The sequence below is a fragment of the Odontesthes bonariensis genome, chromosome 10 (genome assembly GCF_027942865.1).
Source record: "Odontesthes bonariensis isolate fOdoBon6 chromosome 10, fOdoBon6.hap1, whole genome shotgun sequence".
In the NCBI taxonomy this organism is placed as follows: Eukaryota; Metazoa; Chordata; class Actinopteri; order Atheriniformes; family Atherinopsidae; genus Odontesthes; species Odontesthes bonariensis.
Window position 1 is genome coordinate 26,802,827 of NC_134515.1, and position 288,358 is coordinate 27,091,184.

At 41.1% G+C, this 288,358-nt stretch overlaps 9 protein-coding genes across 22 annotated transcripts in view; 4 read left to right on the top strand and 5 right to left on the bottom strand.

The window, feature by feature from the left end:
• Positions 1-11,136: 11,136 nt before the first annotated feature.
• On the bottom strand, positions 11,137-18,422 carry LOC142389830 (specifically androgen-regulated gene protein). Of its 3 annotated transcripts, none has more exons than XM_075474968.1 (4): positions 18,254-18,422; positions 13,955-14,149; positions 13,377-13,542; positions 11,137-13,227 (listed from the first exon to the last, which is right to left on the bottom strand). In XM_075474968.1, the coding sequence occupies exons 2-4, from the start codon at positions 14,057-14,059 to the stop codon at positions 11,672-11,674; spliced, it is 1,827 nt and encodes a 608-aa protein (XP_075331083.1). In that variant the 5' UTR covers positions 14,060-14,149; positions 18,254-18,422; the 3' UTR covers positions 11,137-11,671. The 3 variants fall into 3 exon arrangements, with proteins under 3 accessions (XP_075331083.1, XP_075331084.1, XP_075331085.1); XM_075474969.1 differs by lacking the exon at positions 18,254-18,422 and adding an exon at positions 17,238-18,233; XM_075474970.1 differs by lacking the exon at positions 13,955-14,149.
• Positions 18,423-20,580: 2,158 nt separating this feature from the next.
• anks1aa (ankyrin repeat and sterile alpha motif domain containing 1Aa) lies at positions 20,581-81,069 on the bottom strand. 7 transcript variants are annotated; one of them, XM_075474974.1, is made up of 28 exons: positions 80,505-81,068; positions 70,106-70,186; positions 69,782-69,938; positions 68,842-68,904; positions 59,190-59,486; positions 58,444-58,519; positions 58,241-58,342; positions 58,060-58,143; positions 57,741-57,910; positions 57,420-57,482; positions 56,918-57,050; positions 56,154-56,197; positions 54,368-54,464; positions 49,841-50,328; positions 41,866-41,919; positions 39,888-39,957; positions 35,575-35,687; positions 29,704-29,802; positions 27,993-28,139; positions 27,312-27,458; positions 27,043-27,231; positions 26,816-26,953; positions 26,658-26,729; positions 26,450-26,536; positions 26,171-26,308; positions 24,860-25,042; positions 23,287-23,381; positions 20,581-22,042 (listed from the first exon to the last, which is right to left on the bottom strand). In XM_075474974.1, the coding sequence occupies exons 1-28, from the start codon at positions 80,672-80,674 to the stop codon at positions 22,039-22,041; spliced, it is 3,561 nt and encodes a 1,186-aa protein (XP_075331089.1). In that variant the 5' UTR covers positions 80,675-81,068; the 3' UTR covers positions 20,581-22,038. The 7 variants fall into 7 exon arrangements, with proteins under 7 accessions (XP_075331089.1, XP_075331088.1, XP_075331086.1 ...); XM_075474973.1 differs by having other exon boundaries at positions 20,581-22,855; XM_075474971.1 differs by having other exon boundaries at positions 20,581-23,381.
• A 706-nt stretch (positions 81,070-81,775) lies between these two features.
• taf11 (TAF11 RNA polymerase II, TATA box binding protein (TBP)-associated factor) lies at positions 81,776-84,122 on the top strand. Of its 2 annotated transcripts, none has more exons than XM_075474985.1 (6): positions 81,776-82,029; positions 82,189-82,422; positions 82,896-83,026; positions 83,124-83,211; positions 83,300-83,396; positions 83,507-84,122. In XM_075474985.1, exons 2-6 carry the CDS (start codon positions 82,252-82,254, stop codon positions 83,635-83,637), a joined length of 618 nt encoding a protein of 205 aa, XP_075331100.1. In that variant the 5' UTR covers positions 81,776-82,029; positions 82,189-82,251; the 3' UTR covers positions 83,638-84,122. The 2 variants fall into 2 exon arrangements, with proteins under 2 accessions (XP_075331100.1, XP_075331099.1); XM_075474984.1 differs by having other exon boundaries at positions 82,231-82,422.
• Positions 84,123-85,834: 1,712 nt separating this feature from the next.
• Positions 85,835-100,931, bottom strand: bltp3a (bridge-like lipid transfer protein family member 3A). The gene is made up of 21 exons (XM_075474979.1): positions 100,639-100,931; positions 98,172-98,334; positions 96,228-96,266; positions 95,883-95,974; positions 95,611-95,800; positions 95,117-95,257; positions 94,060-94,230; positions 93,514-93,694; positions 93,242-93,328; positions 92,579-92,749; positions 91,996-92,141; positions 91,054-91,195; positions 90,433-90,626; positions 89,099-90,336; positions 88,819-88,985; positions 88,594-88,733; positions 88,340-88,490; positions 87,939-88,195; positions 87,529-87,637; positions 87,276-87,367; positions 85,835-86,730 (listed from the first exon to the last, which is right to left on the bottom strand). The coding sequence occupies exons 1-21, from the start codon at positions 100,680-100,682 to the stop codon at positions 86,614-86,616; spliced, it is 4,032 nt and encodes a 1,343-aa protein (XP_075331094.1). The 5' UTR covers positions 100,683-100,931; the 3' UTR covers positions 85,835-86,613.
• A 645-nt stretch (positions 100,932-101,576) lies between these two features.
• LOC142389834 (protein ILRUN-like) lies at positions 101,577-110,987 on the top strand. The gene is made up of 5 exons (XM_075474983.1): positions 101,577-101,837; positions 103,645-103,799; positions 103,931-104,128; positions 104,901-105,226; positions 109,438-110,987. Exons 1-5 carry the CDS (start codon positions 101,680-101,682, stop codon positions 109,468-109,470), a joined length of 870 nt encoding a protein of 289 aa, XP_075331098.1. The 5' UTR covers positions 101,577-101,679; the 3' UTR covers positions 109,471-110,987.
• Positions 110,988-113,626: 2,639 nt separating this feature from the next.
• Positions 113,627-150,213, bottom strand: pacsin1a (protein kinase C and casein kinase substrate in neurons 1a). Of its 2 annotated transcripts, XM_075474980.1 has the most exons (11): positions 149,838-150,213; positions 140,307-140,377; positions 127,743-127,872; positions 123,482-123,638; positions 123,064-123,299; positions 122,491-122,646; positions 121,829-122,004; positions 118,370-118,490; positions 118,147-118,253; positions 117,427-117,623; positions 113,627-116,689 (listed from the first exon to the last, which is right to left on the bottom strand). In XM_075474980.1, the coding sequence occupies exons 3-11, from the start codon at positions 127,800-127,802 to the stop codon at positions 116,580-116,582; spliced, it is 1,320 nt and encodes a 439-aa protein (XP_075331095.1). In that variant the 5' UTR covers positions 127,803-127,872; positions 140,307-140,377; positions 149,838-150,213; the 3' UTR covers positions 113,627-116,579. The 2 variants fall into 2 exon arrangements, with proteins under 2 accessions (XP_075331095.1, XP_075331096.1); XM_075474981.1 differs by lacking the exons at positions 140,307-140,377; positions 149,838-150,213 and adding an exon at positions 131,695-131,917.
• A 9,671-nt stretch (positions 150,214-159,884) lies between these two features.
• On the top strand, positions 159,885-164,779 carry smim29 (small integral membrane protein 29). Its single transcript, XM_075474986.1, has 5 exons — positions 159,885-159,973; positions 160,451-160,748; positions 160,872-160,897; positions 161,002-161,107; positions 163,378-164,779. Exons 2-5 carry the CDS (start codon positions 160,641-160,643, stop codon positions 163,444-163,446), a joined length of 309 nt encoding a protein of 102 aa, XP_075331101.1. The 5' UTR covers positions 159,885-159,973; positions 160,451-160,640; the 3' UTR covers positions 163,447-164,779.
• An 80-nt stretch (positions 164,780-164,859) lies between these two features.
• hmga1a (high mobility group AT-hook 1a) lies at positions 164,860-172,798 on the bottom strand. 4 transcript variants are annotated; one of them, XM_075474989.1, is made up of 5 exons: positions 172,720-172,798; positions 171,504-171,622; positions 170,581-170,661; positions 169,492-169,548; positions 164,860-167,059 (listed from the first exon to the last, which is right to left on the bottom strand). In XM_075474989.1, the coding sequence occupies exons 2-5, from the start codon at positions 171,600-171,602 to the stop codon at positions 167,000-167,002; spliced, it is 297 nt and encodes a 98-aa protein (XP_075331104.1). In that variant the 5' UTR covers positions 171,603-171,622; positions 172,720-172,798; the 3' UTR covers positions 164,860-166,999. The 4 variants fall into 4 exon arrangements, with proteins under 4 accessions (XP_075331104.1, XP_075331106.1, XP_075331103.1 ...); XM_075474991.1 differs by lacking the exon at positions 172,720-172,798 and adding an exon at positions 172,426-172,697 and having other exon boundaries at positions 171,519-171,622; XM_075474988.1 differs by lacking the exon at positions 172,720-172,798 and adding an exon at positions 172,426-172,657.
• A 36,330-nt stretch (positions 172,799-209,128) lies between these two features.
• The window catches only part of LOC142389839 (metabotropic glutamate receptor 4-like), a 204,368-nt gene continuing 125,138 nt past the window's right edge, over positions 209,129-288,358 (top strand). The window contains exons 1-2 of the mRNA XM_075474992.1: positions 209,129-209,546; positions 273,454-274,435. Coding sequence (XP_075331107.1) covers positions 273,902-274,435 — 534 coding nt within the window. The 5' untranslated portion in view covers positions 209,129-209,546; positions 273,454-273,901. The remainder of the gene's footprint in view (positions 209,547-273,453; positions 274,436-288,358) is intronic.

Genomic DNA, 288,358 nt, shown 5'->3' on the forward strand with positions numbered 1-288,358 from the left:
GAAGTTGAAACACTGAGTTTTAAAAAGACTTGGAGTACTTGGAAGGACCATTCCTTTCAAATCTCCTTTTGAATGAGTTAATGGGATTGTTGACTTGTTTTTAAGCTTCTTGCGTGAGTGATGGTACAATTATCACACTCCACTTTATCATGGATTAGTAAGTGTCAGATGAGATCTGCAAATGAAGTCTAAATCCTCACTGATGTGCTTTGACAACAAATGATCTGCCGTTATGACCTCACATGATTCATAGATGATGAGCGTGACAGGGCTTTGTGATAGCTCATCAAAAACTAATCAAGAAGAAGGAAGAAAACAAAATAAAACAAAAAAAGGAAAAACATATGTCAGGCACAAGAATAATTCACAGGCGGAAAAAAAAAACCGCCGCTCTCTATCCTCTGATTCCAGACAGCTGTGATGCAGCAGAAACAGACCACTCATCAGCGTTCACCGTGTGAAGGGCTGAGCTTGTTTGCAGTGTCATTTTAACGCTTTAACGTCTTCGCTCCGAAAAAAAAAAAGCAATTGAAAAATGTTCAAGGCATTCTCTAAATTCTATGGGGAGTCTAAGAGTTTAAGAGACAAGAGTCTAAACAAACGATGATAATGATGAGTTATGGCTTCAGGGTGAAATTAATTAAAGTCGTAGTCACACAACTAAACCGTGTCAATTCTAATTAAGTATTACATGTTTTTCAAATAAGTTACACTGACCCCACTTATTGTATTTTGCTCTACCAACAGTTGAATGGTTGAGGAAAAAGGTGTAAAATTTCTACATTTGTTCCCCATTATTAAATGCTGTCCAAACGCATGAGTCCTGCACTGAAGTCAAGTTGCAGCATAGCTGGTTGTATTGGTGCACTGACACGAATCTAGACTGCCCTCTTGCGGAGAAGATGTCTTTAAAGTCTGACACAGTGGGCCCCCCTGGAGACAAGAGACATTTTCCAATGCGTACATTTTTTTTTTTACGTCACGGGAAAAGTCTTACAAAAGCCCCGCGAAACCCTGACATTACTGAACGTTTATGTGCTGTGCCAGTTCTAAAACTCTTATGTGTGTTTTATCATGGTAGTCATTGTTTTTACCTTATTTTTAAGTCAGCATGTTCTTTAAATAATGTTACCTGCTACTACGCCCCTCTGTGTCCCTGCAGTGGCAATGCAGGCGTCTTTGGGTGGTCGCGTGGGATTTCTTGTCCTAATTAGCTTCATTGGCTGCACCTGTGAGAGTGCTTTCTTCACAATTTTATGTTTTGGCCCAAATAATTAGCGAAATAATTCATCTCGAACTGTTTAATACACCTGTGTGTTAATTTGCATCTGGGATACAGCTGTCACTCGCCCACCCAAAACCTTGAGATATACTTTACTTCTGCTATGGTCTTTCGTCTTAACTTTTTAAGTTAACATTAGCTCCACAGCTAAGCTAACTGTCAGTTTGCTAGCTTAGCTAATAAGCTAGTGTTTGCAGTCGATTATTTTTCCTTAAGACTTTTTTATTTATCGAGTTTGAAACATTGCCACAACGGGTCATCTTGCTATTTCACTTTATGTGAATCGACGATCAGTTCTGCTCTAATCAGCTGAGTTCTTTGAGTAGAATATTTATGCTGCTTTGGAATCTCGCTTAAGGTGGCTTAAAACTGTGCAGTTCAACATATACTCCAAGCAACACCGGGAAACGTTTGTGAACCTTAAAAGGACCTGCTTCTAGCTCGTTACACTGGCCAATATTTTTTGCACATTCGTGGACCTGAAACTGCATTTGGAGGACCTGAGGTTGGGATACCGCAGTTTACTACTTATGTGTTTCCACGCCGCTTTATGGTCGTTGGTGGTGTCACAATGAGATGGTGTGTCACAATGAGAAATTCATGTGCATGTCTGCACATGTGCAATGCTCACACAGAGATTTTTTTTTTTTGTGACAACTGTTACATCCCTCAATTGTACTGCCAGATTCTCTTGTGCTACTTTAACAAACCTGGGCGATTCTCATGAAAAACAGATTTAAAACGGTTCACACTTGAAAAATTTAAAATGGCATTTGAATACAAAATGTCTTTTTGTTATGCAAGATTAGGGTCTGTACTTCTTAGAAACACTTTTAAACTTTTTTTTTTTTCTGTATATTTTGCACCATTTTAGTCAGTCAGAGCACATAAATTCTCAGTACTGCAACATGATAACATAGAACAGATATGGTTTAAAAGTTACACATTTTTTTTTATTTTTAAATAGATATTATTAACAGTTGTGCTCATATGTGTATATAGCCCAGAAAATATTATATTTATAAGTTTACCATTTTTTTTCAATTTTATGATTTGTCTCATTACCGCATCATATTTCATGATTCATGTCCCGTCTTTTCAGGATATTTAATTAAAAAATCACATGTATAATTACTTATTTAGTACAGATGACATATGAAGAAATACAATTTATCCAAATACCATTATAAACTAGAATTTGTTTTACAACAGCAAAATAATTAGTAAATAAACATGTGTTGCGGAAAAGAGAAAGGTGTTTCTGAAATGAGAGTCAAAGTTTCGCTAATGAGAGTTATTATAGATTCCTACTTAATTCACAATAACACTTTACACAACAAACACAGAGTGTGAATGCTGTGAATATATAACAAATTCTAATGATGTACCTCTAGAGTTTTGTATGGAGTAGTAATATTGAACAAAATGTGGCATTTGCTGTTGAAAATTATTCCCAGAAAGAATGAAAATATCCCATTTTGAACTGTGCATTTTAATAAAACAGATTCCAGCATACTGTATCTCAGACATAAATTCATTTAAAAAATGTAAGCATCAATGTAGATATAAATGGAAAAGGAATGTTTAAATGCAATATAATCAATACATCTCATTACACACCTGTGAAACATTAAATTTATCAAAGAAGTACACATCAATGTAGATATAAATTGAAATGTTTTTAAATACAAAATAATCAATACAACATCTCATTACACAAAATTAATTGAAATGGAACCATTCAATATACTGTACATGCACTTTGGAAAACAATATGCCTCAGGTGCGCAGCTTGCATTTAGCCCAAATATCAGGCAAAACACAAAAATGCCTCGCAGAGGAGGTGACCGGCAGAGGCTCGGGAATTTTGGTCTTTGATGTCGTGGCGGTAGTACCAGACCTTTTCCCCAGGAAACTTAATTGACGGCACATAGAAACGGTTTTCCCCGGCACATTTCATGGTGTCCACCTCATATTGGTCATCTACAATCTGTGTTTTAGAAAAAATATTTTAAGAGACTTCCTTCTACACTGTAGTTTCACTTGAAAGTAATGTCCCTATTATCTCCCTGTCACCGAACCTCTCTCTCTCTTTCCGTCTGTACTCCTCAAGTAGCTCAGGATTGCTGAAGATTTTCTCTCTGAACTTAGTCAGCCTAGCCTTTGCAGATGCCTTTTTTTTCAGAACAGATTCTTGTCTGTAAGGCAATGAAATGACATTGCATATTACAGTTGATTTAAAAATGTAAATGGTAAAAATATTACATTAATATTTACAAAGATAGCTTATATGGATAGAGATATCATAGAATTGTTACATTGAACCACACATTCTACTATGCAATGTATATTAAACTTCTCAAAATGACATGATACAATGCAATGACATACTAAACAGATTTATATAGCAGGTCAGTGCTCAATTACAAAGGACCACAGTCATATTGTATTATATAGTGTATGATATAGGCCTACATATATATAATTATATATAATACATATAATATACTATATATATATATATATATATATATATATATATATATATATATATAATTATTATATATAATACATATAATATACAATATACTATATTTATATATATAAATATAGTATATTGTATATTATATGTATAATACATACAAAATGGCTGTTTTGTTTCTGTTCCTTGTTGCGGAGGATGAGAATATTGGTTGTGACCAAAGTTCCTTTTCTAAATATTTTATTTTCTTTTACCAATGAATTCCAAGTATTACATGTTTATTGAATGTAACAATTTACTTTATGAGATACATTTAAGTTTTTTATTATTTATTTATTTTAAATATTAAAATTGTGTAGTTGAAGAGCTGAGATTCAGCAATGGACGCGTTGCGGTACTGAGAATTTCACACTAAATTATAAAAAGTACATAATTTAAAATATCACAATATCTTCTTTCAATCATTTCCAATAAAGCCTATGATGAGATGTTTATAAACCAGTGTTTCCCAAATTGATAGCATTTACCTTTTCATCACAATCCTTAATGCCACCTCATAAGTCTGATTTCGTGAGAATCACCAACCTGTAGACAGAGAGGACAATGTCAGTGTTTACAGGATAATTCAAATTCAATTCAATTCAAAAATACTTTATTTATCCCAGAGGGAAATTAAATGTTGATGTAGCTCAATTAAATCAAAGAGTTATTATAGATGCTGATGGCTGTGGGCAGGAAAGATTTCCTGTAGCGGTCCGTTTTGCATCCAAACTGAAGAAGCCTTTGACTGAAGAGACTCTGTTTTCTGATAACAGTCTCATGGAGAGGATGTTCAGGGTTGTCCATAATTCTCTTGATTTTATGCAAAATCCTTCTTTGCATTATTGTCTCCAGAGGTTCCACAGTCGTCCCCAGAACAGAACCAGCCTTCTTTATCAGGTTGTTGAGTCTTTTTAGGTCCCTGGTTCTGATGCTGCTGCCCCAACAGATGACGCAAGAGGAAATGACGCTCTCAACAACAGACTTGTAGAAGATCTGCAACATCTTGTTGCAAACCTTGAAGGATCTTAGCTTCCTCAAGAAGTACAGTCTGCTCTGTCCTTTCTTGTAGATGGCTTCACTGTTGTGTCTCCAGTCCAGTCTGTTGTCAACATGAACACCAAGGTATTTATATTCCTCAACCACCTCCACTTCTTCTCCCATGATGGAAACAGGGTTTGATCTGACCCTGTTTCTCCTGAAATCTACAATCATCTCCTTTGTTTTGTTAACATTCAAGATGAGATGATTGTTCCCACACCATGCCACAAAGCGGTCCACCAGCTCTCTGTACTCAGCTTCTTGTCCATCTCTGATACACCCGACAACTGCAGAGTCATCTGAATATTTCTGTAGATGACAGGAGTCTGACTTGTACTGGAAGTCTGAAGTGTACAGAGTGAAAAGGAATGGTGAGAGTACAGTCCCCTGTGGTGCTCCTGTGCTGCTGATCACCTGGTTAGACACACAATTCTTCAGTCTGACAAACTGTGGTCTGTTTGTCAGGTAGTCATTAATCCAGGTGATTGTTGAGGCCTCCACCTGAGTCTTCTGGAGTTTCAGACGAAGCGGATCAGGCTGGATTGTGTTAAATGCACTGGAGAAATCAAAGAACATGATCCTCACAGTGCTGCCTGCTTTATCCAGATGACAGTGGGTTTGTTGAAGCAGGTGTATGATAGCGTCTTCAACTCCAACTCCATGGCGATAAGCAAACTGCAGGGGGTCCTGATATGTGCTGGTTTGCTTACACAGGTGGGTCAACAGGAGTCTCTCCAGGACCTTCATGATGTGGGATGTCAGGGCAACAGGTCTGTAGTCATTGATATCTGAAGGGTGAGTTTTCTTTGGTACCGGAACCAGACAGGATGTCTTCCACAACAGTGGTACCTTCTCTTGGGTCAAGCTAAGGTTGAAAAGGTGTTGCAGAATCCCACAGAGCTGCTCTGCACAGGCCTTCAGGACTCGGGGGCTGACACCATCTGGACCTGCAGCCTTGTTCCGGTTCAGTCTTTCCAACTGCCTCTTCACCTGACTTCTAGAAACAGAAAAGTGGGAGGGGGAGGCAAAGGGGACAGCAGCATCTCCTGATTGGGTTGATGACAAACTAGTGGAAGCAGAAGAATCCATGACTGAGGTGGAGGTGGAGATGTTACAGGAAAGCTGTGGGTCAGAGGAGGGTGGGATGTATCTTTGGTTGGGAACAGGAGGGGAGGATGGTGAGCTTGTTCCTGAACTGAACCTGTTGAAGAATGTGTTCAGCTCATTTGCTCTGTCCAGACTTCCATCCATCCGATCCTCCCTCTGCTTGAGGCCTGTGATCTTCTTCATTCCTGACCACACATCTCTGATATTGTTCCTCTGCAGTTTACTCTCAAGCTTCTTTCTATACACCTCCTTGCTCTCTCTGATCTTGACTTTGAGCTGCTTCTGTATACTCCTCAGTAACTCCCTGTCTCGCTCCCTAAAGGCTCTTTTTTTCCTGTTCAATAGTTCCTTTAGCTCACTGGTGATCCAGGGTTTGTTATTAGGGAAGCATCTCACTGTTCTGGTGGGGATGGTGTTGTCCACACAGAAGTTTATATAGTCAGTCACACACTCAGTCATGGCATTAATGTCCTCTCCATGTGGCTTACAAAGAGAAATCCAATCGGTTGCATCAAAACAACCCTGTAAGGCTTCTTCAGCTTCCTCTGACCACTTTCTAACAGTCCTTTTTGTGACAGGTAGTCTCTGGACAAGGGGTTTATATGCTGAACAGAGAAAAACAAGGTTGTGATCTGATTTTCCCAGGGGAGGTCTTGATTTGGAATGTGTGAATCCTTGACATTTGTGTAAAACAAATCCAATGTCTTGTTTTCTCTGGTAGAGCAGCTGACAAACTGTTGAAAAGTTGGCAGTGTAGCAGAGAGTGAGGCATGATTAAAATCACCAGATATTGCCACAAAAGAATTGGGGTGTTGAGTCTGTATCTTAGCAACAACGGAACTGATGACATCACATGCAGTGTCGGCAACAGCTGAGGGTGGAATGTAAACAGCCACCAAAACAACACTGGTGAACTCTCTTGGCAAATAATATGGACGAAAACTTACTGCCAATAGTTCAATGTCAGGACTGCAGATACGACTCTTCACAGTAACATGTCCTGGGTGACACCATCTGTTGTTGACAAGCACTGCCAATCCACCCCCTTTCCTTTTCCTGCTACTCTTTATATCTCGATCTGCTCGTACAGTCAGGAAGCCCGGCAGAGAGACGCTGGAGTCGGGTATATGATCCTGTAGCCATGTCTCAGTAAAACACATAATGCTACATTCCCGATATTCTTGCTGAGTCCTTATCAAGGCTAAAAGTTCATCCAACTTGTTAGCTAACGATCTTACATTGCCCATGATGACGGATGGCAGAGATGGTTTGAACTTCTTCTTTCTTTCTCTCCTCTTTGCTCCTGCTCTGCATCCACGACGCCTCCTTTTCAATTCCAGTGGGATTTCTGGCTTCAGTTGTCGAATTATTTCTGCTTTTCCAATGTTATTCAGCTGCTCCCTGTTGTAAACCACCTTGTTGCTATGGTGATGCATCATGACAAAAGAGTAAAATATACAAAAGTATTGGGAAAAATTAATCCAGCTGCACAGCATCCAAGGCAGGAAGGAACAGTTGTCCAAAAAATGCAATTTCTTCCAAGAAATAACAGGAATGAAATTTAGAAAAAAAAGAAAAATCTCAATGTGAGGTACAGAGCTACTCCAACATGCTGCCACCCTCAGCAGCGCATTCTAGAACATAAAAATATTCTTAAATAGTTTTTCTGCCAGTGAATCGTAACAATCTCATAACCTTTTGATGGCATTTCTAATTTTTGTTGCTTTGCCATGAAACCAGATAGTTAGGTGCTTATTAGAACTCACATGCTATTATTCTATCCTATATATATTTTGTATTTTGGCAAATCGAAATTGTTACAAGTATAATGAATTAGCTATAATGGTCCCTGTTTACAGTGTGCAGTACTCATTTATTCAGCGGCTACACATTTACAAATTACAAAAAGAATATTTGTTTAGGCTACTCTCAATTTCAGAATAAGTGTGAGACACAAGTAATGCAAGCTTTAAAATTTTCTTTCGGCAGAGCAGAGATATTCTGAGACCAATTTAGCAACTTTTTAAGAGCTGCCATGAGACTCCGATCCATGGGATAAGCCACTTTCTGTTCCGTTCACAACGGCGTAGCGAGCAGAATCTGCTCTGAAAGGTGCATTGTCTTCTCTCTCTGTAAATCCCACATTAGAGAAGGACCCTGAGGCCTCAGCCAGATTTCCTTCAATTGAGAAAGGCAGCCAGGTCATCTTTGAGGCCTTTGCTGGCAGCCAAATAGTAAAAGAATGTGATGGAGCATTGTCCTGCATAAAGATCAAGACCTTATTGGTAGTTGTGGGGGTCTTGATGTACCACTGCTTGAGGAAAATATATTCCAAAAACTGGCCATCCTCAACCCGAAAGATCCAGCAAGCTTATCCTTAACGATCACAGCCCATATCAGTTCCCATCCTCCACTAATATTACCATGAAGTATATCCATAATCCCCATTGAGAAATCTTCAGGGACTTTTTTTGGCCCAGTCGCAGATTTGTGCTTGTTCTGTTCATCACTTTAGGCCTCACCTTCCTCTTCAGCACAAATACGCATGATCTAAAGTGTCTGAGCTCTAATGAGCATTCAAATATAAACTACACTGAAAGGTGAACTGCCTAATTATTAAGAGTTGATTTATTGCATGTGACTAGGCTAACTTTGTTAACATTATTCCCTCAGTTGTGCTCAGTTTTATGCTGAGTCTGCGCATTGTTGACTCTTTAGTGGCTCAGGTTTCTCCCTTTTGATGAACTGTTATCAAAATAATTTTGCCTGCGTTGTGTATTTTTTTTTTACAACTGAGCCTTTATGTCTCCACCATTTTCAACACAAACCTACACCCATGCTTTCAGGTGTTCACAATGTCGCCTCTTTGCCATCATACAGAATTTACTATTGAAATATTACAGTTTCCCTTTTGCCTTAATGTTCGATTTCACCTCAGTAAATTGCTCATACTGAGAATACTGCACATTGGGAACGGCATGCGGACCATCACGGTGTGTTTTTCATAGAAGGTGATTCATCAGGCCAATGAAGGCAACAGTGAAAGTGACAGATGCTGTCACTGACTCCTCCTGAGTAAGGTCATCTGTCAGAAAGAAAAGGCATCTCACATACCAACATGCCACAGAGCTCCACAAAGCAACCTGCGTTAGCGTGACAGCTCAAAAGTGCTTCTTCCTTTCTTGGTTTTGCTGAGTGAGAAGATTTTCATTGTAAACTAAACTAATAAAAACACACCACCGATCTTTGTCAGCGAGTACCTTTTAGGCGCCTGAACTGTACTGTACGGTGGATTGTGTCCATTTCATCTAGTCAACAGATCGTGCCCACGTGCCCTTATCTCATTATCAGGAAATATTCAAAGCATTATTCAAATCCCTTTTCACTGGTCTCCTGTAAACCCCCCCCCCCGTCCCGCGACAGATACTGATGATAACTTTGCTTTCATATTAAAAAAAAAAAGAATGTGTAAAAATAAAACACCAAGAGACGGCATTAAAATACTCCATGGGCCCATAATGCAGAGGAGGTGCTGGATACAAATTTATGCTGAGAAAATATCACAGACGTGATCAAGGCATCAATGACACAAAATGGCTTCTGTCATTTAACTGCAGCACATCTTGAAGTTATGTTCAATTATGCAGTTAATTACGAGTCACTGTTTCAGAAAGTGACACTTACAAATGAATAAAAGACTTCTGTTGCGTTCTCAACCAGCATCCGTGTATAAACTACCTATTCTGAGCGACTTTCATCAATCTCCGCCCGACTTTAGCTCAATTTTCTATTCACTGCGTTACCCGAACAGCAAATAAGAAGCAAAAAAACCCCAAACAAATCCATTCGTCTTTAAAAGTCTGAAGTGAAAAAATGTTCTTCAGACAGCCAGTTGGCTCGTGAAAGAGCAATCGTGAGCAGCAGCAGGGCCGTAGCCAGGATTTTGGAATAGGCGAGGTTGACGATGCGCACTTAAATTTTTACAATATATATTTTAAATTATATAGTTTTTAATATATAGCCTACATTTATGTATATGTACAATATATATTTATATTTTTTAATGTATTTATTAAATTACAGGTCACACAAGAGTTGTATTGTTTAAATGTCTTTTAATTGTATAAACCAGCATTTATTTTTTTAAATGTACTGTACTAAATTTACATTTTTTTTTAATAGTACACCACCATGTTTTTAAAGAATATAGGGGGTAACTTTGAACTTGTTGAAGTGAATGATGAATCAACGTATATCATAGGCCTTCCAATTTACAATCAAATTACCTTTCACGGATAGTCTATGCTTTTACATGAGCCTATGTTTTTAATGTTCATATTTTATGCAGCTGATGGTGTCAGTCGGTCTTTTTTTTTCTCCACTAACCAAATGACGGCTTCTTAACAACAGTGACTTATCAAATTGTTTCACAAAGTTGTCAAAGAAGACATCATAGCCTACTCATAACTCATTATGCATAGGCTACTGTTTTAAAACTGTTGGCTTTGTTGTGCCCAAGTGCTGCGCAGGCTTAATCACTTGCGATGTCTGCTGAATTGTGTTCCATGGATGTTAACCACAATCTGCAAAGCACGTTTCACAGAGGTTTTGAGGTTTTTTATGTTTGATTCAGTTGGGCATTTTTGGCGGTCCAAAAAAAACAAACAAAAAAAAAAAAAAACTCGGATGAAATAAGGGAGGTCCAGACCTCGCTGTCCTCTAATGTCGCTACGGCCATGAGCAGCAGGGATGTTTCATAAAGGCCAAGAAAAAAACAAAACAAAAAAAACAAAAAAAACAAAAAAACAGGTTGCACCAGTTCTCTCACTGTGACAGATTTAAAAAAAAAAAAAAAAGCTGTAGCGGAGCCAGAGAACCAGTGCGTCAGCGTTAGATTTGACTTGAAACATGAGGGCTGACATGTCAGAAACGAGGGAAGTGGGGAAAAAAACAAAACACATATGGTATATCCTGATGCGGACAGAGAAACTTCTGACCAGTACAGCGATGCTTGCGACACACAAGCCCACGCTGACTCCAGAGACATGGAGTAGCTGCAGAGTGATATGATTGTGAGTCTTGTTGTGTGGGTCATTATGCACTCATGCAAGCCAAATGATACAGATTCTTATCAAATACTCTGTGTGCTTGGAGTTACAGAAAGGCATGCTCCAACAATGTGGGACATCATTTATACATTTAATTAAATAAGAGAAAATAGATACTACCAAGTATTGACATTTAAAAAGTATGTATAAGCAGAACTATGAGAGGAGACCATGTCACACGAATGTATCAATGAAACAAATGAAAGCAGGGGGGTGATGTGGAAAAAGGTCACCCCCCCAACCCTAACCTGTGGATTATAAGACACATTAAAATGACTACTTAAGTCATCACTGACCCTTAAAAGTAACAGGATATAATTTACAAAAACAATGGCTACTGTGAGAGTCAACGGATATCCAAAAACCTCTGAATTTCCAGTTCTATGAGAAAAATAATATTGTAAATGTAGCTGTACTATGCGTATATGCAAGTGTGGCCATGACAGTCATTGCATTCAAGTCACAAGCTCGCTAATGCGGTGGAAATGAAGAAGCATAAACTCGGTGGTTAAAACGCTTCCCCAAAATTACAGAAGTCCTTCCCCGTCCTATATAAATCTCTGCCATGTTCCTTTATGGTATGCGAAGGGAGTCTGTGGTGCAAGATGTGGCTCAGTCTCTGATCAGTCCCAGCTTCTTCAGAGCCTCACGACGGTCCTCTTCATTCTCTGCACGAGGGCAGATCAACACGCTAATGCCTTGTGTTCGGGGCAGTTTGGCAGACTCTTTGGAGTGCTGAAGGCCAGTTTGAGCCAGCGTGAACATCTGAGAGTGTGGCTGTTTGTTGGTGGCATGGCCTGCCTTCAAATCCTCTCCCTTGGCTTGTGAAAAGTCTTTCCCACTCCCCAGAGAGGCAGGACGGGGCCGATTGCTGCGCAGCTGCCTGGGGCTCTGCTCACTGCCGATGCCCTGACCGGCCTCAACAGAGTTTTGATGAGTTATATATCTGTTTAGACCCAAACCAGAGCGTTCCAGGGTGGCTGACTTAATACCAAGGACCTTTGGTGGGGTTAGCTGCTTGACCAGTGCAGGGGGTGTAAGAGGAGGGGAGCGAGCAGTGACCTTTGTGACATCTTTGACTGCAGGCAGTTCGTCATTTGAAGAGAGAGGTCTGATAGGGTCTCTGAAAGCTGCAGGTGCGAGGAGACAATCAGGACCCTGAATGGGAGGAGCTTTAGACGTAGCTGATGGCAATGCAGCAGCAGGCGACACAGATTGGAAGGCAGAAGGTGGACTGTTGACATGGGTGGAAGATGGTGTTGTTGGTGGTGTATGAGGAGCTGCTGGGCTGACTGGAGGAGAGGAAGCAGCCCGTGACATTCTAGTTTTGGTTGGAATTTTAGGGCTCAGGCAAGGGCTTGCATCTTCTTCATTGCTTTTAAGCAGACCGAGCTTTCGAAGGGCCTCCATTCTGACCCTCTGAGGGTCTAACAACACCCTGTCGCTGCTGGTGGGAACTGAATGCCCAGAGTTTCCATCAAAGCTAGCTGTTGTTTTGTGTGACTTCAGAATAATGTTGGCAGGGAGTTTCTTGGGCTTTGGGGCCACAGCAGGTGGACTTTTAGGTTCAGGTACCTCAAGAGGAGAACTCAGTTGGAAACTGGAGGTACAGACTGGTGGAGGTTTGGCTGGAGATTCCTCATTAACAGAGGGGCTCACAGAAGTTTTTTTTGCAGGAACTCCTGGATGTAGCGGCTCCAAGTCAACTGTTGCTCCTGGCATAGTGGAGATTCCTTCAGGTGGAGGGACATCGTTTACCTTCTCTGGTAGGGAAGGAGTGTCTGGTTCATCCATAAAGTCTGACGGAGGAGGGATTATACCCGGATCAACCTCTGCGGACAATCCTGGGCGGGTCCCTGTACTGGTGACACTTTTAGGATGACAATCTCCATCTAGGGTTAAACCCAGCGCCTCAGTTGGGTTCACTGATGAGTGAATTATGCCACCAGTAGCAGATTCAGTGACAGGAGGGTTGGGTTGAGCCACCAGGTCCACTCTTTCAACAGCTTCTGAATTAGTTGCTGAACCAGGTTTGGATTGTGGTTCGGATCTTTGATTCACAGCATAGTGCTCAGTTTTGATTTCAAATGTTGTAGATGCGGAATCTGCGGCGATAGGAGCGAGTGGCGTGGATAGAACATGAGTTCCAGACTCAGATGTCTCAATATCTAATAAAAAAAGAATAAAAAAATGGATAAAACACAATCAGTGAAGGTGGCATTGTGGTAACTGATGTCCGTGCAGAATGTGCATGCTCAAGACACACGACTAGCAAGAAAAACCATGCAAAACAGAGTATTTGATGACAAAAGCATACCATTTATTCTCATCTGATCCATTTCTTTTTCTGCCTTTGACCAAGCATCTGGTTCGTCATTTGATAGGCCGCTGTCCTCCTGCACCTCCAGAGCCTCAATAGTTTCCTCCAGATACACGAGACATGCCCTCTCCTCTGCAGATAGGTGCTCCATACTGTCGTCACTCTGCACACAAAATAATATATTACAGATGTGAAAATGAAAAACAGAGACATTTCAATTTTAAAATCACCGTCATACTGTTTGACATCTTTTCAAACAGATGCAAAGTAGTGACTAAGCTGAAAGTCAGCTTAACATTTCCTTCCCTTTGGTCATATTTGAGGAGAACAACTCAAGCGGCCTCACTTCCCCTCATCAGCTCGTGTTTAACCTTCACATACTGTCTGTAAATGTCCATGTAGATGTCATAACAACACAAGCCACTAATTTCAGTTCCTCATTTTCATTTTCCAACCACAGACAGAATCGTTCTCTCAGATTGGCCAGGGAGAACTGAGTCCCCGGACTGTGTTACACAACAAACAGACGAGTGTCTGGGACAAATGACTGACACAAGATTTACAGCAACACTCACATAGCCAGAGTTCATGCTGATTACGCTGTCGCAGCTCTCTGCGCTGTCCATATTGCTCAAGGATTCCACGGCAACGGCGCCTGGCCACGTGCCACTCTTCGACATTGCACGAGGGAGAAGATGAGCGGAGGACCTAGGCTTTTCAGTCCTCGTTTGACTGTGCAAATCTCACTGAAAATAAGTCTGGGGAGAAATCTGAAAGGTTAAAGAGAGATGTTTGAAGATACAGACACACCGAACAGGAACCAGATGGCATCTGTGAGGCACCAATGCCTCCACAACACAACACAACACACCCATTTCTTTAACAACTAATAATCTACACCAAAACATCTGAGTCTGAGGCTTAAATAAGGTGAAAAATGAGAGAACACATAGAATCTTTCCATTACCGTGACAAAACAAATGTCATAAATTACAGCTGACAGTTAAATGATCTTCATAATGAAACCACTGTCCTGAAACAGGAACCACATCACAGTCACTGCAATATATCAAACATGTCCCCTTGTTCTAATTGAGTCATTAAAGTGAAGTGATGGCTGACCAAGTAAACATTTATCTGCACAGAAGACATGGCCTGCATCAAAATGAAAGGGGATATTAACATGAATGTGGAAACTGTGAAATGCTAAATGTAATTAGATATTCATCGCTTTCAGTTTATTTTGCATTATAGTGACAGTGTGCCATGAAATGAAATGAATAAGTACTTTATAAATCCCAAAGGGAATTTCTAATGTTTCAGTGTGTATTTTTTGTCCCTTTCTTAGTCAGTTCATTTGATTAATGAATCAATAGTCAAGCCAGTAATCAATAGGGCTGGGGAAAAAAAAAAAATCGATTTCATTTTAAATTTTGCATAATTGATTTGTAGGGCATGAGATCGATTATTTTTTTTTAAAATTTAAATAAATAAATAAATACATTTTCATGAAGTTAACCCCAGTAGTCTCGTGCGTGATGCAACAGTGGCGCGTTTACGTCCGCGGCTCGTTCGTGTGCTCGATCCACACTACGTTATGGTGCAACGTAAACATCTGACTGATGAGTGCGTATCCACTGTTGGCTCGCCTGGCGCAGCAATACCTTTGTGTCCCAGGGACCATTATTGAGTCGCAGAGGGTGTTTTCAACTGCGGGTGATACTGTCACTGCAAAAAGGAGCTGCCTAACCCCAGATCAGGTCAATGAGCTCCTTTTCCTGCACAATTACCAAGTGAGAAAAAAGTCACAATAACAGGACTTGACTTTAGATCGTTTAAGTTTACTTTTAGTTTTGTTACCATTATTATTATTATTATCATTTTTGCACATTAAGAAACAATGCCTTAATGTAATTTGCAGTGATGGAATGTTGTAGTTCAAGTACACTTTCACTTGCAATTCCTTTATAGTTTTGAAATGGCACTTTTGAGACAGTTGTGTTCACAGCTGAAGTTTAAACTGTCCAATTCACAAGTTTGCACTTAAAACCTGTTGTTTATGGTAAAAATAATAAATAAAATTATTGAGCCATTTTCATTATTTAAGAGAAGATTGAATTGAATTGAATTGAATCGTGATTAATCGATTCAGGACCTTATGAATCGAAATCGAATCGATTTAGGAAATTGGCCACGATACCCTGCCCTAGTAATCAATTGTGAATATTTCCTCAGTAGTCATAGTGCTGGCCTTATTACTGCTGGCAGGAATGTCCTCCTGGATCGAAGCTCTTACTCAACACACATCAATGTGTAGAGGGGGTGCAGTGTTACTCACTGTCACTGGGGAATCATCCTCCGAATCATTTCGTACAAAGGAATAGTTTCAGTTAATATTCTTCATATTTGACATGTCTGTCCATAAAACTATTGGAGTCGTCCCCAGTCCAACATAGATGGAGCTTGACCTACTTCCGTCTCTTCTTCTTCTCTTGGTCGTATGTGTCTATTTACTGAAACTCTACCATGAAACCCTGCCACGCGGAGCCGTTTCTGGACCACTGATACTCATGTCCAACTGCAGTGTCTGTAACTTAGTGAAGCTGGCAACTGAGGACGAGTCGAACGTGTTCAGGGGAAGTTAAGCCGAGCTTCCTGATGATGGCCAGGTGAGAGTGAGTAACTTTTGAACTGCATCCTCTGATTTAAACGCTTTTCACAAACAATGATTTAGGCTGTAAAAGATGCTCGAGGAAGGAAGGAGTCACAGATTGTGACAATAAAACTTTTTGTCTTCCAATTTTATGCTGTCTCCTACTATTTAGACTAGTTATCCCAGCAGCAGGAAGCAGAGGACTGTATTGTTACATGCACCTCATGCTGAAAAAACACAATCAAAAGATGTTCGGCAGTGCTTTAAGCATTTTTTGCACATTTTTATTGACTATTAACAGAAGCCAAACGGAATAATAGAAGCTAAGCTAATAATAAGAATGATTTACAAATTCCAAAGAAGGAAACTCTTCCTGGTATTCATTACGAATCAACAATCAAGAGTGAAAAGCTGTTTGCTTGTGATCACAGGTGATGCATTTGCATCATGTAAAAGAGTGGGAAGTTTTGTGCTTCCTGTTTGTTCCTTGGCGTGCACATTACTACTGGCAGGTCAGGCGTGAGGAAAGCATTCCACATCCTCAAGGCCCATGCTGAAAAGGAACTGAGAAGTTGGCACAACGTTGCTTTTAAGTGCTTAAAAATGCACAAGCAAGCACCGTCAACAACATTTAAAGCCGAGGATCACAGGGGGATAACAACCATCAACCAAGTTCATTTTGGTGTCATTTCATAACAACGGATCATGTGTGATCGGTGTGGCATTGTTTGAAGACGACTTTACGTAGTTTTCTTCAGATTTGTAGAAACCCTCAGGTACACCGGGGTCCCGTCGTCTGTCTTTTCTGAAAGCAGGGGCAGCTTTCACTCCTACCTTAAAAACACTCACACAGAGTTGCCCTTTAAGGGTGACAACAACAGAACTTTGAAACTGATCTTTAAAAGTCAATTTCATGACAACTGTACCCCACCAGGACGTCATCACAAACACACTGTAGACTGAATAAATAAGGAACGATCTACTCGTGACGAGATAATACGAGCACTTTCCCTTCTCAGATCGTTCCAGGAAGGAGTTTTTTTTTTTTTTTGGCCAAAATAATTCAGCCAGGAAGTAGAAGCCGTGAAGGTTATTTTTAAAGAAAAGGCATGTACAAATGCAGGATGCAGAAACCTGATCACCAACACCTCCGCTCACACATGTTTTACTGGAAACAAAAGCTCGTTGACAAAACACGTACCGACCTTCTAGTGAAAGGTTCGATAGCTGCTAATTGCTGTCCCTCCCATTTAGGCCTTCCAGATCGGCAGAGCCGGAGGGAAATATCCAAGCCAACACCTCTCGAACCTGAACTAGGCAACAAACCTGCAGGGCAGCAGCGGCGAAGCACGCTACGCCCATAGCTGAGTCAGGCCTGATGGTGACAGGAATGTCACTATGCTTGCTTCCACAGGTTCAGCCAAGCGCTCTGATGTGCCTGGGCCTTCTGAGCCTCGGCCTCGGAGCAGGTGCAACACTTTAACTACCAAGGGCAGGAGCAGCTCCGTAACCTGAGGACAAGCTGTGGTTTTGAGCCAGACTTATTGCACACCATCCCACCATCATTTATATGGCGTCTACGATGACAAATGTGTGCGTTAGTATGTCAGAGAGACAAAATAAAAATGTAAAGGATGTGCTTAAGGGCAACAAGTCATCTTGAACCGGCTTAATGATTTACAGTAAACACAAGTTCAGGGCCAGCATCAGGTTGAGCAACTCACAAGCTGCTGGAATGAAAAGAAATATTTCATTAATGTTTAGCTTGGCAGCTTGTTGCTCTAAAATGACTTTTGTTGACTTTAGCGCACCAATATTTGCACTTTTCCTGAGTCAATGTCCAATATTCTAAAAGAATTTCAATGATTAAACTAAATTTTCTTCCACACCCTGAAAAGGAGTACACTGTGCATGAAAATTAACTTAATGTCGGTGCATTTCTAATAAACTATTTTCTAATAAACTATCCTCATGTTGGTGAGTCAAAGCTCACCAATAATACGCAGGGAGAAAAAAAAAAAAGTCCATAAGAAAAGTCTGAACAAGTTGCAAAGTTGATTCAATTCCTCGCCAAATTAGGAGCTAAAAAACAAATACTTCCCACACATGAGTCGTTTCTGACTTTCAAATATCACTCAATTAATGAATAAAACAACTGGAGCAGTTAACTCCACGAGTACAACTGCATCAAACGCGCTTCTCCTCCAGGAGAAAAACTCACCGGAGATGCTGGAGAAAGTGCCGAAGTGTTGGACTCCAAGGTGTTCGTTCACACGCAAACACAGCCAGAGCTGTTTTCAGATGTCAGTCCATGGCAGAGATGCGCCGCTCCGACGGCTCCGCTCTGTTCCTGGAAGTCAAACTGCGCGACGGGCTGACAGGCTGCGAGGGGAGCGCGAGCAGGTATGAACGGTTGGCAGCCAGGTGAGCCAGTTAGCTTCCGGGCATGTTGGCGGGGGACCAATCACAGGGCGGCAGTCTCAGACGTTGCCGGGGATACAGTGCCATCAAACTAAAAAAATATAATCCGTTTTAACTGTCTTTTCGTATTCATAAATGGAGAAAATGTATGGTGTTTTTTTTATTTTATCTAAACGATTTGTTTTCTTAATCAAATTTGACTAAACGCTTTGTTCTTTCGGTTCAAGGATCAAATTATTTTTTTCTAATGTGTGCTGTTCTAGTTATATATATATATAATTCAAATCTAGAATGAATCATAGATGTCTAGATATAGATATGACAGATATATAGATATAGACATAGATATGTCTTATATCTATGATTCATTTTATAATTTGTAACACGTGACATATTTTTGTTATTTTTTTACATGTCTGCTCATCACATTCTTCATTCCAACCTCTGTGGTATTACTAAAAGTGATCAAAAATGTGAATTCCTCTGTGGGTCTGGCTTACGTAGAACTCATGTGAAGACAAAAGTCACTGTGGTCATTTCAAATACACTGATGGACAAATCATTACCTAGTTTTTCATCAGTAAAGGATCTGCCAGTCAGTTCTCAGGTGACCCCTCAATAACAGCAATGATCAAAGCACTATATGGGCATATGTGATTAGTTACTCACCTTTCTTAAAAAAAAAAAAAAAAACACTTAAAAGAACTAATAAAATAGGTTAATCATTACAATAAGTAATAGTTAATTAGCAGTTAGTTCCTCATTCGTTCCCTGGAGACTTGGCACATTTTTGAAAATGGCATTCTTGCTGTAAAAGTTCTCTTGGCTTGTTGCAGGCAGTTGTTGTCTGAGGACCATGATTATATTTCTACTTGCTGTTGTTGTGATAATTCAGTCTGAACCAAAGTGGTGGACAGACCGACATTTAATTCCACTCAGAGATATACAGCTGTGAGCAGTTGCAGAGAAGGTAGTTTCCCAGATGATTTATTTCAGAATTCATATTCACTGTTTACAGGCTGGGAGCTTGTGTGTTTGAGCTCATGCACAAAGCAGAACTATTCATCAGTTAGTTTCACTGCAGCTTCTCTTTTCCAGGAACAGCGGGACACATGTGTAAAGTGTGTTGTTGTTGTTAAGGTTTTAATTGTGGATCAGCGATGCCACTTTGTACCTGCAGTCATTTAAAAAATAGAATGTAGCCTTCATGCTGCCAAAGCCAAGCTTAATTTACCTCAAGAAGAACTAAAGCAGCAAGCCATTTCAGACTGAAAAGACTTTAAAGTTAGATAAAAACAGAGTGACAGGCCGTATAATATGGGGCAAGAATCAGAGGATTGAAGAAAATAAGATTCATGTTTTAAGATTTAACATTTTCTTTTAATGCTACACACTGGGCCTCCGTTTCTACATCCAGAATTTGGACGTTCAACCCCACCCTGCCCCAAAAAAAAAAACAACAAAAAAAAAACTGAAGCAGCGTTTGTTTTTCTTTGTATTAGAGTTTAGGATAATGGTGAGAGAACCATTTCATGACGCATCCCTGACATATTTCAAGCCTTTTGGCATTTGAATTATAGCGGCACTAATTTTCTTCTGTCGACTCATTTCCCTCACGACAAAGATAACAATAACTGTCGAGGCCCGAGGCAGAGCTGGGGCAATTTAAAAATGTACAATATTTGAATTAACCTCAGCTGATAAAAGTAAACGAGCACACAAAGTCAACAGAACAGCTTCGAGCTCTTGAAAGTCCCAACAGCATTCAGCGTCTCCACGAGAAACGGAGGTAATTGAAGTGGAGGGGTGGGTGGGTAATCATGTTGTGCTTGTTTGTTCTAATATTACTGTGGGCTGTGCTCGCTGCAGGAGCTCACTGGAGTGACAGCAGAGGCCGCCAGCTGTAATCTATCAACAGCAGCTCTTCTTCTTCTGCCATCGCTGCTCACACCTGAATGGCCTCCGAGCTGCTGAGCATCCATTCAAAGAAAAGCTGATGAAATTTGTTGAGGGGGGAACGAGCGTCGGGCTAAAGGCCCTGAAATGGAAAAACTCGAAGGCACTCCACGTGCAGCTGCGCTGACAGAAACATCAATACGGAAACAATGAATGGACAAAGATACAACACAGATTCTAACTGTAACATTTATTAGTGGTACAATTATGAAAAATAATCATTTAAAAAAACAAACAAACAGAAAAAAAAAATGGAAGCCCGAGATTATTTACAATCTTTTTTTTCTGAAGTGAGGTCCCTCTTCTGAGTCAATCTCAGACTTTTACTTTTTCTAAAATCACAGGGTATTTATTTACGATATGTTTAATTTCATAAGACATAGTCCTTTTCTCTCTTTTGACAAATGTCAAAAATTACATACGTACATACATACATATACATATATATAGATATCTATAAAAGCAGAAATCATTCAAGTATCAAAATACAGACTGCTAGAATCATGTACAATATCATTTTCATCATAGATGTCATCAGTTTAGTCCCAAAATGTCTCCTGATCCTTGGTAATGTGCAAAAGCAGAACAAGACCAGGCATATGGCTGAAGGTGCCGACACCTGCGAGCTGAAGACGACGTGCCAGTGTGTCATCGTACTGGCCTGACGACGTACCACATATATAACAGTTAAATCAAAAGGACCTGACTACGATCTCAGCCCAGATACACGCTGGTGGATCAAACAGTACCATTAACAGTCAACGTACTTTGAGTCAGCAAAAGAAACATGCCGTGCCCTTCAACTCTGTTCTGCAGCTAAAATCTAAAGTCGTACCAGCCTGCATGGCAGGTTTGGTGAATAATCTTGTCAAGATTAAGTGAACAAAGAGGGGCAAGGGAAAGAAGAGAGGGAACTGCAGTGAACCACACCTGATCCAGTTCCAGCTTTAGGACTCACACTGTCCTACAAAAACAATAAAAACCTACAAAAATAACCAAAACACAGAAGACAACTTCAAACAAAGGAAATCACTATAACACAGTCTTTGTAGTGTTGCGTTCGCTTGGAGAGTTCCTCCCATGCAGGATTACATTTCCTATCACATGTACTGTATGAAAGCTCATGGTCATGAAGGGAAACGCAAACATTTGGATACAGGAGTGAGTGTACCTACAACAGAAAAGTTCATGTTCCTTATTTTTCCCCACTTCCCCTTCAAGAACAAGTTCTGTACTAAAACCTGCAGCTACATTTCCTCAAACAGTAAACACTAACTCTCTGTGAGGGAGGCCACAATTCATGTCTCAGGAAAGGCAGGAACACATACGGCTCTCACATCGCGCAGGGCAACCATCACTCTGAAGGACAGGAGGCTGAATGGTGTGTGTGTGTGTGTGTGTGTGTGTGTGTGTGTGTGCAGAGAGAGGTCAGGTGAACTGAAGGGGAGCGTGCAGCGTCGTCTTTGTCCCCGGGCCCGTGTGTTACCGCAGTGAGCTGCGAGCATGATCCGACTGGCGGCGTGATCTGCTGCATGGGAAGTGGGTCGCTTTCTCAACAAAAAGCATCCCACCCACCATGCAGCAGGGCTCATTCCTGTCCTGTCTTACTGACCTGGGAGCAGCCAGTGTTCAGCTACAGGGAGGGGACACACACACAGACAGACACACACGCACACAAAGCAGTGAGGTTAAAATGATGCGAAAGTAACAGTAAACAGACGTACACAAACAACGGGTTCGGAGATGGATCGCCCCTCTTTGGGATGATTAACTCAATAACCCAACACAGTGAAACATTAACATGGCGTCATTGGTTTAAGAAAGAAAGAAAGAAGAAAAAAAAAAAAAAGGCAATGCGGATAGAATAAACAGTGAAGGCATTTGTTTTGAAAAGAAGACAATAATGACAAAAAAAGAGGAAATGCACTTATTCTTACACACTTGGAGATTTGGTAAAAGTGCTTAGTTGGAGTTAGTTGGCTCTAGAAGGAGCATCGGACTTATATCCTGCTGCTCTGGCAGACAGATAGACAACCGTCTTCAGGTAGTTTGGACTGTCCATCATCTGAATCAGCAAGAACCTCATTGCCCTCGGAGCCCTCCTCAATTTCCCTCAAAATAAATGCTCAAAAGGACCTCATCACAGTGCAAAGATCTTAGCCTGGTTTGGCTTGCAGCAGGCAGATAAAAGTAAACAAAAAAACACATCTCCCTTGCTCAGTGCTGTGTGGAACCTCTAGGGCACCTGCGTCCCACTGAACAGAAACAGTCTGCTAATGTCCGACTGATGCATAGAATTACGGCAGCAGTTCCACAGTTTCCTCGGGAAACGTGTCCATCCAGGTACAGGATGTGTGCTCTTGGCTGCGGTTTATCGGATTCTGTCAGTGCTCGGAGAAGTCAGGAGGCGAAAGATCAGAGCGAAAAGCCTCAGAGTGGCCGTCGCCTAATGTTGCGAAAAAGAAAGAGCTGATCACCGAGAGCAAACAGTGGGGAGGCTGACAGCTGACAAAAGATAAGCGGTGAGGGCAAGAGTTGAGGAAGCATACAAGGTAAACAAAGAAGGTGAGTGGCAGACTTAGACTTAGAGTGGATAATGCCTGCTGGAGGGGGGTTTGACGAGGTGGAAAGGGTTCATTCAGAATCAATAAAAAGTGTTGGTTAACTCTCACAGGTTATGGTGTTTTAAGAGGAGGACAGGAGTGATAGCTGGAAGGAGGCAGGGGAGGTAGACAGAGGTCCAGTACAAAAGAAAGAAGCCGAGTCACAGTGAAAGGCACACAGAAGGAGGGGAGGGAGGAAAGGTGAGACCAGGCCCAGGAGGAGGAGGAGGAGGAGGAGGAGGAGGGGTCCGCTCAGAATATAGTGGTCTCGTACTTGGTGCTGATAGTGCGTTTGGGTTCCTTGGGGTCCACGAGCCACATGACACTGCTCTGGGACTGAGAATCCCCATCTTGCTCCACCAGGTCCCCCTGAAAGTGCAGACAGACATCTTCAGAATCTCAGCAACTGTTCACATGCAATTTTAATTACACTTTGCATGACTTATGGCATCTCATCTGTCATTAATTAGAAGATGATTCCTGTGTACACAAGGTAATCCAGCAGCCAGTAAAGGTTTGTGTTGACATTTTTATATACAGACTATGTAGGCCGAGACGTGCTGCATGAGTGTTCGAGTGAATGCGGGACGTGGTGTAAAAGTGTTCGGAGTTGTCAGCTCGACTAGAAAAGCGCTTTGTAAGGAAAGTCCATTTACCATCTATTCAAAAAACACACAAGCAAAATCGCAGCCATTGCAACACAATATCATGTTAACATCTGTGAGGACACATAAAACAAAGCTGAGCTAATAAAAAAGAAAAGGCAACGAACGACAACAAGATAAGAAACCAAAATGTCTTCCCCAGAGAGATTAATTCAGTGCCGAGTTCAAGTGCTGCCTGCTTTGTCTTTAGGTAATTAAAAATACATCCAAAATCCAAGATAAACCTTTTTTACGCATTTCAACTTTTACAGAGAAGACTTTCGGGGAATTAAGTTGTAGGCCTACATCCTTTTCGTGACCGTCACAACTCTGTGAATGCTAACTTGACTGTTTTAACACTAAACTGTCACTAGAGGGCGCCATATGCAAACGGGACATTCGAGGAAAAGAAGAGCCCACTTTGAGTAGGGTGCAGCAAAGTGCAACTCATTTGTGTTTTTTTTCCCTCAAATCAATGAAAAATACAAACATCAAATGAACACACATTCAGAGCAAAAGAGCGGATATGAGAAGAAGCAAAAGTGTGAGAAGGTGGAGGTGGGACAGGAGGCAGCACCTGAGCAGCAGGGCTGGTAGAGTGCAGCAGTGGGAAGGAGGGAAGGTGGGTGGTGCAGGTGTAACAGTAACAGCAACAACTGTCGAGAGGAGGAGGAGGAGGAGGGTCCTGGGAGAAATAACACCGCCAGGAGGAGAGAGGAGAGTCAGACAGAATGAGGAAAAGTACAAGAAAAGGCACAAAAAAGCAGAAGCGTGGCGAACTGAGAGTTGCAGAAAGAAAATTTGCACAAAGTGGAGCAGCATGAGACAGGCCGAGTCTGTCCACTTTCAGTGTCTGCTAAAGCCGATCAGTGGTTGTTGCAGGTAAATGTGTGCATGACAGTGAGAGAGTAACACAAGCAGATGCATAGAATCGGTTCTTCTAATGCTCAGTTGAGCCGCAGCTGGAGACATGTGACACATCCCTGAGGTGTAGTTAGCTCATTTCTTAATTATCCAATGTTAAAAGCCAGAGAAACAGCAGCACAATGCAAGTATAACGATGCAAATCGTTGTTGGATGACACGGATTGAATGTGTTTTCAGGGTTTGAGTCCAAACAGTGACATGTTTGTGTAAGTCTAATGAGTCTGATGATAAGTGGTACGTGTATATGGCGCACTAATATTCTTGACGTGTGACTCACCCCTGACTTCCGTACACTCCCCCGCGGTTTCGGCACAGGTCGACTGGACTTTGTCTCGATGACCTCTGAACTGGATCCTAAGGACAGGTTCTGGTGCTGTTTGGTCCTCTGGGCCTGCAGAGCCAGCTGATAGGCGACCTCAAACGCTTGGCCCAGCGTCAGTATTATCTCGTAGGTCAGGTTCTACACAGAAAGAGGGAGTTCAGAGAGCCCTTTTCGTGTTTTATGGACAGTTTTCAGCTGCATGCTGCAGTCGGCAGACGATCGCGGAATAATACTTCTTTCACCAGAAACTTTAAAACACAGTTACATAAGAACCACGCAGACCTAAATTGGATCCAACTTCTGTAGCTTAAATGGGGTGGATTATTTGATTTAACCCTGACAGCTTATAAATGTGAGGCAGGTGGAATCAAGTGTTACATAGTGCCTTGATGAGTGTCTTGTCCTCTGTGTCGGACAGCGATCAGCTCTGAGTTTCTTTGTTTGGTGAAAACTGCATCTAGCAGACACAGAGCAGCAATACGCTCAATACAGGTTAAAAGAACAGCCATGGCCTTGTTTTGGCCTGTGATTGCTACAAACTGCTGCTACAGCGCTTCGTGCTGAGAGGCAGCCTCTTCTCAGGAAACCCTGCATTGTTAAGATGACTCCACACTTATTGGGCAGATTGGAAGCATAATCATCAGATCTCTTAGGGGAACGGAGAGGTAATGGACAGTTGCTTATCATGGCTGGAGTGGTCTCTGAGGAGGTTATCAACCACAACTGAAGCGTGACACCTTGAAGAGATAGGGCAGACTAGAGATAACGGAGTTGACCGTGTAGCCCGTCACATCTCTGTGTCACAACGTGGAGACTTGAAGGAATTCAAATCGGCAAATGAGGAAAGTTTGCTACCCCTTAACAACGCATTTCATTTTTGGTTTTTCCTTTCATTTGTCTGCCATCTAAAAGTCCACCCGTGGAATTTAAGGTGTCTGATTAAATTCTATCAACATAAGAATGAAAGCATGATGGATATATTTTGAAAAAAAAGTGGCCTGCGATTATGCATCACTGTCTGCTAAAATTCCAGGAATCTAAAGCAACATAGAACAATAATTTCTAATGGTGTAATTTATCAAACTAATTGAGGATGGGTTGATTTTCTTAGAAATGGAAAAAAAAAAAAAAAAAAGGACACTTCCCCATTAGCAGAGAATTAGCTGCAGCTAGCAGGAGCGCCGCGTGCTACAGCTCGGATGGTGCCGACTGAAAGCCAAAAACCTGCCATCACTCTGAGGACTGAACTCCAGAGGTCGTACTTACCACGTCTACAGTGCTGAACACATGGCAGTAATGGTGGCTGGTCTGCAGGTCTTTAGTGATGTAGGCAAATGTACACAAGTCCTCTGGGTCCTGGGCTGCACAAGATATATTCCGGATCTCATGCTCTGCGATGATGTTCTGCGCCAAGAGGAGTACACATGTTATAAGGGAGCTCTCCGCTTGATCGTGTCATCCCAACCCTTAGATGATGTGTGACATTTGATGTGTGACGTGACTGAGGATACGCTGGGTGGAAAGGTCAAACTCGCGGGTGCTGACCTTGTTGGCTGCGTCGATGAACTTCACGCCCTTGTAAGTGATTGAGAGGACAATGGTTGGGACTTTTCTCATTTGTTCTGTGGACCTCTGGAGAATAAACCAGCAGCAGCAGGCAGAAAAGAATCATGAGCTTGAGTTCCTGTCCACTCAAATGTCAACTACATAATCATACATTCATCCTGTGATAATGCAGAAATTGATGGCGTACCCGCATTTTGGAACAAGCATCCTGCGTGGACTCTGTGCCCCTCAGATCTTTAATTTGCATTGAACCCAGGTACTAAAAGCAAACAGAGGAGAAAGCATCACTGACGGTGCATATATTCAACAAAACTGGAAATTCATATAGGAAGTGAGGAAGTGTACATTGGCTTCATAGGCGCAGGATTCAAAGATGAGTTTTTCTGGCTGGTGATGCCAGTTCTGGACAGGGGCGTACGGTGCTGCTAGACTCGGCGGCCGCAGTGTCAAACGGGGCTCTCGATGCCACTCTTCATATCGCTCCTGGGAAAATAACGGGCGTCATCAGAGAGGCCTGGCGGACCCAGTACAGCACATAGAAATAATCCGGAACATACGCATAAAGCACACACCTGAGGTCTGTGGCGTTCACTGCGATATCTTTGGGCAGCATCATAGTCGGTATCTGGCACTTTCTTCCTGCCCGGCTCTCCTGAAGGCAGCAGAGGGTCCATTGAGCGTCCCGGGTAGGGCTCCATCTGACTGAGGGGGGAGGAGGTCTGGGATCCGGGCAGGTCCTGGCACTGCAGAGACACAGTTAGCTTTGTGGGATGGATGAAAAAATACGATCGTTGGCCATTTCTCATTTATACTTCTTTAAAACCAACGTAGCCAAACCTACAAAGCACATTACAAAGTGTCGCAGCGTGCCAGTCCTCACCCTGATCTGAGACAAACGAGGAGGTTTGACTGGAGGCTCCTCATAAGGCCTCTCTGCTAAGGAGGCAATGATACGTTTCCTGTGACCAAGCAGGCTAATTTTTAGCACCTGGAAGAAGGAGAAGAGGGATATTATCAACTGAACACATGAGAAAACAAACAAACAAAAGCCATAACAACACCAGTTTTTTTTTTTTTTTTTTTTTAAAGAGTCTGTCCTGTTCTGTCAAACTTAAAATGCGCGAGGGTGCAAATTCCCGCCACTTCATTAAAGATACCGATTCCACATGAATACACAATAATTTGCTGAGCTACAGTAACGCACCTTGAAAATGCAGAAATGCCCCACAAAAGGCGGAAAAAAAGACCTCCAAGTAAAGCTGCATGTAAGCAGTGCTGGATTTAAAATGCTACTGTAATACAGAGAGACAGGTTACATTCTCACAGAACTGACAAGTAACGGAGTTCTGTCTCCCAATAGTGAAGCATTCGCTTCTTAAACTCGGGCATTGGAAACTACTTCCCGGCGTCTGCGTATTCACCTCCAGAGTTTGAACTGTCAAACTGACTTCCTTTAACACACTCGACAACTAATTTCACCCTCTGATGCTCCTCGTGGCCCGTATACGTCACTGCGACTCACATTGACGATCTCCAGCTCCCACAGGTTTTTCACACAGTCCAGACTGCGGTAGCCGCTGGCCAGGAAGTTGTGCAAGTACTCGTTCAGACCCAGATTCTCCAGCCAGGAGGACAGGGAGCTGCTGCCATCACAGCCAAGCGCTTTCACCTGGAATAACAATTAAAAAAAACTGAATCCGTCACGGTTGCTTTGAGGGATCTGGGACAATGAGCGGGCCAATAGGCTGCCATTTCCACAAATTTTCCTGACATTTTCGGCGAGTGCGTTTCAGTGACTCCTTACGTGTGCATGAGTCAAAGTTAACAATAGGGCTGTAGCGATACACTAATCTCACGATTCGATACGATACGCTTACATCATTTTCTGGGGGGAAAAAAAGGGACAGTGTGATTTGACATGAATCGTCGCTGATTGGACTGGTGGTCCAACCTTTGAACCGGAAGGACAACACAGCCAGACAAACAGAAACAAACGAAAATGTCCCAAACGTGAGAGCTATGCACTTTATACAACATTTTTATGAACTAATTTATCACCGTTTTGTATAATGTGACCCCCTGGCATTGTATTGTATTACCTTAATGTTCTGTGTTTTCACTAATTGAAACGTCTGACTTTTCAATAAAGTTTGCTTTAAAAAAAATAAAATTGAATTTAAAAATAAAAACGAATAAATCGATACTTTATCGGGAAACGAAATATCTATATATATGGCAGTGTCGATAAAATTGCTCAGCCCTAGTCAACAACAGGTTAGATTGACTATTTTTAAGTTCTATTACACATAATAAAAGGAAGCGGTGCGTATGTAGGCCTCACTATGAAGAGCCACTAAATAATACATATTCATAACTGATCCTGTAACTACCACTACTTCTTACTGCTTTCCAGAGGACAAGCCTGCAACTATGACAACATGAAGCGAAGGCATCGCACTGTACCCTATAGGCTGTGTTGGACCACAGTTTCTGATGAGAACAGCTTTCCAAGATGATTAGTTGTGCTGCAGTATGTAAGTAAGTTGTTGCTGTCAGTTTCAGAGCCTTTATGGCAGGTGAATGTGTGTTTCTGTGAGGAAAAAGTGAGCTTTGCCCCTCTTGTAGCCCCGAGTACGGCATTCTCAGCAAAAACTCGCACGTACACCCGGATGTCTTTGTCCCCATCAACGCCGTGCCGAGCCAAAGCCGATAAATACCTGTGACCGCAGACTGCAGCTGAGTCATTCGATGCTGGACTGAATGCCAAATAAAACACTGTCCCATTGGACTCGAAAGCTAGACGTTGCGGTGTGTTCGACCAGTGTATTAAGAGCTCAGGTTTTTTCCCAGCTGTTTTATTGACAAGTGAATAAAGATGATCACGACAAGTTCAAGATGATTAAGTATGCAATAATTGTAACAGGCCTGCCTACAGCTGATTGGATATTAGATATTAAACCCCTGGAGATGAATAGCCGGTAAAAGCAAGTATCAGCAATTCTCTATTTTGGTTGAGTAGAGATGTGTTGGACATTTAGAAGTCAAGTAAAACAGAAGTACTCAGAGTGCAGTCATCTCAAATTGACCGAGCACACGTGGAATCATGCCTTCTTACTTCCACCAGTGCCCTAGTTATTCGGTATCAAGGGAGGCTTAGCGCCTTCTAAAGTAACATTAAAGGAGCCTTATTATGCTGATGTTAAGTAATGAAGTAGATGCCAGGGATCCCTCACCTTTGGTAAAGAGCGTGCTGCATGCAGGATCTTCTTTCTGTGGCTCGGGTCTGTGATTCCAATCTCTCTCAAGTCCTGGTCTTCCATTACATTGCTCCCCTAAAGGAAAAAAAACATCAAATTAGGATCGTTGTACAAATCAAATCATCTCGAAAAATCCCAAACGCACACTGCTTGAATCCAAGGTTAAATGCAACTGAGACAAACCCTCCACGAGAAGATTCTTTTCTGCAGGCTCGGTATTGATCCCAAGTATGCTTCCATTGCGGAAAAAGGTCAATTACTCTTGAGTGATATCCTCCACAGAAGCCGTACTGACTGTTGTAAGCGAACTATGTCGATAACCGCTTAAACACGACTTAAGTTTGCGGGGGGAGGGGGGGCTGACAGGGATGTGAAGGATGGTCAAACTAGCCTTTAGCTAGAAACAATATCACCTTTGAGACTATGTGACAGGTAACAGATAATGGAGAAAGGAGCCATAAATCAATGTCAGAGTTGCAGCGTGGTCAGCAATATGAGACGACGGAGAAGATTACTCGAGGGTTGACGGGTGACCTGAGCAGGGACATCAAAACACCTGTCGGGTAGAAGCAAAGCTAAGACTTCTGCTGCAAACACTCATTTTAGAGCCCCACTTGCTTTTTTTTTTTTGACAGTCAAAATAAGTGAGCCATTATGAAGCTAAACTACTCAGCCTCAGTCAGTCCATCTGGAAGCCGTAAATGTCAGCCATGTGTGGAGAAGGTCAGCAACTGAATTTCATCTGCTAAAGTATCACGGTGCTCCGTGGGAGCTGCTGCCGCTGCTGAACCAGTTGTGACGGCTCAGTGTCCAGGTGGCTGACTCTTCAATATGAACCTCAAGTTAATCCCGCGGCGCTCACCTCGGGACAGAGGAGAGACCGCCCGTAGGTCAAACTTAGCGGCGTGTTTTTCATGCAGAGGCTGAGGATGCAAACAAGAGGAGAGAGGAGAGAGGAAGAGGAGGGTATTCTGTGCAACGCTGCCGGTGGAATCACAATGTTAATCTCAACTGTGCAGAGTAAGGCCCATTTATACTGTATAACATGTGGAACATAAGCAGGAACAGCCTGTTTAAATGAGTCTAAAGAAGAAGGGGGGGGAGAAACTTTTTTACTTTCGGAAAGCCGCGTTAATCACAACCATGGTGATGCACAGTCTTGGTTACAGCTCACATACCTTCTTTGTTCTTTTAATGCCTCGCACTACACAAACAGCTTGAAGCCCATTATCTCTGAGCCGCAACACGCCGATCGCTGCCTCCTCAGTACAGGATCGACAGTATTTGAGAAGCTGGATGGATAATAGCACTTCTGAAGTGCATGGATGATTGTATTACTGTCCCACTGGGGATTGACCGATAAATGGCTCAACGGGGGGAGGATTCTATAGAACTCTTAACAGACTGACTTGGGCTGTTTTGAAGACTTTTTTTTTTTCTTTCCCCCCTTCACACAACGTTGCCTTTAAAATATCATGCTTGAGTTGTAGACATTTAAAATGCAGTTCATGACATCTGACACCGAGAAAAACAAAGAATCAGATACTGCAACAGATATCTGTCTCGGCAGATTCTATGACAAAGCCAGACATCTTGATAAAAATCACACCGTACAATACCGTGTGGGGAAGCTGTCAGGCAAAAAATGCAAAGCATTTGCGGGCTGCTGCCTTGCATTTTAACTCGTGAAGATAAGACTGGATGCAACATTTTTTGAGCTGCTCCCTTTCAATCCAATCAATTTTTTTTCTTTTTTTTTTTTTACATGATTTCTCTTACAAATATGACAAAACATTTTTTTCGGTGGGTTTCAAATAATTCCCCCAACTCCTGCTGCTGGTGAACATAAGAGGGAAAGTCATAATTAAAAAAAAAGTTAAATGTTTAAGCTGTGGAATTATTTTTTACCACGTTTTATCTGCTTCGGAGGACGAGGAATTCTAGAGTTTGGCGAAAGCTGCCAGTTGTGCTAAGTTTTTCAGAAAATCCAAAAGGTTTTAGCGGATTCATTTCAAACAAAGCTCATGTTTTGGAATCCTTTTGTTTACTTTAAACTATTCTTTTTCTTAGGGCTTAATGGTTTAAACAGTTGAGGTGCTGGATTGGGCACAGCTAGGGATTCTACAGCATCACCTGCAGCTGTGGGGAATCATAACGAACCTTTATGATTTGTAGTGTCACTAAAAAAAATAAAAAATAAAAAATCTTTGGGATGAATCCATTTCTTGACCAACGTCAAAAACTGATCGTCTTGCTTTTTTTCAGTATATGTGATAAACGCCACATGTGATATACTTAAACATTGGTGCAGAGTTTAGCTTACGTTTCACTACCTAACAGACGTCAATGAACAAGCCTCAACTTGATTTCGGGAAAGAAAAAATCCTCATTTCCCACAAAATAAGTACTGTAGTCAACTCTGCTATTTTTCAGAAGCTATCTAGCATAATTCAAAGCCTGTCTCTCTCTCTCACACACACACACACACACACACACACACACACACACACACACACACACACACACACACACACACACACACACACACACACACACACACAGGAAAGTGGTAATGACAACTTTGTGATGCTAAATGTCTGAGTGAATGAATGAGGAGAAACCCAGCACAACATGAATGAAAAGAATGAATCTGCAGAAGTGGAAGCCAGGTGGTTTTGTTAGTGCTTGGGCTGCTCATCCATCTTTGCTGCCCCCTCATTAATATGATACTCTGCTCCTCCTTCACCCATCCAGCGCACAGCCACAACCCCCCAGAAAACCAACAGCCCCGAGAGTCGTAGTTTGTCCTGCTAAATCAGACCAGGGGAGACTAACAGAGTGGCCCATTCTTTTTCACTCTAATGCATACACAAATGTTCTTATACGGATATTTATACATCACCAACACTGCATAACAGACAAATCAATTGATCCATACAGAATCCTTGCGCTCTTAATGCATGAAGCCATTACTGGATTTTTCTGCAGGGTTTGGCCGCATTGACTCGATCTAGTGTTACCACTTTGCTGGCAGTGGAACCAATTAGGACAGAAAGACGGAGAAACCGTTGGATCGAGATTAAACAGATGCAACACCAACATGCAAAGTCTGTCTACCCTCTGTACGACTTTAAAAAAAAAAAAAAGAAAAAAGATTAAAAGCTCTCTTAAAAGAAGTAACTGCTTCCGAGAGGTCCTATCAAAGGAAATTTGCGTTGCACTGGCTGGCCACATAAAAGCTAGCCTCAGACAAAGAGGCGCCCCTGCAGAGCACACACTTAACCCCGTCCGTCCCAGCCAACAGAAGCTTTGCACACAGGATGAGTAAAGGAGCCATTTTGTCTCAACAAGTATTGCTTGACAACTACAGTCAGCACCGGCGAGGACAGGAGGCCGGCGTGGCTGCGCAGAGCTCATTTGGTCGGGACATCTGCTCCATGAGTCGATAAAAGAAAAAAAAAAAGCATCTAATTGGTTTCAGAAGAGGCTTGTGTCTGCTGCGCTGCTTGAACACAACACAATCAGTGCTGTTATCGATCAATTTTCAGCGCGAACCCGCAGGTTAGACTGAGATCACGGTGGGCTGGGTTGCAGAGTAAACACGGTTTAGTCATCTGGCTGAAACACTGGCTGCAGCGGACGCCTGAACAAATGTTTACCACTACAGTAATAGCAACAAACACCCGCGCCAAAGGCTTTAGTGCTTAGAGAAAATGCACAGGAGAGGTTTGGTGACGACAAGCCGACTCGGGGAGAAAGCCTCTCCTTTCCAGCTGAGACTAATTTGTGATTCCTTGTAGGTCAACATTAACAGAGAGGACGAAATGTCGTTTAAAGGTTACTGCTTCTAAATCTGCAAGTGGTTTCTGGAAGCCAGGCGGTCTGGGGACAGAAACATTGCTCCAGAGCTCCGACTTGAAGGGGAGAAGACTTAACTGCAGAGGAAGAGGAATGTGAAAGACTTAAAAGTCAGCAGGAAGATTGAACCAGAGGGTAACTTCGATCACTTTGATGCCGACTCAAGCGTTGTGATTGTGAGACACGAAGGCTCCCTTCTCAGGTTGTGTAAAATTAATTAAGATTGTCCGGGCCCGTGGCTCTGTGCTCCAAGATTAGTCAGGCACAGCATGATAGTGACTCCACACTTCTGTTGGTATGAGCAAGCAAGAAATGCTCACTTTGTTTTATATTCAGGGGTCAGTAATGCATTGCTGTCAGCTCTGTGCTGCCTGCCAACATTCGCCACATAGAAAGGATGAAGAAAACATGAAAATTTGCTCCAAGCAAACAACTGAAACCTTCTGAGGCAAAAGGTCCTCATCTATAATGCTGAAGTCTGGCTGACTTAAATACAAAAACCCATTAGGCGACCACTTGCTTAAATTAGTTTGCATGACAGTTGGTGGCATTTGTCAACCATCGGACTGAGTAGACGGTACATCGTATTCTATTAAACTGACAGTGGGCTGGCTCAGCTCGTGGCAGCAGTTAAGTAGCTCTGGATTCAGTTATTTTATCTGCGTTTGTGGAAATAATTGATTTATGGGGCGGTTTTGCCTCAAGCAAACATCCTATCTGCCCAGATGGACACAGAACATCCAATGAAATCACAGAAATGCCTGAGGGATCCAGGACACGGCCTGCTGCTGGATAACAGGTCAAAAATATTGAAAAGTTTAGATTTTTGCTTGGGAGATTTGTATACAGAATGCTAGGAAACTAGCAGCTACAGGAAGGCTACAGACAAATATATTTCAAATGGAGAAGGCTTTTGTCCACTCTCTTCTTCTTCTTCTGTATCCAAATTGTCTGAAGGGTCACAGTTCATGGGCAAAAGGAGGTCCAGATAGTTATTCAGCATTCAGCTGAATTTTCTTCTATTTTTTGGTCACAAAGTACAAACTGAATATTCAAACGAATTCATCATGAAATGTGTCAAAAAAAAAGTTATTTCTCGCATACACGTGATGTAACAGGGACTTATCTCTTTGTTGTCCTGTTCCTTTTTGCGAGTGCGTCTCTATTCAGTTGACCTGGTTCGCCTTTATTTGTCCTGTTTTGTTGACAAACACGGGGCCGATGGTGTTGGAAGGCGATGATATTCTGTGCCACATAGCCCTTATTGTGTTTAAGAGAAGGTGTATGGGTAGGCCTCTTCACACTTAAGATGTTTATTTGTTTCCAAGTTATCTCAGACTCCCAGCTGGTGTCCCTCATTCACTCCTCCATCAGTCCTTATAAGTGCTAAAAGCAACGGAGCTAACTCACAGCGCACTGTGGGCTGTATGAACTTGTCGGCCTGGCAACAGCATCCCATAGATCACTTAGAGGCGCGTCGATTCTGGCCAGGACGGTCATCGAGGATTATTTTTTGCAAGAGTGAGAGACCATGACACCGGCCTGCTGAGAACCTGAGGGTGCAGGACTAACCTTCAGTCCAATGTTTGGGAAATCTAACAAACACCTGAGGATGCTCTGTGCTTGAGAAAAAAAAAAAAGAAAAGAAGATGCTCTCACACCGAACCAATGTCTGGATTTTTTTTGGATTGTTACACAAAATATGAGGCAACTGCAATATTGAAATATGCGCTGGGGCCATCCTGAATAAGATATAAATCTGGTGGTTCACTCAACTTCAGATGACGCCTATGGGATCATCTCAAACCCATTTGAAGAAATAAACTTCAAGAGTTGAGAAGGAGTAAGTGGAAGGCAAGAGAGAAAAAAAAACATCAACAAAGTGATGAAAGAAGCAGAAAAAAAAGTTTAGACTAGAAATTAAGAAGCAAGACAACCCCCCCCCCCAAAAAAAAACAAAACAAAACTGTAATATAAGACTGAGCTCACCATGTAGTGCAGGTCGTCGAACCCATTCAGGAGCAGTTTGCTCTCGTACTGCGGCAGCCCCACGTGCTCCAGCCAGTCTCCGACAGGCTGGTCCAGCAGCCGGCCTGCAGCACCTGCCGATAGGGGAAAGCGCTTCAGGAGTGAGAAACCTTTCAGCCGATAGCAGCGGCACTCCGAGGACGAGACGTGGCATTGCCACATCATTCTCGGCCAGCAGAGCCGAGCGCACCGGCAGCACGAGGGTAAGGGAGACAGTGTCCTCCGCGGGCAGGGCGTCAGCTCCCGCAGGGCAGCGGGCGCCGAACCTCACTCACCTGAGACAGAATAAACTGCCCCCGACACAGGGGTGAAGTGGACGATAAAAGGGACTACCTGCTCATATCAACGCAATTCTTAGTTCTACTTTGTCTGAGGAACGTTCCAAAATCATAGTTATGATCAACATTCTGCCTCACTGATCAAATTCAACAAAGCAAACATGGCCCATGATAGGTGAGTAAATAAACAGTTCGCGGATTTCACAAAACTGTGAAAAAAAAAAAACTCAAATGTCAGCGAAGAGAGCAAAAGCTCAGAACTTTTGGGGAAGTTCTTCCAGTGAAGGGGACTTGTTTCAGCCAAGGGGAAAAGTCATCTGGTTAATTAGTTAACAGGTCCATCCTTTAACTCATATACATCCAACCTACTTAAGATGTGACGAAAGGCTAAACAGAAGTGCGAGGGGCCGTAGCAGACGTGTGACATGACTGCAATGAGTGGAGATTGATCACAAAGCAGCGCTACACTGACAGCTGTCAGCAGCCTGAGCTGAGAGCAGCCACCCGGCAAAGACAGATGATTGCCTCTACTCCGGTTAACATCGAACCGACAGGCGAAGCCTCTTTCAATACAATAGAGATCAGTTAATGCACACTTTAATTCACCAAAGTAACCTTATACTGCCTCCCAGACGCACACAAAACAAACTTCACAAGCTAGAACAACATTATTCTGCACAAAGTGCAAATTTGAAAGTGTCCCCCTTATTTTTTTCCCCCATTAGCCTTCCTCTGATTTGCTCAACCTGCGATAGAACCAACCCCGTGTTCCAGATCAAACTCCCACAGCAGAAATTCCATTTGGTCAGCCGGGAAGTTTGCAAGAGAAAAAGAGAAAAGAAAGAAGAAGAAGAAGAAAAAAAAAAGAATCCAGGTACAAAGCGAGACTCCAGTCAGCCACTTCAGAGGTCACTTTTAGTGACAGCTTGCTCCCAGAAGTTACTCCACTGAAGACAAGAGTGCTAAAATGGTTCGGAGATGTGGTCAGGAGCAGCCTATAAAAAGAATGTCTAAAGCACTCTGAGCTACAGCGGACACCACCTAATCCTGCATGTCGAAGTGCAGTCCTATTGTCCTGCCTGGAGTCTCCTCTCCTTCCGTACTCTCTGCCCCTCTCTGCATGCACTCCTCCGCTCTCCCCCTCTCCCTGAAACACTGCAGGTGGCAGCTCTTTGTCAATGCGAGCTACAATCTCAGCTTGCCCCCACCCACAAATTACTTGCATTTGCTTTTAGGTTTCGGCAGCATCTGTTCATCGGTCCTCTCTTCTTTCTTTGTTTTTTTTTGCACTGGTTAGGTTACCGTCTCCCCTCTTCCACTATTCCTTTCCCTCTGATGCAGAAGTTAATCAGCAGAGAGATGAAAATAAAGGAGGCTGCAGGCGTGGAGCCAATCAAGTCCAGGCAGCATCGGCAAACGCTGGAGTAATCGGAGAGGAGGAGTAAAAGCGATGCAGCTGTTCATGTGCGAATCGAAGGGGAAGCTTTTTCGCCAGCAACTCTATTGACGGCCTTTTGACAGCAGCTTCTGTTGGCCGGGCGGCTAAAAGGCTGAGGCTCGGCTATACAGAGCTGTGGATTCAGACTCAACATCAGATCAGGCAGACGCAGGCTGTGATGGGGCGCCAACGACTTTACTGCAGTAGTTTCGACTTCCATCAAAACTACAGAGCGAAAAGGAAGGCGCCGACCTCCTGACATAATGCACTGGTTCATCATTTAAACAGCCCACTCCAGCGCAGGGCATCAGAAACAGAGGGCTGGAATAAGTGCTGCATTGTTTACATGTATAGAAAGGCAGCTGAGGCACAGTGAAGGTGAATATTGAGCGAAGTGAGAGGCGAAAGACGAAAGGGGGGAGTCAATTGTTCAGGGTACCGCTAAGTCGCCAGGAACCATTCATCAATCTTTATGACAGGCGTCTGAAAAGCTTAAAAGAATCGCAGGAGGGCAGGAACAGAATGCTTAGAATCCAACACAAGATGTAAACAAACATGTCTCGAGCTCTTTTAAAAATACAAACACTGGTACTTTCAGATGGAGTTAGACCCCAGCACTGGTCCTATATGGAATGATAACAGTGCCGCAAAAAAAGAAATAAAAGACTACATTAAAAAAATATTTTTTTCCTCATAGTGCTTTTGCTTTTTATTATCCATTATTATCATTGCGTTTGTTATTTGTCAGTAAAGCTTTTGCTTTATCAACTTCTGTATTGCTTTTACCATTTTTAAGTTGCTTTAGCTTTTTCTTCATTGCTTTGGAGATTTCTCAATAGCTTCTGCCACTATAGTTTCTGTGTTGAACTCGCTTTAAGTGGATTACATTCTACAGTTTTATGTTGGCTTTGCTTTTGCTATGCACATGAAGAAATAGCAAAGAAGGTACAGAAGTATTAAGGTAATTGCTACTCAAAAATAACAAAAGCACTTTAGAAAAAATAAAACGACATAAATCAATAAAGCACATTACATTAAAGATAATAGAAAAATTTCCACATTCATCAGCCTTTATTTAAAATGTATTTACACGTTAATTCTTTCATTAATTCCTCTTTATATTCTCTCATTCTTTAACAGACTTTTTTCGTGGCACTTCGATCATTCCACAGACACCTTGAAAACAATTATAGGAGGAAAATTAAAAAGCAAATCTTAAAACGAACCCTGCTTAACATGACTTATTGACCTTAATAGGTTTGAATTCCCCTCCTGCTAAAATATGGTCTTAAAGATACAGCAAACACTTGAATCATTTAAAAATCTCCAATATGTCTCGTGTATTTGGAAGCACTTTCCCCATCCTTACTTTATTTGCGCAGTGCAATCTTGGGTCTGTGATGAAATAGCCAAGCTGTGAAGATACCAATTCAGAGCCACGTGGTTCTGCTTTTGATTGTTGTTTCCAGTAAAAAGGAAACGAGGGGAAGTAAAAAGGGTCTTCACAGCTTTGATAGATAACAGAAGGAGCAAAGACAGCTTTCTAAAGACCGTGATCTGCCCACGTCTTCTCTGATCCATTTGATATCTTTATCAGCTAGTGCTAATGAAAAAAAAGTTCATCCTAGAGACGAGCATTAGCACATAAATGGCAGTTATTGGTGATGCAGTGCAGTGATATTCCCATTGCTGTGATTTCCCACACAATAGCAAGCCAAGTGCTCTGGTTTGAGATATGCATCTACCCACAAACACTGACTGGGTTCCACTGTTTTTCCCACAAAGGCTTCTGCTGCAGTGGCCCATTAGTTTAATCTAACACTGTACAAATCAACTCCTCGGACTCGACTTTAACAGTGAGTCCCATGAGTCTTTGCACTAACCAGCATGAAAGTGTCCTCGGTCAAAGCACACGCTCGCCTCAGCTTGCAACAGCGCCTTTGATGTTCTCTTAGTTTACAATTCAAATAATGTCTTCAGTGTTATCTTCGACACTTATGGAGCATTCCATTTCAAACCGAGACAGTACGGGAGTCATATTAACCTCACTGTAGGGTCCAGAGCTGGGAAGCATTCGCAGCCATTCTATGTCACCACTACCCACGATGCACTGCGACTTAAAACAACAATGGCCGACTACGAGTGGAAGGATTTTCTCTTATATCGTTAAAACAAAGAAAGCTTGAGCCTTTCAAATCCACATAGCCAATGCCTATGTTAATAATGTACCATAAGCCATACAAGTCACATTAGTCAGGGTTCATTTTAAAGCAGATTTAGATGATCCTAAAATAATTGATTCAAAAGTCCTGACACACAGCACCAAGTACGGCTGGTTGATGTATGCAGGCAAACGTGGGGTTTTCCAAACAAACCTGAAGGATTTGAGTAAGACATTAAAAAATGCAACATTTATTACACAGGTAGTAGCCCAGTTTACTGCTTTATCCTTACACTTTCAACTTTAACGATTTTGTTCATTCAAAACAACCCAACTTCTAGGAATTGAGCTAACTACCATTTTGAATCACAAAGAGGCAATGATAGTCATACTGTACCTGGCGTAGCATATTGCTGATCTCGGGAAAAATCGATGCCAGCTCCGATCAGTGTCATGATCTTCTCGATCTGAGGACAGGAACAGACACACACACACACAGATAAGAGTTGGGAGGAGCCATCAAAGCGCCACCGCCACCTTTCGACTTGGACAAATACCCCCATGCTTTTGAGCACTGACGTCATTCCGTCCCAACTCTCCTAATTCTCCCAGTTCATGCCACGAATATTACTGAAAGGGGGGGGGGACTGTTTATGGGTCCTGCGAAAGCCCTTACTAAGATGATCAGATTTAGCTCCGAGTATCATCCGTTGCTCATTTTTCATCTTCAAATATGTAACAAAAATTCACGAAAACTTAAGATAGTTTGCAAATACAGTTGTTGCTGAACCGTTCGCGGTCATCAGTTATTTGCAGTAAAACTTTTAAGAAATTATCATCATTGGTAGGAAGTTTTTTTTCTACAAGTATGATGAAAACTGTATATTCGGTGCAGGTACACTTTTTTTTTTTTTTTTTTTTTAAATCATGTTTATATTACTCTATCATTAAAAAGGCCAAACTTCTTATTTGTGTGACTAAACTTTGATAACAAACAGCACAAAGGTAAGACTAGTGAATAAGGCGTGGAACGACCCCATTAAAGACCCAAAGGTTGAAGAAAGAGTGACCCTGTGAAAGCTAATAAAAGCATTTCCATTCCCTACATCCACTTCATCATGCAGAGGGTCAGTGGGGCTGGAGCCTAAATTGCAGCCGACACTGGGCCAGAGCTGGGCGACCCTTTGGTTGGATCACTACTTCGTCACACGATAACACAAAGAAACAGACAACCATACACACAGGAATGAAAGGACAGTCAGGTAGGACACAGAAACGCCTGGAAAACCCCACACAAATACACAGAGGACATGCAAATAAGCATTCTGCTCTTATTTCTTATCTTTTTTTTTTTATAATCACAATGTTACAGTCAACTGCTACCATCTCACGTTTGAGAAGGTACTGCTGCAGTGCATCGCCAGCCGCTAAAGCTTTCTCCAGCATTTGTAACAATTGTTACAATACACCTAATGCTCCTTAGACAAAGCAAAGACTGAGTCAGAGAGACTGAAAGGCAAGAGCATTCGCTACACTTGAGAGGACCCAGATTACCCATATTGGCGAAGAATAATTTCATGCATCACTACACAATGCATGTGAACATCCTGTCCAAGTATAGTCATGCGCACGTTTTGCCTTCTCCCAACAGCACACTGTAATTCCCTTTAGGTGCATTTGTAAGGAGGGGGGCAGGCGTGGACATATGGAGCTGCAACATTACACCTGTCAAAGCACAGAAGCGTGGCTTTGTCTTTTCAGAACGGGACATATCAGGATTGAATCAAATGAAAAAGCAGAGACTTACAGAGCTGCTGTCAACTCGTCAAGCTACTGTCACTCCAGCTCCGTTTGAGAATAAATGCACATAAGATCTGGAGTTAATAGGTGCTTCTTATTCCTTGTTGAAATGATTCTGTTCTGAAGTGTTCTGCCTCTAAAGCACAAATCTCAGCTGCAGCTCCAAAAGCCCACAGAAAGGTCCCCATTGGTATGATTATATATGCAGGAAAGTGCTATGAGGAGACCAAAGTCTACATTTGTTCTTCATCTATCGGTATCTAGAAGTTTAACAGCGGAAATGGTGCAGAAGGCAATTAGAAGGGAAACGTCAGTCAGAGGGGGCAGAGAGAAATCTAACTTGGAAGAATGATACATCAATTTAAGTATGCTGCTGTCAGACTGGGTATCTAATCAGAAATTGAAACCTCTGGACTTGCTCAGAAAAGAAATGAATAATCGTAAAGATTATTTCATTTCAAAAGGATTCATGAAGCCTGAAAGGATCCCATCTACTTCTACAAAGAATACCCTAGAAAGGACAGAGCCAAAGACCAAAGAGAAGTCAGGTATTCATATGAACACAGGCATCTTACGCTGCCAAAGGAATTAGATCTTCTCCGTTTTGAAGTGGAAGAAGTCATCTGAGTCTGCCAAGAAAAAATGTATTTAATTTTTTTCCAACTTCCACATGACTCATGCATGGACCGTGCTAGCCATCTTAGCCATCAATACCCCCAGATGCGACTGTGAAAACATTACATTTAATGTTATGTTACTCATGTTATGTGCATCAAACGTAATTACCATCAAGCCTGGAGAGCTCAGAGGAAAATAGACTTAATGTTTGTCAGTGAGACTCGATAAAGACCATATTCTCCGTATTTTTGATTAGAATCCAACAGATCGACCACAAGCTTGGCCAATAACTTTTATCCCATGTTCCTGGTCAGTCATTAAACATGGATGCTGCTGAACAATGAGTAAGCAGAAATATACAGCTACCGATTGTATGTCCTATCATATAGAGATTTAAAAACTTACAGGGCATATTCCCAAAGGGTAAGAAAAAAAAAAAAATCATATTTTGCTCTTAAAGATGATAACACTTCTACTACGCACAGGAAAAGGTTCTGTACATGTGTCGTTTTTTTTTTTACTGACAGATTTGTAAACTCTCACTGTGCAAACCCTTTTACAAAAAAAGGATGAAGCTCAGTGGGTGCACCGAGTGGCAGGAAGCCATCACCGAGTAATCTATGATGACTCGACAGGGCTGCAAATTCTCAGCAACTATACCTCACCAAAATGTCAATCTGTTTTTCATTATAATCTATTTTATTCACACTGTTTAGATGGTTAACTTAATTAAATGCCAACTCTAAAAATCTGAGGTTTTTTTTTTTTCCAAAGTGGGAGTCAGGCCTCCCCCCTGGGGGCTCCAAAATCCCCCCCCCCCCCCAAGAGACACCAAACAACTTCAAACGGTTCGAACAGCCACAGCGTCAAAGCAACCACTAAGAGAAGCAAAACAACCGCAGAAACACAAACTACCTAAAAGAAACAAACATAACAAGACAAAACGGCTACAAAAAAGGCAAATTTACCCCAACTAGAGACAAAATGCCAACAACTATATCTAAATAACCACAGATATACATAAAGCCACTGTAAAGAAACATAAAACAATCAAAAGAATTGTACAGCAATACAAAGCTCAAAACAACTGCCAAGAGATGAAAAACAACTTCTAACAGTAAATATAAACAACAGCAAAAGGGAGTCTAAACAAAAAAAAGATTCAAAACACCCACAAAGAGACTCAAAACACCCACAAAGAGACTCAAAATACCCACAAAGAGACTCAAAACACCCACATAGAAACTCAAAACAACTACAAAATGACTCACAATGACCACAAAGTGATGCAAAATGACCATATAGGCAAATAGAAAGCCTTAAAAAGAAAAAAGAACTAAACACAAAGACGCATAACTCCGACGAAGAGACTAAAAATGACAGCTGTTTTTTAGGGTTAAGTGTACTCTGAACATAAGCCGAACAGCAATATTTGGCGTTGACTTATAGTAAGTGTCTAAGAAATCAAATCAAATAATTTAGCACTCCATAAGTACCTAGCAATCAAATGAAATGAAGGGAGACATCTTTTACCCATCTTTGTTTTAGGGGAGGCCCAGTCCCTGGCACTGTAAACCCCTGATCTGAACAACTTGAAGAGCTTGTATCTTAAGATACTGCAACAATGTTGATTATAGTATCCCAATATACCCCAATATCGATGCAAAATATAAAACTAACCAACTGCATCTTGAGTTCATTTTGTGTTCTGATACTGCAGGCATGGCTGTCTCTTATCCATTCTGACTTTGAGTTTCCATCTCGCGCTGTTCGTGATGCTCTCATAACTTGAATTATTAGATCTGCGCCAATAAGAAAACTGCGGATGAGTGCTGGCATTAATCAAGGGTCCAATCTGTGGAGCAACACACAAACAGAGCAGTCGCAGCTCCTGAATTAAGAAGGGCAAGGAAGGGCCTGGGTCTAATAAAGTGGCCCAGGTCTGCAGTGTAGGCATGATAATGTTCCTGATGGAGGCATCACTCTTCAACAACGAGCAAAAAGAGGGACAATAAAGAGCTGTGATCTGACTCTGATGTGCAATAGTAGCTTTATTTCTCCACATCTGAGGGGGTCAGACATGCCAGCGTGCTTTTTTAACACCGAAACAGAGGTTGTAACATTCTCTCCCCGGTTGCCACATGTTCAACCTCGTGACTCTGTGAAAACCTAAAACTGCTGCGGATAAGAGGAAAGAGAAATGATAACAAGTGGTTTAAACACACTTACACTGTCGCACAAGTCCTCAAATGGATGCAAGAACATAATACACACAAGACTATTTATGTCTCACTGTATCGGCTTCTCTTGCACAGTTTAATGGAAAAGGGAGTACTAACTGGTCCAATGAGATTCAGAGGCAGCTAGTGTGAAAGGCTGGTGTGATATAGTGTTGGAGCTGGGTAAATATATCCTTATCAGGGGGCTATGACCCATGGAAAATTACATCCACAACAAGAAGAAGAAAAAAAAACTCATGATCGAGGACTAAGACACTCGGAGCCATGAGGATTAATAGAGAGGAAAGAGTGGAATGTGTTTTTCTGCTGCAGGACTGAATCAATAAAGACCTGAAATGGAAGCGTCCATTGTTATCAGGACCCAGTATGAGCAGGGAGATACAAAGAGCCGGGTCAGAAGTCACCGACAAGGTGGAGGTCAACAGCTGAAGAGCCAGCGCTGATGAGAGATAGTGTGGGTAAGATAAAACCCATTTATCATGCTTTTCCCTGCAGGCCCTCTGCTCCGGGATGACTTAGCAGAATAACTTAATCCCAATAAAAACGGGGACTTGTCTTTTCATTAGCGGCCTTGAGAACCTCAAACAACATGCAAATAAAGCTGAGAAAAGGGATGGTGGGAGAGCTAAAGGACGCTTGGAACAGCGTCCTCAGGGTCAGACAAAAGGCTGCTGCAGGGAGAGCGTGCCCAAACCACCGGCCTCAAATTGCCAAGCTGGCAACAAAACAAGGGCTGGCTGTAAACTACGAACTAGTGAATGGCATCAAGGGGAACACAAACTCTTTCTGTGGAGGGTGCCAACACCTCAATGCCACTGTGGGACAAAGCACTGTCAGCAGGCACATAAACATCCCCCCTAAAATAGCCCAATGTCATGCTCGCACTTTTAGGAACAGTGGTCCTTCAGAACACGAGAAACCGTGTAAACCCATGCCCACAGGATGCAAATAAACAGGCCAACCTTCCACATAGGTGGAAACTCTTCATCCAACTTTAAACAGACAACACATCCCCCCCCTCCAATGACTAAAGCTGCGACAGTTGTGTGCTGTGTGTCTTGGTCACCTGTGGTTCTCCTGTGTTCTCCCCTCTGCCCCCCCCCCCCCACCGACCGCGCCGGAGCTCTCATACAAACCCACTGTGGGGTATAATCACAGCAGGTCAGATACACAAGAGTTCTCCTAAACCAACAACAAGGCAACAGAAATAAAACCACACCAAACCAGCAAAGAGCTCACGACACAACAGAACCTAGAAGGAAACAACGTTTGAGTTTAAAACACCAGTCGATGACCGCTGCAACGGACGAAATAATCAAAAAACAGACGAACGTGAAGGAGAGGCTTATGCCTTTGCCCCATTCTACTGTGTAACAAAAAAAACTTCATATCAAGGCATAACAATTAAAAATGTTTTTTTTTTGTTTTTTTTTTAAAAAGAAAGAAAATGTATCACTTCCTCATTCAGTTGGGAAAGATAAATAAGCCCCTGTAAGGGAATCAATACTCACAAAAGCCGGTTTCATAGTGGCTATTGGATCTGCGGAGTGCAAATCTAAAGTGAAGTGAAAAAGTGGAGCGGAGAGGGGAAGCTGTCTGGAGCTCTGTGTCTCCTTTTCTCTGGGAGAGCTGGCCCACACAGTGTGCCCCCAGGATTGTCATCTCCAGTCTGATTGCGAGGACCAACCAGCATTAGCATGCGCTTTACACACCGGCACACACTCGCACACAACACACATACACACTCCGAGCTCCCTAAATGGAGAGATGCATAGGCCAAGACCTCATGCAAGTCAAATCTCCTCGTCTTGAAACCGGAGGCAGTGCATCCAAAAGGAGGAGGAGAGGGCGTAGGACAGATACAGAAAAGACAAGGGAAGAGGGTGTGAGAACTGGAATATCTTAGCAAACCGCATTAAAAGATGAAAAAGATGTTTCTTATAAGGGTGTGTGAATGCACAAACGGGGGAGGAGGGAGGTTGGCAGTGTCCTGGGACCCCTTGGACAAATGCTGTCAAACAGCCCTATAGTGTGCTCCAGCATGACGGCTGTCACAGCAACTCGAGGACTCACTGTGGGTGGACTGATAAGGGCTGCGGTGACGGAACTATAGAGGAGAATGAATTCAAAGGAGAGTTTAAAAGTTTCATGAAACTCCAAACATCAAAGAGAGTGCGGAGAAGGCTGCGCAAAATCAAACTTCAACTATTTTCCTCAGACATTCCTCTTATATATGATGCACTTTAACACTGGAAGGGATGGAACGGATGGATTCGGGTCTCTTGCTTTTTGCTTTGAGCACAGAACTCAGAACCGGGCATCTGAAGAAATGAGCTCACTTAAATTGGACAAAAGGAACAGTTAAATTGTTAAGTTAAAAACAAACAATCGGCTGTTTTTGGAAATGTTTAAGCGACGGAAAGAAAAAATCCCGGTGCCTTTGCCATCGGAAAGGACAGAGTTAACCACTGCGGCTTGCTTCTTCAAAGCGTCCTTTTAGAGGCAGCAGGCTTATATTTTGCACGTTGCAGCTTAAGGCTTGTACATTTCAAATTCAGTCTTGCTGCCATGTGTAAATGCGAGATCCATTAGTCTATCTGACAGGCTCCTTCACACACAAATACAGTCGATGCACTGTAACAGAGAGCATGTCAAGGAGCCTGTGCATACGTGAGGCCCAACACGGGGAGAATCCCCCTGTACAAACACGTGTTACTGTGCAGAGGCAGCACTAATCACACATTTTTAAGGGTCAACTGCGTTGTTTTATAATCCCAAAACGATTCAGCTGTGTTGCTGACTCACTCTGAGAGTTGCATTCCCACGGGAGGAATAAATAATTGAGAATCAAACGTGGTACTCTCTGCCAGCAGTCTACTTTAAGTTTTCATGGATGCCTTTTGGCACTCAGGTGAACTTAAAGCTGGACAGTTCACTCGGTAATATACACTGGCACGGTGCACACAGCAAATGAGGCCAAATGCCTCTCCCTTTCTGATAAGACATCTTCTTCAGTGAGATGTCAACAGCAGAACCTGCTCTCCTGCCACATGTGAGCTCAGAAAGGCTGCGGCACCTGCTGTGCTGGCTCCTCCTCTGCTACAGACCAGTTCTCCTGCTCAGGCGCTTTGCTTCACGTGTGCAGGAGCACCAGGGAGAGGGCAACAGCACAGCTCCATGATGGTTGCAGAATGCAGAGGGGATCTGGGAGGAGCAGCAGTCTCCAATAACCAAGTAATGACACGGCTGCCTTAATCCTGTCACGCTCTCAGAGGGCACATCCCTCCGGGTGCAGTGCGAGGAGGAGCAGTGTTCATGAAACTGGATAATTACACTGTACGGTGCCCTGTCAGAGAGCAGACACTTCGAGGGGGAGGTAAATGGTTCAAGCACACAGAACCCATCTCTTATTTGACCTCATTACTCAGCTGGACGACAAAGTAGCGCAATGCCTCAGAAGCAATGACGGAGTTCTGTTTTTAAATGGCAACAGAGCTCAGTGTTTGGCTATGACTACACGCTAGGCTATGGGACGTTCTGTCTCGAATTTGTTCTCGTTCTAATCCAAAAGATTAGAATAACACTGTGTTTCCGAGATACGACCATGTTTGGCTTACAGGAACAAAGCTGTTCAGCAGCTACTTTTTAGCACACGGCTGCCTTAAAAACCGGCAGAGATATTAAGCTTTTCAAATCCAGGGTGGGACGGCATACTCCTCTACTCGCAGTTAGAGCGACTACAAAAGGCAGTTAATCACACAGTGTGAAAAAAAACAAGGACTCTGGTATTTGGGAGTTTAAATCTTTTCATGAAGTCAGAATCCAAATTCTTTTCCAGCTGCAGTTTGTACCATGACACCTGCAGTGGAAATAACTAATCACAGAATTAAAAGAATAAAGTTCCAGTGTGTAGAATTTAGGGAGATGTATACAATATTTTGGAATATCGATGATGATTACAGGGTAGTTCATACTCATGGAATATTGCCAACATTTGAGAAACCCTCAGACTAGACTCAATACTCGCTTTTAAAAGTGCTCAAACATGTGAAAATCCAAAGAACAGATTCCAAGGACTCTACAGAAAGTCAACATCTACGAGTGCTCAGGAAACTGCAGCGACAGGATCTGGAAATTGATGACTGGCAAATAATCCAGCCCCACTCACACAGAATTGATGGGTGAATGAGATCATTCTAAATAATGTCTACTAAGGAGGTGATCGACAGTATGTGGCCATGTGAAACTCAACAACAACATTGAATAAATCGGAATTAGCCGCACGCAGGAGTCCACATTATGGGGGGAAAAAAGATAGAATAAATAGATCAAGTCCCAACAGATCACCGTCAAATCGCAACATATCAAACTCTAGCAACCTGCATTCAAACTAACAAGGGTACTTGGCTCTCTGTGGTCGGCCTGATGGCATCATGTAAAAGAATACGAGGCGGCAATAGGCTCTCGTTACTGTGGAGAGAGAAAGCATCAGTCACACCCGAGCCCACGGACTGGCTGAGTACGGTCAGGCATCAAAATACAATGAGCGAGGTATCCCTCACAGGCTCAGTCACAATATGCCTCTTAAGATTAATGGAGCAAAAAAGATTTTTCTTTTTTTCGGCCAACAGTTAAATGGTTGTTGTGGGAAAATGGTGAGAGAGGCTGAAGGGGAAACCATGTCAGATACTCAGGTTTGTATGAAGGTGTAAATATTCGCTCACTGATTGTTGTGTGCAGTCTAATTATGATCAATAAAGCACATAAAGAATATGTATTTGACTGAAGCATCTGGAAAGGGTAGATCAAACAAACTTTGGAAATGAGACTTCTCTTCTGATCAATGGCGCGTTTGTACCGAAACATGTTCCCTGTGCTGTTATTGTGGTCGCCCGTCTCAGCAGAGGCTCATGTTTGAGGAGAGGAGCTGAACGGAGACAGATCTGCAGCTTCCACCTTCTCTTTGAGCCTCAAGTTCCAAATCTCTTTCTCTTGTCTCATTCTTTCAGCTTTTCTGTCGTTTTATCCCCATCTTCTAGTCTTCTCTAATCTCCTTTCACTGCGGCTACGTTTAGCTCTTCATCCATGTCCAGACAAAGCATTAAAGTGCTGAATGGATGTTATTTTTGTTTTGTTTTTTAAACTCAGTTAGGAATATCCACCGGGATAACAAACATAGGCCAAGAATTGAGAAAATTTAAATTCATACGTTTCCAGTGCAGAATTATGACAGTAGGAGTTTTTTTTTGTTTTTTTTTCACCAAACATCTTTTACATCAGCTGCTGTGATTGCTCAGGGTTTGTGCGGCAGCTCAAACTGCACAGCATCCGCCCCCCTCAGGACAACAGCTGGCTTCCAGTTGATGAAAGAACAACACAATCTGTGTTGAAGTTCACTGGCGTCAACAGAGCTGTTTGCAGTTGATATTCAGGTTTGCGTTCAATCAGTGTTGTGGAAAAAAAGGTCTTTAGTCCTAACCAGAGGAAACGTAGGCAGAATCAGATTTTATGCTTGGACAATAAGCATGCACTTTGCTCTAAATTCTACTTTAATAGGCGACCTTACATTTGGGCACAAACCATCCACCAACTGTAAAATCCAGATTATTGTTTATCAAAATACAAAGGCTGAGGCATCAGATGTACGCATCGTCAGTGTTTTGTGTCTTAAAGTGCGAGAGCGAACACTTACCTCGTCCCACTCGGAAGTGAAAGAGGGGGACTTCTCGAGCCTCTTCTTGCCAGTGCTACAGTTAGAAACAGACCCACTCCGGTTTCCCAGTCCCCCTTCCTCCTCACTGGGAGGCGACACGAGCAAGTCCGAGTCAGACTTTGAGAGGCTGCGTGCCAGCTTCAGGTCTCCAGGAGGGCGCATCCGAACACCAGGTCCTGCCCCTGAGTCCCTGGGCTCCTTGTTCACAGTCGCATAAATTGCTTTTGGATCACAGTCTGTCAAAATGGCAGCCATACTGGGTCGGGGAGGCGTCAGTGAAGCCACTGTCGCCTCTTCTTTTGGTTTGACAGATTTCTTTGTTTCGGGCTGGCCTTGGTTGGATGGCAGGACACCTGGAAGCCTGAAGGCGTCCTCCTGGCAGTCGATGACGGGGGAGGATCCGTGCAGGAGGCCGGTGAACTGCTCCGGGACACCTGCTCCCTGATCCTGGCTGAGCTGGGAGTTATCTGGACAAGGACAAAAAGGAATACAAGTCAGTTGAGAAAAGAAACCAACTTTTGAGGGCTGGAACGTGTACTTCCATCTGAGGGGCAGATCCTAAGAGCGAGGCTAATAAGAAACCACCCACACATGCCATGAAAACAGATCTGCGATTGTTTCCTACCAGGAGTGACGGAGAAAAGAGACGGAGCAAGGAAAGGGCGTATGTTGGCTGGAGAAATAACTGAATTCCAAACTCAGACTGCAGCCGTCTGACGACTGTCTGGGGGTGTCAGTGTTTTGTAACAGGGAGTTGAAGCACGTCACGTTTGGGGGCAGCCTCACCTCACAGACCCACTGGGCTGTTCAGTCTGTTATCTCAAAATGGCAAAACATCAAGAATTCCCCACAAGTTACTGGATAAACTCTCAGGTGAGCAGGAATTACGCACACTCAGCCACAGAGTAGCACAACCATACAACAGAACTATGCAATATCACTATAAAAAGAGGGAAACTTACATAAGCAGCCTTCTCCAAGCAAAGAAATTCCTTAAAGAGACTGAAGCGCAATTAAAAACAGTTGGATTTTCTTCCTCCCTCTCCCCGAGGAATAACAGCTACCAAAGCTTCTTTTACACAATCAAGTCGGCTGCAGCTAGACGGTGTTCGTTTTCATCCGAGCTTTGGCCTCGCGACACCAAAATCCCACGCCGGAGCCCAGTTTTAAAGTCCGGTTGTGCACTGCAGCGACGCGTGCTGCTGTCTGCCGAGTGACCAGCAGCCCTCTGTGTCTTCTGGCTTCTAATTCTAGACCCTAATGGTGGCTCAGGAATGGAAATTTGAATCACCCATCTTCCAGCAGGCAGACTCCTGATAATTAGTCCTGTGACACATGGCAGAGGAGTGTGTGTGTGTGTGTGTGTGTGTGTGTGTGTGTGTGTGTGTGTGTGTGTGTGTGCGCATGTGTGTGTGTGTAGGAGGACAGTCTCTGCCAGGGTGACAGGGTGTTCGGTGACAGGGAATCTGGGACACTTTTGTTTGTCCTTCACAAAACCATTTCATGCTAAAACATGCAGCCGACATTCTTATCTCTACGAGGGGCAAAACATCAAAACAACTGTGTTAAAGGCCGTGAAAGAGTTCGCCAAGCTGCCTCTTTCAAATTGACATTTCAGGGACCATTTACAGAGAGGGAGTGATTCAAACAACGCCCTGAGCTCGCTGCGGGCAAAACACTTGGACTCACAGAAAAAGTGTGCAGGGGGAGGTTGTTATGGTGGGTGAGTGTACTGTACATATATGACAAGATCGCAGCCAAACACCCCCACCCTCCTTGGCAGCTGGGGAGTGTGAACGCCCTATGAGCACATCTAGTGTGATGCCAACAGTCCCACGCAGTGTTAACCCCTGCAGAGACCACACCAGCCTGCGTTCATCCAGAAAACGTGCACCGGCACAATCCGACGTGGTCGCAACTCTTAATAATGGCTGATGTCACCACAGAGGAGGGATGTATCTTTCATTTTGCAAGGACACCGCGACCAATATCTCGCAAGTGATGTCATGTTTGGTTTGCAGTGCTGGCTGTCACTCAGCCATCTGCACCCGCCAGACTCCATTCCTGTTCCCATCTGTGGAAAAATCTTTTTATTCGAGCTTCACAGAGACGCTGCCGTCTGGGTCAGGTACTGTGTCAACACACAACCTGATGCCATGTTAATTTGACATGAGGACTTTTACAGCAAACAGAACGGTCAAATAAATAGAAATGAATCCTCCCTGTGCTGAAAGCCAGTGGGTCATTATGAGCAAAATCTGTACAGCGGGACACAGGATTATGAAAAATAGACCAGGACTGTGTTACTTAAACAAACACATCTGGTGAGAAGAATTTATGAACAGCTGGAGATTATCATAGCAATTTTCTTGCCAAACGGGAGCTTTATGTCTGTATCTCCTTCACGCCCATCTGCTGCAGTTAGTCCGATGCACCACTGTTCGTAAAAACAGAACAAAAAAAAATAAAAAAAATCGAAGTTCACCTTTCTAATAACCACTCAGTGGTAAAGTACAGGAACTACAAAAGCTGTAAACTCACAACAGAGAGCATAGAGGGTGAAACCACTCGGCACCAATAAGCTTTTGTTTTATTATTTCTGCGAAGCCATGGATGTTACTCCACATGAGAAATATCCTTTGGAAAGGCGAAAGAGCACCACACAGCGAGAGGAATCTGTTGGGACGCACCACGTTCCTGCAAGGAGCAGCAAAGTCTTTTTGACAGGTAATAAACACGGGATCCTGCTGACCGTGCAAACCTCCTCCTCCTCCCCCACAATGTGTGCTGTGGTTTGGACCCTGACTCTCTACACAAAGAGGGGGGGCATACTACAGACAATTTCTTTCACAGAGATATCCACACGAGCAGAAGCACGTAGGCTGCAAACGTTCGGTAAAGGGAGTGAGAGAACTTTTAGGAATAGTTAGCGGGTGATGTCGTTATCAGTAAAGCTGGTAACTCTGCAAGAATCCAGCTGCCTCACAAGTTGCCAAGAAAAGAAGAAGAACAAAGTACACTCTCTTTTAACTCAATGAATTTAAAAAACCCGGTCCTTTCCAGGTCTTAAAAACTAAGTAAGCCCCCTGATTCATTTGCTTGTAAAAACCACCTTTAGCAGCAAATCCCTTTCCGCTTGACGTAATCAGTCTCTCATTTAGTTGTAGGGGAATTTGGGCCCAGGGGCCTTTACACTGTTGCTTCAGTTCACTGAGGTGCGCAGGCATGTGTTCGTGCGCAGCTCTCTTAGGGTCTCACCTCAGCACTGAAAATCAGGTCGAGCTCTGGACTTAGACCGGACCAGTTCTTTTCTTTTTCAGCCATTCTGTTGTAGATTTGCTGCTGTGTTTGGGATCATTGTCCTGATGATGACCCAGTTTCAGAACAAGCTTTAGCTGTCAGACACATGGCCTCACATTTGACCCTAGAAAAGGTTGGTATACAGAGCAGTTCACGGTCGACCCAATGACTAAAAGCTTGTCCAGGTCCAAATCATCAGCCCGCCACCACCATTCTGGACAGATGGTATGAAATGTTTGTGCTTACTGCTACTGATGATCAGGTAACCAAGCGTATTTGATCAGCAACACCTGACTGCTACTTACCCTCTTAACTCCTATAAAAGCAGTAAGGGTCTACTTCGCTTTTTAACCCGCCGCTTCTGCGTTTGGTCTTATTTTTTGTTAAATATATAGCGACACTGTGTGATTTTATTTATCAGAGATTGTATTCCCCTCGTTTTAATTCCTACTTTGAACCAGATTATGTAAGTCTATTATGTACCAATGCATGACACCTTCAAATCGAAAGAGTTTTGAGAGGTTGTGTGTCTTCTTCACACACAACCTGGTGTAGTAATTGTATTACAAAAAAAAAAAAAAAAAAAAAAAAAAAAAAAAAAAAAAAAAAAAAAAAAAAAAAAAAATCAGTATTTTGTGGAAAAATACAGAAATTAAAAAAAATAATAATGTAATGTTCAAAACAAATTGAGTAATCACCCTCCAAAAGCGACTGGCATTATCATAAAATAAACTTTTTCTTCAAATCAAGAGATCCGTGTGTGTGTGTGTGTGTGTGTGTGTGTGGCAGCAAAACTCCTGCCGCTATGCTCGTCTCTGCTTTATGCTCGACTGGATGAAGCGGCACATCCGGCTTTAAGCAGGGACGTGGATCCGTGGCTCAGAGATAGGAATGTCGCAATCTGATCAAGAATTCAGTTTCATATTGGCAGTGAAACGCACGTCGCTCACTTGCCAAAGAATGTCAATCAGCTTGCTCCCAAGGGGCCAAACCCCCTCTGCTGCCCGAGAATGCCAATTGTGCATTCCCTGGCGAGGCTAATCAAGGTCGGCCCATCTCAAACGCATCAAACCCAAATGTATCTACACGCTTGGCTCGTGGCTTTCACTCCGAACTTGTTCGGTCCATCTCCCCCACCCCCACCCGCGGAGCAGTACCAGCAGCAGGTGTTGCGCCGTATTAGGCAACTAAAATCTGAGGACTCACCTCCTGGTGCTCGTGGGCCCACGCTTGCAGGAGGGTGCAGACTGTCCTTCGTCTTAATCGAGGCTCTGAGGTTGTTTGGGGGGACTGAGGGCTTACGCTAAACAGGGAGGAAAGAGAAGTTAACTCACAGCTGTCAACCGACCAAACAATTCACGTGTTAACAGACAATCTTGTTAGCATTTGCTGTCTCCCCGTTATCCAATTATCGAGACAGAGTAATCAGCCATCGAGCCTTGAAATGAATGCATCAAGACATCACAGTGAATGCAAAGGTTTCCCTACATGAGCTCACAAGTCTGAAGATTTAAGCACAGGTGACACCAAGAAGGAAATTTATTATGAGGAGGCAGACAATCCGGTATGGACTTGAAATAAAAGCTGGGAGCAGATACAGCGGGGAGCAGATGGGGTCGTAGGTGGGTGGCAAGAATGATAAAGAACTGCTGACAGAATAATAGATGTGAAAAGGTAATAAAATAAGATGGTGGCTATAAATCGAGCTGGCAGTTTTATAAAGACACACAGTTATGGGTGCCAGTTTAAGAAGTCCACAGCCTTATCTGGGCCTGTGATTCAGTCTCTGATCATCATCCTCATTTATTCAGCAGCATGCAAAGCTCTGGGAAATATTTCCGTTACTGTGGATATTCTGATGAGCAGAGGGTAACTCGAAAAGGCTTCAAGTTAAAGATCAAAGTTTCTCTCAGGCACACTGCGCAAAAATGTAGCCGCTCAAACAACTTTGAGCTCTCGGATAACTTATGAGAGTCTCAGACCTCCTTTCCCAGCCATCTAGACAAAGGGCCAAGAGATGCAAATTCTAACACTTCATGAGCTCTCTGACATCTCAAAGCTTTGCCCGGATATTCAGAAACCACACGCCCCTGCAAGCAGCTTCCTCGTTCTTATGAAACTAAAAACAATGGATGGGAAAGCAATGAGAAGATGGCAAAGTATTTTGCAGGTCGCCGTTTCCTCATTTGGTCATGAAACTGCGATATGGTAGTGAACGGTAACGATGGAGGTCACGCCGAGGTCTGAAGGACCAAGAAACGGCCGAAGAAAACTAGAACTAGAAGTTAGTGCACTGTTCTACCGTGCAGTGGAACATGTGAAGATTAAACCCTCCTCAAACTCTTATAACTGGAGAGGATCAATCATGCTTTGGGCTCGTGTTGCAGCCAGTGACGTTAGGATCGCTTCACTAACGGAAGAAAAAATAACAGACAAACTGCAGGAATTTCTGAAAACAAACATCCCTCTGCCAGTACAAATGAATGAGGATGGTTCCTTAAACATGCTGATTATCCTAATTACACTGTAACAATCCACATGACAAAAAGATCAGCAAGCTAAATCTCACAACTCTCGCGAAAAAAAAAGAAGAAAAAAAAAGACAAACTCTCCAAATTAAGAACTGAAAGAATATTAGTCAGACAGTTAAAGACTAGAAACTAGACTAGAAACTAACCAAAGTGCGTGGAACTAAGTACTGCACGTGCAAATTTCACCTTACATTTTGGAGAAATGTTTAATCCTTGACTTTATGACTCCTGCCAAAGCGGCCATATTTCACTTACTGGCCACTTAACTCTAAAAGAAAACAGAACCTTTGCATTCCACTGGACGACTTGTCACGGTCGCATGTTCGTGTGCCAAAGGCACGAATCAAACTGCTGCCAAAATGACAAAAACCATGACTGTCTGGCTTTGAAGGCAGCAAATATCAACAGTGCTTTTGATGCAAGGGAGAAGAGTAACAGATGTGAATGATGAGAGGAAGTACCTGAGGTAGAACACTGTTGGAAGACGGTGCGGTGGCTTTCTCATCTAAGGAGACAGGAAACATAAGAGCAAAGGCAGGTGAAGAATTATCACAGAGTTCCAGACAATCCATGGGCGATTCTGATTGTCAGTAGAGACATTTTGCCCGCGAATGAGAAAGTGATTTGTAATAAAATCATGTTTTATGCATGGCGACATTATGAGTCAGCACATCAGACGGACAGACGGCCTGAGATTAATCCTCCTGTCTGTTGAGCGGCACTGAGGATGTAGACACGATGAGGCTCTTCTAAAACAGATAAAACGCTGATCATTTAACATTTCTACTCAGGAGTGGGGCTAAAAAAAAAAAGGAAAGGAAAGAAAAGTAATCATTTTCTTAGTAATGCCATAATTCATCTTCACTGAGGAAGTAAGATCCCACTCCTGCCCTGTGACGGTGCTCCTGAAGCTAACTAAGCTGCAAGGTCCCAAGGGGGTGGTTTTAAAAACATCTTCATCAACAGCTTGGGATCAAAATGGCCTTCTAATTTAATCCCATTTAATCCAATTACATACTGTGCCACACAGTTAAGGCAAGAGATGACCGCGTGTGGAGGCTGCGACTCTGAGGGTTCTGTTCACTGGGGTTCTGTTTGTTTCATGGAGCAGCAACAACAGTGCCCAGTGAACTGTTTGGGGGGGGGATACTTAAAGAAGGGTTGCAGTCCACTTTATCTTCCAATTACTTCCTCCCTGTGGATTTCACTAAAAGCAGAAAATTACCTTTATTGGACTGGGACTCGTGGCTGGGCGGTGGGACTTTGGTCTGTGCGGTCAGCAACAACTCATATGTGTGATCCTCCTCTTCCTCTGCTGGCTCTCCCCTTTCATCAATGCTGCTATTAGTATACAAGGCCTGCAGGAAAAATAAATAAATAAAAAAATTCTTGAAAAGTACAGGCGTGAGAAGTTGCAAGGGCAAGGGCTCACTGTTTAGTATTCTTAGCTGGAAGTATTCTATGAGTCAAAAATGTTTTCGCACCGTCTCTGGTCAGCCAAGGTTTTACCCCGACTCTCATTTCATGTGCCTCACGCTGCTTAGTAAGGAGTCTTATGAACGGAGCAGCAGCCGGGAAGAGAACAGTCATAAACGGGGGTGCAAGGAAAATGTGACAGCCCCAGTAACCTTGTAGTAACATGAAAGTGCTTCTGACTGACATGTGTGAGAATCTGTGGTGTCAGATGGTAAATGTTTGGTAAATGGTGGACCTGTCTGTCACTTTACCTCTGAGCTCATCTCCTCCTCGTGACCATGACCGGGGTGTGCCGAGTGGACAAGGCGATCTTTCTGTAAATGACCATTGGTGTAATAAATTAATGGTTGCTAATCATTCTCCATTATTGTAAGATCCTGCCTGACAAATTCCCTGCAGCTCCTCACTGTACCACAAAAAGACTGATGTGGGAAGGTTCTTTTTTTTTTTGTTGTTGTTGTCAGCTAACTCCCTCTAGTGGGGATTTTGCTTTTCACTTGCAGCTAAAACAAGTGCCTGGCTCTCTGTCTTGAGTATGTGTGCGGGTGGGCTTCAGTTAAGCGGCTGCCAACCTTGCTAACTTCACTGTCGGGGCGTCCTGAGTCCCGGTCGGAGGACTTGCCACTGGTGACGCTGTCCAAAGAGTGGCAAGAAATGGCTTCACACAGAGCTTCGTAGGGGCTTTCCTCCTCAGGGCCTGGAGCCAGACCTGAGATAAGCTCGTTCACCTTCTCCAGGTCACCTATAAACCAAGTCAGAATGACTAAAGGTTCAATACAACACAATACAAGCAAATTAAAAACAAAACAACAACAAACAAAAAAAAAAACATTGTTTGTCCTGCTGGCTGAGCTACTACCACAATGTCCAACTGTGGACATCGAGTCTTACCCTTCTTCCTTGGACTGGGACTCAGAGGTGGAGGGATCGGTGGAGGGGGGAGGTCAATGTCAGGGGGTTTTCCAGTCATGTGACCTGCAACAAACAAGAGATTATATTACAGCTGTTAAATACCAAGTTTAAAATAGGTACTTTCCACAGCAGCCTTCTGTTCTGCATATTTGGTCTTTACCCAGAATGAGAGCAGCTATCTCTCTACTTTTCTGGGAGGGCATGTCTTTGACAGTGTCCGGCGCCGTCAGGCCCCTCTGGTTGACGATGCTCACACCGATACCTGGAAAAACAAAACAGGAACCGTGTACAGAGAGAAGTCAAGTGTCAAGATCATTCTAATTATCTTCATAGAGCTCGGGTTGATGAGAAACAGCAAGTGACCTGCACTGAGAAGTTTCTGCACCACATCCGTCTTCCCAAACAAGGCGGCTTCGTGGAGGGCACTGCCTTTCTCCGTCTGAGCAGAAAAAAAGAAACCACAAGCACAAGGGCCAGAGTTTAAACAGAGCAAGATCGCACCGTACAGCTCAATGTGATGCACAAGCGTGTCACGAACATTCATGTTTACTTCCTTCTACAGATGCCAGATGAATCGGACCATCAACAGCACCAACATTTGATAAGATAACCAGTGTTTGGCAACAACTAGATTTTATGCCCACCACCTGGTCTGCATCTTTCCTGACAGTTATGCGGCTGAGGAATCAAAGCAGATCATGTTTCCAGCTCACAGGGCCATGCTAATTGAAACCTGCAGGATGCAAGGCCTGGAGGATGCTGCATAGATTCCACATCCTTGACTTAGAGGAAAAGAGGACAGAGTGAGGGGAGAGTATTTCCAGACAGATGGGAGCCGCAGTTAGATACAGAGACCGGCCCTGAGGGCCCACCAGGGGGAGCAAGACCAGCTCTGCTTTGATACTGTATCACCGCAGTTCCTATGCAAAACGAGAGCTTAAGAGTTTTACATTTAATCTCATAATGTCAGTAGGAAGTAGCAGGAGGAAGTGCTGCAAGTACAGATTAAGTAACCCAACATGATTTGAGCCATGACCGCATATTAAGAAACGCTTGCAAACAGAAGCTTTAAAGGTTAACACAGACATGGGAAGTAAACAAAAACACACCTCGTAGTTGATGTCCATGCCAGCGTCCAGCAGCACCTCCACCACAGACAGGTGTCCGTTCCGGGAGGCCAGGTGCAGCGGTGTGTGTTTCTTGGTGTTACAGCTGAGCAGGTTGGGGTGGGCGGTGAGCAGCAGCTTCACGACCTCCAGGCGGCCATAGAGCGCAGCCAGGTCCAGCGGAGTCTCAAACTTGTTGTTCCTCATGGTGGGATCAGTGAGTTCCTCCAACAGAAGCCGCACCACTTGGGTGTGGCCATACTGGGCAGCACAGTGCAGCGGCGTCTCGTTATCATTGTTCTGTTGGGAGGCCAATAACTGAGTGAGAAGCAGCTTGGGAAAAAGGCGACACACACACACACACACACACACACACACACACACACACACACACACACACACACACACACACACACACAGGAAGTAAAGTGGATGTAACAGGTGACACCAGAACAGAGCGGAGATGGTTGAATCGTGTCCTGTAAGGAGTGAGGAAAAAGTGACTCATTGTTAGAGGAAACCAACAATAAAGCCCTTAAAGACCACTTTAGCAGATTATAAAAGCGTTATGAAAAAGCACAATAATGAAGCACATAGAAAGGCTTGGAGGGGTGGGGGTATCTGGCAGAGGGGGCTTGGCCCGGGCGGATGACTGGCTGACGTGCATGCACGAATAAGGGCAGGTGCTGAGGATGAGCGCCAGAGGCGACAGGTCGCTCGAAGATGGCCAGAGATACAGAGGCAGGTGGGAGTGGACAGAGACATGAGCCACTTTAACTAAAGACCAGGATGCCGTGGCATTTTAGGCACGTTTGCTACTGCTACTAAAGATGCACTGATTGCAGTTCCCTTGGCTAATTCCTAATTTGGCCAAATGTTCTCTTCCATAAATATAACCAACTATATACAAAATCATTTTTCTGTGAATTTCGTGGTAATGGTACATTCAACTGTAAAATAGCCTAACCAATAAACATATTGTGCAAAACTGCAGGTGGCTACATCCCTGGAAGTCTAAAGAGATTTCTTGTGCAAAATCCAACAGAAAGGGTATTACAGTTCATGCCCCTTTTATGCTAGTCTAATTTTAAAGGGTCTCTTTTTTTAATTCATCTCAAAACATGAAAAAGCATCAGAGAATAGAACAGTCGGTTTATTTAACATGGATTCAGCTTGTTGTCAACTAAAGTGAAATCGGAGGAATTGCTTAAACAGGAAATGCTTGCCAGCAGGTGCCTGTGGGCGTTGCTGCACGAATGGTGTCAAACTAATAATTGGCCAATTCCATCAAGTGGGCAAATCGATCCGTGCATCCCTAGTTGCAACAGTAGGAGTATTTCCAGTTGCTGTGAATAAATACAAGTGGCGTACGCATAGGTGAGCGAGCGGGGAGAAATTTGTATTGATGCTATGTAAAGTATATAAACTTGTTTTCCATTTCCTTTTCTACATTTTTCTTGGTTGTGCTTTTATCATCACTTTTGCATCACTAATAAAGCTCCGTAACAAAGCAATTTACCCTCGTGGATTAATAACGTTTATATGAATCTCTTTCTGAAAGGGGGCACAACCGGCCTGGCACAAAAGTTCCCTCAATAACTGCCTGTTACATAATGCCACTGCTTCGCTGGAACCGAGAGAAAATAAATAGAGAGAGAGAGAGAGAGAGAGAGAGAGAGAGAACTACTCCGACTGATCTGATCCCTCGTTTGGCGATCCAACGAGGGATTAGTGCCCCGCATGAAAACACAACAGTAATCCATCTTCCATCCAAAACAAGAATTAACTTCTGATTTGAAATAATCTTAGAAATCTTAAAACGTTTTTTAAATATCTGCAGGGCAGAGGAAGTGGCAATGGGCGGGCAGAAATTAAAAGCAGTAATTACAACATAAAGTCACTAAGTGCTGTTTATTGGGCCTAAAGACTCATGCAGCAACAAGATCAATGCACATTAGACAAGGGAACCTCCGCACTGTTGACGATCATCACTACCGTGAGCAGCCAGCAGGGGGCAAGCCCAACTCAAAGCAAGAAACGCACAGTGCCAACAACATGCCACTTCATAAGACGGAAGAAATTGTTTTAGCCTTCATATGTAGAAACAGTAGTAAATGGAAGAGAATACAGAGCCACAACCACAGCTCTTAATCTCATGTGATGCGGGGGGGAAAAAATGGTAAGTTTGTCATTCATGGCAATCTAAAAAGAAGACCTGTGCTCCACCGAAAGTTCTTTAATTCCTGAAAATCGTACGCAGATGGGTGTGGCAGAAAATGCCTGCTATTGTGGAGCCACATGCTCTGAGAGAGCCAGTCATTCCAGACACACACTGCCACCTACAAAGGGCTGACAGCTGCTGTGAGAAGCCCCCACATGGATAAGCATGATGCCAGTTTGGGCGACTCCCAGAAGAGCATGCCAGCTGTGCCACTGAAAACAGGACAAAGTGTGTGTGTGTGTGTGTGTGTGTGTGTGTGTGTGTGTGTGTGTGTGTGTGTGTGAGGGGGACAAACACGGCGGGTTTAGACAGGTCCCTTTAACCCCTTCACTGATACTTTCACAAAGACCTGGCACCAGATGGGATCAGCAGATATCTCCCTTATTGTTGGAGAGAAACAGGAAGTATTATAGTCTACTGGCAGAGCAGGTCACACCTTAAGCAGAGAGAAAGGAGGCCTGGGAAAACAAAACAACAGCTGCTTATCAAAGGAGGAGGCAGGCGGGGAGAAAAACTTTTTCAGGGACGAACTAAAGCGAAGAAGAAAAAAAAAAAAGAAATGAGATCTCAGTTTTCACTGCTTGGGTTGTTCCATCGGTTGGATTTATAATTTGTATGTTTTTTGTGTTTGTTTTGAGCCAAACTTATCCAGAAACGGTTGGACCGCACATAAAATAAAACGAGCACTGAGTCGCAGAGATTCACTCAGAGATTTGAGAGCAGACAAACATACATGCCTATTGCATCAGCATGATTCACCTCCTCAAATGTGCAGGTCTTCTGCCTCAGTAGTTATCCTGATAAATCCAGCATACAAAGCTTTGTGACTTTTTTTTTTTTGTCAATTTTCACCTTTATTCGATGGCTGTAGCGGTGAGAAAGAAAGTAAATGCTGAGAGATAAAGACATTCGACAAAGGTCCGGCGAGGGCACCCTTTGAATCAACTAAACATCCCCGAACTGAATGTAACAACAGGCCAGGTGAACTACAAGTTATTACTCAACAACACTTTGCCCGAGTGCTGCAAACAAAAGGCACCAAGTGCTCACATACCACGACCTCAGTGTTTTGGAATGTGTCAACACCGAGTGCCTCCACTGCCAATGTGACAGCCAAGGCTCTGCAGCAATGTGTCAGCCAGCAGTCGATTGCATTTAAAGATGGCTGACCGGCCCTTTGACTCAACGATGGGAAACGGGCGGCAGGGAGAGGCTGCCTCGCCTCGCCTCCTCAGATCATGAGCCATGCTAAACACGTCTTTCAGAAAGAGGCCTTCCCATCGCAGGGTTCAGGTCGAAAATTAAGATGTTGGTCTCATCGATCCAGGGAATACAGGTGGAAATTAGCAAATGTTGCTATAACCTGGCACAAGGCATCGTGCATTGTCCCCGTTTTAAATAAATAAATAAATAAATGACCAAAAAAAAATGACGAGACAATTTCAAACTGCGTTTTGTCTTGTTAAAATACTTTTCTTTTTTGTTATAACATGCATGCTCTCATATGTACTCCCTGCAGATCTTTTGGAAGTGTCTGGACAGATGTATTCATGATCCAAAGAAAGCTTGTGCTTGTGACTAACGAGAGAAGCAACTATTTCGAGCTCAACTGCATTTAAATTAGCGAGGTTAGTTAAAAAAAAAAAAAACTAAAAAAAACACTCGGGCACTGAAGCGGTGAAGAGTGAGGAAAAACAGAATGAGGGGAACTATAGAGGAGTCGGCTCGTTTGACACCAACTTTAGAACGATGATCTGCGATGCAACGACCCCAAACATGGATGCGCCGAATTCATTTGCAGTTTTTGGTTAAACGGATATATTTTTTATATAACAAGGACTCAGTGGACTCTTCAGCATAATACCTCAGACTCTACGACCATGACTGCTCTATAAGAGCAGGATCAGGCTTATCTCCTCCGTACAACCAGAGGCCACGTGAGCAGTCAAATAATCATGCTGGAACAAGACAGAGCTCTGAAGGCTATTACGCAAAATGGCACCAATGACTGGCAGCCTCGCTGGGAAAGAGATTAGAATTCATATGGCACTGCTAAGACTTCCTGGACAGTTCAAGTTCCTTATGAAAACCCTGTGTTTACTGGAAGGCGGCAGGAAACAGAAAACCTCATCCTGACAAAGATTAGCGCTGGTTGATAAAAACCGTACCGTAACTTAGAGCATCTGGAGATTCCACTCCGCTGTGTCACTGTGCTGCATGATATTCTCGGGAGGGAGGGGTGCAGAGTCGGGGGAGGTTATGATTTTCACAACCTGAAGCTGGAAGATGGTAACACGGTTTGACTGGCGACCTCGGTCACGTGACGGGATGGCTGGCAACAGAGCGAGGCAGCGGTTACGTCAGCCTGGCCCCCGGTGGTGGTGGTAGTAGTAGTAGTGGTGGAGGAGGAGGAGGAGGAGGAGGAGGAGGGCGGGGTTGGGGCGAGCAGCTGTTGCAGCTAGTATGCCAAAGGGCCGCCCTGTGCTCGAGGCATGCCAGTGTCCATTGTCACTCTGTGAAAGCCTGCTGGCTTCTCCATGTTTACACAAATCACTGATCTCATACGAGAGGGGTTTTCCTCACCACTTTCTTATTTTGCAGCTATTTCCTTTTCAAGTCTCGGTTCTTGAAAATTTTATGGCAACCTCCCCGTGCCCGCTCAACCTCATCATTTGTAAGCCCTAAATAAAATATCTGGGTAATTGCATTGGAAATTTTTTTGGACTCCTCTAGCGGATCTTTATTTGAACACTGTCACGCATTCCAGAGTAAACAGGCCTTGCAGTCCTGTAATGAGATGGCTGTCTAACTGGCTTCCTGCCACAGATTGTGATTCTGAGAAAGGAACTTTTTCCTCCCTTTTACAGGGCAGATTAGCCCCCCCCTTTACCATCATTCTCTCTTCATTTCATTAAAAGCGAGCCCACCTTCCAAACCATCTCTCTTAAATCTTCTAAGATGTTGCAACTCATTCTATCTGTGCTCCGACTCATCCTCCAGGAACCAAACTCGTCCAACGAAAAATTTGCAAATGTGAAATTGTGAAAACAGGGAAATGCTGATCCTTTAGTCAAATGACAACATGTTCCCCACCCCTGGGGCTCTTCAAGCACGCTCCAACCGCTTTTTGGCACAACAGAGATGAGAGCGAGCCCCGGAGGGCGAGCAGACAAGCAGAAGCCGGGGAAGGAGTGTGATGAGTTGACGAGGCAAGAGCTGGACGCGGAAGAGACAGACAGAAAAGATGAATGAATGTGCAGTCAGACTGCAAACAATGCGCCTGGGGAGCGGACAGGAAACTGTTCTACTTGATAATGAGGTGACCAGGTATGAAAGACTCCTGCTGCTGCCATAACTCAATATTTCCCAGAGTCACCCACGCTGTTGACACTGCACACCAAGCCTGAAAGACCATTTCTGCTTCTGTTCTGAGAAATTTCACCCCTGCTTCCACTAGAAATATTTAAGCAGTGCTTTCTTTGTGTGGGAATGTGAGCAGGGACACGTGCAGCACAACTGGGCTGGAAATCGCCAACATACATTGTATAAGACGCATGACCTATATAAGAAGATGAGGTCTGGGCGAGAGGCAGCATGATGCGAGTTCAGGCAGGCGAAAGGCAACATTCTATCACAGCAGAACATACAGAGAATGAGATAATTAACAAAAAGGAGGTCGGCAATAAAAGATCATTTAATGGAGACCGCATGCAGGTCTCCTGGAACTTATAACAACAGTGTTATTTAGAGATAAATCAGCTGTCTCATATCAAATTTCCAGCATGTTTCGAAACAGTCGTTACCTTTTATGTTGAATGCGCAGCCGAAGTGGGAGAAGATAATCGGATCATTGTGATTAAATAGAACTTAAATCAATAAACAAATGGTTCGTCACAGAAAAATACGACACAAAGTTGAGGGAAAAATAAGCCAAGGCAGTAACAATTCTTTCACTATTCATTAATAAATAATTGGAAAAAAAAATAAAAACACATAAAATGTCCAAAAAATTGTTTTAAAATTCAGAAATTATTCATTGAAATGATATTTTTGTCGCTCAATGCTTAAAATCAAACCAAGAAACGGATTACACAACAAAATAATGATCAGAATTATAGGAACTGAAAAACAGTCCACAGTTGCGGCCTCAAATGATTGAATTTCCGTTTAAAACACTCATCAGTTTTGGCTCCAGAGTTTAACTTTTTCTAAATGACAAAGTTCTAGATCAGCGTGTGCCGAATCTCCAGCAGTACTCAGGCAGGTGGTCTGCCCAGGTCAGATCATACGGTTAGCGCTCCCCCGCCGAGGCATTTCAAACATCATCAAAGGGGCCGTGTCACAGAGGACACCAGTAGGCGTAATGAATAAACATTAGTCTAGCTGGCCTCTTGGACCAGTATTACAGAGAACTGGCCCCAGTCCAGGCTGATTTCTTAAGTGGCCCTAAAGGAGACTGATAAACACTCTCCGCCATGAGCACTGAAAAGCCTCATCGCACACCTTTCTCACTACTGTAAGTATGCACACACACACACCGAGGCTATAGGACCAATAAACCGTGACACCGTTACTATGACAATGTCCCACCAACTCCTCTCTTCGGCAGACCGAGCTCACAACCCGGGAGGTGGAGGAGGAGGGAGACGCACACCCACTGAGGCACTCACGCAGACAGGCACAGCATGGCAACCTCTCTTTGATGCTGATGCAAAGAGACTGGTACACTGAACACCTCCCATCCTCCTCCTCCTCCTCCTCCTCCTCCTCATGAGATGGCACTCTGATACTGGAGTGCGATGTGAAGAGAAGCAGGATGCGCCCCGCCCACCCAATCACATGATGCCATCAACCCCAACCAGCCGGAGAAAACACAACACATCCTCCATTCTGATTTATTCATAACAAGGCATCAATTATTCAGGTTCATGACCAGGTAGAGGGGCCCTGAACTATCTCAAAAGTGTGAACAGTAAGACATCCTTCAGAATCTTGGTCACTGTTAAATCTACAGGCAAGACTAGACGGAAACAGAAGCTACCGCAGAGGGAGAATTCCCTCTCTGACATACAGAGTAGCAGCATCAAAGACAGCCAGCCTTCCCACCAAACGCTAAGAAGATTAGTGGAAGGGAAATGTGACAATGTACCAAAATAGCCATCCAGGCCTGGGTGGGTTTCCAACTCCACCTGCAGGAATAAAACTCAGATCACGGAGCAGCCTGCGTGGTCACTGCACTCACTGTGAAGGTGAGGCTGTCAGCGACACCGTCCTCCTCACAGACAAAGGATGTGACCTGGGCTTCCCAGGGCAGTGGAATGTAAGGAGAGCTGATTATTTTTTTAACAAAAAGTCACGGCAGCCAGCTGGTATTGTGCCGCTTTCAGCTCACTGCTAACCTAAACAAGTAAAGCACTCAAAATGGCTGCAGCGTTTACCATGTGGAGCACCTTTTTACATGCCAACATTTGGTGATTAGCACCAAATGTTTGTTGTTTTGTTCGGATGTTTGAGGCATCAGCAGGGGGTACAGCCAATGACAGCACAGGTGATGGGGTGTGGGGACACGAGAGGGGAAAATCCGGGAGAGGAATAGAACAAACGTACAACAAGTATGACGGAGAGCATATCGAAGGAAGTCTGCTCTACTTGGACTCGGCAAACTGAGCAGAATTTGTTGAACTTAGGATATTTGCAACATTAATGACGGGAGAGATACTCGCCCGGATGACAGCTGTAACTGTTCTATAAAGATCAGTCGGATGAGTCGGGGGGGGGGGGGGGGTCTTGTAGTGTGTGTGTGTGTCACCTCCTGCTGCAGATCAGTCATGTGGCGTGAACCCACCAGGACTTCAAAAGTCCACGAGACGAGCACGACGCTTATGCAACGACCGTGTCTGAAAGTCTGAACTTTGCTAAAAGAAAAAAAAAACCTGAAAAAGCATTCCAAAAAAATAAATAAAAAAACACTGGTCCAGAAACCATTAATGTTCTACAGAAATTGTCGTGGCAATCATCTGGACAGAGATACTCAAGTCAGAAACAAAGCAGGAGACCAAACCGACACAGCTGTTTCTAGGCCATATGCATTCCACTTTATTACTAATCAGTTTTACTAATATACATGTTGCCGTTCTTCGAGCCATGCTGCCGGCTTTGACAATATTAGTTCATTGCGTAGGAGACGGCTTAAAGAATACGACTATTAGAATCAAACTAGTTGCTTTTGTGTGATGTGTACAACTGTCCGGCTGAATGTTTGCGGTTTTCACTCTATTCGTGAAACAGATTGAAGGTAACTTGTGAACTTTTTGTTGTATTTTTAAAGCAAGAAAGCAAAAATGTTATAAATTTTTTTCAGTGGATACTCACTTTACAGCATTACAAAGTCCAAAAATATCACGCGGGGGACAATAATTGACAAAGTGTTATTAAGATTTCTTGTACACTCCTGTCAGCATTGCTTTGGTGAAAGAAAAACTAACATCATAGTTTTAATCGGCTGTGTGTTGCGTTGCCCCCCCCCCCCCGACAGCTGGCTGTTTATTGCCAGTAACTCTTTTTTTTTTCTTCTTCTTTGTAATAATCAAACTGGCTCATTTTCCGCTCGCCCAGAGGAAAAAGGATGATAAGATGTCACGCAACCTCACAAACAAAGGGGAGCAGTAGAGTTCATGCAAACTGTAAACGTCACGAGCTGGGAATGGGTGAGCTCAACCCAGGAGGGGAGGGTTCTGCAGCCTGCGACTGAAACTGCGAAGGACATCATTGTTACCAATCTAACCAACATCACAGATATCTGTGCAGAAAAAAACCAAAACAAACCAACAACATTAACCCCAGCCACAACCCGTTTCCCCAGCTGCCGTCTGGCATGCGATACAGAAGCTTCTGGTGCCGTATCAGCTGACTCAGGAGCGGTTTCTTTCCTCAAGCTGTAAGACGGCGGACATCACAAACGCTTCATGCTTCTGACTTGACAGCTCTTATACAACTTTATGCTGCTGTGCGTTGCATTAAAAGGGACAACATCTTGAGGGTCGTTATACAACCCTTTTGCCGCATAATGATAACTGAATGAATCCTGAGATCACCTACAGGGGCGTTTCACTAAACTTTCAGGCCGGATCAGAACGCTGGAACAGCAATACCAAAACATTGAGCAAAGAGATCTTGCAAAGCGGTTTTACCTGTTTCGAACATAACATTGCAATAAAACTAGAGCTCACAGTTGAACATGTACAGAAAGCCAAGACAGCAGAGATCAGCAGACAGCGAGCGCAATTAAAAGCCTCCCCATATCTCTGGCAGAGTGTCCCGCCCACCCCAAAGCAGCAGCAACAAAACAAACCCAGGCACAGCAAGCCAACACAGCAACAAAGCAAAGGAGCAGTTCAAAAGGAAATATTGGTCTCTGCAGCACTGTGTACACACCTTGGCATTAATATAGGGGTCAAAGGGCCCACAGCGTTTGAACTCTTTATGGTCTACAGAGCTCTGGGAGGGAGGAAGAGAAGATAGTCGATGGTTTTGGTTCAGACAAGCAATGAATGCACGAGTGATGATCACAAATGAGTCAAGCTAAATAAAAAGGAGAAAAAAATAAAATCAGAGTTGAGTTAATGAACAATCAGATGGCATGAACAGGAAGGGAGAAATGACACAAAATGAGAAGGAGCCAGGTCGTAGTTAGGACACAGCTGGACGCGGTCGTTTCATTACAAAATGGAATGTTTCGGCCGAATGTAAGACTCAGAATGTGCCATTTCTCCTCATTCCAAACAGGACAGGTCAGAGATGGTTTCAGTCTGGAGGCTGTCTGTGCATTAAGCAACCAAACAAAATATCAAAAACAAGAGTTAAAGCAGTTAAAACGGTTAGAGGAAAAGAGCACTTCTCACACTAGCACAGCACCAAAGCACTTCAAGTGTCACACCATCAGGTGGGAAGTCAGCCTCACGATGCGCTGAGGTTAATGCACTGTGGTCACACTCTTTTTTACATTTGTTTGGTTCAAATACGGAACATGCCATGCTCGACTCGGGTTTGCAGTCAACGGATCTGAATGTGGCATTTTGCTCACTGAACTACCAGAGTTTAACAAATGTGCCGAAAAGCAAAGTGCAATTTTGTTCAAATGACTGCCAAGGTGCTGCAATAAAGTGTCTTCTGGAGACGCACACATGACGGCAAAAAACGAACAGAACTTGAGGACAAGTCAATTGACCACTGACGCCATGTCACTACTGCTTTCAGTAAAGATAACGCCGGGGTGTTGAACATGTTCGACAAAGAAAAAAAAAAAACAGAACTGCAAAAGTGACCAAAATAAACACATGCACACCAGCTCAGAGGCATGAATGTGGTAGCAGACCTGCTCGTTGAGTTTGGGGTGGGAAGGTCCTTGGTGAATGAGAAGTTTTACGATATGCTCATCTCCCTTCCATGCAGCCAGGTGAAGAGGGTAGCAGCCCTTGTTGTCTGCAATGTTGGTCAAGGCCTCGTTCCGTAGCAGCGCCTCCACCACGTCGCTGCGGATGAATGAAGACAGAGCTGGTGAGAAGCGCTATAAAAACCACGCTAATCAATACACGCAGGCAATCGATGGCTTTATCTTCCCGGTGGGATGCCGAGGGCGGATCTCATAAACAGAGAAGCTAAAGCAGGCTGCTCCACAAGTTATTTACGGCTGATTTACCTGTGTCCGTTAAGGGCGGCGTGGTGGAGAGGGGTGTATCCAGTGCTGTCCACACAGTTCACATTGGGGCCTCTCCAGATGCTGTTAAGAACAGAAAAAGGATTGTTAGGCTTGAACAACATGCAACAATCCAACACATACAGCATTTTTCTGTATTACAACATTAAAAAAAAATAAACAAAAATCATCTGGTCCTTCCAGGTCTTGAAATTGGATAGAAACAACCTGAGATGGACTGTACCACATGGCATGTTTCACTGCATCATTATTTATTTAACCAAAACTGAGTTCAAATGCAGAAGCAGTGCATGTCCAGTCTTACTGCTCCCCTGGGGTAAAAAGAAGCCAGGTGCCGCTGATCAAATGCAAACCTCAATGAACTAAAACAGCATGGTAAAGAGATGTGGGCCACAATTCAATGATGTGTGTGACTCATAACGCCAGACAGAAAACAGCTACTTCAAGCTATCTGCTGCTACAGGTGGCTATACGAGCTAATGCGGTGTGCATGGTGGGGTGTGCTCACTTGTTGGCTCGGTTTACATTGAAGTCATATTAAATTGGCACAACATCATGCGTTGTTGTTCTTCTGAGGCTGCGATTCCCTCATTTTAATTTTCCTAATGAGATTCCTAATGAGAACCCGATGTTTTGGTTTTTTTTGTTTGTTTTTTAAATATGTCCCGATGCATACACCCTTAGAACTGAAACACACCAAACAAACAGTGCCTATCCCTCTGTAAAGTCTCCAACGGTGGGTGGGTGTGACCTAGTACCCGGGGCCTCAGATTGCGATCGCACAGAACAACAAGATTACAACACAGCCCAACCCCACCTGAGCGAACCTTCTGGCACACTCTTGAGACAACTGGAATGAAGAAGCACTGGGCTGACGGCAACAGAAAACCAGGAAGGTAACCGAAGCAACAGAACAGACTGCTGTGAGGCCAAAAGGGCATTACAGTGGGAAAGTGCGACGTAGGCCAGTATCAGTCCAACACTTCCATTTCCATTTGCTCTGAATCCAACTGCCCGCCCAAATTGGTTCCTTTTAATATGCAAAGAGCGCTGCGGTGAGGAGGACAGAGAACGACCATAGAGGGGGGCGGTTGAGAAGGACGGAGAGACTAATTTAGGAAGCTAAAGGATGTCTGGTGAGACAGAGAGCCAGGAGGGGATGTGAGGCTCTCTAAAAGACTTTAACACATCCTAAATAAATCATGTGACGCAGAAATCCCAGCACGAGTGAACCAAATATCTGAGACCGGAGCCATTTGCCATACAGAAAGAGAATTGGAGCAAATGAGTTGGGCCTCGCAGACAATCAATCAATCATAAATGAAGAGAGCTTTTTTTTCTAAGAGAGATCTTTTTCCCTTTTCTTAACATTTACGTCTGATATATTATTAAGAAAAAGAAAAAAAAAACTATCTGAGAGCAAATACAAAATGCTGCTCTGTCAAACTGCCTTCATCTAATGCAGGCAAGTTTATGAATGAAACTTTTGGAGAGGACCCAGAAAAAAAAAAAAAAAACGCACAACACAAGCCATTCTCAAACTTTTCCCCTCTGGGATGATACATGAAAAAATAAAAATAAATAAATAAATAAAAATCTGCTCCAGGGGTTGATCAAATTCCCAGACAAATTATGAACTGATCCTTAACATAATTACTGTGAGGGTGTGACAACAGTTTTTCTTAGTGTCCCCACATCAGCGTGACGGCCACCGAGTGACTTTGAGCCACACACACGCGCGCACACACACACACACACACACACACACACACACACACACACACACACACACAAAGAGCTTGTTTCTTTCGCAGTAATGGCTGTTTTGCCCCCTTAAAATACATCTCCCATAATAGCTCTCAGAGCAGCCTGCAATTACACAGTCAGGGCCGTCTCATTAAATAAGTGTCTTGTAGGGCTCTGAAGCCTGCAGAACAATGGGCCTGACAGAGCACAGACACACGGGGATGCACCGCTCTGCCGCTCATAACCTCAGCTCTGCATTTCTTGAAGCCGGCCTTCTGAGTCTCGTCGGACGAGTCAGAAAGCCACAAAGTCATGGCGCAGTGCTCATTTTACAGAGCCGGGGGGAATGTACACGCTACGATTATGCCAGTGTAGGCACCGTGCATACACTTCCCCTCTATTTGCAGTTGCCAAATTTGTAGCGAAGAGTTCAGCAGCGCTGCCTTGTATGTGGCCCGCTGCACACATGAAAAGAGAAAACTGAAACAGACCTCTGCTTGGTGTCCTAGATTGAAATAGTTATGCAACTGCTAAGAGCAACAACAACAACAAAAAAGAAAATCTCATACACAAATTAACACAAACACGAGGGAGCAGTGACTGCGTGATGCAGTAACGCAAGATCACGCACCAAATCGGCGTGACTTTTTTTTTTTTTTAATTTCACTACACCGAATGAGACCTTTGCTCTGTACTTTTAAGATTGTGCAAGATATGGAACATGTATCATGAGACAAGCGCAGGGTTTCCCACTCTGACCCAAAGTCAACAACCTTAAAGACAATCGAGAGCAAAAGCTCAAACAAATGATGCTTTTGCTGATTGGTCATCCTCAGTCGGTGCAACAAAAAAAAAAAAAGAAGAACGTCCAAAAAAATCCAACTAAGCAACGGACACATTATGTCATGTGTGTCTCAAGACCAAACAGGAGCGTAACGCATCACAAGCCACAACGTTCTGCTGGCATAATGTTCCATTTCCCAATCAGGGACATGTCTATTTATTGTTCCCAATCAAACCAACCATCCCTGAGAGGTAATGCAAATCCATTCTCCCTACAGTTTCTTTACATTTTTCACTGTCAAAAAGTGTTTCAGTTTGCCATTAAGGGAGCTGCCAGCAGCAGTTTTAAGCACAGCACAAGTGTTACGTCCTCCCAGCATTTTGGCAGCGTGGCACTCAAGGGCATGAGTCAGAGTGGTGCACGACAATCCACTTCATCCTCTTACTAAGGCTCAAAACCGACCTAACTGAGGGACGGGGCTTAGCCCCATAGCTGGGCAATGGGCAAAAACAGAGTTGATTTGGTTTTGAGGGGGGGGGGGGGGGGGGGTTTCTCGCACATTCATGGGAACTGGTGGAGGAATTCCTGTTTGAAAGGCTGAGCTAATCCTTCATTTGCCTGGGGGAATATCAGCGGGATGAAGCTGGAGTTTGAAAGAGATTCTGGGGGGGGCTGCAATTCTGCGTCGTACAAAGCCTGGTCACTACAAGAGGAGAAACTACAAGGACACGTTCCAATTTTTACGTATCGTTTGCATTAGTTTGCACATGTCCGTCGAGCAGACTTTCTTTTCCCCCCACATTAATCCTGAAGTTATGCTTTTAAACTGAAACCAAGTGAATTAACTTAAATTTACGTACATTCAACACATATTTGTGAATTCCGCTCAGATGAGCAAGTCAGTAGAAAAAACAAAACAAAACAAAAAAAGGAAAAACAGGCAACCATTATATACAATGCACAGGAAATGTGTTTCACCCTGAGGCAAAGATTATCCAGTTATCCCAACGGGACCGATATCTGACCAAATGTTTGGCTATGGAGCCCTGAGGCAAAATTCAGTAGTGGCTTAAAGCAAATAGGAACCTAGGTGAGTTTGAACCTAATGTCAAATAAACAGATTTGTCCTACAGCCTATTAGCCGTGCGACCAAGCTGCCAGGGATTAGTCTAGCCGAGGGCACTGAGCCCAGCAGTGACTGGCTCGTGTCAGCCACCGTTGGGGAAATTGGGCTTAATTATGCACACTGCTGGCAGGTGCTGAAACCAGATGCCTCGCTGCCAAACAGTCAACCTGAGCATCTCCATCTCAGCCGTTCCCAATGCTGCTGAGGACTACGCTGGGTACAAAAAGAGCAAAACACTCCAAAAAGACACCACGTCAGGGCCGGGGAGTTGATAGATTCTTGGAATTGATAGATTCTTTCAAGGAGCCAGACTTTACAATCTTAACCTTTTTTTTTAAGTGGTTTCGCTCGATAGTTCTCCGGACCATTTTCGGAGGATTGTACTTTTGTTTTGGATGTTAATTCGCTTGAAAACGATGAATCATTCAAGCTTAACACGGTAAAACCAGCTCAAGGGGCAAACCTGCGTTGTCAACTAAGCAAAGAACTATCTTTAAATAGTATCTTTGGGCACTTTGTTACTATCAGCCTGTCGCAAAGACTCATTTCTGTCCAGTTCTTTAGTTAAATCTACAAACTTCACCAAAGATAACAGTCACTGCAGCATAGTAGGCTATCTTTGGACCAACAATATGATTCCGAAAGACCTATTTGTTGAAAACTTCTCAGCATGTTGTCCTTAATTAAAAAAAAAAAAATTAGGAAACTTAACACGTGGCAGACAAAAGAAGAAGTCGCAGACCAAAAATACGAAAGCAGATCAAACTATAGCCGTCTACAGCAGAAGAGTGTCTTAGTGTGAAAGTGATGTTCTTTAGAAAGAAAAAAAAAGGGAGGGGGGGGGGCTGACGCAGAATCAGAGAGATCCATCTGGCCTTTCAGACGATCCGTCTGCTGTTCACAGAAGCATCATTAGAAATGGTCTCCGTGGAAGCCATTCTTTAGGAGGAGAAACAGGGAGAAAAAAACTAAACTGGACTGAACATCAGCGGGCCTCAACATTATGGAAGCAGTGCGGGATCATCTCGACGGAGAACCGAACAAAAGGCAGCCGACATCCAAAGAAGAGCCTTGGGATGTCCTTCAAGAAGCCTGGAGAACTATTCCTGAAGACCACTTAAAGAAATGACAAGAGAGCTTGAAAGTCTAATAAAGATAATCATACCAAACGACTGGCTTTTAAGCTAGTTAGAAATGTAAAAACTCGGCTTTTGCCACAATGCTGTATTTCCTGTCAGCATGCAAAGAAAGAGGTGGCTCAAGACTTTTGCAAAGTCATAGGAATGATTTGACAAGCCCAAAAAACAACCACATCTTTAAATCTACTTTTGAACAAACCAAATCAACGCCCACGTTAACCTGTTTTTTTTTTTCAGTGCTTCTACGCCGGTTAAACAAATATGAATGGACTGAAATAAAGAAAGAGTTCCAGCAGCTCATCTGCCGGCTACAGTGTAAACCTTCAACAAAGCCTGATTTAGTCTTCATGGCTCATATCACCACAGCGTGCATTTCACAGTGCAACTGTGTCACAGCGGGAGGTGTGAACAAACCGCATATGCCCAGCGACTGTGATCAGAGCCGTCCAACGGGAATCCAGCAGAATCCCAATGAGGGGAATGAAAGCTGCTGGTGGCAGGCTGAAAATGTGGGACGAACACGGAAGGAAAGCGGTGAGGATTCAGATGGGGGGGGGCAAGAATGCAAGGAAGGCAGTCAAACACAGCCTGTCCTTCAACATTTTCCCACACCGATTTCACAGCGAAAACACAACGAGACAGTTGGCCGAGAAGAGCAACCTTCGGTTTCAGCAAAATTCTTGCAACATGAGACAGATGAGCAGTTATTTTCAGTAATGTTGTCAACTCACTTAAAAAAAACTATACAACCGCGTCATCTAGTATGCATTGTTAAAGCCTAGTTTGCTCAGAAAATTCAACAGAAAGCCAATCTTCATATCTTCCTGACCACAAATCTCATCTTCCCCTTCCCCTATATGTGTAAATATGAAAGTAGGTGTGTTTCAGTCACGTTGCTGCTTAACTGCTTAGTCATAATCCAGCCAAATCATTCCAGAGTTGTTAGGTTTCCTTTACATGGTTTACAGAAGCAGCTAAGCAAAAATGGGATGCTAGAAAAACACCTGGGCTACATCGTTTCCTGTGTCAACACATCGAGGACAGAAGCATAACTCCCAAGTGCAACATTTAGGTCTGAAGGTGGAGCAGAGGCTGGCGTGCGGCCCAGCAGGTGGGCAAGCAGACTGCTGAGAGAGGCAGAGTGGGATAAAACCGAAGACGCCTGGCAGACGGAAGCAGAGGGGGAAAGAAATGAAGACGCCTGTCAGACGGAAGCAGAGAGGGAAAGAAATGAAGACGCCTGTCAGATGGCCAGATGGGGGAAAAAGGAACACGTGTGGGCGTTTACAGGTCAAAAAAAAAAAAAAAAGCTGCTACGGTTGCTTTTCCTATTCAGAGACACGTCCAACTCAGCAACTGAAACCTTTGCTTTTGTTATTACGAGGCTTGGCGAGAAGAGAGAAACATGCTTAATATCCAGTAATTGTGCATGTGTTGCAACATTTCTCAAGACAACTTAGATTTTTTTTATTCAAAACAGGAAGCATACAAAGATGAAAACTGTATACACCGGCCTTTTTTTTTTTTTTTTTTACTATTTTTATCTTGGAACCAGGAGAGACTGCAAAAACCATCTGCATTGCTCAGCATATTCTCAGGATGAATTTGTTATTTCATACAACTTCAGCAGCCCCCCCCCCCGTCACAAACTAATCACCAAACCCCTTTCTTTTTTTCAAATCTATTTTTAGCCGACCACCATAAAGACGGCTACAAACTGCAGGGACAGGACGCTGCATCTGTCCCCTCTCTGCTCCCTGCCCACACACACACACACATATGTGGAATTCATCACTACTGAGAGCGCCTCTGTGAGCTTTCCCAGACTACACAAACACGAGCTGTAAACATAACGCGCGGAGTGGAGCATCCCAAACTCAGACGCGGCTGGAATGCTAACACGGTGGTGTTGGATTTCCCAGCTAACACAGCTCCCTCCTGGGTTGGGCCAGCTAATGTTTCTCTCAGTTCAGAGGTCAACAAATGATGACCTGCCACTCCTGCTTTTGCCCAGGTTTCACCCCTTTATCCCAAGGACGTTGTGAGGGAGAAAAGTGGTACAAGCTGCCTTGCTAACACCCCCCGTCTGCAGACTGCTTGCAGTGTGACAGTTTGCATGAACCTCGAGCTTCTGTGAAGCTCAGCCAAGGATTTCCAGTGTCAGAACCCTGCTGTGAGCCTGTCATTTGGAGAAGCGTCATCCCTATGGTGCACTTTCACACACGCATGCATAAAGGGCCTAATGAAAGGAGACAGTGGGGGGATTTTTACAAAAAAAAAAGGTTTTTAAAAAGGACAGTACGTGCTAGTTGTCACGCAGTAGAGATTCTCTCAGCTGACAGCAGTCTGACAGCACGGGTCTGCTTGGGATGAGCCAGAAACTGTGAATGTAACGGGATGGAATGATCTGGAGTTGTGCCCAAGCCTCTTAAGATGCTACCCAAGTCGTCAAACTGATAGAAAATACTTTCCTCGTGAGCCTTTAGAAAACAGAGAAGAGGGGGGGGGGTTACAGTTAAAGGGACTTTTGGAAGTATCTGAAGCTGAATTTAATCTTCAAACACCTAAAAAGTCCCACTTGTTTTGGAATCGGTCCACAGAAATAATAATAAGAAAAGATCATTTAAAAAAGCATTGGCCTAAATGGGTAGACGCCGCCTAACAGGTGGTCCAATTCTACTCACATGACAGCTCAATTTTCTTTGCAAAGCCAAAAAAAAAAAGTATAGAAAAGTCCCAGGACGGTCTTTTGGGCCCGCTATGAATATGAAAAGCACCATTCTATGCTTTGTCAGAGGGACAAAAGACATGGCTGTGAAGCTGGGAGACGAGCCCTCATCTGGATAAGCTCTCAGAGTGTCTGTCCAGGACTCCATGCATTCCACTGTTAATTTCCCCTCAGTGGGCAAGCACTCTCGCTGCCAGGGACTTTGTCTTACCTCCGGTCGAACTGCAGCAGCTGGCTGTATTTCAGCAATCTAGGCCAGGAAGTGCAAGTGAAAAACTTTTCCTGTGCACCACTGGGATTGAAAAGCGGTCACGGGGACCCTTGCAAAAATAAAACACAATATGAAGGGTAAAAACACAGAGAAGGCATGCCCTTGAATACATATCCATAAAGCCCACAAACAGCGTTCACCCAAACTTAACTTCAGCATCGACCGAGCTCCTCCATCAAAGCTCTCACTTTGACCTTACTACTTGAGGAGGCCCTGCCCAGCTCGTTTAATGGAGCACCACGAGACAAATGTTTTGGGCGGCGGCGATGGTGTCAACATGCCGGGGTCACCGTCTATCCCATGGCAACGGCTGGGATGCGGCTTCGTGGGAAAGCAGGCATTCCGCAGAGCAGGGCTGTACAACGGTCTGGTTACAAAAACACTGCAAGTCTTAACACGCACCCCATTCCAGGGAAAGAACGCCAAAACTCTATTGGAAATACACACAACACAGCTACAAAGAGCGGCGATAAAGCCGAATGCAGCATAGCCCGCGGATAGGCCTGTGCAATAAACAGTGACGTTACCGTTTGACTACGTTCTGCACGCGAGGCCCAACGTCCTTCACAGCAGCTTAGTCTCGAAAACGACAGTTCAGCCACAAAACACCTCGAATTGATAGGTTTTTTTTTTTCCTTTTACACAAGCCGAAGCTCAGGTCTGCAGAACACAGCAGTGTAAATAACTCTCACTCCTTTCTACACACTGACATTACAACCAGGAAGGGCTGAGATCCACAAAAAAAGAAAAGGAGATCAAATCTCCTCTGACATGATTACAGGCCAACACTTCCTAACAATAGATGATGAGTAGGTCACAAAGAGATTCTACTACAAGCAAAAAAAACTAAACATACACACACACACAAAGCCACAGCCTGTACCACTGTGGCAATTCACTGTAATGCCCACAGACGTATTGACATTTTCATTATGCAGACTAAATCAAATGTCATACACAACAGCAACAATCCCGCAAGCTTCCCTGAGGTCAATACACTTTATATTCAAACTGCCGGTCCTGCAAGCGCAGGTGTCCAAAGGCAACAGGCTCTTTAGCAGAGGTTTACTCATTTCCTGCACAGTGTGGCCTATTATTTCCCAGAGTCCTCATTGCCAAACATTGATTGCTCAAGACAGAACGGATGACACAACGGGCATTTCAATCCAACCTCAGATCTGTGAGCAAAAGACGGAGTCAGCCTCGACTGCACGACATCTCCGAATTGGATTTCCGATTAGACGGGTTTAATGTAATTACCTTGAGTACATTGTGCAGTCTGCACTAAGTAAAACAGTGATGCAGCACCTTGGGTTTCGCCTTAACACTCCTCCCTTAGATGATGGTGGCTTGCACCGAGGATCCCAGAGGAGCAATTTGATGTTTTGATTGACTGGCCTTCGCCTGTGTGCACTCAGCGCAATAACAAGACAGCAGATTGCTCACATGTAGAACGAGTACAGGAGCTATTCTTTTTTTACATATCTAAACAGATTCACAGGGGAATGGAGAACTCTTTTATTTATCAGTAGGTCCAATTGTATATTGCAAAGTGGCAGTTTTAGCCAGAGAAACTTTAGGAGACTGGATGTCTGGTTCCAGGACAAAGGGTTTCAGCCCAGGTAGTGGAAAGCCTAAAATTCAGATAACATCTGTGGGACGAAATGAAACTGCACTTATGGGATCTGTTGCGTTTCACCCTCTTCTTTAACAACACCAGCTTCTGCACAAAGTCACGGGGACAACATATTAGAAATGTCTTTTCCCAATATATCAAACTCAATGTCATCTTTCATGCCATACAAATGTAAGGGATGAAATCCCTGCTGGGTCGATCAGCTGTTCAAATCCCAGACACACTGCAGAGTGTGCACAGACACAGATGACACATTAAAGTAGCTGTGTTTTGCTTTACCTTGAAACTCAGATTTATTTACGAGGAAGTAGGCAGAGGAGAAGACGTTGGTGGCAGGTAAAAGCCTCAAAAGATCAACGAAACCTCCCCATCCTTTATGATGTGGGGAAAAAAAACCACATCAAGTGTGTGTACACATCAATGAAGAGTTCCCACTGTGACCACAGTCAAAGATGAAAAGTCAACACCTACACACATCAGGAAAGAAACCAGGGGGCTCAATAAAAGATTTCCAAATTTTAAAAAGGGAGTTTTTCTCCAAAAAAGGAAAACCTAATTCTGACTACTAAATTTAATTCTCCACTCTCACGAAAAGCTGGTTGTAATCATTAATACATCTGTGCCAGTTTTCCCAAGAGACCGTGGTCTGGTCTGCAGATTTCTCAGGTTTAACAGTAGAAAATACAAAAAAAAAAAGGGAATTATTGTATTACACTACAACTGGCAGGAAACACAAGAGCTGTGAGCTAACAAAGAACCATGCCACTGCCCCTGCGCTGCACTGCCTTACGTTGGGTTTGTTTGCCAAGACAAAAACAACAACCGTGTTCAACTAAACATGCATTTTTCAAGCCCCAGCAGTAAGAGATTAGACCATGTTTGACAGACACAATGCCGCCGGCTGAGTCCCATTTAGTTTGTCCGCTCCTTTTTAGCATTCCCAGACCCTACCTGAGCAGACTGGAGAGGGTGTGAGAGGAGGCGCCGTGGCCGCCGCTGTTGAAGCTTCCACCGGTCCCGGACGATCCGCCAGCGGATTGTCGCTTCCCGGACAAAAGCTTCTCCACAGCGGCCAGGTTTCCCGTGCGCGCCGCATCAAGAAGCTCCTGCTCTTTCCCCATCGCGGATCCCAAAAAAAAAAACAAAAAAAAACGGAGGAGGTGCGGGGAAGAGAGGGAAAGGGGGAAGAGAGGAGGGGGGAGTGGTTGTGGGAATTAAATTTCCTCTGCGACCCTCTCGTTCTCCCAACCTCAAGTTATTCCTCAGAGCTGCTAATGTGGCGGGGAAACAAAAGCTCCCTCCACCGCTGGATCCGTCCGTCCCGATCCACGGTGCTGCTGGTGCTCAGGGGGAAAAGTTTCGTTCAGGAGCACGGCACCACTATCGAGCAAACTTCCTCTGACCAGTCCTCCGAGCGTCGCCCGTCACTTCCTTGAAACTGCCCTTTCTTTCTGCATCTCCAATGCGAAACCCTTCAGACACGCACAAATACAACTCCTATCACCGCCACCCTTCGCTGCTTCACACACAGTCTGGATGGGCATAAGCAAGATGGCGCCTACGCAGACTGCGTATGAGAAGTTGAGAGAAAGGCAGGGTTATACCCATCCAGGGCTTTGAAAGTCTGTTTTAAGTGTTCAAAACAAATTTCCAAACCTGACCATTTAATGATTGCCTACTAGTTTTATTACTTAATTACTTAGAAACGCATGGTAATTCAGAGAAAAAAAGGTTACACTCACCAGACTGAACAGCTTTAAACTGAAAAGCATTAAAGTATAAATAATACGTGGAGACGTAAACGCACTTAATGTTACGTCTGTGCTGGGTAAAATTTTTTGTCACATTCATGGGTGTAAGGAACATTTCATAGCATCTCATTCAGTAACACTAAAAAAGTATTGTGTTAGTAATGATTGTAAAGCTGTTGAAGCTTTACAATTATATAAATAAAATGAAAAAATATACATATATTTTTTTCCATATGCCTGTTCCATATGTGAATAGTTTGTGACTGGTATCTCAAGGGATATCATGTGGCTATCATAGTACGATAACAGTATTTCAGTATATAAACGAAATATACAAAAAAAAACGTAATACGAAAACGCATTGTTTTAAATAAAGACTATGTTTAGCAACTTTTGTGGACGTCTGCTGCGTTCCCTCAATGCAGGCGGTGTTAATAAAGTTGGTACAAAACGGAAACGGAAATTGAGAATGACTGTGTTGGTGATACACTGGGTGATTTAGCTTTGTGACGCTAGCATTCCCGTTTTATTGAATACTTACACACGCTTAGTACACAGCAAGTGCGTTAATTGTTCTGTATTTTTGCGCACTAAGAAAAATACTATAGATAGGACATGTGTAAGCTGCTGATAGTTACTATCTAACCACAGACTTGGACGATAACTAACCTCTACTGTTAGCTTGTCTGTCGCTGCTGCCTTGTTGACGCCTAGCTGTAGAGAAGGTATGTGCAAGCCTTGTTCCCATTTTCATCTACTTTTTATCTGAGAGTTATTCCTGTTTTCAGCCGATTTTCTAAAACAAAACAAGACTAATTAACAAACAAAACAATTGTAAAGCAATATTAGCTTTTAATTTGTTGCTAACTCTGTAATTTTTAAAGTGGGAACAACTGTCTGCTGAGCTGCATCATTGATGTTCGCAGAACCCGTGGTATCGACTGACAATGGCAGATCCTGCACGGATCAAACCGGAGGATAAGCCCGAGAGGAAAGTGTCTGCCAAGGAGGAGCATCTTAAAACGGAAGTAACTGAAAATGTACCCATTTCAGAAAAAACTGCAGACTGTGACAAAGAGTCGTCCTCGCAAGATCAGCCAAAGCAAGAGGTCAAAGCTGTGAGTTCATTTACAGTTCTCTTTTAAAGGTTTCTGAACCCTTTTAACTTTCCAGTGACAACATAAATGGAAGATCACCAGATTTTCAAAAGATCATACTTAGTCATTTCTGTTTGGAAGTGTATCGTTGCACGATTGTTCAAAAACAAAAAAAATAAATCGGCGAGATAATCTCAGCAGATCAGAAGTGTTAATTAAAATCTGTAATATTTAAAGTTGATATATTAAAAACAATTTAAAGGAAGATGTTTTTAAACTTAGTCATTGGACTTATAAAATAATTTTGTGTTGCATGTTAAGGAACCTAATAGTAACTAATGACAGTGCAGCAGAAGTTATGTGAATGAGATCTTGCCTTAAATCAAACTTATGTGTACTAAAAGGTTGGAGGTTAACAAGTATTAGTTATGATTTATGCATAATCTGGTTTCACATAAGGACTGTACGTTTTTTTTTTTTCTCCCACCTCGTAGGAAACCGTAGCAGGAGATGATGAGGAAGAGGGGACCTCAGGCCAGCCCTCATCCAAAAGACTGAAGGTGGAGCCAGAGAAGAAAAAGGAGAAACGCCACAAGGTCGATGAGGATGAAATACAAAAGATGCAGTAAGACTGACATGTTGAACCGTGTAGAAGATCATTCTTGTTTTTGAAATCCTCTGCCTGAGTCTCATCCTGGTATTTCTCCTGTATTTATTTTTAGGGTTTTAGTGTCGTCCTTTTCTGAAGAGCAGCTGAATCGCTACGAGATGTACAGACGTTCCGCCTTCCCAAAGGCTGCCATTAAAAGAGTGAGCCGTGAACTGACAAAGATTTCTATTTTAATCCATGGATTTTTTTTTTTCTGCCTTACGTCTGTTTCTCATGTCATTAATTCAGCTGATCCAGTCCATAACGGGCTCATCGGTGTCCCAGAATGTGGTCATAGCGATGTCTGGCATCTCCAAGGTTTTTGCTGGAGAAATAGTTGAGGAAGGTGAGCGAAGGATTTACGAAACCAAACGATTCATGAATAATTGAAGTGCTTTCTTTTCTGTGCAGTTTGAATTGGAACATCTTGCGGTTATTTTTGTATCCCCTTTACAGCACTGGATGTTTGTGAGAAGTGGGGAGACACCCCACCGCTTCAGCCCAAGCATATGAGGGAAGCAGTGAGGAGGCTGAAGAGCCGAGATCAGATTCCCAACACCAAGTATAAGAACATTATATTTCACTGAGGGACGCAAGCTGCAGACTGGAAGAGGAAGCCAGTTGAAGTAAAGTGGTACGTCACAATGTGCAAGACGTGTCGAGAAGCCACTTGTTGCCATAAATGCAGTGACCATTATCTAACCGACCAAGCTCAGCATCTATAGATGATTTTTTTAAAAACGGTCAACAAAGCTATCAAATAGAGCTGGAAAGTGAAACTCCTAAACACACATATGTAAATAAAAGTTTTATACTCGACTATAAAATGTTTTGTTCTCGTCAGAAAAATGTACGTTTGTCTTTTTACAGCCATCCAAGCACACTGAGTTTTGAGAATGTTTTTTCTTTTTCCGATTTATTTCTGACTCTTATAATTGACCATTTAAGTTATTTTTGTGTTTGGATTGTGGCCGAAACTAAACTTTATTTGGAAACGGGTAACTTCCTGGATGTTGTTGTAAATAACACGACAGCCCTGTGGGAAATGAGAGAAGAAAATAAAAAGCAAAAAGCCCAAAATGTGCTGAGTAGTTTATTTTTTCACTTAAAACCTTTTCAGCGTAGCTTTGGTTCACAGAACCAGTTTTATATTAGTCTCAATGAAGTGATGAATACTATTACAAAATTCAAGGTAATTCTACACAACTTCACAAAAAAAACAGTTTTCCAACATCTGTGCCACTGAAAATGTTTCCACAATGACTCCCCTGCATTCCTCTGAAGTGATTTACATGAAAACAAGCATTATTTCCAGTGAACTGACCTCGCAACTGTAAGTAACCATAGACAACCCAACATCACCTCAGTACATGCATCATCAGGAAAGGGGGAGAAACACCTGGCATTGAGTCTTTATTTACCTCCTCCGTTCTGCATGGGTGGATGTTACGTTGTCACAAAACCGGTAACAGATCACAAGGAGATTTAACTCAAAGCACCGGTTCATCGGAGCAACAGAGATGCTACTTTATGCTACTTCACATAGAGGACACTGGGGGGGGCGACGACGACTTCAGAGCTACATGTTGCGTCCAGTGTGCCGCGTTCAATTCGTACCAGTACATCTTTGTCTATTAAGGCCATGCAGAACACCAACAGCTAGTAAAAAGAATGTGTGTACAGGTGATACTGAGGTAAGTGGGCAGTATCTCTGCTTTATTACACCAACAAAATGAGGATTTTTGAGTTTTCATGCAGCTGAGGAGAGAATATAAATACATGGTACATAGGTGGTCATCTTAAGAACTGAATTTCACATTTAACAGAACAAACTGTAGTGTGACTGTTCTTTATCATGGTGGGAGTATACCAAAGGTGTCAGTCTATTGCTTAAATAGATAACATTCCTCTTCAAGAATGCAAATCGTTCATATCTTGCAAGGCAACCACAGCTAAATAAAAAAAAAAAAGACATTTTAAATGGAAACTGCAGTGACAAGTCTCAGCCACCAGAGGCCTCCCACGTACCTTTAGAACATTATGAATGGAAGTCAAAGATCGGAAGATCCCTGTAACTGAGCTTTGTTTATCACCGATGAAATATATTATGAACAGCCGAAGGCAAGATCCTGACTCAACAACAGCAAACTTGTAAGATTTAACTGACAGATCTGCTTTTCATCGAACGAACACGCTGTTAAGCGGCGTCTTTGATGAACAAAACTGTCATTGTTGTTCGAGTCCATCTGCGTGACAGATTTTCTGTGGAACACCACAGCCTGTTAGATTAAATCTGCAACATATCAGGATTGCCACGTAGTACCATACATTTCTTTTGAAATGTCACCTTTGATTGATATGGCTTCAACACAGTAATAAATCAGATCAAATAAAAATAAATATCTGCTAACAAATGTAAACAAGTAAAACAACGTGCAGAATGAACTTCTAAGTTCATGGTGTCATATATGAGTTGTAACCTGGCAAGCTACAAAAACACATTTTCTTTTTTTTTAAGGAAATCGACCTCCAAAGTCAAAGGGAGCGTTCAAAAGGCGTTTTGCTTTAGTGGACGTTCGCCCACAGAGCGCATTGTTTCACAGTACAAAAGAATCATTTCACAACTCGTAGAATAATGGAACACTAGGGAATGTTACGACCCGCTTTTTTGAGAACTACAAGACATATTGATACGAGTGTGCAACCACTCCAACTTGGTGATGAAGCAATCGAGGAGGAAAACTGAGACTCATCAGTCTCTCGATGAAAGCAGCGGAGGTATGCTTTCTTTGAAAAAAAAAAAAAAAAGGATAAATAAACTCAAAAGTGCACCGTTTTTCTCTACCTTTCACAACACATTTGTAACAACTGACAATACTTCAAAAATAAAACCGAAGTTTCTTATTTTTTACAACAAACGAAAAAAAAAAAAAAAAAAAACGACTCTACATTAATAAGTACTCCAGCTCTACGGGTGTGGGTTTGTAATGGTGCTGCATGTAAATCAGCACTGTTCACTAAGCATGCGTGACATTAGGATTTGTACAAGATGTGACTGATAGACTAGCAGCTGTCTGGCAGTGTCTGTGCATGTGAAAAGAGGTTTTGGCATACAGTCCGCTTAATATTTCCGGAACACAAAAAACTAAGTGGAGAGAATTAAAGCTCGATCACTTTGCATGCTGTGTTTTACACTGAAACCACACGATGACTTTACAGTCCACACTGATTTGGATGAGCAATAAACTGGAATAATTTGCATTTAGCACAGCAGTGAGGAATATCTACACTGCCAAATAAAAAATAAAACAGTACCGTTACAGACCTATAAAGTTAATATACAGGGTTCCCCTCTCATTGTTAGATACAGGGGCGCTCATCTAATCTCCTGAATAGTGTGCACAAGTTGGAAAGGATCCAAAGCCGTGGTTTGGATCTTCCATTTTCACATAAATTTTGAAGAAATGCTGAGAATAAGCTTTGCTGGTTCCCAACTTTCAAGACAACACATCCGATCACCGTTCCTCAGCAGCGGCAGGATCAGCGCTCGACCACTACGAGGCTCAGAGAGTAAACGTGGGGTCGTGCCTCCTGACTTCCAGAAGGAGGCGCTCTCTCTCTGTGAGGGCCTGGGTGAGGGCAGCCTGTGCGTCACGGAGCTGGGACTCCAGGGTCTGTCTCTGCAAATGAGGGATTATTGGACTGGTTAGTGGTCACTGATGCTTCTGTTTGGTGCTTGCACACCATGTGGGCTTACAGTATATCAGATTCCGTGAACAGATGGGTGTAATTACAATACTATTACACCCTCCTGTGCACCTCTGCCGCTTTTCTGTTAAAAAGCGACAGCACGCCGGTGTTACAGCTGGATTTTTAAGACCTACTGAGCAGTAATACATCATATTAATAGTACAATAATACAGAGCTATGCATGGCTCTATGGTTTATACACAGCTGAAAGTAAGCCACTGAATTTGCTTTCATTTCAGTCACAATCGTTTTTAACTAAATATATGTGGCCTTACAAACAGCATAACCCAAAAACTATTTTTGGTTGTTTTGTTTTTTCTTCTTCACTTGATTAAACTTGGTAACAAATATTCTATTGGGGGAGAAAAAAAAAAGGTGAGAATGTTAGAATTGTGAGTGCAGTATTACTAAAATCTTCACCACAGACCCACTGAACTAAACATGGCAGCATCTGGTATTTCTTGGTCTGCCCTACCTCATTCTGCTGGTGGACAGAGTCAGAGCTGTCAGGGTTATCAAGGCCGGCCACAGGCACATCTGCCGAGGGTTTAGGGTCTGCACCTTCAGCTGCGACCAGAAAGGAAACAGAGATGAGCACTTTCTGTTCACTTTTCTGCAAAGCTGCGACAGCGGATGCATCAAGGCTGACCCCGTAGTTTCAATATGATTCCCTCTCCATTTGGGCGTATCCACAATGCGACCATTGCATGATTTTTAAGCTGCACTACCTTTTACTCTCATGATGCCATCATCACTCCGCTCGAGGACCAGCTGATCTATAATGAACTTGGCTGGGACAGGTTGAGGGGCTGTAGGGTAGATCCTGGGGCCGTCATCCTAAAAAATATCAGATACCTTAACTATGGCTGCGTAGTTATGGTGAGGTCCTTAAAGTTTAAAACCCTCTGTCCGACGTCTAAAGTACTCGTAAAGAAAAGCAAGACATGGCACTTTCACTCAATCTGTGTCCGACAACAAACGTTGTTGTGCCTTTCAGGATTCTACACCAAAAGCAAGAAAACAATGTGACATTAAATAAAATGCATTTTGCACTTATATGTTCAAATTTGTCAAATTCAAAGAGTAAAGCCCAATACAAACAGTACTTAACGCTGTCACCAGGACACTGCTGACCTACCTTCATGGTGATGGTGACATTGCTCACACGTAACCTCATTGGCTGACCATCAACACTGAATTCGTCTTCGAGGAAAGGACCAATGTTAGCCACCGTAGAGGCTAACAGCTCTGCCTGGCAGTCTTGCACCCTGATATCCACATACCCCAACGACTCGGCCAGAGCAGAGCGCTGAGCTGCAGATGGGCCCATTTCTGCTCGCATGCATAACGCAGGCGAGCCCCCGCTCCCCTGCCTCTGAACTGGTTCGTCTGGAGCTGTAGAGACAAAAAACAGCCAGATCCTGCTTACCCTCTGACCCAAACATACCGCACTAGGTTCTCTTTTTGGTGAGACCGTGAACATATCCTGTAGTGATTACGTTGGAATTGAACTCGTATGGCAGCACTAATTCTGGTTACCTTGTACGAGACCTGCCAGAAGGTCTGATTGCGTCACGTTGCCCATCTGCACGGTGGCCAGATTCTGTGCTTGAACAGCCACAACCTGGTCTTCTCCTTGTGCTTCCATGGTACAAGCGGTTCCACTTAGGATCAGTAGCAACACTGAGGACTGTAAAACACCACATCACACGCCACATTTAGGTTTGAAATGAAAATACTTGTTCTAATTATAGAGGAGAGTACTAAAGTACCATGATAACAAATGAACTCACCATGTCCTGAGACATATCCTCAGTACTTTGGGAGAGGGAGCTGCTGAGATCAGCTGACGAGCCCCCCTCTGTCCCCGGGGCCGGGCTGCCTCGGCTGCCCGCAGGCGTATTGTTGGGACGCATGGACTCCATACCCGATTCTGGAAACACAATGCACATTTAAATTGGATGTCGTCTGTTCTCGATCACAGCAATGACTTTGGAAACTTGGTGGTATTTAAACACCTGAGTCCCCGAGAACGACAAAATTATCGCCGAAATCGCTATCAACAGAGAGGTTTTCGTCAGGCAGGCTGCCATCCAAGATAGCGCTGTCAAAGGATTGCTGGGAGTGCGACTGCTTTATGGATTGTTGGCGCAAAGATGATTCCTCTGAACGCTGAACTTGCTCCCTGTGAACACACACATACACACAGTCTGTCATTAAGGGGTAACCTGTAAAGGCCTGGAGTGCACGAAATATGCCACAAACACTACAGGCAGCGCAGCAGGAGAAAGAACTTACCTCCCCTGTGCAGTGAACAACTTGCTCATGCCTGATCCACGGCTCAGCATGCTAAAGGCATCTTTTGTTATTGAAAACGCCCCTTTGGTCAGGTCCAGCGAGGCACTGATGGCATCTTTGGTGACATCCTTGGTGACATTCATAGCGCTCGACAGTTCACCCTCCAGGCTGAAGGTTGACGGCTCGCGGGAGATGGCTGGGGAGGGTCCAGGTGAGAGGGGTGGTGAGAGAACAGAGTTGTCCTCCTGTGTTGTCAATACATTGCCCTCCAGCTCCTCCTCCACCGCCTCGTACGCCTCGTCCACCGCCCCGTCTTGTTCATCCTGCTCAAACACGCCAGAGGCGCCTGTATTGATGGAGGAGACGCCGTTTTCCAGCCCACTGTCCTCCAAGACGACATCAACGGAGTGATGAGTCGGGGAGACGTCAGAGTCCGTCATGCTGGGGCTGTCTGTTTCTGGAGTATGAGGGATCTCTCCCTCCGGCTCCATGCACACTGGTGGTAAAAGGAGACCCACTTCTGCTGAGTCCAACAGAAGAGCGAGACAAACTGTAGCTGCTTTTGTCTTCTTCCCATGAGCCCGCTTATCGCCTCGTACATCCCGGCTCAACTCTGCCCCCAACTGTGCCAATGCATCCTTCATCCTCAGGAGAGCAACATACTGGTAGTGATTGAGCCACATCTTCATTGGGGTGATGGTGTGGGCCAGAAAGTGGACAGAAGCAAGCGACGCTTCACCCTGACGAGGCTCCTGCTCTGAAGAGAGCTGGTGGGCTCCGTTAGGACTAGAGGGGGAAGACGACGATTCTGTTTTAAAGGCAGATGGCTGACACATCCACACGGACATGGCAAAGGGCTCAACAAAAGGTTGGGTTTTGCCTTTGGGGAATCGCCGTGCTCCATCGAAACCTAGCGCAACACGGGACAGGCTGAGGGACCAGACATCCTCAGATCGTGTCTGCTTTCTGTCCGGAGGATGGGATGCAACTTCTTGAGAGTGCTGGAGGAAGGCGGAAGGGATGGGGTCGAAGGCACTCAGATCTCCGGGGTATGGGCGAGGTGGAGTTGTCTGGAAAAAAGGGCTGCTCGCAAACTTCTCACAGGTCCTCCCGAGGTCGGCTTTGGAGCCATGAGGGCAGTGGCGGGTGTTGCTGAGAACCATCTGGGGTACAGTGACAGAAAGGGACTGTGGACGTTCCGGATGGTCCAATATGGATGAATCTAGAGGAATTATCAGCTATAAAAACAGAAAAAAAAAAAGAAAGAAAGTGTTTTCAGCTGGAGACTTCTATATCAAACAAAACAAACTGAGCCACAGTAAAACAGTGTTCACCTTAAGTTGAGCTGCATCCATGCGAATGTCTACATGCTCTTCAACTTTATTACAGTCTTGCAAATGGTAGAAAGCTTTGACCTGGTCCAGGGTGTGTAGGAGACCCCTGGAAAACAGATTGATCCACAGCAAGCTGGCTGGGTCCACACATAGCTGCAGGCCGTTTAGCTGGGCATACAGGTTTGAGGTGGGCACTGGGAGAGAGAAAAAGGTCAAATACACTGCCACAAGGTGCTGAAACAGGATAGGACGGGCGTCTTTTAATATTACTGCCTGACTGAACATTAACAAACAAAAATACAAATCCCAGATTCACAGCAAATACTGTCAGCCGACTAGTGGTTGGGACATTAGGTCAACAAAGACGGAATCTTTTAAGGTGTTTTTTTTTTTATTCATTCAAAGGAAATTTTAGCTCAGGGTTTTCAGTAATGTAAGTAACACAGGGCAGAGGCATACAAATGGTTCCTTTTACATATAGTTGGCACGAAAAAAAGGTAATTGCTGAGAGATAAAGACAAACTGCCAAACACATTTTGGAGCAGCATATAGGTGATTAAATTAAACATTTCCTCAAATTTAAACAAAATTCAAGTACAGTTCAATACAGCACACGGATACCTGGTAAACTGGGGTTGTCAGGGAAGTAGTATTCTGTAAACTGCAGATGGACTGCTGGCACATTATCCGGCAAACGCAAAGCTTTCCGGTTACAGGATATCAAAGAGCGGGTCTTTCTGTTTTGACGGCCCCTTGTAGACACCTGGATGTGTGAAGATTGAGGCAGTAAAGAAATTATGGTTAAAAAAAAAAAAAGGGGGGGGTTCATTAGGTTACTTATCTGCTGCTGTGGGGAGACAAAGTCAGATTGATCAATCAATGACCGGAAAGTGGAAAACAGAAAACTGAAGCCCCTGCGTGTAAGCTGTAAACTTCCTGTTAGAAACCAAGGGGGGAGACCAGGCATTCGCTGAATTTCCCCTGGGTGTCTCCTGCTAATTCAAACGGGGGAACTACAAATGTGTTACGCTTAAAATAACTGAAGAACCAGACAGAATGAGTGTCTTAAAGTGGCAGTAAGGGGTTTTCTCACTTACAGATGAGAAGCAAAAGAAGGGAGATGTGTGGAATTGTTCTCATCACTAAGGCATTCTATTGCTAAGGTATTTTACTCACATACTAGTAGTAAATCTATTAGAAATAATAATGAGGTGGTATGCTTTTTTAAAACTACCCTTATGACACAGGTATTTGTCTAACACTATTACTTTCTAAGTTCTGCTGTATAGCTGGAGGATCTTTCTATTTTACTCCTACTAGCCCTCTTCCTTGGAATGATACTTTCTGGTTTGGTAAAGTGACTTTAAACACAAATAACTGAAAGTAAAACGTCCAAAAGTAAATCCAAACCCATGATGCTAACACTTCCTGATCTTAAAATGAGCTCCGGCCCCTTTTCAGCGATTCTGTATGAGAGCTTCCAGCGAGGAGCAGAAAAGTCTTGCTCCATTTAGGCTTCTGTTAGAGCAGGGAAATCAAATCAGTTTTACGATGGAAGCTTGCCTGGTGAATGTCCACATCATCCATCCTGATCACCGCGCAGCTGGATCGCAGCCTCTTCAGTGATGACACTAAAGGAGCCGTCCCAGAGTTCCTGCCGGTTGCCTGCTCTTTGTCAGGAGGGTTTGACCTGGGGCTGGACTGTCCATCTAATGTATGTACATGGGAGAGCAGACACTCGGATAAAGGCAGACAGAAATGCAACAAATGTTCAAAATGCATTGGCGCAGATATGGACGTTTGCTATTAAAAAATGTCCCTGCTGCTGAGACAAACTGTATGCTAACTTGTGTGGAGAATGGGGTCACATCTTATGTAACGGTCCATGATAAAGAGAGCAAACACGCATGCCTGGTTCATTTTGTTTCAGTGCACTTTCTCTTTTTCAGAAGATTTCAGCTAAAGCACAAAGGTCAAGGTGTCATGGATATATAGCTTGATAAAGTGATCTTGGGGTTGTGATGTGAAATAGTTGAAAGATCAAGAAAAAAAGCCACTAATTTAGTTGGGGAAATACTATTGCCATTCATTCCTTTGTCACATCAGCTTTAACTTGGCCTTCAAAAGGTAAGTTCTGAACCCCTACTTTGAAATGCCTTAGCAGGGCAGTCCTTGGCTGGCTGCGACCCCTCAGCATGTGGCCCAGGGAACCCAGAAGCCTCTGCTCTTCTCTGGTACTCATGCAGCAGTTTAGCAGCCCACTGAGCTTGAGCCTCCATAGCTCCGCTGTGGCGTTCCCAGTGTCGACACCCATCAGCTGTGCAAGAGCAGAAGCAACAAGCAATCGGGATTCAGCAAATACTCTGAACACTTAACTTATTATTACAAACTGGCATGAGCTCCGGCTAGTAATAGTCGTGTTTAATGAGTTGGGATATACTTTAAAAAAAAAACAACAACAAAAAAAAAAACAATCCAAACAACAGCGTCTTGACATTGACTGGAAAAAATAAAGTCACTTGTGTTATAGAAGAACAAAAAAAAATGCAAACTGTGTGGCTATTCTAACCCTTTTGAGCTGCCCTTAATTAGCTTGAGAGGCAACTCCGCTGTTCAACATTCATCACTTCAGAGATTCTGTAGTTTAGAATAGCACTGGGCACATTCTACCATGCCATTAGTCTGCTTGAATAGCAATCCTAACAACCAGCCCAGAATGAATGCTGTGGTTACATTGGGAGCTGAACACACCCTCGGGGCAAACTACTAACAAAACGCACTTTGCCAAAGAGTCAGTTATCACACTCACCAGGTCTGTGGATGGGATAGTAGTCAAACCCCAGCTTCCTGAATGTTAGCTGCATGGCACCCTGCAAGCCCGGTGGGGGAGGCTCATCTGTGCAACATCACATGAGGGCTGTTTAAAATCAGCTCGACACTAATTAACCTTCAAGTGCTCAAGAATTTACCGCGTGTAGGGATGGCTCCCAGAACACAACCATAACAAAACCGCATAGATAAACTCGACAAGACAGTGCGGGCTGATAATTGCTCGCACATGGCGAATTACTTCAATCTAACCTTCATCCATTGAAGAGCTGTCATTGCATATGTGTAAGTCCAGGCGTGATATGAAGGTGTGGTAGGAAGACTCCTTGACATCGAAGTGATCAAAGTATTGACTTGTGTTGTTGGGGGTGCTGGTGGAGGAGAGCGGGGGCTCAGTCCACAGGCTGTGGATGCCGGGAGATGGAGGAGCAGTCTACACCAACAGAGGAGGCACACGTTTTCAAAATGACCTCAGTTATCTCCAAAATCAAGCAAAAATAAACACAAAAACAAAAATGTTTGCTTTTACTGTAATGCATCCAGTAATTTGATACCTAGTTGAATAAAAACTATCCATACTTCAACCATATAGACCACACACTTAAAGTATTCATGTTTTCTGAATTCTTTAAAATCATACAAAGATATACTGATTATAAAAATTACACAAAAATAACCATTTACACGTGAACAGGCGTAAATCACTGCCTTTTCCAAATAGTAATAAACGTGTAAACAATGTTTTTACATGTTTCTGTCAACATAATGTATCAAATCATAGCATGAAGGAGTGAAGACCTGCAGGGATTCAGCAGTCATGCTCTTCCTCTGCTGAGCGGACTTCTCCATGGCCTCACTGAGAGATTTGGCGTAATGAATGATGGCTTTGAGCTGAGAGTCCGTCAGCACCCACAACAGGTCGTCCAGAATGAAAAGCAGCTTGGATGCCAGCACGTTACAGTCCTTAATCTAGATGGAGCAAAGGAAGACATGTAACAAGTCTCGTGACACTCATTTTTCAATATATGTGGCGTGACGTTTACAATCTTTCACAACTTTGGTCACAGAAAAGCACAACACCAATTCAAAAAAAAAAAAAAAAAAAGGTTTGGACGATGTGTAAAATGTAAATGAAAACGGAAAAGCGACGGATTGGAATCTATTAAACCAATATTATAATGTCACAATAAGACGTTGAAGAACATATCGGATATTCAAATCGAGACATTTGACCATTTCCTGACCAATTTGATTTGGCACAGGGGCAACAAAAGGCTTGGAAAGGTAAGTGCTAATTCCATCATCTGAAGACGTCTCTGTGAGCAGGAACCACCCATGCTAAAAGGTATATACACAGGTTTTATAGCAATACGTGCTCCTCCCATCAGATGACGTATTTTTCAGGGAAGGCCTTGCATTTTTCAGGAAGACAAGAGACTGGCTTTCTGCGTTCCAGTCTTTTAAAGCATCATGAAACAAAGACTCAGGACTGTTGAGCTGAGCTGAGCTCAGACAAGAATGGGACAACATTCCTTTCCCAAAGGTCCAGCAACTGGTCTCCTCAGTTTCCAGATGTTTACATACCGTTTCTAAAAGGAGAGATGATGCTACACAGTGATCAGCATGGCCCCGTCTCTTTTTTTAAGACTTGTTGCTGCCATTCAATCCAAGATGAGCTGCTATTTTTCATGAATTGTAAAATGTCTCTTTTTCAACATCTCATATAACTCCTAAGTTCTGCTGTAAATTAAATATTGGTTTATGAGATATGTAAATCACTGCATTATGGTTTTATTTACAACTCTGTCTGTCATGAACTGTTGTCATATGCAAAGGGGTACAAATCTGGCCTTACTCTGCGTTTTAGAGCAATGCGAATGCGTCCCTGGTTGGTGATGAGACGCAGTGGAGTGCTACCGAGGTCCTGGTCGTCACTTTCGATGGCATCCGCCTCGATTCGTAGACTCTGCCAGTTAATTTCTTTGAATGTCAACACCTGATTGAAACAATAATCATATCAAAGCATCAAGCAACGGTCCATAGCACTGCAAGACAACCAAGCATCACGTTCTGACAGTCACACAGAGTGGCAAGGACAGGAAGCAACAGGACACATTTCCTTTAAGTGAATTAGAAAACTCCTCACTCTGAGAGGCTGTTGGTCTAAAATTAGTCCTTACAGCGAATGAAAACATGTGACTCGATTTAATGATTTACTGCAGGTTTAGTAAGCATGCATGGCTTCTGCAGTGGAACACTGGACTAGGTTGTGCTGTGCCTGGGTACCAGACAGCAGAGTATTAAAGCGGTGCGGAGAGGGAAATAAAAGCACGCTGCGCTGCACTGTACCTCTCCTCTCTTGGGGTCAGTGATGCGGGTGTAGCGAAGGTCACTGCGCTGCCACTTGGGGTTCAGGCTGTTGCCCTGCAGCTGCCAGAGCTCAAAGGAGGCGTGAAAGGCACGGGCCTGCACCTTGATGGTAATAGAGTTGATCCTGACAGACATGCCCTCCACCACTTTCTCGGCAAAGCCATACTCACTATAAATACACAGGACTTGTGAGGTGGCGCAGCATTCGATATCTGATATGTTGGTTTGGCTCAAGATTTGTGACAGCTTACCTCTGGCCTGCTGTTATGGCAATAGGAGAGGGGCCATTGGGTGGGCGAGGTTCCTCACATGTCCTCATCTCAACCTCCACCTTATCCAAGAACTGCACGAAAGAGGGAACATTCAGACAGCTCTCAGGATACGATTGAGCAAGTGTGAACGGGGAAGTAAGCTAACATTTACCAGTGATATGAGCATAAAGGACAAGACCTATTCAGCAGTAAAATAAAGGTGAAATAACAAAGCAACGTTACTGCTTGAGTCATGACAGAGTCGGATGACTTTATGAAACTTAGTGTCGCAGAAATGTGAGAGAACTCTGCAGAAGGAAGAAAAATATATAACAGCAGTCATACCAGGCAGATGGGGCTTGTTTTCAACTTCGTCCATTGTATCTGAAAAGACAGGAGGGTCACCGGTGTCATTCACAAACACTTGCCAAAAGGCACAAAGGCATAACAGGCCCAGCATGACACAGAAGCTGAGACAGGGTCCAAAATAACAGAGAGTACAGGTAATCTGAGGAAATATACCAGGTAAAAGCACTGTCAACATGCTCCGATTTGATTCACTGGTGTCATAGTAAGTATGCGGTGTAAAGTCGGCGGGGTCCATCCTTGGGGTCTGTTTTTCCAAATCCCGGCGCCTAGGTCCCACTGACCCACACGTTCACGCTTCAACACACCTGATTTGAATTAGTGGTCATTAAAGGGCTTTTGCATAACCTGATGACAAGCTGGGGACTTAATCTCCTCAGTTGAATCGTGTTTATCGGAGCAGGAAAACATCTAAAACATGCAGGGAAGCCAGGAAAAACACTGCTCTGTGAACTAAGAATATCTGTAACAAACCTAATGGCTATCCATATAACAGCTCTAATTGTAGCTTTGGTCAGGAATCAAGTAGCAGAGCAACAACAACCAACAGACCACAAAGCTGTACCAAGAGCAAGGCTAGAAAATAGTATGAGCTTAGATAAGACCCCTATTGTTCAGCTGTCCAATTAAAATATTGTGGGGAGTCCAAAACCAGGAATATAGCATCGCCACCTTAATTTAAGCTTAAATTACCTTAATATTAGCGATTTTATATACAATTTCTCTTCATACAAAAGTATTTAGTATGTGTGACACTGTGTTGGAAAGCTGACTTTCTGGGGATGTGATCGATGCAAATCATTTTAGAATACAGAGCAGGTGCATTAGGCAAGTCACACAAAAATCAGTAGTAACCTACTGTTTGATATTTTCTTGACAAAAACAGACACATGTCCCCAGCAGGATAAAATGTTGTATTATCATTTAGAGGGCAGAAGTGCCTCATGGGGATTTTTCTGATATTAGGGGTTTTCCCTCCTCCGTTCCTTAACAGGAAAATAAAATGAAATAATTCTCTTGTTGACATGTCAGATCAAGGAGACATGGCCCACAAGCAAACACCTGTTTTAGTAACAGATAAATGTTGCCCAAAACTGCATTTGAATGTGAACCGTGGGGCCGAACGCATCGAAAAATCTGTAATTATCAAAAAAAAAGTTTCCAGTGTTGCCTTTCAAAAGAGACCAAAGTCAAGCATTTTCTCCACATAACTCTAGAACAGCCCTCAATTCACTTTGAGTATGCCACAAACAGGCATTTCAGGCAAATTTTCCAGGAATGGGAAGTGGTTAAAGCAGATGAAAAAAATATCAAGTATCAATATTACAGATACTGCATGAGAGGTGCCAGTTCCTAAAAAAAATAAGTAATAAAATGCCAGACAGTTAGCGAGAGGACAAGTGTCTGAAGTGAGGCTGTTGACTTCTGCCGAAACCATCATAAATATCACAAAAATGAGGATTAAAACAAAGACATGACAGTGATATAACAAGAAACTGCTCCAGGACAAATTGATCTTACTTGTGTAGTATTATTGGACTTGTTTGGGAACGCAAACCAACCAGCCTGACAGCTCAGTGCACACCAGCCAGTAAAACTAGCCTCTAGCCTCTGGCCTTTTGTGTCCCACAGAATCGCGGCTTGCCTGTCCATTATCAGCAACCAGTACTGGTCTGAAGAACATTCAAAGCAGAGCCTCTAGCTGGGCTTTTCTCTGTGATACTGCCACCACTCATTTCCACTATGAGTGTATGCAGTCAAAAGCAAGCTCGATGCCACTCTTGATCACTTTGAAAATGCACAGAAAATTATGTATGAAGTATATGACAGCTCAGAGTTTTAACAGTCTCTATTAAAAAAAAAAGGGAAGCAGACTGTTAGACAAGCTACACAATCAGGTTAGATGAGTCAACAGTGACGTACTCTTATGGCGGCCTTGTTGCAGTAGACCCGAGTGACGGCCAGCCAGGTCGGCAGATCGAGCATGTTCTGGAGAACCTCCTCATCGAGCTCCAGGTTGGACAACTGCCCTTCCCCCTTCAGCGTACTCAGGTTTATCTTGTCCGGGGATAGGTTCTTGGTAAACCTGAGAGAAACAGATGCAACGGTCAAAATAAAAACTCTATGGCACAAAGGACGTTTTTATGTGAAAAACCCCAACGTATATTACTTATGAACTGGAGGACAGAAATAAGCAAGCTTATATGATGCAGCCAAGATGTTCTCCAAATAGAAGTAGAATGAGTCATCCTGAGAGGTAACAGAGCAAACAGAGCTAACTGATTGGTTAGCTTCTTAAACGTGAACAGAACATGGCTGTGAAAGCTCTCTCAAACATTTCAGACATCAAACGAGATGCAAAGAGAAAAGCAGGAGATTAAACTGGGCTACATAGTTTGGATCATGTCGTTATTTTAACTCCAACACTAAATAACACAATGGAGACTAACCTGCCAGGTCTGAAATCACGCTACTGTTGATAAACCTGATATGCGAGTCACAGCTTAAGCTGGGCAACAAAATCACGGCTGTCAACCTATTGCATTCAAACTCTGGGCATTTACGTTTCTGAAATCAACATTTAACACATCCAAAGGGTCAGGCCAATTGTTAACACCTCTTAGCTTAATAACTGCCCATTTCAACACTTTCCTCAAGACTGGTAGGACATAAGAGACTTGGTTGTGAGAATTTTTAAGGCCCAGAGATGATAAAAGGTTGTAGCTACCGTTTACAGAGCAAGCTAAACATGCTTATTTGCAAGGATAAGCGTGGCTTTAAAGACTGCAAATATTCAAGAAGTTAGGGGAGACAAAGGACTCATTGTACAAACCGCTTGGTTTTACAAAAAAACAAGACCAAAACTGTTCATAAACAAATAGCAGGGAAATTTTAATCTGACAACCCTTAAGCTACTGAAGAAGTTGTGTTTTTTCATACAATAACAAGGAAACCAGAAGATTTTTACCATTAACATGGCTGTGGTGCATCCAAACCAGGGTCAAACACACAACTGGATCTTGTCTAGATCCCGATTCTTTGTGTTAAAATCTTATATCTTGTGAGAAATAATACAAACGCAACAGAATCACAAAGTGACGTGGTTTGAAGTGACGGCTGTTGACGGAGGGATGCACAATGACTACAGAAATAACATTGCTAACAATAACAATGTGCCTGTTTGTCCACCTTCCAATAAGTATCCACATTGTCCTTTCTAGTCCAAAAACTTGCTTGAATAATTCAGTGACAGAGACAACAACAGTGAGGAGGGGAATAACAGCCAAACGGAAAGCCTGTTATTGAGCAGGCATTTGTTTTTCCCAGGCTCGTGCTCGACTTCAGATGAGAAACACATTTCATCATTGCTCTCCAACCACAATTATTTACCCAGCAGCACCGAGCAGGGCCAAGCTGACAGTAGAAGACAAAAAGTGCTTGACCTAAAAAAAAAAAAAAGAGGAGACTGCAGCATATCACACAATGGCAGACTGTGTGTCTCCATATAGGCAGCTTTACAAACACAGCAATTAAAACCAGCTCAGGAAAAACCTGCTCCCGAATGCGGGACATTACTGCAATATAGTCCCAAAAAGACTGAGATAGCAACAATGTTGAAGGGCAATTACAAAAAAATTCTGACAGCAATGAGCAGCTGACAACATTGGGTACTTCGCCTTGCATCAAACTGAATCTCATCACCAGTCGGAGTTGAACAGAAGGAAGTCTTTTACAACCCAGATACAACTGTTATCAAGCTTAATAACATCTGTATGAGGTAACATCAGCTGATCCAAATAACAATTTCCTTGTGAATGATGTCCTTCATGCGTGATGGGGTGCCATTTTTTAAAAGATACACTAAACTTAAACCAAAGCTAAGCGTTATCTTGAGGAAATTACAGCAAATCACTGACGTCCACTTCAGACGATTCGACAGATTTGTTCAAATGAGTGAAGGGCTGCTTCTAAAGCATCAGCTTTTGACACATGGCCATTGAACATGCATTTATATGGCCCTGAACTAAAAAAAAAAACGAGGCAAAGTAAACAGCGTGGTAGGGATGGAGCCAATTACAAACTGAAGCACGATAAGGCTGTGAAGAATGCTGAGATATGTCTGGGAAAGTAATGTTCCCGTGCAGGTTGAGGTGTCAGCTGCTGCGGTCACTATCCCCGTTAAGTCTATCGCCTCTATTTTAACCGTGTTGTTTCAATATGTGGCGTGAACTAAATAGTAAACAAGGTGGAAATCAAATATACGAGCTAGATAACAAAACGCTGCCAGCTGACGTTTTTTTTTTTTTGGTTTGTATTTTTGCGTTGCACGCAGAAATGTTCAAACCATCACCCAGATGGGCTAACTGGCTAACACAAACCAAACACTTACCTTGATAAATGTTTCAGGATTTGCTTTTTAATAATCCCCGCCATTTTTGGGACTCTCTGTGGCGAACGTTGTCAGCGGATTATCTACTTAAATACATGTGAACTAGCCTTCAGGTACCTCTATATTGTGCCTAGCGCTAGCCGGTGCATCTTGTTAGCAGCTGTTTCTTCGTTAAACACCGGACAGCAGCTAACTCTACCCCCTTCTCGTGCATACGCACGCGCACGAAGACGCGGCTCGAGCGATAAAACAGCAGCCTCGACACAACACCGCCATCTGCTGGATGTTCAGGGCAGGTGTTCCCACCAACCAATAACAAATATTCAACGAAGTTGGCAACAAACTGTCTGTTTCTGATTCCTCGACTTTATGTATTTTAAACTTTATTGAGTAGCTCAGTCTGTGCGTAAAATTACGGATATTCTATGTGTATCTATATAGCAAATTGCACATCAAGCATAAAAGGCATTTTATTTGTTACTGATTTCAAAGCACATCAGTGTGACGCATTTGTGTGTTCACGTTTGCCTCAGTGAAAGGTTAAACAAGTCCTGCATCCTTGTTATGTAGCCTTTTATCCCCTCACTTGCAAATGACACTGTCAATTTCTGTCATTCGTAACACAAGACATTGAATTACAAAACGAAATAACTGATATGTAAATATATGGAAATTAATTAATGATAAATGTCTACAGGTTTGCCGTGTTGTTTTTTTCATATTTGAAATCTAAAATTAAAATGGCAAAAAAATAAAATAAAAATCAATGATTAAACTACAATATAATTACATACGCTTGCATGTTACTCAGACGCAATCAAGGTTTTAATTACTACATTATAACCTTGCTATAAATAGCCTGCAATTTTAAGAAAAGCTCTTACTTTCTTTTTTTTCCCCCACCAGCGCCATAACTCACAGACACGGGGTTCAGTCATGTGACATGCGCACTCGGCCCTGTTTTTGAGTTTTGTTATGACAAGTCGAGGCCTCGGACTAAATTAGGAGCGAAGCCCCCGTGTCTGCCCGGGCAAATCCGTTATGGAGGGCATGGACCTGGACCTGGACCAGGAGCTCATGCAGAAATTCAGCTGCATGGGCACCACAGACAAAGATATCCTAATATCGGAATTTCAGAGGCTCCTCGGGTTTCAGCTAAACCCCGCCGGATGCGCCTTCTTTCTGGACATGACCAACTGGTGAGCTCGGGGTCTCATCAGGCCTGCTGTGTGGTGGTTGTTAGATAATAGCTAGAGTACACCAGCGAGCTCTCTGCACAGCTCTTCAAGCGGTACACCGATAATAAGTCAGGAAGACAGAAAAGTAAAACACTGGGAGTTTTGTCCTTTATTGTGACCCAGAACTGTAGCATTTGGAGAAGTCAGCGGAGTTAAAATGACAGCTAACGACGTTGTAGTAACGCAACGAGCTGAGTCAGTGTTACTGTGACTTTTGATCGCCAGGCAGGGACACAGCGGAGGGTAGCTGAATTTGCATACCCGTTAAAATGATAGCTTTTTTGGTTAATCTGGCGTGTTACGCGAAAATCTTCTCGTTCTATGTATCGGTATTCAAAATTGTCCAAACGTTCGCGTGTCTGTCGTAACTGCAACCACGGTTAACGTTATAGTTTATTACGTAATGTGTCAACAACGTCCATCGAGCCTGATGTGCTCAGAGCTCATTTAGTGATAGTAACTCTCTTTTCACGGGGCAAAGATTGTTTGTTATTTATTTTTTCACTCTGAAAATATTCGACATGAACATTTGTTTTGCTTTCTTTTTTTGGCCCAAAAAAATCGACTTCCGGTGGCTTTTTCTTTTTAAATGAAACGGGACGCTACGCGATGCTTCTGCCCGAAAACGAAAATGAATACGTTGGATAGGGAACAAAAAAACCTGTTTTAAAGCCACCCCTAAACGAAACGCACTTGTTCGATCAAATGCAAGCATCAAGCCAGCTATTTCAGGTCTAAAATAACACAACAGAGGCAGCGTCCATTGGGAGGTCAGGCCGTAGTAGCATCACGTGATGAGCTTTCTAAAAATAAAACCCCAAGTTTATGGATGACTCGCGTGTAACGGAAATTTACCCCGTACAAGCTGGTATGTGCTCTCCTGGTCCCAACACTCGCAGCTATAATGGCTGTCCTGAGTTGACCGAAAACAAACAAAAAAAATTATTTTGGTAAGAGGACATTCCGTGAGAACTTAAACAGTCGGCCAGTCTTCTTTCTCCCCTTCAGTCATTCATTTGTTGAAAGATTAGTCATTATGACAGTGAAATCACAATTGGGGAAATGATCTAATGCCACTTTTGCAGAGAGTAGGTCACAGTAGGTTAAAGAAGACTATAAAGGTGCCTTATAGCTATAACTTTGTTTCTTTGGACATGTAGGTACTTGGTCTTGTGGTCTGTTTGATGCATTTGGTACCGTTTCCCTCACTTACACACCCCTAAACGTCAATCAGAGTACTTAGTGAAAAGTTGGCTGTGATTTTATTCTTCTCAAACTTGAAAAATCCAGCTTAAAAAGTACTGAAATAACCCAGTTAATCTTTTTTTTTCTTTACTACAGTTTTTAAATTTAAGATATTCCATCCAAAATTTGAATATTTTGAATATGACTTCTTCATTCACTTCTTCAGGTTTTGGACTGTTGGGTAAATCAAACTACTACTCACTCCTTTTTTACCTGTTCAGAGTTGCAGGGGCATTGGATGAGAGGCGGGGTACGCCATGGACAGGTCGCCAATTGATTACAGGCCATTGATTATTGAAGAAAATAATCAGTTGATTACCCATTGTGAAAATAGCTTTTATGTGTGAATAGATACCTTTTAGCTACAAGTTTACCAACACCCATATTTAGCCTGATTGTCTCGATTTCTGTCTAAACTGCCGTTGAACAATAATCTGAGAAAGTCCGTTGTAGTACTGTAACGTTGATCTGTATTGATCACTCAGATTTCTGCTTTTTTTTTCCTTATCTCTTTGTCTCCCAGGAATTTACAGGCTGCCATCGGAGCTTACTATGACTTTGAAAGCCCCAACATCAGTGCGCCGTGCATGTCCTTTGTGAAGGATGTGACGATTGGTGAAGGTGAATCAGTTCCGCCTGACACACCTTTCACAAAGACCTGGAGGATACAGAACACCGGTAAGCCAGCTGGAACAAGAATAACTCACAATAATTATATGAACGAAGGCAGAGCTGATTGTAGGTGTTTGGGAAAACAATTATAGTCACACGTCAAATGGGGTCAGCATAGTTGTTTGTGTGTCTTTCAGGCTCAGAGTCATGGCCTCCGGGGGTATGTCTGAAGTATGTGGGCGGAGACCAGTTTGGTCACGTCAACATGGTGATGGTGCGCTCTCTAGATCCCCAAGAAATGACTGACGTCAGTGTGCAGATGCACAGCCCTGTGTCTCCTGGGATGTTCCAGGGTCAGTGGAGAATGTGCACTGCAACGGGACTATACTATGGAGGTAAGGACAGTACACTTACCCTGCAAGTATACACAAAGAAATTATTAATGTCAGCATTTTTTCAGTAAAATTGAAGTGAACTATATGCAATGATGACTGTTTTTGCATTGAAATATAATATTACGTGTGTTTGCACATGTGTAATATTGACAAGAGACTGGGAAGCGATATACATACAAACAGGAAAACAAGGATTAAGCAGCAAACATCCAGAATGCACCCTTGCTTTTCATGAATTCTCCAGTTGCTCTGTTCACACATGGTCTCATACAGACATTGGCCAGACTTGAAGTTAGGAAGCTGGCTGGGTACAGTCTGCTCAAACACGAGTCCATGACGTGGACCGTATGCAACCCTTCTGGATAATGTCAACAAGATTTGAGGGCTGCGATTCATGTGTAAGAACAGCGTTATCCCCGATCGTTAAGGATACTCAGGCAGAGCAGCACCACCAACGTAAAATGTTGTCTCCCCACTTTAGGATCAAAAGTCAACTCATATATGCTGCTATACGAATGTACAACCAAGTGCAGTAGTTAACCATAGTAGGCAAGAGTCTCTATGAAGATAAAGTGCTTTGTGATTACGAATGCAGTTACCGCAGTAACAGTTTTAATAGTTTAATATTTTAATAATGGAAACTTTATAGATTACTGTGAGTTGTTACCGTAAATATTGCTGTGTTAGCCGTTACATATACTTATCGTGTTATTATTCTATAAGATGGTATGTTTGGGTTTTTATATGAAAGCACGTTTCGCCGTCTTAACAGATGTCATTTGGGTGATCCTGAGTGTGGAGGTGGGAGGCCTCCTTGGCGTCACACAGCAGCTTTCCTCTTTCCAAGCTGAGTTTAACACCCAGCCTCATCGCAGCCTCGAAGGAGACTACAACCCTTTTGCCTCACCAGAGAAGAGCAAGTGCCCCAACAGCAACAACAACCACTTCCATGGTGACAGCGCCCACAGAGTCCCTGAGGAACATTGGCAGGGAAGCCCACACCCGCTGCAGCAAGACCAGAATGGACTTTCACACAACTCTGTGGATATAGTAGCAAACAGTCTACAAAGCAATCTATCAGTAGTCTCTTGTAACCAGGTAAGATACCACTCAGTCACAGTTGAAGGGGTTTTAAAACAGCGTCACATCTTCTTTTTTTTTTAAAAAACAGGGTACAGATAGATCAGTTCGATAAAATACAGGATATCGTTCTTAAAAATGCTGCACCATATTGTATTCTTTTTCCACCAAAAAAAAAGATTTTTGAGACTTTTCTGCACTGGTTTAGAAGCTGTGCAGCTGGATGATTTCTCCTCATTCATCAGACACCTTTTCCCTTATGTTGTGAGTTACAGTCCCAGCGGAATAGTTGTTTATAAATGGGAGCAGCTGATTGAGCTTTCCAAAAACCAGCTCATGCTCAGAAAAAAGACCCCAAATCCCATACAAACTGAATGGGAAATGTCAAACGAAAGAGGTCGAGGAAGTTTGAACCTCTCCTTGCCTCGATCCTCATGGGCAATGTGAGATCACGAGCAAAAAATGAGGGACAAAAACTAGGAGCCCTTCTTTGGATAGCTTTAGACATGGCTGCAGGAGCATATATATCGGATTTCAGTGCCTCTCTACCCCACTTTCAGACTATACAGCCAGAGAGGGAGCTCAAAAAGAGTGACAATAGTAAAGGTGGCCTGTGATGTCATCAGCTCGGTCGTTACCAGACTACAAACAAGTCATCCGAATGCATCCGTTTAGATCTCAGGAGATTTCAACCTTGTGTCCCTCTTTGCTACATCTCTTTGCTTTCAGACAGTTTGTCAACTGCTCCGCCAGAGAAAAGAAAAAGTTGGATTTATTCTGTGCAAATGTAAGATGCAGACACCTACTTTGTTTTCCTCACCTCCACTTAACCCATTTAGGCCTAAAATGCCTGGAAAACCTATGGGCGATTTCAGAAAGACCCCCTAAAACCTGAAGTTTTTCTGGAAATTCAGCAATTGTGTCAACGCCTACTAAATGATTGATTTCTCAGCCTCTGTAGCAGATAGAAACAAAATTCAAAAAGTATTTGAGAGCTTACACCTGTGGCTTTCTTTGGAAATTGAGTTTATTTACATACACCTTCACGAAAATAGAAAATGTAAAAAGTAAAGTGTAGGAACAGCACTATTTTCAATAAAAAAAACAGTAATAAAATAAAAAGTAAAGTGCAGGAACAGCGCTATTTTCAATTAGAAAACAGTAATAAAATTTTATTAAATTAAATTTTATATTTAAATTATTTATTTATATATTTATTTTATCGCCAGTAATCTCTTCGTACTGGCAGCACAAGGAGTCCATACACATTCCAATAAACGTTTTCATCTCCGGCACAGTTACGTGTGACCACTTTGCCATCTTTGCTCGAGCTGGAGTCTGAAGTACCTGGTCACTGTATCTATTCGTCTCAGAAACGAGATGCGCCCAAAGCTCCTCAGTAAAAATATGATTAAATGCCTGCAACGGTGTGGCATCTGCAGGTAAATCGACTTTCACCCCTGGTGTGCGGTTGAAACCTCTCCGTCGATTACGGTGGTAATTGTCAGTCTTCCACTCACATTCAAACCCTTCAAAATCATCCTCGTCGTTATCGTCATCCTCAAACATATGTGCTAGCCATAAATCTCGATCAATTGGGTCAGCACGTTCATCAGCATCATCAAAGCCAAGAAACTCCTCAAAATCGCTACCGTCTGAAATGTCTTCCCACTGAAAGTCCTCCATGCTTGTTCGATGTAACTTAACTTCAAAACAATGACACGAGGAACATGACGACACTCTCACGTGTCTATTATAATGCATTTAATTGGCGCAGAGGTCAATAATTGGTGCAAAACAACCTTATACATGAAAAGACGTGTACGCTTTCCCGGCCTTAAAGGTAGAATAACGCAACAGCGCCTCCGGCTTTAAAGGTAGAAATGCGGCAATGCTTTCCCGGCCTCAATGGGTTAAACGCCCATTGTTCGACAACCTGTGATCAAAAAGAGTGAGGAGATGGTCTCAGGAAGTTGAATAAACTCTGAAGGGGAGCTTTGAGGCTACAGACTCTTAAGTGATTGAACTGCATGGAGATTAAATTAATGTCATGACTGGGTGAGACAGTCTGCATTAACTTCTGTGTGTAGTAGGGTTGCCAAAAAAATCTATAGTGAGAAACTAATCAACTCTGAAATTTAGTATCTAAGTAGATATTCATTTGCAACAGCATGGATACACGGATACTGTCTTTGCTGTAAAAAAAACATCTTCCACTACACAGCTCCTCCCCTCGCAAGCTGCTCAACACAGGGACAACAGCACGGAGCGGCTGCAGCCAGCATAAAACTAACTTTACATGTTTTTATTGTTCTCAGGGCTTCAAATGTTACATTTTCTGACCATTTTTGAGACAGCCCAAGTGTGTTTTAAGCAGTGCTCAAGGACAACTACGAAATATGACCCAAGGTTTTTTTTTTGTTTTGTCTTTTTTTAATCGTCATCATACTTCTTCTGAAACACCAGCAGGAAGCTAGAATCTGTGTGTGTGCTAGAATCTTGTATGAGTGAGAGACAAGAGAGATAACACCAGCCTGTCTCACAGTCATAACAACGAGGGTCAGAACAATAAAACTGTGCGACTAGTAGTCACCTTGCTTTGCTCCGCACTTTGAGCTATAGGCTCATTTCTCCAAGAAACCAGCCTTCAGACCCTCCTGTGACATGACGGTCCTGCGTTAATAATGACGATAAGATAAAAGAAACATTTGCAAGGATAAATAGTTTGATGTCTCAACCAAAAACTTTAAACATACGGCACTCGTGAAGGCAACAACAGCACGAATGATAAACCTCCCCGTTTAACTAGCAACTCTGTCAGCAGCATGCTGAAAGGTAGGAGTAAACCTAAACCTAAAGGTAGGAACGAAATGATAATAGAATTCTTTACAACTCAACCCAGAGTGTAAAAAGAGCTACAATTTACTCATTTCTGAATATAATTCAATTATGATTATTCAAAATAAAGCATATATATAAGTGCAGCTTTTTGTAAGAGACTGATGTGCCACCCAAATAACTTCACCACAGATTAATATTTATACCATCTTGATATCACTATTGATAAATGTTTGCTAATGATCAGTTTAACCATCAGAAATGCCAAACTAATTTTGGTTTCCTGTTTTGGTTTCTGTGTTTAAAAAGACAGTTAAACTTAGAGTGCTTTAAAGTAAAACAGAAGTTTGTTCTTTTTGACATTTGCCTATTTTGACCCAAAGTGTGTATTCATTGGTAACGCGGGCAAGAGGAAATCATTTGATTAAAGTTAATTTCAGCAGTGCTCCTGTTTTCAGTGAGGAGCACCAGCGCTGCCAGTGGAAAAAGATCATCTGGAGCTGTTTTTAAGAACATGTTAATTTGTATGGAAAGTATGGAATGCTTTCCTCTGTGTCAGTTTTGAGTTTGGTATCATGACAAGTCCTAGTGTGGATACTATGATCCTGCCAAGGGCAGTGATGTGCATCCCCAATAACAAACCCTGGATCACCAGTGACCTGAAAGAGTTGCTGAACATGAAGAAAAAAAGCCTTCAGGGAGGGAGATGGGGAGTTATTTAGGAGTGTACAGAAACATCTACAGAAAGATCAGAGAGCGAGGAGGTTACGGAAAGAAAGCAGGAAAACAAACTTCAGGAGAGCTCAGGGATGAAAAAGATCGCAGGCTTCCAGGAGAAGGGGGGTTGGACTAACCAACGATTAGTCTCCGTAGGTTCAGTTCAAAATAACACTCCGCCGTCCTCCCTCCTACCATTAGCTACCGAGGCCTCACACCCTCTGTGGAACGCGTCTCTTGCTCGTTAGGAAACAGGTGCGGCAACCCACTCATTGCTCAGTTTAAGATGAGCGAAGCCTGTATTTAGGTCTTTGTTTTCTGGTTTTAAGTTAAATACTCTCAGGGAGATGTTGTCAGTTGATTGTATATCTAGCAACTGCTTGGAAGCTATCATTTTCATTGATGCTGTCTTTGTCAATTATTTTTTCCATAAGGTTTTGATATGTGTTTTGTCTAAAAACCCCAAACGAATATGTTTGCCATAAAGCTTGGAAATAGCATTAGTGTCTGAGTGGCTGGCCTTTACCAGCCATCGGTTGACTAATTTCAGCCCTACAGCCAACATTTCAACTCTGTATCTCATGAAGCAGGGACATTGTACTATGTTCTGATCTCCGTGTTGTCTGTTTTCTGTCTGCTAATCGTCTCGAATTGTTCTTTTTCTCTTCTTGCAGATACAGGAGCCCTCTCCTTTTGGGCACTCTTAAATTATGAGACTTGTCACAGAAAAGCAGCACTAAACTGTAACTCTGGAATCTGTCACACCCATAAGAAAAACAGGAGGCTTTATGGTGGAGTGTATGGAGATTGAAAACACTTTATGCAAAACCAGAGGCCGACGCTCCCGACGTGCAGCTGAACCAACATCCCGCACCCACAGTATGCTCGAGTGAATGCTAAGTTAAAAATGAGCGCTATGACTCTTTGGAGTGAAACCTTTTTTTTTCTTTCATTTTTCAGACTTTCTTTTGTTAGTTGACAGAGTGCACATGGAATCGTGACAACAGGAGTGTGTGTTTGATTGTGTGTAGATGTGCGTGCATTGTCCAACCTGGAAAAGAGACTTTGGAGTTAAAGCCATTTAATTTGCCAACTGATTCTTCAGTTTCTGCTCCGACTCTTGGTTTATTGAGCGGGTTTGCGGACCCTCTGCTCTCTCTAGGACTAAATCTAATAACAAGGCTGTCCCTGTAACCTCATTTTTGCTTCTTTTTTTTTTTATCTTAATTTTCAATATAGAATTTTTTTTTTTTAAGAACCAGCATTTTCATGTTATCCACATGGCTCTTTTGACAATATTTTCTATTGCGTCCTTACACCTACAATGTTTTACAAGAGATGCATGTGTTTTTCCACTGGAGGGAGTCACCCATTATTAACTAGAGGAAGATAAGATCTGAGAAACGGATAGACCTCTCACAGTGAAGGTTAATTCTTGTACATTAATTGGAATCCTTGCTGTCACTTTGAAAATATACATGTATGAAATAGAAAATCGTACAAGGCTCATTTTTGGTATTTACCCCAGTCATTGTGTGGATTAACATTTCATTTTTTGTGCCCCCGGAACCGAATTAAATTTGAAAAGCTTGTGTTTAATTTTCTATGACAGCACGCATCTTTCCATCTACCCTTGCAAACACATTTCCTCCTGGGCTAACCCGTCAAAATGAGTATTTGATAAGGGGCAAGTTTAATTATGACTGTAAAGAGGAGCACCAGTAAAGCATATTGCTCAGATAAGATTGTAGGTCTGTAGTCCAGAGGCATTTTGCCATCAATTGTTGATAAATCCCCTTGGGATATTAATAACAGGGGAGGTCCCAGACTAATATTCATTTGCATATTTGTGTGGTGTTGCGAGACTGATGACATCATTAACATCATGCCATAACACACTAAATTCAAGCCATATAAACAGCAGTAAAGGCATAACATTATGGAAACTTAGATTTTTTTTTTATCATTGTGGCCTGAATTTTCAATGCAAAGTTGTCTTCGACTGCCTTTTAGCATTTAAGTTGAATGTATTTCATGATACATAACCCATTTCCCAAAGATTCTACATTACATATTCGAACTCAACTGGTGGTTTTATCGGTGTAATTATTGTTGTATAATTTCCTGTCTCTTGTGAAAATGTTACTCGGAAAGTTCTGGTTTACAGATTTAATCACATATAACGTTTTTTTTTTTTGGGGGGGGGGGGGGTGTTACCCCCCAATGACAGAATCATACCTGCTCAAACTAAATGGCTTATCTATGCACTGAATGATACAACCTTTATGACAACGGCTTCTTTCCTACTCCATGAGTAAAGGGAAGGTCAGATAAGGTCGTCGTTTCTGTGATTTAATCTGTCACCCACAGACAGTGTGTTAGAGCGTGTCATCAAGTGAACACCCTTGATGAAACTGTAAGCCCCGTGGATCCTGAGCTGTGACAACATGACAATACCAGCCTACCCCACAGCAAGGATCCCTGGGCCCTGGCTGTTTTTGTAGAACAGTGTGCGTTTCCTATCGACCACCTGAGCGTACATGTTTATCCATGCCATCAGAGGTGGTCACTGTCAGTTTAACCCATGCTAAGTGTGTTCTTTACTTTTCGTCATTTTTGAAGTTTCCGCTGGCCTGACTACAGGGTGAATCAGTTGGCATTAGACTCATACAGCAGCACATGTATGCAAGTGAGGAAGTGCAAACAGATGAAAGCTCATTTTCCTGTATGTTTGATGAATGTTTGTATGATTAAATTATCACTGAAAGCTAAAGTCTTGCGCTATGGGCCATCTTTCTTTGTGCGGCTGTTATTTACAGATTTGAATATGAAAACTGTTTTTTCTGGTCTCAGCGCTGACATTTTAGTTTTACCAATTGTACCAAGTGTCTGAGCCGCTGCCTACCTTGTGCAAACTCTTGTTTAAACCCCTTTTTTCTCATGAACAAAGTAGATGCCTTTTGTTACAGCATGCTTCAAGAGCCACATTTATGGAAGCCTATAAATAACTGCTCAGTCATAGTCATAATTCAAAGGACTAAACCAGTAAGTTACTGTTGTAGTTTGCAGCGGGTTAATGCCGAGCCCCTGTGACATTGATGAGAAAATATTGTGTGGCCACCAGGTATAAATGGCAATGAGTTAAATACATGTGCTGCGTGCACTGGCTTAATCTCACTTCAGCGGTGCCAGCTCACCCGTGTGATGTTTTTACATGTTAAAGGCATTGGCACATAGTTGGGAAACAGGTCCAATGATAAAAATGAAAAATGGTTGACAAGCTGCGTAAGTTTCAGTGTCCTGGTTCTGCTGATGCTGGCTCACTGTCACAATGTTATGGCCTAAAAAAATGTTAAAGTCATCTTTGAAGTCTCCATGAAATCTTATTCAGTGAATATGTTTTTTTAATATCTTATGTTAGATAAATAGTTCTGTTCTCTCTTGCCAAGAGTTGCATTAAAAGGACATTGAAATCACTCGGATGTCTTTGTTAAACAGTGTTTGGAGAGGTAGAGAGAGCAGCTAGCTACCGTAGCCTAGCAGAAGAACTGTCAATGTTGTGATAACTTATCTGGCTTTTTAAAAAAAGTAATAATAATGAATGAAGAAAAAAAATGCCAAAAGGCATAGCTAAAGTATTTACTGCCTTAAATAATTTTTTGTTTGTTTTATTTTGTTTTGCTACATTTGGCCAGAACCAGGCTAGAAGTTTTGCTAAGATTAACAGTTTCCTAAATGTAGCAACACTAAGCAAAGACATACCTTCACATTTCAGCTCTTGGGAAGGAAGCTAAAAATGCTATTACTCAATTATATCAAACTTTTTAAGCCAGCAATTCAACTTAATGACAACTTCAGTTACAATTGTCCTTCTATTCTTATTTAGGTATTTTCCACTTCTGAAATAAACTCACTACTTTCTAGTATTGAATTTTGCATTCGGAAAATAAACTATGGGGAAAAGCCAACTTGTAAAAAACTATAAACTACATTTTATTCTAACTAATCATTGTCTTCTGCATATCTCACACTGTTTACAATTACTTGTGTGCGTACGTGTGTGTGAGAAACTTTTGAATTTATTTTTAATGTTTTTTTCGAATTCAAACCAAGAGAGAAATAAGCAGATCGGTGTTACTTTAACTGCTAGCCTGCTGGTTAGCTAAAAGGAGCAAGGTTGGAACCAGCCAGAGAGAGACACCCATGGAGAGTCAGGAAAAAATTGTTATATCTATTATATCTATATCTATATATATATATATATATATATATACATATTTAAGAGGTGCTTGAATTTTGTTTTAGTTTCCTTTGGTTTGACAGAGCAAGTTGTTTTGGGGCTTCCTGCCAAGCTCTGCTAACTGGGTGCTAGCTCGAGCTTCATTTTTACAAGACACACACCTGCAATCAATCATTTTGTGATTTGTAAGTGAATAAGCATTGTAATCAAAATATTATTATGTTGATAATAACATTGTTCATAATGTTGCAGGATAATGCTGAAGCATAAGCCCGCTAACACAAAAGTCAGGTTTCGTAACATGTTTAAAACAGTGAGAAATTTCCACAGACTGTATTCATGCTGTTTATGAAACTCTTATCTTGAACATCTTGAATAAAAGATGTGGGTATAGTACACTGATTATCACCCACTCTTTTCTGACTCACCATCTTTAAACTGGCTAATTATTGAATTATTTTCAAAATTAACCACCAACATTTTGATCAGAAGGAGTGGATCAAGTTAATGATTTCAAAATAGCACATGGGGGGGTGGGATGATTTACTTTGTATTTCATGAGAGAATTCATGAGACGAAAGTCTACTGAAACCAGATATATTAGGGAACTGGAGCCTAGTACAACACCTAAATGCACTTCCTCATCTACTGCATGTCTCCAGCCCGGTGGCTATGTCCATCTTTTATATAAGATTATACACATCCATCATCTTGTGTTAAAAGGTTTTACAGACGAATGAATTCTGTTTTTATTTACATTTTTGCACAGTGCCCTAACTTTTTACTGGAAAGATTTCACAAAACCCATCTTGATGAATGCCGTAGTTATTATCACGAGGCAATTTTAGTGTTTATGTTCAGGCTCTACAATAAAGCCATAAATTAAGTTTCTATGTTAATTATAATTAGGAGATAAAATCACAAAATAAAAAAAAAACACAAAAAGTTAATTAAAAAAAAAGAATAAAAAAAAACCACACAGACACTACCTTTTTTTTTTCCAATAAACTTGTTTCCCTTTCAAACCAATATCGCAATATTGACACCATCACACCAAATTTGATTTGTTTTGGTTTTTGTTGTTGTTGTCTTCTTTTTTTTTTTTTTATCACTGCCGTCATAATCATCTGTGGTCATAATCATCTTTATGCATATTTAAATGAACTTCTTGTTACATCAAGATGAACAGGCACTACACCAGTTAGGAGATAAAAGTACATCACTAACTATGAACATACATCTTCTAGACCGCTAATATAGGGTTTCCACAACGCGAGCTGCTGTCCCCTGTGTGCATAAGGAAGAGATCAACATAGAAAAAAAAAAGCATTTACATGTACACCTTTTTACTGCCTCAACGTGGTTAGGTCTCAGTTTCAACTCAACACAGTTGTACAGTTACAATAGAATATAATCTTTAAATTACATCATCATATACAAATCTGACAGCGTGGGATAACGTCACGCTTTTTATGATACACTGACAATTCCATTGCAATAAAATTCATACAATATGGTACCTATTACTTAAGATGTTTTCCATTGCTGTAATTTAATGAAACACATTTACATGTATAACACTACATTTTGTCTTAATAGTCAATCACTTGCATTTTTTTTCCTTTTTTTTTTTCTGTTACAATTACACAACTCATACACACTGGATGATGAAGGTGTTTTACCCCAAAAATATTAACCTGTTGATTATGTCTTTGAGCTTGCATGTGTTGTGTACATTGTGTGTCTACTACTTGTGTGTTCGCGTATGTGTGGCTATGTGAGTGTGTGTACGTGCATCCAGGATGTTGGACATTTGGACGACAGGAGTCCTTTTTGCTATGCTGGACAGCTTTACTCTAAGACACAACTTGTGAGCTGGTGATGTGTTTTTTTTCCCCCTCATGTTTGAGACCCTAACCTGTCGAATCCTGTTGCAGACACAGAGCTAAACACATCTGACCCCTGTTGGTCCGGTGACTTTTATAAATATTCGGACAACTAAGTTATAAAAAGGATTGCTGCCTTCTAATCATAGATTTAGGTGAGACTTGTAAGAAGACAACTCACAAATTAATCAATCAAATATAGATGTATGCAATTCCTGCCAAGAGTCGATACACTGTGCACCACTGGTGACATGTATTCCCTGTGTCGTTAAGATATGTTTTTTTCAGACAAATGAGTTTGGGATGGACTGGGAAGCAACTACGAGTTCACTGAAACGGTTTCACATGTGATATGTGAAATTAGTGCATGGGGGAGAAAACAGTTGATGGTACTGGGTCATTCTTTGGCTCAGCAGGGATACGGGCCACACAACTAGTGCTTTTAGCTAGGCAAGGCTTTTTAATGACTGTGGAGAATGATGTTTTGTTAAAATGCCCATTTTCAAGCCCAATCACTAGTACATTCATGTTCTGTTGGAGAGGCGTCAATGTGCAGACAACAGCCTGTGAACAGTAATGTACTGACATCCCTCCATCGGCCCTTTGCTCTGGAAAAAAAAAGAAGAGTCCCAGGCACAAGTGCTGTTCAAGATCTCCCACTTATAATGCAGTGGCATCCTCAAGAAGACTTCATCTTGGCTCTGAGAGAATGTGTCACACACACGTGTTGTTAGCAGAGGTGGATTCAAATGAAACCTGATTTATCAAACCATTAATGAAAGCTTCTGCACAAACCATAAATCCTTTCCATGATTTTGCATGAGGATGATATTGTCAAAGGATTTACATGGCTTGAAAGAAATAATAAAATAAATACATGAACGGCAAAAGCACAACAAACATAAAATCAGTTCATCGAGAAGCTTTCTCATGTGAAACCAGAAGCACGCGTGCATGTCCAGAGGCATGTAATGCTGCATTTGGAGTTGAAAGTTTTGCATCAAGTTGTAGCCTAAAACGAGGCTGCAGGAGTCGGGGGGGAAATGTAAGTCTTTGCATAGCACATGCTGCTATGCAAGTTCAGAAACAGTTCAAAACACGTAGCACTGCACACACTGGAGTAGAGGCTGGACCAAATCACAAAGAAAAGTGAACAAGAAGAAAAAAAAAAGAGGATACTGTCTGTGGTACTTCTAACACTACACAGCATTCCTGATGTAAGAATGACATACACAGCATTGAAAATGCTACACAAAATGGCAACACACTGTATGTACACAATGCAGGTTGGAGAAGCTCATCCTTGTCAAATGGGTGGAACTGATTATATAATCCTCCCTTTTTCACAAAAGAACACACTGCAAGTTTTAATAAGCTGCATTATAGGTTAAACACCGCTGCACAGAGAAGCAATGTGTTCCTGCACTGTCGTGATGTTATAGTAGAGTGTGTATACTGGTATAACTGCTCCTGTTTTTTGAATGTGTAAGTCCACCCACCCCAAATGCTCGTTAAAATATGTTATACTGATATACTGTCTTTTAGGTTACTAAGTTGTATTTAGGCAAGACTGCTTGGCGCATCTGTTGGGCAAGGGATGTGTAGCTCTTAAGTCTCTGGCTATGTGCGGTGCAGTTGGACGGGACAGTTCAAGCTGCCTCCTGTGGCATGTCCTTGTCCAGTTACGTGACTAGATTGGTTCGACATAATTGGCTGGGTACAGTCCCTCTTGGCCGCTGTCCAAACGACCTCTACACCAGCCCTGCTCATCTTCATCCTCAGTCTTGGTCAGTTCCTCACCTGTGAAGGAAATGCCAATCTTTAATCAACTCTTGAATCATCAATTGGACGGTGAATGTTTGCGAAATGGTGAACTGGAAACGCGTTGATCTGTTTTTCTATTACTAGAAAGAATATAAGTGGAGGAAACATCTTTATTTAGAGTGTAAAATTAAATGACTCCACCTTGCCACACCTCCAAAAATGAACTCTTGTGCCTTGTGATGGCACACCCACTCAATTCTTGAGCTACCCCTCATTTTTATTTATACGACGTTGCAGTAAGTCGAATGCACCCAACATAATGGGTCTCTTGTCATTAGGCTTCAAATGCCCACAATGCATTTAGGTGAGTGATGCTGAATGTAATAATGATCTCTGTTCTCATGGAACCTCCACTGGTATTCTCAGCCTTACAGAAGGTGCAGTGGGGTAAGAAAGCCATTCCTCGAGTAGCAATTTTTCCTTGAATTACTATTCCCATCATTGTGTGGACAGATAAAGCTCTTTTTTGGACCATTCCCCAGACAGCTTGAGTTAACTGGTGGCAACTGCCTGTAATTTGTTTTCCACGTGGCTATTAATGACAAATCATTGCTATTTTCGATAGAGGAAGGGCGCTTTAAAGCACACATGAGGACAGAGTTGTTGCTTTTTTGACCACCTGCATCATACGCTGCTCCTCTTCATCTTATCCTTAGTCTGGACAAGAAGAAATCCCATTACCAGCGTCACTTGGCATGACCATGGATAATTACCTGCTTTGAAGGTGAGTTCATCCTGTTCCTGGCCTTCGTAGTCATAGAGGGCACGCACACGGACCCCTTTCCCGGCACTGGAGTCGTCTTCGAATGAATTCCCATTCCCACCGTTTTCGTTGCCGGAGTACGTGGTGGGCTGCTCGTCATCAGACCACTCAGTCGAATACGCTTGGTTCTTCTCATAGCTGCTCACACTGGTAGAAGGAGACAATCCCGGGTGAAATTTTGATGATAAACATTTTGACATTCAATTGGCAAGAAATTTCCATGTGCCACAAACTTTCACTCATAGCCAAAAACTTTTAAAGACATAAATGAGTCAAACGGTTGCAAAATTCTCCTTTCATTTCTGTACACATGAGCACTGTGGGTTGTTCTGAGTCATTCCCGTGCGCATCATGCTGCTGCAATAACTCACTGACACACCAAATCTGCAGCTGAAAATAATCAACACGTGGGCTGACCCGTTTTAAAGAGTTTGAGAGTTTATCAATCTTTGGGATCAATAAGTTGAGAATCAAGTGTTCAGGAAAATCTTTTGAAAACAGACTAATTCTTGGATATATTTGGTCCTTCCATGAAATTTGACAGAATAATTTTTTAATTCAAACTAAAAATAGTGGCAAGTTCTTGTAATATATCGTAAAACATCATTCAATCGATAATATCATGATGGCAGAAACGTAATTGATGAATGTGACCATTTCTTGAACTAACCTGCTACGGTCACCAGGTGGAGCCACATGGTCGGTGCTTGGAGTGGGTGGGGCTCCGTCTGGTTTCTTCTTCTTTGGAGGAGCAGCGGCCTGGTCTGGGTTGTACTCCTGGTGAAGACAATTTGAACAGACTCGTGAAAGCAGAATGTTCCAAAATAGAAATAAGAAGTTTCATGTGTTTTATTTATTAATTGGATTTTTGGTCTTGAGTTTTTATGTTGTACCTCAAATGCAGGCCAGTTCATGTGCATCTCTGGGCCATGGTTGTTGCTGAACCACTTCAGGTCTTCTTGTGTGTTTGCAGACAGGATTGTGCGTTCCAGTTCTCTGTATATTGTGGCATAACTGAGGAGAGAAAAATGGAACAAATAGAGACAATGAAAGTGCCAGGAGGGACCTGGGGGCGCTGCCAATCTGGCAACAGAAGACAGAGTGTAGCTCAAATTCTGGTTTAAAAGAGATCCAGTGTTCGGTCATCAAAGGACGGAAGTGTCTCCCTAAATTTTCTGCTGTCGCTGTAGCTCTCAACAGCTCAAGTATTTGGTCTAAATAACTCCCCCTTTCACCAAAATATTACTGTTTATGTCACCAGTTTTCCCAAATCAATGTTTGACAGAATTAAAGGACATTAGTCTTGCAATTCCACTCAGCATTTAGGTTAAGGAAGTAACATATACAGGAAATATACACAGCAAAAAAAGTCAGTCAAGACTGGTGTGAGAAAAACAGAAACAAAGTAGGAGTGTGAAAATGCTAGAATAAATCAAATCGAAGGTGAATGATTAAACCAGTCCGCTTGAATAATCAAAGGCAACCAAAGCTGGCGGGTTTGTTTGAAAAGCTTGATAATCACTTCACCGTGGCTCCTGGCTTTGTAGTTACACGCAGCTTAAAACAGCCCAGAAGATGACAAGCATTCGATCAGAACAAAATTAATTTAGGCAGAAACACTACTGACTGAATCATCAGTTAATTAGTGCTTTGAATTTGAATCCTAATGAGAAGTGCATGGCTGGCTGATACTTGTATTGAGATTAATTCATTTTGAAGGGAACTGTGTTGAATGTCACACAAAACAAATCAAACTCATCGATCAGAAATTTCCAGTGTGGTTATTTTCTATTAAAAGTTAAAGCATCCAATCCTTCTCTAGGAGTTATATCTAAATGTGTTGCATCTGCCCACTGTTCATTGGAGTATACTGTATATTCTTTAGACTGGAAATATGTGGATTAGAAGGACCAATAGAAAGGCCAAATAAACCACACTGTTTGTCTTATTGTTTGTTGTTTTTTCTTGACAAATTTTAATTTTAAAATGAAAGGAGACAGTAGTAATCAATGGGCAACAGAGCCGATGAAGAAGAGCTTTGACAAGAAGAAGAGAGGAAATTAATAAATTAACCTTAAATTAGAATAGAAACTCATTTGGTAAAACACTGCCCCCTTGTGGTGACAATGTTTGAATGACCAAAATGACAAAATCCACCTTTAAAAGAGATTCCCATCATTTGGTATATTACAGCACAGCACTGCTCAATGTAGGTAGTACTCGTTACATTTTTTTTTGCCACAGATACTACCACCTTGATATAGGTGGGATATTTCACTCATTGTCAAAAGGTAGAAAAAGTTTCTAAAAGTTTCTACCTTTTGGACAGACCATGGTGGAAATTACTGAGCATCCCTTTGTTTTCTAAAGAAACCTCTGTAAAGCAAAGGAATAGCTGCAGCTTTGTTTTTATTCAAAATAATCATCATATAAATGGATTAATCACACAACACAGCCTTAATCATGGACAGAACTGGAACAAGCACAATGGAAACCTATCTTAATATCTGACCTCCCATTTCTCAACACAAGTTTAAAACTTCACAGTACGCTCAACAATGCAGTAGTCTCGACAACTCTGACAGCTTGGTGTCACCTCCATTTAACCTATTAAACCTTCATCCCCCAGTACTGACAGAAGAATTATTAGAGATTAAAAACACAAAGAAACTACTGTCCAAACTATATAGACTATTACTAAACCAAGACACAACCATATCACTTCCCATACAAAAATGGGAAAATTACCTACTGGTCAGTCCCAATGCCGATTACTGGTCTCAAATCTGCTGGAACAGCTTCACAATGTGGAAAAAAATACAAATATACAGCTAATACAGTATAAAATCATCCACAGAACTCACGTCACCGCACATAAAATACATGAAATGGGACTCATAGACACAGACATTTGCACAGACAGATCTCTTGGGATGCAGCCTTCCATTATCCCCCTCACTCTGTTTACTAGGAGACCTTACAGTAATTAACCAAGCACCCAATAATACCAGAGCAATACTTATAGTCATAACCACTGCCAAAAAGGCCATACTCAGGAACTAGAAAACAAGACACAAACTCAGCACATCACACTGGTTAGATATCCTCACAGAATACATATCTATGGAAACGCTCTCCAAGACCAAACTCATTATTTTGAAGCAACCTGGACCTCCTTCTCTTCTCAGAGCCCTACACTTGCAGCCTGTGAGCCCGTGCCCCCAACCTAACAGGTGATGTCTTACACCATTAACGTTCTTGTTACTATCTTTTTTATTATTATTATTATGTTATCTTACTTTTTTATTACTTGTTCTGTTTACCTGTTTTTTTTTTTTTACTATTACCATTTTTGTTTTGTTTTGTTTTTGTCTCTTGTATTGCCCTTCATTTCATTTTATTTTTTTATTTATTATTATTTGTTGTTTGTTTTGTTCCTATTGCACCTCACTCCTTTGTATGCCTTGTTAAATGTTTGCAAATAAAATAAAACAATTATCAGAAGATTAAGCGTGTCTTCTAATAATTCTGTATCCAGTCAGTTGTCTGCAGTGTCAGTGTTTATTTATGTGTAGCACGAAAAATGGTGCTAATAACAGTATCAGTAATAACAGTAATAAAGAAAACCCAAAGAAAAACAAGAGCTGTAGCTTGCCTTGTAAAGGAAAAACCCTCCTCACTTAGAAATTTCAGTTGCTGCTAACCAGCTAACTGTCATGTTTCTAGATGATGGCAGGGCCAGGTGACTATTGTGGTGGTCCATGATATAATTCGGCTTTTTAACCCATAAAACTGATTCACATGGCTGGAATGCTTTAACACTCAGCGGCAGGTGGACCTGATGTTTGGAGCTGCTGCAACAGTCAGTCATGAGATCAGACTCCCCAGGTGATTGGTTGGCAAGTATTCACAACTTTCCACCACAACCTATGCAAGCAAAGCAAATAACCCAAATTCCAATTCGGCAACAGAAGGTGTCACCCCGTTCAAAGTGAATGAGACACAACACTATGGAAGCCTGAAAGATAGTCCCGTGAATCCTGCCATAGTTTCTCATCAGGCGCACAGACTGCAGCTCACATGAGAATTCTTTATCGTGCTCTCTGGAGAATCTTCGGAAAACTAAAGAGGGCCACTCCAGAACCTGTGGGAGCTGCAGAGCTGGTATGTGTGTCACTGCACCGACAGTGTCTCCCCTAAAATCAATAGAACAGGACTCACTGAAGAGGCTGCCTTCAGTGACACCCACCCTGGCTGCAGAGTAACAGGAGCAGGAATGGGTCGGGGCAATAAAAAAACAACAACATATTCTCTAAATTATATTTAAGCTTATCTATTTTAGTCTGGCTAACCTTTGGTTCTCTGAGAGGTTAAGATGACGTTTGATGTCCAGCAAGGCCTCCTTGAGGAAGGTCAGCCTCTTGACTTCATGCTGCTGGCACTGGTCAAACACCTGCTCCATGCACTCCATGTACTGCGGAGTGCACTTGTTCAGCTCATCCAGAGACTTCTCATACTTTTCTTTCGCCTGAGGAAGAAAAGGGAAAACACAGTTTTACCTGAAGCCATCTGGAAAATAAACCATTCAGTGATCATTTCAGTCTCAGTAGCTGGCTTGTTCTCATTTGCATCAGCAAATTTGGTCCACAGCTTAATTTATATGCTTGAACAGAATTTAAATGGCTCTTGAAACCATAAGTCTCCAGAGAGCGTTGTGATACTGTCAAACCCTATCTGGTCACCAAAATACAGCAGCGTGTCGCGGCAGCATAAGGTATTTTGTGCTGCGCTCAAAATGTAATATTCTTCACATTAACTGATAAATGCAACGTTAAATGTCACACTGTCATATACATGACTTGAGTAGCGATACAAATCGTGCAGTTATGAAGGAATATCATGCATGCAGATGAGTGTAAAACTTTATATATGGGACAGAAATCTGGACTTCAGCAACACCATTACTCACCTTAAACTAGACAAGCAAGTAGCAACAAGACTTTAAGGCCTTTACCTTCTGCATATCTTGTTTGCATTTATCCACTTTCTCGTGGAGTTTCTTCTGCTGGTCTGCTGTGACAGAAGCCTCAGTTTTGCCATTGGCCTCTCGGGCGGCAGCCAGCTTCTCCTCCTTGCAGGCCATATGGTACGTTTTCTTGGCTGCCTCCATCTGCACGTCCAAACACGGGCATTGTCAGTAACAGAGATACACAATCTGGTTTGACCAAAGGGACAAAGAAGAGTTACATTTTCATATCTCAAAGTATGCAGTGACCTTCTTTTTTCATATTTATTTACTTGCTTGGCACTTGAACTTAAAAACAAAGCAAGGAGTGCTGTTTTTTTTTTCTTCATCTTTAGATTAAACTAAACTCGACACTAGCTGTGTTTGTATTAATATGAATGGTGCATGTTAGGTTTTAGGTGGTCACTATAGTCATGTCTACAGCTCCTGGCAAAAGTGGTCCTTAGTACTAGAGCAAAAATAAGAGTTGGTGCTGATCTGGCACAAGTGCTTACAGGTTAGACTGGCTTCAGCACTGGAACCAAACTGGGTATTCAGTCTAGTTATCTGAAGCCCCCTCACCTCCTTGAGCTTTTTGGCCCATGGTTTCTGAGCCTTCTTGAAGCCTTCATCTGCCTCTTTGGCCTCTTTGAAGCCTCCAATCATTTGCTTATGATACGCCTCCTTCTGCCAGTTCTTGACTTTCTCAATGTCTTCATTCAGCAAGTTGTTTTTCACATCTTGATGCAGCTCACTCACTTTGTCCGCTTCAGTCATCACAGCCAGCCAAGCTCTCTCCACAGAGCCATACTGTGGGCCTGGGAGTTGCACATAATGATACATTTCAAACAAGAAATTCAGGGCAGGTTTGGTGGTCAAATATCGCCAGACACGTCAACCATCAAACTGCGTAAAAGCATATTTGACAAACTGAAAGCGTTGAGTGCATTTACTTTGTTGAGCTATCTATTTTTCTTGAGCTGTTCTTAAAAATGCTGACCTTTCTCAATAAGCTGCCTCCATCTCTTGGACCATGCAGTTAGCTGATCACCATAGGCCTTTTCTATCTTGGCACGTTCCTGCAGGCAGCTCATAAGATCATTGCAGAGCCGATGGCCGTCATCAAATCTCTTGACAGCGCGTTTGTAGTTCCCCACCTGAGCGCAGGGAGACAAATGCACAGATTTACAGCTAATCTGCCTCTATATATATCACAGTGAAAGGAAAATCTATAAAATACGCTTACATACACACACACATCTAAAAATGCATCGTTCTTATTTTTTTTTCTAAATTGAAGAAGTCGTTCACATTGTTTTTCACTTGTTTACTGGGGGCACAGTTTGTGACATGGTGGAAATGTACGCATCGCATTCTGTTTATCAGATTCAATTAGGATTTTGTTCGAAACTGAGAAAGTACTCTGAAAGTGAGCCAACAAACAAATCTGACCGCTCCTGATCTGTTTCTGGGCTATGGAAGAATGACATATTTCTCACTGGTAAACACTGGCTTGGCTACTCTTTCTAAAAGCAGCAGAGACTTGCCGAATCCCAACACATGTAGACATGTAGCCTGCTGAGTGTCTGTCTATAATTCCACAATTGTACATGTGCACCAGCTGTATGACCCCACATTTGACACAAAAGAACGTTTTCCTTAAGAAAAATGTTTCAAGGTTATTTTATTGACTCTCCTTTATTAACACTCGTCTGCTGTATACTCCAGCTCAAATAAGTAAATCCAAATGCCCGATCAAAATAGCTGAAAATGAATCTCTTAATGCTAGCAGTTCCTTTATATCAGAGGGCACGAGGCATCGAAAGGGATGACAAAACTGAGACAAGAAGAAGTGAAAAGTAAAGAAGATCCGTCTCAGTGAGTGTTCCATAACTTAACCTTTCCATAACACTTATTTATGATACAAATCTGAGCCTGCTCCCTTGCACTTTTACTCTTCTTCACATCGTTGCCATTTTGAAACTACAAAGAGTTTTATGCTTAACTATATTTAACAATCAATTAAAAGATATGAGGGCCCATGGTGAAAACCCCTGGGACGTTTGAGGTGGGTTGTAGAAGGACTAGGCCCCCCCAAGTCAAACAAATCATTTTCTATATTCTAAAAGGGGCTACATGCTTTAGCTATGTTTTGATTTCCATTAAATGATAAATAATAAATGGTAGTAGTAGTAGTTAGATGGTTTCAATGAAAGTAATCACAGTCTAAACTCATTTAATAAAGAAACATGATATAATGCCTTGAACTGGATTAACTATTTTGCTATAATCTAATGATCGGTTCCACCCATTAATCTCCTCATTGATTAAAGTTTTCTTCTTTGACAAACCAAGAGATCATTTGAAAACTAAATGCAATAATGTAAAGTCTGCTACGCCGCAGCATCTTTTCATTCAGATTTGAAACCTAAGCAGAAACCAGCTCCAGCCATTTATTGTCTCAAGGCAAATATATTAAAAGTATAATTTTATTCAATATCCCACTCTGGCAAACATGCTGCATCAGTATTTAGAGTTATTATCTGTTATATTTACTAATTTACTCATTACATCTTACCACCTTAAGTGAAGCTGCCTTAAAAAAACATAGTGGCAGGCTGTGTGACTCCTCCTCTTTGGTGCCTGCAGGGGGCTGAGCTCATGGTGCATGATGAAGGGAGGGTAAGGGGGGGATTTACTCGTGCCTGTGCATGTGTAGTTATGCAATAACATGGGCCTGTGTGTGCATGTGTACGTGACTGTGTGCCTATGTACGTGCACGCGCTGTGGCTGCTTTAATCCTCTTGAGTGGTGTAATGCAGTCAGACAGATTCTCAGGAATGGATGACGAGGGAGAGACAGAAATACCACTGGGCTCGTGCGTGTAGAGATGTATAGCACAGAAAGCATCCTACAGACACGGCTCATGGAGAGCCTGTCTGACTGACATGTTTGCAGGCTGCAGCGGCCCTGACACGAGCTTGCATGTTGGGTTACTGTTTGAGATGAAAGCCGCAGGGAGACTGTGAGACAGGTGTTTGACTGTATGACTTTTGTCCTGTGTGACAGATTGCCAAGTCCCACCAACAACAACACGTAGGTGGACTGGTTTTACTCATGAAAACACACCTGAGCTCCAGTATCTGCACTATAAAGTCAAGCATGGTTGTGTTTCCTATCCTGGTTGGATAAAGCAGGAGCCTCTCTGACGACAAAAACCTGAGATAACATTTATTTTTTTTATGGTATTTATTAATCTCGAGCTGACCTTTGTTGTGTTGCTACTACACATAGGCTATGTGCAGGTGCAAATGGAGAGAGGCGGCCTCTGAGCGCCTGATGACTGAGGCTCTTTGTCTAAGTCTCTGTAGCTAAGAGCGACGATACAAAGAAGACTCTGTACTGGGGGAATTCATTATCTCTAATTTGGTGGGTTTAAAGTGCGTGCGCACACATTTGCAAACACACACACTTGCGCACAGTCATGCCTCTATCACTTCAGACGACATTACACAGGCTTATTATTAATTACTGCTTACTTGCCAGCAGTTAACGCTAACCTTAAACATAACGTTAAGCCAGACTACTGAAATATGTTTATCGACAGATCTTCACAGTGTGCCAGTGTACACAGATTAAGATCCCAACAACATGAGTAATACTGGTAAACATACACACTATTGTGGAACTGTGCCCTCATCTTAATTTAGAAGTGATTATGTTGAAGAAGTGTTTTGTAGCAGCTTCATATTCGGTGACTGGCAGCAAAACGAAAATGGTCCTTTCCTAAACATATGCTGTCTTTACTTTCCTCCTCATACAGACTCTTTGTGCTTTTACATACAGCACATATGAAGGTTCACATTATCTGATTAGATATCTACTCTTCAGGTCTCTCCTCCAGCTTTGTTTCCGATAAAAACTCTTTTCATTTTGTTGTGATACTGTGTCTAACCACTATTTCAAACAGACATGACATTAAAACATTCTGTTGTAAAAAATATGGGACCATCAATATATATATATTTGCATTGTATAGAGGCTGTGCTGTAACTGTCCCAATTGATGTCTTGAACTTCATCTTATTTTCCACCTTCAATTTAATAATACCTTGAGTAATCCTTGTCTTTCTTCATATATATGACTCTTTGACATGGCTCTTTTGAAAAGACAATTTCTATTTTCATTAATATATAATCTGAATGACAAAAAAATAAAAACACTGGAATTTCCATCATGACGGAATTCATAGTTGTCACATTTCGATATGTTTTTCTTAACTTTCTTGCTTAGAGTTATGCATCGTTTCCTGGCCATATTTCTGGGAGTAATAGCCTCTGATGAAATCCAGTGAATGAGATGATTACATTTGAAGTTTGTTTCAAAGGCAGCTGTCTGCTCCCCTGCGTCTCCCATCTACTTAAACATGTGAGAAGACTTTGAATAACATAAGCGTGTCATATGATACTATAGATATCGCATCAACACGGACAAGGCATTGGATTTTATTTCAAGAGCTTTGGAAGTGCAAGGTTAGTTAACTAGTCACAAGCTACATTTGACCAATAGAGTCTTTGAACATTAATTACTCATTATAAGTGAATGAAAATGCAGAAATTCTTATCATCACCAATTCTAATCTGATAAAGTCATAATTGTGAATATTATTTTGTGTTTCAGCGTGTGTATGACACTAAATGTTTCATACTGATTTGCTTTGGAAACACTGCTGGTTTGATATGAAGCCACGAGGAGAACAGAACAAACACGGTTTAGATGCTGCAGAATGCTTGCATCACTCTAATGTTTAATAGCCTAAACTTAGCAGACAAACTGGAAATTTTGAAAAAAAAACAGCGTTATCTGATGGCAACAAAATCCATCTAACAGCATCACTATAGGACATTTATTAAAACAAAAACAAGAGTGGTGTTTAAGAAAAAAATTATGTTATATGGTCTCTTCTAATTCTTAGCAAGATCATAACAAGGATCGCACCCTCCTTAAAAGTTTAAAAGTATCCATAAACCAATTTCCTCTGCAGTCTTTAATTCCCAAACAGCCGACAGCTGACCCACCGTACTGAAGCTACCAGAGTCTCCTTATGAGTAATGGTACATATTTCGCCTGAGAACCTGTGAGAATAAAGGCTATGTCAGTGTCACAGTTTTAGTGATGACCGCTTGATTTCAGCAACCAAATCAATGCAGGACTGTTAAAGAGGGAAATGCTGTGTTGCAGACACGGTGGCGTCTCTTTACCTCCCAGAAGCTGTCCATGGTGTCGTCAGCACCTGCACATTCATCGTAGGAGCCAGACATTTTCCTGGATGTGGCAAAGCACTCTAAAGACTAAACCTGTCCTCTGCAGCAAAGCTGGGTTCCTCATGCACTGAAAGAGACGGAGAGAGCAACAACAAAATGAAACAGTAGCATCACACAATTACAGAGTGAAAGCAGCACAGCGAGAAGGCCTCTGTGTAACTGTGATAACCAGGGGGAGAATTTCACTTGGGGGGGGGGGGGTTCTATTTAAGAATTTTATAATAATGAGACAGAAATAGTGTCCTCCACCAAGCATACAGAGCTGTGCCCTGAAGAATCTTAAAGGGCACCTTAGACGGTGTGTCCTAGAAAAGACGCCACAGCGAGCGGGGCTTCGCACAGCGCTGACCCTAAATCTTTCCACAGTAAACCCTTATTGTTTAGACATATTACATCTGGGAGATGGATGAAAACAAACAAACACACACACACAAAATACAACTACATGGCATTCATCTGCCCAGAACGGTCCTTTGTGTGCAAATAGACTATAATTACAGCCTTGAAATAGAAGAAAACAAACAATGAAAAAAGATCAAGTTATCTATTTATGCACCTCTCTGTTTCCCTTCATCATGTGCTCTATTTACCAATTACTTGCTTAAGTCCACAGTTCCTCCTGGAATCCCTCAAGTATTTAAGGTGGTTCATATTAATTTATTTGATGTTTATTCAATATCTCACCACCAAGGTCAAAATAGAAGACACTGTTCTCTACTTTGTTGGTGTTGAACTGTGTCTGAAGCCTAATCCATTTTGCTCTCTTGACTAATGCCTTTCCCCTGACACAGAGCTCTTCATTGCATTACAGCAGGAAGTAGAAGAATAAAACTTATGTAAAATTAATAAGGCTTTGTTAATAAAGTTTGTGGCAGACACGGTTACTTGGTCTTTATAATTACAATGGATAGTGGAGGATTGTAGTTATTATCTCAATTCTGCACAAGCTCCAACAGTGCAAACTACTTCTAACGCTGTTAATATTTTTAATTAAAATGATAAGGAGTTTTGCAAATTGCTATTAGTATGCAGAGTCCAAAATCTGTGAAGGTTCGACACGCACCATAGAGGTGAAGATGAAAGATGACTCGTGGCCATTTCAGATTAAAATCTGAGTCAGCAGTCTTCAGACTGCTGCATCACAAGTAAAAATGTTACCAGAGCCCTTCATGCTTCATCCTTCAACCTCCTTTTGAAGTCAAGCACAAATGAATTCCTGCAACATCCTTCATCCCTGAAGAAAAAAAAAGAAATCAAAGATAGCTTGATTCATTAGGCTAAGTTAGAAAGTGGGCTGACCTCACTTTCTCTGTGCACAAATATCAACATAATTGCCCTTAAAAATAATTTGTCTTGAAACAACAGTGAACTCACAAAGGTAGAAAAGTATGTTCATAGATAGGTTATGGAACATACCTAACTTTCACAGGGCCTGATCAAAATATTATTAGGGGAACCTGTACAGCCTTTTGAACTGGTTATGGTTGCAGCCAGAATGTTTCTGCAGAACACTGACTGACACTAAGCCGTGTTTTATCAAAGCCACTGCTTACAATAATTAGCCCTTTCACCAGTCTGTGAGTATTTCAGCAGTCATGGCTTTCACTCGCTGATTTGTATCAATAGCTCTGTCTTTGTGCAACACACTAAAGCAGTGCTTCGTAACTTCACTGCAGTTTTACCGTCATAAATGAAATAAACTTGTGCTTTTCAGTGGCAGTGCTGTTCCGTCTAAGTATTTTTCTGATGTTCTGAGGAGCTCCTCAGCTCTCATAATTTTCCCTCGCTCTCCCCGATAAAGTTGCATGTCTCTATTGGCAAATTCTCAAACAAAGTCGAATAATATAGTATAGCTACACAGTAAATTGCAAGTGCTAAAAAACAACAAGATCAAAACTGAATATCTTAAAATCTTGCTTGAACCTTCAGATTAGAACATTAAACTGCTAGTGAGAAGTTAAATATGAGGTTTGCTTCCACTGACATTCAGCAGAAACATTTTTTAAGTTTCTTCTGAAGTTAGGGTTAGCTTTTGGTCGGCTTTAAAGTCAAAGTCAAAGTCAAATTTATTTGTATAGCACATTTCATGTACAAAACAATTCAAAGTGCTTTACAGCAAATAAAAGCATTGCAGCAGGGAGTGTAAGAAGCATTAAAATACATAAAGGAATATAAAGAGAAAGAAATAAAATAATTCAAATTAATCTAAAAACAAGCAACAGTCTAGATAAGTTAAAAGATAGCGTGCAGATTTCTTGCATAGACACATGAGAAGAGAAATGTTTTTAACCTGGATTTAAAAATGTCAACATTTGGGGAAAGTTTAATCTCCACTGGCAGTTTGTTCCACTTTAGCTTTCTTACTTTCTCCATGTTGTTTCCTTGCTGTCTAACTGAGTATTCAGTAAGTGTATGCAAACTATTATAAAATATAACATTATATAACATTGAACCATGAGTGTAACTGCTGCTTGATGTCACTGTTATGCCTAGTTTAGAAAAGATCATGCCATTAGCCATTAGCCTAGCCAGAGACAGTTAGCCTGTAAAGGATGTTTGAGTAAGCATAAATTGGAGAGTGAACCGAGTGTGCAACAGCTAAGCAACTAGTCAGAGGTGACAAATCCGCCTTTACCACACTCTCAAAAAGCTCACTATTTCTGGTCTAACTGGCTGCAGGTGGTAGCTCTATAGCCTATTTTATGTACAGATATGGAAGTGGTGTTAATCTACTTATTTAATGTTCAGAGAAATTCTATGTAGGAGGCATGAAATGTTATCAAGATGATTAACACGAGGGCTTAATCTACTTTCCACTGCATTTCAAGTTGTCAAATAAACAGGTTGCTTTATATTTTTTGAATACCTCCGTCTATATTAGTCAACTACAGTATCTGATGCAAGACAGCTACAAAGTTAAGCAGTCCTAAAGTAGCATTTCTTAATCCCAGCAACCAACACTGGTCCAACTACCTGTCCATCAGCCAAGTCACCCAATAAGCTCTGGCCTCTATGACTACAATACCTATTAACATCAAAGCCATTTAAGCTCTGACATAAAGCCAGAATTCCAGAATAAGCTTTGTTTAGCTAGAATTCACACACTCTGACCAATATAACACATGCTTAAATTTGGAGAGACTTTGGATTAGACAAAAAATTCCTTGAGAGTTTGTCCACATGTTTCTTTTTGAGCTCAAGCCTGGATACAGAAAATAACTCTGCAGCATGGCTTATCACTGGTACCCGAGGGTGAGAACTTCAGAGGTGAGATTATTTGAAAATAGTAAGAGAAAAGGATCAAACATATTGGCTCAAACTTTATATTAAAGGACAGTGCGGACATCAAAGTAATCAGCCTGAGATTGCCAGGACCGACAGCATGAACGGAATACATCACTGACAAAGGTTTGGTTCATAGTGAAAGAGTCAAATGAGGTAGAGGGGCTTACACTCCAGCTATTGAGGTCAATCCACCTCAGTGACTGTGAACTCAACTCCCATTCCCCTCAGTAATTAAGCAGTGGCAGAGTCACTGCAAAAACAGACAAGTTTTTGGAACATTACTCCCAGTAGTGTGTGGAGAACAATGAAGAAGACATACATATGATTATACGTAACATTTGGAAATAAATTATTTAAATAGCAGCTTCTGTGCAAGAAACAATTATCCATTTGGATGCATCATTCAGTTTGAAACCACTTACAACCCACTCAATGTCCAAAACACTTGCTGACAAAGCAACCCCTTCAGTAATCTTAATTCTGTAAGTAGGCTGTTGTGATTGCGGAGGCAGTGTCGATGTCTAAAACTGATAGAATGGTGCACTGCAAACCAAATATTTGCACACTTTCAAGAATCTAACCATTGTTCTGCACACGCACTTACCATGGTTGGCTCCATCGCGGCAAATACATAAAAAAATCCACAAATTTGAAATAAGACAACTCCTTAAAAATACACTCCTTGAGGATGTAAAAATTTGCGGTTTCAAGTATGTCCTCAGTGGTTTGGAAGATAAAGGAAAAGACTTGTTGCTAACTTTATTTTTGCAGCTTAGACCTCTGGGGCCATAGTGATCTCAGAGTGGACGGTAAGTCTGACCAAACCAGCATGTCTCAGAGGCTGAGGGATAATCCTGCAGAGAGTCATTTGAATAGCTTTAGAGGGGGAGGGAGCTCACCGGGAAGAAGAGCAAAGAAGCTGATAGGACGACAAGGACAGAAAGGCAAGAAGTGGGAAGAGGAAAGTGATGTTGATATGAACTTGACATGCGTCGAAATTTGCTTTCAATGTGCTTAGTTGCTTTTTGCAAAGATTACAAAGAATCTGCTGTCATAAACAGCTCAACAAACCTGTAACTGAGCTTGTAGTAAAATAAAGCGGCTAAATACTGATGAACCACAAATGCTTATAAAAGAATAAAAGGCAGCCCCTGATCCTATCGACACAACCGGTCTGCAGTCAGAGGGTCCAGTGTTGACAAGCTTTTTAAAGCACTGAATGGGAACCACAACACAACAAGTAATCTTGTTACAGTAAGAAGATTTCAGTGAGATGAACTAACTTTACTCCAGCACATTACCGAGCTCACCGTCTCCAGTCTGATTGGACAACAAGCGTTTATAATGACAAAGTTAGTTTAAGCTATTAGTGATGGTTTTAATGTTAAGCAATTAATATCACAGGTAACATCGTTTGAAGAAGAAACTATTAAATGCACCAGCTGATGTTTTATGCAGGTGGAATATGATGACTGGTTGTCTGTTGATTGTCTTTGATAAGCACAGGATGCCCTCCTCAAACTGTCTGAGCAACAGAGGACACACAAGGAGAGAGACAGAGGGAGGTCATTTGAGATCTGAAGAAGTGAGAGCGAGGAAAACAGGAAAGGAGGTGAGATGGAGAATGGGATGGAGAGAGCAGTATGATGGTAGAGAAGAAGAGGGACAAAAGCTGGCAAGACGGTACAGTAAGATCAGGAGGCATTGTGGAGCTGGTCAGGCAGCCAGGCTGTTCCTGAGTGGAACAGAGAGAGCCACTGGGCCAGAACGGCAGCTGAACACATCAGCACAGAGACGTGATTCATCCTATAGTGCTGCATCGAATAAGCAGGCCTGTGGATGTTGCCAGGAGACAGAGCTGCCTTGTGCAGACTTCACACGCGTCGTAAGAGCCGAAGTCGTCATAAAGCTGGTCATGTGACCGGTGTTTTAGACAAGAGCAAGAAGCCTGGTTTGATGACTGTATGTCAGCTGTGCATCTCACAGTCAACTGCTGAGAGACCCTCGAGCATCCACCAACGTGCTCATGAGGGAAAGAGGAAGAGTGCAAGAGCCCACTGAACCAAAATTGCGGCATGTAGAGCAGGTCAGAGCACAAGGTGGAATGGCTCCTTCTTTCAAGAGAGGTGCAGTAACCACAGCTGGATGAATAAGATGCACAGCGACTGAGATAAAACTATTGAGGATGTTCGTGTGCTGTATTTCTCAGCTGACCGTAGACTGATGTGAAGGATATGTTGTTAGGGCACGGAAGAGCTAAAAGAATGTGAAGTGACATGTGGATGCTGATGGGGAGGCTGGGACGAGATTTAGGGGAACAATGCAGCCCTAATGGTGTCTCTTTTCTCCTCTGTGTCACCGCTTACTTAAAGCCATCAGATGGAAATGACTCAAACTGCTGTTTTCAAACTGAATTTTTATTATTAAGAACTATCTGGCAGAGGAGGAAGGAAACTAGCGTTGATGGAAGGATAAATTGGCTAAGCAAGTGTTTTTTCTAATGTTGGAGAAATACTTCTTCTTATGATGACATAAAGAAGTCACAATAAAGCCATTCCAGCATCTCTGTGAGACAGAGCTTAGGCACAGCAGCGCTTTGAGCTATCATGCTCGCACTGAAACTGCTAACATAATAATGTCTACTAGGTCGAATGCTGACCATTTCCACTCTCTGCCAAACAAAAGATTTCTATGAAATCAGACATATTTCAAATAAATCTGAGCATTCACAGGTAGCCAAAATGATCTGGCCCAATGAAGACCCTCATCCAATAGGTCAGAGGAGATAATTCAGTCTGGATATGGTGTAAACGGTGTCCGAGAACTAGCCAACATACACTGACACAAGCTGGACCAAATGTGGTTGAATTTGCTAATGTTCAGCCCAAATTGGCTGAAATATATCAAAAAATATAGTCTAATCTGGCAACTATCATTTGACCATAACAAATTCAACTTGAGTCTGCTGACCATTTGCCTCATAGAACCAGACTGAGTTGGCAACCTGGTTGAAGCAAATGCTGTTAGCTTTGTAGGTACTTGGTCAGAAACCAACATTGGATAACTGAAAACTTTGACCTGCTGGGGGTGATTAGTTGACACGCCATCAAAGTTGATACAGTCTTCAGGGGGACATAGATGAAGAGCTACTTTCATAACAAACCATCAATTGTGATATCACACAAAGTGATGAGGGTGGAACTCTGTGCTCTACCCATAGCTGAACAACCCCACTCTAATCAAGGCAGACCGGATTCTTCTAAACAGGCGCACCAGGGTGTCACTTCAAATCAGCAATCTAATCAGATATATTACAAATAATATGTCTTCACATCCATAGAGCAGTTACTCATCTAACACACACTTCACTCAGATTTCAGCTGCTAAATTTTGTGTTGCAGCATTTCTATGTTGGCCTTTGCCTGTGAAGGGTAACTGTGGGTCATCACTTCAAACAAACAAGCTCGGGATGACTCATCTATCTGATCATATTCCTCCAGTGTTGCAGGACAAAAATCATTGCTCCTTTTTTCATAATGCGTTTGCCATTTTTAATCAATATGTATACTGTGTAACAGTGTGAGTCAGCAAGGCATGTCATCGCTCATCTCCAAAAACAACAGAAGGATCCCAGGATCATCGGTGATTTACTCACTGGGGATTTTTCACTTCTTACACCCTCAGGGAGGTCAGAGGTCACAGCTAGCTTCAGGTCATATTGAACTATAGTCAGTCAAATGTCAGTTCAAAAGTACATACTACAAAACCTTAAAAGTTTAGGTACATTCTCCAGTGCTATAATTCAGTTTTATTTAAAAAAAAAAGAAAAGAAGGGATCTTCTTCACCATCCTGGGACCTGGAAACAAATGGCAGTGATCACATATCATTCTAAACATTCCAGTCAGGAATAATCTTTGTACTACACACAGTGCACTTTGGCTCCAAAGTACTTTGAACTAAAACCCAACGCCAACATGCTAACAAGCTCACAAGGACAATATTATATTACAGGAAAAATAATAAAATACAAAATCTTTGTGTGTGTGTGTGTGTCTTGTCTTTCAAATTTCGTGGTATAGCCCACTATACTTATGGGGTTCAGCAGGTTGTATGAGGCCAAACAGTTGAGCCCCACATGTTTAAACAGTTTTTTGAGGGCCAGAAACCTTAGTTTTATGGTTAATGTTAGAATATGGTGATGGTTAGGTTTAGAGTAAAGATTAGGAAAGGGACCTAGAGAGTGCATTTTTATAAATGGTGATTCACCACAAAGACAGAAAAGCAAGTTTGTGTGTTTGCATTCCAATATATACTACCAAGCGTCTGACACTGAACTGATGTTGGTATTATGTGATGAAAGGTCAGAGCACAACTGAAGTAAATTCAACTATTTATTCAAGGGCAGACTTACTCAGAATGTTAGCATTTAACTCAAAGATAGCTCAAAGCTAAATTGTAACACATTGGTTTATTTCACTTCAGATGGTACCATGTCGTTCATGTTCACAGTCTCAATTAAATTAGAACATTTGCTCATTAGCATAAACACAGTGTACAGCTGAGGGCGTTGAGAATACCATCTAATATTTCCTAATAATCAAACATTACACACATAAATGTTTTGACCCAGTGATGATGGGGTGCCGGTGTCTCAGGTGTCCGGAGAGTATTTTAGTTTGTCGCCATATTAGCTCCTTAAGAGGCTCAGTACTGTGGCCAACACTGATACAAATAAACAGATTTGCTTTAGGATTAAAGAGATATTTCTGTTGTTTTGAAGTAGGGTAGTGTAAAGTACTTATGAGTAGTCAGTATCCTACCTGGTGTAGGCAGCAGTCAGAGCGCTCTCAGTTGTAAGAGTCAGGGAGGAATTCTGATGGAGTAGTAAAGCTAATGGCTGTTCAGTGGCTCAAGTGAACATTACATGTTACATGTATTTTGTCAGTTTTTTCCCTCAACTGAAGAATGTCCGACTTGCATACTGCTGACTATGCCAGAAGTTGCTTTAGACTTGTTTGATATCTTACTGCTGGGCATTACCTTTTCTGACATTTAAAAGACAGTAAACGTTTGTGCATTTCCAGCCTTTCCCACTTTGTTTTTAACTGTATCATAGTTTCCATTTTAAGATTAGACCAGCAGAATTTAGAGTTACAGCTGCTCAGCGACATTATACATTCCTAGGGCCATCGGGCATCTAGTGACACAGAGCAACATAAACGTTCTTCGGTAGTGGCAAAGTAAGCAACTGTCTGACAGACAGCTGATGGTCTGGCCACGTTCTGAGTATCTGCCTGCTTTTCCAAACCCAGGGCGCTATGATAAAAAGAACTGATACTGATCTGATGGCTACCTTGAGTGCCACCAGCAAGTTGATTTTGTTTTAAAGGAACAGTCTAAAAAACTATTAGATGCATATATTCAAAAATTGTTTCAAGTAACTATTCTCTCTTCTGGATGAATTGTGGTGATTTTAGCAATTTCACGACCAAGCACTGAAAACTCAACCAAATTCCTGCAAAAATAACTCTAAACGCTAAACAAAGACAACGATCATGGTTATACAATACAATTTCTTTAAAAGTATGCTAGTATTTTTTAATTTCCCCCATTTGGGGATGAATAAAGTATTTTTCTATTCTATTCTAGTATGGCTTGAGGTAATAGCTTAAAGCACCACTTTGCTGTTGAAACATAGTCTTGATGAGCTTCTAGCATAGCTTCAGTTTGTGACTAAATTCAGTCAACTGATTGAGAAATTTATCTGAATTACACATTTGAAATAACACAGATTATAGAGACGATTCAACTGCAGTCTGGAGTAATATTGACATTGGAGTAACATTGGAGTGGAAAAGTGCAATGAACAAAATAGATAGTAAGAGCCACAGATGGTGTGACAAAGAGACAAAACGCATACGGACAGAAATTGAATGGAGGAGACTATTGAATGAAGGCCTGAATGAATCTATCCTCAAATACAACTTTTGAGCAGAAAAACACATTATCACAATAGGGATTTCATGTGAGCTCTCAGACAAATGCACACTTGCAACAGTGTTGTGATTTAAGGCAGTGTCCCGCGTGCTACTGCAGTGGTTATGCAACCATCAAGCCACTTGCCACAAGCCTCTTGGTGACAGTGTGGTAAAGACGGGGGGGGGCGTCAAGGGGAGAGCGAAAAGAGAAGCAGAACAGAGCAGAGGAGGGGGAGGCAGACATATTGTGATGGGTGGTAATGGAGGAATGAACAGCAGCAGCTCCGAGATGGAGCAAAGAGGATGAGGGCCATGGTTCCAGGGCAGCTTTTCTTGATTTCCAGGCTGACATAGGGAGCAGAGGAGGGGTAGCAGAAATGAGCAACGCAACAGTAAATCCGGGAATGTTGCCCTTCAAACACGAGCTTTCTGTCTTTTTATCATGTAGCTGCCAGATGCTAATTTTGCACCCGTGTGTATGTAAGTGACTTAAGAGGGTGATAGTGTTGCAGATTAACATAGAAAAATTTTTTCAGGATACTCAACCTCGACTCAAAACAATAAACAGGTACTTTAACGGTAGTCTACTGCCATTTCACTACCACTTGTGAAACAAACATCTTCACACATAAATACCAGAATAAAATTCCTCCAAAAAGCTTGATGATAAAAAAAATCTTTATTTTCTTAAACATGAAACAGAAGAGAGGAGTGAAATGGAAGGCTGTGACTAAGCTAAGAGATAACGTGAGCATGCTAACATCCTCACTCCAGCAATGCTAATGAGCTGAAACTAAGCAGGTTTTTATTGTTCTAACAAACCTTATTCGGCTCATTGGGATTTGTATTCTGACAATTAGGAAACACACTGCCAAACAGACACCGATTAAAATGTCATGATTGCCATTGCAGATGCAGCTACGAGATGCAGAGCAAATAAATATGTTAGCCCAACGTTTGTTACTTATTTAAGACCCATCTGGGAATTTCTCTATAAAAATAGTTTGAAAAAAGGTAGGAGCTTTCAAAAAGTGCTTGGCAGGTGATTGAATGAAGCATTTATCTATAACCCTCTATCAAGAGTGAGCCTCAACCAGTCAGATAGAGCAAGCACAACCAGTACAGCCAGTCTGCGCCAAAAGCTGGTATTTTAGGCCTCTGATAAGTTTAAGTCCAATCTTTTTGACAGAAAGAGGATTTGGGCAGTGAGGATTCCCTGGAAATTGCGGTCTCAAGATTCTCATGAAATACAGATGCCTTGAAAGGTAACCTGATGATGACATGCAACCTCTATCAAAATGCAGCTTGTAATACAGTACCGACTGAATTTAGAGAAACCACAACTCCGCTATTTAGGGATACTTTGCAGAACAACTTTATTTCATAACCAAACCATACTTGCTTTCACGGAACATTGAGGTGTTTCAGAAAACACAATTCCCATTTGTCAGTGTCGTCAGTGATGTCTGGAGCTGCTGCTGTTTGTAGTTGTGAAACTCTGGATGTTGTTGTACATGCCCGCTCTGCTGCTCTGATCCAATCTACAGTCACACAGTTGTGCAGTGACTGAAAACAATTAAACCGACCACATTAAAGAGAGTTCAAAGGGTTTGTCAACTCTCTCGAGGATTGGGAATTGCATTGCTTGGGACAAAATTATGTTCCCTGTTGCATGCGAGTAACGGGGGAACAAATGTGCTCATATTTCATGAGACGTTATGTTTATGAGAAGAAGTTTTGACAACCATTTTTGCCAAATTGGCTTGCACAGTGATGGATTTTTATACCCAATAATGAGCCAAACTAATCCTAAGGATTGCTAAATAAGAAGGAAATAAAAAAAACGTACATTTCATGTAAGAAATGGATAACCAACCGAAAGGTGTGAACAAGCCAGGAGGAACAGATAATCTCTCCCAGGAAGAAGTAGTTCACAGCTAAATAAGAAACTAAACCATTTGTAGCCTTTTACTTTTCCCTACATTTCTGAAACCAAGTTGCCAGGTGCAGTATACGAACTTTACTTATTAAATCTTTGAGCAGATACATCTTTTCTCCCTGACATGCAGTAACTGAAGAGAAACACAAAGGCTTTATTGCCACTCGAACAAGATGAGTTGTACCATGGCAGGAAAAAGAGGGCAGGAACAGCAGTCATCTCAAAGATTTTTTTTTTCTTTCTTTCTTTTTGGAAGTCTCTTGAAGCAAGCAAGTCAGAAACAAAAGAAATCTAACACAGCTTTGCTGTGTGATCACGAAAGAGTGTGTCAATCAGAAGAACTTAAGAACAATGCAGTCTTGATATGGAATGAAATACATAAGAAATGATGAAAATGAACAGATAAGTAAAATTGTAGTTAGTAAAAGTCTTCTAGAAATAACGTCCGCTAAAATTGTAATTTTAGAGAGAAGAGAACAAAACAATTTCTAGAGAAATATGGATGATAGTGAAATTACCTTGCTTTATAATCCTGTCTCTTTTGCTCCTGCAAAACCCACGGATACACTGTGTTTACCAATAAAAGCTTCCTTTCCCAATCCGAAGTGCACAGGGAATCCCTTGGGAAATCTTTCTGAACTGAGCCATCCTGCTCCTATGAGTCTCCTTATAAGAATAAACAATGGGCTGCATTCAACAAACATCTACTTAAATTCCCCTGCTACAGTGAAAATGTGTCATAAAGCCTGCAAAATAGAGACATCGAGCAAGGGGAAAAAAATCAATAACTATCCCTGAGTTATGAGTCTTCCCTGTGAAACAGTGACAGCTATACTAATCTGGGTGGTCTCTTATGAAGACAAAAAAAAAAAAAACAATATGAAACTTTTAAGAGTCAGAGTGGTAAAAACTGCAGATCAATGGATGCCTGCTGGAGTAGCTTAGAAGCTGAAATGAAAACTGCTCTGCTCTGTGATGTGATGTAATGTGATGTTAATTATGCAGCACATTCACATGCACAGTGTAATCAACTTGGAAAAATCCAATACAACAGCCTCAGGTAAGAAACAACTATCACCTGTCCTCCAGTTGGCTCATTGACCGACCGAGAAACCCTCATCAAATATTAACACCACAGACGAAGAGCTTTTAATTAGTGCAAGTGGTGCATTTAACAGAGTTATTCAGAAAAAAGTGCAGGTCTAAATCCACACTGTTGTTCTTCTTCTGGCGTCCTTAGGAGCATCCGGCCAAACGGGGATTTGATGGAACAGATAGATCAAAAAGGGACAACTCACCTTCTCCACCAATGGGAGGTCAGGTTTCCATAAAGCTTAGAGAGAACTGTTGGTCCCCTGCAGGAGGTCACCTGTGGAGATAAAAGCACGAGACGTTTGTGGTCATCCCTTCAACATCAAGGACCGGAAAGAAAAAGTGCAGCTAATTGCTCCTGATGAAAATAAAACTCTAAACAAGCGGCGCACGTGTCAAAACACTTACCTGTATCTTCACTCAGGCAAAGATATAAAGAGATTAGCTGAATTTCATTTTGAACTACTGAAGCCAAGGGGAGATTAGTCAACATGAGAGGGAGGTGGAACATTAAATTATATCAGCTATATTAGCTTCATTGCTTTACTTTTAATTGCACTCTAACCCATTTTTTTTCTAAAATATATTACGCAGCAGCAGAAAGCACTCATACAAAACATTACTCATCACTGAAATTTGTACCCTCAAACACACTCGAAATCTGTCTTTTCTTCTTCTTTTGACCTTCTCTGACCCTGACCACGAACCAAACACTCGCTTCTCAGAGGCAGAGCCATGAAGAAGAACTGTGAAAAAGAAGAAGAAGAAGAAGAGGGTGACTGAAGTGCAGCGTGAGCAGTCTGATGAGGGGGTAAAAGTTCATTGAAATGAGTCAGTGTCTGAAAGGAGCATGAACTGATTAACCGTTCATGGATGTATTAAATGAATTCCGCCAGAGGTTTTGCTGTGGCCTCTTGATTAGCAATGAAAAAGCTGAGCCTCAAAATCATGTCCATATCTGCTTTTCACACAGTCATCTTCTCAAATACCTTGAATACATACTGAGTGTTTCGTAAAAAAAGAAAAAAGAATGAATTAATAAAATAAATAATAAATAAATAAGCTGTGAAGCATTAGATTGACCTATCTTTTTAAAAACTTCTCCCTGAAAAATATCCTCTACTAATAAGTAGGCAAAACTGAACAACTGGGGTCTATGGATAGCAGACACTTATAAAACACTATGCGTCTTATTATCTTCATCACCAGTCTACAATAGACTTGAAAAATGTCACAATGTCAAAAAAGAAAGTTTCAAACGTATGTTTTCCACACTTCAAACCCACAACTGTAAATTAGCGTGTAAATAACAGCCTCATAACACTGAGTCAGTGACACTGATGCCACAGAAATGAAGCACAAAAAAACCTGTTATCCATTTTACTCATGATGGTACCACGCAGCCTCGTCCGTGAAACCTCACAGCCAGACCCACCACAGCTAGCTCCAGGGAGGAAGACATTAATCTCTGTTCAGCAGTCTGCACCCGGATTATGCTAGCAATGAGCCCCTCCATCCTGTGAGCATGTTACCCCCTACATCCAGAACGCTGCTGCTCGAGTCCTGACTAGAACCAGGAAATACGACCATATTAGTCCAGTGCTCAGGTCTCTGCACTGGCTTCCTGTCGCTCAGAGAATAGACTTTAAATCAGCTCTGCTTGTGTACAAGTCTCTTCATGGTCAAACGCCAAAGTACATCTCTAACATGTTAAAGCCATATGAACCAACTCGGGCTCTGAGAACCTCAGGGAGGGGTCTCCTGCTGGTGCCCAGAGTCAGGACTAAACAAGGTGAGGCTGCGTTTCAGTTTTATGCTCCTAAAATCTGGAACAGTCTTCCAGAAGATGTGAGACAGGCCTCAACTCTGACAATGTTTAAATCCAGGCTGAAAACAGTTCTATTTAGCTGTGCATATGACACCTGAAAGTATTTTATCTGCACTCTTCACTTCATTAAATCATTAAATTAATGAATTAATGATTATTTTTAATGGGTTTTTTAAGTTTAAAATTATTATTTTTTTTAATTATTATTATTTTTTTTTTTATTATTTTTATTATTGTTTTTTTTATTTCTTTTTAATGATTTTATTGCCTTCTTGTGATTTTATGTAGCTGTGAAGCACTTTGAATTGCCTTGTGTATGAATTGTGCTCTGTAAATAAAATTGCCTTGCCTTGCCTTATGCAGATAGGAAAGAGCGTTGAAAGGGTGAAGTGATTTCAGGTAAAAGCAGAATGAAGCATCAACACACTGCACGGAGCGACAATAGATGTATCAGACGCATCTGATGCTGTACAATGGTCACATCCAACTGATTCCTGACCACTTTTATATAAGAATGCTGAGTCACAGTCAGGTGCTGGTGTTTTTCCATCCATGAGTGTTAGTTATTTATAGGTGTTGGTTCATTTATTTTCTGAAGCTAAATTGAATTTTCTGATTCCAGGATCTTGAACTTGAATATTTCCTTGTTTTGTTTGTCTTGTAAGATCATTGTTGGGAGATATTGGGATTTTAGTTGGTTGGTCAATCAAAACAAGAAATATTAAGATATCAAATTTGAGCCAGAGTTCTGATGAAAACTAGCAGGTGAATTCATATTTAAAAGTCTTCTCCTCACAAATAAAGCTATTAATGACCAAGCTCCATCACATCTTAAAGATCTCATAGTGCAAAGATTTTTCCAAACAGAGCCCTTTGCTCTCAGACTGCAGGTCTACTCGAGTTTCTAAAAGCAAAATGGGAGGCAGAGCTTTCAATTATCAGGCCAACATAACATTAGGCTTAAAACTTTCCTTTTTGACGAAGCTTATAGTTAGGGGTGGCTCAGGTGACCCTGAAACATCCCACATTTATGCTGCTATAGGCCTAGAATGCTGGGGTACAACTCATGATGCACCTTCCCTCACTCTGCTCTCTTTACTCTCCATGTACAGTGCACAGTGAAAATGAGTACACCCCTGTTGAAAAGTAACATTTTGAACAATATTTTAATACACACACAAGTTATTCCCAAAACGTGCATAGAGTAAGTTTAATACAACATCTGTTCAGCTTACAACAGAAAAGAAAGGTCAATAATATAACTTAAATGACATATTTGTCCATTTTTGTGAAATTATGCTGGTGCAAAAGTGAGTACACCCCTATGTTAAACTCCCTGAGAATGGGCCGTGTTGGCCCGAAATGTCATGAAATGAAAAGGTATTAAAAGGGAGGTCATCGTTGTGCGTTTCATCCTTGCCTTACATTGAAATTTTACATTTTGAGTCTGCACCAGGCTAAAAGAGACGTGTGTGAGATTTGACTGAAATCCTATGGAGAGTATCATGATCTGCTTCAGTAGTCACAGCACATGTTGACAAGCATGTTTCTTTTGGTGAAATTCAGCTTCCTACTGTTGATGGCATCCATACAGCCCCAAACCATGTCACTCCCACTACTATGCTTGACTTTAAGCATGGGGCACTTTTCTTTGTACAAATCACTTTTTACCACCACACAGGCTTGACACCATCGAAAGCAAATTTGTTCATCTTGGTGTCATCAGATCACAGGACATGGTTCCAGCAATCCATATCCTTAGTTTGTTTGTCTCTGATGAGACAATGATAAACAAATTTGCTTTCGATGGTGTCAAGCCTGTGTGGTGGTAAAAAGTGATTTGTACAAAGAAAAGTGCCCCATGCTTAAAGTCAAGCATAGTAGTGGGAGTGACATGGTTTGGGGCTGTATGGATGCCATCAACAGTAGGAAGCTGAATTTCACCAAAAGAAACATGCTTGTCAACATGTGCTGTGACTACTGAAGCAGATCATGATACTCTCCATAGGATTTCAGTCAAATCTCACACACGTCTCTTTTAGCCTGGTGCAGACTCAAAATGTAAAATTTCAATGTAAGGCAAGGATGAAACGCACAACGATGACCTCCCTTTTAATGCCTTTTCATTTCATGACATTTCGGGCCAACACGGCCCATTCTCAGGGAGTTTAACATAGGGGTGTACTCACTTTTGCACCAGCATAATTTCACAAAAATGGACAAATATGTCATTTAAGTTATATTATTGACCTTTCTTTTCTGTTGTAAGCTGAACAGATGTTGTATTAAACTTACTCTATGCACGTTTTGGGAATAACTTGTGTGTGTATTAAAATATTGTTCAAAATGTTACTTTTCAACAGGGGTGTACTCATTTTCACTGTGCACTGTACATATCCCATTATCATTTTCATTAACTGTCTACATTGTTTCTCCTTCTCAGCAGCTATCCCTGATCTGGTGTGATGGTCTTTGTTGTCTCCTCTTTCCTGTCCTCTCAAACCCCAGCTGGTCGAGGCAGATGGCCACTCTTCCTGAGTCTGTTAAAAGGGAGTTTTTTTTTCTTACCACAGTCGCCTCGTGCACGCTTAGGACGGGAGATTGGATCGAAGAGAAGTTTCTGTTTCCATGCTAGGCAAGGATTTTCTTTTTTTAAAAATCTGCTTTGTGTAAATCGGACTAATTTGGAATTTAATAAATTGTATTTGACTGTATAATGATTGTAATACAGTGAATTGGGTTCTAATTGGCTTGAATTAGATTGTATCTTTGGAGTGCCTTGAGATGACATTTTTTGTAATTTGGTGCTATATAAATTAAACTGAAATTAACTGAATCACCTTCGACACTGGGGAAATTTAGATTTTTTTTTTTGCCAACATTTATGTCTGATAAATGGTGCTTTGGCGTTGTTTACAAATTCCCTCTGATTCTGCTTTCTAGAAACAAATGCTTTTTTTTTTTTTTTAAATAAAGAAATCACATAAAATAATTAATTATTGTCCAATTTGTGTCAAAAATGAATAAAAAACAGAATGGTACAAAAGAAAACAAATCAAAAAGTAGGCTTTTGAAAAATACTCTGGCGACAGAAAAGAGCATCTGACTCTTTCAGAGGTACGGACCGGGAGGGATTCCCTACACAGAGTGAAAAACTGTGTGGGCAAGCAGAACATTTTATGAATAACGTTTTTCAGCATGAAAACATTTCAAGTACTCCTGTACTGTACTGTATCATTAAACGAATCTGAGAAACTTCATGTATGCGTGGTCCAACACAATGCCAAACCGCATCCTACACACAACAAAATGGTTTCACTGTATATCGGTCCAGTTGCTAACGTGACTTAAGAAAACAGACAGAGGAGGCAAGGAGCAGCAGTAATTCTACATCAGAAAAGAAAGAGCAAAAAAATTGATTTTCAAGCTGTAGCAGTTGGTGTCCTCAGTTCCAAACAATTGCAGAGAAGAGGGGATGCAACAAAGTGACCCTGTTAAATAATAGTAAAAAAAATGAGCATATCAAGAATTGTAGTGAGGTGCCAATCAGTGGAATTAGATAGCTTCCCGTGCTCCTTCTTGACGTTACTGTCACTTGGGATTGCTACATCCAATCCAACTCCCCTTCTTCTGTAGTTTGTCAACCACCACAATGTCTGGTTGGTTAGTCATCACCAGTTTATTAGTCTGGATCTGGAAGTCCAACAGGATCTTTCTCAACCAACTTTGGAGGTATCTTCCACTGACTTTGGGACTTCCAACTCATAGTTGTTAAAGATTTACACAATTACCAATACTTGGTAATGGCAATCCACATATGCCTTATTTGCCTGCATCTTACATGAAGTTGTTCAGAGCATCGTAACTTGCTTGTTATGACAAACACTCCGCCATCACCTTCAGAAAAACGCTGACCAGTGTGCATCTCCTGATGCCCGATTAGCAAGCCAAGCCCGCCATGTCTGAGCGCACCAAGGCTGTCACCAAATACACCATTCACATTGACACCCAATTGCAACTTAATATGAAATATCTAATACACCTGATCCTGAGTGTGCAACACTTTTTGAGGTTTGCTTAATAAGAAAGACGCCGTCTGCCTCAAATTCAAAATGAACAAATATTGAGTAAAAATGAGAATATCTCCGATGTTTTACTGATTGTGAATGATTTCCAAATCATTGCAACCTGTTCTATTTAATTTTTTCTTTTTAAAACAAACCAGCATCCTCGGGATATTGAACAGTGTTCTCTGAGATTTTGAAGACCAAACCATTGGTTGAAATAATTTGCAACCAACACCACGTATACACAGTACAGCGTGCCATGTCACAGTGAATAGACTCATCCAAAAACATGTTTTTGGTTGGTGTGACCAGAAGAAAACCTCCCAGTCTCTCGATCTGAATATGGAACAAACCTTCTTGTGTCTAAATGTGTTTCATAAGACTGCTGCATGCATTCACAGGCCTGTCCACAGACATATCAACAAGCCCACTGATGCTGATGGTTAACCACTTCCACCCGAAGTGAAGAACATTCTGATGATTCAAACCCTGAGTGTGCTCACAAGCCTCCACACTAAATTGACAAAACGTTCATGAGACATACTGAGTTCATGATCTTCCTCTGGCTGAGCCACATTGACACCGTGATGTTTCAGAGAAGACAAACACTGACGTGTTGTGGTTACATTTTCCATGACCGATTCATAATGTTTGACTAAAAGAAACGGGGGTAATAAATGTGTAAAGAAACGCTTTCTACTGATATATATCCGGATCACCCTGGGGTAAAGAGCTGTCCATTAATATTTCATAAAAATTTATTAGAATTGCAATAGCGCCTCAGTTTTGTTCATATTTTTGTGGGTTTTATCTTAAAATCGTCATCATCAATTCAGAACAAAAAAAAAATCCCTCTGTGGTGTGAGAGGTGGTCGCTCAATCATCTGTAACGCCATCAATCTCCCACCAAGGATAGAGTCTTCCCCGTGTGTGTTCTCTTCTGTTCTGAAAGAAATGAGACACTCCGACTGCCCTTCAGACTCGCCTTTCTTACTTCGCCTCTTTTCTCACACCTTGTCAGACAGCACTATCTCCTCCTCCAACAGAGAAACATCAGCCTTAACCCTTTCACCAGCAAACACATTGCAGAAGGCTCAACAAAAAAAAACAACACTTTCCCACCATTTCACACTCTGTCCTCTGTGCCTGACACATGGTGCTCCACAAATACTGAAGACTAACATCAACACAAGAGGTCGCCAGCATGAGCAAACACCACATTCCCTTTGGGAGATATATTAAGAGAGACAGAATCAGATATAACTCAGGTTTATTTTGGACTATTTGGATGTAGGTTTACATCTGAAATGCTTTTGCTTCTGCAAAGAAAATCTCATCTGAAAACAAATTACTGTTGTGGAATGGTCAAATCAAAGCACCTTCCATTTAACAAAGCAACCCTATTTAAGATATTTTACATTAAACCAAAGATCAAATGTCAATCGCTTTAACTGTGATGCTTTTCATTAATCTCATGCTCATGTTAATCCTCTGGCACTTATCATGTTCAAGGCTGAAAAGAAACCAAATGGACGAGGAATTGGATAGAAAAAAAAAAACACCCTTAAACCATTTAGCGTAACTTCTTAAAACGATTACATTTTCACTTCCTGAGTTAAGCTTGCTATCAACAGTAGTCTCAATAGTAGATGATGCTCATGTAACAACTATTCTATCAGAGGTTAAAGATAACCACAGATTGAGCCGGTGGTTGCATGAGCGCAAATCATAATCAAATCCAGGCCAGATACTTTCGGTGCCGGAGGCTGTCGCCCTGCCGCAATGAGAAACAAGACAAGACAAGCCAAGCATGAAAATGTAAAATGAACAGTATTGCAGACAGGTCTAAACACTGCAGGAAACGAGAGATGTAATCCCCCTCCCCACAAATTAAACAGCCTCAAAGAGAGAGGAGGAGGAGTTTGTTAACAACTAAAGTCATGCTGCTGGGTTTAAGAGTGGAATAAGCTTTATGAGTGTGATTCTTTGTACAGTTGTATTTCTATATGTGTCCACATAGGATGACACTTTTTCAACCATCCAACTCTGCGTATTAGAAAAAGATTCTTCCACAGAAACCTCATATTTACCTCAGGCAAAGAATCCAAAAAATAAAAATAAAAATCTATAATGTTGAACTCTGCAAATAAATAATCAAAAGTGAGCAAAATATGGTTCAATACAGTGATTATGTGATGAGAAATCTGCCTGCATTTTGGTACTGACAGCTTTTGATGTTTGATATAAATGACACATTTCTGTCGACCGCGAAAAGGTGTTGAACCTGTGGGCCACAACATAATTAAAGGGATATTACAGAACATGTTACACGAAATGATGCTTCCTTTTCAGACAGATAGATACTTTCGACTCTCTCCACTTAAAAGTGTGAAGAGTCTGCTAATGAAAAGCAACTACTCTTTAACTCCCCTCCCAGCATTGCAATTGGATTACCCCCCTGACTGTATCATCATCCCCTCTCTGCAGCCTCATGTCGGCTCTCTTGGAGGCTCCTTGGTTGCTGACAGACATGAACTCCAGCAAACCGTGAATTCAGCACCACGGACAGCAACAAAATATGCCGAGGTGGACACAAGCAACCTGTCTGACATCTGCTGCTCCATCTTTACAAATCCAGCAAAGCAAGAGGGTTTGATGAAAACACATAATGGCCCTCAAATCACACGCGCATTCTCATGCACGGAGTAGCTGCGTGGTTTAAAGGCAGTACTGGATGTTTTGGAAGATGACAGCAGCTGCAGGGTTTGGGGATGTAACGCCCCATGCAGCTGCCATTAAACCAGCCCCTGAAACATATCATCACAGTCCAAGATGGCATGTTTGCTGCCAAACACATGGACGTGGCTATGAGACACTTTAGTCAGTTATAAGCCTATGCACTTCAGCAAGGGAGCAGATTTGATGAATGATTAAAAGACCACATGCACCTAATCCCATGTAGAAAGCGGAACGCTCCTCCTCTGTGGTGCTGTTGGTTTGTCAGAGAAAAACAATGACGCTAGAGATGGCTTCTCGCTTTGCTGTGACAACCAATTACATAACGTGAGAACGCAGCGCTCTCGTGAACATTCGCGTCCATTTCACCAAGAAATCCTCAAATGGTGATTTCTGGCCATTAAGCCATGTACTTTGCAACTAAAACCCATCCCAAAATCCAAACAGAGATGATTACGCCTTCTTTGATCGACGTAGCTCATATTCAGTCTTGTTTACCCCTTTGGCGCATGGACAGGCACATAAAATGGCATTCCATTTTCAGCCTTGGCCACCATCGACTACATATCTAAAATGTCAACAATATTTCAATGTCATGTTGGCAATTTCAGACTCATCGTTACGCAAAGAACAGAAGACTATTTCTACACTGAGATAAAATGTACACATTCTGACAATTTGACTGTTAACAGAAAGAGCTGCAGTGTGAAAAAAATACCCTGCATCACCCTTCAGTCTGAATGGAAACAGGGATATTAGGTAGGCTAAAACCAAACTGGCCGAAATCAATAATGTAGTTTCGCTTGCAGTAGTAATTCAAGATGATGCAAGAGTCATCTTCACCCTTGGCGTACGCAAACAACGGTACATCATGTAAAATGACGCATGCATAATTCTGAACAGCAAACGCTAAAGTGTTGCAGGAGAATCTGTTGTTTCTAGTAGGTGTTGCAGCAAAGGACGTGTGGTATGAGACACTGATGTTAAATTAAGCGAGATTTCTTTATCCCTGCGTCGCCCTTTGCTAAAAGGATGCTCATCTTCCCTTCGCAGTGCAGCAATGTGGCGTCAACACAGAGCAAAATCCCACACACAGCCCAACTTACCAGAGATTCTGCTGCTGCTGCTCTGATGCACTACTACCAATAGTCTCTGCTGCAAATTATTCAGTATTTCCCCTTGCAGTGACAGAAGGTGACCCTGCGTTCTCTGCGAGACTGCATCCACGAGATCACGATGCGCGCAGCAAGGGGGAGCTCCACAGCACAGGCGCGCGTTGGGGGGATGGCCCAGCTTTTACTCTCAATGGACGACCGAAACAAGCTGCAGGAAACGAATGAGACGAATGAGATAATGCAACTTGGTAACGCGACTTTTTAAATCCCCCTCCTGACGTTGACTGCGGGTGCATGTGTGGAGCTGTGTCAGGTGTTCCAACATTAAAGTGCCATTATGATTCTTTGATTTACATTTTTGCTTGGGTCGTATGCGAATAAAAGAAAAATGCTTTTTCAATTACATAATGTACCATTTTTCGGAATAATATCGGTGTTTAAAAGATGGGGAGAGCCCCCGAATGTGACAGACACTGTCAAACCAATGAGAAGCGCGCGTCAAGAGGAGGAGCCGCCTCCTATTCTTGTAAACCACGCCTACAATGCACTCCACCGCAGGGGAGGGGATGGATGGAGTGTTTTTTGTTCATTGGCTGCTTAACAGGCCAACTGACTCATCGACTGTTTCAAGAGCATTGGAGACATCTGCTCACCTGCTGATTTTCATGGTTACACGTTTTGCGCTGAGTCGTTTACCTAATGGCTAAAATTACAACAAAGCAGCAATATTACAGCAAAGAACACAGTCAACACTCTGACTGCTAATGAGAGCACTTTCCCACTGCAGTCTGTCTGCACTACCATTTTATTTTGAATGCACTTTGAACGAATGGACAAACCATCTGCCCTCAGCCCATTATGAACAAGAGAGCCACAGAGGTATCTGCCAGTCACCACTGTACAAAAACAAAAATCACATACAATAGTGTTGATATTCAGTATTAATGTATGATATCAGCAAACATCTTTAGTATAGCTGTAAAAATTGTTTATTTTTTAATTAATCTAAAAGATAAACAATGTCAGCACAAAGCACCCTGCTGACAGTGTAGAGAGGAAGTGTTTGGGGTCCGTTTTAAAGAACCAAATACCTTCACGTAGTTTAACTGGATGCCTTTTTTTTCATCTCACTCTGATGGGCATTGACTTTGTTAAAGACTCAATTCAACTGCCAACAGAACAGTTTGTTTATTTCACTCTGGTCTCCGTGCGTACGTGATTTGGTACACACTGATTTAAAACGAATAGACTCTCCATTGCACACCTAATCTCAATCTTCAATTCAACTATTTCATTTCCACACTTTTTAATCCTCAACAGTAACAATCAGTAACAACCACTTCTTAGGAGACTTTTCTAATGTTTTCGCTCAGTGTGTCTTTCTGTCTGCTGGAGTTATACTGTATACTTATCTAAATTAAGTATTGCGAGGTAAAAGAGTGGAAGCGTATTGATTGAACAGAGGTAACTATATCTGAAATGTAAATGGACATAGCAATATTTTTACCCTGGACAATGCCTTTTCTTAGCTCACATGTGCTTAGTGACATCTAGTGGCAATCAGCTGACAGCGCCAACATTATTACCTAAATCTTTCAAGAAGTCTGGGAATCTTCATCTTTTAATGTAGTCTTTCTTGTCCTCTTTCTGGATGATAAAAGTCATGCTCAGGGTGTCACACCCTGTGCACGTTTGATCATTTAATAGCAGTCAGTAGTTTGCTGTCTCCTGTTAAAAAACATCAACAAAACAGTTCTTAAAATAAAGGGGTCATTGATATCTTAGCTCAGAGTCGATACGCTTTTGAAATAATGCACAAATCTTATCCTCAGCTATTAGAGATCCCTCATACAAAATGTTCACCACTGTTACATCCTAAGGCGTGAAAAAAGGGATAAAAAAATGGTAGTGCAAAATGAGACGGTGGATTTTAGTAGATCCTCTTTTCTGCATTACATCATGAATTCACAGAACCCTTAACCATCTACTGAGGAGGAGTATTGTTGAGTTGCCAAATGTGTCCCCCTAAATTTTCTTACGGGAGAAAACTTTGTCCAGAGCAATTAGCCTTTCATCTGTATGAGCTTGCTTAGGCATTCATCTGAGTACACTTGGGCCGCAAATTTAAGAGGTGTTGCACAAAGGACCTGCTGCAGAATTATGCAGTGGTCTTCCACTATGCAGAATAGCGCTGGCTCCGTTTTTCTCTGACTTTGTCACAGATGAAGAGCGGATAATCCACTTCGTTCACCAGCCATGGCAGGCGCACCATCAGTAGTGATCCCACTAACCTTACTCCACGGTGGTTTCGTGTCCTCAACAGCTGAACAGACAGAAATGAATACATCCGTTCCTCTTGTTTGGCCTTTAAGGCTTTGGAGATCAAGCAGCTCCTCTGTCATATGTATGTGCTTCTTCTCAGTGCAAACGTTTTCTGACATTTTTTTGACACATTCTTTAATAAACTCGCCCTCTCTGTTTAGTGGTTAGCATGAGCCACTTCACAACTATCTCTGGTGGCGTTTGATGAAGCGCTGTTGTGAGGCCCGGCTGGCCTCCAGTTGTTCGACTTTTTCCAACACGTTCACGATCTGATGGCTCTGATGTCATATGCATTAGCATGCTTTGTCTGGTCGTGTCTCCTTACATTAATTTCTTTATGTACAGCAATTATCTCTTGGCAAATTAGGCCAACACAATTGTTTCCATGTTCAGTAAAACAAAAAAGAAAAGAAAAATGAAGTGATTTCCATCTCTCTTGAAAGCTACGGCCCTCAGAGTTCACTTTGGTCCACAGAACAAGTTCCACATTGGTCACACCACACATTGAGCACATGGAAAGACCAAAGTTCTTTGCAAGTTCTTGTGTGTGTGTATGTTGCCCTCTCAGGTTGGGGTCATCTACCAGACGCCAGGGGGATTGAGAGTTCTACACAATATTTTAGCTCTTTAGTGCTCCGATTACCACCGGCACCAGTGTTGCCTTCACCTCCAACATCTTTTCAACTTCCTTCAAAGTTTATTTTGTTCTTTCTTCTTGATGTTGCTGTCATTTGGGAGTGCTACATCTAACTCTATTTTCTTATTCTATAGTTCATCGACCCCCACAATGTCCGGTTGGTTAGCCATCACCAGTTTATCAGACTGGATCTAGAAGTTCCACAGGATCTTAGCGCTGTCATTCTTCACCTTCACGTTTCAGGGAATGGTTAGAGCTTTGTTTCATGCAAATTTATAACTTTGATCTTGAAAATCCATTGTTTTTCTTCACAGAATATTACCCTCTGTAGTATAACCTATGACAATAATATCTGATTTCTACATAAAGTTGGCTGTCAGCTGAAACTAGCTAAGACCAGGAACTGATCCGTAAATGGCAGCTAAAGCTAGCAACCAATTTTGAGAACAGTTTGAAGATATGCAAAATACTTTGATACTTCCTTCCATTGTAGCGCAATGGTCTAATCAAATAACCAATAAGCTGTACCTGTACCTGTACTTTATGGTTAACAATATATTTTTTATTATATCTAACACTGTCGATACATTTGTAGCAATCATACCATCAGTGTTTTTAGCGCTTTTGAATATTTTTGTTACATGTACTTCCTTCTTTGACCAATTTTCAATACATTTCACTTCATATCTTATACTATTTATTGATAAACGACCTGTCATGTCAGAGCAACAAAAAAATTCTCATCTGAATGTATTCGGTGCTCTCAGGCTATTTTAAGAAACGTGTTGTTGCCAAAACTTGTTTTCCATGGCTAAAGTAGTCATAAGAGTTCCAGTGTTGGTTAGTGATATCCAAGTTCCAGCCAAACAGCTACAATCTAAAATGCCATCCCTCTGCTGCCTCTAGGTTGAGGCCAGAATGGATATTGAATTAATTAATTTGTTGAGCGGAATGTTGTGTATTTTGAATTTCATTGCATTTTGTGAAATGTTGTTGAGTTTTTTAAGCTCTCCCTTTGACACCCTCTTTCAAGATTACACTTAAAAATCATCCTATATGATGAGCTTATAGTCAGTGCAGGCTCAGGTGACCTTAAATCTTTACTTAGTTAAGCTGCTTTAGGCCTAGGTCAGCAGGAAACGTCTCAGTGAGCACTACACATCTCTGCTCCACTTATTCACCACCCATGCGATCGCTCAAATTCACTTGTCACACTTAAACTCTAGGGGCAGCATATTTCTGATCTGCTGCCACTAATAAGGCAAATCTTCCCAGTGTTCTCTGTTCTTTTCTCTCATGCTGTACTTCTTCTCTTCTTTTAGCAGCTTTGATCCCCCTGATGCTGATGAAGTACTTAAAATAATAGATCAACTCAAACCTTCAGCAGCAGGTCATGATGACATCAGAGCGAATCTTCTTAAAGAGGTAAAATTCTCTATTATCAAACCATTAACTTATATATTTTCACTCTCATTAGAAAATGGCATTGTCCCAAATGACATAAAAATAGCTAAAGTTATTCCCATTTACCAAGCTGATGATCAAAGTGTTTTTTCTAATTATCATCCTATCTCAATATTGCCATGTTTTTCAAAGATCCTTGAAAAACTTGTACACAGAAGAACTCTTCAGCACTTGAATTCAAACAATATTTTGTATAACCATCAATATGGCTTCCGAAAGAGTCATTCAACATACATGGCTTTACTACATCTCACCGACCAAATCCACTCTGCACTAGACAACAACGAGTTTGCACTAAGTGTTTTCCTTGATCTGTCTAAAGCGTTTCATACAGTGAACCATGAGGTCCTTTTGTCTAAACTGTCTAGATATGGGTTTCAAGCTGATGTGTACAAGTGGTTCAAGAGTTATGTTGTCAATAGAAGTCAATTTGTTTATTTTAGTAACCGTATGTCCAACAAAAAAGTTATGACCTGTTGTGTGACACAAGGTTCAGTTTGGTTCTTTATTATTTTTGATTTATGTAAATGATTTTGCTGCTGTATCAAGTTCTATATCACCTATTTTATTTGCAGATGACACAAATCATTTTTTTTCATAAGCACTTTAAAACCCCTCATTTCTGAAGCTAACTCCTCCTCAAAATGGTTTCAATTAAATAAATTGTCGCTAAACATAAAGAAATCTAATTATTGCTGGCAAAAAGAAATTTGATAATGCTAAAGTCTATATTGCAGGAAATTAAATCCAGAGAGTTTATTCCACTCGCTTCTTGGGAGTAATAGTCGATGAAAAATGCTCATGGAAAGAAAATATTGATTATGTGTAAAAACAAATGTCTAAATCTGTGGGAATTATCAGGAAAGTTCATAAATGCCTTAATAGGTCTGGTTTGTTTACGTTATATTATAGTCTTGTATATCCATATCTATCTTATTGCAATATTGCCTGTGCATGTACTTTTTTTTTATCAGAATAGTCACTAGTTCAGAGTCCACAGCCGCATCAGCCTCTTTATTTTCCAAATCAAAGGTATTGTCCATTTACAACATTAACACTATGGAAACAAGTACATTCGTCTTCAAAGTCAGGGACACACACTTCCATCTCATTTCCAACAATACTTTGAAAAAAACTCAAACATTCACTCCAGAACAACTTGACAATCTAAGCTGCTTCATATCCCACTCTGTTGTACCACTAGAGAACAGTTTTCCATCAAATATAAAGGTGTAACTTCATGGAACAAGTATATTCACCTGACAAACAGCTCTCCCTCCCTACCCATCTATAAAAGGAAATTAAAAGATCACCTGTACTCTATGGGACTGTCTTAATACTTTTTCTTCTCTTTTTTGTTTATAGTTGCCATCACAATTTAATCTTTTGATTTCTTGTAATTTATTTCTTGATTCATTGCTTGATTATTGATTTTTGTGATGTTGTTTTTATTCTTTGTTTTTTTTTCTCTCTCTCATTAATCCATTTGTTGTTTTATCCTGATAAGATACATTTAATTTTGTTTATTTATCTTAATGGTGAGGTTCTCGATAAGCCCTCCCAGGGTTTCTAACTTCTCCAGCACTGTTTCATTGCAGCTTATCATTTATTATCTATTGTATATATATTTATTTATTAATTTTATTCTATTTCTTTATTTTATGTGATATACTCTTGTTTGTAATGTTTTATTCAAGTGCAAACAAACAATAAACAATAAACACCAAATAGTCAAATGAATTTGTCCCCCATTTTTGTTAGTTTTTTTGTTCCCCCATGGTCACTGCAGCTGTACTCAGTCAGTGAATGATGAGCTGAACAGCTGCAGCGTCACAAACAGTCAAAAACATTACCTGCTGTCGGGCTTTTCTTACGCTCTTGTCCTTTAACTCTAAGGCAAACATCATGACATTAAGGAGAGATGGGAGAAAAGAAAAATGTCAGGACAAAGGAAAATACAACCATGCTGCAGTGAGCATCCGACCACACTTATACTGAGCTGTGATGTAGGTCTGCAATGTTCTACAAGCAGTGCTTCAGATTCTTGTCTACTGCACTCTCATCACATTAGTACACCAAGGTTATCATAGCTCATGAGAGATAAAACAGAACGTTACTGTATTATCAAAAAGTGTTTAAGTCTTAAAAAAAGCGTAATTTATTGGTGTCACAGGCTGCTCAAACACATCCCCCTGTTCTCCTTTCAATCCACAGGAATCACAGTTAGTACGACTGGATAAAAATAACCGAGCATCGCTATGAAATTTGCGGCCGCAGGGGATTGTGGGACTGAATTATCTCCCTTCTCTAATAAAGCATGGTCCAGTGTTTCCTATCCTAAAGGAGATCTTACGGGAAGCATTTGACCTCCTTTCCTAAGTATTTGAAGAATTCGAACAGCTCTTATCATGATTTCTGCTCTGAAACTTCCGGTTCATTTTACAAAGCTGGGAAGGTTCCTAAGCAAAATACACTGTTCAACCAAACCTCTTGTTTCAACAAGGACCCTTCCATAGTGTGTGAGGCAGAGGTTTACTCATTATTGATGGTATTTTAAACTTGGGAAAGATTCTGGCTGGGACACAGTTTTTTTTTAGACAATGTATAGCTCTGTGGTTCCATACCCTGGTTACTCAGGTGTTTTTTACTGGGTGTGCACGAAATCGCTGCTAAGAATTTTGAACTCTAAACTATTTATATTGTCATCTGGCTCCTCTCTGAGTTGCTTTAGGTTGATTATTTTTCTTGGCTGACCTTTAAGGTCTGGTCATCTTTTGCCGCTACATTTTTGTAATTCACCCACCTGTGTTTTTTTCTTTCAACATAGGTGTATGTGGTACGTGACCATTTTTAATCTGTAATCCCCTATTACATGTTCATTGGTTTTCTAGTTATTACTGTATTTTAATGCTGGAGTTGTTTTGATTGCATGCTTTGCATGTGATTATTAGCATTAATAGCATTTATTGTTGAAATATTACTGCTAAACACCTGTTTTTCAAGTCAGAGGTGAACACAAGAGAAATAAATTGTACCACTGCTCTGTCCAGTCACTCTCGTTACATACTTTGCCTGCTATTGGTTATATTTTTGTGGGTACTGGTCACCGGCATATCAAAAAGAGATTAGATAACTTGTTTTTTTTTCTTTTTTAAAACCTCATAGCAGTGACCCATAACCGGGTCAGTCAGTACAAACTTGTGCATTGCACCCAAAACATGATCAGTTTCTCTATATAACTACCATGTAAATTTAACGACCAAATAACTAAGAGGATTTCTTAATTCTGTGAAAATTCAACAGCTCCTCAACCCTATCAGTTTTGTATCCCTACTGCATAAATTTAAGATGCAGCTCTGCAGCAAAGCTAAACTTTGATTTCAAAACCTGCAAATGCTCCTCTAGTGTGGTTCTTCTGAAGAAAGCCCGTGAATAACAGCCATTTAGCCTTTGCAGCACACTGCTTTTTTAAAAGCCATGAACCCAGTCCCTTGTGACGATTTCTTCTCATGGCTGAACTGATTATGACGAGAGGTGAGGCGAAATGGAGTCACAAGTGCATGGTTGATTTTCAAGGGGTATACATAAAACATACATGCTTAAATTACAACATGGTAAAGACAAAAGTTTGAAATTGCCAGTTTTAATGTCAAATTCTTCCTTTCAAACACATGAATTTCACACAGAAACAGAATATCAGTGATGGTCCACCTAAGACAGGAGTGTTGAGAAAAGGTCAATGTTTGCTTCACAGTTGCTGAACCACATTTCATACATTTCACAGGCATTTCATATTTTCAGCTGACCTGCTTGCAGTCTAAATCCATCTAACAACCATAATGCTACCACTAGATCCATTGAACTCTGATCTTTAAGCTAAATGTTTACCTTGATCATTTCTTTATATCCCTCTGGCACTTCCTCTGCTCTTGATTTCCCATATTCTCTCTTCTTATATAAAATGTTGCACAAGGGGACCCATGTTTTGATCAAAGTTTCTGAACAATACCCAGATTAGGGTTAAGTTATATTCACCTAAAAAAAAAACAGTGTGCGACAAATTGTTCAAAGTAGTCGTGTTTGAAGACATAAAAATGACACATAATGGTGAAATAATGATATTAACAACGGGGGTTAGTATCAATCACTTTTTGAGCAGCAGAATCCCTTAATTCTTTATAACCATCAGTTAACCTTACATCGTCTTATTTCTGACCTGGGCCTCTTCAAATCTAGGCTAAAAACCTACTTATTTAGGATTGCTTTTAATTCCCAGTAGTATGATGACACTTTTATCTTATTTAATCTTATTTTATCTTATTCAATTTTGTTGTATTTAATTGCTTTCACTGTTCTTTTATTGTTTTTATTTGTTTTTACTTATTCTTCTCTTTATTTATTACCTACTGTAAAGCACTTTGGTACATCGTAATGATTGTCTGTAAAGGGCTGTATAAATAAAATACATTTACATTTGCATTTACATTTGCATTTACATTTGCATTTACATTTACATGCATGTTTTTGGACAGTGAAAGAACCTGGAAAGAAACCATACATGGGGAGAACATAACATAAAATAACTCCACACAGAAAGGCACAGAGATTCAAACCAGGGAGCTTTTCCTGTGTGGTCATATTTCACATATTCATTCTTCTTCTTCTTTTTTTTTAACAATAATATCACATACATTAGAAGATTGGATTGGTAAATCATTGCAATTTTTTAGTGATGATATCAAAAAAAATATCAATCACTCAAATTCATGTTATAATTGTAACTTTACGGAAACACATCTTTACGGAATGCACTGCCTTTCCTTTGAGGATGTGCTGGCAAAAGCCTATTTCGAGTCAGATGTCTCACTTTTTCTCTATATGGCACACTTAAGAGTTTTATGAAAAGCGTTAAAGTTTCTCATTTAGCAGTGTTACTTATGACATGGCTGCAATGGTGAAACAAGGAACAAAAACTCTGACTGCACTGAATAATTAGGTGATTTTAAAATAACCAAACACTGACATATGACATGACAATTGTAGTTTACCCCCACAAGTCACTGTTGTTACTTTTCTTTTGGGTCACACTGGATATATTCTTATACACATTAACCACATAAAAGCTGCAAATTATGTTTTTTTCTTTTCTTTTCCTTTCAGTGATGTGATATATGTATTTTTATTTTTTTAAACCCATGATTGTTTCCTTTTTGGTAATGGCTTGATTACTTGTCATTTTTTTCATTAAAACTTCTTGTTGTTTGGTTTGACAAAAATAAAAGAAAATAAGATTAAATAGATTCAAACAATCTCAATTAAACCTGTTTAACTGTAGTAAAATATGTATATATTAAGCATAATGTTTACTCTGCCTTCATTTTGTAATGGCAAAAAAGGACACATGAAATCTTCAGTGAAACACGTGTTCTGTATACGTCAGTTACAGCTATTAACTGGGTTTTAGACATGAAAGATTGAGGACATTTTGAAGCATTTGTAGGCCAATCACCCATATTCCATCGTTTTACTGCGGAAAGATTATGCAGACGACTTTCAGTGTTTACTTTGTGCAGCTTGAGTTCTCGCTCTTATTCTGAAGGATTCAGACCGGAAGTTCCGCTGCTGTCGTTACAGGGAGGCGGAAGTTAACCCTCCAGCTGGAAACTGGGACGTTCCTCGACGGGGAGACTTTTGACGTTACACGGTGAGTAAGAAATTACTCAAAAACAAAACATGGTCGAATGTATCGGCTCGCAGACCCGCTTCGCCTTCTGCTCAGCACTTTCCTCAGCTTGTGGCGCAGTGAAATAACAAACTTGCAGTGTAACGGTGCAGTTTGCGTTAGCTACATGGTTTATAACGGTGACAGTCAGTTCTACAGCTGGTGGGTCTGTGTGAAGCTTTTGCACAACAAAGTGAACTGTTGACTGTGGTTTAAAGATATTTTAGACTTGGTGGTTTGCGCAGTTAGGAAGGACTGCAATGCAACCGACCATAGCAAATAAACCAGGCTTGCTAACCGAGACATCAGCCGTGTGGTGGAGAGAATCAGTCTCGTTAAATTTTTACACCTTCTGTCAGTTTTATCGGTTTACCACATAGATTTGGTCAAACTTCATTTTAGAGCTTCTTTGATAGACAGGTTTACTGTGCAAATTCCTCTCATTCCGTGTTCCCTCAGATTTCTCGCTGATTAGGGAGGGCAGTGATACCATGTGGCAGTCACATGAACGGCGAGGATGAGGCATAAACAAGGAGGCAGCTTGACGAGTGAGCCGCTGCATAGTGTCCGCCGTAAAGAGGGGGCTTGCTGCGTGTACAAAGACTCCGCACAAGTGGCCCCCTGTGTCCCTCCTCTCTGAACGTTTACGATGAACAGCACCACTCAGACCCCTGCCGTCGTAGATGGAGGTGTGAATGTCAGCTACGTGCTGGTGCCATTCCTCCTCCTAACTATTGCTGGAATAGCTGCAGCTGTGGTAAGTGGTTAGTTGGACTGCGACACAGGATGGGCTAATGAGACACATACAATAACACAGCCCACAGCAGTATGATTACCAAGACCTACCTGAACACTAAACTCTTACTTTTCTCTGTTGTAGATCTTGTATATTCGCAGGAAAAGGAGGTGACTACCAGTTTATATGTGTTGTGATCAAATCTTGAACTCAATGACATTGTTTCTGTGGCCCAGTTTGACTCATTAAATCACCAGTGATCTCTATTCCTCAGAATTGACAGGCTCCGTCATCAGCTGTTACCAGTTTACACATATGATCCTTCCGAAGAGCTCAATGAGGCTGAACAGGAGATTTTGTGGAGAGAGGAAGACACGAGGGTAAGATGCACCGTTGTCTTGTGTTCTCTGCTGCAGCGACACCTGCAGATGTATGAAATGATCAGATCTTCTAAGTTAGATTGGAAAAATCTGTCCATAATGCCACCAGTAAGTGTCATGTCTTTTTGGTAGAATTAAGCATGCAAGGTATGAATACAAGTAATCAGTTATCCAAAGAAGTAAAGACACATCCCCTGCGTTCTCATTGTATATTTAGATTTTTTTTTTCCCTCTGTGTGCTTGTCATTATTGGCAACATTTAGCTTCAGGGCACAATAGTTCCTCAATTTGCTGATCTCTTCCCCTTACGCTGGCACATAGCTGCAAAAGTAAAGTCAGAACAGGAGTGATGTTGCAATACATGTTTTCTCTGCTCGCCACAGATCCTTCTGACTTCTTTCGATAGCAATGAGCGACTCGTGTTGGCATAATTTAGGACGGCGGTCAGATATTTTAAAAACGTTCGTTTTATTGGAGGCGCTGTAAATCCGTGCAGAGAGGCCTCTCAAGTGCGTCGGAACGCACAAATAAAGGCTGAGTTATACTTCTTTTAACTGCCCTTGCGCTTGCGTCTTGCGCTTGCGTTAATGGCTCGAGACGTTTATGCTTCATTTTGCTTTGTCGGCGGTTACGTGTGCTGCGTGGCGATTCACTGCCAGGACAGTAGGTGGAGCAGCGGGTTTTTTCAATGACAAGCCTACTACAATGAAAGGAAATTCACCGCCAGGACCACTTCGGCAAGTCTCTCTTCGAGTGGATTCATTCTTCTTCTTCTTCTTCGCTTTCTACCTTGGCGTTTGAAAACATAGACATAATATAGCACCTATATTATATCTATGTTTGAAAACAGCGGTCTTTTATTAGGGGATGAAACCGGAAGATGAACATGCCGCCGGATGTGATGTAGATAGTGGCTTGCGCTCGCGTCTTGCGTGAAGTTTAGAAAATTGAGATGACACACGCAAGCACGCAAGGGGGGACTTGCAACCGCGCAAGGGCTTGCGTTGCGTCTTGCGTCACCGACCATAAAGGCCGAGTTATACTTCTTTTAACTGCCCTTGCGCTTTCTTCTTGCGCGTGTGTTAATGGCTGGAGACGTTTATACTTCATTTAGCTTTGCCGGCGCTTGCGTGTGCTGCTTGGCAATTCACAGCCAGACATAATATATTATATATATTATGTCTATGGGATTCATGCTGCTTCTTCTTCTTCTTCTTCTTCTTCTTCTTCGCTTTCTACCTTGGCGTTTGAAAACAGCGGTCTTTTTTTTGGAAGACCGGAAGATGAACACGCCGCCGGATGTGATGTAGACAGTGGCTTGTACTCGCGTCCAGAGTGGCTACTCTATAGCTCTGCTCGCATCTTGCGTCTTGTCTTGCGTGAAGTTTAGAAAATTGAGGTGACACACGCAAGCACGCAAGGGGGGGCTTGCAACCGCGCAAGGGCTTGCGTTTCTTCTTGCGTCTTGCTTTGCGTCTTGCGTTACCGACTATAAACCAGGCTTAAATCAGGCTTAAGTCGTATCTGCCTTTAAGAAGTTTGTCACGTGATGGACACTGTAATAGAAATAAAGTTAACCTTTTTATTGTCAACAAATATGCGTCTCTTCCATCAAATATTGTTGTTCTTATTCTCTCCCTAAATTTTCCATTTCTTACATGCATAAAAACAATTAAAAAAGGAAACCTATGTAAATCGGAGCTTAAATTTCAGACGTGTGAACATGTACTGTCACATTTACATTCACGTTTAAGTCAACAGCACTATACTTTCTAATTAAGTTGATGTTTTACTCTTTTTTTCTTTTTTTTCTTCCAATCCATTGTTATTCTTTCAGATTCCTTATTGTTATAACTTCAGTGTTTCACTAATTTCAAAGTTATGTACAGTCTGGAGAAACACTAGATGGCAATGTCAAAGTTATTCACTTCAGAGAAAGTATGAAATGGAACTAATGGACCAACACAGGGCTTGAAATATGTCTCAAAGGGTCTCCCCTAATCACAAAAGCCTTTTGTCACTTCTTCCTTATATAAATATATATATATATATATATATATATATAAAACTATGAAGTTTCTGTAATTGAAGATAAACCATAGAATCCTGCACAAGTCAGCCTCTCATCACCATAGGTTTAGAAATCCTTAAAAAATGTGTTTCAAATGCTGAAATTTGACACTAACTTGTTAGCCCACAACAGCTTTGCACATCCAGCTCAGAAGTGTGTGGCTGTGCTGAACTCTTCTTCTGCCGTTTCATGTCTGCAGATTGTACAAGGTTGGGCTAGAAGTTATCAACAGCGGCGCCCTCTTCTGACCAAAGACGTCAGTGCATGATGGAAGGAAAAACCCTGATGCAGGACACGGTGGAGTGAGGACACAACCTTCAGCCATAGAGATTAGTTATCTGCAACTTAAGCCTGTCACTTTGTCGCTGCTCCCGTTTGCCGTCAGCTCTGAGTACACGAGTGACAATAAGCCTTTCTTTGTCCTGTGTTAGATCGACTGCTCATATGTGAAGTCCTGATGCCAATCCTGTGTGCCTAAGAGATGCATTACCTTTGACTTATTTATTTTGAATGTATTTATTAAAGGATATTTTTACAATTGTACGCAATTACATCAAAGTCCAGGAAGGTAGACGATACGGGCTCCTGTACATTTAGTCTGTTTACAATCACATTGTTTTTGTGGGTGACATGTGGCAAGCAGCTCTGTTCCTGTGGGTTGCAGTAGGCATTTGTGCTGATTGTCACTGTGCCCGTGTTCAGTGTGGTAACACTGCAAATGTGCACCAGTTAAAGATCAGCGCCCCTGCCTGGGTTGGTTATTGTGCATAGGTTGTTTTCAGCGTGTCATTGGCTTCTTTGACGAAACACCTCTGCGGTTTGACAACAAAAAATTAAATTCAAACCCTCTTCATGATCCAAGTCAGTGTTGTTTTCTGTGACCTGGCGGAGTTCTAAGTTTCATTTTGAGTCAAAAGGCCGAGCAGCCCACTTTCATTTAAAGTTTGCTCCCAGAGTCGCTGCCTTGGAATGTGCATCTTTTGTGGTTTTGCCAAATGCTGACTCAACAGTGGCATGAAGTGCCAGATTTGGAAGTAAACACCACCAACTTCCTCTCATCTCTTAAATGGATTGTGACTAGTGCCCCGAAATATGTCCTGTGTATAAGGCATGGCACCAGCAAAATTTACCTTTGGCTGAAGAATCTGTGCAGATGAATGCCATAGGTCTGACTGTATCAAGCACTCAGGAAACCTTTTTTTTTTTTTTTTTCCTTCTATTTCCTTGCTGGAGTTACAATCTTTATTTGCCTTGCATTTGTTGAATGTAAATCGTTTTAACTGACCAGATGGACGGTAATATATTGTGAATAGCAACTACTGCTCACACGTGATGTTAGACATGACATCTACAGTTGCTTTAGTATGAGCCTTTACAATCACGTCATGATCAGCACCGGACATGGTATCATGCGCTCCTGTCAGGTGTCTATATAAATCTTTTTTTTTTCCCCTAAGATCTCTTGCTGTATGAAATTTATCATGAGGCACTCAAGTCAAAGAACTACTGATGTAAATGTGATATTGACAGCACTGTTGCCACGTTTTTCCTTTGATTTATTTGCACTGCTGTTGCTTACAACAATAAAGACGTTAAGTGATGCGACTCGTCTATGCTGCAGATACACTGGTTACAAAGAGCACGTAAAGAAAAAAAAAAAAAAAAAAAAAAAAAAATTGACAAAGAAAAATTCTCTTTATTGACCATTTCTGATACAAATTGTAGGGCACCATAGAAATATAGACATTGTACATTTATATACGTGTACATTAAAAAGAATGATCCCATCCTATTGAGTTTACGGTATATAAATCAACGGATGCATGTTGCTATGTAAGATGACTCGATACTGTTGAATAGTTGGAAAAGGATGAAAGAGATGTGAAATGACCGTATGACCAATTGCATGATTATGGTATGGGTGTGTGTGTGGTCGTGCCAGACACAGAGTGGCCATCAGAACAGTGAAAAGAGCGCCCAGTCTACACAAACATTTGTCCATGAAATTCTGAACCAACATTTCAGTGCACCAGAAGATTAAAAAACAAAACAAAAACAGAACAAACAAAAATAAAAGAAAACAACACGCCTGCTAATCTACCACAGTCAGCGAACACAGTCGTCAAGCTGACAGGTCTCCCTGACTTGCTTCACACATAAAACTAAAAAAAAAAAAAAAAAAAAAAAAACCTGTCTGCAAGCTCCGGTAACGAACGAGCCAAGACACATACGTGCACATTCACACGCTGGACATCTTAAGATACAACCTTACAGTCAGGTAAACAAAAAAAAAAAAAAAGAAAAAACAGACAACTTTGTAATAACAACCTCTTAAGTCATGCCAGAGGTTACATTAAAAACAGAAAGAAAAAAAAAAAACAGTTAAATGCAATCATATGGTAAAGTAAGCTGTTGAGTGAGGTATGAAATACCCAGGCTTCGTCTCGCCTGTTTGCAGTTTTCCGGGTTTTGTAACTGAGGTTGTAGCAGCTTAGGTGTGTGGAAAAAACCCAGTTAACTGGACTGTGACCGCAGGTTCCCTGACACTTAGAAAACACACAAACATTTTATTTCTCTGTAGCGGACAGCATACGACACGTATCTTCAGAAGACTAAGAAAAAGGTTTTAACGGTACTAAAAGGAAGGACCGAACAATGAAGCTGGGAAACAGCGAGAGCTAGATGGAATGAAAACCGTACAGCCCCTGTTGGATAGCAGCGTGACTGCCTATCCACTATGACAATCGAACTCCTTGTTTGAGCAATTGCGGTTGACCTTACGAGCGATTGAGTGCGCGCTCGGGAAAGAATCAGAGGACCGAGTGAAGACAAAGACAGCAATGTAACAGCATTTGTGAAAGCTCCCTGAAGAAACGACACTGATGACTTTCAGCCGAGAAATCCGTCAACGCTATCCTTAAAACACACATTACACCAAAAAGAATCGAGTTATAATATGAAAAGCAGCACACTCATGTTTTTTTTTCTTTTCTTTTTTAAAATGGTATGTAACCTGGAGGAAGGAGAAAAAAAAAAAAAAAAAAAAAACAAGACAGAACAGTAAGTCTGGTCAGATTTTTCTGTTGACTAATGATACACTTTACATCTCCCCACAACATGCCAAGGACTGAAAGTTTGAGAAGCATCACTAAATCTAAACTGTCCAACAGGAAATAGGTGAAGATGCTCTAATCTTGGGGGTGTGGAAGAAGAAGAAAGAAAAAAAAAAAAAAAAGATCAGTTAGACGTGGAACTGACACTTCTACCATCAGACACCTATTCTCATCCTAAACGCTGAAGCTCAACTCCATCTAGAATATGATGCAAAGGAGGAGAGGTTAACCATTTCACACAGACAAGAAAGAAAGAAAGAAAAAAAAAAAAAAAAAAAAAAAAAACAGCAACTAGGTAAAATTCACCTTTGTCCAGTACAAAACGAGCAGAAAAATCTATATGCCCTACCATCTCAGATGCGGGTACAACAAATAACGTTTAGCAGAGAAAATGTCCTAGAAACCATCTTTAGGGGAGAAAAACATCCAGGCTCCTCAGAGCACACCTTGTCCAGTATAAAAGACTTGTGATAACATGACATGTAGAGAAAAGGGCTGTTACCTTTCATGTAATTCTTAGATCTATGCTTGAGCAAGTCCATCTTTCTATCCAGTGCAGCTGCATGATATATGTACTGTGTTAACCCCACCTTTGGTAAAGGGGGCTTTGTCGTGAACAGTGGTCATGTGGTGGCACTGGTGTTGGAAATACAGCCCAGTTCTGGTTAACAGTAAGTCAGTATGTTGAGTGAGGTAGCATGCGTTGGATTACTGGTCCTCCTCCTCTTCCTCCTCAGATGATTCTTGGGATGCCTTCTCTTCTTTCTCCTGTAACAAAAAAAACAAAAAACAAAAAACAGAAAGTCAAGACTTTGACTGCATCCACAAGGAAAATGCCTCCAAAGCAGATTCACTGCTCAGCAACAATAGCCGCTTGTGATTCATGCCTTAACATGACTTGTTCTTCTTCCCTCTCTTCTTGCTTTTAATAACCCCAAGTACAAACATGAGAAAAAAAAAAAAAAAAAAAAAAAAAAAGAAAAAAGATCTCTTTGATGAACCACATTGGTATGAAAAATACCCAGGGGAAGGGTGAGCCATCTGTAGTGGAGTGATTCATCCCTGGTGAGTCATGATGAGGCATCCTGCTTTTTCCCCCGCATGCTCACTGCTGCCCAAGACGTTCATTCATAAAAGCTAGTGGGCTGGTTAGAAGGGCAACTTTGGGTCTTTCCTTTCTGTGAGTAATGCAATCCAGGCATGTTTTTAATAGTACGCCCTAACCACCAGTGCACATGACAGAATGTTACTACAACAACACAATTTCCTCCTAGAATTTTTAAGAAAAGTTTTCCAGATGTCTTTAGCCCGTTCATATTTTCATTACCAGAGTAGTGTCTGCGGGTCTGATGGCCCCACCGCATCAGCCATAGCTATAGGAAATCCAGTGTTATCCCAATCACAAGCAATAAAGACAGCTTATGTTCACACTTAGCCTTTTACATCTCTCCAGTCACACTTCTTGCTTATTTTTGTACAAATTGGTTGATGCGACTTGCAAATCTCAAATATTTTATCCACAATGAAACAGAAAACCATGAATGTTGAGACCTTTTACCATTTCATATTAAACTGGCAGAGCTGACAGTTGGTTTGCAGCTACAAATCCCCCAAAAAGGCTGAGCAGTTACAAGCCAATGTTCATTTTGTAGCATCCCCTCTTTTTAAGAAAGAAAAAAAGTAAACATCTGTGAACCGAGGAGACCGGTTGCTGGACCTTTTGGACCAGTTCTCCCAAAGAACCGGACTGCAGGCGGGACACCTCAACAACGAAGACAGGCTGCTGGAATAGATGCAGTCTGTGGTTTACAATCACCCTTCAGTCCAGAGGATATGATCTCCCCCAAAAAAGAGAACAATTATAATTTCAATTTGGGTTTTGGCCCAAAGAAGAAAGCGGCATATCTGGATCTTGTTCACATGGGCCACTTTTTTTGTTTTGGCATGTTACAACTTAACCCGCACGCGCTCCTGAGACTGAAGCGATTCCAGGCACAATCCCGACTGCATTCTAACAGTTGAGGCACGCTTCTAAACTGCTTAATTTGCAGACACCGTTTCTGCAGATTGTTCAGCCTCTAAATCACATAACTGACCTGTTGCAAACTCATCTGATTAGTTGTACCTTCAGCCGTTTCCTTTTTAGGCCCCTTCATTTTCCAGCCTTCTGTTGCCCACAAGTGAGCTCGGGACGTGCTGCTGCCACCAAATTCAACACGAGCCACTTTTGTTCAGCTAAAGTGTAAAATGTCTCACTTTCAACACTCGATGCTCTCCGTTATATGTTGTGAATGAAAAACACTGGATTATGAGATTTAAATGGACTACTGCAATTATACAGCGCTCTTCTTGTTGAGCCATGTTCACTCATGCTCACAGTGGAACAGACGATCAGCACTGACTCCTGAGCCACAGACAATTTGCGAATCATGCTTCTGTTTACATGTTACACGTTTTTTTTTTTTGGAGCAGGCTCGGGGTCGAGGTTACTGTCAGGTTCTGGATTGACAGAAACTTTTAAGTCTCTAAACCCAGAAATATCTTCCTCTTCATCCCTAGCATCTGCAATGTTTGGCTTTATGCTCGCAGTTTCCTGCAAGCAAACGGTGGCACAAAATTGATGTCACAACAGCCAACGCTCCGGGCTACATGGCGTCATTTCAACCGGTCGCATACCTCTCCATTTTTTGTTATAGTCGCTACTCGCTTTTCATCTGTCAATTGGTCCATCTCTACATGCATCCAAATGCCTCATCAAGACCCAAGAGGGTAGAACTATCATGTATATATATATATATATATATATATATATATACACATACATACACACATATATACACACACACACATACATATATTTATATAAATAAACAAAACATCAAAAACTACTGACAATAATGCAAGTGTGTGCATTTGCTGGGGGGGGGGTTACGTAATGAAGGAACCAAAAGACAGATCCTATAATCTACAATCACCAGGTGAAGACTTCAAATAAACAAGCAGCTGCTCTGAATGAGCACAGGAACCAAAATAACTGGCGAGTAAAAATGACTCGTCTGAGGGGAAGGAGGCAGTCATGGGAATTAGGAAAATGCAATTCCACCCTTCAGACAGTCATACCAATCATAATTCAATTTGGAGAGGAATGGTTTAGCAAATGTGAGCACTGATGTTGCACTGTTTGTCCGGGAGACTCTTACCTCCTTCTTAGGCCTTCCCCTGCGCTTTCCCCCTGCAGATGGGGCTGCCGTTGCCTTCTGTGAAAGAAAACAGCACAAGGTCAGCAAGGCAACAAGAGGGTCCTGACATTTGTGCTCAGAGACTTGCTGAGCTACAGCCAAGGTTTTTCAGCTAAAGGGAAAAAAAAAAAAAAAAAAAAAAAAAAACTTTTGGTATCAACAATCTGCTTCCACAGAGCTTCGCTTCAGGAGGCCTGTAGATGGCAGTCGTACATCTGCAGTGAGAAGGACAGAAAGGGGGCATTGGGTTCATTGGCTATTATCTGGAAGGCCAACAGGAACTGCACACAGGGCACTCCAGTTCGCTGGCCACCTGGTCTGAGGCTCAGAGACAGCTGGTGAAACTGAGCAGAGACACAAACCCTCTGCAGCTCGGCCCAAGCCTCCAAACCTATATCAGTCCATGCATGAGAGTCCTAAACTCCCTCCATCTCTCCCTTTCCCATACATAGCAGCAAAGTCGGAGCGCACGGGGGAGCTGGAGGGTTGGGGCGAGGGAGAAAAATCAGTTGTTGCTATGGAGACGACAGGCAGAGAAGAACTAGGGCTGTGTGCTGGTTGGGGGCGGAGGGGTGCTTAGTGTCAGCTTGGAAACAGTCTTGCGGCCTCTGCACCTGCACCGCACTGTGCATGACAAGCTGCAGGAAGCTGGAGGACAGGAAGTACAGGGTGAGCATCCCGCCCTCCCCCACAAAAAAAAAAAAAAAAAAAAAAAAGTGAGGCAGTTAACCAAGGTTTTTACAATGGGAAACCATAGCTGGGCTATTTCTGACACCCAGAGGTGGAAGCAGCTAAACTGCAGCCAACAAATACATCACAAGCAACAGCTCGACATCCTTTAGGAGGATGAGGTTAGCTGCTGCTACAGCGCTCATCAACCAGGAGGAATCAGGGTTTCAAAACAGGAAGGAATGCAAGAGAAGATGGGACTACAACTGCCATGTAGAGTCTCGTGATAAGGTTGGGTCTGTCTTTCTTGGCACTGCTGCTGTTCCAGCTCAGGATGCACGCTTGCTGCTGCAGCAGAAATCACAATTTGCAGCGACTTACTTTGCCCTTGCCTGTTGCCTTGTTTTTGCTGCCCTTCGGCCGTCCTCTGGGCCTCTTTGGAGTTGGGGACCCACTTGGCTCCTGGCAATCGAACCAGATAGAAGTTAGTATACTACAAACCATCCCAGATTGCTTTGGGGCACATAACAGATATTTTAAGAATTAAAAAAACAACAACAAAAAACCCAAACAGTCATACCCAAACGTGTTACTTAGAAACAGAAACAGAAACTGTTGAGCAGCCTCATTGGGATGTGAAGGGGAGAAAAATGCAAAGTAAACACTTAGGGGGGATTGCCATCACCTCAGCAGGAGGCAAGTTATTGTATTCATGCGCAATTTGTGGTCCAAAGCGGTCTCATGGCCGACACGGCTTCTGTTGCAGTTCTAGCATGTTTACAACCGCAGCTCCTAGCAACCAAGCAATTCAATAGTAAAACACAGCAGGCTGAGTGACATGTATATGAGCCACTCTGCACTTCGACTCTGCTATGTCATCCATTACATGAGGAGCGGAGGTGGGTCGAAAAGGGAGGGGGGGGTTAAAACCAGTTTAAAGGTGTTGGGTTACGGGCAGCTTACAAACGGGTGAGACATGCAGGAACTCTGTTGTAGACCTCTACTCTGATAAGGAGCCAGCAAATGGTCAAAAGGGCATGCTGCTGCCATATCTGGATTTTGCATTTCACTCAGAGCTCGTGACATTGATACGTATGAGCATCTTACCCGCAGTAATATCTATCTGATCATCAGCTGCAACAGATGTGAGCGCAGGGTTTGTTTTTGTTTTTCTGCTCCCCAACACGTCTTATAACACAGGCCTGGTTCCTTCTGCTTTTAAGGTTAAAGCTGCTGTCATGACATGCAAAACCCGACAAAGCACATTTTCCCAGCAAGTGTAGAAGTAAATGGACACTACTTACGTCAGAGGATTTTACCTGGGGCTGCTTGCGGGGTCTTCCACGCCCTCTCTTCTCTGTCGCCTCCTTCTCTTTCGGTGAGACGGTCCCCTTGTCGCTCATGTTTGCTTAGCTTTTCAGACCTATGGAAGACAAATCACACCGGTTGGTGTTGCTGCAAGATGAGGCGTCGAGTTCACACACACACACACACACACACACGCAGAACACGAAAGTGCTCGGGCCACTAAACTCACTGACCGCAACAACAAACCAAAAATTAAAAGACGGCCGACCTAACCGCGCGCCGGTTACGCGTTGAACTCAATTAATCCGCGCTTATTTCCAAGTCTATTTCTGGCTCATCTGCGCTCCATTACACAGCCGAACGTGCTACACAAACAGGGGATTGACACCGAACCCGATCGCATGATATTGCAGGGACTCAATAGGCGGCGAGAGGCCGGACAAACCTGCAAAAAGACTACTGAACCCGTTGCTCCCTTCCCGGAACCGACCACGTTACAGAGGCCCCTTTGCTGTGCTTGTTGGGACCAATGATCGGGCCTGTGCATGAAACTCTCTCACAGCATGTCTGCACGCCGGAGCCGCGGAGAGATCCGCCGACACACACACACACACACGCGCGCGCGCGCACGCACACACAATGGCTGCTGTGTGCTCGTTTGCATTTGCACGCTAAAAGCCCCGGCTGAATGGGGGGCTCGCATTTTTTTCCCCAAACGGCATTGAAAATGCAGGCGAGCGAGGTGGCTGTGCGTCGGGATTAGCCCAGGCCAAAGCAACTAAAGACGGCTTGACGTTTAGAGCATGCAGCCTTGCCTCTCAGGAGCTCCGGCTCACTGTAAAATGCATTAAATCGGTTGTAGCTAATCGAGCATGTGAAGCTTCCCCTCCGGCTTCGCGTCGCCTTCCTTGCACTCACCTTTTCTTTTTTGTCGCCTCGTCTCGGTAATAAATTTGAGAAGAATTGCTTCCTTTAAGGTTGTCTGGTTATACCCGGTACAAAAAAAAAAACCTTGCAACGATCTATAGGCTACAGCTTTTATTCGTCAGACAACACACAGCCCGCCCATTTAAAACCCCCTGCTCGTGCAGCTTTAAAAAACGGCTATGAATTAAACAGAACGGGAGCGATTTTCTTCTCTTTTTTTTCTTTTTAAGAATTAAAAATTGATATCCCCCCTCCTTTTTTTTTCTTTTTTTTTTTTTTTTTTACCAGCAGGTTGAGAAGTTTATTCCAACGGCGATCTATATATAGCACGTGTGTCTTGTCTCGTGCAGATAAAGGGAAAAAGGCGCCGGTCAGGAGGAGTTTGGGCCAATTTAAAGAGCCGCCCTCGAGGGAGCTGGAACACTGGAGGGCGGAGATATGGGCCACCAACAGTACAAGAGAGGCCCCACCCCACACACACACACACACACACACACACACACACACACACACACACACACACACACACACACACACACACACACACACACACACACACACCCCCCCCCCACTCTACAGCTCCTGGATTCTTCAAATTTTCCAACTTTGATCACAAAAACACCGAACAGATGGGTAAAAGTTTCAGAAATAAACTTAAAGAAAAAAAAATAAATTTATAAAAATATTCTGGATAAAGAAGATGCAATTCAACCTAGTAGGTCTTTGCTGAACAGTAGAGCAGCATTCCACAGTTTCCACTGTAATGGCCAGTGAACTATGACCTCCCCCAATGTAAACGTAAGCCGCCTTTAAACTCAGAGAGGACTCTACTCCTTACTTCCGAGTAGTTTCGTGCTCTTTCACACTTCACAAGAACCAGTTCAAAACTCAGTTCAGATTAAAACTGAATTAAGTTCAGAATCTGAAATTGTGAGCGCAGTCCTAAAATTAACGAGTTCACTTTCATTTCTGTCTTTTTTTCACGAGGTTCTCTGAATTCTCCTCCTACCATGATACTGTGCTGTGAAGTGCCTGAACGCAGGTCCCATATTCATCTATTTTATTACCAACTCAAAATGAAACAGTTATTAAAAGATTTTGCAGAGTATGTCTAACCCCTGACAGTCATTTATGCAGGTTTAAATGCAAACAGCTTTGCCCTCATGTCACATTCATAATGCTCCTTCTTATGGCACAAATTCTGCTGCTGTCAAGTTAAATGAAACATTAATGGCCCCTCGTCATCATACATCAACTGAATAAATATATTTTAGAAGAAAGTACTTTGGCGCAAATAGAGTCGGCACAAAAAAAAAATAAAATCATCCTTCGTGGAAGCGCAAAACACAGGTGAGGACAGAACCTGTGGGGAGTGCCACTGTTTGTGCCAAGGCCAAATTAAATGTTCCTATGTTACGACGCTATCCTCTGCTTTCTGTAGTGCAAAGTCATCCACGACATCCTTCAGATTCAGCTGGCGGGCCTTACTAACGCTTCTGTAGCTCTCTTCTGTAGACTGCTTTTGTTTTAGTCCTCCAACTTGTGTCAGTTTCCGTCTTGCCGTCTGCTGCAGGAGTGTTGCTGCGTAGTTCTGCACATTTGTAACTACGTGTCTGTATTATCCTGATGCAGTTGTGATGGTTTTACACATGGTAGTTATCTTTGTAAGTATTGCAGTAGGGAATATGAAGGAATAGGTTTTAAAGTTGTTTTTTGATTAATGATTTTTTTCAGCACATTTAATTAACTGGTCTAATTTCACACCAAGTGACAACCTACATGTGCAAATAAGTACAGATATGCTGTTTTTTAAATTTCAAATGCATTTTAATGATGAGAATAAGTTACAGATTAGTCTTTTTTCATGTTTTTTGATTGCTCGTTTTATGTTTGACTTGTATTTGTTGAAAATTAAAACTTATTTGAATTTCTCATCATCACAGTCTAATCTCATTTGTAGTTAGTCGTGTATTTTTTTTTCGCTCAATGTATTTAGTTTTTTGACTGTCATTGATACTTATCTTATCATAGGTCAAAAGCATTTGAGACTTTCATATAAAGTTTGCAAAAAGAATAGTAACACAAAATAAAGAAAACTGATGGACACATATTACAGTAAAAGATAACCCAGCTTCCTCAAAAAGGCAGCGTATGTAGGCTACATCATGCTAACAGCCGAGAACAAAGTAATCAGATTCTTCAACATTTATTTGTTGATGTGACAAAGCGTATTTTGTAACCGTTTGCACTTTTTAGTGCTACTCATACTAAAAGAACATTTATTTCGAGATATTTTGCTGAGAGTTAAGCTTCCCGTTACGCAGTGAGAATCTAAAAAAGTGAGCTACACCTGGAAATGATATGACGTCACTGCTGAAAGGCAGCAGGTCAGTTGCTCATTCTAACGCCTGGTGCCAGCAGTCAAGATGAAAAAAATGGACACAAAGGGACACTTTTAATGCGGTATGATTCATGTGAACCTCAGCTTGAACCTCTGAAGCTGTTCTCACTCATGCACTGCAGCCTTGAAATATTCCAGACATGTTCCCGTGGGGCAGAAGAAATGTGTGCAACATTTGCTCCGGACTTCTTGCGGAAACCTGTTAGAAGTCCAGCAAGCCAGCGATTGCATTCAAGTGAGAATACGCCAGCAAATACTCCGGAATATTTGCGGGAGTACAGTATGCATTCTAAGCAGAGATGCTTCTTCGTATTCTTTCCTGCTGAATGTTGTGTGTGACAACCGCTCAAAGGTCAAACATAAAGAAAGTGGGAATCATTGGCCACATTAATGGGACAGATTCATCGATAAGTCCAAGAACAGTGACACCCATGTTTGCTGTTTACTGAAAATCTGGACAATAGCCCCACGGGAATAAAATCATGCAGCATGCATCTTCTAACTGAATTAACAGATGAACATGTCGGTTCACAAGATATTAGTCGTGAAGTTGTTTTTTTTTTAAATTTAAACTCCTTCGTGTAAGTTCTTAAAAACATTTAACTAAAAGCTCTATTTTATGAAGAAAATCTCACATTAAAAATTATCATATCCTGCTCTGTCTGCATTGGGACAATCTGTACCTGACCAAGTTGATAGAAAAGAAAAGCCACTTTCACTCTAATTGCAGTACAGTTTCACAATAGTAAGATTACTTTTACTTGAGTAAAAATGATATTCTGCTTTTCGTACCTGTGACTAACAGCATGCTGCTGGAGAGGTGTTTCTTGAGTAAAGCCATTGTGCCCCTATACCATGGGACATTTTATCTGTGTTTATTACTCATTAACTGGCCCAGACGCCCAAAATTGCCTTTTCTGAAACTGCTGCCTTCAATGCACACAGACATAGGTGACCCTTTCATGTTCCTAAGGCACCAATGGGGCACTTTTTACATTTGAAATGCGCCCGACGTTGAGTACATGGTGGTTACAGAGGAAACAAGGTGGCTTCTCATGTAAATTAACTACGCATGCAGAGTAGATGAGTTGTCGCTGAAAACACCCACTGAGGAATGCAAACTGTCTTGAGGGTAGCTAAAACAAGTCTCCCGCTTTCATTTGTGTGTATTCCACCTTGTTAGTTTGGTCAAAGCAGATCTCAAATAACTTTATTCAAAATTTAATAAATTGATTGCTGTTACTCCAAAAGCATTTTCATCTGAAGAAAGTACATTGATGTCAGTACACTGTACATACATGATGAGAGGAGCGGGAGTTTAGTGAAAAGGGGACTGGATAGGGCATGAATGGAGAGAGTGCTTTTCTCAATGAATCCAATGTTCTGCTCAGCATGTGCTTGCCTTGCAGACCCCTCTCCCCCCTCCTTTCCTCCCAATTTCCCACTCTATTCACTTCCCTCCTCTCTATCTTCTACAACTACTCCAGCCCCATCCCCCACACCCTCACACGTCTCTGCCATACCCAGCCCCTCAGTATGGAAGGAGACAGGAAAATAGGTTCGCTCTGTGTGTCTGTGTGTGAGCGCGCACGCGCGTGTGTGGAATGTTGTCCGACTCAACCGCTGGCACCACCTGGAGACCAATGAGGGGACTGGATAGTGTGACTGTTCCCAGATTGAATAGACCGGGCAAATGACTGTGTGGTCGCAAATGATAAACAACGCTATCATGAGGGTCCAGTTCTGCAGCTGAGGTCCTAAAACTGCACTGATCAGCAAGCACAGGCGCAACCAGCCTATTTCTATAATGTCCAGAGTGGTCTACCAGGAGCGAATTAACATAGAGAGGCAAAAAGGCAAACTTGTTGATAATGAGGCCAATGATACAGGTGCAGCTTGTTTCTTGAAGCAACACAGACCATAAGCATTAACCTGATTATCTGATCAGGTAAAATATTTAAGATGCCCTTTGGCTCAGATCACAAAGACTGTTAATCGCATCTACTATGATAATTAAACTCCTCTATGAGTGTCATAAGACCCCACTTCAGCTATGTTGAAATCAGTTGTGAGGTATTGGTTGGGAATAGTTATGAAAGCCTAACATGAAGCCAAATATGACAAATAAGAAAAACCTTTTGGACTCACCGAACAGCCAGCTATCATTATAGCTTATTTGTCCACTCTGCAAACAGAAATAATAAAAAGAAAAAACATGGATTATTGTACTGTGTGCTTATTGCTTTCTGTTTAGGGATTCCAAATCATCTTATAATTGTTTCTTGTCAATCAAGAACAATGGGCCTCATGCAAGAACATTTTCTTATTTTCATTCTAAATTTCTGTCACTTTTTTCGTAAGAAGGTTTCGTACGAACACGCCACGTCAGATTCAACAAACGCTCTTAACTTCGGAAAAAGTGTGTAAATGACCTGCGTAAATGATGAATGCCACCTGTGCGTATTTAAGTGCACATGAACGAAGATAGTAAATTTGCATACTCCACGCCCAAAATAATACCATATAAGGCTACGCTTCCTCTCTTCTGTGCCAGGAAGTGTTGAGTGTTGAGTCATGAGAATGGCATCAAGGCACAAAAAGAAAAACTTTACGGGCTCTGAGATTGAAGTTCTGCTTCCAGAGATCCAAAAAGGAAAATCTGTCATTTTTAGCATGTCAGCAGTGGAATTACAGAACCTGCTAAAGGGAAGTAATTGGAAGCAATTTCGAGTGCTGTTAATTCCGTGTCACATGTAGTTCGTAATGTCACTGAAATAAAGAAGAAATGGTCTGATATGAAAATGGCTTAAAAAAACGTTTCGCCATGGCCAGGCGTTCGATGACTGCAACTAAAGCCGTGCAATCAGTTGTTGCCTCATCATAATGGCACTTTAATTGGGCGGTCCATATGAGGGGGTTCAGGTAGTGGGAGAACCTCGTTCATGGGCAATATTGTGCAAAACGCATCTCTGGGCTATAGAGCAGTTTGCCACCCGCTGTATCGAGACACCAATAGTGCGCTCCACAACGGCACACGTGCTTTGATGCGTATAAGTGTGCAGTCTATTGCTCCAATTATGTTTGGCAGTCCAACCATGGCTTGAAGGTTCCTCTTAATTTGTACTTGTTGGACAGCGGTGTATGGGAATTTGATGTACCATGGGTGATAAACTGATGAGAGTTTTGATGACCAAGGGCAGCGCACAACTTACAGAGGACTGGGACACACCCAATCTGTCTCCAATCTCCCTCTGAAAGGTTTCCGTGGCCAAAAATCCAAGGGTGGTGAGGGCCTGGACGTGTAGTGGAATTGGGTTTAATCGGCGTGTTTCTCTCTGCAGTTGTGGCTCTAGCAAGCTGCATATTTGCAGCAGCACAGTCCTTGGCAATCTAAATCGCGATGTCAACATTCGTCCGTCTCCGCAAGGATAGCTACACGGTTTCGGAACACACGCTCTCTTCCAAGAGCCTGATGCGCTAAGGCATCCAAAAGTAGAAAGTCAGCTGCTGGTTACACTTCCCTTTGACCTTGTTTTATCCAGAGTCAAATTAACCTTCAATTAGTGCATAATTTAAGTCAAACAGAATGTCAGCATAATTATGGGGTATAATGTATATATTTTTTTATGATTGCTTCAAAGTAATTAAATACACAATCCATTAGTCAACCAAACTTCATTCAAATAACAGCGGACTATTTTACGAAACTCCTACGACAGGTCTGGATCACTTGTAAATTCTGTTCGTACCTGAAAGAAAACGTAAATAACAAAAAAATTGGTGAATGCACAAATTCTCTTAAAGTGATACTCCGGAGTAGATTCAACCTGGGGTCATTTGAACCGTGATATCCAGCCAAGTAGCCCACCCGCAGTTTTTTCGATATTGGCTGAACATCAGCTGAGTTACTGAGTTATCCCGAATAGCTTCGTACAAGCGTTAATGGATCCTGGCAGTATCTCCAAAATTACCACACTAAAATCACATGCCATGACACCAAACTTCTACAGTAGTACAAATATGGTCTGTACTCACAAAGCGATGCATTTGGAAGTTTGAAAATAGTCCAGGAGTTTATTATTATCAACACAAGCCTGATAGCTTCTCTGCAGCTAAAGCTGCGTCGACGTCACTTCAGGGAGCTGGGAGCTTCAAAGTAAGATGAGGGTTGATCTACTGTAGACAACAAAGTATATGCTATATTCTACATGTTTTTTTTATGAATTTTTATGTTGTAGAGTTGTGAAATTATTTTATCAATCAAATTGAGCAGCCTTGCTTTGTTGTCTACAGTAGTAGATCAACCCTCATCTTACTTTGAAGCTCCCAGATCAAGGAAGTGACGTCGACACAGCTTTAGCAGCAGAAAAGCTATCAGGCTTGTGTTGATAATAATAAACTCCTGGACTATTTTCAAACTTCCAAATGCATCGTTTGGTGAGTACAGACCATATTTGTCCTACTGTAGAAGTTTGGTGTCATGGCATGTGATTTTAGTGTGGTAATTTTGGAGATACGGACCAGGATCCATTAACCCTTGTACGAAGCTATTCGGGATAACTCAGTAACTCAGCTGATGTTCAGCCAATATCGAAAAAACTGCGGGTGGGCTACTTGGCTGGATATCACGGTTCAAATGACCCCAGGTTGAATCTACTCCGGAGTATCACTTTAAGTCACTCGTACGCATGACTCAAGAACAAATCTGTTCGTACGAATGGTTGTTGCGGTCCAATGTGTCTTGGCAATGTTGTGACAATGTCTTTTTTCTGTCATTTTAAATATATTTATAGTGGAGAATCTCTTCCTTCTCAAACTCTGGCCAGATTTGTGCAACACCTGAGGCTCCTCCTTAAAGCAACAATCACAGCCACATCAAAAGGAATAATGATGCAATCTGAAGTGATTATTCAATTAAATAATCCCCATACCAATTTTTGCACTGTGGAAAGAAAATACATATGCAACATTAATTGACACTTCCATATTGGATTTGATCAATCTGTCTTTGTTGACAGGATATGTACCTCAGACTTTTAAGGTTGCTGTAATTAAACCTTTACTTAAAAAACCTACTCTTGATTCAGAAGTGTTGGCTCATTATAGACCTATATCCAATCTCCCTTTTATGTCTAAAGTTCTTGAAATAATAGTTGCAGCTCAGCTTTGTGATCACTTACACAGAAATAATCTGTTTGAAGAGTTTCAGTCAGGATTCAGAGTGCATCATAGCACAGAAACTGCACTGCTGAAAGTTACCAATGATCTCCTCTTAGCCTCTGATAGCGGACTTGTGTCTGTGCTTGTCCTGTTGGATCTCAGTGCTGCATTTGATACGGTCGATCACAGTATCTTATTACACAGACTTGAACATGTTATTGGGATTAAAGGAACTGCATTAGGCTGGTTTAAGTCATATTTATCTGATAGATTTCAGTTTGTTCTTGTAAATGAAGAATCTTCCTCACACACCAGAGTAAGTCATGGAGTTCCTCAGGGTTCTGTGCTTGGACCGATTCTTTTCACTTTATACATGCTTCCATTAGGTAACATTATTAGACAGCATGGCATAAATTTCCATTGCTATGCTGATGATACTCAGCTGTACTTATCTATAAAACCAGATGAACCCAATAGGTTGGTCAGACTACAAGCATGTCTTAAAGACATAAAGACCTGGATGACTCAGAACTGTCTGCTTCTAAATTCAGACAAAACTGAAGTCGTTATCTTTGGACCTGAGCGTTTCAGGGAGAAATTGTCTAGCTATATAGTTACTCTAGATGGTATTTCCTTGGCTTCTAGTTCTACAGTGAGGAACCTTGGAGTTATTTTTGACCAGAACTTATCATTTGACTCGCATATAAAACAGGTTTCTAGGACTGCCTTCTTTCATCTTCGTAATATTGTTAAAATCAGGAACATCTTGTCTCAGAGTGATGCAGAAAAACTAGTCCATGCATTTGTTACTTCAAGATTGGACTACTGTAATTCTTTATTATTGGGCTGTCCCACATATTCTCTGAAAAGCCTTCAGTTGATCCAAAATGCTGCAGACAGAGTTTTGATGAGAACTAACAGGAGAGATCATATTTCTCCAGTTTTAGCTTCTCTTCATTGGCTCCCTGTTAAATTCAGAATAGAATTTAAGATTCTTCTCCTTACATATAAAGCTCTTAATGACCGAGCTCCATCATATCTTAAAGATCTCATTGTAAGATATTTTCCCAACAGAGCACTTCGTTCCCAAACTGCAGGTTTACTTGAGGTTCCCAGAGTTTCTAAAAGTAGAATGGGAGGCAGAGCCTTCAGTTATCAGGCCCCTCTATTGTGGAATAAGCTGCCAGTAAATGTCCGGGAAGCAGACACCCTTTCCACTTTTAAGACCAGGCTTAAAACTTTCCTTTTTTATAAAGCTTATAGTTAGGTCTGTTGAATCTGATAGTGTGTCTGCTAGTGTGTCTTGTTCTGCCTCCACCTCTGGCACCCTCTATACTTTCATTACCCCCTACCCGAACCAGGGTTTGAATCCCATTCCCGCTTATCTTACCTCTTTTATTTCTCCCCCTACCCGAACCAGGGTTTGCATCCCCACCCCGCTGTGACTGGTGTGCAGTTGGTGAGAGGCTGAGGTAGCTTGTGGCTGTAAAAAGATGGTTGTTGTGGTGTGAGGAGCAGATCAATATAGGGAGTATAGGGAATTACTTACTGAGTCTGGTCCTTTATTTATTTATTTATTTTTTCGTTAGCACAAGTTTCTTGTGTTTACCTTGAATAGGGATGGCTCAGGTAATCCTGAAACATCCCATAGTTAAGCTGCTATAGGCCTAGACTGCTGGGGGGCCTCATCTGTCACACCTTTCCTCACTTTACTCTCTTTATGTATATGTGATATTATTGTGGTCATTAACTCGTGTTTCCCTGTTCCAACAGATATCCTTTGAATGGTGTTACAGTGCCCCCCCCCCCCCCCTTTCTGTCTTCTCAAACCCCAGCTGGTCGAGGCGGATGGCCACCCTTCCTGAGTCTGGTTCTGCCAGAGGTTTCTTCCTGTTAAAAGGGAGTCGTTTCTCTCCACAGTCGCCTCAGGCATGCTCAGGCCGGGAGATTGGACCGAAAAACAAAAAGTTTTCAGTGTAATCTGTTGGTTTTCTTAGCTAGGAAATTGTTTTTGAATTGGCTCTATATGAACGAATTGGATTATTTTATGAATTATGATTATTATTAATTAATTGAATTCCAATTGGCTTGAATTGGACTTACTATCTAAGTGCCTTGAGATGACATTTGTTGTATTTGGTGCTATATAAATAAAAATGAATTGAATTGAATTGAACAGAATGAAGCGCACAGATCGCTATGTCAGATCACTATGTCTCAGATCACTATGTCCATACTTTTCAAGCCAAACTTTGCACTGTTCGTTGTAAATAAACCGCTTTGTAACTTTTTACACCAAAACAAGGTTTACTTCTGCTGATTGTAAAGTGATAGTAAATCTAGCCCTTATTGTAAAAGTAAGAGCAAGGACTAGAAACTGGTAATTGACTGTGATGATATCTTTCTCTGTCATATAGATAAAGAAACTTATTTATACCGTAGATACACCTACAGTACATAAAACAATATCTCCAGAAAAGTTAAAGTTTATGGAACTATTACAGTCAGGTTATGTTTCAATTTCATTTCAATAGCTTGTAGTGTTGTTTTTTTTTTTGTTACTTGGCCAACCCTCACTGGTTGAGTAAGGTGATTAAAGTAAAGCTCCTTTCAGACACAGACTGCTTTCCACTAAACTGAGGGCAACTGAATGTGAGCTTCATGTCTTTACGAACACCGTGGTCACTTTTCATGGATGTCATGATGGCATTCTCCAGTACAACAGTGCAACAAAATGCAGTTGTACATCACCGCAATCTAATATCTCTAAAAGGATCATATACTTGAATCTGAAGCGGCATATCACTAAATATTTTCCAGATATGCAACAAAGTCTTTTAATCAATTTAATTTGTGAGCTTGACAATGAACCCTGTTTCCAACCACAAACACTCATGAAAAGCAAGAAGGGAACGGTGGAGGATAAATTGGCCTTCATGCAAAAGATGGCTAGTTAAAAGCTTGTGCAGCAAAACGTTATCAATAGTCATTGCACTTTTCTACCTCCCTCCCAATAGCAATTCCCTCTGTCCTTTTGTGCTCACATTCACAAATGCTTAGGGTTGGAAGTTTTGCTAAGAAGCTTTCATCAGACTTCTGGGACCTGTTTCTGTTGGGACTTTGCCAATCTATGTCTTTATGTTATAGCATTTTGCTGTCACTTGGAAGCTTCATCAGAAATATGTGGAAGAATCTGAGCTGTGGGCTGCTCTTGGTTGTATTGGTGCTGTTGTTGGTTATTGGCTTTGCCTTGGAAAAGACAGATGTCATAGTGGACAAATATATCTGCTTTCTGGTGGAGTATAACAAAGAATTAAATAAGGAATTAAATTGTCTGTACTTTCTTCCTGTTTTTCTTTGTTATTTGTAGTTTTTGAGCTCTCTTTGCTATGATTTTTGTTGTTGTCAGATGACAGCAAACTCTTAGCAATACTCAGCATACAATATGTGTAGTGATATATATCAGACTACACACTGTTTTTTAGAGGACTGCACTTCTAAGCATCCATGAAAAAATACTCTAGATCTTTCATTCCAGGGAAAAGGAGGATGAGAGCAAACTAAATAGATACCTTCGTGCTACCATGAACAGGAGCTTAACAGTGCATGAATAGCATTAATATCAATGCACACGGTGAGTTTTACATGGGTAAAATGTACATGATTATACAGATGAACAAATCTACACACTTTCCAACAGAGAACAACAGTCCAAGGATGCAGTGAGGTCTCATAATTTATGATTCTGGATTGTGACAATACCGGGATAATCAGTCGTTTGATGGCAAAATTGTGTGCAGGCAAGAAAAAAACACAGGGATGTGTCATAAGAAAAGGTTAATTTGTGTCCATTTTTGTGTCTTATTTCATAAGACCAAGCTGGTCAAGTATATCATAATTTCACATGAGAGATATTATCCTGCCTCTAAATTGGCATAATTGAAGAAAATACGACTCAGATGCAAATCAAATTTCATGGATTTTTCCTCTCATTTCTTTCTTTTGGCTTAACATCTTCAAGCGTAAAACTTATTTAAATTTTCCTCATATCAGATCTGAACCTATATAAACCACAAAACAAGCCAATGAGCCGGTTTGAATTTAAACATCAATAAGATATTCCAACCCTCCTCATCAGACGCCCTCTTCAGAGCCGTCTTTTGGCTCTTGAACTCTGCAGCAGCCATGGGCAGACGGAATCCTATTAACTATCAGGGTAGGGGGGTCTTGGCCCACTTTGGCACGCTCACCCCTCCCCCCATCATGTCCTTCTGTTCTTTTTTTTTTCTTCCCCTCCTCCTATATGCTCATCTGTCTTCCCCCTACAGCATGCTCTATGGCTCATTCTAGGAATCCATTTATAGGCGCTGCGTAAACCTCAAGTGAGCGGCAGCCAAACCAACAAACAGATGTGGACAAAACATCCTATTCCTGCCTGGGTTTCCCCCTGCTTGTGCTGCTGTTGGCCCTGGATGAGCCTGAACATGACTAACACACACACACATGCCACTCACATCCTCCCTCTCATCCCCTGAAGAAGAGAAGGAAGAGGAAAAAAAGGTAGGGGAGCAGGAGAGAGAAAATCCGTTGGGAGGGGAGAGGAAAAGACTGGGATCATTTGAAAGGCAAGGTGGGTGGGGATAGGAATATGAGTGGGTGTCTTTTATACTTCTTCAAGGGGGCGGATGTAGGTTAGTGGGCGGGGGATGGGGCCAGGCTGATTCAGCTAGCTCATGAGTAGTATGTGACTCACACAAACACAGGAAGTAGCGCGTGCTGCTTGTTTAGTGAATACGGCACTGTATTTATGTAATATTCCAAATATACAGGCAATAATAGGCGTTCTTACACGACCTTCTTTCACCTCCTTACATCGGTCACTGACTCAAGGCTCCACTCTCTCTTTCAAATACTTTCATTTCCACATCCTGAGATTTTTGGACCGACAAACGCATCAGTCATACTGTGACTCAAGCTTTAGAAATTCTTAAGAGAGAAAACAGTGCCATATTTGTAACTTCCTCTGGCAACAACAGTTTGAACATACAAACAGGTTTGGCTTTTTATATTTTATCTTTAGTTTTTATTTGTCGATCTATAAGAACTATATATATATAAAATATTCTATTCTATATAAAATATAGAACTGCATACAATGCCCAAAGTTACCAAACAACATTGAAAAAAATAAAGAAAACGAAAAAGGGTTTTGGACAAAATCATAGGTAGCCTACCCTTTAGATGACTAGTTATTTAGTTACTCAATTTATATTTGTAGTTACTAGTTAATTTAGTTAATAATCAACAAACTAAGACACACATGCGCCCAGCTTTTAAGTGTTTACAATACCTGGATCCTGGATTGAAGAAATTAATGATAATGTTACTGCATGAAGGGAACTGATTGTTTCCAGTTACTTTTTAACAATGCCGATGACAACAGCATCAAAAAATGTTATAATCAAAAAGCATTTAATTGCTAAAAAACTTAAAGTTGTTCAAAGTAGAAGAAAATACTTAACAAAAAAAATACCCATTACATAGATAAGAAATTAAACAAGCTAAAAAAAACCCCACCTATTTCTTATGCAATTGAGAAACTTTATGGATACAATAAAAGATGGGTACAGCAATAGTGCTGTGGGGCTGTTTGTTGCTTCTGGTCCTGAATTTATCAAAAGAATGATGAGAATCAGATCAGAAAATCCCCGAAGGCATTTTAGGAAAATCTAGAGTTTTTCAGCAGGACAACGATCCAAAGCACACAGTCAGCTGTTGAAATGAAAAAAGATGGACTGTTTTAATCTGACCTGCAATGAGTTCTGATCTGAAAGCAAATTAAATCCCTGGAGAGAGAGTTGAAACTTGCCATTGAAAAAAAATAAAAAAAAATAAAAGAAGAATCCTGTAACTTTAAAGTTGAAATACACACCAACAACAGAGTTGCAGAAACTAAAGGGATACGTTTTTCGTATATATTGTTCAGTTTAATATATAATATATATATAATTTAAAGAAAGGAAACGTTATTTCATTGTTTGTTTGTTGATGCTGTAATACTGTAACTGTGCATATTTCTTTAAATAAATCAACTTTATTATTGCTGTAAAGTGAGGCTCTACAGTGACTGAGACTGACATTAAAGATAGGTGGCACATTGAGTTTAGATTTGGGAGGTAACATTGAGGCCAATGCCATGTGACGGAAATGACACCATCTTGTGGTGATACACAAAACAGCACTTGCATTCTCGGTATGAAAATGTGTTTTTTCTTGACTGCTTATTTATATCTCAGAGGATAATAAAAAAAGGCAGAATAATTGGCACCTTTTCTCCTTCTTCCACTACCACTCATGACAGACCGAGGTGACGCTGCATTGATGCTGATGCCCCTCCACGTGTCTCAGCCCTGCTCTTGTTGACATGAATGCCTCATGGCAGCCAAGCACATTTGTGATCATGTCCAGCAGAGGGTAGTCTTACCCTGAGAGAAGTTACTCATCCCACTTGAATCTTCCTCTCTTCCTCTCTTCCTCACCTGAATTTATCACAGAGGAGGGGAGACCATGCAGTAAACAAGCATCGGTCTAGAAATAATTGCGGCAAGCTTTGCGAGACAATTCATCCTCAACATCAACAGGTTCGGTGTGTAGCAGGACATCTGAAATGCTGTAAATATTAAAGCTACTACAGCAAACACAGTTCTGCAGATTGCCTGTAATTGATAGCTAATTCTCTTAAATTGGTTTTAAAGCCTGCTCTCCATTAGAGAGGATAAGACAGAGATGAATTAAGTCACAACTTAATTCAACCAACCTCAATCAGGTCTAAATCTAACTAAAGAAGAGAAAGCAAAGAAAGTCTGTCACTCTGACAGATGAGCATATGTTCAGAGGAGTTGGGAGGACTAATAGATGAGAGTCACCTTGATGATGATGCATCTGGAGTTTTAGAATTCATGCTACCTCACTCTGTCTTACCTGATTGATCAAAAGGGAAAGGCCTAGCCTGCCCATTTTGGGCCTGTCACATCCCTGCTTGGCAACTGCAGTCCCCAGAGTGGGCGCCTGGCTCATGCTGCATCTGTGTTGGTTACTTATAGAAACAATCTGAGCTGAGTTTTATCACAGCTTTTTATTTCCTCGGGGATCAGAGAGCAGATTCGCTGGACACAGTGCTGATGAGAGGACCACTACAAATAACTAGCGGGCTTTACAGTTGGGGATGATAGGTTTACAAACTCCTGCACAAAACAGGGTCTTGGCTCATCTGCAGAGCTGAGTCACTTCAACATTTGTCTCATTGATTGCATTTTGACTGGCATTCCCCTATCAGGCATATTGGAAAGTGGGCAGTTTTGCCTCTCGACCAGAGTAAACAGAATTACTGTATAGAAACAGTTGCCAGAGAGTGACATTTTAAGAATGTCAGCCAAAATGTGGAGACTAGAACCATGCTAAGATTTTCCTTGTTTCCGACACAATATACACCGATTCATACTTTATACATAGGGAGCCACAGAAGACACTAAACAGATGTTTTGACAGGCTGATGTGCGGGAACAGATTTTAAACACAAACGTAAAAAAATCCCAAACCGGCCCCATTAGGGTCCAAGGCACCCAGAATAAGAGAGACTCTAAAATAACCACAAACTATGATTTGATTTATGTCTTGGAACTTTTGAGTTGCCTCAGCTGTTGCAATTTGCAGATTTTTTGCACTTTGCATCTTTGTAGGTTTTTACATTTTTTTTTGCCAAATGTGGTTACGGATTCGTACTAGTTTTGTGTCACATTTTGCCCCGTTTTGGTAGTTTTCTCTCTTTATGGTCATTTAGCATCTCTTTATAAACATATCGTGCCTACTCATGGTCATTATATGTCCTATTGGTAATTTTTTCAATCCACCTTTTCTCTTCTTTTCTTGCATTTAATTTAGGTCATTTTGTACCTCTAGTTTATTTCTATTCTTTTCCATCAGTTTGTGGCCATTTTGTCCTATTTTGGTCATTTTTCTTTCTCATTTGATCTCTTTGTGATTGTTTGATGGCCCAGTTTTAGTAATTTTGCATCTCTGAAATGCTACACTTCTTACGGCCTTACGTGTCTTTGGAGACATTTAAAAAAAAAGATGTCTTTGTGATAATCAAAAAAACTCTTCACGGTTATTTTAAGTCTCATTTGCATTGTTTTTCTTTTCTCTGTTGTCACTTTGCTTCCTTGTATAAATACAAACAAATAATGTGTTTATCTGGGATATACCATCATTTCTATCTCTCTTTTCAATGTCCAGACAGGTAATAGAATAGAGGGGTAGCATTATATACACTGATTACTCATGAAGCTTGAAACCCAGCTGTTGGAGCTGCAAAGTCCAATGGTGGTGTCTGGAGTGATATCAGTTGACGGATCCCTTCTCTGACACCAGGATGTCCGTCTCTGGCATTGACCACACCACAGTGTTTGGTATCCTGTGCAAGCGAGTGTCAGATTGCTGGCTATTGATGAATGATTAGAGTTGCAGAAGATGGCACGTGGTGCTGCCACCCGCAGGGGCCAAGGCTAGACGGATTGGTCCATTTGTAATGCAGAGGGAGCCTGGTAGCTGCATTAACTATTAAAGTGTGGTTATCTGAAGGTAATGGTACGCCAGGAGCACTGAAGCAAACTAAAGCAAGAGAAGGTATAATAGTAATGTTGAACGATGGGCCCTTCTCCTGTAGATCGTATGGTCTATTCTCCTGTCTGAATGATTATCTGGGAAATGTCTCATTAGGTTGAACAGAGACATAAATGAAACCAGTTCAATTTGGCATCAAACATATTAGTTTATGACCAATGCCTGGACAATGTTCACAACCTTTACATTATCTAAGGTAATGCTGAACCTTAAAACAGGGAATTTGAGTATTTAGACATTAATTGAAAGGAAAATTGCTGTGCTGAATAAACGAATTAAGGCTCTATACATTTACTACAAAGGACGAATCTAGTACTTTGAAAAGATTTTACTGTGCTCCCATGGAAAATGCTTCAATAGGTGTTGCATAGGTGTGCAAACTTTCTACAATTGCATTAATATAGCAGATATGTAAGTAAAAACCTGTAGTTTTGACATGTACTAGTCCTAATACTCAGTGTAACATACTGTATAAAAGAAGTTCAGTTTTCAACAAGCCTGTTAGATGTGGTCATTGTGTTTCCATGTCATCACCCGGCCAGTCATGAAACCTCAAACTCAGCTCTTGTGATTCCTCATTAAATGAACTCCAGTGGCTTTCAAACACTTCCTCTCAGCTTCCTAATAGTTCATGAGAAAAAAAAAAAAAAAAATCTGAATAAAGTTGGTAAATTTTCTTTCACCATCTAGTGGCATTGTGCCTTATTTGGCAGAACACTGATGAAAAAGGACACCTTGTGTGTATTCAATAAAAAAGGGGAACAGTGACACCTTGGGAATTCAAAGGGGTTATGTAGGGAAACCAGGGACAAAACCTGGACCCAATTCTCCCAACTTCATTCATAGTTTATGTGTGAAAATGGCTTCTGTTTTAAAAATGTATTTTCTGTATGGTACAAAACGATCCAAGCTCAGATAAAATGGTGTAACACAGAGTTTGGCATGGTGGCTTTCCTCCAACAAGCTTGAAACGAGTTACCTCGGGTCTGCCTCACAGCACTGCCAGTAAATGAAACAAAGACCCTGAAAGTGAAGAGGGCAAACGTCTAAATGGCTTCACCCTCTGTCGGCTCTGGTGTTTGTTTTACTTGTAAACGGGCGCAGTGAGGAAGTTCACTTGATAAACTTTCCGCAGATGGTCAATATCTTTATCTGTTCTCTTGCTCTTACAAGGAGAAGTCTTGAATACAGAGAAAAGTGAGGAAATTGATTTCACTGTACCTTTCCTCCACTCACTGTGTCATCCTGAGAGTTGATTGGCCTTAGGGATGGAGAAGCACTAGGAGTGCCTTGGTGCAGAAGTGAGCCATCCATCCTCAGTACCTGGAAGGAGGAGGAGAGGGTAGGATGTCGTTCCACCTGCCTGCTGAATAAATCAACGCTTAGTTCATTCTGCAGCTGCAGTCCAATTAACCAAAGGGGTTCCTGTGAATGCTGGTAGTTGGCAAGATTAATTACGCAGTGCTAACAATACACACTGCAGTTCACAATAACCCAGAGGGCAAACACTGAGACTTTTCTTTGCAGCTTCCTTTTGAAGTATTGTTCCCCCTGACTGTACAATATTATTATTGGGACTTTTTACCATTTTCTCAATGTATAGTAGCTAATTATGTTTATATCCATAGCCTTGTCCAGATTTGAAAGTAGCAGACAAATGAGCAAACATATGTATACAGTCACATTTTTCAAACCCTCTTTAAATGATCAAGTTTTATGTGTCACGACACAATGAGATCCATATGGTTCTTACTAGTACTTAAAATGAGTAAAAGTGGATTAATATGAATAATTCATAAAATAAACGAGTTTGTAAAATACAAACAAAGCCAACATTCAGGATCAGTGTGTGATCACTTGAACAAGTGCAACATGTGTGAGCGCCTCCATAAAAGCAGAGGTTTTGGTGGTTTGCTGATCATTCAGAGCTCTTTTCACACAATAACACAACAGCCAGGAGGAATTAGATCAGCGGTGATCTAAGAGACACAGATGCTGCTGCCCATCAATCTGGGAAGGGTTATAAGGCCATTTTCAATCAATTTGGAGTCCATCATTCTACAGAGAGAAAGCTTTTCACAGCTAGAAAACATTCAAACAAGTTGCCAATTTTCCAAGGTGTGGATGTCCAAGCAAGTTTAGTCCAAGGTCAGACAGATGCTAAGAGAAACTGCAAAACAACCCAAGAGTATGTAGCTCTTGTAGGAGGGAATGTAGCTAGCATGTTAAATGTTAATAGTTTGCGACTGTAAAGTTGAAAAAAAAGAAGAAACAAGTATGGCGTGATTGGAAGGGTTATCAGGAGAAAGACTCTTCTGTCTACAAGGAAAATGGCTGCACGGCACAGGTTTGTTATGACATATCTGAACAAACCACAAACCATCTGGAACAATGTCCATTGGAGGGATCAGCCCAGAGTGGAAATGTTTCTCTATAATATACAGCACCACATTTGGTGAAAAACAAACACAGCAAAGTAGCACCTGACAACTGATACCAACTGTAAAGCATGTGGAGGGCTTATGATTTGGGCTACTGAATCATGGGATGTGCTTAGTTTTTCACACTGCTTCATCATTTTGGCTTAGTTTTTGCAAAATAAATGATGGCACAGTGTAATATGTCACTGTAGTTCTTATGAGGTTAAATCCACGTCATTTTTAAGATCTCATAAGGATCAGATGCATTCTTTAGATTGTCTTCATACATAAAACCTTAGAACTGAGAGAAGGTGTGCTTTCATTTTCATATGAATGCAAATGATCTGTAGCAATCTCAAATTTGTTGCTGAGCTAAATACTTGTCTTCGGAGGTGTTTCTGGGTGCCATTATTTCCTTCTACATGGCCCATGACGAAGCTTTAGTTTTCACCACTTCACTTCATTCAAAAAGTGCCTTTAATTTAACATAGAAAGACAGAGGAGAAGGTGAAAGGGAAAGGTTAATGGGACTGACACAAAGGGCAGACAGCAGAGGCAGTCTAGCCTTAAGTGTCACATCCTACTCACATCACAGCCCATACAAGGAGACAATTAGGCCCGGTCAGTAATTAAGCCAGCTCCAGAGGCAGGGATCTGGCTTCAGCTTTCTAAAGGATTAAAGCCTTCTCCAAGACAACTGCTGGTAATGACTTTCATCCTTCTATCAATGACATGTTCACACACTGACGTTTGACTTCTGCCACATCAAAGAGAAAGGTCACAGAAGATGTAGCAAATGTGAGTGGAGGAGAGGGTAGAAAAGGGAGTAACTGCAGGTTGCTTTGATCAGTAGGAGAAACTCTGCCAATCCTCTGTTTAATCTCTAACAAATTTCTATTCAAGACGTTCCGGCACAGAGGACCACCATCCTCATCTTTCCGTTTCTTTTTCTGTGCGGCTTGTTTCGCCAGAGCAACAGAAATCAGGTAAACATGGATGTGACATTTTCATCCAACTTTAGTTGAAAGTTTACAATCTGTTTCCAAATGAGAATTTATGCAGGACCTTTATCAGAAATGGAACTCAATATTCCATACTAACAATGTTGGAAAAAGCTGAGCCTTAGGAGGAAGGCAATATTATTTTTGATGTCACAGACAACTAACACGTTAATCCACAGCTCTCATTAAGGTTATTTCGAACAGAAACTTGCAGCTGCTTCCACAAGCTAACTTAGCCCACTGCTGCAGTCGATGGGCTACATAATAACCATCGAAATAACAGAAAAAAATTAATGTGTGTTTCAAGAGACAGCTTTAAGAAATATTTAGCAGAAATGGGAATGCAACTTAAGTGTGTGGTGAATAAATACAGCCAGCAGCTGGTTCACTTAGCTTAAATAAATCCAAGGAACAGACGGAAACAAACACATCTGGCGTTACTGTGTCAGAAGGTAACAAAACCTGCACAAGCACCTTTAAGGCTCACATGCAACATCCAATTTCACAAGCTGTGGTACAAAAGCCAAGATCACTGTTCCCCAGTTTTTTTCTATTTGAATAGCATCTTGAGAAGTGCTATTTGATAGAAGCTTGTTTATTTTCTCTGATATTTTCTCCAGAGAAGCTTTAATATAAGTGGGGATATTGTGACTCATTTCGAGATTGAGGGAGAATTCAGCTACGATGAAAATGCTTCATGAATGCATGTAAAGCATCTGTCACGAAGGCACATTCACTGGATGCATTGATGCTGGATTTATTTTCACCTTTTGTGCTTACTGCTTAACACCGGCTTGAAAAAAAACAGCAATGTATCACAGCTTCTATTTATACAAGACAAAAGAACACATACACACACACACACACACACACACACACACACCAATCCAACGTTGTAGATATCGAAACATAACATATGAAAAATAATCACTGAAAATAAAAAGGAATTCATTTGCAAAATCATAAAATGAACCAATGGCTACATGAAAGATTAAACCCGTAGTAATAAAAATTTAACCCCATCCAGTTATACCAGAGCAAGGTTGGAAAAAAAGAAAAATCAAGTCAAATATATATTTTTTGATAGTTTTAGAACCCACGTCCATTTGAGGAAGCACGTAATGCATTCACAGAAACACGCAGCTTGGAAACAACACCTGATTAAAAAACGCTTGCAGATGCCTGTCAAATGACCTGCTTTGTTTAAAGGCTTTCATGAACACTCAAGCTAACTGAGAACTGAATGTTTGTTTCGTGTGAGCATAAAACTTTCTTCCAGAAGGATTTTTCTTCGTCCGTATGCTGCAAAGTTTAGCTGAGCCTGAGGTAGTGTGTTTTAGTACAGAAGGGGCCTCTGTGGTTTCGGGGTTGTCATGGACAAAACATGCGTGTTTATCACAGGAACATTGACAACCAAAATTCTACAGTTGGAAAAAAAAAAGGTGATTTTTATATATTTAAGCGTAAACTTATGGTTGATATTGTTTAGGAGAGTGTATAAAAACCTGATTTAGAGCCTACAACCTTCTCTAAATGGAACTTTTTGTCAGAAAACTCCCACGTTTGTCTTATTTGTTATGGAATCGTAGCATTTTGCCTAAACGTGGTTCTGTTAGCTCTCTGCGGTTGGACTTTATAAACACACATCTATATGTTGTAGAATTTTCTGCCACATGGGGGCAATATCAGGAAACTGTGACACTAAGCTGTGGGCTGCTCTCTTCTGTGTTGGTGCGGCTGTTGGTCCTTCAGCTTCGCTCTGCCGAGAAAAAAACACTGAAGTGGACAAAGATCTGTCTAGTGGTGAAGTAAAACTATGGCTGAGTAAACCTGAAAATGGATGTATTTAAAAGCTGTGTTTTCCCTTCCGTGGTCCTAAAAAAATCACGTACACACAGCACGGTTTACACAGAATCTTTTGTAAATCTTCAACCAGCTTGCATTTACACAAGGTACAAGTGGTAATATCCATCTTGTTTTTGTCCAAACCACTTTTAATGACCATCCAGAGCCTTCGCTGTCATCTCCCCTCACCTGCTAATTTGCTCATTGTGCAACTTTTCTGACAGCGCCAACAGGTGATCTTCCCCTCAATGTGCAGGGAAAGCAGCTCTCTACAAACACTTTATTCTCAAAGTTCTCCAGTACTCCTTTTTTCCCTGAATAAACCAGTGTTGCTCTGTTGAAATCTAACTCTTGAGTCCATCTCTTGAGTCCAAGACAAGCCACCATGACAGCTGGATAAAAATGACTGAAATTTTCAGTTGAATGTGTAGGCCTTCATCGCAAAAGATGAAATATTTCAACGTGCTCGAGGCAAAGTCTGGAGGGGAAAAAAACAGAAGCACATCTATTGGAGATCATGGTGACTCTCACAGGAATGAATCGTCCTCTGGTAGACTCCCATAAGAACACACATGTTTATGGACACAAGGCGTAGCAGTATATATATATTTGTTAACATATAAAGGTAACCACTATCAGTATCTTGCTGGCATTTTCCCATCGTTTTCCCGTCAAGAAAGGAGAATTCAGGGCATATTCTGACATCAAACCTAGATTACTTTGTGTTTTGCAGGATGTAAAGAAACAGCTGTGAACAAAAGGCTATTGTTGATATATTTCAACTTTGTTTTAATCAAACTTTCTCATCAAGAATTAGACCAAATAACTGAACTTATGAATAAATATTTTCATTCATAAATATTTCACAGGTTTACCACTTCCGTGTTGCATAGAGTTTGGATTTATTCAAAGAATACAGACACATTCAAGCTGTTTTAATCCTCAGAGTCTTTCTTAATATTGATTGTGCAGAAGCCTATTAGTTCTGATGGACTAATCAGGGATATCACAATAAATTCAATTAAAAAAAGCCAGAGCGTTTAATGTACTTTTTGCATATTCAGGCCAAGCTATAACGATTCATATTTAATTTTTATGGTCAAGATAAGACACCATTGTGATATCAGCCTTCTATCAGGAGCAACATTTTGCTAATATAACTTCAAAAGCTTTTTTTTTTTCCTCTGGAGCTGGCCATCTATAATCCTACTTAATAAATATCCTTTTCATGTGTAAACATTTTGTGGCCTCATCTTAGGCAGGCTTCCCTCCCACACGATGCAGGTTCATCTGCTATAAAACACATTGTAGTTGTGCTCTGACTGTTGCTGCCTCTGAGGATTAAAACCAAACATGACTTATCCTTATGATGTGATTGTAAAAGTGGTTTGGTGGCTTTTTCCAGATCGGGTGTCTCACTGCATAACAATAACTCTAGGCTGCAGCTGAAAACATTCCTCTGAAGTGGATTTCATTCACACAATGTATGGAGGGTAACATTCTCATCCAAGATAAATTGTGGCAAAGGATAAAGGAGAGGATTGAAAAAGCACATCTCTGAGGTGCAGGCGTAGAACTTCATTGTCTTTCAGAGTGAAATACGGTCTATATATGATGAGTGGAGATATTTTAATATTTTGTAAAAAAGGCTTCTTTTGATGCTTCTCTCTTGCCTTCTTCTTTTAAATAAACATTCAATATTTCTCTCAGGGACTTCATGGCACTGCTCGTGAATTTACTTATTTGCTCGCCAGTGTCTTATTTTATCCATGCGCCTCTTTTGACATGAAGCTGTATGAGATCCCATACTAGCAACATTATTTATGAACATTTTCTTACCCCCCGCTGCGTACTGTGAGCTGAGTTCCAGCCTTGTTTTGGCGTTGATGAAGGTAGTCCGGCGAGTTGGCTGGGGCCACAAAAATAAAGCGTTTTGCTTCTCAAAACAATATGCGTTCAAAAGAGTAATACATTTGCATCACAAAATTGTTGTTTAGGAAAAAGTCAGACCACACAATCGCTTGGGGCTATTTTCTCTCTACCCTTGTATCACTCCGTGATTGCCACCTGCCGATAGCCGCACCTGTTACGGTGTTTACTGCTCGGAAGCAGGGGAGTGCTCGGTCTGCACTTCGGTCTGCACGGTCCACACAGCCCGTAGTGATACGAAGGTAGGGAGAAAATAGCGCCAAGCACACGCGCTGCAAACCCCAAAACACATGCGAGAGAGAAACGCTGCAAACTCCAAAACACATGCAAGAAAAAAACGCGCTGCAAACTTCAAAACACATGCAAGAGAGAAACGCTGCAAACTTCAAAACACATGCAAGACAGAAACGCTGCAAACTTCAAAACACATGCAAGACAGAAACGCTGCAAACTTCAAAACACATGCAAGAGAAAAATGCTGCAAACTTCAAAACACATGCAAGAGAAAAATGCTGCAAACTTCAAAACACATGCAAGAGAAAAACGCTGCAAACTTCAAATTACAACAGAAGTTCGCCAGGCCACTAGGGGGTCTCGACCTGTGGGATAGGGGATCGACTATGGGAGATCTACCATATTAATGAAAGAGAAAAAAGTCAAAAGGTAGGTTGTCATTTATGTCTTTTTTAAACACTTGGCCGCAATCTTTTACCTTATTATAGCGACATAACTCCGCTGCTCTTCTAGTACTCCCCTTTTTTGAATATCCCCCAGAATATCCCCCAATCCGTTTTTGTGAAAAAGTGATGTCACTTTTTCAGCAATCGCCCCCCCCACACCCAAATCCACAGCCACCCCGTTTCAGACACGCCCCTTCGGCGAGAAACAGGAACAGGTGAGCCTTCCAAGGCTGTGAAAGCGGACTACGATCCCGGAAAGCATGTCCGCGATCAATGGCTTTTATTTATTTTTAACAGCATCCCCAGTACATACAACCGCCGACTTTTCCTTTGCGCTGCGCATTTCACGGAGTACAGTTTCACAAAGCTTGCACGATTCCGAGCAGACTTCAGTCGGAATTTTGCTCATTAGAGGGTCAGTTCCGACAGGGACAGACACAGACTGCAGCGAGCTGTGCGCTCCGCTGAGAAGGTGATCAGCTGCATCTATCCATGACCTGCACGTCTCCAGGACTATGGGGCGAGCAGGTCGGATCACAGCTGACCCTTCTCTATTTGCACCACTCCCCTCGGGCAGGAGGCTTCGGTCCATTCGGACCAGAACCTCCCGTCACAAAAACAGTTTTTCCCCCTTGCAGTTGGACTTATGAACACTTCATAATCACCTCATAACCTGCCCCAGTCACTTTACCATCATTAAAATTGCACTAATGAAGCTGCACTGTTGTTGCTCTGTATATTGGATACTGTGTATTGTTGTACACACCTTGTACATTTTATATTCATATATTTTTATTCTTTATTTTTTATTATTATATCCTATGTTACATGTTTGCACCTTACGCCACAGCAAATTCCTAGTTAGTGAACACTGTTCACTAACAATGACAATAAAACAAATTCTGATTCTGATGAGCTTTCTTTTCAGTCAGTGTATTACTCTATAGCTCTGTTTTCAGTGAGAGCAAGGGCAGCCAATCAAGCATCGGCAACCGAATAGCGCCAACACCTACCTGCATTTCATAATGAGGTTGCCAGATAAGCTCTGAAATGACGCCAATAAGGGCAAACGACGCATTCTAAACCCAGCATAGTAACATAGCTGTTTCAGAGAGCCTTTTAGGGAGGTTCTGAGCCATTACAGACCCAACCAATTTTTTTTGGGCTACATATCACATCACAGAACAAGGATTAATGCCCCATTCAACCATTCTCTATCACCTTTAAAACTCAAGATACCCAAATTACCCGTCTAGTTAAAGGGTTTAAAGTTAAAGTTAAAAGGTTTAAAGGGATTATGAATGTTCCTTAGATCTTGTGCAATGTTGGACCATAAGAGTCACCAACAAATATGAATGTCGTAATAATAATTTATTACCTGAACAGATATTCAGATTCATGCTTATATGCCTTGTCTTGTAACAAGAAGCAAACAAGAGATCTACTTTGTCTCCGTGCTCATTTGCATGGCTCCTGGCAGACTGCTTTGGTAACTATTTAAATGAGCTGCTTGTTAGTAGATCGGTGCAAAACCTTGCTTCAATGATTCATAGTTCAGTGTTAAATTTCTTATCAAGAAAAAAAAAATTCTCTAAAAAATGTAAAAGGTCTGGACTAAAAAATTCGTCAAAAAAACAGTCTTAAGACCACTTTAGAAGATAAACATTGGAAGACACCTTGGAAGATAAACATAAATGACAGGTGGCACTGTACTGTAATTTAAACTTCTCATTAAAAAAAAAAAGAGAAGCCTCCTGTGCTTTAATTCTTTAAGCTATTTGGCTGTTGAAGTGACAAAACACTTTAGCATCATATGTTGTACAAGTTCTGCAGTGTTTCAACATGAATTATTCTGCCACCAGCAGGGCTGAATTGGGGGCTTTATAGTAAAGCAACAGCACTGTTAAAGCACTCACTGCACTTTAGGGAACATTAGCTGAAGTATGTTTTTTTTTTGTTAATGTCAAATGTGTTAGAAGCAACTTTTGACGACCGCCCCAACTGTTGATCTTTATCTCTATTAAGAGCATCACACACATTTAATTTCTGAGCCATCTAATGGGACATTGGGCTCGTTTGAGAGGTACGTTATGTAGCTTATTAATGTACTAATTTCATTGACTTTTGATAATATATTTGGTCAACCATTTAACATTTACATTCATCCAATCTTATCCTGATCTGTTGTCCCTTTAAGTATCAAGGCGCAGATGTGCACAAACACACTGTGAGGGAAGGAGAGTAATGACAATAATGCTAATAATAATAAGGGTGTTTTAGGGCTGTGCTGCCTCTAAATGTGTGACTGACAAAATCCTAAGGCACTTTAATACTCCCAGTCTATCAAACTATTACCCCATCCAGTTTGGGCCTGCAGCCACAAGCCATGTACCAGCTTTTTATGGCACATACCCCCTAAGCGTTATGACGTCTCGCCAGCGGGTATTGCATATTTCACAAAAAAACTCAGTAACCCCCTTTCTATGTACCCACACATGCTCTACACCTTTGAAAAACTACAGTTCTTGAGATTCCAATGACGAACACCATTTTAGGACAGAATCATTACTGTAGACAAAGTAAACACTAATGTCAAACCCGTCGCGAAAACAAAAACTTACGCAACTTACCTATGAAGCCTCAGTATTCCAAGAACAGATACAACTCCAACAAAAATGGCCCTGTTATGGTTGCAAGGGTCCAGTTGATGTACTCTCGTAAAATAGTTAGTCCACAACAAGTCTTACATCCATAAAGACATATAGTCCGCTGCTGCGTACTTTCAAAATGCCCGAATATGCCTCTACTCCAAATGGTTGAAGAACAGCTTTAAATTTACTTTGGTACGCCTTTTTTAGGCTTTTTAGGTGAAAATTGCAAAATTGCATCTAAACTGCATTTTAGAAGAAATTCACAAGCCCCACCTGACAGCTTTTGTAGGTAATTTGAAAATGACGGAAGCAAGAAACAAATAAATATGGGTTCTCATTTAATTTGATTGAAAGAAATGGAAGTAGAGGCGTAGAGGAATATTTCAGGTTTTTGCCAGAGCAGTATTCATTTTTCTAAATGTGTTTTGGCTGTTGGCTGAGACAAATGCCCAAAAGGTGTAAGAGGGGAACACGGGTGAAGCATGCACTGCCTCACTTCACTTGAAAGAAACAGAAAAGACAAGACGTGTGTTGAAACGCAGGATAAACTGAAATCCAAACTCAGGGAAAAAGCAGATTCCCCCATTACAGCTGCGGCTGCCACAACCACATCCCTCGCTTCCCCTAAAGTGTAAATTATATATTACTTCAGATTACTTACAGAAACAGTAGAGAACTTCGTGGACCTGGGTCGGTATATCAGGATCTGCCTTGAAATAGTTTTCCTTATATCTGTCTGAACAATCTTTTTCTGTGGCTGCTGCTAAATTCAGGTCCTCTTCCTCACCCCTTCACTATGCTGTCTGTTTTGGGGGGGCTTTATTGTTTCTTTTATATCTGCTCCCTCTTCAGAATATCTTAAATTCTTTTAAGGACACCTCTTATCCCTGCTATGCAGATGATATTCAGTTATGTATTTCTTTAACCCATTGACGCCGGATGTTGCGTAGCGCAACATTGTGCCTAACGCCGGTTGTTGCGTTGCGCAACATGGTCCCTAACGCCGGTTGTTGCGTAGCGCAACATTGTTCATTTATCATTATTTTCAAGGCGCATGTAATGCACAATGATTGGTATTTGTTTGGAGAGGATGAGGACGAGGACGAGGAATTTTTTGGCTTTCAAGTAGACTAGCAGTCCGCTGGATTTCGCCCCCGACGTCAACAAAAGTTTACTCGTACACCGGGGCTGAAGGTGCCAATATCTGAAGATGCAAGTCCTTTAGATGTGTTCTCGCATATTTTCACTGATGAAGTTTGGGATATGTTGGTGACACAGACAAACTTATATGCGGATCAGGCGCGCGGCCACACACCACCCAACTCGAAGTGGAGCCCCGTGTCAAAGCAGGAGATGAAATCTTTCATCGGTATCTGCCTAACTTTTGGAATAATCAAACTACTAACTCGCCGGGATTACTGGAGGCAGAGCAAGTGGCTGTATCAGACAAATGTCACCCGAGTGATGGCACGAGATCGTTTTGACATGATCTGGAGGTAATTATTTATTCTTGCGCTTCATTCTGACGACTTCTCATTCTTATTTGAGTGGCGTTGCCCTTATGTAAAAAAAAAAAAAAGAGAGCCCGGTGCGAATTACTGCAGTATAACTATGATGTTTTAGAAGTCGTGTCACTGAAGTTTACAGTATAACTGCAAAATGCAAGATATATTGCAGTTTCTTTTTATCATTCATTATTATTGCTGATATTATAATTTTGCAATGACGTCTCTATCATGGCCAGAAATGTAGCTGAAGTGGTGCCTACATTTACTACTAATACTACTAATAATAATGATGATAATAATAGTAATGATGATTAGTTATAGTATAGTAATAGTAGTATAATAAATAGCAGCATTGGGTATTATCCTGAATCATGTGTGTGTCTGTGTGTGTGTTTGTGTGTGTATTGACTCATCTTTTTCATTTTTTTTTAATGAAAATGTGTTGGTGTTAATGCTGAATGAACATGACGGAATAAAAGCAGAGAATTTAACCTTTAAAATGCAAATTATTTCATGTCTTTATGTGTTTCAGAGGCTGAGACTATTGAATTGTTCTTAGGTGTTTTCAATTAATTGTTTTTAGTTAAAAAAAACCTCAGGCATTGGGGACCTTTTCTAAAAACTGGCTTAGGCATTGAGCAGCTTTTTTTGCAGGTGCTTTAGGCGCCAATGGGTTAAAATGAGATTGATTTTTATCTTGAAAGTTGCTATGTAAATAAAATTGGACTTACTTTACTTACTTACCTTAAAACTATGTGCTCTGACTTGCTTTGTTAAGCACAGTATCTGAGGTACCACACTTAAGAACTTTGCTTTAATGCCCAGCACGACACAGTTTTGCTATATGGGACCACGTCACACATCAACAACTAGATTAAAAACACGCTTTCATTGTTGACACTGTCATCATGACAAATTAAACTGGGAGGAAAAAAACACTGTTGTCACTGCATCTGTTATGCTCGTAAACACAGAGAACAAACAGCCATAACATTATGAGGGCTGCTAACTCTCACTCACTGAGCAACAGAACTGTGGGATTTTCCCATAAGATGTTGCAATCACTTCCACCTAATTCATTTTGTGCGACACACTGTTATAGGTGAGCAGGTCTCTGACCCAGGAAGTGAAGCGGTCTGCCTTGGACCCATTGCTCAAAAGGCAGCTGTGTGAGAAGTTTCACCGGGAAAAGCCTGCTTTCCTGTGAACCGTGTGCAGCGGACAGAGCCTGAAAATACAGCTGGTGCGGGGCTGCGAACGGCGTTGATGTTTGCTTTTTTGCACAATCATTAATTGCAAACGAGAGTGGGACAGAGAGAGGAAACATAAAAAACCCCAAAAAACTTACCGATATATTACCCACGGAAATGGCTGAAACAATGTCAGGCTTCATGAATTTATTTGAAAACGGTTTTTTGGGTCAAATTTGATAGGAGAACAGAGAGGAGGCATTTCTTACTTGACAGCTTCTTGTGCCATGGAAAAAGACTGCTCTGATTCACTTTGCCCTGGTCAGCAAGAGTCAGTGGCCACTGCAGGGAACCTCACTCATCAAATGTTCTATCTGCCCCATCGTCTTGCAGAATGAAAAAAAAAAAAGGACAAGATATGGATGATAAGAAATGGACTTATCGGACATACCTGCTTGTACCTGCAGTGTCTCAGATAAATGGCTGGAATACCACCAGCCTCTATATTAAATCAAGTGGCAGAAAACACACTACCTTTCCTCTCCACCTTGCTTGTATTAGTTTCTCCTGTTACTTGCTTTCGCCCAGTCTCTATGTCTATGTGCAACATTCATGCTCTGCAGATTCATATCAGAAATCCTCAGCCATAGTGCTGACGGCTGAGATTGCTTTTGATATGACTTGTAACACACAAAAAACACCTTCCGAACATGTTAACAAGATGAAAAGGTTAATTTTTTTCAGTGATGTTGGACTTTAAATGTTTTTCTGCACTACAAATGGCATTCCAGTCCAGATGCTGCATTTTGATGTACCAAATATCTGATATGCCCATCTCATTTTATGGAACTTGTCAATTCTTTTAAGACATGCTTGACAGATTGTGAAGTCAGCCTTTAGGTGAAGTCATCCTGACAGTTTTAGGTGGAAAGGCTGATTTGCTTTTATAGCTTAAACTATCCAGTTTTGTCGGTGTTCAGAACTAAAAAGGAACAGTAAAAGAAAATGCCAACAAGTCATGTTGAAACAATAATTAAAAAAAAGTGCTGTGGTGCATCGACGGAACCAGAGAGGTTACCTTACTTTTAAGCAATGCTGTGAAGGCCACCCACAGTTCCATCTACAGAGGTGAAAAGGCAGGACAGTGGGCCAGACAGATTCATGGCCCAACGCCCAGAACTCTGCTGCTGATAGTCCCAGGACTCATGCTGCTTGTCCCAGCATAGCTGCTAATGTAACCTCTATCACTACCTCCTACAGCACGGAGGACAGACATACATGTAATGTTATGTAGCATGCATCGAATTACTTATTGCCCCTTTCTGCAATCATTGATGGAAATTTTCATCTGCCGTCAGTATATGTTGGCCAACCACCAGCTTTGTTCAAAGACAAGTCACTTTTATTTTTCCTTTCAGTACTAAATGTGCATTGTTGAATGTACATTTTCACCTTTCTATAGAAGATCTGAGAAAATATTTAAAAAAGGAAGTGAAGCCAATAACTGGGCATCTTATAATCTTGATAGTAATCAGCAAAATAAGCTAAAGTACTTTTTGATTCCTTGTAGCAGTGAAAACAAGCCACTTTTAAATGGTTATTAATTGTATGAATCAAACTGCCACATTTTGCCAACTGGGTTGCACAGTGGTGTGCGCGGTCGCCTCACCTCCTTTCTGTGTGCAGTTTGTATGTTGCATACAGGGATGTGCAGGAATGCTGATAATTAAAAAAAAAAAAACAGCTCATCTTACCTGCTTTGCAGTTGTTTCCACCCACTGTGAGTAGCATTATCCAACCCAGTAATTAGTGAGACATTCAGTTTATTTAGATTTATTCGTTATTTGGATTTAAAACCAGGGTGTAGCTCACTTGTATGTATGTAATGTCTGTAAGTATGAATCCCTATCCTGTTCTCAAGTCTGTCACAAAGTACAAGAGTAGAACTAGTCCAGTTCTGCTGCCCACACCGTTGAGATAGATCATGACTAAGACAGAATAGAATAATTCATGGACCCCCAAGCTCATGAGACTGGCCGAGATGACAAAAGAGTAGACTTTTATTACAATAAAGATTATTTATTAATCCTGACATGCCCCTTATTCATTAAATAATTAAAATGGTAGAACATTATGGTTTAGAAGCCTTACATTTTCAAATGAATAAAACCTCTAATAATTACTATCAGACCCTGCAGACTCTCATCGCTTTGTTCATTACTTAGAATGCTTTCAGGGAAAAATGCATTTAGGCCATTATTGGTCCAGTTAGGAGATGGCAAAAAAATACATTTGCAGCTCAAATAATTAAAAACCTTATTAAAAAATCACTTCCAACAGTATTCTGTAACTAAGTATGTCTGTGGTATAAGCCTGTCTGGACCACAAAGTATATGGCAGTACAACACTGTCACTGTAATAATTGTACTAACTTATAGTAGATATGCTCTCAATATTTTACAGTTTCACGTGAATTTTGCACACAAGTGGAGGAATAACAAAACAGAACACAAGGCTATCCAAAGCTGTTTTATCACAGCGTCTTTGACGCCACAGCAACAGGAATGTTAGGACATGCTCTCCCTACAGGATTGGACCTTAGTGCCAAAATGGATTTTCTGAAGTTGACCATACACATTTGCGCTCAAGCTTTCGTTTCCTAAGCCTGTTCTAAATAGTGAGAGTGTATGCTTTTGAGTGATTTATTAAACATTAATGGGAGATGAATGTTAAAACAAATTAATCATATCCACACTCATTGTGAAAGACAAACCTTTCCACTCATGCGGTAGGAAACCAAAAATCCACACAGAGGCAAAATTGGATAAAAGTGCATGAAAGGAGAATTTGAGGAGGTTGTTGTGGGATGTGCACTTGCAGCCAATAAAAATTGTGGCAGTCATTGCCAGCCCAACGACCTGAGCTCTCACATCTGCCAGCTGTTACAAACTGTGAACTCATTCCAAACTAACTCAGCACTTTTTGCAAGATATGACTCTACATTGTTTAAAAGAATGGAGAGGTAATCTAATAACCTTTGATAAAGTTTAGCTGCTGTCAACCACACTTGGAAAACAAGGGATGCCGTGTAAAATGTGATCAAAAACAGAAGTGAGTAACTTTTTCTTTTTTTTAAAAAGAGAAGGGTATGTGTTTTCAGTTGTATGCCAGCAACACTCTTTTAAAAACTTTGGAACAGGGGCATGTTGTCATGCAGAGGGGAAATCTACCAAACAATGACATCAATGAAAACCAATGGCAAAGAACTGAAAAGGAAGAAAAGGAAACCCAGGAGTAAATACACTGAGAAGGGGACGACTAATGCCAAGCTGGTGTGTGGCAATCAGCAAATGAAATCTGGTGTGAGACAAGAGGAGGAAGCGAGGGATGTACATACTACTGATATACTACCCGACAACCTCTGGAAAAAGTATTGGAATCAACATACTTAGGGGATGTTCGCTCAGCTCTTTTACTTAGTAAAAAACAGAAAAAGAAACACCAATTATACACAACGCTATTTTATTAAAGATTCCTAAAAAGCTTTTTTTTTCAGATGAAGTTTTGGGAGAAAAATATTGAATCATCCTGTAGTTTGCATGACTAAAACAAACACCTGCCATTGTCTACGTGAATGAGTCAGCAAGCAGTGAAAGCACCTGCAGAGCTCGATGAAATGTTGCACCTGTCTGATGGCAGAATATGTTGTTTATATTGTTCCATAGCCTATATATATTATTTAGCATTTATGACGCCCAGGAATGAGTGTCATTCTGATTATATCACAACTGGTATCGGTACCAATACTGCTTATTGATACTGATACTTGACTGATACGCTTATTGATACCAATCTCTCTAATTTCAAAGCAAAATAGAAACAGAAAACATGTACATATGTGAAAAGATCCAACAGTTATAAAACCATACAAATATTTTTTTCGGTAATTTGTTCAGTATCTTTAGAATTGTTGTTATTTAAAGACTAACAAGCAGTGCAACATAAAACGTGTTAACCTGTTTTTCAGTTTCAACATTTGATAAGTATGTATATTTGCATGTATGGTGGTCCATCTGTCAAGGCAGCATTAATGCTGAATGGTTCAGGTTTGGGAACAACATATGCTGGCAACACAATGGCCTTTTTTGAGGGAGGGTGCTGTTTATCACAGCAATAGAATGCCAAAGTGCACTCTGCACACATCACTACATCATGGCTCAGTTGTAAAAGCAGCCTGGTCTTCACCATTAGTCTTAAAAAAGTATAGAAATATGACACTGCCAGTTATGGTTTCTGAAAATCACTGCGTCAACTTTTAATTAATTTCACACATGGGTCCTGCACTGTGACACTTTTGGGACACAATTGATGTTGACACAAATGTCAGCTTGAGCAACCAAAAAATGGGGTGTTATTTGGAGGCTGGCTGGGGTGGTAGATAGATCAAGCACACGCGCTTTCAACTGAAACAACTCAACTCCTCTGTACTCCACTGGTTTTACATCACTGCTTCAAACAGTGGTAAGTCCAGTTGATGGATTTTTTTTTTTTTTTGCATTTCTTTGGTGTTATAAACACAGCAGAGACACATAAATAACTTTAGAATATAAAATACCTGACTAAGGTTAGGAACAGGAAATACTTGGTTAGGATTAAGGAAAATATGTTGCTTGGTGTTGCTGAATACCAGCCCAGTTGCCAGAAAACAAGTCATGTATAAAATGTGCATATGTCTTTAAAAAAATATGAAATACCTATCTACTAGTTATACATTAAATCAGTTTACCAGATGCTTTTATCCAAAACAACTTACAAGTAAGGTACACCTTGAGAGGCAATGGGGGGCTCAGCATTTCTCACGAATGAGACTTCGACATGTCGACTGGGAAAACTGGGATTTTAAGATGACCACTCTACCTCTTGAGCTACAACTCTTCAGGAGATCTAGTTGCCAGATAACATAAAAATGTCATTTCCTGTATACTGTTTTTTGAAAATCTTCCTCGTCTTTTCAACTCGCACACCAATAGCTCATGAAGATATGTCAAATTCTTCTTCCAAAGAGCAGCAAGACATCCGAACCAAAGTCAGTTTTCGGACAGTAAATTCATCTTTACAACTTTTTCCTTTATTTACCATTCATGACCTAAATATAACTTTTAGAATCTAATTTACTGATGCTTAACATATAAGTAAACACAGTTCTTAACTGCAGACAGGGTTCCTTCATTGTTCTTTTGCTTACACTCATTTTAGAAATGATGCCTCAGGTTTTTCAAGGTGTAAGTCTGCATCTAATGTCAGAGCAGACTAGTCTGCTGTTATAAATCATTTGCTTAATGAGCTGATGGAAAATGCTGGAAAAAAAAGATCCAGGTGATATCTTAAAAAGACCATTTTGTGACTAATTTTCCAGACTTAAACTAATGTCTGCTCTCTAAGAGGTTTCACATTTTGTCTCAGATTATAAACGCATTATCTGTCCATCAATAGTTGCTGATGTTTATGGATAGTGACAAAGCCAACGAGACACCACAGTAAAAGTTGATTAATAGTTGTCTCGTATTTCTCATTTGTAAATATTAAGTCGCTGATAAGGGCTCAAAACTTTCTCCCTTTCACTTATCTTGACTCAGGTCAGTAAACTATGGGGCTGGAGGGTTCTTACAGTGATCCATTGTCTGCACATGAAAACTAATAAAATGTTAATTGATGGATTTTGATCCTTCTGACTGAACACTCCATGACAATGGTGGACACCATCAGCCACCCAGTCCACAGTTTTCACCTAATGTTTGTAAAATATTCCTTTAGATTAAATCAGTTCACTTCTGTTATACAAATGGTAAAAGAGTTGAAATTAAGTCATTTCACGCAGTTTTATTGATAGTCATAAGTCACAGTCCCAGGTCTAATAACGCACGCTGCAATAATCTAAAAATTCCCCTGAAACTGTGTTTTCAGTTTCGGGGTCTTTATGGTGTTCTGGCTGTTGTTGAAATGCTCTGAGGGACACAACCAAAATTTTAAAGTACAGCCTCAGATTGAGGCAGCTGCTTCGGCTCTGTTCATTACTGGGAGAGCGCAGTCCAACTGATTAGACTGATGAATCAATAAGTGTAATCAGCGCGGTAATAAACGTATAAAGAAAAAGCGATTCTAATGTCCGAGGTCATCAGTGAACGGCGAGCAGTTCATAAACGCGTGTGAGGCGTGCGTAAGAGTGAAAGAGGGCAGCAGCTCCTCAATGTGCCTTTTGCTTCACAACTTGAAACAAGTATTCACGCAGGTTGCTGCACAGCGCCCAGGAGCGGCGGCAGTGGAGCTGAAGATGCGCTAGTCGGCGCCTTTAGAATGAAATTCAATACTGATGTGTTGCACTGTGAATTTAGACGTTAAACTCAGAGGAACTGAGTGCACAATCCTCAACTAACAGGTCCATAAAGGGGCTTTTATAAACACAGAGCTGATATAAAGACAGCAAGAAACACGCACGCACGCACGCACACACGCACACACACACACACACACACACACACACACACACACACACACACACACACACACACACACACACACAGACGTTTTAATGCATTTAAACCAACCCGTGAGTCGGAAGTGCGTCAGTGTGTTACTGTGAATAATTTCTCCAGCAGCGTGTCTGTGCATAAAACTCAGCCTGAATGCAGATGCCAGCGGCACTAAGAGCCAGTGGGGCTTCCAGTGAAGAAGGTGCGAAGCAAATTCAAGAGAGTCGCAACAATTTCATGCATAAATCTCAACAACCGCATACTGGCTTTTCTGACTGCAAGGAGTCAGCCAGCTCATTCAGATCTGCGTGCTTTTGCATCGTCCGACTGAATGTGAGAACTGACAAAACTCTTGGAATGGTTTGTCATTTGCTTAAAAAGCATTTTCACCATCACACCAGCGCTGTCTTATAAACTGGAATCCCCATCTATCCTAAGTCCACTTAAAGCCTCATAGACTCAACTTATTAATTAATTTATTTCTAATGCAGATGTTTTAACGTATCTCATTGAGAAACGATTTTACGCAGTCACTGTACCCCTCTTTTTCTTTTTACTACCAGTCAGTGCGAGACAAAGCCCGCCTTTGGTGAGGATCTAACGTGTTGAGCCATAAAAAAAAAAGGAGGGATCATTTTCACTCTTGAGCGGAAGGAGGGAAAATTCGTGAGCAGAAGAAGCTGGTGAGGAAGAAAAGTAGGAAATCTCCGCAAACCCCGGAGTGTCATTCAGCACTACTCTCTGCTGGACAGCGTCTGCGCGGCGCAGTTGGTCGAGAATCAGGAGATCTGGTTGAAGATCAAGTCTCGGAGTAACGCTGCGTCTGCGCCGGACACTTTATTCCCCCAACGCACAACTAACAATTCATCTTAGCCTTTTCACCTCCCACCTCTGTCCTACTCTTCTTCATTTTTTCCAGTCTTTTTTTTTGTGTGTGTGTTTGTGTGGCGGGTTTGGCGAGCCGCGTTCAAACAGCACGGGAGTCCAGAGCTGAGTGGAGCTGGCACAGCCAAACGAAGACGCAGGAGGAAGAAACCAAACAGAACGTCTTCACATATTGCAGAACTTCTTATTTTTCACCACTTTAGGCTCACTTGTATCGAGACGATTTAAAGGTAAGCGAGTTTTTTTTTCTTTTCCACTGTTACACTTGCATCAGCGAGGTCTGGGGGAGGTTTGACAGTCGTGCACCACGGAGTTACGCAGCTGTGTTGTGGCTTTTGTCTGTTAGTGTCTGCTGCACAAATGGACAGTCTGTCAAAGCACTTGAGGGTACATTGGTGTGTTTTATTTGCATGAAAACCTCACATTAGTGAAACGCACCATTAATTAAGGTCCTCCTTTTCCTCTCGTCTTTGTTTGATTGCTTCAATCGCAAACAGTGACTTTATAAACCATTTTCTTGTGAGTCAATCCATATTCATATCTATGTAATAAATGTGTGTGTGTGTGCGTGCATTTTTCATTTTATTTTTTTTTACCTCGGAGGGCTGTGGTTCTCCACTAATCACGCTCAACAGATGAATCACCTTTGCTGAAAGGCTTCTGAGCGAAGGAGGTTGATGTTCCTCATGGGACTGATTTGGGGTCTTGAAAGGACAATGAACCCCTTCATCAGCCGGAGCCCCCTCAGTGAGCGCCTCTATTCTTTCCTTTACTTGGCTTTCTACGGTTCCTCACACATTTCATCTCTCGGTTTAATCTCTGAACACACAAAGTAAAGCAATTCAGTGGATGCCATTCACTCTGTGCTCTCAGCGGGTTGTTGGTGGGATTCGGCGGCAATCCATGTTTGCATTTTATCATTTTCAAATGAGACGTGATGTCCTGGTGGGCTGGTACGGCTTGCTGACGCCTCAGTTGATTATCTGTCAGTGAATGCATTAATTGCTACTCACGTTTTTGCTGCTTGCAGGGTGCGACACGAGATGCTTGTTCCACTATGTTGAAATACTCAAAGAATATACTTATTTGCCAGTGGCATGTTTCAATTCATGTGGAAAGATGTGCTGATTCCCTCACGATTTATAAGTAAAGAAAGGAACAAAAATCTATTTACACACATGGTTTTGTTCTGATACACCATCATATTGTTTGGTGCAAATAGATTTTCTTTATTTCCACTTTTTTTTTCTTGTTGAATTCATGCCTGTGTTTTGCTGCAGTTTTTTTTTTATAGGTTCCACTCTAAATCTCTTGAGTCCAACATCCACATCTACTTCAGATGCCTCTCTGATGGGTTTCAATTAGCGACAATGGTTTAATTTGAGGTGACAGGCCTCCTCCTCAAATCCACAAAAAATTTGGCTGATTTTGTTACAAAATGGCACCACCAACAGAAAGGACTTTTATGTTTTTACACTGTTGCTCTTTAAAGACAAACCACATTCTCACTAAACAGCTCTAGAAAGCAAGTTTCAACAAGCAATTCAAATTTAGATGAATCTTTTTCAATTTTTTCTCTTAAAGCCATCAATCTTGAAACCAATTGCTGCAAAAAAAAACATTCCCTGTCTTTCTACATCAGTGTATCTTTCATTTATTCCATTTAGAAAATAAAACAAAAAAACAATTGCCATAAATTCATTCTCCCAGTTATAAATAACAGACTGCACTAGCTCTCCACCCAGTCTGCGCGCTTTGAGTAATATCACACTGCCTGGAGTGTAAATCTCCATCAGCAGTCACAGTACATGTGCAGTCGTGAATATTTGGGAAAATAAAATTTTATTCTCCTCCTTCGCAGTCCTTTATTATGCTCCACTCTGAACAAATCAATTCTGGTATGAAGCCAGGTGGATTTCAGATTTCTTATTATATTAGCAATAATGAAAAGGATCAGTTTCTAGCTAGCATTGTGCCTGAGATGTTTGTCCAAAAGCACTTCTTTGTTGCTAACCCAAAACCAAGATAAGTCATGCTCCTCTCACTTTGATCTGACTGGTGATAATCTCCTTTGTTTTTTTCTTAATTTCATGTTTTATCCTGGTCATATTCATCAGAACAGGTTTACACCTAATAATGCGGCTCTTCTTAGGGTTCTTCCTCTATTTCTAACTCTTCTGCAGTTGTTACTTGTGTGCACTGCCTTTCAAGACAACTCTAACACTGCTTTTGAGATGGAAAATATACAGCTATCACAACCCTCTAGTAATTTCCCAAAAGACATGAAGTGCGCAGTTGTAGAGATGACCTTTTTTGGATCCTTCATGAGCTGTGTTCTCTGTATGGAGCTGTGCACCATCCACTACAACATTTACCAAATAAAGGTTGGTGTTTGGTTTCGGTTATTGGGGTTACGGTTCACGCCATAGTTCGAGTAAGGGGCTTCCACCTGAAGGTGGGATTTGTATGCAATCTGTCAGAATGTGAGGCACCAGAGGCCCTGTTCACAGAGACAACAATTCCTGCAAAATTAACTGTTGAGAGCTTTGGAAAATGTTTTCTATGCGGTCTTCTTTTTGAAGGGGATATTTGGACATTAAAGAGAGTACCGATAATGTTCTCAAAGTTTCTAATGGTGCGAGACAGTGTTGTTGCATTCCCCCTCATTAACAACTTTCTCTTATACACAAAAACACATCATTAAGATTCAAAGCTGGGAGAAGCTCCAACTAACAGATTGACTGGCAGCAAAAAAAGCCTGTTACTTTGAACCTTAACATAAAAATGAGTTTTCTTGTACTGTAATCTGTTTCAGACCTTGTAATGTTCCCCTTATACCCAGAAAATCATCCAGGATAAGTTTACTGTCTCTTCCGCCGTCTTTTGTAATTCATTTTCCATGCTGCTGTGAGTTAGTGTGACATTATAGGAACAGGGCAGGATAAATTATTCTTCTCGTCGGCTTCTTTTCCTTATCCTTTCACACTGGCCTGAAAGTAAGAGCATACGTCAGCGCTGAAATTCACAGTCAGTGGAAAGAGAGCGACAGACGAGAGGAAAGAGGCAGACAGCAGCTTTTCTCAGTTTGCTGGAGGACATTTCAATATCCATTCCTCTGTTGTTCTTCATCACTGACTCATGGTCATGGTGTGTGCACAGTCTGGATCACCTCCTCTGCTTTCCTCTCCTGCTGTCCATCTGTTCATCAGGGGGCCGTCTGTGTGGCTTTGCTGTGCTGACCACAGTCTGATGATCTCAAAAACAACAGCCGATCCATTCCTCACATTCTGAACACAATCCTACTTTCAAAACTGCTGATTCTTCCTCTCTGTGATCCTTTAACAAGCTTTTCCCTTAGTGATTTCTTCCATATGTGACTTCTGGTGGAAAAAGTTACTTTGAGGCTTTGGATGCTAGAACTTCTGATTCTTAGGGTTTTATTTTTTATTTTTTTAAAGTGATATTCTAAAGCCCAAATGCTTCGCTGTTAAACCGTCAGGCTGTAAGTAAACTCACTCATCACCTCATCACAGAGTCAGAGCTGAAATACGCCTACAGGTTGGCTGCCTCCATTAGAGGCCTGTTGACACTAATCAGAGATGACACCCATTAGCTCTCTGGTTAATTGACAGGATTTACTACACAAACAATGAAACAAACAATCCATTTATCCCAGCAGGACCTTTTCTCATAAAGAAGACACGTTTGACAGGATGTTGAATTAATGTTAGTCCTGAGCAAAATTGCACAGCCACATGCTGTCTTTGGCAAAACTGTCTTTAATTCAGATACTATATTACTTTATTCCTTGATTTATTTATAGTAGGCATACAAATGCAGTGTCATTAGAATTAGTGAAACTGCCATGAAATCAAATCTATGGGTCTGTGGTCTTATTTTGTGAAAAATGGAAACAAATTGGAAAAGTCTGTGTTAGGAGGAAGGATGTGGTGGCGCTGCTTAAACGCCACAAACCGTCATCCAGGAGGCCTGCCATCCGGGCAACTGCTTCATTTTGATTTACTTCTCACATTTACTTTCTTTGACCATTTATTTGTTCTTTTCGGTCCCCAAATAACCTCGGATAGAGTTAGGAAAACCTCTTTAAATAGATTTACCACAATGGAGACTGTCCTCTTCCATTGACTGAACCATACCCTTGGGTACGAACAAATGATCGATTTAGTCGTTTTGATTGGAGGACTTGTTGTCTGCTGCATGTTACAAATCTTCTTTCTCTAGCTTAACATCTTGAAAACACTATCATTTGTAGCAAATGATGCTCCAATTCTTGCCCATCTGAAAAGATAAAAATACCTTTGTCACAATTTCACAATTCAAGATGAGAGCAAGCTGTGTAATGTCAGCAATTCTCATGTTCCCATTTTGTGTTCCGTAAAGCACTGCAAACACTCATCTGGGACACCTGAGTTTGACTGTAGTGTAAGACCACTTTTGTTTCAACCTGGACACAGTCGCTTGGAAACACACTGGAACAAAACTTTGTGGTTATGTTTAGAAAAAGATGGTGGTTTGGCAGGAAATACAGCCTTTCCAAACATTGTTTCTCAACTATTTTCACTATGTGGTGAGGTCAAAGAGACAATGGACAATTCTGGCTAAAACATTTTTACAACATACAAATCCTTTGTTTCTAGACAGCTTAAAGCAGTAGTATTACTGCGAAAAAGCTGGTCATAATTCATTTAAATAATAACATGAAAAACAATATGAAGTTACCCTTCAGAGTCAAGCAACTAGGATAAGGAATTGCTCATAATTTGCAATTACTTGATCTTTATTATGAACTTATTTACCACATCAAGTAAGAAAATTATAGTTAATCACTCAGGTTGTTTTAGTCAAACTTTTTAGGTCCAAAAAGAAATAGAAGAATCTCTGACTTGGACAGCACCGCGGCTGCCTTGGTGGTCTTCACCCTGAAAACAAATCAATCCCTTAACATTGAAGATGTCACCTTAGATTTATGTTGCTCCTCCTTGCGTGTCATTTTAGATGTTTACTTGACACATTTGCGTATTTCTGTTGGATCATTGTGTAAATTCATTGCTGAAGCTTTCGGATTGTAGTGCTTTTTGGACAGCCAAAACTCCAAACAAATGATTTTAAACAGCAGTGATGACGGATCAGTTAAAGTTTGAGAAAATTAAAGAAAAGGAAAAAAAACATCATTGCTGTCATACCTATCCACCCGTACCTCCTCCGTCTGTACAACTCGTGCCTTTAAAATAACGCTGCATTATTACCGGCTTTGCCTCAGACAGAGGCCCCTGGAGGCTTTCCCACTTCAATGAAAACATTGTTGTTTTGTGGGAAATGACTGCTGCTGTTGTTTCTCTTGGAAGGACAGTTGCAATTATTGTTTTGTGTATTGTGTGTGTTTTTTTCTCAGTAACAGATGAATCAAATATGTTCTCATGCTTGGATTCACCAGTCAGCATGAATAGACAGTTTATTTGGTAACCTGTTGGGATGGGATGTGAAGAGGCTGACCTGCTATTTTTCAATTGTGGGTTGTTAGAGCTCCCCTGGTTCAAACAGAGTTGATGGCTTTATTTTGTTTTTCTGCTATCTTCACTCCTTTACTCAGCAATTAATATGTTACCATAGCAGCTGCAGTCATGGTGATTTGTTGCCTGTTGCATGTATGTACTGACTCCTCAACCTGTTTATAAATCGTTTTCGTGTGACACGTGACCTAAAATTATCTACACAACTTTTTAATTTATTAATATTTTTCAAATGTTTTGTGAGGTAAGTTATCAGGTATTAGCACATATGGACCCACACATTTTCAGCTTTCAACTTACTTTCTGTTACCAGCCATTTTATGTTCTGAAATAAGAACAACAACCCCCCCCCCACACAAGACTTGTGTTTCATGAAGGGTCTGCATTTTTCATTGAAATTTCAAATGCATGAGTTAAGGCATTTTCCCACTTTCTTTGTCAAAGTTAAGACCTGCCCATTACTCATTAATGTGTATGAGTCTATCTTTGGATCTGAGGACAAGTAGCCCATAAACCCTCAACAACTGCAGTAGAAAATGTTTCCTTTGTGTGATCAAGTTCTTCTTCCCTTGTGTAATTTGACGTGCAAGGGAACAAAGTGATTCGGCTTAAACAGAGAAAAAGTTCCACGGTTTATTTTGACAAGGACAGTTTTTGTTCCAGAAGTGATGGAAAAAACATACAACTTGCTAAAATCCAGTATTCAGTATGAATGCTTTACATACTACCATCGGCCCATAATAGAAAATTGTAGAAAGGAGAGGAAGAAATCATCCTTGCTATCCCCTGTAATGCATGACTTCAGGGCCAGTTTCTTTTAGCTGCAACAGACCACTCCAGATTAGTTCTTGTTCTGCACAGCAACGCCTGGCAAACATCTCTTGCCAGCAGCATTAGGAAGGCTCAGTTGAGTTCCTAAATCCTGCAGTCAACAGCCACCCATCTAACTGTGCACCATTTCAGAGCCTGATTACCATTTGTGTGTCACAGTGACTGGCTCCAGAGGAAGAGCCACACGGAAATATTCAATGACATGTGCATTTAGATGGAGTGAGGGAGCATTCTGCAGGTTTGGTCAGTGTTAAGGATGAGACATGTTGTAATAACAAAGCATTCATCATTTACACTTCAGTGGATTGAAAACAAGTGTAGGTATCACTGATGGCAGACACCGGACATGATTAATTGGAATTCTGTCCTGTGATCAACGATTAAATGGAGCAACACAGGGAGCTCAGAGTAAGTATGAGGTATCACAATATCACTGTGTCTGTGCAAAGTGCACGAACATGTTGACTTTGCAGCAGCATACGCAGTTTACCACAATTTGCTGTTGATTCTGTTGTGCAAATTAGCTCAAGTGAAACACCCAAGCAGTAAAAAAAAAGAAAAATAGCCTAATGTTTTATTCAGAATCTTGTGCAGTCCTTGTCAATAGTTCAGCCGAGCAATCATATTGCACACCTTAACAACATCCACAGAGCTGCATTTAACAACATTAAATTGTAAAGGGAGACTGCCATTAAAGGCTTTAGTTGTCTAGCTGGGTTGTGTTTTCCTCCATAATGGGCATGAAGGGCTACTATGAGCACCGCAAGTCCACTTAATGGTGTGCTGATCTTTTAGAGCCCATTACTCCGAGAATCCTTGTCATTGCCCTTGCCCTTCCTCAATACCACACTTCAGCTCACTGGTAATGAGATGTCTCTATTTACATCAAGTCCTGATTACTAATGCAGAGGCAGCAATAAGGGATATCATGTCTACCACTCCCAGCTTTCAAGTCTGACACCTGTAAGTAGAAAATTATTCACATGCAGATGCACAGAGCTGATCTATTGGGTTGCGGACAAGGCTTCCTCTTTCTCCTTAAACAATGAGAAAAATTAGGAACTAAATATGAAGATATACATTAGCCCCTTTCGGACAGACCGTTCTAAGAAAGTAGTTATCAGAACTACCCTCCTCGAATTTCGTTCTGATAACTATCCTTCCCCAGCGGAACTGTTTCAGTCTGCATTCGCACATGAGTCAGGACCTGATAGGGACTGATGCGCCGCGCGCAGCCGTCTGCTTCAGTGACGTGTTAGCCGTTAGCCGTTTAGCTACATTCAAACACAAAACAAAACGGTAAAAGTAAGGAGAGTAGAAAAAACACCACCAAAAAGCTAATATGGAGAGCGGGGAGGCCACTGTGTTCATGGTCTGCATGATGGTGATATTAATCAATCACATCAGGCGTCTAATATCGAGGCTGGAAAAGCTCACAGAGAGAGTCAGGAGACGATACTTTTTCATTTCATGAAGGAAGAAAGGAGAGCAGAGCACTGCAGACAAATGAGACCAGTGTAAGTTTAACTTATTAAACACCCACCGGTTGTGTCTGTGTCTATGAGGAAACATTTCAGCCGTGATAGCATGACATGGGGCGTAGCTACCGACCACCACACACCTCCGTTAGATTCGTTCTATAAGAACTATGAAAAGACCCGACCTTGGAGAAGGAGCTAAATAGTTATAGGAACTAAGGGAGAAAGCCCCGAGTTCCTGTATGTCCGAACACGGGAGAAAACGGCCCCGCGGATTAAAAGGTTATTAGAACTGCCAAAGGTTCCTACAGTCCGAAAGCGGCTAATGTTCAGTGACAGCTCCTAAGAACAGTACAACGAAATAAGAAATGTCTATAAGTGCTAAATCTTCAACTAAATGGTTTTCCAACATTTTTTGGAGGGTTACACAATTGCTGCCTGTCCACATTAGCTTAATCTATGCAACAATTATTCTACATCTATGCTCGGATTGAATCCAAGAGAGATAACTACGGTAAACAGCAGACTTCAGTGATGACTTTGCTCTCAGCCTACATAAACGTCGCAGGAAAGGATTCTTGCAATGGTGCTGGATTTATTGAATGAGTTAATTAATCATGTCAGACTTAACATGAACAACACAGATTTACTGTCTAGGGAGGTTAGCACAGGGGTCAATACTGACAAACTCGTAGTTATGCAGCAATTCAGCTGAAGTCAAAGATCATGTGGCTTTCAACCGTACTCGCTACCAAGGTAAACCAGAAAATAAGGGAGAAACTTGTTGTAGATGGGAGAAGTTTTCTAAATTACGTGTTTGAAATCTGTAGGTTAGACAAGCCCTCTTGGGGCTGTAATGATTATGAAAGGTGGAAAGGAGAAAAACAGCTGAAATTATTTTCAACAAACTCTGTAAATGAAGGAGGTCAGTGTTATAAAAGCAGCCAGGTCGACATACCAACTTAGTCTCAGTCAGATGTAGCAAACGTAACTTAGAAATAAGTCAATAAAATGAACTGCCAGAAAATGTAATTTAATATTCACAAAACAACTGTTGCATCACATCACATCAATAAGACAAAGTACGCATTTGGAGGGGTTGGGCACCCATCCTCACCACTGGTGTTCTAAAGTAACTTTAATTTGGTATATTTTTTTCAAGTTCAGTTTCTTTATGTTTTCCATCACTATTCCACCACAGTTTTACACATCATGGCTTCTGTTGTAAGAGACACTGTAACAACTTATCCTCTTCCTGGTTTTCTGGCTGCCAAATCTCTCCCTTCGGCTCTACTCACAAAACATGCCAGAAACATGAACCACACGTCCTTCTAAACCGCACTGCTTTGAAAGTAAAAACTACACCCTGTATTCATCAGCAACAAAACTGATTCTTTGTGTGGTGAAATAATCATGAGATTTTTTTGTCCTATGATTATTTCACATTTGGTGTGAGAACAGTCTGCACATACAGTAGAGATCACAATAAACTGAAGAATGGATCTGAAAAAAAAGTCTAACAACTCTGGTCTGTGTTTCCACTCAACACAGTTTTGATTTTTCACCACCCTGCAGGATCCCAAACCTTAAAAATATTTTAATATCGGGCACCTTGAAATGATGTTGCCCTGCTGGTATATGTCATCTGAGAAAACAGAATGCCACGCTGAGTTCTGTTCAAGGCAAGGATAAACTACGTTAAAAATTCTAACTGGGACTAAAATAAATGCATCTTTCTCTCCTTTTCAAGACAGTCCTCATCAAAAAATTCATCAATATATGGCACAGTGTTATAACTACAAGCTGCTTTTGCAAATTAGACCCATAGACAAAGAAGATAATCAGCCTATTTTAGTATATTTCATTATCGATGACAATCTTTAATATGTTTTTAATGTTTGTATATCACCTCAAATATGCAGAAAAATGTCACTTGTTACCAATAATGCGTCGTGTTTAAAGCAAACATGCAGGCTTGTATTATCTACAGATTTACTTTGTGAAACGAGACAGGTGGGGACAGCATCTGCAATGGGCTGTTTGTTGTGAAACATATTTGTTGTTACATGAGAGTCTTCATCTCAGTTACACACCGGGTCCTGTCTTTGTTTGCAGCGGGGCAGTAATGGGGGCACTGTAGACTTTCCTCAGTCAATACAAACACTGTTCCAGACCCCAGCTGCTCCATAACTTGGCAGCGTGAAGCCGAAGCATGCTCACACCAAGCACACAAACACACAAGCATGCACGTGCACGCTGCATTCATGCACGCACAAACAAACAGACAAACTTGCATGCATACACACACACACACACACACACACACACACACACACACACGTATACTGTTACAATGCCTTAGGCCTTAGGCTCTGGATGTCTTACCTATAGAGAAATATTAGTACAGAGCATGGAGTGCATTTGATGTATTGGAGGTTTCCACATGATTTAATACTGCCACCAGTGAGGCTGCAAAGCTTTTTGTGGAATTTGAATCCAGAAGGGAACCTGCTCTGTGATTGAAATCTTTTGATTAGATTTGAAATGAATAAAATAACTGGATAGAACAAGATAACGCACGCTGATCTGCTCTCATAATTGTTATATTTGGACAAGGAATCAAGTAGATTTAGTTTCTGTACAGTGCAATGACGAATCTAATGTCTGCTACCTGCCAGTGTTCCAGTTTGTGAATTGCCATCCTGCTTTTACTTACATTTGTCATTCTGTTTGGACTGTGTTCTTGCCACCACCGTAGCTTTTGGTGAGCACTCAGCATGGTTACACGAACAGTTCCAGCTCGACTGGCTCAGTTAACTGAACCAATGTTCTTGTAACAACTAACTCGATGGGAGCAGAATCGAGTTACTGACTGAAGTAATGAAAATTAGGTATTCAGATGAATGACTTGTTGATGTCTCCACACTAATAAGATTTTGATGAAAGTAATTACTCAATTTCACTTGGAGCTGAAGCGAGTTAAGGTGTTTTAAGTCCTGAGAAGAGAGAACTGTTGCATGCTGTCTTTGTATTTTAAACAAAATACAGAAATATTCATCAGGTATAATAAAGGTCTTAACATCAAAAGTTGCTATAGACACTATAGTCTGTTGTGAGTAATAGGGTAGTGTGCAGCAGTTCTTTCTTCCCTGGCTTTTGGATATTTGCTCCCATATAACTGTCCCTAAGAGACTGAAGGTGCACATGAGCCTCTATCATTAAGATACCAACTTAAACTGTATCCATGGTGGTGCTGACTACAAGAACTTGTAACTAATGGGATTGCGTGAACAAAAGGCCATCTTCCAGGTATACTGTGTGGGAACTCCTAACTGCCTGTCTTTCATCACAGCATATTGCACCCGCAACTACCCATTTAGACTCAAGGCAGGTTTTCTAATGAAATGCTCCATCTCTGTCATCAGACTGCTCTTTTTACGATCTATTACACTTTATACATTCATTGCTCAGTTGCGTTATGTGCTTCTGCTACCCTGCTGCATTGTTTCAATTATGAGGAGGAGGGGAGCCATGGCTTCATCAAGAAGTCATATCATTAGTTTCTATTTTCCAGATTTCTTTTTTTTTCCCAATGGAACTTAGCATTGCTTCCTGTGGAATTTCCCCACCTTGTACAGTCGCCTTCTCTCTGTTCAGACTGAGGTGGTAATGATAGCTGAAGATCAGTGGCTGATGTTTAATGCATGTCCATTGCTCTTTGATGTTAATGTGTTTGCAGGGTTTAGCATCCACCAAGTCCAACAAGCAGCACATGTCCTCTTAAGTTGCTCTCGACATAAATGACCACGGGCTCAGATTCTGGAATAATCTCTACCAGCAGAGTGGCGGGGCTGCATGTAATGGCATAGCTTGGATGTTTACGGGAATTTAGACCTTTGTATTTGCCCTATGGGTACAAAATGAATTACAACTTTCCTACCACATGGATCATCGAATGTCATGTCTCTGGGCAAGCCTCAGCAGGAGAAATATTAAGTTTTAAAGAGGGTAAATCTCCATAAAATGAATGCTATAATAACTACTTTATTTGATATAGTTTTGTACATAGACTGGTGATAAGTGTGTTACTTAAGTACTGCACTTATGTGTAATTTTGAGGTACTTTTATTTCCATTTAATGCTACATTAGACTTGCAAGTCCACTAAATTTCAGAGGAAATCTTTTGCTGCTCTCATTTGACAGCTGTGATCATTTTTCATTTATATTAAGAAATATGAGATAGACTCCTAAAGTGCTTGTTAAGGTGGTAAACCTGTGGTTTTCAGCCATTTGGGCTTGTGATACTTCTCAGTGAAAGAGTGGCAAGAGCTCCTGTCATATTTGTGTTGTGTGCAAAGCAAGAGCAGCTCCACCGAAAAACATCTTTCACCTCTTAACTTCTCTCATGCGTTTATTCAAACAACTATTTGTGCTCCAAAAAGGGTCAATTATACAGCTTATTTCCTTCTTTCTGACTACTCTATTCCTCTAACAATCCTTTGGACCCTTACTGGGCCCTTACTGGTTCACTTCGAACAGCGACAGCAGTAAAATGTTTTGCATGGTCTAATGCATCAAGATTAACAGTTGTATGTATGACCTGCTTTGACTGCAGTTTCTCTTCAGAATTTATACACACAAAAAAAAACGTGAACTTAGGAGCAATCTAAAAAAGTAGTGTGGTCAGGGCAAATTTAGATTTTGGGCAGGATCTTATCTACAGATTAATATTATAAAAGAATTCAAACAAACAGCTATTTTTTAGTCCTTTTCATGGTTAAATGTGCTGCTGATATGTATCGCTATAACATGTGAAAGCCTCCCAAGGGAGCCTTTTCTCTATCGACTGCAGTTGTTAGACTATGAGACTTATGAGACTGTCTATGTCACAATCTTCCACTGCTTCCAGATAACAGGGCCAGCAGACACCCAGCAAAACAAATTAAAGAGCGTTTCGATCAATGTCTAAATGAAGTTAAACTCTCCATATCTGCCCCACAGTCATAGATCATTAAGAAATTTATTGAAAAGAGCTGAAGGCTTTTCTTTTTAAATATTAGTCCAATAAGCTGCTGCACACAGTTCAGCACAGTCTGACAGCAGTCAGGAGGATTAAAGTAGACAGTGGCCTTGTGTTTTATTAAGAGTTCAATATTAATATACGTTCTGATTACGTGGCAAATGAAAAAGATCTGAAATGAAAGACTATTAATCTTTCGGACCAGCAGAAGTAAGTTAATCAGCAGCTATCTAATTTGAATTTTCAGCCTAATTTTTCAAGCAAATATTGAATTTGCTGCTCTTCTTGGATGTTTTGATTCAGCATCTGTAGATGTTAATCTAAAACCCCCCAAAAATGATTCGAAGCCGCTTTGGGTTCTGAGAATTCATGCGTTGAACATTTGTTAAAAAGAAAATGCTCTGCAGATTAGTTGTGGACCCAAACAGCTCCTTTAACACAGAGCGCCGTGTGCTCAAGTTTCGAAGAAAACGGGACACTATTTACACATCAGCCTGTTGTTGAGGCTGCGCTGAATTGTTAATGATAATTGTTTAACAAATCCCATGAATCAAAGCAGAGTTGTCTTTTCCCTCCAGCCTATTGATTGGGATGCTCAGGATCATTAGCGGCTAGTGTAAGACTGATGCAGGTCACCAGCATGAAAACATACAGACTTTCAAAATTCATGTTAGATATGCTATCTGTATGAAGTCAGATATGTTGTTACATCTATGACCTACATTTTACAGTCCCTAGGAACTGCTGTCAGATGACTGATTTCAGCAGTTTCCCATCCTGCTTTTTAGACAAAGACTTCTGTCACATTTTCTTTTGCTTATGATATAAGTCATTCTAACACAATCAGTGGTACTAATGGTTGTCTGTGTAATTAACTAACAGCATCACTTCTAAAAATACGAGGATTTGTTATTGTCGACATATCTACAGTTTTAAACTCTCAGCTGGACAGAATAAGACATCTAAATGTAACATTTTCTGATCTGGGTTGTATTTAAATCCAAACAAGAAAGTAACCCCACTTTCTCCATGTTATCAACCACCCCACACCAATATGCTCAGTGAATATCTCCAACTATCCGATTACATTTTCAGTCTCCGACATACTTTTTGTCATTTTACTGTCTAGAGATCAAGTAGATGTTCAGCTGTACTATAATGAGGCTTACATGAAAGCGATGTTCAATAAAATCTCTTTACAAACTATTTTCATACACTTGCATCTGCCCCCCATTTGCTTGTCGTGCAAAACGTGCCTAATCCCTTTAAAACAAGTTGATAGACTGGTAATATAAATGAGACTGCTCGGCCATCTGAGGATCTGTCTTCATTAGGAGCGAATCTCAAGAGGGTTTCTATTAGCTCACTATCAAGATGGGGGACTGTGAGGAGGAAATTACGCATGTCACAAGACAAAGAGCGGGCATCCAGAGCTCAGCCCAATGGAGGATGAAAAGCCTTAATCAACGACAAGGTCTGCCGGTGACAGGGCACCGTGATTGCCCAATGTGTCACAATGTGGAAGATTATATCCAGACTCTGACAGATTGACACTCCTACTGTGAGTCCCTGGCTGACGAGAGGAAATTGTGGCACTCTTCCTCTGCTCCGCTTTCTCTTTTCTGGCTTTGTTCTTAACTATCAAAGGTTTTCCCCAGATTTGGGTCATTTTTTTTTTTTTTTTGGTGCCTCATCTGCAAGGGTAATGACACTTGCTGTTCTTTGAAAGATAACAGCAGCAGAGCGAGCCCCAGGAGGACCACATGCATATCCTGCCAGCACTGTAAGATAATAAATTACAGTCATAAAAGGAAGTGAAAAGTTCAAAATATCTGAAGATGTTTCCATGCAAAATATTCAATTTAAAGGTTTAAAACCTTCATTGTTGTACTTCTCTTACCTGTTTTCTAGTTACATTACTTTTGTGAACATGTTAGTCTGCAATGATTTAAAGAAACATTTCTGTGCTTTTCAGGCATTCGTAGAGAGTATCTGAATTAGTCATATGCCATTATCACTGAATGCTCTTTAAACAGTGTCTTTGGACTCATCTCCAGCAGCTAAAAATGGTGTCAGAAGAAAAGGAATGGCTTTTTGAAAAGGAAGAATGGGATGTTATTTTTGCCCAAGGCTCTAGAAATTACACGTGTTCCTGAGCTATAGTTGTGCTTTCCATTGTGCAGATAGTTAAGCACTAACATCCATACATGACATCATAGGGGAGAAAATGGTTGGATGGTTGTGTACTATTCATAGTTTGGTGCTCTTACTCCCATTTACTATGCTCCACTATAGTCTTATCCACTGCCAAGGTTGAGGGCCACTTGTTCTTTTGTGATTCTTCTCCTTCATGCGACACTGGCTGATAATTAATATGATTTAATAGCTTGGGTCCTCTGTGGAAACTATGCTAATTAAAAAACAGGGAGACAATATTTTCATCCGGCTATGAAAAGGGTGCTAATTGTTAAAAAAAAAAAAGTCTAAAACTGAGAGTGCTGCCTGAATGCTGTGCCTGCAATAATATTTGCATTAATGTATACAGCTGCTTTAATTAAAGTGTCCTGGAAGCTTCTTGAACATGAAAGAAGTTAAAACCCTGTTTTTCTGTAGAATTTTGTTCATCAATGCACGATGTAGGATTATTTTATTTGTCTAGCGAGGGAAAAAGCACCTGTTGGGACTATTTATCACTTACATAACGAAGTAAGCCACATACATCTAAAGAGCAGAGAACCGAGCTTTCTACTTGCGCACACACTTTACAGCGGTAAGAGCAATTTCTTATTCAAAATTAACATGCACAACTAGTTCCTTGATGATGTCGTAGAAGCTTGATGTTGGCATATGACAGCTTTTGTAGATGCCTACAGGTGCAAAAAGAGTCCTCTTTTAAAAAATGAATATCCAAGCACTGATCAATGTTTTTAAACCAACAATTGGTCTCAAAGGTCTCAATGACTGTGCGGTTTTGTGACACAGTGGCTACATTTACATGCACAGCACTATTCCAGTATCAAGATGTAGATGTTACGGGTAAGCTCTTACTCTGAATAAGAAACTGCCATGTAAACAGTTACTGAGAGTTACTGATGATCTTAAACTGAATAGTATCATATTTGGAGTATAACCAAATCAAGCTTTGTGGAGTAGGCACATGTGCATACCATAATCAGATGATTACATTAAAATAGAGCCTTCACAGCACACACTGTCATTTTGGACTTATTTTCATAAGGATTGCTTGTTTCTGTCGCAAGATCTCCACCAGCTTGTGCGGACTGCACTGTTCTGTGCATTACAGGAAGGCTATACTTTAAAAAGAAAACACACCTTCGGGGTGAGGCGAAAACCCAAGCAGGTCGTGCTCTGTGTAACAAAGACTTTAGATGGGTGTAAATATTTCTGTTGCATACACAGAATGTAATGTGGGTCAGAGTTATTTATTGGAGTATGCTCCATAACATGTAAATAGGAATATGTAAGAAATAATTTGCAGCTGCACCCACCAAAAAAAAAAAAAAAAAAAAAACCCCAAACAGAACTTGTTATCTTTTATCTTCACAAAACATGCAAGCATCATGGAGAGCACACAGCGATTATTTCTGAAACAAATTTAAGTGGGAGCGCAAATGGGGATTAGCTCATGCACTGTAGTCAAGCAACACTGTGCCCACACTCTAAAGGATCAACTTTATTTATTACCTTTAAATGTTCCCTCTTGCAATGCCAGGACCACAAGTTACAATACATTGAAGAGAAATATTATTGTGAAAGTTTATTTCTATGTGACAAAAACTCAGAAAAACACATTTATAATGATTATAATATTGTTTTGTGTCTATAGCTAGAAGCTCTGAGGCTGAAATTGAAGTACTGATCTATTTATAGCTTGAATACTGCTGGATATAAAAAAAATCTATTGTAAATCTGTAAATACATTACAAATAAATGGGCATTTCAGGGATGGGGGGAACTTCATGCGGTGGGTTGAAGTAAGGACGTGAGCCCCAGCGTCAGCATGAGTGATACTGCAACACAGAAAAGAGGCCACGTGTGGGTTTGAATATTTAGGTTAAAAATAAGAACAGACATTAATTCATATTTGCCTAATATATAACTGTACAAAAGGAGTTTTGCCAAAAGGGTAATTTTTATCTGCAGGTTGAAGCACATGGGATATGGCACAACTATAAAACCTATGTCAAAGCTAAACATTTTTTCCCTTTTAGGCATTTTGTTCAAACACTTGAAAATCAGATCACTCAATGTTCTAATTTTAACATATTTCATGTCATGTTTTCCATCTTTGCTGCTTGCTGCTACTTTAGTTTTTGCCAGTGGTTATGTAATGAGGCTTCTTTCAGGGGGGGTGTTGTTCTCTTCTCTAAGTATGCCAAGAAAGAGAAGCTATGGTTTCAGGGGGTAGGTGCCAAGTGAAAATGCCTGATCACTTCATCCTAAAAACAAGATTGAGGGAACAGAAATGAATAAGGCATTCCAGCAAAAGCAAGGGGTGCTGCATATGCGAGCCCCGATGTGGAACCACCGTTTACTGTACCACAGGTCTCGTAGTTGAGTATGAGTGCCAGTGAACTTTTTGCCTTTACTGTCCTTTACAATAAAGAGCCTGTAGAATTTTACCTGACTCCCGCCCTCTGGTATTCGCATACCATCTGGGACGAGCCCACAACCACCATGATTTCAAATGGGGCTATTTTTTCTATAACTCGTGCATGGGATTGGATGAAGAATCTGTCCGTCATCTTGACTGACACGCCACTTCAGCCACTCCCAATGACTCAACCCGTGACGTAGCTCAGAGCTTACCTGACTCCCGCCCTCTGGGGCATGAATGGGCGGCCATAACGCGGCCATTCATCCAAAGTCCCACCCAGCGATTAACGATTGGCTCTGATTATTTTCTAATCGGACAAAACACATATGACTCCCAGGCTCCTCAGATGGTTGTGTGAGGAAAGGGAACACTCCCGCGTGTAGTTGGTGAACGCAGCCAGATGACGTGAGTCAGGTTATGTAGAATTGGCTGGAACTCAGAATATTCCTGTTCGTAGTCAGGCTGCGGTTTCTGGGAAAGCATATAAGCATGGCACAGTGACACTTGTCATCTTAAATTGTTGACTTGGAGTCGTGATGGGCAAACATGAGCCCAAGCCAGCGTGCTGCTTTTCTTCGATCATACGTTGATTAAAAATGGCAGGGCAGTTAAAGCCACAACCAGAGGCGCTCATGTCATGTTCACTCTTAAGCACGCTTGTGATGTTGCGTGGATTAAAAAAAAAGAAAAAATCTTCAAAAACTATCCAGAAAGATCTGACGTAAGGAAAGTGATTATGCATACCGGGGGTATTAATGAGCTTCTCTGTGGTGAAATGCTTACTGTTTTACGGTCTAACTAAAGTGATCCCCTGCTTTAACTGCGTGTGAGTCTTGTATTATTTGTATCTGGGACATCTAGCATCCTCAGCTTGCAGAATAAGCAGCAGCTCCCCAATTCTGGCGTGGGATCAGAGCCTCAGGGGAGCATCAGGATATATATTTTTTTTGCTTTGAAGCTCTGAAGGCTAAGCATAATTTACTAAAGTGCCAGTTTAATAGATTGAGCCCAGCTTTTCGGAGGTGCCACAGAGACAGAACTATTTGCTGTGATGGTTAAAAGTCTAAATACTTTGCCTGCCTCTGTCCCTCTCCCTTACCCTCTTTTGTGCTCCATTTTTAGTCGGCAGATACATTCATTTATACACTGTAGAACTGTGAAACAAGTCAGCAAAACAGCAGTTAGAAAATACTGTATCTGTCGCTCAGTTCCAGATTTAGAAGTCTCACTAAGCGTGAAGTCAGGGCTGTATAGATTAACACGTCCAACATTTCTCAGAAATAGATCTCATGTTTATGTATCTGGTTAAGTCTTTTCAAACACAGTCACTTCTCTAATTTTATAAGGAGTTCTAGGAGCTCAGGAGTTCTACTGTGTGAAGACACTGTAATTTGTTCTGACTAAGGGGCCACAGTACACTACATTATGAGTGTTCTGGGATAATAGTAATTTGCAAAGCATGTGGACAGTAATGGAAGTAAATTGATCACAGCGTCAAAGACTGCAACACAAATGTGTCACACAAGGAATAAAATGTGAAAAGAGGTTGATATAGCCGTTCCGATACCACCACGAGTCTAGGGCATGCTCAAATCTATCCAGAATTCACCTGTGCCTTCAACAATTAACAAAACTGTTAGCCTACACTTCAAAAATCGTTCGTTGTGTCACGCAACAAACCCGCTACACGTACGCCACGCAGTGTGTCCCTGGACGAATTGCTCCTTCTTTAAAATTTGAGCGAGCGTGGAGTGGAATACATTTTTTTGGGTGAGCAGGGAGCGGAATACATTTTTTTGGGGAGCGGGGAGCGGAACTGAGCGGAGCGTTTTGGTGTGACTTTGAGCGGTGGAGCGGGGGGGAGCAAACACCAATAAGAACGAGGAGCGGGAATTCTTACCGCTCAGCTGCGTTCACATGCTCTGCTCCAGTCTCATTTACAAAAAGGGTAACGATAGTAAAGTTAAGCAACAAGGCAGAAGGAAGGATGTCAGACTCATCTAAAAAGTTTGTGTGTTTTATTGTCTTTAAAAGAAAAGTGCTATGCTGTACAAGTCATGCTTCTTGTTGTTTAAAGATGCAGAAACAAATGTCTGGCGACGAGTGCACAGATTTTAAATTTAGAACCATGGCTGGTCCTTTTCCATGAGCAAGATGGAGAAGACAAAAAAAGATACACCTTTATGGTCTCAAAATGAACTTATCTAGAGGGGGAAAAAACAAGTGAATAAAAAATGCTGTACTTTTACCTTCCTATATCTGCCTGTTTTACAACCCCCAGTTCCAAAAAGGTTGAAATGCCTTGTAAAATGTAAATGAAAACAAAATGCAATCATTTGCAAATCAAATCAACCTATGTTTCATTCACCGTAGATCAAAGAAAACATATCAAAAATTGAAAGTAAGACAATTTCCTTTTGCATGAACAATGTTTTCCACTGTGTAGCATCCTCTTTGCTTTTAACAACAGTCTGTAAAAGTCTGGGAACTGAGAGGACAAGTTGCTTTACAATTAGGAGAGGAATGCTGTCCCATTCTGTTCTAATAGATGATTTTAGGAGACTCAACAGTCCTGGATTTCCTTTGCTGTATTTTGAAATTCATGATGAGCCAAATGTTTTCAGTTGGGGAAAGGTCTGGTCTGCAGGCAGGGTAGTCCAGCACCCTTACCCTTCTGCTACAAAACCATGCTGTTGTAATAGATGTAGCATGCTGTTTAGCAATTTAAAATTTCAATTCGTTCGAGACAGAGCAGTTTTCCACTTTGCCTCAGTCCATTTTAAATGAGCTTTGACCTAGAGCTGTCAGCAGCGTTCCTGGGGGATGCTCACATTTTCTTTCTTGATAGAGCTTTAACCTGCATTTGTGGATAGTGGAAGGTTCTGTGTTCCTTCTGTTCACAGATAATGATTGAAGGAAGTGTTCCTGAGCTTACGCAGGGATTTTCATGAAAGTATTATGCTTATTTTTAATGCAGTGCTGCCTGACAGCCTGAGGATCACAGATATCCAATACTGATTTTCAGCCATGTCACTTGCATTCAGAGATATCTCTAGATACTCTCGAGTCTTTAGATGCTATCATGTACTGTAGAAGATGGAATATTCAAAGTGTTTTACGTTGAGGAACATCATTCTGAAATTGCTCCACAATTTGTAAATTAAGTTTTATGCTGATTGCTGAACCTCTGCCCATCTTTACTTTGCCTCTCTGCCTCTCTAAGGTGCTCTTTTTTTTATACTCAATCATGTTACTGATTGTGGTGAATAGAACTAATCAGTTTTAAAGTAATACTATGTAACATTTCTACCTTAAAATAACAGCTTGAAAAAAATTGTGCGGCTAGAATGAGTTTTAATATTACGATTGGCCTGTCTCCTATGCCCTTCGGGGGTCTGAGTTGGAAAAACTGCGCTATGTAACTTTGCTGGACCGGCCCGGGAGCTGAGCGGAAGTACTTCGACTTGCGTTCTGGCACACCTACCACAAAAACAAATAGGCCCCTCTCACGCTCCCAGGTACATTTGATTACTCTCACCTTCTCGGTCGACATAGCTTGCACCTTCTGACTCCTCGCCGGTTCGTCAACAAACGTGAAAAGTGAAAGTGAAAGGGTGTTGTATTTACGACAGTGTAACTGTACATTACCTCCAAGCCTGTAGGGGGAGCTCCATAGTGGGCTTTTTGAGAAGTTACATTGTATTGCTTTAACATGTTACTACCACTTACTTTTCCATCCTTTTGTTGCCCCTGTCACAACTATAATGAGACATGTTGCTCACTTTGAATTCAAATTGAGCAAATATTTTTTTGAGAAGTTCTTCATATTTCACTGTCAACGATTTGCGACTAAAAGAGGGTTGATGGTTGTGAAGAAGTGCAATCTAAATCCTTGGGGAAAAAAACTGCATACATGACAGCCCTTCTGCAGATCCATCAATGAAAGATGTATTAACAGATCAGCAGATCAGGTCAGGATTGTAATGAAAGACAAAACAGAATGACCTAAAGGTAGCTGCCACTTTCAGTTGAAGGACACTTTGTTTTAGTCACCCAGCAACGTTGTCTTACAATCTGATTTAAAAAAAAAAAAAAGCTTCTTCTGAGTTCATTAAACTTGGCATTAACTCAGCAGAAGCTAAATTTGGATCAATTATCTATGAGAAGTAGAGGCCAAACAATAATCTTACCCCACAATTTGTTCAAAGCAGGAAAAAGTTAAAAATGGTACATAGCCTTTTAGTCAGGCCAGCTAATTGGCTTTGTTGCGTAGCAGGCAAAGATCAAGACAACTGTGTAATGCTGCACATCCTCCTCTCCTAATGTTGCAATAATCTAAGATAATAATGTCCCCATACACACAGCAAAGCTAATTCTGTAATACCATCACGAACGCCGAGTTGAAGGGAAACAGCTCCTGTATACTCCACTAACACAACCACAGGAAACGTTTATGAGATGTTCTTGAGTGCAGAGCGTAAAGCAGAAACCCACCTACTTTTTGCCGAACACAGCTGGAGGCTTTCTTTCTTGAGGGAAGGTCAAACATCCCACTACACATGGCACACACAGTCCTGCAGTGGTGAGGCAGCCTTCAGAGGGCTGAGGCTACTCCTCAGTAAAAATAAAATGTGCTGTATTTCAAGGCAATCACTAAAATAATCAGAAGAATTAATCTGATGAAAAAGAAAGCCAGAAGAAAAGAAGTATAGTTAGGAGGACGCAACAATGACACAATTATTAAGAGCCAAACATCTCACAAATTAGACTTGCGTCAGTTATGCAGATGTGATGACAGCATCCTGAATTTACTGTCAGCATGACTTCAGTCTGAACTGAATTGCATCAGATTAATATAAAAGCTTTATAGTCAAGGTAAAATCCAAATAAATCTCATGTGTTGTGAGCTCTATGAAACTTAACCACAGATGTGGGGAGATGGTGTGGTGCAGGTTGGGGTTTCGTCTACAGCTGGCTTAGACGTTTATTTCTGGTCTAATTCCATTTTCCTGTCTCCTTCCACAGCCCCCTCCTGCTCCCAAGTTCATACAGCTATGGCAGAATATTTGCAGCCTCACGAAATGTCTGTAATGACATTTCGCTAAACTGCAGGGACACCATAGTCTCTTCCATATATCAACCCGTTTAAATTATCCCAACCTCATGGAATAAAATGCATTACATTCAGCATGTGGGAAAAAGGGATTAAATATCTTTTGAGAGTGGAGCGTTTAATCATTTTCAAATAAATGATGAAATTGATGAGATATTGTATTTTAGGATTCATTTACCGAAAAAGGCCAAACACCCCTAATGTTCAAAATGCATTCAATTAAGTATTAAATCACTGATGCTACATGTGGGAGACCTGGAAACGACAGCATACTGTGTAATACTCAAAAGGCACCTGTCTTTAATTGCTGGCAGTATGCTTTTTTCAGAACTGCTTGTTGGATGATTTACAGTTTAAAGCAAATTATATTCACCCTCCTTGGAAAAAGTTTTCTGCATTTATGGCCTGCAATTAAAATGGGCGACTGGGAGAATCATTTGATGCCAAAAGATTAACATGCCAGCATCCTTAAAAAATGCAAAAATATTAGTTTTTTTGTGACTTAAAGGGAAAATAATGCTAAATAAAGAAAACTTCAACTCCCAGCTCTGTGGAGTGTTTACAGTGGTCCTATGGACAGATGCACCAGTCTCTGCAGTGGGGCTTTCCAGCTCCTTCAGGGTTACCTTGTTGTTGCCTCTCTGATTAATGCCCTGCTTGCCTTGTCTGTCAGTTTTGGCAGCCAACCCTCTCTAGGCAGGTTTGTAGTGGTGCCATATTTTTTTCTCATTTAGCAATGCTAGATTTAATTGTGTTCCATGGGATTATCAAAATGTTTGATTTTATTTTTTTTTACAACCCAACTCTGAACTGTGCTTCTCAACAACTTTGCTCCTGACCTGTTTGGATAGCTCCTTGGTCTTCATGGTGTCGCTTGCTTGGGGATCCCTCTTGATTTGTTGTGTTGCAGACTCTGGAGCCTTTCAGAACAGGTTTATAAAGACTGAGATAATATGATACTTAGACTGCACACAGGTGGACCTTATTCAATGAAATTTGTGTGACTTCTGAAAGTAATTTGTAGCACCAGATCCTATTTAGGGGCTTTATACAAAGAGGATGAATACAAATGCACGTGCCACTTTTTTTTTTTTGCATTTCAAGAGGTGTTAAAAATTTGTTCTTTTCTCATTTCACTTCAGCAATTTGGGCTATTTTGTGGCGGTCCACTGCAAAAATTTTTGCTTTTGATTTATAACTTGGTGGATTGACGTATTTTATGATCAGTATAATTATAACACAATGCTTACTTTGACAGATGTACTATGTTGCATATTCTGTCTAAATGTATGGCACAGTAAATGGAGCAAAATACTTGCTACTGTTTGTTGTCATTATCTTTATCATTATTATTATTTTATGATCATTTTATTATTACTGAGCACTTGGCTGAGGTTATATGCTTGCAGGAGCGGGCTATATCCCTGCCAAAAGCAGCTATTGATCTGGCCGATGATCAGCTTTCACTGGCAACCAAGGGGGTGATGGTGGTAGTAAAGGAGAAGACGGCTACTCATTACACCTCTATGGTAAATCATGTATTTTTTATTTATTTTTTTTATTTATTTTTTTTAGTATGAAAGTGCTATATAAATAAAGTTTGATCAAACACAGCTATTCATTGGATCATGTATTGTCTAGGCTATGCATGGTGAAGCTAATAATTAGCATAATAAAGCTATTGACCTACTGGATTAGACAGTCCCTTGGCTGGGTATTAGCATAATGAGGCTGCCAAGTAGGGTTTTCTAAGATGACAACCAATATGATGAGGTTGACAAATTACTAAATCGTCTACTGCTTTGGTTAGTAGCTTGCAGAAGCCAAATAGATTACCTTCTCAGTTGGCTCGTCTACTTTTCTACTTTGCGGCTAAATTTGTGCAGTATTCTACTGTCACCTACTGTTTACTTGTCTGTCACTACAGTGTGTTCGGTTGAACCATGAACTATAAAACGACTGCTACAAGGTCTCTCTTGCAAAATATATATTTGACCTTGATAGAACTTCCTGGTAAAATAAACAAACACAAATTATATATTTAAATTCTTTCACTTATGAGTAGTTTGTTTCTCATTTACCATTGCCAACCTCTTGGTTACCAGTGTCTTAAGTGTCAGTAACCATAGCCTCCTACTAAAATATGTATATATATACATAGAGCCTCTGCAGAGTGCTCAAAAGTCTTCATTTTGGCCCTGGTACTGCACCATGTGCAGCTATGTTAAATGTTTTAGAAGGTGCCAGTGAATCCTAATTGGTTTACAGATCCTCAGTGACAAAACCAGATTAAAAGGTGTAGCATAGAAGGATGCTTGCAGATGAAAGAGAACTATGATCACGGCTTCCTTTATTTAGAAACATATTCAAATCCTGCAGACGTACTAATTTGCATATTATTTTTTGCAATATAGACAAGACCAGAGCGGAGATGTGTTTAAATTACGGTGCATGAAATATGTGCAAACAGCCCATTCAAATTGATAAAAAGAATGTTCTTAAACTGTTTTAATTTACAAGGATGGAAAACATCTTGTGAGGTATGTTTTTGCTTTCATGAGAAAAACAGACAAACTCGATGAAAAAACAATCTGCCTTGCCTCTTAAAAAACCCCTCAAAACTGAATCATAGGGCCTAACCGGTTTAAATAGCTGCCACACAGGGGTCTGAGGTCATGTATCTTCCTCCCACTAAGACACAACTCACCCTCTTCTCCTGCCCCTCCTCGCTTTCAGTTTTAATTCAGTCTGTCTTCACAGTAATCTCTTTCTGCCCTCTTATTTCAGCCTACTTCTTCTCATTGATACCTTCTATGGGGAAATTGACGGAGGCATTTCAAGGTTGTCTTCAGCTTTGATCATCACACGGTGGACCCCATAGGAAATATCAAATATTAAACCAACAAAGCTCCTTCTGGTGCACACTTGGAGATGAGGTACGCTGTAAGAATGCATAGCGTGATGTGGAAATGCAAAACTGAAGCGATACAGACTTTCCAACGCAGTTCCCTGGAGATCCTCTTTCCACTTCTTTGAACAATTTGATTGCAGAAACTTTGCTAGACACACAAATCTAATCCAGGCGTAAGGAGTAGGAGGTTTTCAGATTATACCTGGGTATTTCAATGAGAGGATGAGGAGATGAGATTAGTCGAATCATTTGAGTTGGTGTTCACAAATATTCAGCTGGGAGGTGATCTTGGAAAGTTGTGAAGGTTTCTCACTATCTCACCAGCTATTGAAGTATAACTCAGCACCCAGCAAGGTAATTAAGCGATTGTGCTGTAGATAAAAAATGAAAAAAGGGTAATCAAAAGGGAGAAAAAACGTAAATCAAATACTCTGACAATCTGACAAAAGATTTTACTCCTGTCAGAATTAGTTTGCAACAGAGATGAGAATGATCGAGCTTTAGTGTCCGCATGTTATGAGAACAAACATTCATCAGAGTTAGAATAAGCAGATATATCGGGGAGTCACAAACTTATAATTCGCATTAATGTGAAATACATATTCTTTCAGAATTTAATCTTCAGTTTGTGTATCTTTCAGTCATAAATAAACATACACAATTATGAACCTAACACAAATGCAAGACATGTATTACAAATGGAATCTAAAAGAAGTAAATAAAGCCATACCTTAAACTTGTACAGCACTGAATTGAATACTTTTAACACCTCCAACAATATGACAGTAAAGCCTGATTTATACTCGGAAACCAGGTCGTCTGCGTGTGTGTCGCAGTTAACGCAGACACTACGCAGACACTACGCAGACACTACGCAGACACTACGCAGACACTACGCAGACACTACGCAGACACTACGCAGACACTACGCAGACACTACGCAGACACTACGCAGACACTACGCAGACACTCTGGTGCACCTCCTCAAAATTGTAACTCACCGCAGACAGTGCCGCAGGGAGGAGAGAAAGGAGGCCTCTGATTGGTCAACTCTACATCCGCTCTACACTATGCGTATTTCCGGTTTGCTAACCGGCTGACGCTAACCGTGCTAACCGTGACGATTCTTTCGCCTCTCTGCCAGCTCCAGTAGTAGCAATATTTCTTCTATTTCTAGCTGCATCTCAATCAAAGTGCGCATTCGTCCAGTCGCCATTGTTGTTGAATGACCTCCGTAACCGTAACACCCACAATCCTAGCTTGTTCGTGCTTGTACCTCTTGCGTTGTGGCGTGGGATTAACATAGCGCAGACAGCGCTTCAAGGCATAAATCAAAAATAACTGCGTCGTGTCTGCGACAAGCTCACTGCGACACACTGCTGCGAAGTATACACGAGCCTTAAGCGGTCTGTGGAGTCTGACACCTATCCGGTAAAAAAATATAATGACATTACAAATTTTTCTCACTGCCTGATTAAAACTTTAGGAAAGGCAGAGTGCTAGACTTTGCAAATCAACATTTGACAGCACAGACAGTGCACAGAGCTGCGACTACTTTTATCTGATTCTCCATCAATTTAACTTTACATTCTGCGTGCATGAGGGAGAGCAGTGAAAGTGAGCTGTGACAATGATAAAATGTTTCCTTACCTGAAGCCCATTGCATTGAGCTGTTTTGTTAGGACAACCTGGCATCACAAATCAAAGGGTACCATTTAGCATACGTTTTCAATACACTAGTTATGAGAGTGTATTTTGAGCCAAGAGATAATCTTTTCCTAATCCCCAATTTAATAGTTAAGTGTGCCTTAAACTAACCAAGAAATTGCCACTGATAAGATTTTAATATGGGCATGATGAGCTTCAAATAACACATTTATCAGTTATCATCATCGGATAAAATGTCTTATCAGTGACTTCATCAACACTTGAGGAGTTTGGATGCTGGATTAATGCTTTGTTGTTGTTGCTGTGTCCCTGCAGTGTTTGTGGTATCTCAGGATGTATTGTCCTGATGGTGGAGACTGTTGTCAGGTGTTGTTTGCTTTGTCTGCAACAATGGACATGGTTATACGTGCAGTTCAGACAAGCTGTGCATTTAATTGGACCACTGTTCTTGGCCTAATATACATACACGAGAGCAGAGTGGAGTTATTAACCAAATCATGTCCAACACTATGACGCTGTCAACCTAGTAAGTCAGCGTTCAAGACATTCTGCTGCTTCTGGCTTCCTCCACTGAAGATCATTGTATACAGCGAAATTCACTGCACAGACCTCGTCTTAAAGTTACTCGAATGGTGATTTTGTCAGATGAGGCTGCAGTTAAGAAATCATGGGGGGGGGCAGCAAGACGATGACGACGTCTATGCGCGACACCGAAGCTTGTAGAGTGTTAATCCAACATGGCAGCGGACACATCGTTACCGTTCGATGCAGCTTTAGAAAGTGTTTTAAGTAGCTTAGAACGCAAGTTTACTTTTAAAAAAGAGCAACGTTTGGCGTTGAAAGATTTCATTGCCTTCTTCCTCGTCGAATTTCTGTCACTCTACATACGTCATCTGGTATAAGTGATACAATTGGCTATGAATCGTGCGCAAAGCAGCATGGGAAGAACCAGACGTCATTTGATAGACATTCGTAGCACCCAATAAACGGCTCTAGGCATTCGTAAACCACGCCTCAAATACGAGAAAATGCACACCTAGTTCCCAGACCACCATCTCATCGAGATGTGGACGCGTCAGCCAGGCTAAGCTGTGTGATAAAAGTCACAGAACAATATGTGAATGAGAGCAACTTTATTGGGAATTTGGCCATGTAAATCTACGCTTTGATGTTTTTTAGAGAAGGATTGAATAAGATTTAACTTTTGAGCATGTGCTGAGAGCCCAGTTGAATACCCCAGTTGTATTCAACTTGACATCCACAACTTGAATGAATACATGTTGGAGTGATTAGTTCGGCAACTACATTTAGTGGGTGTGTTAGTCTGGCTTTCGGAGCTTTAATTTAGTATGATTTTAGTCCAAATGACATGTTTACATTCAATTCAATTCATTTTTATTTATATAGCGCCAAAAACAACAAATGTCATCTCAAGGCACTTATATAGTAAGTCCAATTCAAGCCAATTGGAATTCAATTAATTAATAATAATCATAATTCATAAAATAATCCAATTCGTTCATGTAGAGCCAATTCAAAAACAATTTCCTAGCTAAGAAAACCAACAGATTGCACTGAAAACTTTTTGTTTTTCGGTCCAATCTCCCGGCCTGAGCGGCGTGCCTGAGGCGACTGTGGAGAGAAACGACTCCCTTTTAACAGGAAGAAACCTCTGGCAGAACCAGACTCAGGAAGGGTGGCCATCCGCCTCGACCAGCTGGGGTTTGAGAAGACAGAAAGGGGGGGAGGGCCGCAGCGGCGGCGGCACTGTAACACCATTCAAAGGATATCTGTTGGAACAGGGAAACACGAGTTAATGACCACAATAATATCACATATACATAAAGAGAGTAAAGTGAGGACACATACATGCAATGTAAACATGTCAAAGTAATTAAAGACACGGTAATTTATTTTATTTCTAGTATCTTGTAAATGTGCTCGGTGTTGATGGTACGTGTCAGAGTAACTTTCACATGAATGCCAGGAAGTCTCACAGTAGAACATGGTACTGTAATGAACCGATCAATACTATTCACTTCACTTGTCAGTGGTTTGAATGTTTTGGCTGATCAGTGTGATTTCAACGAGGGGAAATATTTCAGCATTGATTTTCCAAGTGAGAAGTACAAACTCTAATGAGATGAAGCTCAAAAACAAATATCCATTTATTTTCTCTAGGAGCTTAGTGAGTCTTTTCCTTTTTTTCCAAGGTCTGATGCAGTTCTCTGTGGTTGTTCCTCTTTAAAGTCTAACAATCAATAAAGGTCCTCATAACAGCTCTTAACTATTCACTTGATAACTGTAAAGATCAACTGATATCGGAACCTGATTTTAACATTAAAGATGTAATTAAACCATGTACCTGTGCATCAACCCAAATGGGCCATAAATTTGCCAATGGTCAATTCTATGATTAAAATCCAAATGGCATAGATTTGGCTACCAAAGCCAACATACCAACACAGAGACAGTGCCAGATTACTGTTTCAGGATCAGAGAGCAAATGTCAGAGTAGGTTAACGGCATTACTATACAGCGGTACATCAATAAGCAAAGTCAGTATTTAAACAGCACGTCAGTGTGCCCATCAACTCTTCACTCAGATCTCACTGTAAAAGTTAATACATCAATTGTAAGGACAACATAATTACAACATGTTCGACGACCATCTGTGACAGTTTAGAATGCACACTCAAATTAAACGTCTGGAAATAATTTGGATTTCAACAACACAAAATAACATCATGGAAGGTCCCTGCATACTAGTACAGCTAGCATTCTAACACAGTTAGCACAATTAAGAACAACAACTAGCAAGATAAAGACAAAGATACTGAAGACTTTTTCCAAACATAATCTATCCTAACCTAGGTGAGATAGAAGTAAATGACAGCATGTTTTCTCCGATTTATTGCTAAAGATTTACAATCTTACAATTCATTGTGAGTAGCAGCTTTGGTGAGATGATACAAACTAGCTTGTATTTCACTGACATATGTGTGCTAGACTTCAATATTAAAATAGAAAATTAATTCACCAAGAACTAACAAATATAACTGATCCTGTACAGAGAAGTACCACAAATACTTGATTCCTTTTTTTTTTTTCAATATAGCAATTCAATATCACATTTATAGAAATGACTCTTCTTTTCATTTACTATGGAAAATTCATTTTTATTGAGCACTTGGAATGAATGTGTTAAAAAAAACTCTTAAGAGCTGTATCAGACTACTTCCACCCAATTGAACTGAATCACTTTAAACCAAATTATTCCATTCTGAAAAGTTTCATCCTTGTATCATGTCTCATTCTGTGTATTTAGTTATGTACTATGTATTGATTACACATTTAATAGAATTTAATCACAGGCACACAACTACTTGAATGTTATATAAATCATAGTGTGGTGATGGGTAAAAGGAGGTGAGTACACTCTTGGCCTTCAAGAGCATACGATTTGACACTCCTGTTAGAAACTGGGATGTCACCCAAAGAGAGACGAAGTGCGTTCACAGGGTTGCAGAAGTGTCCTTTTCTGGCTTCTTGCCTGACTGAATCTTGGCAAAACTGAAAAAGTTACTTTCACTTCGTTGACAACAGGGAAGTTCTTAAAAGTGTGATTCGCTAAAACCCATTTTTTCATTTTTGCTATGAGGTCGTTTTCATGCATAGAAAGCTATGGTTCTTACAGCAAACACATTTTTTTGAAAGTCGGCCAGTAAAACAGCCCAGTAGCTCTTTAACAACATACAGGCACAGACCCAGAGAATCAGTTTCATCTTGTGTTTATGAGACAGGTAAGGAAAAGATGTGTCCTCCACAGCAGAACTCTCCGAGGTGAGAAAAGCTAAAGAGGTTATGGGAGTTCATGCTAAAAGTCCACGGGGAAATGTCACGGTGAGCACATCAGCTTCCTGCTCCTCTCACTACCACTGCCAAATGTCAGCATTCTAATAACCAGAAACCCATGTCAATAATGTTGTCCATCTTATAGCATGTCGGCCTTTGCTTCTGCTACTCTTGCAGCATTTTAAGAGAGCACTAGTCATTCGCAATATCTTTGGGAGGTTTCTCTCAGTACATGCTACAGCACATCTGATGAAACACTAAAGTTTTAGACAAGGTTTCTCTGTCTCTGTGGACGGGGAAGCAGATACTGTATGGCTGTTCCATGATTTATATCATATTGCCAACGCCTTTGAGCATTTACAAGGAGTCATTTTTGAAGACAGAAGCACAGACAAGATGCAGTTCTTCTGCAGATGGATCACGACACATTCTGTTTTTCCAATATTTGTTCCCTATCTTTACTTTTCTCTCTTATAGTCACTCCCTGAAGTAAAATGGAATGCATCTATTATTATGCTAAATCTTTTTGTAGTTGGGGTTAATTAAAAACTAAGACTCCTTTTAAATAACTGATTCAATGTCGAGTAAGGATTACCAAAACTAACGATTGCCCCAGAGACAGCCACCACCTTTTACACACTTAGAAAATGATTTTACTACTGTATGTTTAAATCACTGAGTGAGCCCTGAGGGTAGAATATAATATATGCCTTTTTTGCTGGAAACATTGATCCAACTTGCTGTATTGTACCAAGAAGACAGTACATTACAATTAAGCTGGAGCTCAGCATTAGTTACAATTAGTTGTCTTAAAAGTGGGAACTTTTATATGTTTGCCAGTGATGTCAAATGGAGGTTGAATGCAAAATTAAGAACACAATTGAGAATACTACAGTAGTAACATATTCAGCTACAGTACCTCAGAGCAACTTGTGGGGGAAAATCTATTGTGCTTGCCCACTCCTGCCCCCTTCTCAGAGGGAACTCTGTTCTCCAATATCACACCTGCTTTAAGTCATCAAAACATTCCTACCTTGAGATAAATGTCAGGAATACTACTGTATACTGTAAAACCTTGCATTAGCAATCTTTAAAATATGGGCCACCCAAGCATGTAACAAGAAAGTGAATTGTACAGTTAATTTTGACCTTTCACTAATCAAATACCACTGCAAACCGAAGCTCTATTTCCCCATCTCCTTTGGTCTTAATTATTAATGTGGGCAAAATCTTTGAAATAGATCCAGAATTGAGAACACTTGAACCAGCAACCACAAAACTGCTACACAGTGTAATCCTTTGGGGCAATTCCTTGTGAGAAAGCACAAGTGCTTGTTTTTACAAATGCCAGGCTCAAATTTTATTGTGACAGAGTCTCCACGCAGACCTAAGCCGTCAAGCACGGCCATCTTGTGAACTGTTAGGACTTCTTCATGGCATATCAGGCGAGGCTGTGGATAGCTTTTAATGTTTCACTGAGAAGGGCAGTAGCAAAACCAAATAAACGAGTTTAAATATGCAACTTTTCGTACTTCACTTCAGCTTCTCACCAAGCAGTTAAACTCACTGTATGGAATCAGTCTAACTGGCCTTTTCTTCCAGTAACGTTTGTGGAGGGGACACCCCATCTCCAGAGAGAAAATGTACAAATTTTATGTCCACAGATGGGACTATTCTCATCCATGGATAGAATCCATGGAATCTCATCCATTGGAAATGTTCCAAGTCTGACATCGACCGGCCCCAATCTTTGCTGCAAAGTTTTTCTCTACACAGCCAGCAGCAGAGCAGTAAACCAAAGAAATGCAGCAGTTTCCAAACATACATGATATATATATGTATTGTTTGAGAAATAGTGTTTGTAATGTCTGCACAGCAAAAAAGGATAAGTCATCTAATCTATTGAGATAATTTATCTTTATTTGAGGATAAGCAGTGCGTTTAAACAATATTTTAAATTTCTACAGTCGCTATTATAGGTCTCATCAAGTCACCAACTGGCCTTAAAAGAGTAGTCTGCTGTTTTTATTAATGGCAGCTGGTGCCAGTAGAAAATTCTGTTGAAATTTCTGAGCAGAAGGCTACGTACCCTCATCCTCTGTGTGGTTGTACTGTGTTGTCTAACGTTTTCTTTCACCAGCCTTCCTCTGACATTATTTCTTAACACCTTACATATCTTGGCTTTAGGTCTTTCTCACTCAGTAAAAACCTTCACCCCAAATGAATGCAATGCTTGCACTTGACCCCACCACCAAAAAATTAAAATCAGATATACATACTTTATTGATTTGTCTGAGAAAGGCAGATACACAACAGACATATGCTTGTTGAAGAATACACAGAAACCTTCTGTGTATGTGTGAGCCAGCTGATTGGGTAAGTATTTCATGTTTCATATTTATGTGCCACAGAATGGTTGATCCATCTGCTGCACTCATAGAGAGTCATGAGTCCAGTGAGAAATGAGAACAAAATAGCACATTTAAGGATGATAGACACCGTAAAGAGCTCGGAATTATGGAGCAATCTGCTTTCAAAGAATTGAACAACAGAGCTTTTTCTTTTCTGTCACTCTGCTAGTCTCGACTCAGGCATTCAGTACTTCAGTGGACCATCATTAAAGAGCCAGATAACAATTAAAGGGTTTGTGTAGGTCACACAAACACATGGGGGTGGTGCTTAATTTCGATTTTTAAGTCAACTGATTATTCTGTAAAAAACGTTTGACACAGGGAGAGTCTTCTTCTTCCCCAACCTTGTTGCACAAAAACTAAAGAGCTCTGATTATGCTGATTATGTTAGGAAATTGAAATGATCACTGTAATGTGGAAACCTTTGTAGCCCTCCCAGCGGTTGCCACAGCGTGGACCTTTAATGGGAGCTCTGCTGACAGAACAGGTTTATTCTCAGTAGTAATTAGAGCTTTTCAGAAATGTTGCCCAGGCTTTAAAGGGAATGTTTCTTAATTGCTACCTTTGTCGCAACATTGCTGCTGTTTGAAAAGATAATAACAGCTGGTCAAAGTAATTGTTGCTTTATGAATTCATTTGCTCTGAAACACTTACCCTTGAAATTGGTTATTGTTCTGCACCTAAAGCTGTTGCATCTCCTTGCTCAGACGCTGCTAAATTATATTCCATGACAAAAAAAAATATCTTAACGTGCTCCAGAAAAAAAAAAACATGATCACTCAGCGGAATAATTTGCACTAAGTGTGTGGATTTTGACCTCCAGCCAAAGCAAAGGAATCTTGGCCATGTTGCCGAATCTGTGAAATAAAAGAAATAAACATAAACAATGCACTGATGTTCATGACCATGTGTACCTTTGAGCTTCCTTTTTAAAACAAAGCACCACATCTTTCCTTCTGACAGTGATATGCTGGTCAATGACAGTGATTACCACACCTGTGATTCTCACTTCCGCGCCTCACCTGTCAGAGCTGTGGAGATAATGAGACGGCACACGTTATCTGGTCTTGCTGTGATCTTGTTTTGCTCACCTGACAGAAAGAAAGATGCCCTGGTTGTTTCAGTCGTCTCCACCGGAATACAGTGAGACAACAACTGCACTGCTGCAGGCCACGCTGTATTTAACCACAAATACATCATCGTATATAGACTCGCTGACAGCTGAGGAAATAAATCTGTCTGGTTTGCATTCGTGAACAGCCGATTGCTGTAGATTTAGAAAGTGCACATGATATTCAAAATTCAAACATGCATATACAAGCTCTGCACATATATTCTGTATGAAAAGTAATAAATATTGATAATTAATCTTTGACAGATTAGTTGCTGAACATGGATCAAGTTAAAAGTTGAATGCATAAATTGACGGTATAAGTTACATCAATGTACTTAAGTGATCTCATGTGCATCTTTGATTTACTAATGGATATACCAAAGAGATTTGTTTTTATGGTGATGTAAGAGCATTCCTCATTTCTACCATGCACTTTTCAGTATTGACAGTACTGTAAATTGCCAGAAAATTAGAGCTTCGCACGATGTGGTGACATATCTTTCCAAGTTTAGAAATGATGCCTCGCATTTAGAAATTAAATAATAAATGAATGTTTATCATATAGGGTTTTATTTTTGAAAATCTAATTGTGAATTGAAGGCTTGTATAATTTCTTCTCTGGCACACAGTTTGACAACTCACGACAGTGTCAGTTCCACCCAGCAGGAGCTCATTTCAAATGAGCAACCGCTATCTCTTATGATGATGCCAAAAAAAATCTGTTCACTGGACTCAATTACTATTTTGGTTTTTCCCACATAACAGCAGTACAGTGGCTGCTGAAAAATAGACTGAATGATACTTAAATCCATAGCTATGACTTGAGAGCTGCATGTTAACTTTTGGAGTTAGAGTTCAATCAATTCTGCCATAAGATAGAGTTGGCAGATGCAAACTTAAAAGAAGTCAGAAGATGTTTATGAGATTAATTTACAGTGTCTGTAACAGTGTTAAGTTACAGACTTAAAATGAAAAATGAAAAAAAAAAAACACTGAGTGGGGAGGTTGATGACGATAGATGATAGTAATTTGACACCAGGAATCAGACAGACAAACTCCTGATTGAAAGACAAGTGTTCAAACAATTCAGACTAGGCCAAGAACCACGGGGCTGTCAGCAAGACAGAAAATAGAGGAGAAACTTGTTGTTGGTCTGAGAATTTTGCTATCTAAGGGACCTTATACACCAAACTGAGAAGAGGCTGTTAGTAATGTCTTGAGCATTGGTGAACTTTCTTGGTGTGCAATGCACCACTGGCTCGACCAGACTCCATCAAAATCTGTTTGTCTCTTTCAGTGAAGGATATCACTCTGACGGGCTGTTTGTGAATGAACTCTGTAGTACATCGATGTCACGTTATCTGTATCATTTTTCAATGAATGAAGCTTTATGGTTTAAAATAAGCAAACTAGCAGAAAAAATAAAAACGCATACATACATTAGGGAGTAGCCTCCCACTGCCACTTGTTGAAAGGTAGGGTTGGACTATCCAAGAACACATCCAAGTTTATCACGAAGTTCATCCCAAAGCTGGATGATACAATCGCAGTTCGCAGCTACACACACTTGTACTTGACTATAACTGTGTTGGACACTAAAAACTGAACTATTAACTTTAAACAAACATTGTCGTGATTGTATTTTCTTAGGTACTGAATAATATATAGACTCCTGCACCATTCTGTGTTGCAAAATGATGCCCTCAAGCACAGGCTTAGATTGTATGTCATAACTAGCAACTGGAGGTCATCTTTGCTGCGTTGTCAAGTGCATTTCTCTTTCTCTCCGTGACTGCTGGCATATAAGAGCCCTTAGCAGAGCAGCGTGCACCCCCCCCCAAACATGAATGGAAAACAACCATATGACAGACCTCAAAGGGTTAATTGTTAATCAAACACATCATCACACAAACAAACAAAAAAAACAGTAAAATTTAAAAAGTATATAGTTAAATTAAATGTTGACATCTGTCAGGAACCGGTACCTGAGATGTCTTGTTCCATCTTCATCTTCTGCAGTGAACAATGCAGGACAGGTTCAGGGCCATGTCAATGAGAAACAAGAGGGGGTGTGTTGTTGTTTATTTTATGAGTATTTGTTCACTTTTTTTATTTTCAAGACAGAGCACATGGAAAGGGTGCCAGTCAGGACTGCAAAATATTACTATTATTCTTCTGGCCCTTTGACTGAAACAAACTGGTTAACTCTCCCTTTTCCCATAATTTTATAACAAGCTAAAATGCATCTGGTGGCTGTAGCTTCTTATTTAACCTGTAGAAATGCATTATTAAATTATCAAACTATAACATCTTTATGGAAATTTACAAACAAATTTTACAGTATGAGCTCACATCAAAAATCAAATGAACAGTTCAACAGACTTTGCAATTACGTTGAATCAAAATTACTCCCTAAAGCCCCAGGCAATTTTGGGAAATTTCCACCTGAAAAAACACCTACATATTTAGTCAATACCAGCTGGAAAACTGGAGGCAAAAACAAACAGTGTTTGGCTCTATGGATAAGATCCACTTGGGAGAGAGCAATACAATAAGTCTCCTTTTCCTTATTGCCAGGCCAGAGTGAGATTTGAAAATTGACTTACTTCCACCTAATCAAATTCATGAATTAGTGAGTGAGTTACAGCCCCATAACAATGAGTCAGTAAACACTGATGTTATTGAACCAGTTCTAAAAATTCTCATCTGCAACGCCACCTAAATTTAATGCAACAGAAATTGAACCAAACACTTTAATCAAAGCAGTCCTTAGTGGCCTCTTCAGTGAAAGTGCCACACATGGCAACCTTTGAAAAATGGAAGTGATTTTCTGAAAGATACAGCCTGGACCTGCTAAAGGGACCTGCCACCCCCCACAGGATCCACCCCCTGCTCCAAAAGAAAACAGAAATAGAAATCTCTTGAAATGTAGATACATTCAGAGGGGTGAGCCTTTACACCAAGTGCATGCCCAATCAACATCCACGATGAGAGTTCTGGCTCATTAAACAGGCTCTTTGTGTTGGCATTAATAATGCAGAGGCAATGTGAGAACCGTGATGTGCTTAAGGACCTGCCATCTCGTTAATGCACCATTAATCACACAGGCTAAGACAACGGCCTTGGGGACAGTTGACCCCCCTTCTCTCTCTTCAGGGGATCGGGTCAGAAACACACTTGTAACACCCTCAACTCATCCTGTATGTCAGTGGCTCGTACAGGAAAAGCAAACAGAGTGAGAATTTGCAGTTATTTAATGACAGCAGCTCTAAATTAAATCAATGTTTTTTTTTAAATATATTATACAGTCCTTAACATTGCACCTGTTATAAGTGTTGTCACCAAGCCACCAAAAAAATCTGTTTAACAAAAAGTAAACTCCTTGACTTGGAAAAGTAAAGGTGCAGTTGTATAGAAGCAATCACTCGAGTAAAGAAAGTGAATCATCTTAACTACAGACCAAAATTTTTCCTGCCCTCACACAAGCCATATCACACTTTATCTGACCATATTTCTCCTAGCTGAGGATAGACCGCAAATTTGAAGGATTTTCTGACTTGGTCCTATTCCCTTTTCCTCCCACCTCGAACTGAAATCAATGTTCCAGCCCTTTCATCCTCTCTGCAGATTGCCTTAACCAGGGCAGGGTCTACTGTATCAGGAAGCACCAGACTGACATTTTCCTCTTGCTGCAGCACGTACGGGAAAAAACATAACGGACATAGCCCTGCTTGGGATGAGTAATCCCAGGCTAAAACCTCTAGATTGTGTGATTAATGATATGTCTGGTGGTTGTGACCCATGCTTTTTCACTGGGATGCCTTGTGTCAAGCAGAGGCAGCTTTTGAGAGCTGATAAGGGGGACCCGTACAGTTATGCACAAGCACAGAAAAGCAGCCCCTGATAGACAACGCTTCACTGGACTTTAATTAGCAATGCAATGTGTACACACCTGTATATTAGTGGTTCCTTTCCCTTAGAATAAACAGATCACAAGAGCAGATAGTCAAGAATTAATAAAAAAAAAACAACACCTATCAGAGACTCCTGAAAGCTGTTTCGGAAAGGCTCAAAGAACATGGCAAAGATTCTGATTCTTGGGTTACGGTCATGGCAGGCATCACAATCAATGGTACACCAGGGGCCGCATGTACAAAGACTTGGATTTCCTACTGAAACATGGCGTGCGCTCAAACCCAAATGACTTCCAACGTCAGATGTATGAATCTGTGCGCACGCATTAATCCAAGCACATTTCGTTTGTACATCCCAATCAACGTGGAATTGAGCGCACATGTCGGAGCACCCGACTACTCCCTGTCCACGCCCCTCCTTAAATACGCAAATCATACTTAAATGAGCCCTGCACCTGCGATTCCCCTCTCTGTACGATCAGAAAATAAAGAAAAAAGACTGAATAAGACGGGAAAAAAGAAGAACTTCACGGAAAGCGAGATGTCGATGCTACTTTCTGAAGTGGAGGCCCGCAAAAATGTGTTCTTTGGCTCGCTGTCCTCCGGCATAAGCAGCAAACGCAAGAGGAGTGGGTGAGAGAGCCTGTGTGAGGCTGTCAATGCTGTGGGGTCTGAGAAGCCACAACAGGTAACCGACAGTAACCGACTGTTTGAACAGAGAGTAGGGGCAACTATGGGTGACACTGCTCTCTCTGGGGTGGTGGGAGCACATGTGGGTGACTCTGATTACCCCTAAGGTAAATACCGATGTTTTTGTGTAACTCACAACAACGTGTTAATACAGTAATGTGAAGAAGTGCGCCGGGGAAAAGGTGAGGCTGATTGAGACATTTCACTCTTTACGCACTGTGTTATTAACATTTGCCCACAGAGACAATCAAGGGCTTGTTAGAAAGATCTTAAGCTGAAGTTTAACCAGCAAAAAACAGCAAGAAACTAACTTTAAAGGGATAATCCAGAGTAAAATGCACTTTACAGGATGTTGGGAGTACATATGTTGAGTTGACATCAAAATCATGTCATTCGGATGTGTTTTGAGAATTTCGATTTTACCGTTTTTAGCCAAAAGTCGTTAGCCTGGAAGTGATGAGGGCATATCGTATCGCCGCTACAAAACGCTATTTTTATACCTCTTCTACAGCTCCAAACAACATAACACTTACGTGGTAGTGAGTAGAGGGTCCCTAAAGCCAAACCGAAGTGTAGTGTCCCGAGGTCTTCATGTGGTCGGATAGAGAGTCCAGAATGAATTTAATCAAGCCAGTACCTTTCCGGAAATGTTGCTGCTGCAGCTGCCGGTAAAGACCGTGGTGAAGTTGGTTTGATATTGGATATTCGGATATTCGACAGATATTCACAATAAGGAAATAAGGTGTCTTTTTTTTCCAATACCTCCCAAGCCTTGTGACCTAGTGGCTCCAAACCAGTGCAGAATAGTTCTCCTATGTAGCACCAACCACGCACACCTTTTTTTTACATCAATTGTATGCACACTCTATTTTATATGATTTCAGACGCTATCTGAAACAAAGATCTGAAACAAAAATATAATTAACAAAACAAAGTTTGTTTAAAGAAATGAATATAAAATAGAGTGTGCATTCAATTGGTGTACAAAAAGGTGTGTGTGGTTGGTACTACATAGGAGAACTATTCTGCATTGGTTTGGAGTGGCAAGGTCACAAGGCTTGGGAGGTATTGGAAAAAAAAAGACACCTTATTTCCTTATTGTGAATATCTGTCGAATATCCAATATCAAACCAACTTCACCACGGTCTTTAGCGGCAGCTGCAGCAGCAACATTTCCGGAAAGGTACTGGCTTGATTAAATTCATTCTGGACTCTCTATCCGACCACATGAAGACCTTGGGACACTTCGGTTTGGCTTTAGGGACCCTCTACTGACTACCGCGTAAGTGTTATATTGTTTGGAGCTGTAGAAGAGGTATAAAAATAGCGTTTTGTAGCGGCAATACGATATGCCCCTCTCACTTCCAGGCTAACGACTTTTGGCTAAAAACGGTCAAATCGAAATTCTCAAAACACATCCGAATGACATGATTTTGAAGTCAACTCAACATATGTACTCCCAACATCCCGTAAATTGATCTAAAGTGCATTTTACTCCGGATTATCCCTTTAACCACCGACTATGATGCTGTGAAGACAGGATAGAAATTGGGGGCGCACATGCTCAATGCACGTCACGGGGAATAATATTAGGACAATTACAAGAATAAAGCTACTCACCAAGAAGCCACCCATCGTGCACAGTGCCAGCTTGTAGTCTGTTCCCAACGATGCTGTTACTCAGAATGTATGAATCGTGCGTTGAACCAGGGCACCTCGCCACAATGTTGGTTAATTGCATTTACGCATCACATATGATCTGTACATCGATCGAATGAAAATGTTTCCTGTTAACATACAAATTCATCATGTGATGGCGCTTTTATAGCAATGTGTGCGCAGTCGATAGCTCCGATTACAAAACCGGCTCTTGCTTCAAATTGAGCTTTAATGTTGGCCTGTTCAACTGCATTGTGGGAATTATATATACGTGGCTGAGATGCGGATAATTCTGTCCCACGCGGCTGGCATGGCTCGGGTCAGGGTAGACTGGCACAGTCCCAATCGGTTGGCCACCTCCCAATGGAATGCCCCGGTTGCTCGGAACCCCAGTGTGCACATCACCTGTGAGCACAGGCAGCGCATGGCTCCTCGCTGTGTTGCGCTCCAACGCTGGCCGCTGCTTTGCGCACAGTTCTAGGAGGATTTCCCTCAAAACGGCTAATGAGTCAGTCGCCATCGTATGCCAGCAAATCCTCTCTGTTGTTGTGAACACACGCTCTCTTTGAATTGCACCATTTGCAAAGTGTTCTAATACTGCTAAAGCATCCATTGTTTTTAGTAATTGAGTTAGTAACTCAGTTACCACATTGAAAAAGTAATTAGTTACTCAGCAAAGTAACTGTGGTGTTATTTTTGTGTTCTATAACGCTGTTACGTTCTATAACATCTTTAACATCAAATATGTTTATATTAACTGATTTAATTCATTCAAGGTAAACACAAGAAACTTGTGCTAAAGGAAAAAAAAAATGGACCAGACTCAGTGAATATTTCCCTATACTCCCTATATAGAACATATAAAAACACTAAGTACAGTAATTTAGAACATTCAGTATTTATTTGAACTAAATAGATTGCAGCCTGCCATATGATGCATATAAATAAATAAATAAATAAATGAATAAATAAATAAATTCTGACCCGAAAAATCGAGTGTTTGTTTTCGAGTGGCTCCGTCTCCTTTGCTGGGGCTCACGCTAGCTGCATTTGGGCTTGGGGTTGGGTTAGCTAGCTGCCTTTGGGCTTGGGGTTGGGTTAGCAGCTGTAGAAGCAACAAGTGCTCCTTATTCGCATGGGTTGATGTGAGGTGCTTCATTAGATTTGAGTTACTTGAGGCAGACGTGGATAAAGTTTTTTTCCCTGGGCATAGCGTGCATGTTACATACACATTCTTGCCTTTTATCTCCACGAGTGAGAAGTAGTGCCGGTACTTCCAGTTAGAGAACGCTACCTGTGAACTTCCCTGGCTTGTCGCCGCTGTCTTTGTGTGTGTTTAGTAGTCGTCAGCGCGTGCAGTGAGACAGCGTGAGCAGGGCATGATCCGCCCACACAGCCAATCATCATCGCATTTGCATTTATATTCTCAGTAACGATAACGCCGTTGTAACGATCGGAGAAGTAATTAATTAGATTACTCCGTTACTGGAAAAATAACGCCGCTAGTAACGCCGTTATACTTAAACGCCGTTACTCCCAACACTGATTATAACAGTTTCCCAACATCACCTTAGGTGTCGCCAAAGAATCAACAGCTGTAGAAAAGTGCGGACGCCAGCCCTGAAGTTGGCGTGAGGCACCTCACATTTCCAAAGTCTTTTCGCTCTTGATACATCTGATCTTTGCCGTGAAAAGGTGCGTACGCCACTATTTTGTGCATACGCACCCTTTGTACATGAGGCCCCAGGTGCTTTGGTGCTGTTTTGGTTGGTCTTTGGTCAGCCATTTTTGTAACTTGGTGCACATAGTGAAAGTTTCACGTTTGAAAAACTGGAAGAGCTGCAGGAAAGATGGTCCACCTCGACAGGTCAATCAAAAGCCAAGAAGGTAAAACTACTGTAAATTTTACAAAAACATCAAGAAACTCTTAAAAGTGAGACAGAATACTTAAAACTCTAGTTACATGTGTGCATGCTTGATTATAGTCCCTGTTCAACTTATTCCTAAGCCTTTCCTGTGGTGTTGCTGTGTCATTTTCTTAGTAGTGATACATACAGTTTAGGAAGAAAACTGCAGGTCGTCCAGCACGCCTGACAAGTTGGTAAAACACGCTATAAAATAGAAACTTTTCATACCGATAGCGGTATAAAATGCTTGAACAACGAACGAGATAGATCTTTGGTTAACTGAATAATGTGGCCAACAGCAAACAATGAACGGCTTGTGAAATGCATGGACGTTGAATATATACTTGAGCGCTCTTTTTTAACGTGGAACCTATATGGCCCCTGACTTATACTTATTACTTAAATATTTAATCCACCACTGCCCAGCTACCAGTCTGATGATGTCTGATGGCATTTTTATGAAGCAATCCCAACCCACAAAGACCTCAGCCCACAATTCAATCGTTAACGTTCCAGTACCAGACACCTTCAGATCCCATTTGTCCATACCCTAACTAGTCAGAGCTTTCTTGGCAGCAGGAGGAGGATGTACTCAATATTAGGTGGATGGTCATAATGTTATAGCTGATCAGTGAATAATATTTTCTCACAACCTCACAAATGCATTAACTGCATGTCCTGATCATAAAATATTTTCAATGTGGTTTTGCTGGGTGCTTCCAAGCTTACATCAATCAGCAGTTTTATAATTCATTACTCTCTGCTAGAGTACAGCATTTAGACCAATACCGCAAGACCCAGCTTGTATTTACTGTGTATTTGGGAGACTTCTACTCAGAGCTAAAAGAAATGTGTCCCACTTCAACCATAAACTAAAACACAGAACATAAAATATGCAATTATCGCATTATAAATGATCAACTCCCTCCTTGACTTAATATATGGGCAAGTGGCACTACTGTTTATGTTACATTTAGGCAACAAGATTGCAAAGAACTTGGAACTCAAAACTGTGTACAGGTCTGAATTTAAGTCTGACAGTTTGTATCAGTAGAGTACTGGCATTACAATGGTTGCTTAACATTTAGGCACCTTAGAGCTTCAAGTGTAGAAAATCTTGCCTTTGTGGATTATAGAATGTTTCGCAATAATATTTCAAGATGTGAAAAAGCTGCAAGCACATTTTTCTGGGTTGTTTTCCCTTTTCAAAGTTTTACTCTCAGTCGCAGTAAGATCAGGAAGTCAGAGGCAACAGCTTCAGTTAAGGCTGCTCAGACCAACAGATAAAACAGCGAGTGTACCGTGCAGCCTCCAGCTGTGATCGTGTGCAGCTGTGAGTGTTCAGCAGGGCATTGCTGAGAAATAGCATTCCTGCTCCGCAAACCAAACTCAAAAATAGAGACTCAGGTGCTGCACAATCACAATTTCACACTGCAATCGTCTTACAGGTATGTCACAACAAGAGTATTATGGACTTAGATATATATCCTGTGACCCAACAGAAGTGACATAGTGAGACATGTGAGCATAAGCTTTAGTTTGTGGGTGAGATGCAACTGGTTCAGCCCCATTATAGACAAATAGGCTTGCTTTTGAGCAGAAAGCTGGGCTGTAAACATGTTTATTTCTGTCAAAGTCTGTCATTTGAAGATGAACTTGCCTTTGGAGTCAGCGTGTTGTAGCCTTTCAAAGAAAAGCAGTATTTGGTACTTGGGTTGGCTACACATCAAATTCAGAGGTTACCACTTGGCTGTAAGAACTTTATTCAACTGTATTCTACAACAAATCCTGGAAAATTATGTTTTCCTTATATCCTAGTGATTACACACAGATATACAAACACAACACATATACATTCAATGTCATCCACTATATAGAAATAAAGTTGATGTGAATAAAAATGGATCCATCTGAACATTTTGACTATCACTTGGTGAGATAAAGAGATTCAAAATGTTCAGGCTTGTCCGGGCAATTTAGAAAAATAAGGAATATTACAAATACTTGAGAGCAAGGTCTGGAAGAGTGATTCCAAAACGTGTGCTAATTGGAATACTCGTTTTCTACAAAGTGGAAAAAGGGAAGTAGGTCACTTGTTTCAAGTATCATCATTTCACTCTTGAGCAGCAAATCTCCTCAATAAGTCGAATTTGCAGCAACTCCAAACCAATAAGCAGCCGTGCAATGATTTTTTTTTTTCCAAATGCACTTCAGATAAGCACACATACAGCACCTGCTGAGTCAGCTCAGTTTTACTGGAAATCATTTTCTAGGTATGTTTGTCCACATCATCAAAATATATGAAGAGTCACAATCCATGGTTGTAAACTGTGAGAAGGCAATTTACCCCACTCGCATGACATGACAGAAAGAGCAACCCATGGATAATGAAATATGTAAGTTCTAACCATGTCTATTTTTCTGTCCCAAGCCACATGTTTGTGACATCTAAATGCAATCATGTATCTTGATTTTTGTACAGAAATGATTGAGGACAACAGTAACTGTATTATCTTATTGCCTTCATTGTGAAGTTGCAACATTTTGTGCTGTGGACCAATGTCTTTATTTCACACTCTTTTATGAGTTTGGGTTGGATGGGCTTAAAGATTTTCTCGAACCAAAAGAAAAATCAGTATATGAACAGAAGACAAATAGCTCTCCAGGGATAAACTTCCTGACACTGTCAGGCGGTATCCAGCCAGCCTCTATTTTAGAAAAATACTCAGACAAATAATTTACATGATTCCTAAATGGATCAAAGTCTGTTTCACTACTTTCTTCTCTGAAAATCTCAGCAGCTCAATTAGACACCTATTTCCGCTGAGGAGCCTAAAGTTAATGACCCTTTTTCTCATCTGGGCTCCTCCCTATTTTCCTCTGGCACTGAGGGTGAATACTTAATCTTCAGGGGAAGCTGTCAGAACATGATGAATGCTAGCAGTAGTCTGGCTCTCAAAACCTGCATTAATTTTTAAGTGCAATTACTTGAACAAAAATTTTTAATTCAGTAACGTAAGATGACTGAGGAGGCACACACAAAGCCTGGCTAACCTGTAAAGGGAATCGCTGCAAATTTAATGGTTACGTGATATGGACACAAAAATGTTTTTCCTTGATCTTTAAAGCACAGAAGCCAGTGTTGTGGTACTGCTAACCTGTCCAAGTGCATGCTGTGGTTTGCAATCAGTGTACCATTCATGCTCTGCCTCATCTCCTTTGATCCAAGAATTAACGAGACACTTGAAAGGAACAATTATCAGGTCCCGCACTTCTTTTAAAGGACAGCCCTTCACAAAGTTAGTTGTGTGTGTGCTACAAAGAGAGGTTTCAAGTCTTCCATCTACTGTGGAGATCTCACTGAAAGAGACTGATGGGAGAGATAAAGAGGACAGCAGTGAGGGGTGAATAATTAATAGGCTGTGTTCAATTGTACAAACTCGAGATGCACGCAGCAAGCCTGTAAATATGGATGCTGCAGATAGAGAGAAAGGGAGGAAGAAAATCATTTCGACACTCAAGTCTGTCAACCGACCTTGAATTTGAAGTCACTTCTTTAACCCTGTGAAAATGATGTTTGTGGGACAAAGACCTTGACGTTTACAAAAGGTTTTTATAGCACGGAGACTATACAAGAAGAACTCCGGAATCAAATATGTCTCCTGCCGAAAATCACAAAGGAGCCACAAGGCCGAGCCTGGGGTATCTTCTGGTGCAGTGTATTGACACAGAGGAGATACTTTGTATTTTACTACAGTCAGTGGGAGAGCAATGAGTCATCTCAGTTCTTTAGTATAACAAGCGTTGAAATCTTTCATGAATCTTACAGTGTACAATGAACATATTAAGAAGATCTTGCCATGTTTAACAGCTTGTTTCACATTTGTGTCACATTTTAATATTTCTACATTTTACACTGATTGTTTGCTTGTAGACAAGTTATCATTGTCTTTAGTTGATGTTGATGTGATGTTTTTCTCTAATCTTCAGGTTCAAGTAGGGTCAGGCTCTTTTGCTTAGGCAAATTGAAATGATCCTAACCAATATGTTAACATATATAGAATTTCAATCTATAACTAATTTTCAATGAATCTCTTAAATTGTTTGGTGTCACTGTTTGATGTAAGTAAGCCTGTCTAGAAAATGTCTGTTACTCCAGAAGATTGGTCCACAGCTGACTGCAGTAGATTACATTACTGTCATTTTAGATAACTTTAACAGTGCACCCCTCAAAGAGCAATGTACATCTTCATTTGTGAGAATATTCAGACATTGGAATTGGAATGAGAAATAATCTTACAATGTCCTCAATAAATCAAAACGTAAATTAAATCAAGCCACACAACAAAAGCAATAAATAAAATGGACTTACTGACTGTGGAAATTAATTTAGGCTGAACGTATATTATGCAGATTCTTAATATGGCAGCAAACAACAGTCGCTGTCCCTCTGTGTGTGTCGCAATCTGAGCTTCTTTGCTGTGTTTTGATGTACAGTGTGTGTTAGTGCATGTGACTCCCTCCTGTGCAGCAGGGTAAACGTCATCATTCTACTCCACTGAATTAATTTGGGGCTAAAAAGCATCCCATAAAGGTGGTATAAGATGAGAGTCCATGTTAGTATGGCTTTCCTCAGATGGAGAACTCTGCAAGCTGCTATAGGACTCCAAGTTGCTTGTGTCTGTTTTGGTCTGTTTTGTTGCTGTTCTGGTAATTTCTTATTATAGTTTCCCAAAGCTGTTTGTGTATTCCGCCTCTGAATGAATATGAAAATATCCAGCACAGGGGTTATCTGTTCGCATTATTCAGTTGACCTTTCACATTTACCAAACCCAAAATGCTTCGATACCAAAATGAGCTGTGTTCTTTGGGGGGCTGGGTGGGGGCTTTTTTTTTGCTTCAAAGTCACGGCTAGTGAAAACCTGGCTGTTTACTGCAGGATAATTTTGGCTAAAATGTTGGCTAAAATGTTGGCTAATATCTTATGTAGACTGACAAATGTGCACACACAAAGCAAATAGAAAGTATGCAGTACAGTAAGTGGATACGAGAACATTTCCAACACAATAATTACATAATGCTGCAGATAAGGGCTTCTTTTGTACTTTTGAAGAGTTTCATTAAAGTTTTTTTTGGCATGTTTACATAGACAATGACTTACTCAACAATTACACCATTCATTTTAATATTTGACAACTTGATTAATTGGTTGCCTCTGCTCAATAGGTAATGCATGACACAGTATAAATGAACAAACTATTAGTGAACTAAAGCAAGACAACAGCATTTGAGAGACTTAGTGTGCTGTTTCAGCATTCATTCCAGTTAGTCATATGAAGTCATGATCAGCGTTTCCCCATGCCAAACACAGTACGCAGTACTGTTGGTATGTAAATGTATTAAGTCAAGCTACATTTGAGTTTATGACATATGGACTATATCATGTGACCTGGCTTTGGACAATGAGTTCTGGTGGTGGGATTGATGGACAGCTGGACAGGCCATCATCACGTCTCATTTGGCCATTAACACCTTCAGTCACTGTGGATTATTGTCACTGGTTCAAAGCTCCCTGACAGAAGTTTCAATAAAGTCAGACAGCTGATACTTCTCAGTCCTCTAACGGTCCCTGTAGAGCAGAACGGGTCTGACACTTCTGAAGGCAGCCAGATCACTGCAGACAGGCCCTGCAGCAAAGCTTGGGGCAACTGTCACAAAGCTGTTGGCTGGACCTGTTATTAGATATGTGATGACTTCTGTGCCTCTTCAGCCAAAAAGCGACTGTAAAGTCAAATTTGAGATGCTGTTCTCATAAAGTTGAGTGAAGCGAATTTGTGTGGCAGTTAATCAGAGTTAGAGTTTACAAGACACCTTCAGCCAAGATTCACAGAACTAGAAATATAGTGAGATATTAAGTATCATAAGTTGGCTGGTAGCACAATAAGCAATAATACAAAGCTTACAATCTAATATCCTTTAATTCACTGCTTTCGTCTCCAAATTTAACTCTCAGTTCTTCTCCTCTAGGTATACGCATACCCTCTGCACTGCAGCTTCTGGGAATTCACTTTTGACAAGAGGATGGGTTAAAAAAAAGAAAAAAAGGAACACTTTATAAAAATCTTAAGTCTTGGGATTAAATTAATGTCATTAGACCAAAGGCTGACTGGATACCCTTCGAAGTCAGATAGATCCCTCTAAGAGGAGATGAATGGCAAAATAGAAGAGAGATTTTAGTGTTGGCTGATAGCAACAATAGAGCTGGCCTTCCCTCTTGAGTTTTTCAGAAATTATACCAATAAAACATAAAGATGAGAGTATGAGGAAGGCATTCTGCCTCAAAGAGTGCTGGTTGATGACAGGGACCCTTGATACAAGCTCGGGAGTGCCAACAAGAGTGTGGCCATAAATCTACTCCACTGTGCCCAAAATAGAGTAGGACAGAATGACAGTATCTCCACAGAATGCATTCCACATGAACATCCTGTCCATAGAAGCCTCGGTAAAAGGGAAGTATTGTATAAAGGATACTCAGGTAGATAATAAAAACTTTTTTCTATCTTTCTTTGCAAGCTGTTTCTGTCACAGGTTACATTCACACACTATTTTTTATTGTTTGCCTTTATGTTTTTCATCCTGCTTGTAGGTGTTTCAGGATGGAGATGATGTCTGTCAGGGTTAGGGAAATGTTTTGGCTCAGTTAAATGAAAACTTTCTTGGAAAACAATTAGTTGCTAAATCTCTTTTGCCTGGTTGGGCCCAAAAGTAACAAATCTGCCCATCTAACCTCAGTTTCCAGCATGACACTTGATATCACACCTGGGGCTGAAAATATACTTTAATTTGTTTATGTGTTGGCATGTTTATGATGGCTACCTCATGTATCCTGCATGTGTTTGGAGTGGTGGTTGAACATGTCCTCAGAAATTAATGTTAGACATGATGCAATATGGAGGTAGAGGCAAGATAGGGGCAAATGTGACTGGATAGCTGACTTCCTTTATTCATGGACCTTAAACACTATCTATTATATAGCTGCCATCTCTATTTCTGCTATGACTTTTTCAACAAATAAATACTAATCTGCTTTAGTGTCTTCATGTCCATTATTTACTCCATGCAAAGTGCAGAACAGTCTGAGTTTGCTTGTGTAGGCCCTTGTGGAATCCTTTGGGAACAAGTGTAGTGCACAAGCAGGTATATAAACTTTATAAAGTATATACACTTTATAACCACGATGATTCTTCACCTGGAATAAGTTCTTCAAGCATAGTTAGAAATATATCTCTAAAATATGAATGACATATTTAAAGATAATAGAACTTAATTCAATACATTTATGACAGACTGCTCATTCCTACTAATTCCAGTAATTGATTTATTATACAACAATTTTCATTCTTGAAATAATACGATAATAATATGTTTTTTGAATGTTTGTCCAACATTAGTGCAAACTGAATCTATACATTACTGCCGATGGACACAATACATCTGAAAATGTGGTCAGCTTTGACATATTAGCTTAGCTTAGGAGCTGAACTACTTCTTGCTATTTTACTTTCCTGAAGAGACTCATTAGGTTTGCAGAAAAGCTTACATCACAAAACAGCTAACAACAGACCAAGTGCAATGATTTTAGTATAAAAGCTGTACAATATAAAGAAAAACCATTAAAAAAAACTCTGAAGTTCTATCAGTTGTGCAAGAGGACACAATAAAACTGATAAATACGTTGATGAAGTGATGACTGAAATCAGAGAGAACGAGATATCCCTGTAAGAGAGAAAAAAAGCCTATTAGCCAAAAAAGCCCAAAATGTTTTATCACAATAGTTTGAATAGTGTGACCAAAGCTTTGAGAAATTGCTGTATGAAATACCTACGGCGATCTGTTGAAAAAATGGCTTGGGGTTTCAAACATATGTTTCATTAACCTAAAATCACGCTAAAATAAGAAAAAAAATGTTTTTCATGTCATGTAAAATGTACATGTACATGAAAATATCATGTATTAAAATATCATAGTACCCTCTGCAAATGTGCAAAATCCCTTTTTATTCTCACCAGTACAAAATAGATACATTTACCACCCTGCTGTATTGGTCTATTGTCAGCTACACATTGGAATGACTCACTCTGCAAAAGCCTGTGTTTCAGGCCAGCACATACAGCACATACCATTGTGTGAGCCAAATGGAATTGGTGTGGAAACCACGCCCACTTGGTTCTAATCGGGACCGTCTGAGTTTGGTCTTCTGCTCATCCTACTTTTCCTGAAAATATCAGCTGTCAGAATAATATGTTGATCATCTCCATTAATAACAGTACCACTGATAATGATGCTCAGGTGTTGGGCAGTGAAATCATGGCAGGGATGCAGAGCTGTGCCTTGCTGAATGACTTGCTTTTACTCCGCTTTTGAGTTAAATCCTGGGTTCAAAGAATAAAGAAGAAATAACTAAATTCAACCAGCTAAAACAGAAACACAGTGAACAGCCCCAAATCTGCCCAGATTCTTCTGTTAAACACTTGGACCTTATTTAGAAACACGACTTAAGACGGTTGAAATAGTCAGGCATCACTTTCTAATGTAAACGGTTTTCAGGAAAGATCTGAGAGCTTCTAATGTTCTCTCTCTATCTTTTTCATGTATAATATTACTTTTGAGTCTCTCAGGAAAGAGTCAGCTTCACTCTGCTTCCCACGCCAGTATTTAAAGAAATGTACAAGAGAAGTGAATGGTCCCGTTCTCGTGATAAAAAAATCCACTTTATCCATTCAAGCATGTCTCAACATTGAAACCCTCTTTGACAGGATGGCAGCAACCAGATGGATGCAGTATTCATGGTTTCTGTCTCCAGGAGAGCAGATAAATCCAGGCTATACTTAGAAGCTCAATGTGTGATTTGAAATATGTGATTCCTAACAAACAGGTCTTTGCTCCCCTATTGTTACCACAGAGGGAGGTGCATTTGGAGCATTTGCCTTTTGTGACAGAACTATCTCCCCTGCACATTCTTAAATGTGCTCAGCTCCGTTAGTCAGCTATTACTTGACTATTAGGGTGACTCTCTCTCTTGAGGAGAGATTTAAAGGATTGGGAGACAGCTTTACATGGCAGCCGCCACAGCCTTCCCTCATTTGATTTCTTTGCAGCAAGAAACATTTGATTTTACTCATTACGTTTGAAAGAATTTGGCCTGTTAGATTTGCTTTTAGATTTGTTAGACTTAAAGGGATAGTTCGCCTCTTTTGACATGAAGTTGTATGACATCCCATACTAGCAATATTATTTATGAACATTTTCTTACCCCCTACTGCGTACTGTGAGCCGAGTTCCAGCCTTGTTTTGGCGTCGATGAACGTAGTCCGGCTAGTTGGCTGGGGCCACAAAAATAAAGCGTTTTGCTTCTCAAAACAATATGCGTTCAAAAGAGTAATACATCTGCATCACAAAATCGTTCTCCAGAAAAAAGTCAGACCTCAGACCATCGCTTGGCGCTATTTTCTCTCCCTTCGTATAACTACGGGCTGTGTAGACCGTGCAGACCGAAGTGCAGACCGAGCACTCCCCTGCTTCCGAGCAGTAAACACCGTAACAGGTGCAGCTATCGGCAGGTGGCAATCACGGAGTGACATGAAGGGAGAGAAAATAGAGCCAAACGATTGTGAGGTCTGACTTTTTCTGGATGAACGATTTTTTTGATGCAAATGTATTACTCTTTTGAACGCATATTGTTTTGACAAGCAAAACGCTTTATTTTTGACATCCCATACTAGCAATATTAATAAAATATTCCTAAATAATATTGCTAGTATGGGATGTCATACAACTTCATGTCAAAAGAGGCGAACTATCCCTTTAAATTCAGCTCTTACAGGAAAGAAGATCCATTCAAATGTTGATCTTTTCATTTTAATTTCTCATTTCTTTTCTGTCTCTTGTGCTGCTCCCCATGCATGACATCAGTGTATTGATCTGCTGGACAGTGTCACAGCTTAATTTAACAACAGGTTCACTCAGTTGGTTGGAGACTCGGGCAAATCACTTGTGGATCAACTGTGATGTTTAACATCTACCTTATTGACGCATTAATGCAGTGACTCTATTCACTTTTGTTTTCATCGCAACAATGAACAACACAGACGGTTTACAGTGGGCTTGTGGTGCAAAACACAATGACAAAAGCAGAATAAATCGACCAGAGAAAATAATGTTCAAGAAAACCCATTGCAAAAAAAAATTAATCACACAGCTAAAAAGTAAAACAAATTCCAGCAAACACAATTTTCTCTTTAGACATTGTGTCGTATTTCCTGTTATGTCTTCTAAATGATGATTTTGCACAGCAGCTGCGCTTACATTAACATAACATAGCACAGTGATATAATAGTCATCTTGGCATTATTTTGAATAGTATCTGCAGTCTAGTTTTGCATATAAAGCATCATACTGCAGCTGAACCTGCGTTCTGTCACCATTTTGCGTCTATCTCATTTGGCACATTTAGGACAGTCTGACTCAAATGCTTACTGCGCTTGGCTCCTCTCCAGAAAAGCTCAAAGGGTGCTTTTTATGTGTTGATGTTGTAAACTGTAGTGCAACATGAAAAATTAGATCTGGCTAAGTGGGACACACACAAAGGCTGAGACTGGGCCCTTTTCACTTAATGCTTCGCTGCTCCTCATATCCACACTTCTTATCTTTTTTTTCTTTTGGAAAAAATGAATCTGTCTTTAAGTGGAAAAAAAAAGGAATCACCAAGTCTAAATTATATCATTCCTCCACCACCTACAAGCCTTCTACTCTTTAATGAACATATGCTGGCAGAACCTTGAAGGATTTTGCCATGAATTATTCACATTTTCCATATATAGGGAGGAGGATGTGTTAAAATTATTTGTACTTAGCATCACGTAGCCCACAATCTGTGTAAAAGGGCATTTAACAGTGCAGCTGATTAACACAATCCTGGGACTCTGATTGAGGCTTTTATTGAGGCAACAAGAGCGTTCTTGCTATGACAAGTGCAGTTGATAGTTTTTTTGCTCTCGATCTGCATGCAGTCTGTATTGATATGCAAATGAAGAATCAAATCAATCCAAATTTGGGATCTAGTGAATTAGCAAAGATGCAACATGACCATAGATTATAGAGCACACATTACAATTCCAGCAGCTATAGGCCTTAGTATGTTTGATCTGTTGATCTTCCCAGTGTTACCTGGTTAAAGACTTGTTATGTCTCATTTGGCTTTTTTCACCCTTAGGTGTTCTTCTTAGATTAATACCTTCCCTATTAGCCAACGGCAGCAACACACTGTTAAGAGAATCTGCATTTTGCATGAAGAAATTGTTAATGAGTCATTATGAATCCGGCCCAATATCTCCAGCTCTGGTGGAGCGAGTTAATTGAATGTGTCCTGAAGAAGGAGAAGAGACTAATGTAGAAAATGGGAATTACCTCTGAGGTGGGAGCTCGATGTCTGTTACAGAGACTGGATTATTATAGATAGCCTCTATATAGTTATGAAGCATGTAATAATGATGCTATTTCTTTCAGGCACTCTATATCCCAATGCACATTTATCCTGTTGTTTTTGTCTTCTATCTTGAATCTGAATCATCACACAAGGAACATTTCGCCCAGAATTAACATTGAAATGACTCAGATTATGATGCATCTGCTGTGATTTGTGTAGAATTTGCCACAGAGGTTACCCAGTACTCTTAGTGGAGCACTTTGTTCTAGCTCTCCAATAGTCCAGGACAGTGGTTTTCAAACTGTGAGGCAGAATTAGGGGAGGTGGGGGGTCAAGCACAGACACTGCGTGAGAGGAAAGCCACTTAAAGTATGAATTCCCTTCATACCCAATTGCCACAGTTTGCGTCAATGTGCGCACTCGTTCGCATTCATTCATCACAGACAAGACACAGGTTTTTAGAATAAGTGTGACCTCCACTTCCACTTCATGTGGAGAGAATAATTGCAAAGAGAGAGCAAGACAAACTTGGCTTAGTTGGATGGATGACAAATAACTGAAAAAAACAGCTTGACGCTTCATAGTAAGGTGCCATCACAAAAGGTTCGAAACAGCTCGACACGGATTCTGTGAAACTCTACTGAAGGGTTGGAACACCTTTCTTTATTAAGATATTTATAGCAAATCAAAGCGAACCCAATCCATGCTATCAAAATACTCCCACACAGCATTACAGATTCCCCGGATCTTCTCACTGGGTTAGTCAAGAGTTAAGGCTTTTCTAATGTGGCTGAGAACGCTCAACACATTACAACACAGGAAAAGATGTGGTTCGAAAGCATTGAGAGTTACAGCTGCAAAGAAATGAGGAGGATCACATTTTAAGATGGCATATTATCCCTTCCTTTTGTACAGGTTGATCCAGTATATCCTATTCAAAAAAAGATAAAGGAAGCACTGACACTATTATTTGGACTTATTATTACGAAGATAAAATGGCTGTTCGGCTGTCAAAAGAATTGCCTTCGAGGTCTTTTCCTTCATAGTTGTCTTCGACCTGAATGTAAAACATTATACTGTCAAAAAAAAGATGTGGGATGAGAAATACCGCACTGCAAAGATCACCCAAATATACTTGCACTTGTTAGTTATCAATAAGTTGTTTAATACAGGCTATTTTATATAAATTGGGAGGACCGGAGACATTATCAATTAATTACCAACGTCGGCAATTTCACCAATTCAGACCTAAATCTTTGTTAAAAGATGAATACTAAAATCTGATGGTTTCTTTCACAGAACAATGTGGAGCAGGCACTTTAAAAAGATGCATAGGTGTGGAAGAAGGATGTGTCTATTAAAGTCATGAGTGAACTTCAACCAATCAAAAGAATTCAATTCAGTTCAGCTTTATTTATATAGCCCAAAATCTCAACAAATGTAACCTCAAGGCACTTCAAAGATAAAGCCCAATTGAAGCCAATTACAATCCAATTCGTTGTTATCCAATCATAATCCAAATTAAATGAATGGAATTCCAAATGAGTCCAATTCATAAAAAGCCAATTTTTTCAAAAAGTTGCCCAGTTAAGGAAACCAACAGATTGCTTTGAAACTTCACTTTGATCCATTCCCTTGTCCTCTGCATGTGCAAGGCGATGGTGGCAACAAATAAACTCCCTTCCACTGAAATGAGCATGTAGCTACCATTGGACAATGACTGGTCTGAATTTTTGTCTTTAGCTCATATGTATCTGACTTTCTCATGACCGTGATCTTGTGGAACTCACAGGATTCCACTGATCAAATTGATGAAAATGTAATCATTGGTAAATGACAGGAAATCAGGGCTAACTAGCTGACTCCATGGCAATATATCCACTGTGAAACATGCAGTGATTCAATCCATGTACCCTTATTTTCCAAGAACAGTAAATCCGAAAAATTGCAATTACACAAACATAATTGTGAAAACAAGACATGTCTATCCTGCTCCAAGCTGAATTACATTCTCTCCTCCAAACAGATACTGAGATGTAAATAAACTGTTTTCTTCTCAAATGCCATAACCAGTGAGTCACTGCTTTCAGAGGCTCTGTCACTCCTTGGCACGGAGAACATGCTTTTTTTTTGCCTGTGCCTATACTGTCTAGAGACAATAGTCAGTCATCAGTTTGACGTCAATAACAATTAAGCTCTTGCTTCTTTTGTATTTCAGCAGAGAATGACACAGAGAATGTCAGTGGGACAGAATAATGATACTGAGAAAAACTCAGCATTACATTTCCTTCCTTGGATGAAGTCCCGGAACCTTTATAAATGAGACAATTACATTTCAAGTAGACATATTGCTCCCTTTTTCACAAATTGACACAATATCCTGAAGTCTTAATGGAATATCAGTGACGCGCTTTATCCAAAATTACACAGAAAGACAGTACAACAGCTCCTTTTTTCACTATGGATTTACACCTCTCTTTACGATGACCTTATGGCATGGAAACACTCACTCCGCTCCTCTCTTCTGCAGGATTTAAATCTTCTGTGATTGGTAGTACTCAATAACCCTTGAAGCACACTATTATCATATCACAGAGCATACAGTAAATAGTCTGAAAGCGAATACTAACACCACGCCAAACACACCAAACTGAAAAATACTTGACTGCCGATTTTATTCTCATGTACTGACATTTTTATCATCAGCAGTTTGGCCACAGACAGCTGGTGCCGATCCCTCTTTTTGGCTAAATCTTGTCATGCATTCAACTGGCCCAGGTTGTTAAAACACCGCCCCACAGTGTGTAACGACCAGCTAGCAGCTTTGTACATCAATGGAAACTCATGTTGCAATTCTTCCATCAAATATCAGCTCCATAAACTCTGTGATTTTTAGTGTTTTCAGAGGTTCTATATATGGTGGATCCGCTGATGGTGCATTCAATGACGAATATGAAATCAGAATTTCAAATTGCAGACTAACAGGGAAACATAAAGAATGCTTTTTCTAGAAAGTCAGACTTTCTAGTCAGGTAAATCATTGCTATTTCATTTCTTTTTTAAATGAACTACAAAACTACTGATAAGATTTTACTTTTAATAACAAAGAAAAGGGACACTGCAAAAGAGTTTGAAGTTCCCACTTCCGAGGCACAGAAAATGCAGCATTAGTTGGAACATGAAGTTGGGTGGAGATTTAGATGATTAGGCTGGATATTTTGGCTTTGAGCTGGAAGCATGACGTATAAACCCACTGCAAATCTGAACAGCTCCTGGAGTGAGATATTTATACACCTAAGGGTCACCAAACAAAGTGCCAGGTTTTTTTTTGTTTTTCCATTTTTGTGTTGGCAGTAGATTCACACACCCAAATATAAGCTCGAAAGCACAGAAAAAGTGTTTTTTTTCTTTCTTAATATGCTAGCTTCTTTCGCTGTAAGTCTCTCTTGGGATATGTGCTTTTATACAACTAATCAGCAACAACAAATATGTTTTGAAGAGAGCATCGTGCTGGATGGATTATTTTTTTCATTAGAGGAAATTAACCTTGTTATGTTAAGGCACTGGCAACAATTAGTTAATGTTTGAGAAAGATTCCGGTCTGGCTTACTGGTTTACTGGAATGACTTCAGATAAAATATGTTCATCATCTTACTCACAACCTTTTCCTGACCATAAGCAAAGTGCCTGAATTTAAAGCGCATATATGTTGACTTTTGCTTTGGTCACTGTATAAAACTGCTGGAAATTTATGTCAGAATTTCTTAACTGCATTACCTAATAATTGTATATTCATGTAAAATTTACATCATGGGAATGTAAGTTAACAGTAAATGTTTCTAATTAACAAATAACAGTAGATAACTGTAATTTATAAGCGCAAATCCTGACAAACCCACTGGCTTATGTTCACAGACACCATGAGTGCTCTCCCACTGCTGTCACACAGATATTTATGCACTAATATTTGGTATCTTCACAACAAAGTTTGGGACAAAAAAACTATTTGCTGAGATTTGCTTTCTTTGGAGACTTATGAGATCAGTTTTTTGATTCACTAACTATGAACTCATTGTTATCATTCAATATAGGCTAGTCGTGTCTTTCCATCTTTCTCTATCTATCTATATTTCTTATCTATTTCTATATATAAATATATGCATGTTTTATGTTTTTAAAGTTTTTTTAAAAAAATGCTAAATATATCCTCCTTATAATATATCTTCCTAAATAAAGTGTAACATGCTGGTAGAAACTGTGGAATTACATAAACCTACTGATATTGGTGGATACTGTAAAAGTTTTATTCCACTGTGATATAATTCAATTTGGAATACAGTAATACATTGTAAAATTATGTACAGTAAATGCAACGTACAAACAACCGTAAATTATTCCTATCTTTGCCGTATTGTAGCTTTTTCTTTTTTAACATGTTTAAAATATTTATAGTGTACATCTGCCACCCACCCTAAACAATTTATAGTATGTACATTAAATAGAGTACTTGCTTTCACATACTAAAGAAATTCTGCCCCTTATGACAATCCAACCAATAAAACTGTGAGAAAGATCTTCACGGAAGACAGGATTGTTTTTCCTGATCTCATCACGAACAGCTGAATAATTCTCTCATGCTGTGATCATGTCGTAAAAAGGAATAAATAACAAATCTCAAGCTGGAAAAACCACTCATATGCACTTGCAGCCGGCCAGCACGCAGACATGCAGGCAGTGTAATGCTTCATCTCCTGAGGACTTTATCTCCATTTTCTACTGTGATCATATTGGCCTTTGGGGCCTAAGTATCTCCTCTGCTGATGGGTAACGGCCAAGACAGCAGCCCCCCCTGGATTAGGACATCACTGTCAGACAAAGACCCCGCTTCGCTTTGATGGACTTATTAGCGGGATGCGTGTCATTATGACACCGTGCAGTGACGACAGGGTGTAAAATTGAGCGGGGTGTCTTCCTACATTTCTTTGCAGACTGAATAAAACATGTCATCATCATATAATAAAAAGGCTCTAGAGTAGAATCGGCACGTTTGAAGTAGTGTCCTCTCACACTTAGTCCATACAGAAGAGGATTTTCTTGTCATCATCAAACGGTTCTTGTTCAGTTGATGGCACATTTGCGATAGACACAAACAGAGCAGTTCAAGACATTTCCTGTTGCTCATGTAAAGTCTAACTATAAAGGTCTATCAGTCATAAGCAATAGCTGAAATGTTGACAAGATTTGAGAACTGCACTTTTCTGCCTGAGAGTTAGAGTGAGAGGATATTGTAGAAATGTCGTTTTCTTATCTATAGCTCGACGTACAACTCAAACAAAGAATAAAGCCAGACCTCCTTTTAAAACTCCAACAAGCAACAACATTTTTATTGGAAAGTGGCTCCTAACGTTTGGCCATTTTTCCTCAGAAACAGTCTGGCTTTGTGGGAGTTTGCTTGTCACTCTGTCTTGGTGGTGGCTGGCTGGTAGGCAGCCAGTCGCTGATTCAGAGTGAACACTTTCTTTTGACAACTTTTCAATATTTGACAGTGAAAGTAACTTTTTTTCATGTATAAATGTTTTTTTATTTTTTCGTTTTATTTTTTTACAGCTTTCTAACACTTGATTCCACTTGAATCCACACTCAACTTCCTTTCCTGCAAGGAACTAAACTTGTTTGTGCTTCAAACAAATCTACAAAACTACAGTTCCTTCTAATGGGTTTGTTATCCCAAAAACTGAATATACTGTATTCTCTGTCCACGTTTTCATGTGATTACTTGATGGTTGCCTTTAAGCTTTTCTGACACGAGATTTGTGACATTAATGGCTTCATCAATCTGTTTGGTGATGGCATTGAGTCACTGGCTGTTCAGGCACGCTCACGCATGCATGCAATAACTGACATAGATTCTGGGCATGTGATATTTGCCATTCATGCAAGATTAGACCGTACATAAGGTGAGGTATAATTTCATAGCATTTCACAGCAGAAAAGATCAAATTTCTACAGACTTATTGAACAGTCAGTGTTATATCTGTGAGTGATTATTTGCACCAATGTAATAGCTGTTATAACCTAGAGAAAAAACTTGATGAAGACACCTTCTCAGACAGTCATGGCTGTTTGTCAGTTTGTCAGAGGAAAAGCTGCAGCACCACACAAAACTCTCCATGCCCTTCTAGAGATTCTGTCTTGCAATAATGACATGTTGCTTTGCCCTAAAAATTACTCTAAAGCTAACAAACAGGCAATACTATGTAAAAAAAAAAATATGATGGGAGCAGTTGACTAATCACAATAAATATATAGTTTTTTTTTTCACAAATGGTTGTGTTGACGATTTAATGTAGCGCCATCAAAATTTAAAAAAAGTGATGCCACATTCTATACTTTCATTGAGTTTTACATACCTAAACTGAGTGGTGGAGATAATTTAGGCTGGTTTACTTACACATATTATTGAAAAGATACAGTATAGTCTCCGAAGATTGCGTAGGCTTTAAAGGACAGTTTTCTCTTGTTACTTCGGCTCAGTTGATGTTAAAAAATGACTTGGTTCTCCAGCTAAATATCGTAGCCAAAACACTGTTACTTATTCATTCAAGGACTAAATCAATCCGTTGATGTAACTGCGGCAGTTCAGACTTATGCCATGCTGACAGTGATATCTATAAGTTACTAGGTCCGACCGAGGCTGATTCCTTTTGCAAAATGTTATGGAAAAGCAGGGGGATCCGACGTTCATGATACTGACACGTTCAGTAGCCACCGGGTTAGTGGAAAGCAGTGCATATGTGAAAGAGCCTATAAAGTATCAGTAGCTTTTTAAAAGCAAACACTCTTAAGTCAAGAAATAAAATTCTCTATAATTATTTAATGCTACCCTGGCTTACCTTCAGTTACCTTCAAGCAAATGCAAATGATGTAAATTGGTTTTACTGAAAGTCTCCCACTAGGAAAATAAAGCTTTTGCTTAATTGTGGGTATGATTATAAAATATGTGTCTAGAAATTAGTCCATAGTAAATAACGACTCCATTTCATCGAAACCTTTTCTGGGGTAAAACCAGAGCTCTGCTCGCCTTCAGTGTGGCAGCGCACACAGCATCCGGGGGGCTCTGGTCAAATGCAGAGGAAACTGGAGTTCCTCCTCGTCACAGTGAGGAGAGATGGATGCGCTGTGGATTCTGCAATTTCCCCCTCAACTCCCACTCTCTGCAGACAGCTGATGTTTATCTGCTCTTCCCATCTGGGCCTTGTGACTGAACATCTGGTAAAGCTGCCACTCTGTATGTAGTGTTTCGCAGAGTGATGACAGGAAAGGAGCCCTGCTGTCCACCCCTTCAAAACTGATATAGAGATGCCGGGACGACTTTATCTTCAGATGTCAAAGCTCATTCCTAAAACCTGACTCAGCTAGCAGAATATTGGCCAACACTCAAGACATTTGTCTTCTTGACTTTATCTGATTGCAGTGTCTTTCGGACGAGCTTTTTTAAACAAAGAGTTTACCTATGCTAAAAAACTTTACAAAGTAGAGAAAAATATATATTTTTAGCCCTATTCACACTGGTCAAAAAGCCCACTAAGAGCTGGGTTATATCTGGCTTTGAATGCAAAAGGGAAAAAACTTCATCGCCATTAAGTCCCACTTCAAATGACCCAACAGTAGTTTAAAGACATGTAATTCTCGAGTGCACACTCGGGACTGCACGGCTCACTTTTTCATTCATAGAAATGCATGTTTAGCGGTTGTGACGTCCCACACTGGCATTCTAAAACTGATGGTTAAAGCTTACAGTCAAAAAGACAAATTATTCGATTTGAACTCCCTGCAAGACAACTGGCAGCTCGCTCTTAGTCCTGCTGTGTGAAGCTGACAAATGTGGTTCAGACAAAAATAATAAACCAGCTTAATTACATCAGACTTGTCTCACATCAGAAACTGTCGTGCACAACAGCCTGCAAGATCCACTGTAATACCATCCTTTCATTTTGTAGTTGAACTGGACCAGTTCTGAATAAGATAAAAGCCCTCAGAGCACTGGTGGTATTGCTGGCAATGTGAAAGGGTTTGAATTGACTTAGTCTAGAGGGAGAACCTATGTTTAAAACACAACTTTTGGTGTAAAGACAGCAAAACTGAGCATATGGGAATCATTGTGTTCCAAATAACATTAGTTTGGCTCATTAATTGTCAGTTACTGGTACACGCCTGCTGATTCTTCTCCCCTTCCTGTATCTGTGTGTAACTGCTTTAAAAAAAAGTTCTTTAGCTACAGGGGACAACCACCTCCAAGTTGCATCATTTATGCAAAAATAAGCTAACATTTGATGTTACCAGGTTCCTTTGTCAAATGGACATTAAAATCTACAAAAAATATTTTATATTTTTATTTTAAACCATTTTTTCACCACTTACACAACATTGTGGAGATAGATCTGGCTTTCTAAGACCAATTCAGCTTGGCCCCTCTAAATGATGTGAATGCAAAAGCACAAAGTGATTGAAAATCAGACATCACTCCATCACCATTACCAAATACTCCTCTTTGACCATATTTGTCAGTCTACTTCTGAACCTGATTTTCTATTCTTAACTGTTACAAAATTCAAGCTGATGTGACTACCCTGCCCTCTTCCTTCTCCTCCAGGCTTTCCCCAGGAATGAGATGTTTTGCAGTGACTGCTAGGCTTTCATCCATTATAGATGCTGTGTTTTAGGAGGATGATCTGCACAGAGTGGTATAAATATCTCCTTTTGGTTCCCAGCATGATGAGAGAGGCAGCTCACGACAGGCCATTGTGTTGTGTTAGAGCTGTGTGCCTTTATTATTTGATTCAACATCCAAAGTTAACGGCGAAGCTGTCTATAATTCATGATTAGTGGCAAATCCCTTGACACCTTCTGTTCAGTGAACTAGTTCTACAAATATATACTTGAGATTAGAGGAAACTGTTGCGATAAAAGAGTCATTACTGACAGCCTCTATACTTCCATCCCCATTAAAGTGATTGCAAAATATCACAACTCCAAAGTGATGGGTTTGACAGCCTCCTCAATGTAATGCAACTTTGTGATCCTGAGCAAAAATTTTCCCCTTGTGTCCTCTGTTACTGGCCACACCGCAGCAGGAGGCTGTGCGTTAGCATACAAAAATGGCATCGTGTGAAGCCTGGCAGATGTGTGTGAGTGTGTATGTATATGTGTGTGATGGTTAACTGAGAGAAAAAGGGACAGATGCAAGCCTCTCCCACCCTGTACTGATCATCGCTCTGTTAGTCTGGAAGAAACCAGATGCAGAAACACACATGTATATAAGTGAAAGAGAACTCAGTACCCATAACCAATGTTGATACAGGGGGTAGCAAGACTATGAGAGAATGTATGTCTAATGAGACGAATCATTCATAACTTGAGGAATCCTGTTTCTTTGATTATCAGAATCCGGTGCTCTTAATTTAGAACTGTATCCCATAATCTTTTGGTAAAAGACTCTGGAGACGATCTACATAAAGAGAGCAGTGTGCAGTTATGAGGCTTATGGAACTGTGCCAAGCAGCAGCAAATCACTTATGCTCAAGGCACGTAGAAATAATTCATTGCAGTGCACTGAAAGCAGTTGCGGCAAGGGAGCAACACAAAGCAGATTTCCTGTGCAGAGTGCCGGGTCCAGGTCTGCTCACATTTACAGAACCAGATGCTAAACTGTCTGAGGCCGGTGTGCTGTATACTTCTGAATATCACGTCAGTTGAAACATAGAGCATGACAAAGCAGCTTGTCTCACATTCATTTTGTAAGTAAACACATCTTTACTGATATCAGATGAATGAGATTCTATTGAATCTTTCTCTTTCAGTTGTCTCCAAATGATCTCAGTCCATTGTATATTCTCCAGCATCTCTCACACATCCTTTTCTCTCCTTTCAGGAACCGAGTGTGGACCCCACTGTGACGTTCTGCCTGCTTGAGGAAAGCTAAATGTACCTGTGTGCGTCTGGAAAACCAGAGAAGAGAAGCAAGCTTCCTGCCTTTGTTCTTGCCCTATGAGAGGACTCTCTGTGGACTGCGCCTCAGCACACCCTGCACTGCTTAGTTGCATATATCCACCACGCTCAGGTGTTGGGAAAGAGTAAAACACAAAAAGAAGAAATAAGAAAAGAAGAGAGATAAACAGAGCGTGGCAGCGTAATTAGTGCCTCTGAATTTGTGTGAGAGATAGAAAACATGAGAAGAGACTTCTGAATACCACAGTGCTCTGAAAAGTGTTGTGGCTGACCTTAAAAAATTTGCATGTTTGTGTGGGTATATGCGTACACACTGCTTTCATTTTCAAAGGACTTGAATTTGTATTTGAATGCAGATTTAGCCTTTCATTATGACTCTGCGAGGAGGCTTTGAGAGAGTGTGGAATGGCTGTCACAGAGATGTTTGCTGCTGGATGTTGCTTCTGGCTTGTTACAGCTTGATCGCATTGGCAGCCAAACCCAAAATGCCAGGCCACACACACCTAAACTCAATACGCATTGATGGGGACATATCTCTGGGTGGGCTGTTCCCAGTGCATGCGAGAGGAAACGATGGCAAAGCCTGTGGAGAGCTGAAGAAGGAGAAAGGGATTCACAGGCTGGAGGCTATGTTATTTGCCCTGGATCGTATCAATAATGACAACGATCTGCTGCCTAATATCACCCTGGGGGCTCGCATCCTGGACACCTGCTCCCGGGACACTCATGCTCTGGAGCAGTCGCTAACATTTGTTCAGGCACTGATTGAGAAAGACTCAACTGATGTCAAATGTCTCAGCGGAGGGCCACCCATCATCACTAAGCCAGAGAGAGTGGTTGGAGTGATTGGTGCCTCTGCCAGCTCAGTGTCAATCATGGTGGCCAACATTCTGCGCCTCTTCAAGGTCAGTTATTTTTCTGTTATACATCACGAGGGATGCACCGCAGGCATTTTCTGAAGATACATATACCAATTTTAAAGATAATTTTGTTACTCCCCCCAACTGTCAAAAAGCTGAATATCGGCCAATACCGAAGTTAGACCGATGTATCTGTGCATCCATACTTCTTTTTTCCTTTAATTAATTATCCTTATGTTTGAAAAATTAAGTTAACTTTATATCAACATCACCACAATTTAACACGACTCATCATTTCACATTCTCTTTGACTTTCTTTTGACCCCTTCATTTGCCACAGTTTCTGATATTTCTTGCTCACTGTCCAGAAAACTAGGTGCTGATCATTACGATATAATTCCCCTCACTAATGACGGTAATTTGCCAAAAGCTCTCAGTCTCGCCCTCCTCTAATTAATTCAAGGAAGTCAAGCATGGCACCGTGAACTCACTGGACAACTCACTGCATGTAGTGTACAAAACCAGCTTCTGCACAGTGTTGTGGCAACAGATACAAAGATAAACAAATTACGACAGGACCTTTTCTAATACCAGCTCGACACTGCCAATCCAAACGAAAATAAAAACTAATGAGCATAAGGGCTGTGTCAAAGGAGGCTATTTTCCAAAAGTAACTCTTGCTCTGTGCGTATGGGTGAGGACATCCTATCAGCTCATGAACTCAGTGATTGAACATCAGCATTTCAATCTGTTTGAATCCACACTACCTTCCACTTTTAAAAGGGTCCTAAAGAAGATGAGGCCTGAATGGCCTTGAATGGCATTGATTCAACAGTCAACAGCAGGAAGGTGAACGATACAACATGAAATTTAAAGAAGCCTTGCTGCTCCTTTAGAAAACCCTGGAAGACCTATATATGGTTTTATTTTTCCAGTGACATGCTCAGAGCTGTCATGCAAAATTCACGGTTTTTGGAATGCACAGTGTAATCATCCTCAGTGAGCTAAAAAGGAACCGTCGCGTTGTATACAACACTGCAGAAGAAAGATGTCTGACGGCAAACATACTGTAAACTCAACTGTACACTCTGTGACGTGTCACATTCTCTTAGTCTGAATGGGAGTGTTTTATATACGCACTGACTTGTTGAGAGACATTTCCACATCAATCCATTATCAGCCCTTCTGCTCAGGCAAAGTCATGATACCTGTGAGCTCTTCTTAGCACACAGAAAATCCCTGATAAGAAAACGCATAATTGCTTACTTTAACTTCGTGCAGAAGTTAATGGTCATGACAAAAAGAACCATGGCATAGTTTTCCACAAACTCCTAAGCCATGTAACCAGGGAGGCACAAAATCCTGTGATACACCGAATACTTCTGAGCAACTGTTGAATATCAAATTTTCCACAAAACAAGGCTGCCAGTGCTAGCAGGACTCATTACAGAGGGCACATGAACAGCCAGAAGAGGGTCTGTCCACCCACTGGCTTGAGAAACATCTTCACACTCAGCTAATTGGCAAGCATCTGCTGGGGCAGGATTTTGCTCCAAACTGCATGCCAGATCCTGCAGTGGGAACAAATTATTTAGCTTTTTCTTTTTTCTCAGCTGTAAAGGGCATGGAACTGCATGCACTATGCAGGACTTAGTGTTCTTTAGAAGTGAATGAGTTTTGTGCACAACTCAGATTCTGATAGGCTATAGAGTAAAAAGGTGTGAAAATGTAAGCGGCAATCTTTTTGGATGGACAAAGGCTCTGTGTCGCAGACAGGACCTCGAGAACAACTTGGCAAATCCCTCAAGGGAAAGTACTAAAAGATGCAACAACAATCATACATTACAAAACGCAGCTTACACCTCAACCTTAACATGTGTAGCGGACAAAGGAGTCTTTAGCGGGAAAAACACAGCACTGAACCTTTTACACCGTCTCTGTGTGGATTTCTTGTAGCCACTGTGGACTGGTCTCATCACTGGCTGATGCAGTCTTAGAATTTCTAGTCTGTCATTTACCATATATATGAGCTGAGAGGCATTGGGTGGTGGAATTGACTGCCCAGCAAATCACAACCCACAAACAACTCCTGTCCAAATTTCCGCATCACTGGTGAGATCAGATGGAAGGACAAAAAACACTTTTAGGTGAAAGAGTTTGTGTAAATACATCCACCTTGAGTAGTAGACAGTGACTGTTTTATGGGTAGACAAAAAAAAATCTCAGCATGAACAGTTCATTTAATTTCAAATCTAACAGCAAGTCATGTGTCAGCAAAGGATGAAAACATTCTGACAGATTTTGGAGGTTGGTTAAAAACAACAACATGCAGCACACTTAGGAGAAAACATGGATGGTATACAGGCTGCTATTGAAAAGAAAATAGAACATGCTGTAGAGACTGTTTGCAATCACTATTTGATTATACACACTGCAAAACTGTTCAGTGCAATTCTGATGTCATTATAAGGCAGGAGCCTCGCCAGCAAATTAGGGCTGTTGTTTTTTTTTTTTGTTTGTTTCACGGTTCCTTGTTGTATTCTTTTTTTAGATTTTGTCAGTTTTTGTCGCAATAATAATAGTAATAGTAATAACTAAAATAATAGCCATCCATTTCAGCTGATACAGGTCACCAGTCCATCAAATAGCTACCACAGAGAAACATGTGGAATCGCTGATTATTCTTATACCCACAACTATAGACTTTGGGAAAAACCACAGCACCCGAGAACCCACACACCCAAAGGTGTAACTTTACAAGTAAAAGGCCCAAACCAACCAGCAAGATGAAAAAAAGTTGACAAGATAATGGCTGATGCAACTGGTAATAATGCTGATGCCCAGGTTTGTCTTCGACTGTGGTTTTCTAATATCACACCAAAGCGCCAAAGGGTACAGCATCTCAATATCTGCAAAAAGTGAAGTTAGTCACATCAAAGGTGCCAACTCTTCTGAAGGCACTTTTTTTCCTGTATATTTACAGTACGTTTGTAGCATTGCGAAAAAACCTTGTGGAAAGCCGGGAAACCTTAAAAGCCTTTAATCAACTTATCTTCTGTTTTGCTCTTGACAGAAAGAGCAATTTTCTCTGAAGCACATTGAGAGGGAAACAAGAAGCCATGGAAATGGGATTTGTATGGGTCCCAGAAGTGGCCTCAGGTGTGAGGAAGAACACAAGGTTCAATATTTTCAATAATCTTAACTCTCCACTGGTCAAAAGATGATATTGCATATTCATAAAGTAGATCTGAGCTCATTTCCAGGGAACTGTAGCACAACAGATATATATTACATTCTACATTGAGCCTTTATTTGGAAAAAAAAGGAAACTGTTTCCATGGTGCTTGATTGTGTCTTTGTCTTCTTCTGTTTTACTAACCTGATATGCACTGGGATTAACTTGAATGCATTATTCATAATGGAGTTTTGTATATTTATGCTGCTATTTTGATTCATAGGGTAATTCTTAAGTAGATCGAGGCCTTTAAGATAAAATCAGTAAATTCATTGCCTGCATTTTACTACAGACAAAAGACTTTTATAAGGGTGACAATGCCGCAAGGCAAAGCATTACTTTGCCAAAAATAACAAAAACAAATATTTTAATATTGTTAAATTGCAAATAAGAGAGTTGTGATCCAAAGTTTTTGGGAATTAAGTAAGACAGGCTTTCACTTTCTGTCAGTGCTAATGGTAAGACAGAAACTGTGGCTGACTTCAGAACATAATGATGCTCAGTTTCCGGCAGTTGTCCAAAGGCTTTTTGGACATGCGGGTATGCAGATTGAGGACGAGTTGAGAAAAATTAAATATCCATTGTCCTATCTAACAAATTCAAGCCTACGTTAAGTTAAGACTGTACTTTCTAACCAAGTAGCTCAGCAGCGTCTGTTCTTTCTCTCTCCACCATTAAAGGTGGGGTATGAGATCTTTGAAAAACGGTTCCTGCAAGCTATATTTTTGAAAATACACAACCTTGCCTCTCCCTTCAGCCCACCCCTCGAAACCACGCCTTCAAAACACATGAACAAGTCACGAGTCTGTGAATGCGCAGGGGGGAGGGGGGAGGGGGGCTGACGGTTGATTGGCATGTCAGAATCCAATAGAAGTAACTCTCATCATTACTTCTATTGGTCAGACATTTCCTCTTGCTACACCCTCTACAATGGACTAAAATATTTTTTTTTTTTCCAAACATTCTATTTTGGTGGGTGCAATGGGGTCGTGAGGAGGTTTTCAGACAATATGATAAAAAATGCTCCAGAAAACATCTCATACCCCACCTTTAAGATCACACAAAGCCAAAAGTAGTCCACCCTGCTAAAGAAGCTTTCACTGCAAAGTCATACTTTAGGTGTAAAGAAGAGTTTTCATTCTGGTGTTGGCGCGACAGTGTTATGAGTTGTTGTTGGTTGAATGTTTGCAGGTATGCTGTCTCTGTCTGTGTTCAGTATTCTGTTTCTTCATCGAGTTTTCACCTTTACTTGAGGATTCAATTCACACTAATGAAAGCATGTTATCTCATCAAAACATACCTCCAATAGAATTTTTTAACCAATGATTTTTACCTTCATATTCAATCGTGGGCTTTACTTTACCTTATCACTCTCATAGTGTGATAGTGTGGCTGAAGAAGTGTTTACTCAGCACTTCAGAGCAGCCAGGATTCCTTCCCCACGGTGCACCATGAATATTTTACAACACTGTTACGCAATACACACCGCAGGATTGGGGTTGAAAGCTGCCTTTCTGCATTCCCTTAACACTGGGTCCAGCTCACGGTCTGTTTTCATCGGTTGGGTTTTCATACTGCCTTACAAGCAGAGGCAAAGTGCAACAGCACTTGAGGTAATTAGTGGTTGGTTGCTTATGATCCTCAGGACAGACTGGCTGTAATTAAAGCCCCTGGCTTTTGATTGTATTGCTTATACATCACCAGAAACAGTCAGACTGGCTGCCTTTTGCTGGGATACTGCTGCAGCAGTGAGAAACTGCAGCACGCATGCACAGTGTTTCAGGTACTGATGCTGACTCGCTGAGACAATCATAAGCTTGGAGACAAAGAAGGGGGTGGCTTGGGCAACTTCCACCTGGCGGCTCTCTATATTAGGTACCAGCAGGCCTAGTCGGTTGGCAGGACTCTAAGGAGTGATGTTGGAACTGCAGAGACGGATGGAGTGAAGAAAGCAGAGGTGGTAGCTGGCTATACTCTGAGCAGAAAGAAAGAGGGTTAACTGGTTGCCTGTAGGGGTGTCTGTGAAGCAGAGACCTTGCATCCGCCTCTCTTTTCCCTCATTAGAAACAGAGGCAGAGACCCTGAGGCACGGTGCCTTACTCCCCCTCAGCATTTCACTGTGGTGAGACAGGGTTCTTATTGGATTACCCTATAAGCCTAGAGTGAGCATACGCTGAAAGCTTTAGAAGCTCTCAAAAATATGTACACATTTGCTTTTTTCTTCCAATTGTTATTGGTCTATCTACTCATCTACTGTCTGTCAGCCCCAAATAAAATATAAGCAGCATTGAAATATGATGCACGTTAAACATGCCATAGTCACTTGCTGTGAGCTGCAAAACAGCAAATGTGCCAGAAAACACTTCCTGCAAACACAGAGCAACATCCATTTGGTTTTAATTTTTCAGATGACCTGAAGTACATTTTGTCTCCTTTAGCCTCACCCTTTTTTCATTTTCCACGAGCCCATGAGGGAAATATTCGGCTCTATAGCTGCTTAATGCTCCACTGTGCTCTTATTTGTTAGGATAGATATAGAATACAACGCCACATTTTTATCAAAGCCTTTTGCGCCTCAGAGTTTGGTGATAATTCTTTGACATTTTTTTCATCATGAGCACCATGATGCGCATTACAGTCATTTCAGTAAATGCTAATGCAAGTGTTGTGTATGGGCAATTTGAGTCCCCCTGAAGTCTGATTTTTTTTTTTCAATAATGGTAAAGGTTCAACCATGTGACCTTTATGGAAATTATAGTGTGGTCATATATCCTCTGAAATAAGAACACAAGTATGACTATATGCTCTGCTCGCACTTGTTAGTGCCCTATCACACATGGACAGTCCTGAGGTGTGTGCTGTCACATTCATTCAGCCTTGTTATCCAACAATTGGGTGGTAATTGACAAGGGAAGGGTTTGGAAGGGAGAAATGACTCTGACTAAGCTCACCCACATTCTGTTCCAATCGTAATTTTGTGCACACTATGCTACATTAGCTCATTCTTGCAGCCCATTCCCTCAAACCCACCCACGCCTAACTAATCTCATGACTCTAAATTCCCTGCATCCAGAAAGCCAAACGAAAAGAGAAAAACAGGGGAGCGAATCAAATACATGCCTAAATAACAAGCAGCAAGCAGTTTTTTTCACTGTTCACAGACCAGTGGGTCTTCAATGGTATTATTTGTGCCCCTCAACTTGACTTTTGCAAGTGAGCAGATACATGAAGCTGTCTTTCTCTGCCCCAGACCGACGACGTCCCCTATCTACCATGCTTCAGCAATACAAGAGCAGCTCCCTTACTTCAGGATTAGTTCCAACTCAGCTCACTTTGCCCACCCAGACCCGAGAGGTCAATTCCCAGGACATTCGTGAGTTAAGGCTGCCCAGAACCTTGGCTGTTTTCCCCTCTTTTCTCCTGCTGTTTGCAAATCCCTGCGCAGGCAATCACCTAGCACAATGACAAAAAGCCACTGTTTGGCCGTGCATTCTTTTTCTCAAGGTTAGGTTTCACTCAAATTAATTACTGCCATTTAATTAGTGTGCTCTCGCAGGCCTATAGAGGAAATGCTGGCAGGAAGGGAAAATGTTTTCTTTTTCTTTTACAAATGTGATTTCATTCTGCTGAGGATTGCTGAGAATTTTTATAAAAGCCAAGAGCAACAACAAAAAGCACACAACAAATACTAACAGGGTTTGCTTATATTATCTGTGTAGGAGCTGTCGCCTTCTCCATATCATCCAATTTTTTACATTTAGATGTGCCTCTGGGTTCCTGCTCTGACTCCTCTGTAAAAGTTTACAAAGCTCCCATCTTCACAATAGAAACCAAGAGAGTAAAGCCATCAAATAGGCTTCTTGAGAGGAGCGTGGGATAAAAGGCTTGGAGCTGTCTCACCTGCATAATCTCACGATCAAACCGGCAATCCATCACTGTCCTGCTGTGTGAGGCTGTGTCGCTTAAAATTTACTCAGACATTAACAAAGGTTTGAAGACACAAAGATGACAAGAAAAAAATCCCTCGATTCAAACTAATCAATGGTGCCATGACAGCCTCTTTATTGACCGAGGGATGGTCATATTTTTTCACTTTGAGCAGTCAGAGTGACAGTGTCAGCTTCTGAAAATGAGCAAACTGAGAGCTCTGTTATTTATTATTTTCAGCACATCAACTTCCTTGCACTTTCCTTGACAAATAAACATAAAACATATGAACAAGAAAAGGTCAATGTAATAAAATTTTCATGGAGCCACCATAAAGTTGCCTGAGATCGTAAAAGAATTGTTTTGTCAGCTTAATGCCAGGCGACATTCTCAGCCTGCCCTGCAGCAGGGACAGAAAGAGGAACTTTGGCTGCCTCCAGGCTAAGCAGCTTGGACATCAGCCAGCCTTCTCGCACAATAAGGAGCCTCCCATGAGTCAGTGCTGTAAGGCAGTCGGGATTTACCATGAAAACAGAACATTCAAGCTGTAATTCTGAACTTATAAGAACTGGGGCAAGTTAAATTTTGTTTTATGTAAAAATCTGTGCTACTGTAAAATGAACATCAATGTGAATGTTTTATGCACCAAAAGGGCTGTTAAACTGTTGGTCCTCTTCACATTCAGTGGGTTTGATCATCCGTACGGGGAACTTTTGCCCTACAAAAGCAACAAAACAAAGGGCACCATTGTTATGGCAGTGCTCTAACCACAGTGAGCTGGTGGGAGGCTCATTCAGATGAGGCAGTGCAGAGAAACGACACTGACAACAAGCATAAAAAAAACATCTTTGTTTTCTGGCACAAGGTCGGTCGCTGTTGTGATTTTGTCAAAAAAAAAAAAAACTGTTGCTTGTTTTGGAGAATTGAAGATGGAAATGAGAATTGATTGTGTTTGACCTGTTGAACTAGCTGTGAAATGTCTGCCGTCACTGCTGCCTACATTCTTATGCACTCATTTGCGATGCAGAACAGTCAGTCAGAGTTAGCTCTTTCACCGATAGCCACAATGTAAATTCTACAAGTTGAATAAGCTGAAATGAGCCTAACAATGGAGACTGGGCGCTCACAGCAAAGATACAAGAGAGACAGATGTACCGAATGGCCAGCTGTTGGCTTGGTGTATAAAGTCTCTTAAATACAAAACAATGCAAATACTATTGTGTTACATTTTAAGGCATTATGCGGCTGTTTATGAAGCGCGACACAGCATCATTAAAACTGTTTGCTCAATGTGTTTCAGTGTATGTTCTTTCAATTTCCTTCCATTAAATTTAATATAATCTGAATAAGAAAGAAGCCTCTTTCCGTGTGTCGAGTGGTTGTCATCATGTGTGATAAGTACAAACTTATCACCACACCCACTGCAACACATAAAATAAATACATGGACCAAAATAGCATACAGGCTATGCACTAAATAGCAAGTGCTTGGCTGTTATCTGTTAAAAAAGGACTGCTGATGAAAAAATTACACTTCCATAACAGCAGGCAAATGATAATACTTAAGCAAAGATAAAAAACAAGGAAACATACGACCAAAGTTTTGTACTTGCAACATTTCACTCTTTGAAAAGTTTACTTGCAATGGCACATGTCATTTTAATCAAATGAATACATTCTTGAAAAGGCAACAGGTTACTAAGCATCAGTGGCGGCTGCTGACTTTTAAAACAGAGGAAGCCCATATTACGCATTCAGGGTTGTAGTGGCTCGTGCCATCCCAAAGCAGAAGATAGCAAAGTTAAAAAGAATTAGTTATAACATAGCTGTGTCTAGTATGACAAGTATGCCCAGCAAATACACAGAAAGAAGGTATAGACTTTGAAAATTCACACAGCAAGGCCAAAATCAAATATGATTGATCGAATCTAAGGCCTGTAAATGGCTGGATCTGTGGCTGGATCAGAATCTGTGGAGCATTTTTCCCTGTCATAATGAATACTTAGAGTTTGATGGTGGTGGTAAGTATTCTTAAAAAAGGTAACATTTGTGAATGGGCAGCATAAATTCTGGAAAGAAACAACTAAAAGTATTACAGCACTTTCACAGACAATCAGTCTCTTTCGTATCCGCTTTGGGACTGAAGTTCCAGCGTGCTTCTCCCAGCTTATAAATTCGGCTGCCACAGAATCTCTCATGATGGACAAACACTAACTCCAATCATCACGACACAGCCCCTCATATTGACACGCCCACGTCTAATCTACCCCCAGAGACGCCGGGCTGCCTCGGAAGTGATGAGTTTTTGTCGATTTAGCCAATGATGACCTAGAATTGTAGAAAAAAAACTTGACTCTCCCGCCCCCTCCTGAAGCTGGGCAGCCCTCGGCGCGGAAGCCTGGCTGTTAGTGGCGGCTTCATAACACGATTTCCTCAGTGAACGGCGGCGATTTCAGAACAAATCACTTCATCAAGCTACAGGACAACATGTTGTAGTTATGAAAGTAAATGCAGTATTGGGCATATCTTGTGTTTTATGAATAACTGTTTTATCGTCAATTTAACGTTGAAGATGTAGCAATTTCGCCAGAGAATGGGAGAGGCTGTCCGGCTTCCCGTGTTGTCTCTGAATAGCCGCGGCTGCTAAGCATTCAGTTACCATAGTTCCACGCTAAGTTCACAATATTACACCAAGAAAGAAAGGTCTAAAGAGGATAAAGAACTTCCATGCCAATTCCGTTAATTCTTAATGTTAGAAATCATTCTTTGGAATTCATTTATCTTAAATGTATGCTTCAGAGACAGTGATTGTGGAATTAATAACCAATTGATCTATTTTGCTGACATTTTAACATACATGTCTAATATGCTTTCACTTGGTGTTCCCAAAGGTCTCGTGAATTTCTCCATATTTTCCTCATTGTGACAGCCTCGAATGCTCCCACTCTTGGTTTCCAGCAGTTGTAAAGGGACAGAGCACCGTCTTTCAAGAATGATTAACAAAACTTAATTGGTTCCATTTTGTAAAGTCTGTTGATATCTTCAATTCAACATCCAGACAAGCTGTAAGCATGGAGCGAATCAGAGGCCGGTCACGCATTCTCTCCAACTGTTTGCACACATGACCAAAGGGCTCAGGAGGATCAATTGTCATTTACAGGCTAATTATCGCCTTGAGTGCTTCCTCACACAGTAAAACTAATAACATATTTTTGATGCATAAATAAAACAGGCTTGCTGTCTGTTTATCCCCATCACCTTGTTTCCTGAACAAGCAATCACTGAGGTATCAAGATTGGAAGACCTTCCATTACAGAATGGCACCTGGATATTGACCCACTGTTGTGGATCTGTTGTGACAGCCCGCCTCATTTCCTGAGATGTTTACCTCATTCTTCTGTGACTGAGAGTTGGTGTTTGGAGGGGTGCAGTGGAGAAATGGAACATATTGAAATTGATTTCTCAAAAAAAGTGAAATGTTGACACTAAACCCTTTAGATTAAAAAAATGTCACTTTGGGTCTCAGTTTGCAGGCCAGAGTTTCATTTTTTGCCATGAGCATTTACAGTCAGGATGAGCCCCGCCTCATGTTTCAGCCCTTTACTTGCTTTCAAAAGAAAAACAGACTGTAAACATTTCTGCCCTCTGACTCCTCTAAGACAACGTCTTAACTGTGGTGCTTTGCTACAAGAAATCTGAGTCAATGATCATTTATTCGACAACACTGTTTGTGTTGTGGCAATTGAATGTTTAAAATTGTTTTAATCTTTCTGCACGTGGGACCAAAAGGCTTTCTCTGTGCAGCTGTATTTAGCAGTTCTGACGATCACAGTAATGAGATCTGTTATAAAAAAGAATAACAATCATTTCTCATGAGGCCGCTCAGACACGCATTCTTTATGAAATCCTGTTGATAGGAACCAGCATTTTCTATTTCATGTTGAAGCAGTGTTTTGTATCCCAAGGTGGTTTAGTATTAGTCACTGTTGATCTGTCTCATGTAATATCATTTATTCGCAGTTTACTCTGTGAACATATCTCGTAGGCCATCTTATCTAATCCTAGTTGCTCCACATTCTAAATGTCAGTTTTGTACTGATGGCAATTCCCAGACTTTTAAAGTGCATTATGTGGAAATGTATAAAATTAAAATGGGTCTAAATAATGGGAATATAAACATTGTTCGTGGCTACATGACAGTTTCAGCATGCAGTGGCCTGCATTTGAGATGCCAAAAAGGGACACTGTCCAACCACATACCAAAAACAGCACAAGTTGTTTCAGCATGACTAAATAGCTAAAATAGAAGCTATTATTAACAGCCAAAATAACTAAGGATGTCTTTATACCAGCTGCCTGTTGTGTATGTAGCGTGTGCAAATGTCATGATTTTCATTGCAGGCCCCCCATTGACAGATTACGGCTCGCACGCACACACACATCTCAGCTGTGACTCAGAGCTGCAGCTGCCTGCCATCCAGTTTCAGTGAGGTGTCTGTTTTTCTTGCATCAGGGAAGTAGTTCTAAGCTAAAATAAACAGACAAAATATTTTTTGGTCATTATATTGACCTCACATCATGGCCCCTTAGTCCCAGTGAAAGGAACTCTGAATGCTTCAGCAGACCAAGAGATTTTGGACAATTTCATGCTCCCAACTTTGTGGAAACAGTTTGGGGACGACCCCTTCCTGTTCCGACATGACTGCGCACCAGTGCACAAAGCAAGGTCCATGGATGAGCGAGTTTGGTGTGGAAGAACTTGACTGGCCTGCACAGAGTCCTGACCTCTGCCCGATAGAACACCTTTGGGATGAATTAGAGCGGAGACTGCGAGCCAGGCCTTCTGTCCAACATCAGCGTCTGACCTCACAAATGCGCTTCTGAAAAAATGGTCCAAAATTCCCATGAACACACTCCTAAGGCTTTCGGAAAGCTTGCCCAGAAGAGTTGGAGCTGTTATAGCTGCAAAAGGTGGGCCGACATCATATTAAACCCTATAGATTAAAAATGGGATGTCACTTAAGTTCATATAAAGGCAGATGAGCGAATACTTTTGGCAATAAAGTGTACATCAAACATTTATTTTTGTCGTAACCATTTTGTTTAGATTAGATTTTCTCAAGGTTGAAAAGCCAAATTTACGTAGATGTTCCATTTAAAGTAATATGTTGATTTAAGGTCAAGATTTTTATGTTGATAACAATAAGACAACAATTGTTGCACTTGTTTAAGTTGATTATATTGGAATGACTGCTGTAGAAAGCTCACTGTGACAACCACTGAAACAGAAATATAATTTAAGTGTAGATAAACATAAATGGTATAAACATGCTTTTTTCACATTTGAATAATTGGCATGTAAGTCGTGCTAGCTTTTGTATGTGGAGTAGACATAAGGTGGTCTTCTCATTACTACTTTTTCACAGTCGAATCGACTGTCAGTTAAACATCATTCCTTATGTATTTTTCATATGTGGGGCTCTGCAGTGCTCATTGTAAACATTAACAGGTTTTTACGCATTTTTAATAATGTGTGTAATATGTGGTCCATGACCAGGCTATACAGTGGGATTGAAATTTTCGAAAGACGGTTTTAAGCCATTTTACACCAACGTTAGGAACAGGCTAAATAATACGAGATCTTAAAAAAAAACTACCCGTACGATGAATAAATCTGTATGCCATACATGTATATGAAATATACTTTCACCTAAACAGATACCACTTTTTTAAAGATGAGACTTGTGTCAAATATAGTTATTCAGCCAAAATCCCTGTTTTTTTTTCATATTCGTGATGTTTGAGTGTTTTTGTTGCTTCGTAAGTATTCTTAGAGCAATGCGATGCAGCAGTTTTCAATTTCAAGCAACTTTGTGGCTACTACTTTCAAGGCTTTGTGTACCATGATATAATCTCATATATATAACCTGTTGGGTTCCTCCGTAAAACTCCTAGCAAAACTGTACACTGAGCCACGGCCTCTGCTGAGCCACTGGCAAGTCACAACACTGCCAATTTGTTGTAAATGAGATACCCACAGAGCGGCAGTTTAATCCTGCTAAAAATATCACATCCCTTATTTTTATCATATCGAAACCGGGAAGAGTATTTACCACTATTGATGTTTCAACCAGCTGTCTTTTCTTTGACCCCAGATTTACTCTCTTGTGTGTCTCAATGATGCTGCAAGGCCAACAGTGCACATAGTAAACTCACAAGGTCCCACTGACCTCTGCTGGAGCATGAACATTACTTAAAACCAGAGCAGTATCGACAAGGGGATGAATACAGTGAATGGATGGACTTGTTCCAAAGTCATCCAAAGATGTGGGCACCATTGGCTGACAGAACACTGTTTGGGTGAGAGAAATCAATATGGGTGAACGTGCTTTTCAAATGAAACCTTTTATTAATTCTGTAACCGATGTGTTTGGAATATAAATGTCACTGATCCAAATTGTTGAGTTTCCATTGTGTCAAGCAATCTGTTAATCGCCTCAGTGGAGGGAAGAACTCACTTTGTAATTTATTCTTTGTGACTGCAAAACATGAGATAGCAATCCTCGCAGCATTGATTTGTCTTCATTATGTATACACAACAGTAGTCAGTGTCAATTTTCTCAACATCATTTCACTCCTATTAATCTTCTTAACTGTTTTGAGACAAAATAGCACATGTATTATATACTGCACACAAGATAGAACTCTGTGCTTGCCAAATACAAAATGTTAATGACGCACTTTTTTTATTAGCACATGTTTCTTATAACCAAGGCCAAAAAAATAGCCCTTACAGTATAACTGAAT

Bases quoted from the DNA above. Each gene is read 5' to 3' on its own strand.
- LOC142389830 (XM_075474968.1), bottom strand. From the start codon at position 14,059: ATGTCGAAGAGTGGCACGTGGCCAGGCGCCGTTGCCGTGGAATCCTTG. The intron at 13,543-13,954 runs GTGAGTGTTGCT...TTTTGTGTGCAG, and splicing joins TCAGCATGAACTCTGGCTAT to AGTGACGACAGTATGGAGCA. The intron at 13,228-13,376 runs GTATGCTTTTGT...TTTTTTTATTAG, and splicing joins GGATCAGATGAGAATAAATG to ATATTGAGACATCTGAGTCT.
- anks1aa (XM_075474971.1), bottom strand. From the start codon at position 80,674: ATGGGGAAAGAGCAGGAGCTTCTTGATGCGGCGCGCACGGGAAACCTG. The intron at 58,144-58,240 runs GTAAAGACCAAA...TGTTTGTTGCAG, and splicing joins GATAGCTGCTCTCATTCTGG to GTCACATGACTGGAAAACCC. The intron at 29,803-35,574 runs GTGAGCTCAGTC...TTTTTCCTTTAG, and splicing joins TCGACGACCTGCACTACATG to GGGAGCAATGTAATGGAAGA.
- taf11 (XM_075474985.1), top strand. From the start codon at position 82,252: ATGGCAGATCCTGCACGGATCAAACCGGAGGATAAGCCCGAGAGGAAA. The intron at 83,027-83,123 runs GTAAGACTGACA...ATTTATTTTTAG, and splicing joins GATGAAATACAAAAGATGCA to GGTTTTAGTGTCGTCCTTTT. The intron at 83,212-83,299 runs GTGAGCCGTGAA...TCATTAATTCAG, and splicing joins CAAAGGCTGCCATTAAAAGA to CTGATCCAGTCCATAACGGG.
- bltp3a (XM_075474979.1), bottom strand. From the start codon at position 100,682: ATGGCGGGGATTATTAAAAAGCAAATCCTGAAACATTTATCAAG. The intron at 88,986-89,098 runs GTAAGTTCTTTC...GTGTGTTCACAG, and splicing joins TTGTTCACTGCACAGGGGAG to GGAGCAAGTTCAGCGTTCAG. The intron at 88,196-88,339 runs GTAACCAGAATT...TTGTCTCTACAG, and splicing joins TCTGGCAGGTCTCGTACAAG to CTCCAGACGAACCAGTTCAG.
- LOC142389834 (XM_075474983.1), top strand. From the start codon at position 101,680: ATGGAGGGCATGGACCTGGACCTGGACCAGGAGCTCATGCAGAAATTC. The intron at 104,129-104,900 runs GTAAGGACAGTA...CCGTCTTAACAG, and splicing joins AACGGGACTATACTATGGAG to ATGTCATTTGGGTGATCCTG. The intron at 105,227-109,437 runs GTAAGATACCAC...CTCTTCTTGCAG, and splicing joins CAGTAGTCTCTTGTAACCAG to ATACAGGAGCCCTCTCCTTT.
- pacsin1a (XM_075474980.1), bottom strand. From the start codon at position 127,802: ATGTCTGGCTCCTACGATGAATGTGCAGGTGCTGACGACACCATGGAC. The intron at 123,639-127,742 runs GTAAAGAGACGC...CCCTGCGCTCAG, and splicing joins CCATGGACAGCTTCTGGGAG to GTGGGGAACTACAAACGCGC. The intron at 118,254-118,369 runs GTACAACATAAA...TGTCTTCACCAG, and splicing joins TGAACTGGCCTGCATTTGAG to GAGTACAACCCAGACCAGGC.
- smim29 (XM_075474986.1), top strand. From the start codon at position 160,641: ATGAACAGCACCACTCAGACCCCTGCCGTCGTAGATGGAGGTGTGAAT. The intron at 160,749-160,871 runs GTAAGTGGTTAG...TCTCTGTTGTAG, and splicing joins CTGGAATAGCTGCAGCTGTG to ATCTTGTATATTCGCAGGAA. The intron at 160,898-161,001 runs GTGACTACCAGT...TCTATTCCTCAG, and splicing joins TATATTCGCAGGAAAAGGAG to AATTGACAGGCTCCGTCATC.
- hmga1a (XM_075474989.1), bottom strand. From the start codon at position 171,602: ATGAGCGACAAGGGGACCGTCTCACCGAAAGAGAAGGAGGCGACAGAG. The intron at 169,549-170,580 runs GTAAGTCGCTGC...TTTCTTTCACAG, and splicing joins AGGCAACAGGCAAGGGCAAA to AAGGCAACGGCAGCCCCATC. The intron at 167,060-169,491 runs GTAAGAGTCTCC...TTTTTGTTACAG, and splicing joins GGGGAAGGCCTAAGAAGGAG to GAGAAAGAAGAGAAGGCATC.